General features: G+C 38.4%; 27 protein-coding genes and 1 long non-coding RNA gene across 37 annotated transcripts; 15 read left to right on the forward strand and 13 right to left on the reverse strand.

Moving 5' to 3' along the window:
- Positions 1–2,348: 2,348 nt before the first annotated feature.
- On the forward strand, positions 2,349–21,310 carry LOC103994723 (phosphatidylinositol 4-kinase beta 1). 3 transcript variants are annotated; one of them, XM_009415142.3, is made up of 16 exons: positions 2,349–4,561; positions 5,542–5,733; positions 5,834–5,882; positions 7,887–8,019; positions 8,246–8,732; positions 9,398–9,478; positions 9,553–9,675; positions 13,639–13,708; positions 15,772–15,869; positions 15,955–16,059; positions 17,043–17,096; positions 18,667–18,810; positions 18,949–19,002; positions 19,083–19,157; positions 20,211–20,294; positions 20,375–21,310. In XM_009415142.3, exons 1-16 carry the CDS (start codon positions 2,747–2,749, stop codon positions 20,474–20,476), a joined length of 3,666 nt encoding a protein of 1,221 aa, XP_009413417.1. In that variant the 5' UTR covers positions 2,349–2,746; the 3' UTR covers positions 20,477–21,310. The 3 variants fall into 3 exon arrangements, with proteins under 3 accessions (XP_009413417.1, XP_065021118.1, XP_018685906.1); XM_065165046.1 differs by having other exon boundaries at positions 2,353–4,567; positions 8,288–8,732; XM_018830361.2 differs by having other exon boundaries at positions 2,354–4,567.
- Positions 21,311–21,745: 435 nt separating this feature from the next.
- Positions 21,746–23,376, forward strand: LOC135646008 (uncharacterized). Its single transcript, XM_065165047.1, has 3 exons — positions 21,746–22,201; positions 22,768–22,906; positions 23,003–23,376. Exons 1-3 carry the CDS (start codon positions 21,782–21,784, stop codon positions 23,185–23,187), a joined length of 744 nt encoding a protein of 247 aa, XP_065021119.1. The 5' UTR covers positions 21,746–21,781; the 3' UTR covers positions 23,188–23,376.
- A 14,192-nt stretch (positions 23,377–37,568) lies between these two features.
- Positions 37,569–44,011, reverse strand: LOC103994719 (zinc finger transcription factor YY1). Of its 3 annotated transcripts, none has more exons than XM_009415138.3 (6): positions 43,823–44,011; positions 43,602–43,660; positions 42,798–42,997; positions 42,153–42,242; positions 41,759–41,902; positions 37,569–38,372 (listed from the first exon to the last, which is right to left on the reverse strand). In XM_009415138.3, exons 1-6 carry the CDS (start codon positions 43,909–43,911, stop codon positions 37,827–37,829), a joined length of 1,128 nt encoding a protein of 375 aa, XP_009413413.2. In that variant the 5' UTR covers positions 43,912–44,011; the 3' UTR covers positions 37,569–37,826. The 3 variants fall into 3 exon arrangements, with proteins under 3 accessions (XP_009413413.2, XP_065021200.1, XP_065021201.1); XM_065165128.1 differs by having other exon boundaries at positions 43,602–43,720; positions 43,823–43,939; XM_065165129.1 differs by lacking the exon at positions 43,602–43,660 and having other exon boundaries at positions 43,823–43,963.
- A 3,920-nt stretch (positions 44,012–47,931) lies between these two features.
- Positions 47,932–50,987, reverse strand: LOC103994718 (ammonium transporter 3 member 1-like). The gene is made up of 3 exons (XM_009415137.3): positions 50,248–50,987; positions 49,871–50,156; positions 47,932–48,627 (listed from the first exon to the last, which is right to left on the reverse strand). Exons 1-3 carry the CDS (start codon positions 50,890–50,892, stop codon positions 48,104–48,106), a joined length of 1,455 nt encoding a protein of 484 aa, XP_009413412.2. The 5' UTR covers positions 50,893–50,987; the 3' UTR covers positions 47,932–48,103.
- A 628-nt stretch (positions 50,988–51,615) lies between these two features.
- LOC135644658 (uncharacterized) lies at positions 51,616–56,472 on the reverse strand. The gene is made up of 6 exons (XM_065162438.1): positions 56,231–56,472; positions 55,404–55,596; positions 54,344–54,430; positions 53,912–54,262; positions 53,215–53,377; positions 51,616–53,074 (listed from the first exon to the last, which is right to left on the reverse strand). The coding sequence occupies exons 1-6, from the start codon at positions 56,293–56,295 to the stop codon at positions 52,008–52,010; spliced, it is 1,926 nt and encodes a 641-aa protein (XP_065018510.1). The 5' UTR covers positions 56,296–56,472; the 3' UTR covers positions 51,616–52,007.
- A 1,456-nt stretch (positions 56,473–57,928) lies between these two features.
- On the forward strand, positions 57,929–60,905 carry LOC135644776 (uncharacterized). Its single transcript, XM_065162676.1, has 3 exons — positions 57,929–58,159; positions 58,769–59,266; positions 60,471–60,905. The coding sequence occupies exons 1-3, from the start codon at positions 57,965–57,967 to the stop codon at positions 60,699–60,701; spliced, it is 924 nt and encodes a 307-aa protein (XP_065018748.1). The 5' UTR covers positions 57,929–57,964; the 3' UTR covers positions 60,702–60,905.
- A 1,771-nt stretch (positions 60,906–62,676) lies between these two features.
- ACT2 (actin-7) lies at positions 62,677–65,635 on the reverse strand. Its single transcript, XM_009415134.2, has 5 exons — positions 65,468–65,635; positions 64,586–64,656; positions 64,108–64,501; positions 63,418–64,031; positions 62,677–63,106 (listed from the first exon to the last, which is right to left on the reverse strand). Exons 2-5 carry the CDS (start codon positions 64,643–64,645, stop codon positions 63,041–63,043), a joined length of 1,134 nt encoding a protein of 377 aa, XP_009413409.1. The 5' UTR covers positions 64,646–64,656; positions 65,468–65,635; the 3' UTR covers positions 62,677–63,040.
- Positions 65,636–68,770: 3,135 nt separating this feature from the next.
- Positions 68,771–72,866, reverse strand: LOC135646101 (2-Cys peroxiredoxin BAS1, chloroplastic). The gene is made up of 7 exons (XM_065165252.1): positions 72,562–72,866; positions 72,400–72,474; positions 70,655–70,736; positions 70,474–70,553; positions 69,777–69,902; positions 69,495–69,608; positions 68,771–69,040 (listed from the first exon to the last, which is right to left on the reverse strand). Exons 1-7 carry the CDS (start codon positions 72,775–72,777, stop codon positions 68,924–68,926), a joined length of 810 nt encoding a protein of 269 aa, XP_065021324.1. The 5' UTR covers positions 72,778–72,866; the 3' UTR covers positions 68,771–68,923.
- A 3,048-nt stretch (positions 72,867–75,914) lies between these two features.
- LOC135644187 (protein GL2-INTERACTING REPRESSOR 1-like) lies at positions 75,915–76,286 on the reverse strand. The gene has a single exon (XM_065161654.1). The coding sequence runs from the start codon at positions 76,284–76,286 to the stop codon at positions 75,915–75,917; it is 372 nt and encodes a 123-aa protein (XP_065017726.1).
- An 11,226-nt stretch (positions 76,287–87,512) lies between these two features.
- Positions 87,513–88,737, forward strand: LOC135643990 (protein FAF-like, chloroplastic). Its single transcript, XM_065161324.1, has one exon. It carries the CDS (start codon positions 87,634–87,636, stop codon positions 88,423–88,425), a length of 792 nt encoding a protein of 263 aa, XP_065017396.1. The 5' UTR covers positions 87,513–87,633; the 3' UTR covers positions 88,426–88,737.
- An 11,002-nt stretch (positions 88,738–99,739) lies between these two features.
- LOC135645217 (pentatricopeptide repeat-containing protein At2g15630, mitochondrial-like) lies at positions 99,740–102,000 on the forward strand. The gene has a single exon (XM_065163386.1). The coding sequence runs from the start codon at positions 99,766–99,768 to the stop codon at positions 101,671–101,673; it is 1,908 nt and encodes a 635-aa protein (XP_065019458.1). The 5' UTR covers positions 99,740–99,765; the 3' UTR covers positions 101,674–102,000.
- Positions 102,001–106,379: 4,379 nt separating this feature from the next.
- Positions 106,380–117,886, forward strand: LOC135646173 (serine/threonine-protein kinase D6PK-like). Its single transcript, XM_065165408.1, has 4 exons — positions 106,380–106,815; positions 113,030–113,222; positions 113,865–115,704; positions 116,481–117,886. The coding sequence occupies exons 3-4, from the start codon at positions 114,059–114,061 to the stop codon at positions 117,334–117,336; spliced, it is 2,502 nt and encodes an 833-aa protein (XP_065021480.1). The 5' UTR covers positions 106,380–106,815; positions 113,030–113,222; positions 113,865–114,058; the 3' UTR covers positions 117,337–117,886.
- A 1,482-nt stretch (positions 117,887–119,368) lies between these two features.
- LOC135644393 (uncharacterized) lies at positions 119,369–120,616 on the forward strand. Of its 2 annotated transcripts, none has more exons than XM_065161928.1 (4): positions 119,369–119,818; positions 119,896–120,006; positions 120,092–120,166; positions 120,240–120,616. In XM_065161928.1, the coding sequence occupies exons 1-4, from the start codon at positions 119,555–119,557 to the stop codon at positions 120,312–120,314; spliced, it is 525 nt and encodes a 174-aa protein (XP_065018000.1). In that variant the 5' UTR covers positions 119,369–119,554; the 3' UTR covers positions 120,315–120,616. The 2 variants fall into 2 exon arrangements, with proteins under 2 accessions (XP_065018000.1, XP_065017999.1); XM_065161927.1 differs by having other exon boundaries at positions 119,384–119,818; positions 120,086–120,166.
- Positions 120,617–129,292: 8,676 nt separating this feature from the next.
- LOC135644987 (dehydration-responsive element-binding protein 1F-like) lies at positions 129,293–130,331 on the forward strand. Its single transcript, XM_065162999.1, has one exon. It carries the CDS (start codon positions 129,459–129,461, stop codon positions 130,140–130,142), a length of 684 nt encoding a protein of 227 aa, XP_065019071.1. The 5' UTR covers positions 129,293–129,458; the 3' UTR covers positions 130,143–130,331.
- A 718-nt stretch (positions 130,332–131,049) lies between these two features.
- LOC103994708 (uncharacterized protein At4g22758-like) lies at positions 131,050–131,918 on the forward strand. Its single transcript, XM_009415124.3, has 2 exons — positions 131,050–131,643; positions 131,719–131,918. The coding sequence occupies exons 1-2, from the start codon at positions 131,103–131,105 to the stop codon at positions 131,916–131,918; spliced, it is 741 nt and encodes a 246-aa protein (XP_009413399.3). The 5' UTR covers positions 131,050–131,102.
- A 584-nt stretch (positions 131,919–132,502) lies between these two features.
- Positions 132,503–133,947, forward strand: LOC103994707 (protein PSK SIMULATOR 1-like). Its single transcript, XM_009415123.3, has one exon. The coding sequence runs from the start codon at positions 132,503–132,505 to the stop codon at positions 133,811–133,813; it is 1,311 nt and encodes a 436-aa protein (XP_009413398.2). The 3' UTR covers positions 133,814–133,947.
- A 9,124-nt stretch (positions 133,948–143,071) lies between these two features.
- On the reverse strand, positions 143,072–145,088 carry LOC135644188 (uncharacterized). The gene is made up of 2 exons (XM_065161655.1): positions 145,083–145,088; positions 143,072–144,376 (listed from the first exon to the last, which is right to left on the reverse strand). Exons 1-2 carry the CDS (start codon positions 145,086–145,088, stop codon positions 143,420–143,422), a joined length of 963 nt encoding a protein of 320 aa, XP_065017727.1. The 3' UTR covers positions 143,072–143,419.
- Positions 145,089–150,494: 5,406 nt separating this feature from the next.
- On the reverse strand, positions 150,495–153,431 carry LOC135645632 (fatty-acid-binding protein 3, chloroplastic-like). Its single transcript, XM_065164215.1, has 5 exons — positions 152,965–153,431; positions 152,688–152,789; positions 151,317–151,472; positions 151,025–151,239; positions 150,495–150,892 (listed from the first exon to the last, which is right to left on the reverse strand). Exons 1-5 carry the CDS (start codon positions 153,155–153,157, stop codon positions 150,734–150,736), a joined length of 825 nt encoding a protein of 274 aa, XP_065020287.1. The 5' UTR covers positions 153,158–153,431; the 3' UTR covers positions 150,495–150,733.
- Positions 153,432–153,785: 354 nt separating this feature from the next.
- LOC103994704 (uncharacterized) lies at positions 153,786–159,222 on the reverse strand. Its single transcript, XM_009415120.3, has 3 exons — positions 158,838–159,222; positions 158,284–158,753; positions 153,786–154,441 (listed from the first exon to the last, which is right to left on the reverse strand). The coding sequence occupies exons 1-3, from the start codon at positions 159,000–159,002 to the stop codon at positions 154,003–154,005; spliced, it is 1,074 nt and encodes a 357-aa protein (XP_009413395.2). The 5' UTR covers positions 159,003–159,222; the 3' UTR covers positions 153,786–154,002.
- Positions 159,223–160,796: 1,574 nt separating this feature from the next.
- On the forward strand, positions 160,797–167,582 carry LOC135645564 (nuclear cap-binding protein subunit 2-like). Its single transcript, XM_065164067.1, has 8 exons — positions 160,797–160,985; positions 161,089–161,312; positions 162,914–163,052; positions 163,146–163,179; positions 165,405–165,509; positions 166,513–166,557; positions 167,075–167,178; positions 167,282–167,582. Exons 1-8 carry the CDS (start codon positions 160,968–160,970, stop codon positions 167,354–167,356), a joined length of 744 nt encoding a protein of 247 aa, XP_065020139.1. The 5' UTR covers positions 160,797–160,967; the 3' UTR covers positions 167,357–167,582.
- Positions 167,583–168,509: 927 nt separating this feature from the next.
- On the reverse strand, positions 168,510–179,012 carry LOC135583883 (uncharacterized). 3 transcript variants are annotated; one of them, XM_065164065.1, is made up of 18 exons: positions 178,705–179,012; positions 178,596–178,665; positions 178,015–178,104; positions 177,792–177,903; positions 176,039–176,066; positions 175,708–175,806; positions 175,409–175,478; positions 175,277–175,317; positions 175,061–175,135; positions 174,882–174,977; positions 173,136–173,199; positions 172,278–172,331; positions 170,986–171,071; positions 170,818–170,878; positions 170,640–170,704; positions 170,250–170,355; positions 169,379–169,467; positions 168,510–169,081 (listed from the first exon to the last, which is right to left on the reverse strand). In XM_065164065.1, the coding sequence occupies exons 2-18, from the start codon at positions 178,659–178,661 to the stop codon at positions 168,919–168,921; spliced, it is 1,365 nt and encodes a 454-aa protein (XP_065020137.1). In that variant the 5' UTR covers positions 178,662–178,665; positions 178,705–179,012; the 3' UTR covers positions 168,510–168,918. The 3 variants fall into 3 exon arrangements, with proteins under 3 accessions (XP_065020137.1, XP_065020138.1, XP_065020136.1); XM_065164066.1 differs by having other exon boundaries at positions 175,277–175,311; positions 178,596–179,012; XM_065164064.1 differs by having other exon boundaries at positions 178,596–179,012.
- Positions 179,013–181,354: 2,342 nt separating this feature from the next.
- LOC135583879 (UV-stimulated scaffold protein A homolog) lies at positions 181,355–185,920 on the forward strand. Of its 2 annotated transcripts, XM_065165143.1 has the most exons (3): positions 181,450–181,590; positions 183,569–183,639; positions 183,764–185,920. In XM_065165143.1, exon 3 carries the CDS (start codon positions 183,803–183,805, stop codon positions 185,528–185,530), a length of 1,728 nt encoding a protein of 575 aa, XP_065021215.1. In that variant the 5' UTR covers positions 181,450–181,590; positions 183,569–183,639; positions 183,764–183,802; the 3' UTR covers positions 185,531–185,920. The 2 variants fall into 2 exon arrangements, with proteins under 2 accessions (XP_065021214.1, XP_065021215.1); XM_065165142.1 differs by lacking the exon at positions 183,569–183,639 and having other exon boundaries at positions 181,355–181,590.
- Positions 185,921–186,778: 858 nt separating this feature from the next.
- Positions 186,779–187,722, forward strand: LOC135645192 (uncharacterized). Its single transcript, XM_065163346.1, has one exon. The coding sequence runs from the start codon at positions 187,025–187,027 to the stop codon at positions 187,565–187,567; it is 543 nt and encodes a 180-aa protein (XP_065019418.1). The 5' UTR covers positions 186,779–187,024; the 3' UTR covers positions 187,568–187,722.
- A 19,554-nt stretch (positions 187,723–207,276) lies between these two features.
- LOC135644398 (probable plastidic glucose transporter 2) lies at positions 207,277–213,059 on the reverse strand. The gene is made up of 14 exons (XM_065161932.1): positions 212,793–213,059; positions 212,602–212,713; positions 212,455–212,522; positions 212,228–212,360; positions 211,849–211,948; positions 211,614–211,726; positions 211,425–211,518; positions 209,503–209,656; positions 209,245–209,388; positions 209,095–209,168; positions 208,923–209,011; positions 208,064–208,178; positions 207,602–207,786; positions 207,277–207,416 (listed from the first exon to the last, which is right to left on the reverse strand). Exons 1-13 carry the CDS (start codon positions 212,878–212,880, stop codon positions 207,604–207,606), a joined length of 1,467 nt encoding a protein of 488 aa, XP_065018004.1. The 5' UTR covers positions 212,881–213,059; the 3' UTR covers positions 207,277–207,416; positions 207,602–207,603.
- A 26,568-nt stretch (positions 213,060–239,627) lies between these two features.
- On the forward strand, positions 239,628–240,932 carry LOC103994697 (transcription repressor OFP7-like). Its single transcript, XM_009415110.3, has one exon. It carries the CDS (start codon positions 239,667–239,669, stop codon positions 240,732–240,734), a length of 1,068 nt encoding a protein of 355 aa, XP_009413385.2. The 5' UTR covers positions 239,628–239,666; the 3' UTR covers positions 240,735–240,932.
- Positions 240,933–243,673: 2,741 nt separating this feature from the next.
- LOC135645035 (acyl transferase 9-like) lies at positions 243,674–245,495 on the reverse strand. The gene is made up of 2 exons (XM_065163066.1): positions 245,088–245,495; positions 243,674–244,649 (listed from the first exon to the last, which is right to left on the reverse strand). Exons 1-2 carry the CDS (start codon positions 245,493–245,495, stop codon positions 243,795–243,797), a joined length of 1,263 nt encoding a protein of 420 aa, XP_065019138.1. The 3' UTR covers positions 243,674–243,794.
- LOC135645036 (uncharacterized) lies at positions 244,224–245,659 on the forward strand. Its single transcript, XR_010498652.1, has 2 exons — positions 244,224–244,364; positions 245,125–245,659. It is a non-coding gene; the product is annotated as an uncharacterized LOC135645036 (long non-coding RNA).
- Positions 245,660–246,392: 733 nt separating this feature from the next.
- On the reverse strand, positions 246,393–252,240 carry LOC135644316 (kinesin-like protein KIN-13B). 2 transcript variants are annotated; one of them, XM_065161789.1, is made up of 12 exons: positions 251,950–252,240; positions 251,666–251,860; positions 251,152–251,337; positions 250,852–250,959; positions 249,915–249,992; positions 249,749–249,830; positions 248,540–248,699; positions 248,165–248,467; positions 247,849–248,067; positions 247,299–247,764; positions 247,158–247,223; positions 246,393–247,087 (listed from the first exon to the last, which is right to left on the reverse strand). In XM_065161789.1, exons 1-12 carry the CDS (start codon positions 252,106–252,108, stop codon positions 246,908–246,910), a joined length of 2,202 nt encoding a protein of 733 aa, XP_065017861.1. In that variant the 5' UTR covers positions 252,109–252,240; the 3' UTR covers positions 246,393–246,907. The 2 variants fall into 2 exon arrangements, with proteins under 2 accessions (XP_065017861.1, XP_065017862.1); XM_065161790.1 differs by having other exon boundaries at positions 251,152–251,334; positions 251,950–252,239.
- Between the last annotated feature and the right edge of the window lie 15,341 nt (positions 252,241–267,581).

Here is a 267,581-nt window from a genome sequence, read left to right on the forward strand (position 1 = left end):
TGCTGCTCTCCACACTGACAACAGCTGAACTCAGTAATTTCCTTTTCATTCTACCTTCATTTTTGCAAGTTTCCTTCCCATGCTGTTCTCCTTTGGTAATTGCCTTTTTTATTGTCTCCTGTGAGATAGCTTGATCTTCTGAAAATAAAAATATGATATATGTATTTATATTTACATAAAAGAGACAGATGGATCTCTTTTGTGTTATCAGTGCTCCAACATTTATTAGTTTGGTAGAACTCATGCATCCTCTTGTCAAATATACCTACATCAAAATCTATCACTTTTTCATCACTCTGGTGTGCAACAAACAAAGTTATCTTTCAAATTCCAGAACTGAAATGGCATCTATTTTCAACTTTGAATAAGAACACCTCTTCTTAAAAAAAATAAAAATGATTAGATAATATTTAAGAGACTAATTTTGATTATCAACTCAACATGATAAGATTGATAATATCTATGTCATCATGTTTGGAAGTATCTGTCCATTCTTTCAATATTGTTCAGAAGAGAAGAGGAAAAGAATTTTGATGGGTCTAACATGCCAAATTTTCTTGAGTATAAAAAAATATTTACATATTTTATATCTCACTTCAATAGTGGTAGAAAAAGTTAATTTTTAATATTTCATATATTATCTCAGTTTAAAGATAAAAAATACCCATACTTATTTTAGTTAATTTTATAAAAGACGATATCAAAAATATATCTGGTAACATTACTTTGATGGTTAACTTAGTTTTGGCTTGTCATTAGTGAAAAAGAGTCATAAATTAAAATATTCAGATAATATTAATAAATTTAGAATGAAAACATAATAAGAAATGTCTATATTATGCAATGTTGATTTTAATTAATAATCATTATCGATTCAAAAATTTTAAATAATATCAGAATATTTTTCTTTAATATCATACTAATACGATATTTTCGGGTCTGAGATGACATTATATCTAAACTCAAGTTCAAGGGTCTCGATTGATAATAATAATAATAATAATAATAAATTAAGAGGTGATAGATGAAAGAGTAATTTCAGTTTAAGGATAAAAAATATCCATATCCTACATTTTATTTTAGTTAATTTTATAAAAGACGATATCGAAAGTATATATGATAACATCACTTTTACGGTTAACTTAGTTTTGACTTGTCACGAGTGAAAAAGAGTCATAAATTAAAATATTCAGATAATATTAATAAATTTAGAATGAAAACATAATAAGAAATATCTATATTATGCAATGTTGATTTTAATTAATAATCATTGTCGGTTCAAATATTTAAATAATATCAAAATATTTTTCTTTAATATCATACTAATACGATATTTTCGGGTCTGAGATGACACTATATCTGAAATCTAGTTCAAGTGTCTCAAGTCTTATCTCGATTGAAAAAATAAAAATAAAAATAAATTAATAGGTGATGGATGTAAGAGTAATTTCAGTTCAAGGATAAAAAATATCCATATCCTACATCTTATTTTAGTTAATTTTATAAAAGACGATATCGAAAGTATATTCGGTAACATCACTTTGATGATTAACTTAGTTTTGGCTTATCACCGTAACGAGAGTCATAAATTAAAATATTCAAATAATATTAATAAATTTAGAATGAAAACATAACAAGAAATGTTTATATTATGGAATGTTGATTTTAATTAATAATCATTATGGATTAAATTTTTTTAAATAATATCAAAATATTTTTCTTTAATATCATACTAATATGATATTTTCGGGTATGAGATGACACTAAACTCAAGTTCAAGTGTCTCATTGATAAAAAAAAAAAAAAAAAATTAATAGATAATGGATGTAAGAGTAAGATATAGTCCTCGGAATAGTTTTAAATTCTTTAAATTATAGCATCATATATTTATGATATTAGATAATGATTTGATCAAATAACGATGGTTTTTGGTTAGATTAATCGATGGAGGTAAGTTCAAACAGATTGACTTCACAAGCATCCCAGCAATGGAAATGCCCCCACAAATGTCTTTTCTTGCAAGGAAATATAGTTGCGTATTGCCCTCAATCCAAGGGAATGAAGAAGGCTCATCAACTCATGCACTTGTCCCTCCTTCGGCTACACAGCCTACCGACGACCAAGATTCATCCTGCTCTATTCTAAGATTTACCATCGATTTGTCTTGGCATCGAATCCCACGGACGACTTTCCTGAACCAATCCGCTGCAAACCGAGTCGCACCTGACTACATTATTCGCACTAAAATAATGAACATGGGCCACGTGGAGATATCTGAGACGGAGTGTAAGAAACCATGGGTGCTTCTACTGAGGTAGAGATCGCACGTTACCCCACCTGCGGCTCTTCCCCCCCTCTCTCTCTCTTTCTCGCATCGTCGACTACGATGCCGGAGCGAAGAGGAGAAGATATATACGTGATGAGGAGGCGAATCCAAGCGCAGGAAAAGGGCCAAGTCGTGGAACTGCCCGATTCGAATTCGACTCGCTTCTCTCCCCGTTGATGCCGCGGTTTCTTGGATGATTTCGTCGCTATTCGTAGATTCCCTTCCGCATTTCGCCTCTTGTTGCTCGATTTCGTTCATAATTTTGATCCGTCTTCCGACCTTGAGAACCCTAGCTGGGGTTTGCTCCCTCGGATTCTAGGGTTTTTGCTGCGATTCTGATCGGGTACTGCCCTAGGGTTCCGAATCTTTGGTTCGATTGGAAGCTCCGCCTAGGGTTTCGTGTCCCATGGCGGATTGACGATGGTGCGGCTGCTGGGATTGAGGAGCTTCGGGCTCGATCCGTCCCCCCGCGAGATAACCCGGACGGGGCCCGTCTCCGGGGAGGGAAGCGGCGGCGGTGGCGGGGAGAAGGGGTGGCTGATCCGGTTCTTTGATTCGGCCTTCTTCTGCGAGTGGATCGCCGTGAGCTATCTCTACAAGCACGACCACGATGGCGTCCGGGATTACCTCTGCAACAGGATGTACACCCTCCCCCTTCCGGGAATTGAGAGCTACCTCTTCCAGATCTGTTACATGCTTATTTACAAGCCGAGCCCTTCCCTTGACAAATTCGTCATTGATACGTGCTCTAAGGCCCTCCGGATCGCCCTTAAGGTCCACTGGTTCCTCATGGCGGAGCTCGAGGACTCTGAGGACAGTGAGGGGATCAGCCGGATCCAGGAGAAGTGTCAGATCGCTGCCACACTAATGGGCGAGTGGCCACCGCTGGTCCGGCCGCCACCTCCCCCACCTAGCACTCCATCCAGCCCCAAGAGCAACCCGGTGCTTAATCGGTTACTATCCTCCAAGCAGAAGCTGTTGTCACTGGCATCATCGTCAACATTGGGCTCTAGTCCCTTGGGCGATGAGGCCAGCCGAGGCAACAACGGCAATGATGGTAACAACAAGGGCTTGCTGTCTTCAGAGGAAAACAAGCTTTTAAAGAAACTGATCCCAGGGCCAAAAGTACGAGATGCATTGCTCTTTAGGAAGTCCTTGGAAAGGGACGGGGAGGACGAGCCAGAAAAGGAGGGGTTTTTAAGAAGTCTTCTTAGGGATAGCAAGGGCAAGGAGGAGGATGCAGATAAAGATGGATTCTTTCGGAGACTTCTCAGAGATAGCAAGGATGAAGAAGATGAGCTGACTGCAAGCTCAGAGGGTTTTCTCAAGAGGTTGTTTCGTGATAAAGAAGAGAAGTTAGGCGAGGATGATGAGAAGGAGAAGGAGGGGTTCTTTCGGAGGATTTTCAAAGACAAGAGTGAGGAGAAGAAAGACGGTGGGCATGATAAGAATGAGGGGGAAGATAAGGCCAGTGACAATATTGAGGTCGATGAGAAGGAGAATTTCTTTCATAGGCTTTTCAAAGAGAAGCATGAAGGAAGAAAAGATAATGTCTATGAGAGAAATGAGCAGAAAGACAAGGCTAATGGGAGTATTGAGGAAGAAAAAGATGGTTTTTTCCGTAGGATTTTTAAGGATAAGAATGAAGAAAAAAAAGAGAGTGGGCATGATAAGAGCGAAGAGGGGGTAAAGGTCAATAGGAGTCCTGAGGAAGATGATAAAGATAGGTTCTTCCATAGGTTTTTCAAAGAAAAGAGTGAAGAAAAAAAGGATGGTGGGCATAATAGGGATGAAGAGGACAAGTCCAAGAAAAGTATCGAGGATGACGGTATTTTTCGCAGGCTTTTCAAGGACAAGAATGAAGAAAAAAAGGCTGTTGGACATGATAAGCACGAAAATGATAAATGTAACAGAAGCATAGAGGAAGTGGAAAAGGAGGGTTTCTTTCATAGGCTTTTCAAGGACAAGCATGAGGACAAGAAAGTTGAAGGCCATGATAGAAATGAGGAAGATAGTAAGGGTAGCGAGGTTTTTGAGGGGGAAGAGACTTCAGAAATTTTGTCATTTCGTAGGTTGTTCAGGGTTCATCCTGAAGAGTCAAAGTCTTCAAGTACCAATGACAATGGTACCCTTGAGAACAGTCCTGGTGCAGAGAATTTCTTCCGGCGGTTGTTTCGAGACCGAGATCGATCTATAGAAGATTCCGAGTTACTTGGCGCGAAGATCCAGAAGGATGTAAGAGTTGGGTTTATTTTGACTTAAATTTAATACATTAAGCTTCTAGACAAGTTGTTTGTTTGGTGCAAATGTTAAATTATTTAGTTTCATTCTGGATGTCTCTCTTGCTTTTCTGATTAATCTACCTAAACTCTGCAAGCTTCGACTCCCAATTTTTTGATAATGTGTTCCCATTGTTGTCATCTCATAATGAGTGGCTTAACTGTAAGGGTGAGGCGTTGCATCATTTTTTTGAGTTACTTTCTATTGTATTTTGGAAACCAATATTTCGGCAATTATGCTAACTTTTGTTTTGTTTACCGTGAAATATAAATTTATCCTTTATGGTTTTCATAATATCTACCCTTTATGAGATAAACATTTAGTCCATTTTCTTCCAAAAAAGAAATTCTTAATACATTTAATAATATTTTGAATAAATATGCATAATCTGTGGAGCTGATATGCATATCCTTTCTTTACTCTTAGTTTGAGACCAAGAGCATTTGTTAATCTTCAAAAGATGAAAAATTTGATGCGAATATTTTGAATCCATCAGATTCTTTTTGATATGAAGCAACTTTGCTGAGGTTGGTACATGGATTTGGTTTGTTAAGAAAGCATACTGTGAAGAATAATGTTCAATTGTTTTTGACATCCAGTGCTAGTCATTTAGTCCTTGATGTTCATATAACTCAAACGGTTAATTTGGGTGCCTGTACTGGACTTTGTTATTGTTATCATGGCAGCAGTTTTTGTTGATTCTCTCTTAAGATATTTTATACGTGTTGGTACCTTATCTTGAAGTGCTAAACTACAGCATGATCATGGTCCACATGATCCGTACTTCTGCTTGTCTAATAATCAGCAAACTTACATATTAGCTGATCTGCTCCAATGTGTATTGATATAACATTTTTTCTTGCTAGCTTTCATATAGATATGTTCTTAAAGGACATGTTGGCTGATGTATAGAAGTTAACTTTTATGCATTGCAGAAATGTCCTGGGTCACCAAGACAGCAGAATGAAAAGTCATATGGAAAACCACCTTTACCTAATAATGTGATATCAGAAATTCGGAAAGGTTCTTACCATGCTTCATTGGAATTTGTTCAGTCATTATGTGAGACATCATACGGCCTGGTGGACATCTATCCCATTGAAGATCGCAAAATTGCACTTCGAGAGGTTGAATCACTTTCTAATGATATTCACATTTACTCTCTATAGACAACCTTTTCTTAATTTGACTTCTGAATACTTTCTTTTTTCATTATTTTTCTTTCAGACTCTCACCGAGATCAATTCTCATATTGCTGAGGCCCAAAAGGATGGAGGTGCTTGCCTTCCTCAAACGTTTTCTCTTTTTTTTGTGGCTCATCTTGTAGGATCTTTGTGTGTGTACATTTTACATTCATATTCTATAGGTTTGAACCTTGAATATTTCTTGGGTTTGATATTTAACATGATTTATCTGTCGTTAAAAGTATGATTCATAATTGCTGTTTTTACATATAATCTGCTTGTACTGCCTATGTATTTGCATTTTATTTGTATCAATCAACAGTTGCTGTTCAACATGTTACAGGGGAAAAGATTTGGCAGCTTTTTATAATCTGATCAAGCCAAGGGATGGTTGTGGTGTAGATAGTTTTGCTTTACATGAAGTGTGAAGTGCATTAAGGGATTTGAAACTTGTTTTTTTAGTTTTTACACTTACCATATTCTTATTTTGATCCATATAGATGCATAATGGCAAGTATTTGTCCATCTTTGGCTGACACAAGGACTGAGGAGTTCTTGTTGGTTATGAAACTGTTGCAGTTATTGCATTTTGAAGAGTATTATGTGTTTCTAATAAGCTAATATATTCAGTATTTTTATATATTAGTTCCATTCTGGAGATATCTCTTGGTGAGTTTCAAATGTCATTGACAATTGATTCAATGTCATTGGTGAGTTTTTGTTATATGGTGGAGATATCTCCTATCATGTTATGCATAATGTCATGCTTAGATGTTTTTATATATGTTTGTGGTCCATTCTGGAGCCATGTTGGAAATTGTGATAAAGCTCTGGGAATTGAATTTTGTTTCCCTGTGAATGATAGTTTGTGTGCAGATTAATCAAAAAAGGGATTTACAATGATGCATTGAACTTGGGGTTATATTTCAGCCATCTTTTCAAGAGAATGCTACAGAAAATATGCCAATAAATTTGGTTATTCATGGCTGTAAATGATAACATACTAGCTTTGTTAGTCTCCTTTTCCTCCCTGAATCTTGTTATTTTGGTTTCATTAATATCCTCCTATCCCTCTTTGCACCTCAGCAAGTGCCAATAATGTTTCCTCTCTTCCTTTGAATATCCTACATCTTTACTTGTGATTCTGGTGACTAGTGCTGAGATCAAGCCTCCTTTGGCCAAATCTCCGTCTGAAATACCTGCTTCAGAGTCCCCAGAGATTCTGGCCCGGTTGTCAACCACCATCTTAGAGTGATGTGGTTCTCTCTTGATGGTGGTAGCTAGAGGCACCCTATACCGAAGCTACCAGGAGCTTGGGATGGGGGCTGACTTCCATTCTTTTATCCTTTCCTTCTTTCCTGAAAGGGAGTCCTTTCTTACCTTTTTGACTTTCTCTGCTCCATCATTTCAAATGACCCATGCTTCTGCTTTGATGGCATAAATGCCATTCCACTTCTCTATTATTTAAGAAAAAGCTTAGGTGTGCAATGAATAATTGTTTTTGCAAATTTGATCTCACCCATAAAGTAGCAAATACTTTCTTGAATTATGAATAGAGATTATGTACCATAGCAATACTTTATGAAATAGTTCTATATGCTTAAAAAATTGTATGGCATGTGCTACTAAGTTACTAAGCACCTTCAACATGTTTATCCAGCAGAGTACTGCTTACAAACTTGCTCTAATAGATTGAAAATTTTTGTATTGTTGTCAATAATATCAGAAATTAAATAAATCTTGCTTCATAATTCAACTTTCTTATTCATTAATTGTTGTATCCTAGTCCCAACTGATTATATCCTCTCCTACAAGTTGGAGTAACATGATATGCCTGACGGAAGATATTTGACAAGTTTTTAAAAGGTGTACCAGAATGTTTATTTGCTTTAAGTCCGGTTCTGATGTATTTTAGTCTTACTCTTAATTTTATTTAAATATAATATCTACTTCATAAGATTATGAGAGATATTGCTTGATATTTGTTGCTAGATTTCTTTTCCTTGGTTCGGAATTTGTGTAGCCTAAGGTAATGGCTGTTCCATTCAGTCTTTTTTACTTCTAACAATATGTAATGGGCTCATGTATCATTATAGGAGTGTGCTTTCCAATGGGAAAGGGAATGTATCGGGTGGTTCATATACCTGAAGACGAAGCTGTTCTCCTTAACTCCAGGGAGAAGGCACCTTACCTAATATGCGTTGAGGTTTTAAAATGTGAAACACCCAGGTATGTGAGACTTTGGAAAAGGCTACTTGAAATTATCTTTAATTGTCAGAATGCGATCATGCAAATCAAGTTTCAGTGAGTCTTTTAGATGTTATAGTTGGTGCTTCTAAGGACTTGTTTGACTTAGATTTATTTAGCAATTGATGACTATGATCATTTGGTATGTCCTGTAGATGAGTATAGGTTGTGATGTTGCATTCATCTTTGGTATGATTTTCTTTTTCAGTCATACAAAGGCATCTTCTGATGCTCAAAAGCTCTCTAGCAGAGGAATTCCGTTGGCCAATGGAGACGCACAATTGCCAAAGCCTCCTCCATGGGCATATCCTCTATGGAGTAAAAATGACATTTATAGTTATGATGCTGATGGGATGTTAAAGTCTACCTCCCAGGCTATTGATCAAGCAATGGCTAAGTTATGGGAGGCAAAAGTAAAATTTGTCGATGTTCGTTTCTCAATTGAAAATAAGTTGGTTGACCACTCAGAGGCTAGTCAGGAGATTGACTCAGAATGGAAGACCCAACAAGCTACAGTAAATCATGAAAATCTGGCTAGCAAGTCAACCACAGATAACGATCGAACTTTGGAATGGATTACAGTTAATTTATCTGCAGTCCCGGGGATTAACATGGAAGATGTAGAAGATCAAGAGCCATCACGTCCAAAAGATCATCGTCGTGTTCCAAGCACAATTGCCATTGAGGAAGTAAAGGTGGGCCTGTAAGTGAAATGTATTGTTATATGTTCCGTTCATTTGGTTGTTTATAATTGGATCAGATCTTTTGAGAATTTGTACGTGGTTCTCGTTTTTTTATTGTGCTCATGTCAAGATAACTTATCAATGATTTCACATGTCACATATTTGAATTGAATATGCTGTTGGCAGTTATATTTTATTTATGTTTATATTTTTTATTTGATGTTGACAGTTAGTCCTATACAAGTAATATGATGTTGTCTCTGATAATTCACATATTTGGCGTAATAAATTGAATTGAAGTCGAATTGAGCTGCATCAAAAATGGAAATAATAGAAAACGGGTGTGGTGTATGTTATAATTCAATTCAAGTTTTGGATCGACTTTCACTGTTTCATCTTTTTTTTGTTGCACACTGAAAGCCTTTAACTTTAGCTAGAGTGTTTGCATTATCTCTATTACTGATTTCTTGGTCACTATCAGTTCCATGTTTATATTTCTTCTATTTAATTAGGAAGAACAATTGTCGAAAGACAGCATGTATGTCCATCGTATTTCTTATGAAATATCTATCTGGATGACCTGTTTGGTTCTATTGTGTTATGTGTATTCCAAGCCACCAAATAGGCATATGAAACTCGGTACTTCACTGATAGATTTAATATTCTGCCTTTTGTAGGCAGCAGCAGCAAAGGGACAGACTCCCCCTGGACTTCATCTGAAAGGAGCTGGACAGGATTTGCAGAATGCGGAACCAAAGGTGGTGACTTTTTCTTTTGCTTCTTCATTTTACTTGAAGACCTTCTGACTGGAGTATGCAACGCCCTATTATAGGTGATAAATGGTTGCATCCCAAAACCAAGTGATGCTTTGTCTGGTGAACTCTGGGAGGTGAAGAAAGAGAGAATTCGGAGGTTATCAGCATATGGAAAGTCACCTGGTTGGGACTTGCGTTCTGTGAGTAACAATCTTTCTTCACTTTTACCTGGTTATGAAGGTTAATTGTGTAGATGAAATCACGGATTGAAATTTCGTACCGTACCGAAGTTTCAAGATTCGCTTGGTACAGTACGATGCTGTATACCAAGTAAAAAATATGGGCGATTGCCTCATCGCCCTTTTTGGCGCGTGGGGAGAAGAAGGTTTCTTCTCCCCATGTAGACAGAAAATCGAGACGATGTCGTCTCATTATATATATATATATATATATATATATATATAAGTTAAAAAAAAGGCGATTGGCTCGTCGCCCTTTTTGGCGTGTGGGGAGTAGAAACCGAGGTTTCGCCTCTTTATATATGTGTATATATATATATATGTATATATATATATATATACATATATACATATATATATACATATATGCACACATATATATATATGTATATATATCTATATATATATAAGTTAAAAAAAAAAGATCGTTTTCTGCCTGCGACGTCACCTCTTTTCGGCCCGCGTGGAAAAGGGAGAAGAAACCATTTCTTCTCCCCGCGCAAAAAAGGGCGACAAGGCGGCCACATCGCCTCGTTGCCTCGTTTCTTCTGCTTTCGTGGGGAGAAGAAACGCTGCCTTGACGCTCGGTTTCTTCTCCCCGTGACGCCGAGGATTCTTCTCCCCGCACGGATGAGGAGAAGTCGTCGACAACGCCGAGGCCTCGTCGCCTCAGACGAGGAGGGAGAGCGGCGTCGATCTCCAAGTTCTCTTCTTCTCCCCCGGTTAATACCACCCAGTAGCGAGCAGTGATGACCAATTTAGAACAGTAACAGGCCGAAAACAGCCCCAATCGACAATACCGCCCATTAGCGGACGGTTCATCTACCAGTCTGCTGGTGGACTGGTATGTACTGCCTGCTATGGGCAGTATTATTCGAAATTAAAATCCTTGGATGAAACAATGAAACTGCTATTATATTTTGGAGGTAAAATTTAAGAGCCTACTAATATGTACTTTTGTTTTTTAATGAGTAAACCCATCCACTATGGATACATTTTATTGATAAGTAGCATCATATATTATTCTTGTATCACTTTTTATTACAGGACTCCTAAATCCATATATTCTTGAGTTTTCATGTGAGTGTCCAAAATGATTTTGAGGATGAGCTTTGGTACAACAGCAAGGTTGTTTCTTTACGACCTGGGAACAAGGATCTCGGTTATGAAAACAACTTATAGGATATATTGACTCTTCCAGACCCTGCATTGGTAGGGCGCAGGTGCCTCATGGATAGGGTTCATCTTTTTTTTGTTTGAAATGATTTTGGGAAGGACTTGAGACGTGATTCAGGGTAGAAAATGTGAAAAATATTAAAGTGAACCTAAAAGGATGAATGCTAAAGAATTTGGAACCTTACTTGGATACCTCTTTTTCTTAGAGAGGATCATTAATCATAAATCATGTCATAGTCATAGTCATGACCTTATGATGAGTGGATGATGCATTCACTATGCAGATATTAGAGCCAGTGTAAAACAATTGCTTTTGTTCCAAAGTTGTCCTGACAGTTGAGTTTAGTCTTGATACCATTTTATCATGTGACTTATGTACTTACCATCTTTTAGGACTTCAGTTCTTCTGTTTTGTTAATTTCTGACTCTAATTTTCACCCACACCACACCAATTGCTGGTCAGACTGGTAATGCATGCTGGTATTTACTGATGACAAAAAAAGAATAGAAGAGGAAGGATAGGGAGAATGAAAAGGAAAAAAATGCAGGTAGTGTCATGGGAGATGGCAGTCCATGCTTTGATGAGAAGCCTTTTGTTGGGTTTATTTCTACTTTTGCGCTTTCCTTTTGTTTCGGATTGCAACCCTTAATTAGTGCTTCTCTAGCTCGATTTGAAGGTAAGAAGCCTCTCAGAAGGAAAACTAATATGGAAAAGCAGTGTTTATTGCTGAAAAAATAGGGAACATTGTCCAAAAGATGGGTCTGTGTTACTGTGATGTCATTATTTTGGTGGTGCTACCAATTTGTTATTGTTTCTCCACTGTCCTGCAACCGTCAAGAGAAGGAAAAAGGGAAGAGCAGGAAGGAAATTGAGAACATTGTAACAACTTCCCGTTGTCCATTACTATTAGTGAACTAGATGTTCAGATTACAATCTTTCACAACTTGTCCTTGTCAGTGATCAACAAGATGATGCCAAACTCTAATGAACTGAAGGCAAAACAGTGAAGATTTGGGCTTGCCTCCATAACATGGAAGGTGTCACAGATGCACGTGTCAGGTGGAAGTCTCAACTGACACACACACACACACACACACACACACACATATATATATGTATGTATAGTCAATACAATATGCTCTAATACTTCAAAGATCCATAATATTTATTGAGAAAACTTTATATAGGTACTAGGCCTCTCTGTAGACTGTAGATGATGTGGCAGCCAAATTGAAACTGTCACTAGCTGAGAAATCATTATTCTTATGCTCTTATCTTAGACTTGCTTACTCCTACATTGGTCTATAATTATATTTTTCTTATGAGCTTCAGTTACTCATCCTACTTCTCGCAACTCTGTGTCAATAGAACACTACTGCAGAACTAGCTATATAAATAGGATTAGAGGGTGAAGGTCAACCATACAAGACCTTGTTTAAGGTCATGTCATTCACAAAATTGTATGAGGTGTTATGAGACCATTTGCATTGATAAGAACAATGATCACCTCTATGCTCCATGCTAGTCTAGCACCTCAATTAAGTCTCTACATCACAGTTTAGTGTGTTTTTTCTGTCTGTCATCACATTAATGCACTAGGTTATGCTTTATTGCTTCATACTAGGTATATGGGTCTGATAGAGCAACTAGGTAGTGCATGCTTTGTTGGGAGGTCCATCATCACATTCATGCACTTATGTAACACATGGATGATCTATGGAATCCATGCCAATATTTCCAAAATTGTCTTAAAAATAAGGGGCGCCTGTAGTAGTCTGATAGGCTTGATTGCTTCATACTTTTTCCACTCACATCTATTGCTATGTGAATCATATCTGCATACATCCTTCTGTGCTCTGGGCAAGTAGAAGATTAAATGTAGCCACTTGCAAGTCTTCAAGTTGTCTCCATATGCTTCCACTGGTCTTTCATGAAAATGTGCCAGAACAAATCTGATCTCGTAGCTGGGATAACCTGCCAAGGCACAGAAGGCTGATGGATCACTCTGCAACTACTACAGATGCTAAAAAATGTTAAGGATCCACGCTGTAACCAGCCACTAAATACCACCAAGCAAGGGAAAGGTGGAGAAGATGGAATTGTATAAGAGTGCAGCTCAACCTTCCTAGGAACACTCATGATCCTGCATCTATAGTTGAATGCTTGATCCTATCATGGTACTTAAAATCTCTTAATCATAGCTGAACAATTTTGATAACCATTGTGCTGTGCTGGTGTTGCTACACTTGGTCCGAGATGTATTTAAGATGGTTATGATCAGTTCAGATCATCACTCAATGTCCTAGTAAGTATGATCTTCATGTTTGTACCACAAGATCTCTACCGAAAGCTCTTTGTCTCAGACATGATAATCTATTATTCCCCTGTTATTCCTAAAGTAGGCAATAGGATGTCCATCCTGCATCATGTGGCTCCTATTTTGGTATCTGAGGCATCTGATATCATTGCCTTTTTCAGTGCCTCGAACATTGTCATCACCTTTTCTTGCAAAAACAAGCAGCTAAGAGCATTGGCAATTGGATTTACCTCTAAAATTTTGCAAATTGCTTTTGCTTTAGCCACTACTGGTTGAACTTCTGATTCCAAATTATGGTTGCAAAATGCTTATGATTTAATAGGTTTCCCTTCGTTTACTTTTATTTTGATGAAATACTTAATTTCTTACGTCAAATTATACATTAGTAACTCACTTTTCATGCCTAAGTCATTTCCTTTCTAAAGAACAGATCATTGTGAAGAGTGGGGATGATTGCAGACAGGAGCATCTAGCTGTACAACTAGTTTCACATTTCTATGGTAGTTAATCATGCCTTTTCAATTATTTTTAACTGATGGTTATTCTAGTTGCTCTATTTTTTCTGATATCATGAATGTTTGCAACATATCTAGTTTTCTTTTTGAACATTTAGTTTTTTGCTCCTATGAACAATCATGGGTAACACGTGTCCAAGCTTCTCGAAGTAGGATGCTAATAAACTGCAAAGGGAAAAACTTGCTTTCTTTGATTATCTATTCATTCTTTTGTAAAATGTTCAAGGTTATATATGGTACTCATTAAATGGATAAGGACCACCAAGGAAATGATAAAGAATTTGTCTTTATGCTCAAAATATGTATGAGCTTTTGGTTATGTATTGTTGTCTGAGCTAAGTTTGACATTGGAGAAGAATTCTGCCTGTACTGCATGGTGGCACTGCATACAAAAGTATTAGCAGGGATGAGCTTTGGCCTTCCCGTATTTGTACCTGTATAACTATTAAAAGAATCAGGAGATATTTGTTATTAAAATAAAGTTCAATTTGATTTTAGAAACCTGTCTTTATTTTGCCATTTGAGCACCTAAAGGACTTATTTGTAACTTCTGTTCCTTTCTTGTTCTCGATTCCAATGTGTTCAGAACCCATTTTTCATCTAATTTGTGCAGCTTGTAACTGCACAAGAGTAAAATGCTTTATTTTGAGTACATATAACATGAGTACTTCAAATTCCTTGTCATATCCGTATTTATACATATTAGATACTCCTCAAACTATCCGATTCATAAATAATTATAAAATTATTATACTGTTGTGATATTTAGAGCAGTTTTACTGCCCAAAATTGACATCTTAGGAATGAGTACAATCACTTCTAGTGTTAAAATGGTTTTGTAGTAAAGTTCAAAATGTGTTCAAGGTCTATAATAACCAACCTTAGAATTAAAAATCAATTTAACACCCTAGTTAGTTCTACATCAGATATGGGAAAAGATTCGAATAGTATATAGAGCTAAATGAGCCCATCATTAACTTTGATTTAAGTATTTTTGGCTAATATTTTAAGACTATCAAGGCAACGAATCAGTTATCCCACAACAAATGATATCATACTTGGAATAGGATACAACAAAGGACTTGAGTAGGAAAACACTATCGGTGAATGGACCAGAAGAAGGCATGGAGCCACCACTAGATTGGATTGCGTGTGCACTATTTTAGATTATGATGCAAGGCTATGATTTGAGTTTTGATATGGATGCCAAGCATTAAGTGAGGGAAATTGGGACACCTCAATTTTGCCCATCTTATGTGGGAAGAAATTTGAATAAGTATGTGTACTGCCATTAGCTTGGGCCTAGGTATTTTGGATCAATGGTTTAGGCCTATCAAGTTAATGAGTTAATTATTTTATCAGGCCGGGTCATAATATTAAAATACTTTAGAAAAGACAAACCTGAGAAATTAATTTCTTACTTCCATGGTTTATATTGGGCCTAATATTTCTTAGGGAATGCTTTGTGAACAACTTTGGGAAAAAATTAATTCTTGGTTGTTATTTTTTTATTTGGATGAGATGGATAAACACTTATGTAGATTGCTTACTTTTTTGTGTATCAAGTATTAGATTAAAACTGTAAAAATTAAAATGATAATTTTACATCGCTGATCATATTATCATCTATGATGATTAGGTGAGGAGGAAGAGAGTTGAGTACATTTTTGTTGTTTATCATGATATGTAACATTTTTCTAAAATTATGATGTTGTCAAGCTTTGTCATATATGATATTTATACATTTAAGCTATTTTTTAGTTGCTGCACACTGCTTTACCAGATCCTACTTTTAATTTTTATTATGTAGGTGTATTAAATTTATTAGTTATCAGTATTTTGTATCTGTATCTGTGCTTCAGAGTTTTTGATTGGTTCTATGAGGTTTTGTTAACTAAAGTTTCTAAGTGTAGGAAACTGGTTAGTAAGACAACTTCTCAAAGAAGCAAGAAATGTGTAATAAATGTTTGTGAAAGAAATCTTGTTGTCATTTCATTTAGTACATGTGATTTTTTACTGGAGAGTTCTTACTGTGTTGCTAATGTCAGACATATACCAAGAGGCTGGCCTTCCACTGTGGTTAAGACCTTATGAAGTTCTAGTTACTTCTTCTTATACAGCCCTAATTGAGACTATACCTGATACGGTGATTCTTCTCCCTAGTAGGAACTTGTGTGTTTCTTTCTGCTGGTATATTATGTCATCGTCTTAACAGCATTTTCCTTTTGCAGGCATCAATACATTCAATAAAGAGTAGGTTCCCAAATATCTCAAGTTTGCGTGATTATTTTGTGGCCAAATATGAAGAAAATTCTCCAAACTTTAAGCTTGCCCAGGTTGACGTTTGATAAACTTAGATGCATTAAGCTTGTCTTTTAATAGCATTCGTTTGGTATTCATTTATGTACTGAAACAGCACCTGAATTCTCTAAAATGATTTACTGATTTTGGTTCTTTTGACCATTAACTTATGTTAACCCACATCTTTCAAATAAGAAATTTGTTCCATTTCCTTATTTATTGTTTCTTTTACTCAGATAAGCTTGTTCCTATAAATAATGTGGGTACTGGAACATCAATTACAAATCATATTAATATGTAATTTGTGCTGTGAAATATTTAATTTACATGTAAGGTGTGTTTTTAGGTTTATAGGTATCTGCCCAAGGTTGCTCAACCCATAGATATTTTTAGAAGCATAGTGGACTTAGTAAAATGAGGAACTTGAAATGAGGGTGTTTCTTAACTATATTGAATTGTTACCGAGTTCTTTCTCCCGTTGGACATTGTGGTGTGTGTGGAATATACAATCACTGTATGTTGCTTCTACATCATTTGTTGTCTCAAAATTTCATGAAATTCAAATTAAGATCTTAAGGTTTATTTATGTCTGGCATAATATCCATTTTGGTTTCTGCATGTGAGCTTTTCTTTTCCACAGAGAATTGCCACATTCATTTATTGTCTTTGCATGGTCTTCATTATGCTTGCATCCCTTCTGTATACCTTTTTGTTTCTCATTAATAAAACATAATTGGATGTGGTAAGGTCCACTAGGACTAAAAGTTAATGCAACATAAGAGATTAAGAGTCTCTTATTGATTTTACTCATCGGTACTCAAATGGACCTTTCCTGCCTGGCATGGTACTTCCTGCTTTTGCTATAAATAAATTTTGTTTAGAATTCTTTTCAATCATTTTTTAGCATAGATATGCAGTTACTTGGTATGCTTTCTTTAATATGCCATTTGGTGTTGATTTTCTTTCTTTTATGTAAAATGGAATTTAACATGGTCTTCTTATTTGTTTGGTTCAACAGAGGAATTTTGTTGAGAGCATGGCGGGATATTCCATATTATGCTACTTGCTTCAGGTACTATTTTCATCATTTTGATTGCTTGATCTTTGGTTCAGAACCAATGGATAAATTTCAAGTCCTTTTGCAGTTGTTGCAGTTTTGATTTAATAACCACAGTCTAGTGGTTTGCTTAAATAACTTAAGCCTCAGGAAGCCAGTTTGCTTCTGAGCTCCTGAAAGATCCCATCTTTCTCTGTCGAAAGAAGAGCTCATGAACTAATGACCGTCTTTAAAAGCTCTGAAGTCCAAGGGAGATTTAAGCTGGAAGTAGAAGAAAGAGAGAAGAATGTCTAGTATAGAAGGCCTTTTTGTAGCATTATTTGTTATGTTTAACATCGTATTTTCATGACATTTTTATCTTTCTTTTCTTCCTTACACTTAATAGCTTCCTTTTTATGCATGAAACTAGGTGAGCTTTCCTAGATCAGTTGGAGAAAGTGGAACAATGTTATCTGACTTTTTTTTCCTTGAGAGGGTGTTTGCTGACTGATTTAAATTTTAGGACTGTTTAATGGTCTCAATTATCTATGTAAAACACCTGTATGTTATCATTATATGCACCTGGTTAGGCAAAACAGGCTGAATTAATTAGGACTATGACAAACAAGGGCAGTCAGTCCAATGAAGAAGGGTAGTCAATTAACCTTGGACATATGAAGCACAGTCCATCTTGGATTTGTCATGAATGAAACAGAATGGCATTTTAATGGCCCTTGGTCCTCCACAAAAGTGCTCATCAGAACAATGATAGGTCTAAGATGTGGAGAGGCTGCACCCATGGGCCTGCATTGAGATGAGTCCACCATCTAAGGCACCAACTTCATTTTGGCAAGCTGTCCATTACTTTCCCTGGAAGTCCTGGAACTTTTCCTTCTCTAGCCAAGTGAGGCATGGAAAAGTCTGACAAGGCTCTCTCTCTCTCTCTCTCTCTCTCTCTCTCTCTCACACACACACACACAACCTTGATGGAGTGGTGTTGTCACTAACCCTCATTCTCTCTCTCTCACACACAACCTTGGTGCAGTGGTGTTGTCACTAAACCTTGAGGTTGAGTATACCCATGGCTCCCTTTAAATCAAGATCATGTAGCTGCTAAAAGACTGACTATGGACCAAAACAAACTATAATTAAGTCATGGGCCTCATCTGCACGAAGTACACTGAAAGGGGCCCCATAGGCCTGCACTCCAAACAGTTCCAACAACCACCACAAAACAAATTTAGGCAGAAACCATATTTTTCACCTGAAACTTGAATTCATGCTATTGGATATAGAAATTTCATTGTTCTGCTGACTCAAATATTTGATGTTACTATTTTTTTCCTTAGCTTGAATTTATATTTCAAGTTAATGTAAAAGTTCATCTTATTTTCACCTTTTGGATTGTTTTGTTTTGATGATTTTGGACTTTTCTGTAGATGGACATAAATAATGTTAAACCTTTCATTTCATTAATTATTTGTTGAACAGTTGTTTAATGACTACAAACGTCCTTATCAGCTTTGATACTTAAGTTGTAATCTCTACTTCTCATTGCTTTCCTTTAAAATTGGTTGAATTATCTTTATTACCTTTGATTCTCCAGGTGAAGGATAGACACAATGGAAACATTTTATTGGATGAAGAAGGGCATATCATTCATATTGATTTTGGTTTCATGCTTTCTAATTCTCCTGGTGGTGTGAATTTTGAAAGTGCTCCCTTTAAGTTGACTCGGGAGCTTCTTGAGGTTAGATAAGTGAAATTGCTTTATTATAGGATATCTTTACTGCTAGGTAATAGACTCCAATGCAGGAGTCCGATGATGCTTTACTGCTAGGTGTATGATGTACAGTTCTCTTATATGTATATGATGCTTTACTACTAGGTAATGGACTCCGATGCAGAAGGAACTCCAAGCGAGTTCTTTGACTATTTTAAGGTGATAAACTTTAAGTCTTTTTTGATACTGGCCTCTGGTGCAACTGTAGTTGTCATTTACTGTTTACATGACTTGTTCAGGTTCTGTGCATTCAAGGTTTTCTTACTTGCCGTAAGCATGCAGAACGTATAATACTTCTTGTTGAGATGCTGCAGGTAAATAAGTTTGCTACCATTGTTGTACATTTTGCTTAAATGTTTTTTTAGTTGAAGGACATTGACCATTAAGATCCCGCATATGGTGGCAGTCTTATGCTTCGACTTCTTTTTCCATAAGCTCTCTTTCATTTCCGCGTTCTTTCACTTTTTTAATAGGCTTCTCTTTTTCTTTCTTTTCATTGCTTTTTTTCCATAAGCTCTCTTTAATACTTCAGTTTGCCCATTCATATGTTGTGGTTCTGCATGAAGAAGATGTTCAATTTTTTGTGTTTTTTCAGCTTAAGAAAGGACAAAGGTCTTAGTGAACGAAGGCATTTTTGACATTATTAATTATGTTTTGTGAGATACACCATTATTTTCATAAGTTTCTTGTTCAAGTGTCCTTTTATGGTTTCTGAAATGTCTTTGCTCATATGGGTAGAGTTATTTATCTTGCATGAGAAATGATGTTTATCTGATTTGATCTTCAACAATGGATTGTGGGTGTTAGAGCTTGGTGCCAAACATATGAAGATGTCGGATTCCTTATTCTCCTGAAACCAGCCATTTTAATAAAGGTTTTCTTGGTAGTTATTCTGATAATTGTTATAATATGAAACAAAAAAAACTTTTCCATGTTTGTATTCCATTGACAAATAGTGAATCTGAAGTATTTAAGTTATACAGTTTATTGTTGACTCGACTTAAAAAAATCAAGCATGGAAAGATTTTTGTGAATAGGATGTTTAGAAGAAAACCACATCTGTCCAATTTGTGCATGCATCACCAAGCATGGACCTTATAGTTTTATCTATAAGTGAAACTCATCTTTAAACACTGTTAATAGAAAATACTGAAATTGGATGCAAAGAATAGGATTGCTAGCTCATATGATTCAAGTGAACATTTCTTAATACTGTAAGATTACATATTGATTATGAAATCGAGTGTGGATCGTATTGCTGTATAGATGAATATGTTGTGAACTCTTTTAGATGATTGAATTTATACTGTCGAGCACAATGCCAGAAATTTTTATTACAATACATGTTCGTCTCACACTGATTGCAGGACTCTGGATTCCCTTGCTTTAAAGGCGGAATTCGGACAATACAAAATTTGAGGAAGAGGTTCCATCTAAGTCTTACAGAAGAGGTCTGAATCCAAAAATTCTACCTGCTTTCTCAATCCAGTCTCTGGACATTTTCTGACTATATTGCCTAATGTTCAAGCAGCAATGTGTCTCCTTGGTGCTTTCCTTGATCAGTAGCAGCTTAGATGCATGGCGAACAAGGCAATATGATTACTACCAGCGAGTACTTAATGGAATACTGTGAGGCGAAATCGTATTACAACTTGCAGTTTCTCCTGCTGGAAAGAAAATCTTGGGAAACATGCTAAAGCAAACGAAGCGTATGAAGCTCACCTCAGGCTAACTGTTGTAGCTCATCACTTCTTACGTCTTGGTGACTACCTCAAGGAAGATTAAGAAAGTTTCAGTGCCATTATCATGGGAAAAGAAAGTGTCTAGGTCAGTCCAGCTGCAGTATGGAAACTTAAGATGGCCAAAATGCTCTGGCAATATTGTTTTGGGTTAGAGTGAAAGCTGAATTCGTGCTTTGTTGTAGATAGTGAAGTAGCATCATGAAGATAGAAATTGTAGAAGTCAGTGACTGTACAGAAGATGATATCAGGGCCATTAAGGATTACAAATTGCTCCACTTGTTAGCCTCATGTGACTAAATCCAAGATGACAAGTTGAGGTTGCAAGATTAGATTTATTTTTTTTCTTCACGGAGTCCAGAAGGAAGGTGGCAAGCGATGGACAAGTAGCTTCTCGTCTGTGCTTTCTCTGGGTGGTTGTCATTTCTCGTGTTACCAGCACTTGTTCAATCTGCAATTCCTTGTTAGCATCACATCCCTGATGCTTGCGGCAGATTTTTGGGATACAGTTTTTAAATACCTTGTACAAGTTCTCATCTCTGTTTGTTTGTACACCAGTATATTGTGTTCTTGACTTTTGTCGGTTGATACTCTAAAGCGGTTTTCGACTGGGGGTGGTGGGGGTTAAAACCTTGAGAGATGGCGAAACCTTTCTATTGGTAACTTGTCAAGATATACCTTGATGGTAATTTGCAAATATGAAGTAGTATTAAAGTGTTCTGCGTACACATATATCCTCTTAATCCTCCTTTCAAATTCCTCATTGTACGGTTTGATCAAATCCACAGTGGAGACTATCTCATCAAATTTGGAAGCTAAAATCCATGTTTTGGATGAATTTGGTTTACTCCTTTTTTCTTTATCCCGGTAGTTGACGCATTATTTAGTGTTGAGGATGTTGTGCAGTGACTAGGCTAAAATTTCTTCCTTTCTTTTTTGTTTTTGGTATCGATATTGTATCTGCAAGAAACCGGCATAGCATGGAGGAGCCAAATTTGCATTGGAGCTCTTTTTTTTCAACCAAGGATGAGTCCTGGAGGAGGAGGAGGAGGAGGAATCACAGACCAGATGGGGCATTCATTGTCCCATTGTCCGGTGTTGATTGATGCACACAAAAGATCTCGGCCACCGTTGGAGGTTTCCCCGGATAAGGTGGTAAAAATGGCCGAATCGGGTTGGTGACGGTCGATCAGTGATGGATGGCCACGAGAGCCTTTCTCGATGGTGAACAAGAATCACATGATTTGATCGGCATCGCAGGAGCTTCGATGCTGCTTGCGGTCGGTCATTCGATCCATGTCTCTGCCGTAGGAGCCATGGCCACCAAAGCCCCGTCTATTCTCTTGTCGATCTCCCGTCTTCGCCACAGCTCCGGGACCCTCGAATCCGGACCCGGTTGGAAGAGGAGAAGCCTCCTCCTCTCCGCCGCCGCCGCCTCCCTCCTCGATTGTCGGAACTCGGTCGCCGCCGGCCCGTCCTTCGACCCCGTCACGGACCGCGAGAGGGAGGCGAGCGCCGTCGTCTCCCGCCGCGTCTCCGACGCCATCCGCTTGCTCGACCTTGCCCGCGACCTCCAGGCCAAGGGTGACTACTCCCAAGCCCTAGACTACTTCACTCTGGTTCGCTTCTCTCCCCGTCTATACGTTATCGATTGGCCATATCTTTCTTGTTATGTTCTCCAATCTTCTTTACCGACGTATCGACTAAAACCGCTAAAGATGTAGTTTCTTGTTTCATTCTCTGACTTGGTGATAGTTAGGATTCTAAGGCTGCATTTTTTCCTATAAATCTCAGACTGTTTCTCCGGGAGCTATATGCCACCTTTTGATCATTCGGGCATCCGATAATTTCCTATATTGTTCGGGCATCCGATAATTTCCTATATTATTTCTTGTTTTGTTCTCTGATTCCACAATTGGACTATATTGTTCATTATTTTCTTCTGTTCATAGCTTTGGCGGGTTCAAGTTTACGTCTATTTCTTGTTTTGTTCTCTGATTCCTCTCCAAAGTTCATTATTTCTGTACATTTTTATTCCAAAGTTCACATCTATTTCTTTTTATCTATTCATATCTTTGGCGAGTTCAAGTTTACGCTTGATTCCTCTCCAGAGTTTGTTATTTTTGTAAATTTTGAAATCTGTCATTATAAATCTTAGCTGAAAATTGCCTCTTTGTGATTCCAGGTGATTAGAGATTACAAGGACTTTGCTTTCGCAGACTATGCTAGAGTAGGAAGGGCGTTGGTGCTGTATGAGATCGGGGACAGAGATGAAGCCATTGCTGAAATGGAGGATGTTTCGATATCCCTAAAGGGCTACCCAGGTTCTCTTTTTTGGAGATAGGGCTTTTATTCTTTTTGGTGAAAACAAATGATGACTTTTGTAAGATTTTACTTCATCCATAACTTGCCACTTGCAGAGATACATGCAGCTCTTGCTGCAGCATTGTATGTTGACAAGCATGCTGCGCTGCTGGCCGAGAACCAGTTTGCAATTGCTACTCTTCTGGATCCTCACTATACTGATCTCTCGTATGTCAGGGAGACCAAGCATTGGCCTCCTAGCTTGGTTAGTTCACTACGACACTTCATCACTCTTTCATAATGAAAGGAAGATTTTATATCTTCGTCAGACCTGTCAGCTAGTTTCTATTATGCTTGGATGTTGAACAGTTATGCATTGGGTCTTTGCATGCTCTTAACACGAGTATTGTTGGTGTAATAGAAGCAAATTTTGTTTGCCATTGATATAAGATGTTTTCAAATACAAGTAATACATACACTTGTTTCATTACATCGAATAGCTTGTGCATATGTTTTACTCGGTTTTGCTCAAAGTAAAGGGTTACTTTTACCTCAAAAACATTGCAATGCGTATTTTCCACCATGGAATGACAGCAACAACAGCAAGTTACTACGACTATCTGGAGTTGGCTACATGTCTGTCATCTTAGTTATGTTAAATGAAATGCAACCATGTAACTGAGGGATGTGCTAATGACCGTGGTCCATAAAGTGGCACTTCTGTTCTTGTTTGTGACCATTGTGTTCGACCTATTCCTTGCTTTTTCTTTTTTCTGCTTAGCTAAATGCACAGCTTCAAGCTTCCATTTCAAATGTCTGAAGAATAGTCTTAGTTATGTATGGTCATAAAAACTGTATGCTAAGTTGTATAGAAATACTCTTGTTTTTCAGTCACCAGCAATTTCATTTGCTTTTGTTCAGGTGGTCATTATTTTCGGAGTACTTTGTTCTTTTTCTTGAAGTAATTAATTTTGAACTAGATAATATTACCCTTTTTTACATATTAAGATTATTGCTCTTAGTTCTGATGAATCTCTTTTCACGTGTATTTCAGTCTTTTTTTTATCCATCTTTGTGATCAAGTTGCCTTTTTCAAGATGACCTCAAAATTTAATTTTCTTTTCTTCTTCTTGCTTTCTAAATAATTTGCCTTCTTATTCTTAGCCGGACCCTACTATACTAACTCCGACTTCTAATATCTTTTGTTTTTAGTATGAATAGTCCTCAAAACTCTTAGAAGATCTGAGAGTTCTTGTTTTAAAAATCTCTTTCCCCAAGTACTGATGATGGAACTGTGTTAGTTTTTAATCTTGTAAATTTTGAGCTACACAATTCTCAATTTCCATTCGAGTGTTTCCAATGATACTACATATTACCAGAAATTTGAATGAGTTAAAGTTTGTTATGAACATTACTACGTATTTGTCGTTTTGCCTCGCAGCGCACGGATCCTTTTCTTCGAGCGTTTCCGATCTCGTTAAAGTATGTTATGAACATTACATTCAAAAGCTGTGTTGTCCTCTATGCTATGATTCATTTTCCACATTGATGGTATCAAATTTCAGTAAGATATAATTGTGCCAGAATTTAGAATCAGGATTATCTATGACTGGAGACTTGTTTGCAGCAAATTGTTTGTTAACTCATGCAAAAGCTTTGATCATGGAATAGAAATTAATTTTCTTTTGAAGGATTTCCAATCTATCAAGTATATTTCACTACATTTTCTCCCTTTGTGCTTTTCCAGTTGTTTCAGTTTCCTATTTGTTTTCTATTTGTTTCAGATTGCTTAGTAATCAAACATAAAGTATGAAAAGATAGTGATGAAATATATAATTAACAATGACAAGATTTATCTGTAGCCCTCTTATAATTGACAATGAAAAGATAGTACTAATACTGATTGGATTGGATTATATTCCCAACAATGCGAACTTTTTAGTCTATCATTGTGCCTCATCTGATATATATATATATATATATATATATATATATATATATATATATATATATATATATATATATATATATATATATATATATATATATATATATATATATATATATATCATTGTGCCTCATCTGATATATATATATATATATATATATATATATATATATATATATATATATATCATTGTGCCTCATCTGATATATATATATATATATATATATATATATATATATATATATATATATATATATATATATATATATATATATATATATATATATATATATATATATATATATATATATATATATCAGATGAGGCACAATGATAGACTAAAAAGTTCGCATTGTTGGGAATATAATCCAATCCAATCAGTATTAGTACTATCTTTTCATTGTCAATTATATATATATATGGAGCCACTTGCAGGACGGATACATTATTGGCTATCCACCCCCATAAGAGATCGATTAGATCGAACTAAAATTAAGTGGATTAGCGAAAACACGTTATATGTAGGTTTGTGCTTCATAGCGAACGAATTATTTTCTCCAACCAAGATAGGGTTTGAAATGACACTTATGATTGGAAGCAGCACGGAGCCCGTAGCGGACCCACTTGTTTTGCTAACCGTGACTCCAATCATAGGACGGGTGCATGATCCTGGTATATGACAGCGTAAGTGGTAGATTTAATCGAATTAAAACTAATCTTCATTAAGGAGAGGGATTAAGGATATTACAGAGAGAACATTACGTATTTGTCATTTTGCCTCGCAGCACACGAATCTTTTTCTTCCAGCGTTTCCGATCCCTCTTGCTCTCTCTCTCTCGTTTTCCCCCTCCGTTGAAGGAGATGGAGAATTAGGGTTCGATTCCGAGAATTAGGAATCGCATAATGCTCGATGACTCGTTAAAGTTTGTTATAAACATTACATTTAAAAGCTGTGTTGTCCTCTTTGCTATGATTCATTTTCCACATTGATGGTATCAAATTTCAGTAAGATATAATTGTACAAGAATTTAGAATCAGGAATATCTATGCCTGGACACTTGTTTTCAGCAAATTGTTTGTTAACTCAAGCAAAAGCTTTGATTATGGAATAGAAATTAATTTTCATTTAAAGGATTTCAAATCTATCAAGTATATTTTGTTGAATCTCGGATTTTGATGATGAAGTCAATTGTCATTTGTTGTCTAATCTATGTGTTGAGATAAGTGTGCAGGATTAACTACGATGAAAGATAGATAAGCAGCAGGAGTTGCGCCGGAGTCAAGTTCATGATCACGTTGGGAGTTCGAGAGTTCGACGGAAGTTCGGACGGTCGTCGGAGGTTCTGCGAGAACAGATCCGAGAAGTCCAGAAGCTTGCCAAGCGAAGCTCGTCGGAACTTGCCAAGTGGATCGTCGCAAAGTCCAGGAGTTTGCCGGAAGTCCGCAGGAGCATCACCGAGGGTTCATCGGATGATCGACGGAAGTTCGCCGGAAACTCGCCGGAAGGAGCGATTGACGCACCGAAGCAAAGCTGCAGAAGTTGTCTTAGATTTAATCGTAGTTAGCACGTTGATTAAGTTGGAAAATGGGAGGTGATCCCATTGGCTTAATCTTGGGGCAATTGGGCCCCTGAAAGACTGAAATTGGGCCGAATGGAATGAACCATTCGGACCCTGATTGCACCAGGAGGTGCAACCGCCCAGGCCAGGAGGTGGCACCGCCTGGGCTAGGCCTCCCAGCGAGACTGGGCGGTGCAACCTCCCCAGCCGGGAGGTGGCACCGCCTGAGCTCAGTCTTCGAGCTAGACTGGGCGGTGCAACCTCCCTGGCAGAGAGGTGGCACCGCCTGAGCTCAGTCTTCGAGCAAGACTGGGCGGTGCAACCTCCCTGGCAGAGAGGTGGTACCGCCTGAGCTCAGTCTTCGAGCAAGACTGGGCGGTGCAACCTCCCTGGCAGAGAGGTGGCACCGCCTGAGCTCGGTCTTCGAGCTCTGCCAGGCGGTGCAACCTCTCCAGTCAAGAGGTGCAACCGCCTGATCCCAGAATTTCGGGATTTGATTGTTTTGAGCTCCAAATTTGAATTGGGTTGGGGCCTATAAATTCCCAACCCATTCAGAAAAGATACAGACCTACACCGAAATCTTGATCTTTTCTGTGATTCTAAGAGCTCAAAAGTGTTGTAAAGCCTTTAAGTCTCCTCCTTCTGTTCTTCAAGTTTTCAGTTGTAAAGTGAGGAGAGAAAGGTCTGTAAAGGTTGTCTCCTGAGCCTGTCAAAAGGAGAGAAACTGTAAAAGGGCAGTTTGGCCTTCGCCTATTGAAGGAAGGCCCCTAGTTGACGTCGGCGACCTCGTCGGTGGAGGAAGCCAAAAGTGGAGTAGGTCAAGGCTGACCGAACCACTCTAAATCTCTGGTTTGCGTTTATTTTTGAGCACTTTATCATTACTGCAAACCTCCTTCATTACTACTGCTCTCTGCACTTTCACGAACAAGTTCTAAGTGCTGTTCTTCCGAATCTGCATTCAGACGTAAATTCGTATTTTCGTACATTACAGTTTACGTTTACGTTTGATTCTGCAGAACTGTCTTCCGTGCTTTTACGAACGAGTTTCTTTGCAGTTTACACTTACATTTTGATCCTATTAACTGCAAACTGTCCTCTGCAATTTTACGAACGGGTTTCAACATTTAGACGTAAAACTGCATTTAGATGTAAATCGGCTTTCCTCGCACAATCATCAGATCTCAGTTCACGTTTACGTCTTGATTTCAACTGCATACTGCCTTCTGCGAGTATACAAACGAGTTTCAAAGTTCAGACGTAAATCTGCGTTTAAGACGTAAATCTGCGTTTAGACGTAAATCTGCGTCTAGACGTAAATCTACGTTTAGACGTAAATCTGTTTTTTTGCAAATTACTTTTTGAGCTGTACAACAGCAGCACATTGTCTTTATATACTTCTGCTTAAACTGCTCCTAGACGCAAAACTGTGTTTAGACGCAATCTGCGCTTAGACGCAATCTGCGTTTAGACGCAATCTGCGCTTAGACGCAATCTGCGCTAAGACGCAAACTGCGCTTAGACGCAATCTGAGTTTAGACGCAATCTGCATTTAGACGCAAACTGCGTTTAGACGCTAACTGTGTTTAAACATAAACTGCACTTAATCATAAGTAATCTTAGAATCGGCTTTTGCATCAAAATAGTCTTTATCGAACGAACGCAGCTTTCATTTTTTAATCGCTGAAAAATATCCGCTGCACTAATTCACCCCCCCCCCCCCCCCCTCTTAGTGCTCTCGATCCTAACATATTTCACTACTTATTCTCCCTTTGTGCTTTTCCAGTTGTTTCTATTTCCTTAGGTATCAATAATAAAACTGTTTTCTATTTGTTTCAGATTGCTTAGTAATCAAACATAAAACATGAAAAGATAGTGGTGAAATATATAATTAACAATGACAAGATTTATCTGTAGCCCTCTTATAATTGACAATGAAAAGATAGTATTAATACTGCTTGGATTGGATTATATATATATATATATATATCATATGAGGCACAATAATAGACTAAAAAGTTCGCATTGTTGGGAATATAATCCAATCCAATCAGTATTAGTCCTATCTTTTCATTCTCAATTATATATATATATGGATCCAGTTGCCGGACGGATACATGATTGGGTATCCGCCCCCACAAGAGATCGATTAGATCGAACTAAAATTAAGAGGATTAGTGAAAACACGTTATATAAAGGTTTGTGCCTCTTAGCGAATGAATTATTTTCTCCAACCAAGATAGGGTTTGCAATGACACTTATGATTGGAAGTAGCACGGAGCCCGTAGTGGACCCACTTGTTGGGCCGACCGTGATTCCAATCATAGGACGGGTGCATAATCCTAGTATATGACAGTGCAAGTGGTACATTTAATCGAATTAAAACTAATCATCTTTAAGGAGAGGGATTAAGGATATTACAGAGAGAACATTACGTATTTGTCGTTTTGCCTCGCAGCGCACAGATCTTTTTCTTCGAGCGTTTCTGATCCCTCTTGCTCTCTCTGTCTCTCTCTCTCTCTATCTCTTATTTTCCCCCTCCGTTGAAGGAGACGGAGAATTAGGGTTTGATTCCGAATGCATAATGCTCGATGATTCGTTAAAGTTTGTTATGAACATTACATTCAAAAGCTATGTTGTCCACTTTGCTAAGATTCATTTTCCACTTTGATTGTATCAAATTTCAGTAAAATATAATTGTGCAAGAATTTAGAATCAGGATTATCTATGCCTGGACACTTGTTTGCAGCAAATTGTTTTTTAACTCATGCAAAAGCTTTGATCATTGAATAGAAATTTATTTTCTTTTGAAGGATTTCCAAACTATCAAGTATATTTCACTACTTTTTCTCCCTTTGTGCTTTTCCAGTTGTTTCAGTTTCCTTAGGTATCAATTATAAAACTCTTTTCTATTTGTTTCAGATTGCTTAGTAATCAAACATAAAACATGAAAAGATAGTGGTGAAATATATAATTAACAATGACAAGATTTATCTGTAGCCCTCTTATAATTGACAATGAATAGATAGTACTAATACTACTTTGATTGGATTGGATTATATATATATATATATATATATATATATATATATATATATATATATATATATATATATATATTATATATATATATCAGATGAGGCACTAAAAAGTTTGCATTGTTGAGAATATAATCCAATCCAATCAGTATTAGTACTATCTTTTCATTGTTAATTATATATATATGGAGCCACTTGCAGGACGGATACATGATTGGGTATCCACCCCCATAAGAGATCAATTAGATCGAACTAAAATTTTGTTGATTAGCGAAAAACGGTATATGTAGGTTTGTGCCTCATAGCGAACGAATTATTTTCTCCAACAAAGATAGGGTTTGCAATGACACTTATGACTGGAAGCAGCACGGAGCCCGCAGCGGACCCACTTGTTGGGCCGAAGATGACTCCAATCATAGGACGGGTGCATAATCTGGGTAACTGACAAGGCAAGTGGTAGATTTAATCGAATTAAAATTAATCATCATTAAGGAGAGGGATTAAGGAGATTATAGAGAGAACATTACGTATTTGTCGTTATGCCTCGCAGCGCACGGTTCCTTTTCTCCGAACGTTTCCGATCCCTCTTGCTCTCTCTCTCTCGTTTTCCCCCTTTGTTGAAGGAGACGGAGAATTAGGGTTCTATTCCGATCCCATAATGCTCGATGACTCGTTAAAGTTTGTTATGAACATTACTTTAAAAAGCTGTGTTGTCCTCTTTGCTACGATTCATTTTCCACTTTGATTGTATCAAATTTCAGTAAGATATAATTGTGCAAGAATTTAGAATCAGGATTATCTATGCTTGGACACTTGTTTGCAGCAAATTGTTTGTTAACTCATGCAAAAGCTTTGATCATTGAATAGAAATTAATTTTATTTTGAAGGATTTCCAATCTATCAAGTATATTTCACTACTTTTTCTCCCTTTGTGCTTTTCCAGTAGTTTCGGTTTCCTTAGGTATCAATCATAAAACTCTTTTCTATTTGTTTCAGATTGCATAGTAATCAAACATAAATCATGAAAAGATAGTGGTGAAATATATAATTAACAATGACAAGATTTATCTCTAGCCCTCTTATAATTGTCAATGAAAAGATAGTACTGCTTGGATTGGATTATATATATATATATATATATATATATATATATATATATATATCAGATGAGGCACAATGATAGACTAAAAAGTTCGCATTGTTGAGAATATAAGCCAATCCAATCAGTATTAGTTTTATCTTTTTATTTTCAATTATATATATATGGAGCCACTTGCATGACGGATACATGATTGGGTATCTGTCCCCACAAGAGATCTATTAGTTCGAACTAAAATTAAGTGGATTAGCGAAAACACGTTATATGTAGGTTTGTGTCTCATAGCGAACGAATTATTTTCTCCAACCAAGATATGGTTTGCAATGACACTTATGATTGCAAGCAACACGGAGCCCGCAGCGGGCCCACTTGTTGGGTCGACCGTGACTCCAGTCGTAGGACGGGTGCATAATCCGGGTATCTGACAGCGCAAGTGGTAGATTTAATCGAATTACGACTAATCATCATTAAGAAGAGGGATTAAGGAGATTACATAGAGAACATTACGTATTTGTCGTTTTGCCTCGCAACGCACGAATCCGTTTCTTCTAGCGTTTCCGATCCCTCTTGCTCTCTCTCTCTCTCTCTCTCTCTCATTTTCCCCCTCCGTTGAAGGAGACGGAGAAACGGAGAATTAGAGTTCGATTCCGACCGCATAATGCTCGATGACACGTTAAAGTTTGTTATGAACATTACATTCAAAAGCTGTGTTGTCCTCTTTGCTATGATTCATTTTCCACTTTGTTGGTATCAAATTCCAGTAAGGTATAATTGTGCAAGAATTTAGAATCTGGATTATCTATGCCTGGACACTTGTTTGCAGCAAATTGTTTGTTAACTCATGCAAAAGCTTTGATCATGGAACAGAAATTAATTTTCTTTTGAACGATTTCCAATGTATCAAGTATATTTCACTACTTTTTCTCCTTTTGTGCTTTCCCAGTTGTCTGAGTTAGGTATCAATCATAAAACTCTTTTCTATTAGTTTGAGATTGGTTAGTAATCAAATATAAAACATGAAAAGATAGTGGTGAAATATATAATTAACAATGATAATATTTATATGTAGTCCTCTTGTAATTGATAATGAAAAGATAGTACTAATAATGCTTGGATTGGATTTTATATATATATATATATATATATATATATATATATATATATATATATATATATATATATATATATATATATATATATATATATATAAAAGATGTGGCACTATCAGTATTAGTACTATCTTTTCATTGTCAATTATATATATATGGAGCCACTTGCAGGACGGATACATGATTGGGTATCCACCCCCACAAGAGATCGATTAGATCGAACTAAAATTAAGAGGATTAGCGAAAACACGTTATATGTAGGTTTGTGTCTCGTAGCGAACGAATTATTTTCTCCAACCAAGATAGGGTTTGCATTGACACTTATGATTGGATGCAGTACGGAGCCCACAGCGGACCCACTTGTTGGGCCGACCATGACTCCAATCATAGAACGGGAGCATAATCCGGGTATCGCAAGTGGTAGATTTAATCGAATTAAAACTAATCATCATTAAGGAGAGGGATTAAGGAGATTAAATAAAGAACATTACGTATTTGTCGTTTTGCCTCGCAGTGCACGGATCCTTTTCTTCGAGTGTTTTCAATCTTTCTTTCTTTTTCTCTCTCTCTCTCTCTCTCTCTCGTTTTCCCCCTCCGTTGAAGGAGACGGAGAATTAGGGTTCAATTCTGATCGCATAATGCTCGATGACTCGTTAAAGTTTGTTATGAACATTACATTGTGTTGTCCTCTTTGCTACGATTCATTTTTCACTTTGATGGTATCAAATTTCAGTAAGATATAATTGTGCATGAATTTAGAATCAGGATTATCTATGCCTGGACACTTGTTTGCAGCAAATTGTTTGTTAACTCATGCAAAAGCTTTGATCATGGATTAGAAATTAATTTTCTTTTGAAGGATTTCCAATCTATATAAGTATATTTCACTATTTTTTCTCCCTTTGTGCTTTTCCAGTTGTTTCAGTTTCCTTAAGTATTAATCATAAAACTCTTTTTTATTTGTTTCAGATTGCTTAGTAATCAAACATAAAACATGAAAAGATAGTGGTGAAATATATAATTAACAATGACAAGATTTATCTCTAGCCCTCTTATAATTGACAATGAAAAGATAGTACTAATACTAATTGAATTGGATTATATATATATATATATATATATATCGGTATTAGTACTATTTTTTCATAGTCAATTATATATATATAGAGCCACTTGTAGGACGGATAGATGGGTATCCACTCCCATAAGAGATCGATTAGATCGATCTAAAATTAAGTGTATTAGCGAAACTAATCATCATTAAGGAGAGGGATGAAGAAGATTACACATTACGTATTTGTCGTTTTCCCTCGCAGCGCACGGATCCTTTTCTTCGAGCATTTCTGATCCCTCTTTCTCTCTCTCTCTCTCTCTCGTTTTCCCCCTCCGTTGAAGGAGACGGAGAATTAGGGTTCGATTCCGATCGCATAATGCTCGATGACTCGTCCGGCGTTGGCGACGGGGATCGCTGCTGGTGGTGGTGGTTATGGGTGCACGCTACCGTCTTCCTCGTCCGCCCTCTCCTTGCCGTCTCCTTCGTCCTGTCCTTGATTCTCCTCAGTTAGCTCTAGTCCACGAAACCCTAGATCCTCTCTGTCTTCTCGATTCCTGTTTGACCTCAGCTTCGATTCTTCTACAGGTTGGTTCGTGGCGTGGAAGACGGTGTTGATTCACGTTCCGCTGGTGCAAGAGATCTGCGGCCTCCGGAAGAAGCCTGCGAAGCCCAAACCCCGCGACACTCACCGCCTCACCCGATTGTATAACTCCAATCCCGCTCTAAGGTTTCCCTCCTCTCTTTTCCTCTTAATTCCTTAGCAGTTGTTAAAATCTTGATCTTTGATCTGTTTTATTGGTGATTTCATCTTGTTTCATTAATGATGTTAGTTCTATTGGATCATCTATGTTTTCTAGTTTTATGATCATGTATTATTTCCATATGGCTCATACTCGTCGATTATGATTGTCTGTGTATTAGCATGGTATACCTACAAGAAAAAAAGAACAATACTTTTACATTCAATTAAAAGGAAATAAAGCTCAAGGCCAAACAAATTGCATATCTATATTTCAACTTATTTTTCTTTCTGACTGCATAGAAGAGGCTTATTAGTGAGTTGGGGCATGTCACATATCCATATGTTCATCTTTGCAAGTTTGTATACCTCCTGGTTAGGGGCCCAAAAACTGCAAGGAGAGGTGATTGGAGGAACCCATCCCTTTAGCATAAGTTACCACAATTCCTTAACCACCCTCTTTTACTTGCATATGATTGCATTAGTTGGCAGTTAAGAGATATGTGGTATCGGTTAAAATGCCAGAAATATGATTTGACTGCATGATTCAAGTTGGAAAAATATTTACGACTCAACTCAGAGTTAATTTTTGCAAAGGAATATGGCTATGCCAAAAAGGGAAAAGGAATAAAGAGAAAACCAGTGCCACAAAGATGTCAAAGAGCCAATCATTATGAATGAAAACATAGAAAAAAAATGCATATTAGGTGACATTGCCACAATTGTCATTAAATGAACCGGATATAATTTATGTAGCCACAATTGATTATTTAAATAAAAGTCAAGGCTTCCTTTGGCTTGACAGCGAGGCCCACAGGATTTTCATCAACTACGTAATTCCTCAAAGAGACATGATATCATAGTGATATACACCACTAAATCAGAAGTCCTAAGATGTTAAAGTGACAGCGGATGTCTACATCCTTGTGACCATGTGCAATTTCTGCACAGCAACACTAGTCAATGCATGAACACTTCTTTTTGCTTGTTGAATATTCTTCTTGTCAAAAAGCTATGAATGACTATTCTGAGGCCTCCCTTGAAGTTGCAAGAGAACAACAAACTTTCATCTTCATTTTTATAATCAATTTCAATTTTTCATACCCTTGGCCTTCAAAAGCCCTCTTTTTTTTATCCTTCACTGTAACAGGCCTTCATGTCCTTGAAGGTTCTTGTGCAAGACTATCAAATTCGCTGTCCTACCTAGGATCGTAAGGGGTCACAAACTCAAATCGTAGGATCGGATTGTAAGATTGTAAGATCATACTAACTGTAAAAAAAATAAAAATTATAATTTTAAGATACATATATATACCTAAAGAAATTTATAAATAGTATATTTCAAATAGGAATATGGTTAATAAGAACATTGGTTACATATATCAATGTAACTTAGAATTTAGATGAAATTTGCATATGTAAACGGACCATATAATATTATTGCACATCCTAACAGTTTCTAAATTCTTATCATGACACTTTCCACATCCAAATAATAATCTATTATGTAAAGGAATATTGTGCTTGGCAAATTAGATATAATTTTGTAACCTCTATGTTAGATAACATCAATGCAAGAAATATGAACTGTCTTTCAATTATATTAAAGATGACACCTCACAGTATAGATGCTATTATGGCCAAATGAAATACAGAGATCATTATATATGGAATGGATAGGAAGAGAGGGTAGGAGAGGAGAAGAGAGAAGAGATGAGAGATGGAAGGAGAAGAAAGGAAGAGGTGATGGGAAGAGAGGTAGAAGGGAGGAGAGGAGAAGATTTCTCATATATTATTAGTTAACTAATAAGCGATGATACTTATCGTTATCTGTTATCTCATGTATAACTTTTAATTGATCAAATGACGATAAGATCATATGAAGCAAGATTGATTTGATAAAAAAATATTTGTGTACAAATAATTATTAAACTAATTGACCGTTGAATGGACTAAAATATAGATTGTTCTACCATGTACCAGTGTTATACTGGCTTAAAGTATCCAGCTGGGTCTATTTTTCTTTAATCTTCAGTGATATAGGCAGTATAGGTTAGTATACCATCCAGTGTTACTGATACTATACCAATCAGACTAGTTGTGGAAACCGGTATTAGACCAGGATTTATAACCTTGACTGGTATGTATCACCTGGTTCAGTTGAAACCATGTAAAGAAGGGGGCTTCTCCACAACCTGGATAAGGTTTGGAGTATATGCTTGTAGACAGAAATATGGTAATTCTTGACTCAAACAACTGGCAATTTTAAGTCCAAGAAGGATAAATCTACCTAGAGATCTATCTAGGACAAGAATGCAACAATATAGCTATTAAATTTTAGGTGATGTATAATAACTACTACAACATATGTTGCAGTGTCCCAACTATTTGGGGAATGTAATGACACTTCTACATTGTAATCATAAGAAGCAAATGTTAAAGACCTGGTAAACAATAACCAATTTAGAGGACCTAGGGCTAGTTCACAAAAAAACATTCTCTTCTTGCTTATGTAACCTATCACACATCCAGTAAAATAGCAGAAGAGAAGTTGAATTCATAGGTAAATAGCAGAAATAGCAATGGCTTATTCGTGTCATTTGAAAGAATGAAACAGATGTAATGTTAAAATTGTAGGAATGTTAATTTGGTTAGTGAGAATCTTATGCACATTATGCCCTATTTTCCTTCCATGATCTTAGCAAAACAGTGAATAGGCTCCGGATCTATATGAAATTTATAAGATGGTTTGCTACTGACATTGAACAGAATTTATTCACCCCTCTAGCGGTTAAACTTTCTTGGTTTTGCACAATAAATTATCATCAGTAGGACCAGTGAGTTTGACACCCTTCTATTTGATTTTATGCATCAGAAGTGAAATCGCCTTTCGTAGTTGCACGATGAGAAACCATACCAAAGGATAAGATGTTATTCCAAGGTTTTAGGAAAGCCTGACCTGCACCATAGTCCAATAAACTATTTGTGCTGATGGTTATTTTATGCCTTTCTGGACTGCATGGTTGAAATAAAATCTGTTTCTCTTTCGCTGCATTCTTTTGTTAGTGTTAATAACATTCGGCAATAAAGATACAATTACTCTGATAATTTGCTCTGCCCTCTCAGACGCAACAGTTCGAACGCCCAAGAAACATCATGAATACTTCAGGACTTCGATGACAGGCATCCATCGGTAGCAAAGTTGCAGGTTGTCATTTTATTTATTTGCCAAGATTCATAGCATTTTGTTTTCCTATGAAGTAGCCATTGGAGTTTGGCTCGTCCTAAGTGGGTTGTGCCTCAGGGTATTTGATGCATGCCGTATTAATTTCTTTTTTCCTTTTTCTGCAACATTGTTTCGTCAGAGACGTCTCTGAATCCCATTATCTGTACATACACTAGTTTGGCATCTCAAAGCCTGGTATTTGGATTTGCTTACATGGATCTCAACAAGTGAATATTTCCTCATAAATTCCAGCACAAACAGCAGATTGTGGATGAGAACGTTAACACGCAGTTATCGGCACTGTTCAGCTGTTTTTGTACATTCGTTGATTGCGTGAAATTTATTTTGGGAACATGGATTTGTTGGTTGTTTCAGACATTCATTGATTGCCCGAAATTTATTTTGGGAAAATGGATTTGTTGGTAAACTTATTTTTTCGGGGTGATCATCATCGCAGGGTAGTGTTGTTGACATGCTACAGATTGTTCAATAATAACAACTGTCATAAAGTCCCAATTATTTTGACCCAATAAATGCATCTGTTTTCGCCATTCAGTCCTGCAGGGTAGTGGTGTTGACATTCTACAGATTGTTCAGTAATAACAACAGTCATAATATTATTTTTGACCCAATACATGCCATTCACTCCTGCATGTAAAAGTTTGTCATTGTTTGTTATGTCAGGTTAATACGTTTTGCTTTGGTGGTGGTGTTCATGGAACCGCATCCATCATGTCTCTGGTTGTTTTGTCACACCCCTTCTTGTCACCAACTTAATGATCTGCTTCGTGAAAACACAAAGCAACACCAAATTAGATCACAATTTATCGAGTTCACCATTATGTCAAAAGAAACCAATCACACTTTGATATATGCTAACATTTATTATGTTAATTTGATAGGATTCCAATCATAATGTCAGCAAGCTTATTATTTTAGCTGTACTCTACAGGCAATGTGGTACGGCATCGATGCTAGTATTGTTTGTCATATACAGATTCGGAAATAGAATAAGGAATAACCCCCCACGATCAATTTTACACTCATCTTTCATCACATTCGTCGATATTAAACAACAACTCTGAAGCAAATACATCGAGATAAAATAACCATTGCTCATAACGACATTGTCGTTATTATTCAAAACAACATAGGCGGCAACTACCATCGCTCATTCTTCCTCCTCTGTCTCCTCGTCGTCCCTGTTCACCTCCTGACATCTCCATCCTCCATCTTCTTCTTCGACATTATCCTGGTCTTCCTCTGTTTCCTCACTGTCTTCCTCATACATCTCTTTGCTCGGCAATTGCTTCTTGACCACCACCACCGGTGTACTCTTCTTGGGAGTCGAACTTGTGCCTTTGCGGTTCGAAACTTTTGCAGGTGGCATCTGCGGCGTCAGGTTGGGCTTGCTCCGCTTTGAGTTCTTGCCGACGCTGCGTTTTGCGAGGTACACTTCCTGATCACTGCCTTCCTCCGCAGCTTGGTCGACGGCCGGAGAAGGTTTACCGTTTTCCTCTGAGTTATGACCAGGATGTTCCCTTCTAAAATGGAGATTCAATTTGTACTCATGGATGTAGGCTTTCCCACAACCTTCGTATGGACAGACGTACGGACGCTCTGCAGAACCGGAACCATATGCAGCTGCAGATAACTTGGGGGTAGTATGTGGCTTTTCCACTGGTGTAGTGTGCTTCACCGTATCCATCACTGTGCTCTGTGATATAAAACTTAGATTAGAGATTTCATACGACCAAATATAATGTCAGGTTCTATTTGACCATTTATAATTCAGAAAAATACATGTCTTTATCAGTGCATAAGCTACTTCAAGGACTTCACCTCACCGATAGCTATCTAGTGTCAGGTAACGAGTTACATCCTCAGAAATGAAAGCTAAATTAGTTTGATGGATTTTGTCGAAGGTCCTTACACGTGTATTCGGAACCTTTGATGAACATCAAACCAAATCATTGGCTTGCATTAGTTTTGTGCAAGTAAATTACCGTACAAAATGTCTTGAAATTTGAGCTAAAAATATTATCCAGGACTTCTGTATTACATCTATAACTATCCACGCAAAAACATTGCTAAAATCAAAGTTGAACAATAGATAAAGTGGTTGTGCGATAGATCATATTAGCTTACGCCGCAATAGTTGCGCCTCTTTAAACCTTTGTTGCCTTCTAATCTCTAAAATAAATAGTCATTTTTATATGTTTGTCTATTTAATATTGATGCGAGATCATGGTAATTATTGTTTATTCAAATTAAGATATATTACTTTTGGGTGTTTATGCAAATTGAAAATGTTATCATATGACAACATCTAGAATACTCATAATTTTAGTTTCCTATATTATTCAAGAAAAACAGAAATGAAGCAAATGTGAAAAAATGAAAATAAATCAAAATCTGAATTTGAATAAAGATTATGAATCGTAATTGTAGAGGAAAAAGATTCACATAAGATGGAAGTCTATCAAGAATATATCATCGAATTTTTTTTTTTCAAGTTGGATATGGAATGTTATCTTCTTTGAAGAAGGAAGAAGAGGCAGTGGTAGAGGACAAGGAGATAGGAGGAAGAAAGAAGAGGTGACGATAGAGGACAAGGAGGAAGGAGGAAGGAGGAAGGAAGAAGAGGTGATGGTAGAGGACGAGAAGAAGTAAGAGGAAGGAAGAAGTGGAGGCGATGAAGGAAGAGGAAGAGGTGATGATTCTCTTTAAACAATTATTTTATGGACCGGACTGTCCGAATGGGAGCAGTCCCGTCTCAATTAGGACTAAGACCAATAAATGTTGGTCGATACAAGCCGAATTGAGAAATTGCAATCATCAATATAAGTTTTTCGTTCAAAAAATGTTTATGTCAAATGTGATAGCTCTTTAAAGCAATACAACCGAAAACATGGTATACATTAGTAGACCATGTTCTAAGTATACATTATTTCCAAATTTTCCTTTACCTTCTTGTTTAGTTTTAATGGAGAATTTTCGGACAAAGTCCTTTTTGAGTTTTTCAAATAAGGTGCCCCTTTTCAAAATTCCCAAAGGACAAAACAACTTGTGCAGGTATGTTACACCCTATGAACCAGCCTATAAGGTAAAGTTATCATTATGCTATAGACCAGTCCAATCCCCATATATAAGATTTACGATTACAAGATTTTTGAATAGGCTTCAAGAGTATTTTTGACACTTCACCAAAATATCATGAGTCCATTAAGAAACATTGTAAACAAACTCAAAACCAATAAAAACCCACTCATATATAAAAATAGGATCTCAAATACGTATCACTATTGGTTTATGAACAATAACAACAAATAGGAAGACTTCTATATTAGTTACAGTGCTTTTAAATAAGCTTATAGAATTTTTTATAGCATTTTTGGTAGTACCTCCAAAATACTATACACCTATAAGGTTGTAGCTGAAGCAAATGGACCCAAAACCTAATAGAATCCAGCTTATATACAAAAGTAGAGTTTCAAATAGGTATCTTCAGGAACAAGACAACCAGGGTTTCAAATAGGTATCCTTGGGAACAAGATTGACCAAATAGAAAGACTTCTATGTTAGTTATAGTATTTTTTAATATACTTACGGTGTTTTTTCAAAATACTGTAAGATTAACCAAAAACAGTTTAACTGAAGAATAATTAACCGAGGAATCGTTCCCCTGATAAGACCATCAGATGAACAAGTTCATAGGTGAACTAGTCCAATCCTTCAATTATAATATTTTTAATTAAGCTTACAGTGATTTACAAAAACACTACTTCAGTTGTCTTATCAAGGGACATTTCAGAGATTACGACAAATAAGGGGCACAAATATGGAAAAGGGACACCTCTTAGGAAAAGCCCGAAAAGAGAGGTTTTCCAAAGAAGTTGCCCTAGTTTTAATTAACTTCTATCAATAACTATATTGTGATATTAATATATGCATATATAGGCAGCCCACATAGGAGAGATCATATCAGACAACTAATTCTCATGGATGCTTGTCAACATTGACATAAAATGCTTAAGTTACCAATGGTATAGTACCTTCTGGACATGGAGGCACTTCATAAATCTATAAAGTTGGTATTTGACATGGTCATAAGAGGTACAACCATCTACATAGGTTACATAGGTTCTAGAAACAATTTATTAGATCTATCACCTAGCACTAGCTGGTTACTCAGGTAGGGACTGAACTGAAAATGAAGTACAAATAGCAACTGGACGTAAAGAAGCTCAATAGTTCACATATTTCAATCGAGACAAATGGGAAAATAGGATGAAAATAAAGGATAAGAAACAGTGGAAGGAAAGAAGCTCACAAGTCCAAACAATTCAATTGAGACAACTTGAGCTTAGACGAAACAAATGAGGAAACTTCTACAATGAAATGCTTCAGTACAGCACCATAATTTATAACATAATTCTAGCCTGCTCTGAGTTGTTACTAAATGACGCCTAAGCCTGCTGGCCTGGCTTCTTCAAAGCAAGCATCATAAATAACCAAATCCAGAAATGAAGAGAGAAGTACATCCTGGTCTTGTAGACCATTATTACTGCCTTATAGAAATTTAGAAGAGTATTTATTCAGCAAGTTGTAGATTCTTTTGAACTCCATAAACAAGGTCAAAAGAATATGAACAAGAATGCTACACATCTACAAAAAGGACTACTACACATTTAGGCTGCTAAAAGGTAAAGAAATTAAACTTGTAATTATGACAATTTTGCTGAACCAGCTTAAATCAATGCAACATAGAATTGTTTACGAAGCTCAGACTTGTTTGTCTAAGCCTCCAAGGGTGATGCCATCTAATGCAAAAGCCTTGTAAAATGCTATCCACAAAAATAGAGTTATTCTCAAATGATAAAATCACCTAAAGAATCATGTGTTGAGCGACTTAGGCACGATAAAGTCTCTGTTAAGACATCCGATTGGTTAGTGCATTGTTGCATAAGTGATAGGTGGGCGTCTTGTATGCCATTAATGCAATAAAAATATCTTCTTCAAAAAAAAAACTTAAGTGCAATAAATTAAGTACTGCAATATAAAACACTAGCATACAATTCAAAATCAATTAGGATTGACTACCTTCTCGTGTTGTGTCTTTATGTGGGTTCGTAGTTTGCTTTCATTTGTGAATCTCTTCGCACATTCTGGGTAAGGACAAACATGATAATTTTCTAGTGAATGCGTCCGCATATGTGCCCTCAAGTTAAAATCCAATGAGAAGGCCTGCAGTTCAAATCTTTGCAAGTCATAACTTTGTCAAAAGTTAATATAAAGTACATAAAAATACAGGGAAAACTGTGGCAATAGTAAAAGAATTATGTAGAAAATGATCTAGAAATGAAACAAAACATGAGATCAAAATGGAACTCCAACATGGCATAGAATTCAAAGTGCAATTGGGACAAGTCAGAGAAATCAAAGTGGAGCTTCACATTTATGGTGTACATTTACCAATAAAGGATAGAACAATCACCTTACCACAGCCTTCATGGGGGCATATGAAATCTCTTTCACCTGTATGAATAAGATAATGCCTCTTCAACTTCGAACTGTCTAAAAACTTCTGCAAGATACAGGTTGATCTTAGAAAGAGAAGAAACATGAGAAGCTACCTCATCTGTCAGAAACATCTCATATAAATACTCGTGTGTGAAGCTAATTGAACTACAAGTGACCAAACAATGCCAAAGTAACAATAGATAGACCAAAACATATTGTAAACTCTATATTTTCGGAGAATAAGTTGATTTATATTAACTTCAATCACCTAAGCAATATATATTTGACAAATACGACAAATTTGTGCAAAAATATCCTCTTTTAGTGAAAAAGATATGTGGAAATTTGACTCCTGACTTCTTAGATAATTTTTTTGCTTTAATCACTGAATTAACCACATTTTACTAAGAAAACAACCCTCATTTTGGAGAACAAAAGGAAGGAGCAAAAAATAAAAAAGAAAAAAACTTTGTTAAGGATAGGTGTAAAATTAACAGATAAGTTTTTTTAAAAAAATACAATCAGGTACAATTGAAATATATAGGAACTTTCAGCTTCCAGATGAAAAGAACATTGTCAGATTTGAAAGCAACGGTAAACAAAAAATGAAGCAGGTCACCTTTCCACATCCATCGTATTGGCAAATGTGTTGCTTCTCTCCATGGATGTGAGCATGTTTCTTTAAAGCCCCTGCATCAATAAAAGTTCTCCCACAACCTTCATAGCTGCAGAGGAATAGAACTTCTGTAGCTGGTTCAGGTTTCTGCTCTTCTGCTTCTGTTTCCTTATTCTTCCCTTTCAAAGCTTTTAGCATATCCTCTAATTAAAACATGACGAAGGCCCAATTACTACGAGTCAGATAACATGAAAGGTAAGCAATTAGGAAATCCATGCTAATTAAATTATTGATCAAAATGGAAAAGTCATGCAAGAGCCACATATCTAGCTAATAGGCTCGCAAGAATATATTAAAAATCCTAATTATTCCGGAGAATGATATGTGAAAATTTAAGTAATCGTGCCATAGTAAAAACTCAAATTCTTTTCTTCAGACATCTTATGCACTCAAACTGCTAACTGTCAACAGTATGTAACACAATAAACAAACAAAAGAGCTTCAACATAAAGGACATCTGACAAATAATATTGTACATGATCTTAAACTGTTCATGATCAGATACATCAGAATTCTCACATTAGTCATAGGTACCTCTGTTACAGAAAGTTGATATTTGGTAAAGAAAGCAATATATAAGAAAAAACAATAAGAAGGAGAAAGATTTGACATGAATCAAAAACGCATGTCAAGACTCCTACTCTGATGTGGGAAAATTAGAGACCAAAGAAGTTTTTAGGACTCCATCGGACAAAGATTCAATCTTTACAACTTGATAGCCATACAGCAATCACGACAGAAACATACCCGTAACCCACTTCAAAAGCATGCACTTCCCACCCGTCGTAACCACGTCTTGCGGAACCCTAGATCAATCATCCAAGAAACCAAATTAATTGCTTCCGGATCAAGCCAATCAAGAGACCCTAACCCACAAGACCAAGAAACCAATCAACACAAAGAAAACAAGAGATTTCAAAGAGGGGAACGACGAAGGAGGAGGGGGGTTGGGGGAAAAGGCGCCGCACCATTCCTTGAACCATCGGACGGCAGTTGGACGACGATTCTGGGCGGCGTGACGCTTCTCCGCCATGGCGTGGTTCATATGGAGCTCCATGGGCGCGCGGGCCTCTTATGCAGTCGCCTGTGGGCGATCGAAGAAAGGCTAGGGTTCGGAAGCGGGAAGCGGAGAGGGAGATAGAGGACATAACGGTTTCGCCTCCCGACTTCCTCCTGTTCGTAACTGTTATCATCATATCATCCGAAACTTCTCCAGATTATAACGGTTTCCCAAAAAAAACGCATATTACAAGTATTATAAAAATCCGTCCAACATTTATTAAAAGGAAAATTATATATATATATAAGAGTAATTAGTTATTATTTTTATTTTAATGTTATTGAATCTCGAATTTTGATGACCACAGGTGAATTAATGATCTAATCTATATGTTGAGATAAGTGACGTAGGATTAACTATGATCGTTAGAAAAGCAAAATGATTAAAGAAGAATCATAGTTGGGCTGAAATTAATAATCGGCCATCGGGTCAGATGAATTAAGGGATACATTAAAGGATCAGACGATGTAGTGAAAGCTCGCCGAAGGTTTGCTGAGAGCTTGTCGGAAGATTGCTAGGAATTCGTCGGAAGTTTATCGAGAGTTCGATTGAACCATTTATGTGCAAGACAACTAAGATTGCAAGTAGAATAATTATTTTAGCCTTAACTATCATAGTTAGACCTATGATTTGAGTTACTTTTGGAAAAAATCCTACTAACTTAATCATGGGCCAACTAGGCCTATAACTAAGCTGAATTGGGCCGGCTAGATGATTCATTCAGCCACTTGGACCCATGTCAAGCGGTGGAACCGCTTGGGGCTCAATCTCCCAAGTGGTCTGGGCGGTGGTACCACCGGCAATTAATGTTATCAAGCGACGGTATTGCTAGAGCCCGGTCTCCAAGACTTTGTCAAGCAATCGTACCGCCCAAACTAGGCAGTGGTATCGCCCAATGTTAGTCCGCAGACGGTGGTACCATCCAATAATGACAATGGTACCACCAGTACCTCGAAAACACAAGATAAGACACTTTTTAACTCCATTTTTGAAGTCATTGGGGCCTATAAATATCCCACTCTTTTCTACATAGAAGAACAATGAAAGTGTGAATAGAAGTCTTGAGATTTTGGGGTGTGAAAGTGTTGAAAAAGTACTAGAGTCCTCCTCCTCCCTTTCTAGTTTTGTGATCATTCAAGAGAAGTGTGAGATTTGTAAGGATTGTCTCTTAAACCCGTAAAAAGGAAAAAGAACAGTAAGAAAATGGTTGATATTCGCCAATTAAAGAAAGATCATTAATGGACGCCGGTAGTTTCAACGAGGAATCAGGAGTGATCTCTACTTTGTCATTCCTATTCTATTTTTTCTTCATGTTGCTTAATGACTTGCCTGCTTACTCCCCTTCACACCTTCTTAATATTTTTATAAGTACTAATTCAACCTCCTCCTATTAGTGCAAACTTGATCCTAATATATATATATATATATATATATATATATATATATATATATATATATATATATAAAATGAGTCTGTTTTTGATAATGCCGTTTGTATTTTTACGAAGGGTGATGCATATGATGTCACATGCCGATTTATGGATTAAGTGAAGGACAAAATGGTGCTTCCACGATATAAGACCCATGCAACATCGATGTAGTTTTGAATGATCTCGACTCTAACATTTTGCCTCAAATTTTTTGTCTTAGGATTTGCAACAAATGACTTGGAATCAACAAATTCTTCTATATAATGACTTGAATGGATTATGTTATTATGATATCAGATTTGTGACGAGGACTTATTAGATGGAGCAAAACCGCGATTTGTTGCTTCATGTTAAATACTTTTTTTGTGAGTTCTACAACCAATTACTTGTATCGATTTTATGTTTATTAGTTGCTTATTTAAAATCATGTACTCTTATAGTTCTCACAACTTCTCCTTGAAGTTGTATAAATGTTTCAAACAGTGTCTGCATTTGGCGTCATGAAGCAAATGTGCAATGGCCTCTACTCATCTAAACCACTGATTGAGATGTTCTCCCTCTCAACTACTGTATATGCAAATGAAAATATTTGATTATTTGTGTCACTCCTCATAGCAATCAACAGTACAACTTTTGATGTATAACTTGTATGATATCCATCTAGGCCTATAATGTGCCTACATTGCAGCAATGAATCATTCCAACAAAGCTGATATAGAATCTACGGAATATATCATTTTATTTATCAAATCTAGAATTGAAAACACATGAATTTTTGTTACATATCTCCTCAGAATAATTCTATAATAAAGCATATTCTTCCCTCTTGGTACATATGATATACTTAGTATTTCATTCTAAACTCTATAAACCTTGTGTATTGGGATATTCAATATATACTCTTTTTAATTATTGACTTCAACCAATTTCGGATTCATTTTAATCCTATCACAATATTTATCGAGCTAGAGGATTATCGAACGATGACTCTTGTTGCTTTTATGATGCATCTATCATCAATCATATCAAATCTGGCATATCATCCTAATCCTCTCTTTATCGTTTTTAACATTGGTCAATTGTTTTCTCATTGTTATCATATATTGTTTGGTAGTACTAAGAAACTCTTCAAAATACATCCCTAATTGAAACACAGGATTATGCATGTTAGCTCTAGCATTAAAGTATAGATATAGTGTAATCATTATTATTAAATATCTAATTTAATAGTAATATAATTCTTCTCATTAAGATTCATAATTTATTATCATGAATTTTTTCATTTATTATGATTTAAATGATTTCAGTTTTTTATTCTTTATATATGAAATCGTTATTATTAAATTAAATATTTAATATCATTAAAGTTTTTCGTTATGATCCAAACGTTATAAATTTGAATTAATTCTTGAACGTTATGAATTGGTGATGATAAATGTTCTTGATGGGAGAACATCTATATATACGAGGATTTTGGTCCTTGGGCTCAATCTCTTTGAAGCAAAAAGACTTTCCTACACCATCTAAAGCGAGAGTTCTGAGCCGAGAAGTACCAAAGTTCAAGAAGAAAACTTTACAGAAATTTTTGACAACAATGGATGGAGGTAAGCTATTTTGTTTCCACATCAGTTTAGTATGTTCACCATCTCAATTATCTAGATATCAATCGAGACACATCTTGCTCCTGAACAGTAGCATTTTCATCAAATATATACTATTAATTATTCTCCTCTGGTACTATTTTATCATCATACTCATGAGAACTACTATCAACATGATCTAATAAGATAAGCAGAAACACTACTCATCATCCATAATACAAGTATCATCATACTCATGAGAACTACTATCAACATGATCTATTAAGATAAGCAGAAACACCACTCATCATCCATAATACAAGTATCATCATACTCACCACTAATGCAGATTGAAAACAATTATTCAAAACACAAAATAAAGATTCTTTCGTATAATTAAAAACAATGATTCAAAACACAAAACAAAGATGGTACGAATCAAACAATGTTTCAAGAGTATAAGCAGCAGCACAAATTCAAAGCTATTACTCAAAAACAACATTGATTCAAAAACACTGTCGATTGGCAAAACTCTGATTCAAACAGAAACTTTAAAGTATGATTCAAAACAAAACAAAAAAAAAGGAAAATACTTATTGAACTCCTCAATTCTTTGCCTTGACTCCTCATTGGTCCTTATCTATTGTAGCATAGTCATAAACCCTAATCCTCTCTCTCTCTGTCTCTCTCTCTGGTATGTGCTGTGTGCTACGGAAACATGGAAAGAACTGGACCTGCACAAGTTCTGAATCTGCGCTGCTGGTGTTGCTCTCTCTCTCTCTCTCTCTCGGTGTGTAGACGATAACATCCTACAGTATAGAGTGTAAGCGTGGAGTCCTCTAAGCTGCTATTCCTCTGGAAACATCGAAAGGCCTGGACCTGCACAAGTTAATAGGATCTCTCTCTCTCTCTCTCTCTCTCTCTCTAAAATTGCCATACAGAAGTAGCTAAGATTCACTGCTACTTGGAGAAGAATCTTTTAGGTCAAAGATGTTTTCTTTGTGCGAGTATCTTTCATTAAAATAAACGAAGAATCACTTCCTCCCACCACCATAGCCACACGCGCCTTAACAAGCATCATATATGGCGTGAACACTGAAGAACCAGGAATCCTGCACTGCCTTCAAACCACCTCGGTTTGCACTCACAGCCACCACCACCACAGCCTTCCCCTACTCCTTAGACATTCTGCGTTACACCAGTCGGAACATGAAGCTGTTGCGACTCTGATTCCGAGTTCGATCCATGCCTCGTTACGTCAAACCTCTCACCGTCGCCCCACAGCGCGTAAGCCTCCTCGCCATGCACCTCGTCGTCACCGATCTTGAGCTGTTCCTCGGACATGCGAAGCGGGGTGACTACTCGTATGGCCACGCAGATTAGGGTGGTGACGACGGCGTTCCACGCCACGACGAACCCGGCGCCGACGACCTGCTTAAGGAACTGGACGCCACCCACGCCGCCGTAAACGCCTCCGCGGGAGCCGGTGACGGGCAGGAAGAGGCTGCAGAGAACGGGCTCGGCGAAGAGGCCGGTAGTGGCGCCGCCTAGGAAACCGGCGACGGCGTGGGTGTGGAACACGGCGAGCGTGTCGTCGATCTTCTGGAGGAAGGCCCATCGCCTGTGCACCACCATCATGGTGTACCAGGGGATGCTCCCTGATAAGATCCCCATAACCATAGCAGCCCAACCCTGGACTAGTCCTGCACACCATGATGCTTTAATGTCACTGCTACTGTATAACATACGTGTGTGTGTGTGTGTATATATATATATATACACACACACATCATGTTGCAAACTTATATTAACCATTGTTAATTTTTGTTAATAATAAATAGTATGAGTTAGTATAATAGATCAAATATATCTGCAATTTTCTCATAATCATAATGAATTTTAAAAGGTATAATATTATTTAATATTTTAATAATGACCATGTATATAAGTTTTCATACTTTGAAAGGATATATATGCTAAACTTAAATTGAGAGGGATAAATATAATAAATCACTTAATTATGCAATTTTACCTAAAAAAGCTGTAAATTATAAGTTAATTACTTTGTCATAGCTATGTCATTACTTTCTCCAGCCTCATAAAAACTAAAATTGACTCATAACAACTTGATGAGTAAATTATCATTAAATTAAATATATTATATTAATACTTCAGATTCAATAATTTAATGAATTAATTATCTCAATGGTTGGAAGACCAAAATAGTTTAGTACTTGACATGTTATATATATATATTATGAGATAATTATCAACAACAATAAAATTTTATACAACACTCTTTAGGATAACCTAATGTACATCCCAAATGTTACATCCACCCTTACAAATTACCTCTTTGATAGGACAAAGGCGCAATCTTATGGCAATAATTGGATGGATCTTAAACGCCAACCCATCATCATATCATACATACATACATACGGTACTCTACTAGTAAATATTTCTATCAAGTATCTATCTATCTATCTATCAGAAGCATACATTTTGATGCAGAAGAAACAAAGGCTTCCTCCGGGGAGGATGATGAAGAGCAGGCATTCTCCTCCCTATTCCCAAGCTTTGACTTAACATCATAGGAATCATAATCATAAGTAAATCCGAAAATGACTCGATTGGGCTATTGGATCAACCTGTCCAACTGCATATCTAACTATAAATTATGTTTAAATTACAAAAATTAATTTAAATTTATGTATCCGAAGACAAAGAAATAGATAGAAAATGAGGCGATATGGTCGGCGTGAGAGGATATGGATAGAGGGAAATGTTTCCGAGTATGAATGGTTCGATTTTTATGATCATGTATGCTTAAGAGTTGGAACTCAGCCGACGACAGATCAAGAGATTCAAGCCGAACTTAATCGTGGGAAGAATCTTCGGAGATGATAATGAATGAAGGCAGGAGAAATAAATGGGTTGGGTTACCTGCGCCAGGAGTGATGCAAACCAGTCCGGTCATCATCCCCTGCACGGCGCCGATGACGGAAGGCTTCTTGAAGAAGGCCACGTCGAGGGTCGTCCACATGAGGAGGCTCGTCGCGGCGCAGATGTGCGTGTTGAGCACCGCCATGGACGAGTCGATGTTGGCCGCGTATGGGTCGCCGCCGTTGAACCCCGTCCATCCCATCCACAGCATTCCCGCCCCCACCAGCACCAGCAGCACGTTGTTGGGCGGGAACCTCTCCCGATCGCTTGGCGTCCTCGGTCCGACCTGCACCGTTTGTTCATGCGGGTGTAGTAGGTGAGTCGGCAGTGCGAGGAGTAGGTGGTAGCGGTCGTGGAGATGGATGGAGGAGCCGGACCCAGTAGGCGGCGGTGAGGCCGGCGACGCCGGAGGAGAGGTGGATGACGTAGCCGCCGGAGTAGTCGATGACGCCCAACTGGAAGAGGAAGCCTCCGCCCCAGAGGGAGAAGGCGCCGACGGTGTAGCAGAAGGTGAGCCACAGGGGGACGAACAGCATCCACGCCTTGATGCTCATGCGGCCGAGGAGGGAGCCGGCGAGGAGGATGACGGTGATGGCAGCGAACACGCACTGAAAGTAGACCATGGAGGCCATGGGGTAGAAGGGCGTGATCATGGGCGTCTCCTCGGTGCCGTCGCGGCGGTAGTGCGTGGTGGCCGGCAGCGCCGCCTGCTGGATCAGCAGCTTCTGGCCGAGGGCCGGCCTGGCCTTCCCCCAGAAAGGGAGCAGCTTGTCGCCGAAGGACATGCCGTAGGCCCACGTGACCCAGCAGATCCAGACGGCGGCGAAGGCGTACAGCGCCATGAAGGCCGAGTTCACCGCCCACTTCTTCTTCACGATGCTGCCGTAGAGGATCACCAGCCCCGGCACGCTCTGCAGCCCCACCAACGTCGCCGAGATCATCTGCCACGCATTGTCCCCCTCGTTCAGCCACTCCGCCACCGCCCCCGACCTGTTCCCTTGGTACGCCCTCGCCACCGACATGGCCACCCACCTCCTCTTCCTCCTCCCTCCCAACGCTTCTCCCTTCTACTAACAGTAAGTTGGTGCCGGAGACAAGCAACAAGAGTTTGCTTGGTGACGGGAGTCGATGACGATGGAATGTGACTCTTAAGAGACCAAGTGGCCATTTAAATTGATGGAAAGTCCTTCTAATCTTATGCTAATACTATCCAAGATTCAAGTTGAGTATACTTCCTAGTGTTTCCAATCACATGTTGCCATATCAGTGGGTGAAGAAGGATTAAGATCTGTGCTCTCAGTGGCAGGTTTTGTTTTGGAGCCTGTAAACTATTGCTGGTTTTGGAACTTGTGATCATAAAGTCCATGGTCAGTGAGCATGTGGTGCATCATCTACAAATTACATATAGATTTCATTTGCATGCTGTTCTCCAATCATTCCTAAGTTTTGAGTTCTTGTTTGCAGATGTACAGAGAGAGAGAGAGATAGAGAGTCCACTAGGTAAGGTAACATGGTAGTTCATGATGACAACTGTGATGTGGTTTAATATAGGAGGAAGTCGTCTCGTTCCATAAAAGAACTTGTGTTGGCTTTTCATCGACTTGAGTGTTGGCTTGTTCCTGGAAATGAGATATCAGTGTGGAACAGATAAACAATACTTAATACTGTTCTTGGCAGCTGATAGAGATTTAGGAGGCAACCGAATCAAATCATTGATATGTTCATGCATCCTGAAGAGTCAAGAATTTTGATATGAATGAGAAGCAAATGCATCCGTAGAGTTCACCGATTCACTTCCAAGGAAAAATTACAAGGTACAGTATCTATTTACATCTTTTCTTTATAAAAGATGGCTAAGCAACCAAAAGCTCAGAAATAAAATTAGTTCTTCTGTCTCTTTCTCAGTTACCAGCATAATTTTATGGACAGAACATGCTGCATAATGAACTAGCGTCAGTTTCTCGATTTCGAGATGGATGGTAAAACCTTCAGACCAACAAAAGACACTCATTGCACCCCAAACTGGCGCCATCTGATGCAGTCAGATTCAGGTTCCACGGGATCGCCATTTGCAGGCTCCAATACTCGTGGCCGAGGTCCTAAAACTTGTCTGCCATGACCTATGATGCTCATTAACTTACTGTTTGTCATTTGTTGAGATATCACAGTCATTGGTGGCATGTCTTTTGCTGCCTGATGCAGTGTCCTCTGGAAGCGCATGTTGGTTGACTTCATTGCATCCCTTCTTGACCTCATCAGCCATAATTTCCACACCAGTTAACTGTTCTTGATTAATAATATGATTCTGACTATCCAATTTCTCCACGGGTGAAGTGTTACCAACCTCGGCATTGAATGATGCAGTCCCCTTCTCAACCGATGTGTTATCTCCATTATCATGGACTTCCAAGGCTTTGTTCTCAGTAGTTTTAGCATCAGAGGGAAGATCCTTCTGCTTGTCCACATTTGCTTCTGAATCATTGTCCTCAGTTGCATCCGTAACCAAATTCAGCAGATCAGTCTGAGGTTCATCAGCCATTATATCATCCGATTCCATCTCAGACGCATATTTTATGTCTGCAGCCAATATCTCATCCACATCAATGGCAGAGATATCAATATCATCCTTTCTCTCAGTCAAATCAGCCATTTCATGTGAAACTGTGTCTGGAGGATTGTTTGTAACTCCTTGAAAGCAGCCTTGCGCTTGCTGCCCCCCATGCCTCACACAAGTTGCTGATGATGAAACTGCATTTTCTGGAGGTTGCACAGCCATGGTAACAGCAGGTCTGCTGAAGTGGACACTAGCAGGCTGCAGGCCTGTTGTGTTAGTAACAGCCAGTGATTTAACGTTGTTAATTGTAGAAGATTGAGAACCACCGCGAGGCCTGATATGAACAGCATTTTTTGATTGTGCAGCCTTGAACAAAGAGGCAGCAGTGGAAGGTGTGGCAATGCGACCCCCTGCAGCAAATGCAGCAGCTTGTATCAGAGAACTTGGACCGGTAGAAGGCTTCACAAGGGCCATGGACTTTTTTTGGGTTGTCCGAGATTTGTTCAAAGTGTTAACTATCATCTTTTTAGATGTTGCAGGAGTGGAAGCTTCCCGAAGTTGATTAAGTGGTTGAGTTGAGACTGGCAATCCTTCAGATGGCACAGCTGAAGGTGCAGAAGAACTAGCTGCTGAGATTAATTGTGTTCCACCTGTTTCAAATGTCAGTGAATCATTACTCAAAAGACAGTTTGTACAGTTACTCATGTATATATGTGCCCAAGATTAACCAGGTACAAGAGGGAATCAGGAAAAAGAAAACAAAAGCCAAACCAAGTACTAGAGAAAGAACCTGATAGTACAGCTGATAATTTCGCAGATTTGGGCACATCAAGAGCCAAGGAAATTGCCTTTTGTGCCGCCGCCAGCCTCTCCTCAGATCGGGTCGAGCTGGCGGACTTGTTGCTGGAACCTGCTAGTGAGTTGGCATCATGCTTCCGAATGACGGACCATCTCTGAAAAATTACAGGGGATACAAATTATCAAGCAACATTTGCAAATGCTGGAAAACTAACAGATGTACCACAACAAAACACAGACACACAAATCTTGAAATGATCTCATCATCTTATGTAGTACTAACACTAAATTTGCATTCTGGCTTGATACATATTACACTTGCAGACTCCTTCAAGTATCCTCCAATATTGAACAATAGGATGATCCATGAAAAAATCATAACTAAATTTATCCAGATTACTTGTTCTGGATATGTTCATCATAAGGATAGATAACAAAATTGCTGAGTAACAGAACCTTCTGGGAAAGCAAAACCAAAAAAAAAGATCCATCCGCAAGTCTCTTCTTCATTGTAAGAAAAAACTTTACAGGTACATGCACCATTGTCATAAACATTCAAGTTCGAGACTCAATTAGCAAGGTCCAGAACTGCAAACTACTAACTCATGATACAGATAATCATATTACTAAGAACTAATAAAAGACATGAGATAGAAACATCTTAACACTCTATGTAGTAGCTGAGATACCTGTGAAGCATTTCTGCCTTGTTGGTGATCTCCTTTAATAGTGTTTGCCCAATTCCTTTCACCAAACTTCTGCCCTGCAGATATGATTTCCATATCCTCCTCTTCGGTCCATGTTCTCCTCCTTTTTTTATCATTTCCATCTGATACATGAGCAAAAGTTCCTGCTGGCAGGGGTTGCTTCTGGAGAGAAGTAATTGCACTGCTACTTTCATGGTTAACCCGAGAGAGCAGTTGTTTGTCTGACGGGAGATGTAACCTTTGATCACTGGATATATTTACAGCCAAGGGAGCTTCTAGATTTGTCCGATTTGTGGGGCCTGGTTCACGTGGCAGGCCACATGAGATCAAAACCTGATCATGTACCAGGTATATTTAATGCGATCAGACAGAAATAAAAGTCAGATAATACTTGTAAATATCAGACGACAATACCTTGACACATGCAGCAGCCTCAGATAAGGCTTCACCACTAGCAGCAGGCACAGCTTCTATTTCTAGTTCAAGATCGCTCTCATCATCCTGAAAGGAAGTTGCGCTACATATTAGACAATCAGGATAGGTGAACTTGTATATGTGAGTAAATAATACTCAAAGCTAAGATGAAATATGAACATGAGATGAATTTTTCAGTTAAGCAGAGGCAAGGAAGCACTAGAATTAAATATTCTTGGACCAAGACAACATGAAATTAGTAATAAGGTCTCAAAATAGTTAGAGAAACAGGTTCACAGAATCGCACACAATATAGCATGCTACATGATCATTCTAAAAAGCAAGATTGTTAGAGGCACAGAATCATGATACAAAATGCTACACGATCATTCTAAAATGAACCTATCAACAGAAAAAAGAGAGTGGAAATTATTGTCTTAAGGATCTACAGTTTGTTGGAGACATGTAACTACAAGAATAAAAAAAATCCAGGGTGTTCTTGCACTGTTAAGGTTTAAATTATAAGCCTTTATCTAAAATTATCTAGTACCATTTTGTCTTGAGCCTGAGTTTTGGGCCATGCCATTTAGGTTGACTAATTAATAACAACAAAGAGAAGGTTAATAGGTTCAAAAGATTCTCATCACCTTCTTGCATCTATAATTTCTGATTTCTAGTGGATTTTCTTTCATGCTGATTCAATGGCTAATCTACTTCACATTTTCAAACTTGTCTTTACAACTCTGAATTTGGAGTTCATATCTCATACGCCACAAGCATTGAATACCCAGATAGGTCTATTAACTACAAAATCATATAAATACATGAAACATAATACTACCACACAAGATGAATCCTGCCAGTTTACATCAACTTAATCTAGCAAAAACTTTTACTTAGAACCAAATTTGGTGGGCTATTGCAAGTAAAAGAAGCTAAATTGTAGAAAAGAAATCTTGCCACAAGTAAATCATAGTATTGTGTCTTAAGCAATCTCTCTCAGCTCCACAATTAGATAACACTTGAAGGCATGGAATAAGAACTACAGAAGTGAACAAACCAAAGGCTCAGCTGCATCATCTGTCTTCTCCAGCAATGCATGATGGTAGGCCAAATGCCGCCACAGCATCTGGTACTCCCGAGCATTAGTAATTCCAGTGGCAGTTCTCTTGACCAGTGCACTCCAGTCGATACTAACATCAGCAACCTGAGAAACCTCTTGGAGAAGAGTAAGTATCACTGCTGGGCTGTACCTACAAGAAAAAAAAATTCTTATATTGTAATGTAAAAAAGTTTAACTGGATGTATTATTTCTGATAAAAACATGTCAACGTAAATTCACATATTTATGATCTTAATAAAACAACAAATGCAGAGAACAGGATCATGCTTTGAGATTGCTGTGGACACTACTAAAAGGTAAGTGCCAAGTCACATTGTGCGAGAATACAGACAATTACATCGTGTGAACCCCACATAAGCAATTCCTATTAACGATCAAAGAAGGGGAGAAAAATAAGATTGAGCATAAGCTTACCAACTTATGATCGTAACCAAATATTGATGTTAAACCCAATAGCGCACAAACATAAAGGTCCATTTTTGGCATAAAAAACGAAGAATTTCCATGCCCTTGGCACGTAAACCACCAATGACGACAAAAATTAGATCTTTTTTCCCCAGCGATCTCATACCAAACCGTCAGATGAGTTCCAATCCGAGAAAAAAACCTCACGGACTTGGTGCAGAAGGTAGAATCCGACAGAAAACTCCAGACCGATCGAACCACCGAAAGATTCTTGATCCAAATTGCCGACTAAAGACGCAGAAAACCGTAAAAGTCAGGATCGAAGAAACAACGGATAGAAAAAGGATTAAAAGAGAAACCTTTGCAGAAGCAAAGAGACATCTTCCTCGCTGAATCCGACCTTCTTGGTCGCCCCCGTCATCATCGAACCGAATCGAAACCGTGGGGACACGGCAACCAACAGAAACAATGACAACCTCTCAGGGGTTGCCGATCTACGGGGCGCACGCTGTTCGGATTGGTTCGATGGCGCCGGCTACGGCGGACGCCGAGGAGGAGAGGGGGGAATCGGAGCGGCGCAGGAACAGAGGGGAGAAGGAATCGAGGGTTCCACGGAGTTGAACAGTATTCGGACTCCACTAATTTGATTCTTACACGTGTGCTACATCGGAGATAGCTGCGGTCGCAATGGTTCTTTTTGATGCAAGGAGTGACCGACGATCAAACGGCGATGAAAAAAAGATTTTTTCATTTTTGATTAAATGAGTTTAAAATATAAAATACCTAAAAATACTCTTAATGTTATCGACATCATAACCAGTCTTTAATAACGAAGATTAATTAAAATCTAGTGATCAAAATAACTAGATTTGATGATATTGAAGTAAGAGGAAAAACTAATAAAATCAATTTTATATGTTTATATGAATTTCGAAAAATCATAATGAAATTTGAAATTTTTTTAGTATGATTCCAAAAATATGTATAATGTTGTAGTTCATTTATAAGTGTAACGATACAAATATTATCCACCTTGCTTCACAACGAGTAATAACATTGAATATTAAATTAATATTTTTTTATTTATGTGGATTAAATTTAGTATGTTTGCATCATGATATTTTTTTAATATGATTTTAGAACTAAAAATTAATATAACAAAGTTCGTTTAAGAGTATGGTAATGCATAGTAAAAGAAGTCGAAAATAGAAACAGGAAAGAGGATTAAGATAATAAGAAAATAAAAAATGATGAGTAAATTATCTCTAAAGGAAGGAATCAGGGTAAATTCTCGAAAAAAGCCTAAAAAATTATCGTAGAATATTTTTTAAAAATAATTATTCTGTCTCTATTGATCGTCTCTTTTCATCTCGTTCTTCGCCTCTTTGATCATCATGCTAGTCACCCCCTTATGTTGTACTGATCATCCCATTTTGCTAGACTCGCTTAGCAAGAAAAACACAATGAGTTCTATTGGACTAACGATAGAAGCACAATCTTTGCGACCAACAACAAAGGCTACAAATGACAGCGAAGGCATGCTTCCTCTTTCCTTGCGAGTAGTTGACGATGAGGTTTTGGGAATCCTTCGCAACTCCGATGAAGGCCGTAAGCGAGGGTGAGTTACTCCCCTCCTTTCCTTGCTTATGGTTGATGGCGAGTGGGGCAAAAATGACGAGTTCGATGAAGAGACCCATTTAAAAATAAAGATAGTTGACAGTATTTCTCTCGAGGTGATGGTGAGTCCAATGAAGATACGAGTAAAATATATTTTTCATGTCATCGTAGGTGTTTCGAGGTTGAGGTACTCTACTAAAAATTATCAAACTTAATATATATTTTTTTCATCAATTCACTCAATCAAGATCACCCATGGAGGGGAGGTTGATTTAGGAGTGAAAAAACGATATTTATAAAAAAAAAAATATATAAATCGTAGAGAAAAAAGAAAGTATATAGTTATTATTAAAAGAAAGTGTAAGAAAAAGTTTTCTTTTATTTTTGTTTTTATAAATATTATTTAATCCCACCATAAAATTGAAGCGCATTAGAGACGGAGAGAAGCCGTCTCGGGTTGGTGGATTGCTCTCGTCATGGCCGCCATCGCCAGTCACTCCCTCTCCTTCGCTTCTCGCCGCCCACTCTCGGCCTCCCGACCCACCAAAACCCAAACTCCGACAGCGCTGCCTGTCCACCGGCACCCGATAGGCAGATCCGCCCTCTCATCTTCGCAGCAGCCCCGGAGACCCTTCAAGGCGTGCGTCAATGTCGCAGATTCCACCTCAAAGGTGCCAGCCTTTTTTCCTTTTTCGTTTTCGCTCTTCAATTTTAACCCGGTCGATTCCAATTCTTGAATCCAGTAGGATAAGAACTCAGCAATTGTGATCGGTATGTCCCTATGGATTGGTTTGATGCTCAAAGAAGGTTCTTTTTGTTACGTCTTTTGTCGTTGAACATGAATTGTTATGCACAAGTTCGGATCTTGCATTTCCCAGTGCTTTACTCTCTTAAAATTGCAACGAATTCTTCAATTTGTCGTCAAATCAGGGAAAAGAATATTATTTTGATAGTCTGTTCACAAAAACTGCTCTCACTGTATCTCTTTCAGCTGAAAATTCAAGTTTTGTTGGCTGTATAACGTTAGATGTAGTTTCTTCTTCTTCTTCTTCTTCTTTGAATGATTAGTTAAATAGAGACTACTAAATTTGCTATAAATTTCTATAATTTAAGGAAAAAAGGTTCAATTTGCAGACCATCCTATATAGATGGATAAGGAATTGGGGACAAAAGTAATACGATTACTGGAAGAGAAATAATTTCAGCTTTTTATAAAATGCATTCTTCTTATTTAAACTAAATTTGATAAATATGTTGATGATGGTACTAATTTGCTTCAGACTATAAATGGTGATGAAGAGAACCAGATATCAGGAGCAGTTGATAAAAAAGACCTGCCTGCAATGAAGACCCTCATTCAAGCATACAAGAAGGCTATTATAGATGGAGATGAAAAGAGTGCCCAAGAAAACGAGACTCTGATATGTATTACTGAGAATGAGAAGAATAATTTGACTGCAAAATTTGCAGAGATCACAGCAGAGATAGCTTCTGGCAAGGAAAGTTTCCTTCGACTGAAAGCTGATTTCGAGAATTTTAGAAAACAGTCTGAGAAGGACCGCCTTAACTTTACATCCGATATACAAGGGGATGTGATTGAGAGTTTGTTGCCCATGGTCGACAGTTTTGAAAACACCAAAAAGGAGATAAAACCGGAAACAGAGAAGGAGAAGAAGATCGAGACAAGTTATCAAGGCATATACAAGCAGTTTGTGGAGGTCATGAGAAGCTTGGGTGTGGCTCTGGTAGAGACTGAGGGCAAGCCGTTTGATCCTTCTGTAAGTTGACCTCTTAAAATCCTTCCACTGCAGATCTTTCTGTCTATTCCAGCATGCACTGAAGTCCAGGTTATTTACTTAGAAGTCGACAGTACATTATCCTTTGCACACGTTGTTTGCACTCATTTTCTTATGAGATTATATTTTTGTTGGTTTCTAGTTAGGTAAAGAAATAAATATTAAGAACTATTGGCAGCATTAGTTGATACAAGGTCCTTTTTTTATTCTGAGCCATCGTGAGGTTGACCTAATTGATAAAACAAAAGGGGCGTACCTGAGGCTCCCACCGATTCGAGGTCTGGGGAGGGTCAACGTACGCAACCTTATTCTTAAATATTTAAAGCGGTCATTTTCGTGACTTGAACCCTAGTCTCCCAAGTCGCAAAGGAACAACCTTACTACTGTACTGAGGCCCGCCCTCATGTATGTATGACCTAATTGATGGTTTGGTTAAATCAACATTTAGCTTATGTGACTCCCAGCATGTATTTATATCCACCTGGATGCCTTGAGATCTGCCACTTTTAGTTAAAGTAGGCAGTCAAAGGTTTTCCTAGTATAGTACAAATTAAACATCCAGCTGTCCTTGAGTCCAAGCTCAGCCCTAGCACTAACTAGAAGTATGTGAGCACTTAAAATGTTGCCAAGTGGTGCCAAAATGCGCTAGGAATGTTGATTGTATCGATTATATATTGGAATAATGTTTGTTATTAGATGTCATGAGGAACTTTAAGCATTAATCGATCATCAGTGTTTCACGAACGTGTGGTGTCTCTATATTAGGGAACCAGATGAAAGAGTTTATGCATCCATGGATCATCATTTGAATAGGAATTGCTGTGCTTTCTTTCTTCACAAAGTGGGAAGATTTTGTTCCTGCCTTGTTCTCTAAAGTTTTACATGGCAAGAGGTTGTGTGGGACCTTAAAGTATTGATATTAATATTTATTTCGGTTGTTATATTGATAAGAATCAAACTCAATTTGTAAGCCAGATATTACTTTTTCTTGACTTCTCAGGTTTTATATTTACTTCAAACTTGGTCTCAGGAGCTCCTGTAGCAGATTAAATTTTGGCCGTTGAACTGCATTTTCTGTTGATTATTCGATAAAGTTTACTTCCTGCCTTGTTGCACATTCTTGGTGTATTTGATTAAACTGATGGAAGTTAAGTTGATTCACATTCCAAGCCTTCTGTTCTTATAGATCCATGAGGCTATTGCAAGAGAAGAATCCCAACAGTTCAAAGCCGGCATTGTCTCACAAGAGCTCCGTCGTGGATTTGTTCTGGGGGAGCGGCTGCTCAGAACAGCGACTGTCAAAGTTTCCACTGGCCCGGGTCAAGTGAAAGGTAGTTCGGACGCCGAAAGACCTTTGGAGCAGCCTTTGGAAGCTAAATCTGATGAGGATTCAAGCCCAACAACAAGCAACAGCTAGTTTACAATATGGGTTCAAAATCATCTGGAGGAACTGTTTATTGAGGTAGAGTCACAGTGAAAAAGCAAAGCCATTTTGCAGCCCGAAAACTTGGGTTTTACAACCTCTCTTCCCAGCCGTAGTTCTATTGGGAACATCTATTGAGAATTATTAACAACAGTGTTCTGATTTTGCTATGGAATGACCAATTATCTTGATTTCTTATATGGTAGTCGGACTAGTGATCTGTTCAAATTGCTATTTGTTGACCTTACTTCTTAACTTTGCTCCTTTTTTTTTTTGTGGGATGGCAAATATCTTGATCTCTGATATAGCAGTCTGGCAAGTCATAAGTTTACAATGCAATTTACTAACATTTCTTCTTAACTTTGCTCTATTTTTGCTATGAAACGGAAAATATCTTGATTTATAATGCGGCAGTCAGAGTAGTGATGTGTTTAAAATGCAATTTCTTATATGGAAGTCAGACAAATAATATGTTTGTTTACTATGCAATTCACTGACATTTCTCCATAATTTCCTTTATTTTTGCTATGAAATGGCAACAATCTTGATTTATTGTATGGCAATCAGACAAGTCATCTGTTTACAATGCAATTTACTAACATTTCTCCATAGCTTTGCTATGGAATGGAAAATATCTTGATTTGTTGTGTGGCATTGGGAGTAGTGATATGTTTAAAATGCAATTTGCTAACATTTCTCCACAAGTTTGCTCTATTTTTGCTATGAAATGGCAAATATCTTGATTTCTTGCATGGAAGTTAGACAAGTCATATGTTTAATGTAATTTATTGACATTTATCCACAACTTGCTCTATTTTTGCTATGAAATGGCAAATATCTTGATTTCTTTTAATTTTCCCAAAAAGTAAAGACATATTACTTGAATAGCAAAAAATATAACTCGTTGGGAAAACTATCATTGAAGACCTATTACAGTTATTGGTTCTGACAAAATTAGCAAGTCATTCAGCCACACAGTTTCTCTCTCTAAAAATTAAAGAGTGTCTCTTCAACACAAAGTTTCAAAAGGTTTTTAATACCCCTAATGATACTCAAAATTTGCCAGTTGAATGAGGATAGTCAACATTGTTGAAGGCCTTTCTGGAATTCTTATGTGGCAGTCAGACAAGTCAAATGTTCACAGTCCAATTTACTGCTATATATATATATATATATATTTGCTATGAAATGGCAACTATCTTGATTTCTTACATGGCAGTCAGACAAGTCATCATCTATTCACAACAAAGTTTGGTGACATTTTTCCACAACTTCCCTATCTTGAATTCTTCCATATTCACAACAAAGTAATTAATGCTTTATTTCATGACTTGAAACCTTGTGGAGTGCATGTGTACAAGTGTGGGAACAAAGTGTATGGTGGGAAACAAAGGGATGGATAATGGTGCATATACCCACATTTCCTAGTCAAGTAATACTCTCAAACACCTTTGGTTGCTTCAGAAAATCCTGCACAAATAATTTGCTAAAGCATATTTGATCCAAGATAGGACTAAATTTAAAATAAAATATAAAATCATAATCATCAAAATTGAATCGGTTATCGACTTGATCAACTATGATCATCGGTTGAGCCAATGGGTCACCTGATTGGACCATAATTTTAATTTTTTTATATTTTATGTTAAAAATATAATATTTATAGATAATACTATAATTTTTTTATTTATATTGGGATGGGACGGAAAGAAGAAAAAAAGAAAACAAATATATCCTATTCTTTTTTAACTGCAGATGCTCAAAGCCTAAATATTTCTCACTAAAGCAAAACCTTCACAATGCTAAACAAGCTGAGCTAACAGTAATGGTTGGCCTTCAACTTGCTTAGTGACTTTAAATACACTAATAATGAAGCAGAGCAGACATTGGCAATTTAGAGTGAACAAAACACATTGGAAATCTTGCTCTCAGAACACAATTTGGGTGACATGCAACAAAATCCACACAGTGAAAGAATTTGCAGATAAATCTGATGCTCTCTCAAACTTGAACACGATCGATCTAATAAACAAGAATACAACATGTCACCGAAAAGAAAAAAGAAAAAGCAAAGCACAGATCAGGTTGTATCGTATATATACTCCTAATACTACTGCCAGACTTGAACAGCCTAGTTTGCCGAAAGAAAGTAAGAACAAGGAACGCTTGCTCATCTTATGGCAGGCATTGAATACAATGATAGTGTTGCACGTACAAATCCCAAGCAAAGCCAATATAACCTCAACAGAGCCACAACAATATGGAGACATTACCAAACTGACACCAAAAAACTACCCCGACAAAAGCAGAGAAGGCTTGAACCAAGATATTCATCAGAAGCATTTCCTGTGTACAATAGAAGGTCCAGATTCTTCATACTCTTGCTTGGAAATCCACATCTGTTGCATCAAAATGGATAGATTCGGAATAAGCAACTTGGCACATAAAAACTGGTGTAGGATAAGCCAGAATTAACAATAAAGGAATTTGATTTGCAGATATAAACTCAGAACAGGGACAAAATAACTGTTGCTGGTAAGAAACTAGAATATAATTATGAAAATAGCCTCCGAGGAGACATTGCATCGCGTGCACAGTTAGGAGGTCAAGAGTTTGAGTCCTGTTGTGAGCATCTAGCATGCATATTATGTAATGTTTGAATGAGTAAATTAACAAAAGAAAATAACAAAACCGTGATAAATGGAATTACCTGCTGGAAAGTGCTAAGTGAGGCAAGAATAGAGCCACCTATCCAGACACTATACTTCCGCTCAGGTGGGGCAACCACCTTAATCTTCATGCTGCTTGGGGCAAGGGCTGTGATTTCCTTGCTCATCCGGTCAGCAATTCCAGGGAACATTGTGGAACCACCACTGAGAACTATATTGCCATACAGGTCCTTCCTGATATCCACATCACACTTCATAATGGAGTTGTAAGTGGTCTCATGGATGCCAGCAGCTTCCATACCAATCATGGATGGCTGGAAGAGGACTTCTGGGCACCTAAATCTCTCGGCACCGATTGTAATAACCTGTCCATCAGGAAGCTCATAGCTCTTTTCCACAGTAGAGCTGCTCTTGGCGGTCTCTAGCTCCTGTTCATAGTCCAATGCGACATATGCAAGCTTTTCTTTAATGTCCCTGACAATTTCCCGTTCTGCTGTTGTCGTGAATGAATAACCTCTCTCGGTCAGGATCTTCATTAAGGCATCGGTCAAATCACGACCAGCAAGATCCAGACGAAGAATGGCATGAGGCAGAGCATATCCTTCATAGATTGGGACAGTATGGCTCACACCATCACCAGAATCCAGAACAATACCTTTCATCGAATGAATGCAACATATTAGCTGTGTAATCATAAATACAAGTAATTAGTAATACAAAATGAGACATACCAGTTGTACGACCGCTGGCATACAGGGAGAGAACAGCCTGAATTGCAACATACATAGCAGGCACATTGAAGGTTTCAAACATGATTTGCGTCATTTTTTCTCTGTTGGCCTTGGGGTTAAGAGGAGCTTCAGTGAGCAATATAGGATGCTCCTCAGGGGCGACACGAAGCTCATTGTAGAAAGTGTGGTGCCAGATCTTCTCCATGTCATCCCAATTGCTAACAATACCATGCTCAATAGGGTACTTCAAAGTAAGGATACCTCTCTTGGACTGAGCCTCATCACCAACATAGGCATCTTTCTGGCCCATCCCAACCATGACACCAGTGTGACGAGGTCGGCCTACAATGCTAGGGAACACAGCCCTAGGAGCATCATCTCCAGCAAAACCAGCCTGCATGATGGAAATTATACTAATGCACAATATCCAGTACGAGTATACAAGAGAACATTCTGGAATCTGGATAGGATATCTAACCTTGACCATCCCAGTACCATTGTCGCAGACAAGAGGTTGGATTTCCTCACCATCAGCCATTTCTTTATGATCTGCAAAAAATTAGGTTGTAGTCAGAACAATCAAAGTTTCACACATATATATAAACATCTGACTATAGTTTTATCTCGTCACTGTTATAACCAATGAGGCTGTCATTTTAGTCTCACAGAAATGGCAGATTGAACAAACAATGATCACTCAAAATGGTATTTGAGAATGTTTCAGGCATGACAATGATGTGGTCAAAATTCAAACTTTCTAAGAGCTGCAAACAAATATTATACTTCAGCTGCAAATCTCTCGAAAGCCATCAAACAAATTGCACAGAGGCGATGTATATCTGAGTTCCTCTAACACTCCAATCATCTAATTATTGCCTAACATAATCACCGCAGACCAAATAGAACAGATTCATGTTACAATGATCTCCAATTATTAGAGACGACCGCGTCCTCAAATCTGGAATTTACTCGCAATTCATTGAAAAGAGGCTCAGACATATTCCTGGACATGGTGATCAAACTTCTCAAAGGTCACATGAGCTCGCAAGTGGCTAATCCAGTAAATTCCATACATACGACATCGAAATCTCCTGTGAAAGATAGCACATGCAAAGAAGTGAATGAAGCAAATGACACACGGAAACAGGTGCCAGATGCAGATCTTAAGAACATAACAATCCTTCAATGGACCTCGCTCGAGATCCGACCTCCGATCACCAGACTCAAATAACAGAAAGGAAAATCTAACCGATCTTCGATCTCCCGATCGAAAGTCTCAATACGATTCAGGAACGAACAATGAAAAGATAAAAATCTTTCGACCGCTTTAAGACTAGAGAAGTGGAGGCAGAGTGCGAACCCTATCGATAGCAGAATGGAGGCGGTTGAGCGGTGGACGGATGCTCCGCCGGGGAGGAGAGGCGCGGGGCTCTTTCGAGGGAAGCGGAAACGGGCGACGGAAGAGTGGAGAGAAGGCGAGGGGGTTTTATATGCCACAAAAGGTTTCGAATAGAGAGAGAGAGAGCGACTTTTGCCTTCCCATTCTTTCTTGCCCACCATGGCAAGCTGTGCAGTGTCAGCGACACTAAAAAGAAAAACACCATTTCTGATTCACCCACGTACTTACCTTTCAAGTGACATCTGTGAGTTCGTTTGGTTCCACCAATGACAAGACTGGTTTCTAAGATGGTTATAATAATAAGTAGGTAATTTTATTTATTAAAAATAGCCGAGAGTGAGCTGTCTTCCGACGACCTCAACCGTCAGATCGGATAAGGTGGGCTGACGGAGACCATCTGATCTAGCTTTGGAGGGGATGGGCCCCGGAGGCATAACCTGCGGTGGGGCCCACGCCAACTCGTCCACCGTTCGTTCCTCGCTGGCGATGAGCCTAGCCGATCCGATATGCCTCTTCTCCGGGTTCGGATCCTCTCCGATTCCTTTGCGCGGATCCGAATAAGAATTATTTGGTCCGACCCGTGGCGCTCCATCTGATGGTATGTATGTATGGTGATGGGTCGATCCACTAAGCAACATCCATTAACGGCAGAACTAAAGCGGATCCGCATCCGATTCACACACGCTCTCTTTCTCCCTAGGCAATGTGAGTAAGAATGATGCACACACGGAATGGCACAGAGAAAGACTCGGCTGGCCTCCATGGATGAATGGAATGGCATGGTGAGGAGGTGATCACATGAGAGCCAACACCCTCAGCACTGTGCGTAAAGGAAATCAAAAGCTGGGTGGGTGTGTTTAAGCTTTACGACAAAGGCAGCTGTTAATAGAAGAAGAGCATGCTATGCTACAAGTTGGAAAGCTCTCCTTTGGATGGATGAATCAAACCTGCTTGACTTTACTGGGGACATGAAACAACAGCAGGCCCACCACTAAGAACATGGATGATGATGATGAGAGAATCAATCAAAGTGTGTAATTATATATATATATATATAATTACACACTTTGATTGATTCGAATTTGTGTATATCATTAACAATTTCTTATTGATTAGAAAGAGAACTTAATTTGAGTTGCCACTTGTCCAAACTCTTCATTATTGTTACTAATTTTGGTTTGGTTCCAATCAATTCATAAATTATTGTTCGATAACATATTTGGATCGTAAATTATTTTTTCTTTTAACTTTAGAATTTAAAATTCTCAATAATCCCCTTTGATCTAAAAGGGTTATGACTCGCACCCATAATCAACTTACTCCATATATATATTATATATGTATATATAATTACACACTTTGATTTATTCTCTCCTATCGAATTTGTGTGTATCAGTAACAATTTCTTATTGATTAGAAAGAGAACTTAGTTTGAGTTGCCACTTGTCCAAACCCTTCATTATTGTTACTAATTTTGGTTTGGTTCCAATTAATTCATAAATTATTGTACGATAACATACATAAATTGGATCGTAAATTATTTTTTTTTAACTTTAGAATTTAAAGTTCTCAATAATCCCCTTTGTTCTAAAAGGGTTATGACTCGCACCCATAATCAACTTACTCCAATTTTTTTTTCTCCTTTTTTTTTTTTCTTTTTTTTCATTGTGAATCAATCAAATATCTCGATATGTCGATACGTAACAAATCTATACTTTTTATTTAAATTAAAGTAATATTGACAAGTGAACTAAATCCAAGCATATGGTCTGAGTTAAAATATTATGGAAAACATATGTTTTGGGTGTTGTGATTATCGATACAAAAATTTTATCATATTTTTCATGATGAAATTCATTAAGATAAACCAAATCAGATTCTCCTTTTTGACCTTTGTATGTTACTTGCATTATGAGTAACTTCAAAAAAAAAAAAAAAAAGCTAGTTTTATTCCTAGACATGGTGGGTTGGACCAATGTGTCCTCTATATTTATAGTTCTTTTGTACTATCTTTTAATGATCATGAATCATGATTCCAGTGGCAATGGAGATATCCATTTAGAGTTTAGATGCATCCTTAACTTTGATCCATCTTGGATTAGATGTATTCATATATTTCAGAAAAAGGATGTGGGAGATTCACATACAGCAATGATTAATATAAGGTTAAATATTTATATTATGGTGCAATTGTCATGTACAAATAATTCAATGAAAAGACCCTTTTTCTTTCTATAATGGTAAAAGCGGTAGATGAATAATGTGTGAAATATAGAGATTTGATTTTTTTTTTATTATTTGTTTTTCAAAAATAAAATCTACTGAGCTAAGCATGCAATTGAGGTTTCCGAGCTGGGATTGATGAGATTTATAGGTTGGCTATATCACCATCAAGGGGCAGATTGCCTCAATAATAGTCTTCTTTTAACACCCTAAAGTTAAACCAGGTTGGTCCTTGAAAACGATATACTACCTACAGCCATGAGATCAAAGAAAAAGAACAATAAAAAAGGTTGTGATTTGAAAGAGAGAGCACAAACCTAAGTCACTGTCTCTTTCAATCGGAGAAAAGCACCGCAATGAGTTGAGGGAAGATGAACTGAATCTCCAATCCGGCTAGGTTTAATTAGAGTATTTATTAATTAATTTAATCGGAGATGAGCTTTCTAGGGAAATTGAGTTTCATAATGATTACCATAAAATTATAAGTCTATCATAAGATTTGCAAACCAATAAATATCAATCGATCGGTGTTTACGATGATTCCTTAGCTGAAAACCATTGCTATTGTTTGTTGGTTAAAGAAAGAAAAAACTTGTAATTTATGAAGTGGTCTATTTTGAGGTTTATAATTTTAAGGTTTACATCAGAACATAAGTTTAATTAAGATATTGTTGAATCTAATTTGAAAGGAGCTTAAATAGAAAAATAAGGATGCAAACAGTCTACTTTAAGGTTTAGCAAACAATAAAACCAATATGTATATCGATCAATATTTACGTATCCAACATAGTTTTTGACATGCGAATCATGAAATTGCTCATGATATATACTCGTATTGTCTCCTCCTACGAGTATTGCCTCCTCTTCTTTTCCTCGTTTTCTACGGTTTGTGCAGGCCATCATGAAGGGCTAGCGGGTCGACACACACTCAGCACGTCAATATCCGTGCTCAGGTCGAGATTTAAAACCGTGGTCGATCGGTGGTCGGCCCAATTGGTTCGGTAAAAAGAAGCCGGTCTTTTCTTGAATGGGCCAAAGCAATGATAGGATATTGGGACAATTTTATGGAATAAACCACAATAACATCAGGACATGGTTGGGCAAAAGCCATCAAGGGCAACAAAACTCCACCCAGACTCTTCCAAACAACAGTAGAAGAAGACTTGGCCATGGACACAATTATACTGCTCTTACCTAAATAGCTGCAAAGTACTCCTTGCTAAGCTTGGGATCTGGCTTCATGGACTTCTCTCCGGGCTTCCATCCTGCAGGGCAAACCTCATCTGGGTTTTCTTGGACATATTGCAGTGCCTGCAAGGCAAGATATATGAATTAAGATTGGGATACACAACATGTTATAGTGTTGAATGCTGAAGAACCATAGTAGCTGTGTATCTCATAGCAAGAGCCATAATCATAGGTGATGATGGGTGATGGTAAGGCCCACACTAACTATGTGCCAACTCTATTAACCATGAGGAATTGTCTGTTTTGGAATTGGATAATCTTGTCATCGCAGGAAAGGCACATTTGGAAAAGGAGTCGATTGACTCTCTATTAGGTCTTGACTCTCCGATCAATATGAGACTATGACCTTATCAGGTGGGATCCAAGAAATATGATATCCTACAGTTGGGTTTACCATGTGATGTATCTCGTATTGGTGTCAAGCTACCATTTTACGAAAGAGCAAAAATATGATGGAGTATCACCAATTTCATGGCAGCATCGCCATGGGAGTGAAATTAAATTTTGGTCTCATTACCTGAAGAGTCCTCAAGGTTTCATCAACGCTCCGGCCAATCGCAAGGTTATTAATGGTTGAATGCTGAATCACTCCTTCCTTGTCAATGATGAATAGTCCTCGCAATGCAATTCCCTGTCAGATCATACAATTGACACATAATGGTTTCACTTTTTATCTGCCACATGTTGAAAACAAATTGCGAGGGAAGGGGTGGAACCTGATGTTAAGAAACATGAGACTGTCTAGATTATATCTTGGGTATTTTATAATTTGTAATATGAAAAAAATGCATAACTTTACCTGGTCAGGAATCAAAACACTGTAAGATTTTGAGATTGATTTAGTGACATCAGAAATCAATGGATAATTCAGATCCCCAAGACCTCCTGACTTCCTATCTGTCTGAACCCATGCAAGATGGGAGAACTGCAGATGAGATATCAGTAGGATTAGAAAACAACAATAAATTCCAGATATTGGAAGAAATAGGATTATATATCAGTACTGGAAGCAAGATGGACCAGAAGCTACAACTGATTTGCCATTTTTGCCTTACTACCTTCAAGGCTTCAACCTCTTATAACCTGGCAAACTACTTCAAAATACCATGCTCAAGATAGACACCCCGAAAAGTATGTGGCCAAACTACTGAAACTAAAATCATTTAAAAATGAGAAAGGCATTTTCAACGAAAAAGGAAAATTTTTAATGAAGACCTTCTGCTGCAGAACTTATGAGGTCATCCCTTGTGAAACTTATATAGTAAATCAAACAAGATCAGTAGTTTCTTACTTATGCTATCATAATAAGAACAATTCATATATCAGCAGAAGTCATAGTAATTAAGAAACTAAATTCAGAAGTTTGCATGCATAATTTTGAAGCGCTCAGAACCTCATCGGTCCACTTTTAAGTCCAAAGAAACATCAGACTTCGTAAATCAAATGAATAGGTAAAGAGCAAAACAAATTCCATATATGGGCAAAAAACACTTTACCACACTGTCAACTGAAACACCTAAGATCTCTGTATTTAACTTCTCAAAGTCTGAATACCGGTCACTGAAAGCAGTTATCTCTGTACAAAGGGAATGATAGTTTAATGTCTAATTATGCATCCATAAAATCACTCTACTTAAAATGTTTATTGTGTTCCCAAGTTAAAAAGTTTGCACTTACCAGTAGGACAGACAAATGTGAAGTCCAGTGGATAGAAAAACAGAATGACGTATTTCTTCCCAATATAATCAGAGAGTTTGACCTACCAAGGCAGAGAAATGATTAAAGCTGAAGAAAATTATTCACATTAAATCTCGAGTAAATAATAAAAAAGTTCCCAAAGTTGCTTTTGTTGTCAAGTTATGTGATAGAACCTTAAAAGAATAGAGCTTTGAGGAGTTCAAAATGTTTAAAATAATGGATGCTCATGAAGCTTACAAACATCTCCATTCATTAATCATAATACACTCAAAACATAGGCTACTCTAAATTATTGCTTGATAGCAGACAAATTGCATTTTTGGAGCTTAGGGAGTTATGGCTACAGTCAATATGATAATAGAGCAAGGTTGAGGGTGTTCTATCATTAACAGTCACGGACAATGATGGTTTATTGTGTGCATCTAGACATGCAATCAACAGACATAAACAAGGGTGTAATGACCAAAGCAAAAATGAATAATATTCTAAAATGAAAGAGAATAAACAAACAAAGATTGCAATATTAGAGCAAGTAATAACTTCTAATTATCAATTAGAGAGGAAGAAATTTTGATCTTTAGAAATTTTAATTTCCTAAGGGCATTTTAAGCATTTGCAAAGAACTTCTAATTATCAATTACAGAGAGAAAGAGAACCCAATGAAAAAACAACTAAATGGCCACTGCTGCCTAAGATGTAAGGTCATACACAAAATCCATGTCGGGAATTTTATAACATCTACAGTTACCACGATATAAAGGAAACAATTTCTACCTGTTTTATGTGTATCCTCGGTCTAAACTTATGCAAGGTTTCCAGATATAGCTCAGGATATATATACACTTATGAACAATCTGACATGTAAATCCCAAAAGTTACTAATGAACATGTACTCCCTGTGCAGACTGTGGATACATTTAGTTGAATAAAATTTCTCTTTATCTAACAAGAAATTTGAATTTCAAATCTTGTCAACTACATAAGCAAATATTAATACTAAAGTTCCTTCCAGTGAATCACAGTTCTTTCTATTATAGTTCTTAGATGGATAGAACATTTGAACCTTAAGGTTAATTTGTATCTCCCCTCCCCTCCCAGATCCAAGCATTTTATTGTTCATGCGCATCACAACTAGCTTTATTAAACAAAAAACAATGAAAAAGGAGTCTTTAACATATCTGTCCTCCCAAAGTTTGGAAATACCGTATTTTCCCCTACAAATTTTATATAGCATAAACGTATATGTGTATCCCTCCAAATATTAGAATTTTTCACATATATCGCTCCGGTTAGCATCGATCTAGAAACTCAAATAAGCATCGACCTTAGTTAGTTTAATTAAAAACTATCTTTAAGCACCTAAGATGTCTCCAATGTTCTTATAACCATAATGAGTTCTTATAGCGCATTAACTTCGTCCAGAGTTTTAACTAACAGTCAAATGATAATTAGATGGTGGAGATTAACCATAATTAATTGCTTTCCATAACTCCTTGCAAACAAAATAAATCCCTAAACACTCTTAACCACCCATCAAATCACAGATACAACTTACATGGCAAGATGCTGTAATTTCAAACCAATAATTAACTTTCTTAATCATGTCCAAAACGAGTGCATATAACAAAAGAAGCTTTCTCGAAAAAACAATACAGAAGCCAACATCAAACCACAGTTGCTTCGCAGACCAATGAGTACATGAAAAAAAGCCAACATGTGCATACATTGATGAACTCCTGATCAAAAACAGCTTCCGCTTCAAAGTCTGGAGCTTTATTTCCGACTAAAGGCAGATCGTTCTGCAAGAAGAAACATCATTTAGAGCGAACCCTAATAGACCGAGACCATCAAAATTCATGAAGAGAAAAGAAACCGAGGAACAGAACCTCGCTTGAGGCTTTGACGGTGAAGCCTCTCGAGGATGATCTCGGAGCAGATGCCAATCGGGGAGAGCGAGCACCGAAGGTCCTGCCGGCCCTCAGGCCGACAAAGCCTTTCGGGATGGCTAGGGTTTTCGAGGGAGGGTACGGATGGGAAGCTAAGGAAGCCATCGGCGTTGCAGCGTTGGAGGAGGCGACGGAAGGAACGTAGCAAGAAGCCATGGCGATGGAGCTCGATGTATCTCCCCTTCTCGCTTCCTATCCCTCTCTCGATTCGGTGCGCTCCGGTTTCGTTAGGATAAGACTCGAGAGGGAGCGAGGGGAGTTGTTGGGCTTTAAGTAGCGAACCGGAGTCACAGGATAACACCTCCAAGGGGAGGCGGGGAGGATAACGGTAGGCTCGCTCGAGATCGGAACCCATCTTTTAGATCCGACCCGGTACGAGCGGACCCGTTTTACATGACCTGTTAGCTCGCGGGTTGGATCCGTTTAAAGGATCAAAAAGAAGAAAATTGAGGCGTCTAACCCTCAGAAACTGACATTATTTTCAATAATCTAACTTTATAAAATCATGATTAAATAGATTCGTATAATTTCCAATCACGTTAGCCTTATAGAAAAATATTTTTAAATCGCATAAATTCCACCAGTAAAATTACATGGCCAAATTCCTTAGAAAAACATCTGTTTTTAGTTCATATGACTTTATTGTTTCTAATTAATAAATTAAAAATAATATCATATATATTATATAAATAATAATAATAACTTTAAAATTATACATATAAATATTATAAAAAACAATAAATTTATGATAATGTAATGATACAATTTGAAGCTTTAAGCACCGAAACAAATGAAAATTATATTTTAAAGGTATAAAAAAATAGTCTTTTATTCTTTTTAGATCAATTCGAAGTTAGCTATTCTGAAAAATTAAGATTTTTTTTTTAAAGTAAGACGAGTTACATTTTTGTCCACTTAAATTAACAATTGTTGCCATTCAACGTAGTTAAAGTAAGCAGTGGCCAAAGAAGGACGGCTGACGCAGATCCAATTATTGAAGGGTGAAACGTCTAAATTAGAGCGCTGTGTCAATCCGACGGCCCTGATATCTGCCTATCGTAAACACATCTGCTTTCAGATGATCTTGACCGTTCACAAATAATTTGGTGTGACTTGACTCGATTGTTCCGATCGAGATAAGAGTCGGAATGTGTCCGACTCATCAACTAACCAATCAGTTCTATACCAACTAATTTGGATTCCAATTAAGGTTGATTGCTACTGCGGCATATGTTATTTTGAGCCACGAGATTGTATTACCGTTATGTGATAATACATACACATATTCATATATACGACAATTAACATACGATTATATATATATATATATATATATATATATATATATATATATATATATATATCCTCGCTCTCTCTATATCTTTCTCGGTCTTCGCGATGGTAGGCGAAGTCGTCGCCGACGAGCAAGCCACAGGCACAACGGCCAGGGGCGATATCGTAATTCACTACTGGAGGCCGGGGGCGACCCACGTCGGGGACCCCTCACCGCAGCAAGGCTCCACGAACGGCGGCGGCGAACTGGGGCGCCACACCCGGGCGGAGGAGGGGACGGGGTACACCAGCCTCCGGGATCTCATCGGCCGGCGGCCACGGCCCGGAGCCACATGGTCTACGGCGAGCTCCGGCGGCTGCGAGATCCGGATCAAGAACCACCTCGTGAAGCAGGCCGCGCACGCGTACCTCCAGCCGACGCCGTTGGAGACCGAGTGCCGCCTCAGTGGGCCGCTCCGGCGGGTCCTCGACTTCGTCACCTGTTGCTGCGTCGCCGTGGAGTCGCTTGGTCCCTGCGTCGATTTCCTCCGCCGCCTCTTCCGCGGTTGGCGGCGATGACTCGACGGCAAGACGGCTGGTAGCAGATTCAGTGTGTTTTTTTGTTTCTCCCTTCATGAATTATTTTTATTTATGTAAAAATACAGGTGGAAAGAAATCAACTCATTAACTCAAAATTGTCACGTGTTCAAAAAAAATGTTTGATCATTTATCCACAGATTCTTCTAAATTTCATAAACTTTGATTTATGCCCTTAAAAGTATAACAACATCAAATATATACAATTTTTTGTATGTACTACTAATTATCATCCAATAAACGCAAGTCAACTATCCCTAATTTTTTTTTTAAAAGAATGAATATTTCAAATGCCTAAAATTCCTTTTTATTATTTCCATCAACTATTTGACTCCCATTCTTCCCAATATTTCTGAAGACGGTAGTAATATCAATTTAAATTTGAGCATCATTAAATTAGTTTATAGAATGAATTATCTATAATATATATATAAACTTTAAGTCTTGAATAGTTTGACATATATTTAAATCATTTAGTACTAATGCCACCTTCAGACTATAGTTCTCCAATGTGGATTGGTGGGACCGGCAGAAATGATAAGAACCAGCGGTCAGAATTGGACCATTCTACCAATTGATTTCAGAATGAATCGGATAAGATGGGCTGTGGGCCCTGTCAGGTACGCCGCAGGTAATTGGAAGTTGTGGGGGAGGTGGGCCCACTCCCAAGCGCTAAATCTGGTGTGGTAGCCACATGTGTAGGTGTTACCAGGGTAAAGAATTCGACAGCGCAGCGCATGAGTATCGGTGGCGTGTAAACGGATCGGATCTCATAGAACGGGTCTTCGATCCGACGAACCGATCAGGTCCGACTTCTTCGTTCCAACCCGAGATCGAGATCGAGCCCTAACCTCAGAGCCTAACCACGGCCGACCACCCCTTGGCCAGCGGTTCACAGCGTCGGGTAAGCATTACGATGGAAAGAAGACAGAGGAGAGGAGATGGGGGGCGAAGAGTGAGACGGGAACGTTTTGGGAGTTGGCGTGTGGGATTTCACTTGCAATTAGCCGTTGGATCGAATCATATCTGATATCAATATATCGAATCGGGTTGATCTCGGTTCACGTTCGGTCCATTGCATGGCGAAGTCCAACCGCGGACTAAAGGCTGGGAAACGAGGAGAAAGATGAGGGTAGAAATAAATGGTCTGTATAATCTGACGTAATTCCCCATTGTTCTCAACTACCACAATTATCATAGCATTAATTTATGTTCTTATGGCTTTGCGTCCCCAACTAAGAAACCCATAAATCATACCCCACTTCTCCACGTTCAACATCAAGAACGTGAGGCAGTAAAGATTGCAGCTTTAACATCACCTTCAAAGAGAAGACAAGGAGAACGAGCACAGAGAGGAGAGACGGCCAAGGAAGAAGACCAGGAGACGCAGTAAAGAACGATGACTCGGCCCGCTGTGGCTGAGTTCAGGGCTTCCTGGTCGTCTTGGTGGTGGTGGAGTCGTGGAGGAAGTTGAGGAGGACGGCGCTCTTGCACTTGGGACACCTGGCGTCATCCTCGGAGAGCATGACGTACATGAGGCACCGGGGGCAGGCGGCGAGCACCATCGACGACGTCGCTTCGGGGCTGTCGGCGTCGGACGACAGGCACGAGCTCGGCGAGGACTCCCCGTCGCTGACAGCGGCGGCAGCCGCCCTTCTCGACGTGTCTCCTCTCGTCGGCGGCGGCGGCGCCAGGTTCAGCTTCAGGTCCACCTTCTGGCCTCTGCGGCGGCTCATCGTCGTCCTCCTATCGAACACCCTAAACCCTATCTGCGACCACAAACAACAGTACTCCATAACGCTCAATAGTTCGAGTTACCGATGCCAACCTCGAACAGTCGCATGTCACCAACCTGCAGCAGCTCTGGAACCCGACAATGGCGAAGAAGAGTGGCTTCTACGGGTGTTCCTTAGCAGCAAGCAGTGGAAGCTACACCACCATGAATGCCATTATATAAGAGCTTTGTAGAGGTCAATCGCTTGTCTTCATCACAAAACAACAAATACTAATATATATATATATATATATATATATATATATGATAAGAAATGTAGTGTAGGGTTTTGCTTTTTTCTTGTTGGTGATGAGAGAAGAAAGTGATATGGCCAATGGCCATGAATGCGAGACGGGTTAACTTAATGCATGGGGCTTAAAATATACAGCCCTCAGCAAATGCTCATTTACTGCCAATTTAATGAAGAGACGAAGGACGTGTAGCTCTACAACACATTTGTCTCCTCTCCCCCACCAAGAGATAAGCATACATTAATGTCCTTTGTTTGATGCATGCATGCGAGCAAACCTTAAAGACACCATCCTCTCTACTTCTCTAAGGTGTTATCCAAAGCTCAATGGATGAGATCTTAGAAGCAACAAAGGTGGCGCATCCAAGACTAAGTCAATGGTGTTGAAAGAAGGATGAGATCTCAAAAGTTTCCACCATTCATCACGATTAAGGTTGAGGAAGTGAGAATTAAAAGTAGTGCTGACCTTGGAGAGGTCTCATTACTGGAGCAGTAGGTAAGTTAATGAAGAATGTGGTTAAATAATGGGTCATTTATAGAACTAGGCATTAGATGGTGTGAAGCCCCCATGTGCACATCAATTTTATGTCCATGGAGAGATGCGAGGAGATTAATTAGAGATGTGGTGGGGGTTAATGGCGGAAGGGGAGGAGCTTTAAAAAATGTGGAAGACATTGATAGTAGATAAGAAGTGCCTCACTTTATGTACTTCTGAGCAACATATTTATGTTGGCATTTAATGGGAAGTACTCAGCTTTTTTAGCTTTGGGGAGACCTTCACATATTATTATTTCTTATGCTAATACCTCTTTTATTTATTTATTTTCTTGGAAAAAGAGTGAATTCCAAGGAAAATAATAAAAAAATAAAATAAAATGCACAAAATATTGGAATAATGAGATGCTACTGCCATAAAAAAATGTTTGTGTAGGATAAAAGATTGAGATGGGCTAAGATACTTTCGTATTGTTAAAAGTTTAATGATTAAATTTTTAGTATTACATTGAAGTTCAAGTTGGAGGCTTCCAAGAGATCGTTAGGACACTACGAAAGGGTTAAACATCGTTTATTATCACAGTGTATATACAAAACAAAGGTCTTCTACTCAAGTAAAATTATCCTCAACATGGCGATAGCTCATAAATAAAAGGGATTAGATGGTTTGAGAGTTTTATTCTCCTTTATGATATCATATAACTTTTTTGAAGTATCGAGAGAATAACAATGCATCATCATCGGAAAAGATCCTTTGAATCCTTATAAGGGATATTCTTGGTTATCGCACTATATTTTGTTTTAGTAATAACATGTTCACAATCATTTTGTAGTTAAGGTAGAGCCATTAGGCTCTTGTGATGGTCTTCACTGGCTATCAAAATCTGTCGTGAGTTGGAGAATGGGTTGGTTTGGGTTCCATCTTGTCGAAATATGATACCAATTGCTGGTCTAAAGTAAGTTGCATGTTTCTAACCTCTTGTAGGGAATACTGTCAACATAAGCTTATGTGGACTTTCATGTCAACCTACATCAACGTTGACCTACATCAAGTTCTTCAAAGTAGATGAACACTGAGCTGATCAGGTAGATGAAGAGGATGGTGTTGTCAATGTACCAAAAATCTTTATTATGCATTTTATTTTTCCACATCAAAGATTAAAAAGAGTCAGATGATATATTGGATCACATTGGTATTAATTTGATTTAATTTAGACTTATGGAATTAAGTTCTTAACACCTATCACATCCTTATTATTAAATATTTTATTTATTATCATTAAAAAATTTTATTATGGTCCAAATGTTATAAATTTAAATTAATTCTTGAACGTTAATGATAAATATTCTTGATGGGAGAACATTTAAATAAACGAGAGTTTTGGTGGCTCAACATCTCTCTCAACTCTAAATGATTTCCTACATCATCTAAGGCGAGAGTTCTGAGCCGAGAAATGCCAAAATACATTAAAACCATAGTTGAAATTCTTGACAATAATGGTCGAAGGTATATAATTTTTGTTTTCACATTAGTTTTCTTGTATTTCTATTATAATAGTTTAGAAATATATTTTGGTATTAAAACTCTAATAGTTGGTATCAAAGTCATCAACCTCTACGAAAGAGTTTTTATTTTTTATACCATAAATATGGCTTGATTTTGGTTTCTTTTTAAAACTTATTGATATATTTTGATGTTGAAAATCATGAGAACATTTTTAGTATTTTTAGTCAATAAAATGCTCGTCTTATATATGAATATTTAATTATAATAATTCATGCTTATTAGTCAATTTTATATGTTCAAAATGTCTAGTGACTCATATAATCTTAATTAATTAGGGATTAGCCATAGCATTATTAATTAATTAAAATTATATATAAAGTTAAAATAAGGATCACATAATTAATTAGTCATAATATTATAATTTATTATATTTAATATAATAATTGTTATCGCACATGATCTTTTATTATATTTATATAATTAATTAGGATAAAATATCAGATTATTTTCATAATTTACCTACAGAGATTATGAATTAAAATATAATTTGATAGTTTTCTTATAAAAAATATTTGAATGAATTAAAAAATTAGCCCATAAGTAATTTTTATGTCATAAGATTTATCTTTTGGCATGTTTTACGTTCGTAAAACATGTCATTTAAACTATTAAGCCTTAATATTTTGACATAAATATGTTTGATTTTATATAGTTTCTTAAAATGTTAATTTCTCTCATATTCGATGTGACATTCCTCAACTTAGGGATGATAACTATAAGATATGGAATGAGAGGATTCTCCTCCATTTAGGGAGGATGTATATTGATTATGCTATTAAGAAAGATGAACCGTCTACAATCACTAATACCAACACTCCAACTGAGGTCGCGTTATATGGGAACGACCTAATCGGCTTAGCGTGATGTTTAACAAAACTAAGATAACTGCTGGCATATATAATTCTGTTGACCAGCACAAGAAGGTCCAAGACTTGCTACAAGCTATTGATGAGCAATTCGTCACTTCGGAAAAGGCATTAGCAAGTACCATAATAATGAAATTCTCATCCCTTAGACTCACCAACATAAAGGGTGTACGTGAGAGTGCATTATATTCTGAACATAATGCAAATGTGAGATATTACGACTCAACTTAAGAAACTCGAGGTTAATATGTCAAAATTCTTCTTGGTGCACTATATTCTGAACACCCTTCCACAACAATATGAATTTTTTAAGATTTCATACAACAATATAAGGACAAATGATCAATTAATGAATTAATGATTATGTGTGTTCAAAAAGAAGAGAAGCTAGTGATGGAACTAGGTGAGAGTGCATTGGTGGTAACCACTCGCGGGAAAAATAAAACTGACAAAAATCAAACCAATCAGAAAGCTCATCAATAGGGAAAAGGTAAAATATCACCCCAAGCTGATGTCAAGAAAAAAGTAAAGTATTTCTTTTGTAAAAGGAAGGGACACATGACGAAGGAATGCATGAAATTTCAATAATGACTTGAAAAGAATGGTAAACCATCCTCGTTTGTGTGTTATGAATCTAATATGATTAATGTTAATATTAAAACATGGTGGATTGACTTTCGATCCACAATTCATATTGCAAACTCTTTAGTACGCAAAACTTAAGGAAGCTAATGGGAAGTGAGCAAAGCATCTTATCAGGTAATAAGATGTGCTCACATGTGGAGACAATTGGAATATGCATTTGAACTTTAAGTAGTAGTTTTGTTTTAAAATTAGAAAGGACCTTTTATGTACAAAGTTTCTCACGAAACTTAATTTTTATTTCCAGACTCGTACGTTAGATATTTCTTTAATTTTCAAGACACATCATTTTGTTTATTATATAAATCTGATTGTGTTGGGAAAGGTATTTTGTCTGATGGTCTTTATCGTATTTTCTTACAAAATGATGACACTTAAAGTTCAATGCATGTTCACGCTAGCACTAAAAGGTCCAATATTAATGAGGACTCCTCTATGTTATGACATCAGAGATTAGGTCATATCTCTATAAAGAATTAAACGATTAGTTAATGATGGGATACTTAGTACTCTTGATTTTACTAATTTTAAGACTTGTGTGAACTATATTAAGGGAAAGCAGACCAACAAGTCCAAAAAGGATGTTAATAGGAGTTCAAACATATTAGAGATCATTCATACTGTCATATATTGTCCAAACATGAACACACATGGTCAAACATGAGCACCTAGTCCTTTTGATAATTTTCTTCAAGAACATGGGATTGTTGCCCAATACACTATCCCTGGTTCTCTAGACTAGAATAGTGTTGTAGAAAGAAGAAACTAAACATTATTAGATATGGTGCAGAGTATGCTTAGCAACTCTAATCTTCCTAAGTTCTTGTGGACTGAAGCACTAAAGACGACTGTGTATATATTTAACCGAGTTCAAACCAAGACTATCCTAAAGACACCATTTGAATTATGGAAATGTTAGAAACTAAGTTTGCAACATATGCGTGTTTGTGGATGTCCATCTAAGATCAGGATATATAATCCATAAGAGAAGAAACTGGACCCGAGGACTATTAGTGAGTATTTTATTGCATATGTCAAAAAGTCTAAAGGTTATAGGTTCTATTGTCCATCTCACACAACTAGGATTGTGGAATCAAGAATCGCTAAATTTCTTGAGGATGACATGATCGGTGGGAGTGATCATTTCAGGAATATAGTTTCTACACATGATCATACAGAATCTCAACCTTCCATATCAAATGATAGATTGGTTATAGTTCATAACACTCCAAGTATAAACTGGTGCTAACAATCAATCATTGAGATTCCATAAGTTGCTGATAGTATTCTAATAGATCAAACAATTCAAGAATTACAATAATCTCTTGAACAACTAAATGAACCACAAGTTCCTCAAGGAAACATTAGTATAACATTAAGAAGATCTACTAGAAATAAAAGATCAGTAATTCTTAGTAATTATATTATATATCTACAAGAATCTGACTATAATATTAGAGCCAAAAATGATCCTGAAACCTTTTTACAAGCCATGAGTTGTAAAGAATCAAATTTATGGCACGATGCCATGAAAGTATAGATGAATTCCATAAAGAGTAACGGAGTTTGGGATTTTATAGAGTTGCATAATGAAACAAAAGCTATTGGCTGCAAATAGGTTTTAAAACTAAGAAAGATTCATTAGACAACATTGAGAGATACAAGACAAGACTTGTTACAAAGGGATTTATTCAAAAAAAGGGAATCGATTATACGAAGATGTTTTCTCTAATATCTAAGAAAGATTCTCTTCATATCATTTTGGCATTGGTTACTCATTTTAACCTTGAGTTACAATAAATGAATGTGAAAACAGTATTTCTTAATGGAGATATAGAGAAAGAGGTTTATATAAAACAACATGAAGGTTTCTCTTATAGTGTTGGTGAACACTTGGTTTGTAAGCTTAAGAAGTCTATGTACGGTTTAAAACAAACCTCTCACCAATGGTATTTTAAATTCTATAAAGTGATTTCTTCGTTCGGATTTGTTAAAAATCTCATAGATCAATGTATATGCTGGAAGGTCAGTGGAAGTAAAATATGTTTTCTTATTTTATTCGTAGATGATATTTTGCTTGCAACCAACGATAAGGGTTTGCTGCATGAGGTGAAATAATTTCTTTCTAAAAATTTTGACATGAAGAATATGGGTGAAGCATCTTATGTCATTGGTATTAAGATCCATAGAGATAGACCTCGAGGCATTTTAGGTCTATCATAAGAAACCTATATCAATAAACATTTGAAAAGATTTTAGATGAAGGTTTATTCATCAAGTGTTGGTCCAATTATGAAAGGTGATATGTTCAATTTGAACCAATGCCCAAAGAACAACCTTGAGAGAGAATCAATAAAAAAATTATCTCTTATACTTCTATCGTAAAAAGCCTTATGTATGCTTAGGTATGTACTAGACCTGATATTGCATTTGTTGTGGAGATGCTAGGTCGATATTAGAATAATCCAAGTATGGACCATTGGAGAGCTACAAAGAAAACGATGAGGTATCTACAAGGAACTAAATATTACATGCTTTTATATAGACATACAGAGAATCTAGATGTGATTTGTTACTCAAATTCAGACTTCGCCGATTGTGTTGATTCTTGTAAATCAACATCAGGATATATTTTTATGATGGCTAGTTGAGCTATTTTTTGGAGAAGCATAAAGCAGACATTGACTACTATTTCTACCACGGAAGTTGAATTTGTCTCTTGTTTTGAGGCTACTTCACATGATGTATGACTTAAGAGTTTTATTTCTGGGCTTAGAATCATGAATTCTATTTATAAGTCATTAAAAATTTTCTGCGATAACTCAGTTGTTATTTTTATGGCTAAAAACAATAAAAGTGGATGTCAAAGTAAACACATCGATATTAAGTATATAGCCATAAGAGAACGTGTAAAAGAAAAGAAAGTGGTCATTGAGCATATTGACACTGAATTGATGATTACTGATCCTTTAACTAAAGGCATACCACCTCTTAAATTCAAGGATCATGTAGAGAAAATGAGACTTAGTTCCACTTTATAATAATATTGAAACTCTTATATATATTATGATATTGGTACATTAATTTGAGAAAATATATTGGTACTGGACCAAGAATAAACATAAGGTTTATTTATTAAGTAATATTACCACATTAAGATAAAGAAACTAAATACGTCATGATACATGGATGATAATACTCATTCTTAGAGGATTTATCGCTATTATTCATATATTTATTTTTTAAGAAAGTTATTTGATAAAAAATAATTCAAATTATTAAGCTAAACGTATAGATTCTCATTAAGTTATTCATCAATTTTATTTATAGGAGTTTAAATGATCATTTTATGATTAATTCAGTTTGTATAGATTGAAAATTTTCCATTTCACCTAACTTTGACAAATCTGGATGAATCCATGAACTTTTTATTTTTTGTATCATTTATACTTGATAACTGTAGTTTAAAAGCCATTCAAAGTTGTTGAATCTCATATGAAACTAATTGATTATGTTTAGATGTTTAACTACATATTAAGTAATGTAAGTCTACTCAATCAGGATTAGACAGTTGACACAGGAGGAATTGACGTTGCGCCGGAGGAAATCACATCAAGATATTGGACGGCAGAAGGCTTCGGACGTCGAGCATCGGGCCAAGGAGAGCGGAATTGCGCCAAGGATATCAGGGTTGCGGAGGTCAACTACCGATTGGGCAACAAGCCGCAAGAGAGGACGATGCGCTGAAGAATCGGACGAAGCGCCAACCAATGACGTGTCGGGCAACAAAATGTCAATTCGCATTGTAATAATTGTCTAGATCAGAGTAGAGTTTTGGCTTGTGTGTACAGGATTAACTACGATAACGACGAAGACATAAAGCGAAACAAAGTGCTAGAGTCAAGCGCGAAGGATTTGTTGCAAGTTCGAGAGTTCAACGGAAGTCCAAAGGTTCGTCGGGAATGTTGCCGGAACTAGCCGAGAATGAGTAGGGAGCTTGCCGAAGGGTTTTCGAAAGCTCGCCGGAAGGTACGTCGGAAGTTCGCGGAGCTCACCGAGAAAGATCGTAGCTTGCTGAAGAAGCTCGTCGGAACTTGCCAAGATCAAATCGTGAAGTCTAGGAGCTTGCCGGGAGTCCGTAGAATGGTTTCCGAGAGTTTATCGGAAGACCGTCGAAAGTTCGCCGGAAGCTCGCCGGAAGAAGTCTTGACTTGTGGACTTTGTAATAGCTTAGGAAATATCTTTAAATTCATAGTTAGCATGTTAATTAAGGTTAGGATTAGGTGTTAATCCTATAACCCAAGTAGGGGCAAATTGGGCCTAAGTTCGGACTTGTTTGGGCCAAGTTTGGAGCCCAACCAGTGAGCTGAAATAGTGTAGGCGGTGGCACCGCCCAGAACCTGAGAACTGAGCGGTGGCACCGCCCAGAACCCGAGAACTGAGCGGTGGCACCGCCCAGCACCCGAGATGTCCGGCGGTGGCACCGCCGGTACATTGTCAATGTCAGACACTGATAGGCGGTGGCACCGCCATCCTCGGAAACCCAAGAGAATTTAAAATTTGGAGCCCAAATTTGAATTCTCTTAGGGTCTATAAATACCCCTCAATTCTCAACTGAGATTACAACTTTTGTAAAAGCAATAAATTGAGATAAAGGTCTTAGAAAAGTCTTTAGCGAGTTTTGTCTTAAATTGCTTAAGTGTTCACCTCCGTCTTCCTCTTCAAAAAATTGTAAGAGTGTGAACCACTTGTAAAAGGTTGTAAGAGGGGTATTTGTCCTTCCCCTTCAAAGAGATTTGCTAGTGGAAGTTGGGAGCCTCATTGAAGAAGGCTTCGCAAGTGGATGTAGGTTATTTGACCAAACCACTTTAAATTGACGTGTTCATTGAATGTGTGAGTACTTACTTTTCTGCAATCGTTATCTACACAACAACAAGTTTCCGGTTTTTACTAAATATAGTAACCATGTCTAAACTTATTTAAAACAAGGTCAAACTTTATGAAAATTTTTGAAATGGTTCCAGATAGACAAAATGACAATATTTTCCATTTTTAAGATTTTAAATGATAATTGTTTTTATTAATTCAACTTGTGAACAAGTTGAACTTTTTAAATTCACCTAAATTTCATAACTTATGATGAATAAATAAACTCTTTTGTAACATTTACACTTGATAGTTGGTTTGAAAGTTATTTTGAAATTTTGGTTAAAAAAGACTAAGATTTATACCCGATTATATTATTTTTAGCCCTATTCAAAGATAGTCTAACTAGGTCTAAACCCTATCAAAACAAGATCAAACTTGTTGAAAACCAGATGGACAAAAGTACAATATTTTTTTTATTTAAATGATAATTTTGTGATTAATTCAGCTTGAAATATGTTGAAACTTTTTTATTTCACCTAATTTTGATATATTTTGATGAATCCATGAACTCTTTTATAACATTTACACTTTATAATTGAATTGAAAGCTATTTTAAAATTATCCATAAATACTAAGATTTAGACCTTGTTACACTATTTTTTTGGACCATATTCAAAACTAATGTAACTGTGTCTAAACCTAGTAAAAAAACAACCTCAAACTTCATGGAAACCTTTGAAATGATCTAAGATGGACAACATTATAGCATTTTTATATTTTTAAAAATTTAAATGATCATATTCTTATTAATCCAGCTTTTGAATATATTGAAAAAAAAATTAATTTCACCTAAATAACATAAATTTGGGTGCTTCCATGAACCCTTTTGTTACATTTGCACATTGGTTCATGGATTAATCAAATTTTATAAAATTTGCATGCTGAATATACCACAAAAATAGAAAATCTTTTGATTTTATCTATCTTGGGCCATTTCAAAGTTGTCTAGCAAGTTTAGATTTATTTTAATAAGTTTTAGACCCAATTACACCATTTTTGGGTTATATTTAAAAAAAGTATCCCTGACCTCTTAATTTTTTAAAAAAATAATCTTTTTAATAAAATATTTGAAATGACTTGAAAACTCTTAAACGATTATTTAATTTTTAAGTATTTAAGATATACTTTTTTATTTATTTGAATCATTAAATTATATAAATTTAATTTTCTAAGAATCAAAATTAGTAAAAATATTTTAAAGGCTTAAAATTAAAAAAATAATGGTCATCTAAGCCTTTTAAATTTATTTTGAAGATTTCTTGAACACAAAATTTTTTATTTTCAAAATATATTATTATTATTATTATTAGTATTATACTATTCTTTATTTATATTTAACAATATTATTTTTTTTTAATTTATTTATTTTAAATATTTTTATATATTATTTTTTATTGATATAAATTAGTAATAATAATAATAAATTATTTGATATTATTTATTTTGGATCGATCTAAGTAGGTTTAGGGTTGGTTCAAATGATTCAATTGAATAGTCTGATTCAATGTTATGAATTAGAGGAGAAAAGATTAAAAAAAGGATTGAAAATTACTTTTTATCAGTTTGAAAATTAGGGGTTCGATGTGGGAATAAATTGAAAAAAAAAAAGGAGGTGCAAAGTTAGAAAAGAAATAAAAACTTTACTATTAAGTATTTTGCACATGAAAATATCTATTACTATTAAGTATCTTTTGGAACCTAAAATAATCTTTACTATGTTTGCTTTTGAGTTTTGCAGTGTAATATACTCAGTTACTATGATTGCTTCTGTAAGCTCAAATATGGGTTGAAATGATCTATTACTAATGTTATGGTTCACAAGTTGAAATGCTCTATCACAGCATTACCACAGTTATTCTCAGCATGAAAAATTCATATATTATTACTTTGATGATTCATATAAAACTGTGTAATTATATATTGTTTCGATGATTGATACCTTTTAATATGGTTATTAAATACATTTTGTTCTCTATCTTAACTGTAAAATATCTCTATATCTTTACTTGCATCTCACTTGATCACAAGTTAAAGTGATTTCCGAATCGACTTTCTTATCAAAATCGTACGAACATTATTTTAAATCGTCGAAAGTTTTTCGCTACACTAATTCACCCCTCCTTAGTGCTCTTGATCCTAATAAAAACTATGTAATTATATATTGTTCCGATGATTGATACCTATTAATATGGTTATTAATTGTAGATATATAATTTTTTTGTGATTATGAACCACATATATATATATATATATATAATTATAAAACACATATATAAATACATCTTCCTGTAGAAGAATTTACATTTATATAAGCATAAACGGCAAGAGTTTGTTTCATTGTAAATGGAATATATTTCGTTTTTTTGTTGTAGAGAGAGAGAGAGAGAGAGAGAGAGAGAGAGAGCCAAAGCCATGCAGAAGAAGTATGTGGTTATCATGACACATGTAGAAGAATCCTCCATCGCCACCACCACCCATTCTTATTCCCTGAATGCCATATCCCTTCTAGAGTTGTAAGCCATTCGTATCTCCGCCTTTCCTTCTCCTCCCTCACCCTTCGCTCTTCACAGCCGATCGTTTCAGACCAAACCCTCGTGCTTCTCACGTCACCAACACGATCATGGCCGCCTGTGGCAGCTTGAGCTCACTGTTCGAGAAGCCGATGCCGGAAAACCCCACGCTGATCGATTCCCTCTCTTCCCGGAATCAAATCATGCCCAACGAACCAGTCGACAACTCCTGCTTCACCGAGATCTTCGGCGAGATCCACTTCCAAGAGACGCCCGCGCCGCCGCCTGCCACCGCGGCCGACCGCGCCCCGTCGTTCGACTTGTCCGACCTCGACCAGAACTGCACGCGCGGCCATGGCGACAAATCGTCCCTGGACTCTCTTCTCGGCCTGGACAAGAAGCAGGACGCATGTGACTCGAGCAGCAGCAGCAGCAGCAACCGCGGCTTCCCTCCGAAGAAGTCGGACAAGCTGCAGCTGTGCACCGAACGCCTGGGGTCAGAGAGCTCCGATGGAGTCGATGACTTGATGAAGGACGGCGGCGACGAGTGGAGTGGCGGTCACCGGAAGGAGAAGGTCGACGCCGAAAGGGTTAACAGTGACGGTGGCCACCCGAGGAACTGCTCTGGTGCGAGAACGGAGCCCGGTGGGTTTCCACCGTCGATATCCTCGATAGGTCGGAGCGGCAAGTCATGGAGCTACTTCAGATCTTTCAGGCAGAACGGAAGGTTTGTTCTGAGAGAGGTCAGAATCCCCACGCAGGACTTTTTGCATGCTTCACGCGAAGATGGGCGGCTAAAACTGCAACTGCTCCATCCCGACGAAGACGAAGATGATCAAGAACAAGATGATGATGATGAGGAGGAGGAGGAGGAGCAAGAAGAGAAGGGTCAACAGCTTTGACTAGTTCTTGGTGATTGCCACACTCACCGAGAGTTCCTCCTCGAGGCAGCCTCTCTCCATCTTCTAATGACACAGCACAAAGAGAAAAGAAAGAAAGAAGGTGATCAGAAGAGTTGTTCACAGAGGTTTCTTCTCAGCACCAATAAGAATAGAGTTTATGTGTACTGCTAGAGACGTGAAATTTAGGCCTGAAGAAGAATTGCGCTTCATATGAATGGAGATTACTTGTCAGAATAATAATGACTAACATCTCTAATCAGTTCAAAAATATTTATGTTATCATCAAATATATATAAATTAGATTGTGTCTCATATGGAATGGCATTAGTGAAAAAAATTAAGTTGAAAGATAGCAAAGCAAAATCTCATTGGACTCCACTAAATATACATATAAATATATTATCTTATTAATATTTCACTGCTACTCACATAAAATAAAATAAATAAAAATAGGATATATTTCATCAAAATCTAATGTAACAATTTAGATTGATTGAACTATTCGAAGAGTACGTGACAGATAGATAGATAGTGAAAGGAATATTTTTCCTTTTTCTCCTTTTCCATAAAAAGAAAGATTATGTTACTTTAATTGTAAGTAACACCTCAGACTTTGCTCATCAAAGAATAAAAGAGATATCTGCAGATCAGAGGGGAAATCAGATCTTCCAATGAGCACATCGATTAGATTTCATAGACTTGTTTCTCTTCATAGCCAATTTCCTGTGACATCAATCGAGCTTGGTATTTTATGGATTGAAATGGATCAGAATATGTACGATAAATAACTCATTCACACTCCCATCTCCTATCATCATCAGTGGGTGGCAAACACTCTTTTTGACTTCTTTTTTCTGGATTCACAGGTCTTTCCTGATTGCCATCATAAAGGAATCAATCCAGAGAAAAAGGAAGAAGAAGAAGAAGAAGAAAGTACTGTTCATAACTTTATAGTAGAGGAGGCAAATGGAAGTATATTGGCATTCCGAACTTTACAGCTGCGAGACATATTGCATCACGGGAAACAGTGCAAAGCTTTCTATGGTTAGATCTTCATGAATGCAAATGGAGAGAATTTGTTGTCAGGTCGTACATATCATATAAAGCCTTCGCACCATTCGTCGATAAGCATATTTCTTTTAGCTTTTTGGTGGGGAAATATGCCAATGTAGAGTTTTAGGTCTTGCATTAGATTCCTTGGACTTACGCAGGGCTGACGAACAACTATTGTGTTCGTTGTCTTTTGTCTTGTGCTTGGATATCAATGTCTTTTCGATGATCTAGGCTTTTCGATATGAGTTGAGAACTCACCTCACTTGACGGTATGTACATGTTTTCAGTCTAGATTTTTATATGAGAATAATGCAGTCAATCATTCCATTCCTTCCACAATTGGCACAACTTTGAACTTGCATTTGCTCAGAATCACACATTAATTACCCCAACCTAATTGGATCCCAAGTATGGCAAGAAACTCCAAGTTGGCACCACTAGCAATCGACCTAACTACGTTATCATATCTCGTCAAAGAACCGAAGAATTCATCTAGCAATTCACTACGAGGACAATAAGTCCCCAACTATAAAATTGGGAAGAGACACTAACTCACTGTAGAACCAAAAATTACTTTGAGGAGGAGGCTGAACTCCTCAACTCGGATCATTAATGTCCTCTATATTGTTAGGATCAAGAGCACTAAGAGGGGGGGGGGGGGGTGAATTAGTGCAGCGGAAAACCTTCTACGATAAAAACTGCGTTCGTTCGTTAAAAGTGATTTCGGTAAGAAAGCCGATTCGTAAATCACTTTAACTTTTGTTTAAGCGAGATGCAGCAAAGATATAAATGCAGTTTGCAGTTATGATTCAAATCCGATAGTAGGCGCAAATTGAAATATGATATTCGCACGAAGAAACTGATTTACGTCTAAATGCTGATTCGTAAATCACTTGATTAGGCGAGATGCAGTTTAAGCAAGGATATAAAGGCAGCTTGCAGTTATGATAGAAATCAAAACGTAAATGCAAACTAAAATATGATGATCGTACGAAAAAATAGATTTACGTCTAAACGCTGATTCGGAAAGTGCAAAGCTTGAAACCCGATTGTATATACGCGGAAAGCAGTAAGCTTTAGAGGAGGTTTGCAGTAAAGATAATATGCTCAAAGTAAATGCAAACTGAGATTTAGAGTGGTTCGATCAATCTTGACCTACTCCACTTTTGGCTTCCTCCACCGACGAGGTCACCGACGTCAACTAGAGGCCTTCCTTCAATAGGCGAAGGCCAACCACCCTTTTACAGTTTCACTCCTTTTGACGGGCTTATGAGACAACCCTTACAGAATTTTCTCTCCTCTCTTTACAGCTCAGAACTTGGAAGAAAAGATGGAGAAGAACTTTTGGCCTTTACAACAATTTTGAGCTCTAAAAATCACAGAACAAGATCAGGATTTCAGTGTTAGTTGATTGCCCTTTCAGTGCTGAATGAGTGGGGTATTTATAGGCCCCAACCTAGTTCAAATTTGGAGCTCAAAACTGTCAATTCCCGAAATTTCGGGATCAGGCGGTTGCACCTCCTGACTGGAGCGGTTACACCGCCTGGCAGAGCTCGAAGACTTAGCCTCTGGGCGGTGCCACCTCCTGTCAGGGGCGGTTGCACCTCTTGCCAGAGCTCGAAGACCGAGCTCAGGCAGTGCAACCCCCTGACTGAGGCGGTTGCACCGCTCAACCAGTGCTCGGAGACCGAGCCCAGGCGGTGCCACCTCCTATCAAGGGAGGTTGCACCGCCCAGTCTCACTCGGAGACTAAGCCCAGGCGGTGCCACTGCCTAGCTAGAGCGGTTGCACCTCCTAGTCTCGCTCGGAGACTGAGCCCAAGCGGTGCAACCTCCTGCCTTTGGCGGTTCAACCGCCTGGCAGAAATCAAGGTTCGAATGGGTTGATCCATTCGGCCCAATTTGGGTTTTTCAGGGGCCCAATTGCCCCAAGATTAAGTTAATGGGATCACCTCCCATTTCTAACTTAATCATTATGCTAACTACGATATTCCCTAAGACATTTACTGCAACTTGCTCCGGTGCGTCAATCGCTTCTTCCGGCGAGCTTCCGGCGAACTTCCGTCGATCATCCGATGAACCCTCGGTGATGCTCCTACGGACTTCCGGCAAACTCCTGGACTTGCGACGATCCACTTGGCGAGTTCCGACGAGCTTCTTTAGCAAGCTCATGGACTTCTCGGATTTGTTCCCGCAGAACCTCCGACGACTGTCCGAACTTCTATCGAACTCTCGAACTCCCAACGTGATCATTGTCTTGACTCCGGTGCAACTCCTGCTGCATGTCTTACTTTCATCGTAGTTAATCCTGCATACTTATCTCAACATATAGATTAGATAACAAATGACAATTGACTTCATCATCAAAATCCGAGATTCAACAATCTCCCCCTTTTTTATGATGACAATCAATTGATAATGGAGTTAACCTTAACTCCCCCTGTCTATATGCCATACTTGAGATAAGTCTTTCTTAAATTCAAAATCTTTGAATTCAAGAGACATATTGATAAGTTAAAATCATTTAAACTTATCAATACTCTCATCATGATTCCCATCATGATGTAGCTCTTTGAAGATGATGTCAAGGCTTGACATTCATTTTCAAATTTTACATTACAAGTTTGAATGATCGGTAATAGTAGCAATTTATCATATTGTAAGATATCAACATGTAAATCTGCGAAGTAAGATTTTGATATCATTACATGATGCACACATTTCAAATGTTTTAGCAATTATTGCATTTCATCACATGGTAAGATATCAATACGTAAAATTACGATGCAAGTTTTTTGTTTGATATCTTGACCTGATACAAACAAGGCATAATGCAAATTATAGCAATCATAGCATCTCTTGGTGATGCAAGCATGGCATTAATACTCATATATTTCTCCCCCTTTATCATCAACAAAAAGCATGGTAATTGTGATACCAAGAGAACAATATAAGTAAATTTTTAGCATAAGTGTGATAGTCGTTCATGCTTTTACTAGGTTCAAGTTATTTTCCAATAGTAAGTGATATGAAATCAATTGTACAAGCATGATATGTAGTTCACTTTGAATACTTCTTCCTTTTTATTTGTTATAATTTTTTTGCATGAAGGAGGAAGGCCATTTGTGATACCAGCTATTTGTGAGTTTACTTTGAGTGAAGTTAAAACTGTTGAGAGATTAAATCATGCTTCAGGTATCAAGATATGTATGTGAAGCAAATCTTTGCAAGTAAAAACATTATCATCCATATTTCAAGATGGAATTCATAAGTAGGAATCATTTCATCGAATCTATTTCAGAAAAATATTTTTCATATAAGTGTATGAGAAAATCTGATTTTTAGGATACCCATTGTTAAGCGAATCCAAACATGAAATGAACACTTTCATGCATTCGGACAAGACTATGCTACAGATTTTCAAATACAATCATGAAGACAAAACATGCTTATTGTTATGGAAATTTTTGTATTCAGCACATAATTTCCAACATGTTATTTTGGAATGTAATGGCAATCAAGTGATTTGATCATTCAATTAAGTTCAACAAATAATTTTAACTAGTTTATGTATTCGGACACATCAACATTCCTAATTCTCTTCTTATGAAATCAAATTGTTCTTCACTTAGAGGTTTTGTAAAAATATCAGCTAGTTGATGTTTAGTATAACATGACGCATCAACTGCATTGGTATATCATTTTCACAAATCATATTTATCATGGAAATCAAGACACAAGGTTTTCAAAAATATTTAGTTTCGATGTAAAATCCGATAGTGAGTAACGAGATTAAACAATGAGTGATGTTTGTAACTCTGCTCATAAATAAATACATCAGGTAACCGGATCAAGGATCAAGGCACAAGGTATTGTGATCATAGTGAGTAACATAAAGAGTTTACAATACACATACAAGCTCATTCAGGAGATGGAAAATTAAAATGCCTAAATAAAGAGTCAAATTGTCGATGAATTTGCTTCAGCTCAGATAGGATTTGATCTTGTCGATGTTCAAGCCATTCTTGTCTTTGTTCAAATCGGTCCATCCGAATCCCAATATCTTCGACAGATGATGTATGAGCTGGCTCAAATGAATGTGTTTTCTCAAAGGGACAGATCGGAAGAGATTGAGTACCCCTAAAGACTGGTATTTCCGGTTCTAGTTCAGGTTGAGGGGGATCGGTTCTTTTAGGCATTCTAACCCAGTTACCGTTTCTATAAACACATCTTAATCGGTGAAGTAGATTTTTATTTATTATGCTAAACCTATCTACTTTTATTACTTCTTCTTCCGGTGGTATTAGAATATCGTAAGCTTTCAATATTCTAGTGATTATACCACCATATGGAAGCATCATGTCTTTCTTAGATAGTTCTAACATGTTTTGCTGGATAAGATAACCAAGACAGATGTCATGTCCTTTCATGATCAAATATATAGTTCCTAATTCTAATTGGCTTACTTCATCATGATGGTATTGTTTATGGAGAATGATGCTAGTTAGGATATGATGAAGTACCTTAGTGTTTAGTAACAGTAGATGTTCACAACTTTTAGGAACAAATGTTAAGTTGAGATTGGTGAAAATAGTTCCTAAGGCTTCAACATATGTTGTCCCAACAGTTTCATCATCCCATGATCCTCTAAAGTAAAGTCCTCTACTTTTTATGGGAATGCCTATCATGTCGCAAATGAATTTATCCGTAATGGAGATGTGTTGTCCTAAGAGATAGGTAGACATTCTTTCTTCTTCATCTACTTGTATGTTGTTGTAAAACAATCTAACAAGTCTTAGATAGATAGGTTCATTAATTTGTAAAATAGGGAGTAGATCTAAGTTTGCAAACCATTGGATTGTCTCTAAGTCTCTTAGTTCATTTAAATCAACATGTTTTCCCTTATTGACACTCCTAAGTTCGAAAGAGGAAAACTTTTCAGCATGATATTTTGAATCGAAAAGGGTAAGATCAAAATCTTCCACTAATCTCCTCTTCCCTTTGTCCCTTGAGGATCTTCTAGACCCCATAACTACTGCTGTTTAGGAGGATAGTAATGAGCAAGAGTAAATGAATCAAAAACAATATTTAAGGGCTTCTTAGAGAATACCTTAGTGAGATCTTCAAGAGGGGGAAAGATTATTGATCTTTTGCTTCGAAATGAGGAGTATTTGGTATGCTATGAGAGGAGAAATGGAGGTGGAGAAGCTTTGGAAGAGTAAAGAGGGGAAAGGAGTGAGTTGGGATCGGTTCCACCGCCGGCCCTAGCTCGGGTTAAAAAGGGGCAAAGTTGCGGGCGGTTGCACCTCTAGCTGAGGCGGTGCAACCGCTTGCAACACGTGACAGCCGGAGGTGCTACCTCCAGCTGGGGCGGTGCCACTGCCTGCAGGCGGTGAGCACTTGTTCTGACCGCAGTGTGATCTGATTTGAAAGTCTTTGACTTGAGAAGAATTTTCATTCAGAGCAATCAACTTTACTTACGTAATTATGTAAGAATTTTCATTGTAAGATAAGAAATTTTGCATGATCAAGATAGATCTTGTGACGTGCATACATGTTTGTGACGGATTGTTCAGATTGGTAAGCTTTGCAAGTTTATGACAAACTTAGTAGGTTCATGATATAGTTGGAATTGAAAGTAACAAACGGATGAAATCAATGAGTTTGAAAATCTACAGGATATGTGAAGTGAGGATCATGGGTTTCCAATTCTGAGAGATCAAATATGATTATATCTATATCACATTTGTAATTTTAACTTTCTAATCCTCTTTTGTTATTTAGGCTAGAGAGCATCGCGAGTTCTTTTTGGATCTCGTGTCATGAATATCGAGAATCCAAAGAGCAGGATATTATTTCTTGCTCCCACCTTAAGATGTTTTATGTCTTTACAAGAAAGGATGATCTTTAGGTACCCATTTGCTTTTGGGTGTCTCAAAAATAGATTTACATTGTTTATCATGTTGCATAGAATTTATCATGGTTCCTTTAGGAACCCAAATTAATTTGTTCGGACTAATTTTCTTTAATGGACAATAATGCGTTTTGTATCCAAGTTTGCAACAAAAGTTGCATTTGCTTTGGTGTCGAACATGTAAGATGGGGCCTTTTATGAAGGTGGTTGGATTTTGGTGAGGACTTCTCACAAATCTGATTCCACTTCTTTTGGGAACGTGACCATTGTTTGCAAGGATCATGTTCAATGACTTGCTACCAACCTCGAATTTCTTCAAGGTGTCCTTAAGTAGCAAGTTTTCCTTTTGGAGAGTTTCTAGATCATGACATTTTATGCATGAACTTAAACTATCATGGTATTCAGTTTTTAACTTATCAAAATTACAAGTAAGACTATCATGCTCCTTTTTTAGCAATTTATATTTTCTACTAATAATCTTGCATTCATCAAATAAGTCATGGAAGGCATTTAATAATTCATCAAATGATAAATCTGCATCTATTAAATTCATTACCTCCTCTCCGATGGCCATTAAGGCGTAATGAGCAACTTGCTTGGTGTTGGACTCCTCTTCTTCGGATGCACTCGAGTCATCCCATGTTGCTTTGAGTGCCTTCTTCTTTGATGTTCTCTTCTTGACTTGGGGACAATCACTCTTGTAGTGTCCCGGCTTCTTGCACTCATAGCAAATAACTTGGTCCTTCTTGGGTTCAAATTTATTTTTTGTTTCATTCTTAAACTTGTTTCTTTTAATGAATTTTTTAAATTTTCTTGTTAGAAGTGCCAAGTCATCGTCACAGTCCTCATCACTTGAGTTTTCTCTCAAGTGGTCTTCTGAAATTCTAAGTGACATATCCTTCCTGTCCTTTGGAATGATGTCTTCTTGCTCTTCATGAGCTTTGCAAGTCATCTCGTAGGTCATTAATGACCTAATTAGTTCTTCAAGAGGGAAGTTGTTTAGATCTTTCACCTCTTGAATAGCAGTGACTTTAGGATCCCAACTCTTAGGAAGGGATCTTAGAATCTTATTTACGAGCTCAAAATCCGAAAAACTTTTTCCGAGTCCTTTTAGACCGTTGACGACATCCGTGAAACGGGTAAACATGTCGCCAATAGTCTCACTCGGTTTCATCTGGAAAAGTTCGAAAGAGTGTAACAAAAGATTGATTTTTGACTCTTTCACTCTACTTGTGCCTTCGTGAGTCACTTCGAGTGTGTGCCAAATATCAAATGCGGTTTCACAAACCGAAACACGGTTGAACTCGTTTTTATCTAGTACACAAAATAAGGCATTCATGGCCTTTGCATTCAGAGCGAAAGCCTTCTTCTCCAATTCATTCCAATCGATCATTGGAAGAGAAGACTTCGAAAATCCATTTTCGACAAGATTCCAAAGTTCAAAATCCATAGAGATAAGAAAGATCCTCATTCGGGTCTTCCAATAGGTGTAGTCCATCCCATTGAACATGGGTGGACGTGTAATAGAGTGGCCCTCTTGGTTTCCGGCGTATGCCATCTCTCTTGGGTTTTAATCCGTTTGAGAGTTAACCCCGCTCTGATACCAATTGTTAGGATCAAGAGCACTAAGAGAGGGGGGGGGGGGGGGGGGGTGAATTAGTGCAGTGGAAAACCTTCTACGATAAAAACTGCGTTCGTTCGTTAAAAGTGATTTCGGTAAGAAAGCCGATTCGTAAATCACTTTAACTATTGTTTAAGCGAGATGCAGCAAAGATATAAATGCAGTTTGCAGTTATGATTCAAATCTGATAGTAGGCACAAACTGAAATATGATATTCGCACGAAGAAACTGATTTACGTCTAAATGCTGATTCGTAAATCACTTGATTAGGCGAGATGCAATTTAAGCAAGGATATAAACGTAGTTTGCAGTTATGATAGAAATCAAAACGTAAATGCAAACTGAAATATGATGATCGTACGAAAAAATAGATTTACGTCTAAACGCTGATTCGGAAAGTGCAAAGCTTAAAACCCGATCGTATATGCATAGAAAGCAGTAAGCTTTAGAGGAGGTTTGCAGTAAAGATAATATGCTCAAAGTAAATGCAAACCGAGATTTAGAGTGGTTCGGTCAATCTTGACCTACTCCACTTTTGGCTTCCTCCACCGACGAGGTCATCGACGTCAACTAGAGGCCTTCCTTCAATAGGCGAAGGCCAACCACCCTTTTATAGTTTCACTCCTTTTGACGGGCTTAGGAGACAACCCTTACAGAATTTTCTCTCCTCTCTTTACAGCTCAGAACTTGGAAGAAAAGAGGGAGAAGAACTTTTGGCCTTTACAACAATTTTGAGCTCTAAAAATTACAGAACAAGATCAGGATTTCGGTGTTAGTTGATTGCCCTTTCAGTGCTAAATGGGTGGGGTATTTATAGGCCCCAACCCAGTTCAAATTTGGAGCTCAAAACTATCAATTCCCGGAATTCCGGGATCAGGTGGTTGCACCTCCTGACTAGAGCGGTTGCACCGCCTAGCAGAGCTCGAAGACTGAGCCTCTAGGCGGTGCCACCTCCTGTCAGGGGCGATTGCACCTCCTGCCAGAGCTCGAAGACCGAGCTCAGGCGGTGCAACCTCCTGACTGAGGCGGTTGCACCGCTCAGCTAGTGCTCGGAGACCGAGCCCAAGCGGTGCCACCTCCTGTCAGGGGAGGTTGCACCGCCCAGTCTCGCTCGGAGACTTAGCCCAGGCGGTGCCACTGCCTGGCTGGAGCGGTTGCACCTCCCAGTCTCGCTCGGAGACTGAGCCCAGGCAGTGCAACCTCCTGCCTTGGGCGGTTCAACCGCCTGGTAGAAATCAGGGTTCGAATGGGTTGATCCATTCGGCCCAATTTGGGTTTTTCAGGGGCCCAATTGCCCCAAGATTAAGTTAATGTGATCACCTCCCATTTCTAACTTAATCATTGTGCTAACTACGATATTCCCTAAGATATTTACTGCAACTTGCTCCAGTGCGTCAATCGCTTCTTCCGGCGAGCTTCCGGCGAACTTTCGTCGATCATCCGATGAACCCTCGGTAATGCTCCTGCGGACTTCCGGCAAACTCCTGGACTTGCGACGATCCACTTGGCGAGTTCCGACGAGCTTCTTTGGCAAGCTCATGGACTTCTCGGATTTGTTCCCGCAGAACCTCCGACGATTGTCCGAACTTCCGTCGAACTCTCGAACTCCCAACGTGATCATTGTCTTGACTCCGGCGTAACTCGTGCTGCATATCTTACTTTCATCGTAGTTAATCCTGCACACTTATCTCAACATATAGATTAGATAACAAATGACAATTGACTTCATTATCAAAATCCGAGATTCAACATATATAACAATAGTGATCAATATAGTTTAGATCATCATCTAGTTCGATGCATTTGGCTTTTGCAAGTGACTTACATCGTCTAGATGTCTTCTACTTCATTTAGATTTACAAACGACTCCTTCTACCCTCTTAGGATGATCAATTTATGTGTGACATTCAATCTGAAAATTTTGATAAAGCAACGTTCCTAGGTAGTTAATACCTCTTTGACTTACAATGCTATTCATGTAAGGTTGACCCTAACCATAGTCTCTACTTACCATATGTTTATGAAGTTTTTAACTCGGCTATAAGAAGTTCAAAAATAACTCTAAACAATCCTTGAGATGAATCTAAGATTTCAATTCTCATATCTCATGCTAGATGAATTATTGGTTGAAGTATTTTTTTTGATTTAGAAACGACCTAATCACATGATCAGAATTGATGTTATTCTTATAAAAAATAAGAGGGTGGAGATCATCAACTTTCTAAGGACAAATATCAAAGTGTGATTAGGTCGATTTTGATCACAACACATAATCGACCCAATATCATTTATCATATTCATAAAACATAAATATCATAAATCATATTGATATATATTATTTTTATTTTTATTATATTTTAGATATAATTTAATATACATGAAACTCAGACATTAATACCTCTAACCTTGAAGCATTTCTTTATCGGAAGATAATATGCATGTAAAACAAAAGAGGTCTTATAAAGCAAATTACATCACATGAAGTTGGTGCTTGTTTAAAGGTGAAATATTGATGAGAATAAAGGATGACATGAAATTCAATTACGGTAATGATGCCTTGCAATAGTCATAATTATTTAGAAAACAAAATCTCCGTATTCTTTTTGTTAACGCAATAGGTGTTGTTTTAAGATCCGATAACCCGCAATTTAGTTCGGATTCGGGTTGGATTTGCGGGTTATTTGGGCCCGTCGATATGTTTGCATCGTTAGATCACATCTTGAAGCGGAACCAAGTGGCGCTTAAACCCCGTGATGACCCGCGACGGCAGCCTCGGGCGGCGATGCCTCGCGAGCGTCGCCGTCGCCCGCCGCTCCCCTTGCGATGTGCTCCCCGCCGCAGCCTTCTCCTCCTCCTCCACCTCCACTCCACGGCAGGCTGCCGATTCCCTTGAACTAGATGCGGATGCCATCGCCGCCTCCGTGCGCTGTTGCCGTTGGCCTGCTCTCGACCCCCTTCTACCCCGCCTCTCCCATCCTCTCCTCTCCGCCGTCCTCCTCCGCCTCCGCCCCTCTCCCGACCTCATCCCCCGCTTCCTCCACCGCGTCGGACTCCACCGCCTTGATCTCCGCTCCCTCTCTACCGCCGCCGCAATCCTCTCCTCCCTCCGCCCGCCCAACCCCGCCCTCCAACTCCTCAAGCAAGCCATCAGCGCCCGCCGCTCCGACCTCCCAAAGCATCTCTTCGACGCCCTCGTCGAAGCCCACCAGGAGCTCGAACTCTCCGACCCCCCTTTGGTGTTCGATCTGTTGCTCAAGGCCTACGCCGACGCCGGAGAGCCGGAGAGAGCTCTGCAAGTGTTCTATCTCATGAAAGATGCCAACTTTGTTCCAAGGATCGAGTCTTGCAACGCTTTGTTGAGCGCGTTCTTGAAGTCGGATCACAAAGACAGAGCTTGGGTTTTGTATGCCGAAATGTTTCGTATGAGGATTCCCTCGACTGTTGTGACGTTCAACATCATGATCAATGTGTTGTGCAAGGAAGGGAAGCTCAAAAAGGCTAAAGCTTTCATGCAGCACATGGAGAGCTTTGGGGTTTGGCCGACAGTCATCACCTATAACACCATTATACATGGGCATTGCTCACGTGGCAAGGTCCAAATGGGTATCGAGATGTTGGATATCATGAGGGAGAAGGCGATTGAGCCCGATTCCTACACCTATAGCACACTCATTTCTGGGCTGTGCAAGGAAGGGCGGCTGCAAGATGCATCGATGATGTTTGTTGAAATGCAAGACAGAGGTTTGGTCCCAACTGCCGTAACCTACAATGCTTTGATTGATGGGTGCTGCAACAAGGGAAACTTGGATGATGCATTTAGGTACAGGGATGAGATGGTGGAGAAGGGAATCGAGCCAACTGTGTGCACCTACAATTTGCTTGTTCATGCTTTGTTCATGGAGGGGCGGAACGAGGAGGCTCATACTTTGATTAAAGAGATGGAACAAAAAGGAATGGTACCTGATGCAATCACATTTAACATTTTGATCAATGGGTACTGCAAGGAAGGGAATGCCGATAAGGCATTCAAGATGTTTGAGGAGATGAAAGGGAAAGGGATTCGTCCAACTAGGGTAACTTACACTTCCTTGATTTACGGTTTTTGTAAGAAAAACCGATTAGCTGAGGCCGATGGTTTATTTAAAGAGGCCATGCATAAGGGTTTGTTGCCGGATCTCGTGATGTATAATGCATTAATTGATGGACATTGTGGTGGTGGAAAAATGGAGCGAGCTTTCGAGCTTCTGAAGGAGCTGGAGAGAAAAAAGATAGCTCCTGATGAAGTTACTTTCAATTCACTGATGAGGGGGCTCTGTTTGTTGGGAAAAGTTGAAGAGGCCCGTGGACTAATTGACGAGATGACCAGACGGGGGATCATACCTGATCTTGTTAGTTATAATACTTTAATCAGTGGTTATAGCAGAAGAGGTGATGTGAAGGATGCTTTAAGTGTAAGAGATTTAATGCTGAGTAGGGGTTTCAATCCTACACTTATAACATACAATGCCCTGATACAAGGTTTGTGTAAAAATGGGGAAGGCGATCATGCAGAGCAGCTTCTTAAGGAGATGGTGAGCAAAGGTATCACTCCTGTTGACAGTACGTACATGGCACTGATTGAGGGCCTCGGCGATGGCAAGAACACAATAAAGAACGAGTAACGTTAATGTGTCAAGCTCATGTCCACCGAATTCAATGGTGAAACTGCTGCAGCACATCTTCGTCGTAACTTATCTGAACTTATACTCGATCATTTGATGAAATCTGTCCAGTTATATCATGGATAGTTGGCTCCTTGCTGACACATTATACTGAAGGTGTCAAGGTGTTCATTTCTTGGTGATTGGTATTTATATGTCCCTAAGGAATTGTTTTGAGTCACCATCCACTAGGTAGAGAAGGCATAGGCACTTGTTTTTATTTGTTTGATGAGTTAATCAGAGACATTGTAATCCATATTGTAGCATGAAAAATGGTTCTGGAAATTAGTTGGCTATTAATAGTTCAGAAACCAAGTGAATTCAATTATTTTTTTTTTTGCTGGATGTTCAGACCTTTTCCATCTTGGTGGCAGTTTAGTGCACAATTGAACAACGTATGTTCTTGCTTAGGTATCTTAAGATTAATACTTGATTACTACTTAGCAAAGCATTGTGTTGTGTGATCTAAGATGAACTGCTGCTATATGTTATGGCCAATATCTTTGATGGTATCATCTGCTAAGGCTGTTTCCTTTGGTGTGACTTGTGGACTGGTCAAACTAGGCATTGGAATGTGAAACTTGGTCAAATGGATCTGACTTTAATGTGATAAACAACACAGTAACTAGCATACTTCAATGTTTGAAAGTACCAATGTCAAAACTATCAATATCTCCTGGGAGTGACAATTTGGAAGTTCAAAACTTGTTGTCTCAATCCATAAACATTATCTTAAATTATGAACTCTTAAATTTTGGAAGACAAGTGATGGCATTTGAATCCCAAGTTTGTTTAAAAAAAAAATCCCAAATTTGGTTTGATTTGGTTAAGTTTTGATTGAACCCAATCAAAAACATAGATCGTGCTATCAACATTGAAGGTGGTTATCAGATAACTTAATTGACACATCTTAAAATAAATAAATAAATCAAATAAGATTTTGAATCCCTATTTTTTAATAAATGATAAGTATCATAGATACATGTATTACATAAATATTTTCTATTATAGTGGTTAGCAATTCAAAGTCCAAAAGCATGTTTAAAGTAGATAGTTCGGGATTGTTCCTCCGTCTTGTCATCCACATAGGCAAAAGGTCAAGAAGGGACCATTGGGGTGATTAGAGATTGTCTCCTCACAAAATATTTCATGAAATATTCTATCCCTTTGTGACGAGGTATAAAAGCTCATATTCAACGCAACGAAAAAAGGGTTTACTTTTTTCTATTATTTGCTTCCATACTCATACATATCAGGTTATTAACCTGAGTATCGGAGGAATCGAATTGGAAAAATCTTCCCTTATTTATATCTTTATATAGGTAGTTCGACGTTTTCACCTTAGACAATCATGCAAATACGTATTCAGATCATATCAATCTGATCAAGACGTTAACAGTATTTTTTTCTCATCATGATATAAATAATTTTTATTAAGATATTATGAATTTATGAAAAAATATACAAGATTCAATTCTAATGTATCAATTCTAACCTCGTGGTCATTGTGCTAAAATGAAGGATGAATCGTAAATCACTTCCTGTAGAGGGATGTATATGTAATTTTGTCTACGCTATAAGAGAACCGGTACTTGAACCCTAGCCGCCGCTCGCTCCTGTCTTTTTTTTGCCTGCTTCCTCCGCTGCCGCCTCTTCCGTTCCTCTTCGATGGCATTCGCAGCCATCGACGGAACGGAGAAGCGGTGCGTCCTCCTCGACTTGCTGTTGTACTTACAGTAGATGTCTGATCTTCCTTGTTGACATCGAACGGTTCTTTTGCGCATCCAATGATGCCATTCTATATGCCTTCATTTGTCACATCGTTGTTGATCCAAGGCTTGTGTTTTAGATCTGTTAATTGTGTTTCTCTCCCCTTTCTCATTTTGAACTATAATCTCTAGTGGCCTCATTTCCCCCTTCTTCGCCTTTGATCTGTTGCTTCAATTCATTTGGAGCACCTAATGATGGCCTTGGTAGTGGCAGTTGTTTTCGACCAATGTTATACTTCACCTGATCGGTTGTCATGTGTTTCTCTCTTTAACCTTTGATTGTGTTGTTGATTCTAATAGGTTGCTTGCTTAATGAGTCCTTTAATTTTGTGGCTGCAAATGAAATAGTTCATTTCGAGTAAGTTCTTATCGTTGGTTAGATAATTTGCTCCTGAATTTTTAAGAGAGCAAGTTGTACACCATTGATGTACTTTAAGAAAGGATATGATGGCTTAATTGTAAAAGGTCTGAGCAAGAGGACATATATGATTGCAATGAGATGGTTTTGGGCCAAAGGAAGAGGACCCTTGCCCTTGCTCAAGTTGTAGCACTGTGGTTGTCGCAAGCTCTTCTACATTAAGTGGATCATGCTTGTGCATGACAATGGGTTGGAGAAAAGAAAAAGGCGTGGGCTGCATTTTAATTATGAATGTTGGCCTAGACTTCTCCCTATATACCGAGTAGGATGCTAGAAACCATCTGACTGCGGTCATGTTTTCTTCATTGATCAAATTTCTAAGCTGATCCTTGGACACTTACATCAACTTTGCTGTTTTAGTTTTCTTTCTTGAAAGGTTGTCTGTAACTTGAGATTTCATGTGTTGTTGGCACTGATTTTGATGGTGGCGTCTACCATTATGTTATTTTCTAGATAAGGAAGCTGCCACAAAAATGATTGTTTTTCCCCTTGTTCTAGTGTTCTACACAATTTTTTGGATAAATGATTGCTTATTGGTTATGAACTTTAGGATCAGTCAACTTTATATTTTTCATACAAGTGATATATTATTTTCTTTGTGACAGTGAAATTTTGCATTTTTCTGGTTGTTTATTAATGGTTAATTACATATTCTATTAATGTAATGCGTAAAAATTGGTTTCCTGCATGATCCAAAGAAAGCATGTATCTGTACTCCTCCTATATGGTAATTCCAATCATGCAAAACTAGTTTTGCTTACTGTTTCAGTTTGAAAAGATGATAGTTTTTGAACTGGGTATTTTTAGAAAAGTGGATTGTTTTGCTTTTGGATGTGCTTGGTTCGGTTTTGGTTATCAACCATTAACAAATTGGCACAATGCAGACTGAACCAAATGCATATGCATGTTTGGTTAATTCAATTCAGAAGCTTCACGTTTGGCCATTGGAATTCTTTCGATCAGGTCTTGGCTCCATTTTCCCCTCTCATGGTTGTCCACTAGATTCCTCTGTCCTCTTTCTTCATCTCATTCTTTTCTCCCATAGCCAGATGCTAACCCTAATCATAGTCTTTTCTTTGCCCTCTTCCTCATGGATAATCCACAGTTGCTGCTACCCTTGCAGTCCTTCCTGGTAGCTGTGGAGGGGTCTGACAATATGATTTGGTGGTTTTAAGTTGGTGCTGATCGACCGAGCAACAGGGGTTGCTTGGTAGATCAAATTGGAGCACTATAGGGTGAGGCTTGAACCAGGATTTGAGATGCTACAATGGTGGCTTTGGTCTCTTTGCTCTTGTTAAGGTGGCAGTGAAGCACGGGTACTGTTGATGATGTGGGGGCACATTCCAGTGAAGAGCAGCCAAGATGAAAGAGCTGAAACAATGACAGAGGCCAACTATGTGTGAGAAAGGGCAAGTTTTCCATTCCAACCTTGAAGTTTATACAAGATGAGAAGCTTGCTCTTTTGGATCAGCTTGTTGTCTTGGAAGGTCTTCTTGATGAATTGAACCTCCCACTAGGACAAATTTGTCGCATGACTTGGTATTCTCTTGAGATCTATCATCTGGAACTTGCAATTTTGGACAATTGATAGAGCTGAGACTGACGTCTGGAATGTGTGTACTCCATCATTAATTATCGTTCGATTGCCAGAGTGGAATATGGTGATGGTGCTTGGAAGTTTATATACAATATGAAGTGTCTCTCATCAGATTCATTGTTGTCCTCCATGTATAGGAAAGAATTATTGGAGCACTTGACCTTCCTGTTTCTTCAACTCGAGAATTATTTTCCCCAACAAATTGATTTGCAACTCAAATGTGGGGGACTAAGGCCTTCTCCTGGTCTGCTGTTTGCGACGCATGCTGCCTACCACCCGTGAGGCAGGTGGTGGTGTCATGTGTTATGCCGACTGCTGAACTTTCTATGCATAACATGGGCTGTGAAACTTCCTTTGTCCTTAGAGAATCAAGGAATGCTGCAGGCCGCTGATGTGTGAATTTTGTGGCCGTGGCCATGGCTTGATTATTCCATAAATGACCTCTATTTGGGTGAGACTGACTTGTCTTAGACTCGGTAATGACAAGAATATTTTATTTCTTCGTCTACAAGCAAACGATTCTATTATCTTTGGTCACCGATGTGCATGACGTTGTACGGTTGTTTCATTATTATGCTTCAAAATTATTGAGATTGATTTATATTTTTGTAAATCCTTAATTAATGTAATCATTAATAATATAGGTAAAGACAAGTTTGATTTTATATTTGAAAATTAAGAAAACCTTAATATTTGAGAATTATTTAGGCACTTAAAAGTTTTCCTTCTCTAGTAGACTACAGCATGCTAGAGAGATTTTTTTTTGTGGGGGGGTTTATGTGAAAAAATGTTTTTTTAAATCATCCAAATAATATTTTTTTAATTGTAGATTGATGGAAAGATTTTTTTCTCTCTCCTTTTTCTCTGACTTTTGGATCAATTTTGACGACTGATTTGGGCATGGCATTGACTGTAGGTACCAATTAAACGTGCCCGCTAATTTCTATTTATACTCGCATTTTGCTTGGTAGACATCTAATAGGTATAGATATATGATTATTATATAAACCATTGTGCTTCACTGAGATGTCCCCCGAAAGCTAGGAGAAGTTGGATGAAGCTGCTCCTATTGGAGTCTCTCACATCACTTCTCTTCTACTCTAAGAAGACGAGACATCTCACAACCTGCCAAACTCAGATGAGGGAGTCACCTTGACGAGCAAATAAGCTAGTGAATTGTCTCCTCTAGGCGACGACCACATCAGTTATCAATCCGCAAGCCGAGGGATTACCATGACTTTTGCGGCCCAACGCGCAATTTCGGCAGCTTGCTTGTCCTCCATCTCCAAGCAATTCCATCTCTGCCACACTCGTGACCTGTAAGTGCTCGACAAAATGCGGCTTCTGAAAGGCACTTAGCAGATGTTATGTCATTGTTCCTTAGTTTTGCATCTTAAGAATAATTTCGGTGGTGTCATTGACGCCGGCCAAGGCAATGAGAAGATGATAAATGAGGCTGGGTTTGGTGGCATAGTAGTCGGATGGAATGGATTACTTATCATTCCTGAGAGATGAGGACATAATTCCTTGCTTGTGTATTCAATTAAATTATTAACAAGCAATATAAAGTCAATAAAACCTACAGGAAAAATTAAGTGCTGTAGACTTGTATTGTAGAATATTAGAGTCTATAAGCAATTTTGATTTCTTAGTACGAAACAGATTACTCGGAGAATCAAGATACTTGGAGAACAAGGATTTCAGATATGAAAAAACAATAAAAATTACTAAAGATTTAGGATTTGTTACACTAGTAGTATCTTAGGCACCTCAAGCTCTTTGGTGTAAGATAGTGTTGAAATAACACATTTTGCATACTGTTAGGGCTTTTTTCTAAGCAAATAAACAGAGTCTGAGATTTTTATTTTTTGAAGATTATATAAGAGAATGTTCTATGCATTGTATTTTATTATTCTTACAAATAGTGAAGAAATTTTTGCCTTCGTGGGAGTCGGTAAGAAATCTTGAAGACTGCAAATTTTGTTTTAACATTTTAGATTTGTATTTTATTATTGATTACCCTAACTGCTCCTTTGGTATCCTTTTCACTTCTGTATCTGATTTGGAAAGTCAAGTCAAAATATAAAACGGAAGATTTAGGTAGAGCAGACACTCCATCTCTTGATATATACTTTTAAGAGAGACGAACATCAACGACCTCATCTCTAATAGTAGGTATTGACCTCCATCCCAAATCTATTCTCCTTTGAAGATGTTTTAAGTTCATAAATCTTGAAAGAGAATTTAAAGTTCAGAAGTTTGGGGAGAAGTTGCATTCCTTTGCTTGTCCAACTCCCTAACAATTTGGCAAAACAGTTCCTTCAGCTCCGGAAAATGGAAGAACACTTTGACAGGCCAGGATCCGTATGCATTGAGATACTTTCGAGGCTATTCGAGATGCTTCTAAGGTACAAATGTTAAGTTTTTAAGATGCACATGCATGAAGACTGAGGTCGGGAGGGGTTTCCCAACTCAGTTCCTTCGAGATATATGAGTGTGGACATGCGTGGTAAAAAAAAAAAATTATTTATTTTATTATGTTAAAGATGAGCTTTATACATGGTCATACTAGTAGTAAAGAGGTAAAGATTTTATGAAATATTCTACAGGAAAGTAACCTCTAATTGCCTCCAATAACTTCCTCTTGACCTCTTGTCCAGATGGGCGACGAGGAGAGGGTAATGCCTTGGACCCTTGCGCACGTGGGCAGACGGGTGGAGGGTGGCTTCCGCTTTCTCCTTCCACCCTAGACACTACAGGGCGATCATATATTGGATGAAGATTGGTTGATAGTATACTCTCTATCATTTGTCCCCGTCAATCGGGGTTCTCGTGAGATAGGTCCGAAGTGTAACGTTTAGTTCATCTAACACGTCAAGTTTATACCTCTTTGATCTATTATCGACCTGGTAGCACGTTTAGTTCATTATGCTTGAAAGTTGCTAGTGGCGATCCATCATTGACCTACCCCTTGTATTGTCAAGGAACGCACCTTGATCAAATGGGGTTGAGTTTCCCGACCTCCCTATCTCTTCCCGACCTCCACATCTCGGGTGAAGGTGGGGGTCGAATTTTCTAACCTTCACACCTTGGCAAAGTGGGGTCGGGTTTCTCGATCTCCTTGCCTCGACGTAGCCACATCAAACTTACTCTCATGCGGGTTGGGTTTTCTCGACTCATATATCTTTAATACATTTCACCTTGTGCCTTTCGTCATGACAGGTTTCTTATTATGTGAGTTGGTTTTTCTTGACTCATGCACTTCGTACACATTTTATCTTGTGCCTTCTACTGTGATAGGTTTCTTATTATATGGGTTGGGTTTTCTCGACTCATATGCATCAGGTACATTTTATCTTATACCTCCCGTTGTGGTGAGTTTTTTCTTATGCGGGTCGAGTTTTTTCGACCGACGTACCTTGAATATATTTTATCTTATGTCTCCTATCATAATGATTTTCTTCTTATATAAGTTGGGCTTTCTTGACTCATGCATATAAGACACATTTTATCTTGTGCAATGAGTTTCTTTTATACTTTTTGAGGTGGTCTTCGCACATTGGTCACTAATACTCTTTCTGAGGTTATCTTCATACATTGGTCACTTTTATGCTTTCTGATGTAGTTTTCTTATATTGGTCATTTTTGCATTTTTTGAGGTGCTCTTTTGTTTTTGACTTATAGCATCAATATTACGTCACAACCCATCTTGACCGTGTACGAGATGCTGGCTTTGTTATTATACAACAACCCCTCATGATCAACAATCTCCATGAGGTAGAGGGGTTAAAGAGGAAAAGGGGAGATCCAACGCTTGTTGTTGAGGCAAACGCTTGAGAAATTGTGCTGGCGAGGCAACTAAAAGAGGTCGAGCGATGCCTCATCGAGAGCTAAGTTCGATAAGGGCACAACTATGAGCTCGTCGAGCAAGTTGCGAGGTTTCAAGAGGCAACGATCCTTGTCTTGTCTTGTTAGGTGTTGGTCTTTATTGAATTATCGAGTCCACCTACCCGAATTAGTCCCTGTGTCTTTTCCTTATATCATCGGGTTCGTCCACTTGACCAGTCTCTACCTTAGTAGACTAATATCTCATTTTGGATGTAGAATTCTGACTGAGTTGGTGTAGTCTTTTCAAGTAATGAAACTTTCTTTCCTTAACTTGCAACACCTATACCCTGAAAATATATATTTTTTATAATTGATGTTAAAGACATGATGGACCAAGGCTTAATACACGAGGCATAGTAACCCAGGCCTAACCTTGAGGGATGCCTCAGGGATAGAACCTCTTCAAGTTTGCAATGTGTCATGTCCTTGGAGACACCACCCATTCTATTGTCCTAAGACGATAGGTTCCGTCACGAACAATCTCGATGACTCGATATGACGCTTTCTAATTCGGCATTAGCTTATCCTGAGATCTAGTTGGGTCTTTGACTTCAGTTTTTTAAAGCACCACCTCTTGTCTGGGTGCTTCAAATGGCGGCTCCACCAACTCATGACGTAGGACAGACTTGATGAAGTTTCGAGGGTCCATAGGTGACACCTCAAGTTGGGTCCTGCTTCTTCTTATGCAACTTTTTACGCTTGTCCAAGACCATTGCCATAGCAATGATGTATTGATTGAACCTTTGACGTACCTTTGGTACAATTACCGGTGGTCTCTCTATCAACGACCAGAAGAGGCGAGAGGGCTTTAGCCCCATTATGAAAGTCTGTATTACGAGTGACGAATGAGTATCTAGCATGCTTAGAATCTCACTCATGAATTGAGTGATGAAGTTTATGAGCATTTCTTCCTCTTTCTACCTAAGTCCGAGGAGCGATGCCACTTGTGGCCGTGGTGTATATTCCCGATGAAGTGAATTTCGAACTCCTTTGTAAGTTAGGCAAAATAATTGATGGAAAGTAGCTTTAGGCGAGCATACCATTCATGTGTTGATCTCTTAATGTGGTTAGAAAAGTGTAACACATTAAGGCGTTTGAATTGTATAACCACATTTGGGCATAAAAAGTTATAGAGTGTTCCATCGAGTCGACATTACCATCAAACACCTCCAAGGATGGGAGAAGAAAGTTTGTTGGAATTGATTCCTCTTAGATTTTCTGGGTGAATGATGATCGACCTAAGATGGGGTCGACCAATGCTTCTTCTTTTGATTGTTAGAACTCTCATCGTATTTCCTCTAAATGTCAGTCCATCTACCATAGTTAGATCCTTAAGGAATCCTATGTCAATTCAGCCTTCGATTCAAGCAGGGTAGAGTGGTGGTGCAGTTTACTAAATTCCACAGTTGGGGTGCAAAGTGCTCCCTCAATCAATAATTCAACGATCCTCGAGCACTCTTTGGATGTCGACACTACATTGGGTCAAGGAACCTTGATGGGTGTCGGTGTTAGTCGCGATAGAGTTAATGATGGTGGTTGAGTTGGTGACACCATATGTTAGGTTAACTGAGAAAAAAGTAGAGTGACGACATGCATTATGCTTGTTAGCATCTACACTTGCTGAGTGAGATTTAAGAACACCTCGGTGGAAACGATCAGGTGGCTTGGGATCGTCCCTAAGGGTAAGAGACCCTGATCATTGAATAGATGCTAGTATCATATCAACGTCTGTGTCGAAATGGATGCACTCATGTGTGGAAAGGGCGGTTGCTGGCCCCTCTTAAGTGAAAGTACTATGAGTTAGTAGCAAAGTCTTTTTGCTCAAGCATTTATTGAGATGGTTGATAAGTGATTGTCCTTACAACATCGGGCCCAGGTTAATCCGACATATAGTCTAGACTCATATATGTAAGGTTATCCGATGTGTCTTCGATATGAAAATGTCGAACTCCTAAGATACCACATATTCGAAAATCGAGGTTGAGAGATATTTCTCGATCCAATCCCTTCGACACCTAAGTATATCAGTGTGGACGTGAATGATAAAAAAAGATAACTCTCCTTTTTATTCTGTTGAAGATGAATCTTTATACTTGGTTGTAAAATGATAAATTATTTCATTAAATATTCTATTGAGAAGCAGCCTTAAACCTTCTCTAATAACTTTTGTCTATATAAATAGTATAAGGGTAGGGGATGACCTTTAACCGTCTACCTTAATCCCTTGCCCACGTGGATAGACAAATAGAAGATAACCTTCATTGTTTTCTTTTTATCTTTAACATTATACGTATAATAAGAATTAAAAATACTCTGTCACCTACCACCTTACTAAGACAATCCGCAACTTCCTTCTCAGAACTGTATACAATTCTTAACCTACCAACCATGTTCCTCACATCTATTCTACAAATATTTACTCTCATATATATTATACATCAAATATAAATACAAAATTTTTTGTAACTATTTGTATTAGGCACAATAAAAGTTAGTAGGCAATTCGTCCATTTATTATTTTTCTTTCATGGTTAGGTGGAATCACGAATCACCTAGTTGAGAGAAACTTGTGCATATGATACATGCAAGCACTATAAGCTATTCTTCTCTTTAATCTTCTTTACTTCTCCAAGTACTAACTTGAGCTATTCTATCATATTCTTTACTGTACATCACCTGCTTCATCTGTTTTATATTATCCAACTAGTATGAATCCTTATCATCTGAAAAATTCAAGTCAATAGTGCAACATATTGAAATGGATTTCTAGAAACAGAATAAGAATCACCATGACAATTTAGCTGAGTTAGCATTACCATCATTTATCTAAGTTATATTTGATCATGTTCTATAACATGATGTGTTATGTATGTGGTATGCTCCAATGATTCAATCCTATTTTTAATTATTAGAAGGTGGCATTGCAAGAACCTCCATTTTGCACTCTGCTTCAGCTGAATCTTTTGGTTTACATGCAGAAGTAGATAGCAAGGGAAAAATTATCCAAACCTTTAAACCTTTGAGAGAATGTTAAATTAATGTTTGGAGTTGATCACATCAATTGTACTTTCAATTCCTTAGTTTTAGTTCAAGTTTCATTGAGTTTGAGTTGTCTAAGGTAAATTGAATTCATTTGTATCAGATGTTCTCTTGCATGATGACATTGTGGTGGGAAAATAAAGAATAATTAGTCATTAAATCTCAATAATTTTAGATTTTTTTTTGCCTAAATCATGTGGCATACTTAGTAAAGAGTTAATTTTTTTACTCAACTTTTTGTCTAAGTTAGGTGACACTTAATAGGATAGGTAGTTAATTTTCCCATATAATCAATCTCATGCAGAAATGGATCAGTGATGAACAAATAATATCAAATAAATTATATCTGTCCATAAGCAAAATTAGAATATAAATAATTTATTAATGAGATAAAATAAGACTAAATTTATTTATTAGATAAAGAGCAAGATATCATTTTTATTATTGATTTTTATGTTATATTCAAATTAAAAAAAAAAAATTAAGTTGTTCATGGCTTTCTTTTTTGTTATTTATGGATAAATTGCTACAAAAAATAACTTAAGCGGAGCATATATTTACCATTCACACTACCATTTTCGTTTCCTTATGTTTGATTTGGTTCAGAGCGCTCTGCTGTTCCCCGTGACGTACATTTGACTCCTGACGCTTTATCCGACCTACAAAACCCTAACCCTAGTACAGATCCATCGATCCGCCATCTCCGTATCACAATCCCAGGCTCCGCTTGGTGGTTCACGATGAGGCCGTAGCCTTGGTTCCTTGATCGGTGTCGGCGTTGGTGGTGGATCGACTTCCGGTATTGCTCTTCTCTTGTTGATCCATTCTCAGTCGAGTCCAACGAGCCTTTTGCTGGTTTTCGCAGCACGATTTCTTCTGGGCAGCTGTCCCTTCTCTTCCCCGTCTTTTCTACTCGATTTGGTGACAATGCGAGTGGCTAATCAGCACCTACTCTTTTTCTGTCCCTGTTGGTTTATGTGGAATTTGCTCGTTGTTTCTCTGTGCTGTGATGTGATGTACTTTCCTTTGGTTATTGATTTGTTCGGGAAAGAGAAAGGCGTGTTTTTTTGTGCAATCAGTTGAAATGTCCGTAGTTTTCTTTTAAATGTCTTGTTTGGATCTCCCTACTTTGTCCCTATTCTTTTCCTTCAGTAATTGAAACATCCATTCTAAACTTGTGTTTTTGGTCCAGAGCCACAGATTTCGTGATTATAGTGTGGAATAAATAAATAAGGGATTTTGGAATTTCAGACAATTGTTGGTCTGGTTTAACTACAGCATGTCCGAACAATGACATTTTTCTAGTGTAATTTTTTCATGCAATCGATGGCTAAAACATGAAACTAGCTTTGGATTTCTTCATTCTCCATATAACTTTGGATTTGTTACTGTAACAAGTGTTTCTTTTCCCCAATAATTATTATACTTTCTTGTAATGCAGTGTAACCCTATTTCGGGAAATCATTATACTGGTTCTGCAAGTATAAGAATACGTACAGTAAATAAATCTATAAAGACAAGCTTGATGTTAGATGTTACTTTTTCGCTGCCATTTGATGGTTATCTGAGAGATGGGCTAGTCATTTGATATCTGATCTTGCCCTTGAGGTAGGCTATTTGAGCCATCACCCAGTGATGGGCTCGTCTGGTGGAGCTTCTGAGATTATTGAATCAAGTGAAGAATCAAACTTGGCCAGTCGTGGATCTAAGACACTGAGTATTAAGTTTAAACCGAATGCACGAGATGGCAAGTCCCAGGATGTGGAAGATGACCTTCATGAACTTGTGAGGGCAATAGATCTCAGGACATCATCAAGGGTTATCGGTCCTTCTAGTCAGCTAGGGGTTGACTTGTTGAGGAAGAATGCGTTGAAGAAGCCAGTCAAAATTGGAGCTTCTCGGCCATCAGGAATAGGAATATCAGAGTCCGTCACCTTAAAGCAGGCTTTGAGAAGGTTATGCATTTCCCAGGCATCAGAGATGGCTGCTATGAAGAGGTTATCAAAACCTGTTGGGTTATCTGGGAGCTCTGAAGCTGGAACAATTAAGAGGCTTTGTGCATCTGTGGTGATTCAGTCAAGCGACTCTGGCCTTCCTCTAAATGGAGAACAGAGAAATTTGGTCAAAATATCCATTGTGCCTGAAAAGGTTGCAGCAGATTCATCAAAAAAGGCAACTGCATTTGGTCAAGTGCGGAATTTGGAATCATGTAATTCGAGTGCTGTTTCATCTCCTCTAGCTGCAGTTACGCCAAAGGTAACTAAGATCAGAATCCAAGATGTAATTAAACCTACATTAGAAGAGCTCTGTGAATTTCAATCAGGTGCAATACAAAAAGAAAACAAGGGGAAATCTGTTTCCAAAGCACCTGTTTCTAGTTCACAGGCTGTTGTTGCATCAACCAAACTTATCATGACCCCATATTTAACCAAACCAGTACATAGGAATAATACCACCAAAAAGAAAAGAAAGCCTGAGCCAATTTCAGTACCCAGTGGTTCCATCAAAGGCAGTGAAGTTGAAAAAAGTGGTGTTACTACATCCAGAACCAAACTACAGTTTTCTAAGGAACCTGTTGTTCCTGCATGTGTGACAATGCCTACGGCTGGATCATGTTGTCCCAAGAAACCTGCCGCTCCTGCATATGGCACTATGAATCCATCTGCCAAAATTAGTATGGAAGATGTTGATAGTGGTGCAAGCAAAATTTTTTCCAGCCCAAATATCCATGGCAGTGGTAGAGTAGCTGGTTCGAAGGCAAGTGAATTATCTAGCTCAAGAGAAAAAGGGGAGTGCTCCCATAGTTCTAAAAGCAGCATTGGGGACTACAGCAGCAGCACTAGCTTCAGTGAAGAGAGCAATCAGAGTGGTTTTAGTGTTAAAAGCTGTAGGCCTCACATGTCCAAGGATGTGAAATGGGTGGCCATCCATCGCAACCTAATTCAACTAGGAAGCTTAGGCTTAAAGAACTTTAAGCTTCTCAAGCGACTTGGATGTGGAGATATTGGAACTGTTTATCTTGCTGAGCTTGTTGGTTCTGAATGCTTATTTGCATTGAAGGTGATGGATATTGAATTTCTGATCAGCAGGAAAAAGATGCTGAGAGCGCAAACAGAAAGAGAGATATTGCAAATGCTGGATCATCCATTCCTTCCTACCCTCTATGCCCATTTTACAACGGATAACCTCTCATGTTTAGTTATGGAGTATTGTCCAGGTGGTGACCTGCATGTCCTCCGACAAAAGCAACCTAGAAGGAGTTTTGCTGAGACTGCTGCTAGGTGTGTAAAATAATTGATGCTACATTGCTTTAGTATATCATTTTCACCTCGAAAGCAATTTTAGTTGTTGAGATCCATTGTTTTGGTTCCATCTATACCATGTCATGATTGGCAACTGGAAATAGACTAGTATGGGAATTGAAGCATTTGATAAGTTATAAATGCAAATCTTTCTGACATCGAGCCCGGTCAAGATTGATTCATCTTCTCAACTTATGTTCTTCCAAGTAACAACAGAAAGAATCTTGTACAAGACACCTTCAAAGTTGAGATTATTTGAGCTAAGACAAACCACCCATAAGGAACCATTATTTTATTAGTTGGAAGCAAACTTCTGGCTAATGTCAGATGTGTTAAACAACAGATTTTATTCTATTTTTAGGTATTTGTGGAAGCACTGTTGCTCATCTGGTTTTCGATCCTTTTTATCAATTCAAACATAGCAGTCTTCTTGGAAAATTTGAACCATTTGCCTGTGTAGCATATGCAGAATTCAGATAGAATTAATTTGGGTTTTGTTGATGTGTAGCGTCGTTGGTTGTTGTAAACCAAAATTATGAATGGATTATGGACTAAAAATCTGACAGTGGTCCTTGGTGGTTCAGTCCAATTTTCTGCTTGCATGCTAGGCTTCTTAGAAAAATGATATTTCATTTTACTTTTTCAATTGAGTGTTCACGTCCATGCTGGAATAGAACCTGCAATTATTCTGTATTGCTTTTGCCACATGTTGCCTCTTAAATCTACAAACTCATTCTTAGCTATGATTACCGCAGGTTTTATGTTGCAGAAGTCCTCCTTGCTCTGGAATACCTGCACATGCTGGGTGTGATTTACCGTGATCTCAAACCAGAAAACATCCTGGTTCGTGAAGATGGTCACATCATGCTTTCTGATTTTGACTTGTCTCTCAGGTGCTCTGTAAGCCCAACCCTTCTCAGATCATCATCGTTAGGTACACAAGAGACAGTAAGGCTATCAGGACCCTGTGCTGAGAATAGCTGCATTGACCCTCTTTGTATCCGGCCATCTTGTGTTCAAGTTTCTTGCTTCACTCCTCGATTGGAATCTTCCACAGTAGCAAAGACACGGAAGCTAAAATCTGACGGGCAGGGGCAGGTAAGACCGCTTCCGCAACTTGTGGTCGAACCCACTGGTGCACGCTCCAACTCCTTTGTTGGGACCCATGAATACCTTGCTCCTGAGATTATCAGAGGAGATGGACATGGAAGTGCTGTGGATTGGTGGACCTTTGGGATCTTACTATATGAGTTGCTTTTTGGTATAACACCCTTCAGAGGACCTGGAAATGAGGAAACACTGGCTAATGTGGTTTCTCAGAGCTTGAAGTTCCCTGACAACCCATCTGTTAGCTCTCATGCAAGAGATTTAATTAGAGGCCTTCTAGTGAAGGAGCCAGAAAGTAGACTTGGATCAGTCACAGGAGCTGCTGAGATTAAACAGCATCCATTCTTCGAAGGATTGAATTGGGCGCTGATACGTTCTGCTGCACCACCAGAGATACCGAGAAGCCATGATTGTGCGACCCCCACAGTTTTTCATAAGAAAAAAGAAGGCAAGTGTCTTGATTTCAGGGCTTATGGAGAGGATGTGGAGTTCGAGCTCTTTTAGTTAAATTCTCAACTCTAAGTGGAAGAATGTACTAGGCATGAAAGAAGCCATGAGTTTGCAACCCATAGGGTTTTTCATTAGGGGAAAGAACGGCAGTGCCTCCATTTTTGGGGGATATGGAATTTTAGCTTTGGAAGAGTGGACTTGGTCTGAAAGAAGCCACAATTTGCGACTCCCTCATGCAGTTTCCTAAGAAAAAGGAAGGCGAGTGTGTCGATTCCAGGGCCAATGGAGAGTATGCGGAATTTGTTCTCTTTTATATAAATTCTTGGCTCTAAATGGAAGAGTGTACTTGGTTTGGAAGAAGCCAATGTATTGAGATCCTTAACAAGGATAAAGAAGATTAGTGTTCCAATTTTAGGTTTTACGGAGATTGAGCTCTTCAACCCTAAATGGAAGGATGTACTTTGGCTTGGTGGCCTTTGCCCATTATCAGTTCCCACATGTTGTGACACTATCTATGATGTAAATGTAGGTCTAGATTCTTGTACCTCGTCAATTACATGAATATGTTTCTCAGAAAACGAGTGTTGTATATGCTCTTATTATTCTTGACTTTTTGTCTTGTCAACTAAATCCATTTGTCTTGGTGGCGTACAGCAGCAATTTTGTGCAGTTTATTGACAAGTAATAATATTGTATATAAATAAATGTCTGAAGTCTCAGGAAATTTTTTGAAAAGTTATACCTCCTAGTAGAAGAGAGTCATTCGAGTTTGAACCTAATTTTTCTTCCTTTAGCTCCCTGTTTCTATATTTTCCTTAGAGATAATGTCTGAGCTGAGAGCTATTTGGGGTTGACCTGATGGACCTTTTTACTGTCATTGAATTTTGTCAAAAATTATATTCTTAGATAAAAATGAGTATTTATAATTTTTAATAAATATTTCTGGATTGCATTCTATTTATTCTTATACCACTAATAACAATTGTTTCATATCTATAGAATGTCACCCATTTTATCTTGTTATTTTTAAAAATAAAAATAGTTATTTTTCTGAGTAACTACACACATAAATCTAATAATTAAATATTAAACTCCTTCATTATTTATTATTCAACTGAACATGATTTTATTTAAGAGATGTGCCATTGTCAAATTATTTAACTTTCAAACTATTAGATTCTAACGGATTAGCATTGATTGAAATTAGAGATTTAAGTAGGATGAAGAATTTTTTAGTAAATATATCCTGAATTATGGTATATGTCATATTTTATATAAGATTAACAGTATATTACCAAATCAATTTAGATTATTAGGTACTTGGTTATGCATTGTCAGATTAACCTTGAATTGGGCTGCTAAGATAAGAAGAAAATGATTCAAACAGTAGTTTCCCATGATTAAGGGATTAACACTAAAACTAAACCTAAGGTTTCAGATTGCATTATGGCTAATCATCAGGTAGCTTGATGATTACAACCCTTGCAAGAAAGAGAAATGGGAGGGCAAAGTTGATGAGACCCGGGCATTGTCTTGGTGTGGCAGCTGCTGCAGCACTACAATGATCAGTGACTGGCCACCACCCACTCGAGTTGAGAGAGACTGCAAAATGGCCGCTTCACATGAAAGCAAAGCAAACTCCTCACTCTGCTGCTGTCCTGCATACATGCAGAGACATCATCCCTCACCCATGACAATAACTTGTTGCCAAAGCTTTTTACTCATCGAGCATGGATTGCAAGAACTCGTTGTCAAAGCTTTTACCCATCAAACTAAAGCTATGGATCGGATTTGGAGAGGCAGAAATGAATCTTAGTTCTATATCAAGGAATGTCGTATTAAGAATATGACATTCCTTGGCATATTCTTAGTTCCATGGATTCCAGCTGGTGGTAGCTGATCCATTGCATCCTCGTCTGTGTGTGTGTGTGTGTGTGTGTGCCTTGCCCTCTACGGTTCTCAACCTGAAGCCTCCACTCGCCTTCCTCTCTACTCCACACACGTCTTCTCAAAAGATATATGTAGCTTTGAGTCCAAGAAAACCCTACGAGCAATGCTAATAGTGGCAGTCCACCCACTGCTGATGGAAACACCTGACGCTTGACCCAAATCAACACTTGTGATTAGGTAGTCACCCGTTTGCGTTGCATGTGGATGCATGATAAGGAAGAGCACTTGCTTGACACCACCGGTCTCTCGTATATAGAGAGGAGGAGATGAGAGAGCAGAGTTCTATTGGGTTCTGAGACAGCTGCTCTCTGCGACGTCAGGGATGCAGTCTCCGACTCCTCCTGCACAGGAGCAGCAGCAGCAGCAGCAGCATCTGGTTCTACGAATCAGGAACTCCGCGCATAGCCACAGAGAGAGCGCATCAGAAGAGGAGAGGGAAGATGAGGAAGCATCAAGAACAGCCCTGTCGACCTTCCGGGCCAAGGAAGAAGAGATTGAGAGGAAGAAGATGGAGGTCAGGGAGAAGGTGTTCGCCCAGTTGGGCCGCGTGGAAGAGGAAAGCAAACGACTGGCCGTGATCCAAAAGGTACGTCTTTGACTCACTCCACTGGTTCGATTCGATTCGATTCATTCACGCCATCTTCACGCTTCTTCGCACGCCAGGAACTTGAAGCGATAGCGGATCCAACGAGGAAGGAGGTGTCAGCCATACGCAAGAAGATAGACGCTGTCAACCGCGAACTGAAGCCTCTCGGCCACAACTGCCTCAAGAAGGTAAAGACATCGAACGACTGCTGACCTTCAGATCATCGAACCATCGCCATGGTTCCTTAACTTGCATGCGTTGATGAAGGAGAAGGAGTACAAGGAAGCTCTTGAAGCCTTTAATGGGAAGAACAGGGAGAAGGCGCAACTGGTGAACAGACTGATAGAGGTCGGCGCTCGGAACTCGAAGCATTTTGGATTTGAGTTTTGATTGACTGATTGGTTAGATGTGGTGTTAGCAGTTGGTCAGCGAGAGCGAGAGGTTGAGGATGAAGAAGCTGGAGGAGCTGGGCAAGACGGTGGACTCTCTTCGATGACCCATGGATTGCTCGTTGCAGTGCTTGGATCTCCCATGGCGGACTTGAATTGGTTCTCCTCATTCTCTTCTTTAGATTGTGTGATTTGGCACGCTTTGATGAGTGTAATAAGCTGATTGAGATCTTGAAATCACTTCTCAAGTGTCTTTAAAGTTGATGGTGGGATGTGGAAACATTAAAAAAAAAATTTCTTTTTCCGAAGACGATAATAATAAAAAAAAAGAAAAGGAAAGATCTCTGCTCATTCAAAAACAAAATCAGCTAACCAATGCACATATTTATTCATGGATATCGTACATAAATATTTCACTCTTTGATATCAGATTTATAGGCTTAGAAGTTTCAAATTTAACATAGTCGATCATCGAAAGTGACAACCAACCTTACGATGACTATTAAGTATCGATAGAGATCATCCGCTCCCGATGTCATGAGAGAAATATCTCATATATTTTTGCTTAGGCAAATCCCTAGCTATGGTCATTCAAATTAAGAGAGAAAAAGTTCTCTAGGAGAATCTGATTAGAGTGAGACTCGAGTAGAAACTGATTGAGTCTCACTCTAATCAGATTCTCCTAGAGAACTTTGTCTCTCTTAATTTGAATGACCATATTGAGCTGGCCGTGAGTCATACATGTCAGAACTCATTCTAGCTTAGTGAATTATTATCTCCATAATAATTTACTCAACTATACGTACTAGGCCACTACGTCGTAGTCCCTAAACGATATAGGAGAATCCAATCAATTGGACATATCTATCATCAATTACCGTGTATCGATAGTCCATCATCCCTCTAATATCCTAGAGACTGTAGGATGAGAATATCCAATAAGATAGGGGTTCCAACGGATATCTCATATCTGAACCTTTACTCGTTGCAACGCCTACCATATGTGTGTGACCCTCTAGGCCCAATATCGAGCTGACCATGAGTCATATCTATCAGAACTCCTTTTGGCTTAGTAAATTATTATCTTCATAATAATTCACTTGACTCATCAACTACGGATGTACTATGCCACTACGTCGTAGTCCCCAAACGATATAGGAGAATCCAATCCATTAGACCTGTCTGTTCTCAGTTATCATGTATTTATAATCCTTCATCTATTTAATATCCTAGAGATCGTATACCGGGCATGGTGTTGTCAGACCCATGTAGTTTTTACTCGAGTCTCGCTCTAATTGGATTCTCTCGAAGAACTCTTTCTCTCTCAATCCGAATGACTCTGGTTAGAGATTTGTCTGAGTAAAAAAACATTAGATATTCCTCTCATGATACTAAGAGTAGATGATCTTCTATCGACACACAGTAGTCCTCGTAAGTTTGGTTGTCACTCCTAATGACCTACTGTGCTAGATCTGAAACTTTCAAACCTATAAGTCTGGTATCAAATAGTGGAGTACTCATACAGGACATCTTTGGTATCTCAAGTCTAAGGACCAGGCATACTACCAGGATAATGGAATCATTGTCTAACAATAAGGTATCATTAATCATCCAACATTCTATGAGCAAATCAATTAGTGAACTTATTCTCCAATGAGAACCTGCATGTATCCCTAGTGTTCGTACACGAGCAACTATGAGACCAATCATCTCTATCATATGCATATATATACAGTACACTATTTTGTTTGGTTATCTCGATGCCCCTTTCGAGTAATCTATGATCAAGATTATTTATGATTTATGTTTAAAGGTGAATCTGTCTCATTATCATGATCTCATCACGATCTGATTCTCATTGTACAGATCTATAGACATCTTAATAGGTAATATAAAATGATAAAATATCAAATAATAATAATAAGTAAAAAAACTATGAGTCAAGTCACGCATGTCATCACTCATATGATTGACTTGTAGAGCATCTATGACTAGAAATGTGGATAGCAAGAAGGGTCAGCCCTTTCTTAATTGCGTGGTACGTGCAGCGAGGAGATTTGAGCAGCAATTTGAGAAGCATCTTCATAGCCCCTATTGTGTGGATCACTGCTAGAGATGAGGACAGTTGACCTCCTTCATCCTCTCTTATAGATCTATAGGAATTCATGGATATACAATCTTTCTATGTAACATAATTTTCTTATACGCATAGTTTTCGGTTTCGTAGGTTTTAGCGCACCAATCTTTGCACAATGATAAGAGACTAATTTTTTATAGAAACCTAAGATTTTTTTATTTTTGTTCTTTCACTATGCATGTGATGTCGCCCCATATTTTCCAACACCAATCACTTGTTGAATCTTGGATTTTGATGATGAAATCAATTGATGAGTTTACAATCTAATTTACGTTTTGAGTGACGCATGACTAACTTCGATCAGAAAAGATAAAACGATTAAAGTAGGAAGAATAAGATGTTGGGCCGGAGTGAATATGTCAGAAGATTGGATGTGAGTCGAAGGATCGATCGATTGTGTCAGGCGATGGTACCGCCAGATTGGGCAATAGTACCGCTTAGTGGTAATGCTACAGGCGATGGTATCACCCAACACAAGCGGTGGTACTGCCAAGACCCGAGAAACCCAAGATAAGACCTTTTTTGGATCCATCTTTGAATTCATTTATGGTCTATAAATACCTCACTCTTTTCTGCTTAGGGAAGTACAAAATTGAGTTAGAAAGGGGGAAAAGAATACTTGAGAAAAATTAGAAACTCTCTTAGAATTTAGAGTCTCTTCCTCCTAGAGTTAGAAGTTTTCTAAGGGATGAGTAAGGTCTAAAAGAGAGGTGTAAAAGTTCTCTCCGGAGCCTATGAAAAGGAGAAAGAGTTATAAGGGGTAGTTGATCTTCGCCCATTAAAAGAAGATTGGTAGTAAAAGCTGATGGCCTCGAATGAAGAGGAATCGGGAGTAGACGTAGGCCATGACAACCGAACCATTATAAATCTGGTGTGCTCTTTTCCTTTGTTGTTTATCTTTATTGCTTACTGATTTTATTACTCACTCCCCTTTACACTTGCTTTAAGTTAAAGCACACTTTTGATATTGGTTTTCTTCGAACGTAATTTTTCAAATCGATATGATTTTATGAAAGAACTAATTCACACTCCCCCCTCTCTTAGTGCTGATATGGTCGAGTCAACAATAGTATCTTACTTGAAAATCTTTCAATATACTGCTCCTTCATTTAAGGTGAATATATATCCCGAATTAGCCTTATTATCGTCAATATCAAATTGGAAACTCGAGTCCGTATAGCCATCAACCCTAAGGTTACTTCCTCTATATGCTAGTAAAATATTCTTAATACTTGGTACATAGCATATCATACATGATAGATCATATTGTTGAGGTATAGGGTATCATATCCATGTTTATCGTTTCTTTTAAAGTGATATTGCATGTTTAATCAATATGAGATCTCTCTTGGAATTTTTTATGTCAAACCTTTTGATAATGATACCTGAACTAGGACAAGCCAAGCATCCTTTATCTTTATAGAAACACTCTCATTTATCTTATTGTACACATAAGGCTCATCTTTATTCGTAACAATGTCCTAAAATTTAATTGCTTCATCAAATCTTTTATTCCAATTTCGAGAAACTTTTTAGGTAGTTGTTCCTTTCGCTGATTCTCTTCACTTTCCAGGGCTTGGAGGATCTTGACCCACCGCTGCTGCAAGCAATAAGAAATAAATAATCCAACAGCTTGAGTAGAATCCATGAAGAGCAAACTCGATATCGTTTTGGGAGCCTTGGACAGGTACTGAAAATTTATTTCCCTTTGATGAAGAGCAGGATCCCAATCTTGTACTAAAATTCTCCCATCATCCAAATTTTGTCTCATGACTTGTTCCATGCAACTATTTGTCTACTTGTTAATAACATGACCACCGTCTCTTCTACCTGATTGATTATAGTCCAAAAAACCCCATCCGTGGAGCATGAAAATGTTAAGAAAAGAATGAACAGCTATTTACAGAAAACGGATTTATAGTCTGAAAAAGAGGTTGATTTCTTTTTGCAAACTGTCCCATCCAAGGTGCTGGATAAAGGAAAGGCCATTGCAGATGCTTACAGGATTCCAAGCTACCAGACTGAGAATGATGAAGGTCCGGTCCACCTGAGGATTTGGACCCGGAGGTGAAAAACCTGGAAGCCCTTCTTTGAGTGACATAAATCTCTGTTCCATTTTCTACAAAAGAAGCATTTGCTTTATAGAGTGACCAAATCATTAGGTTTCTATCCACATCACCAATAAAAACATCTGTAAAATGAGCATTCTATCATTCTCATTGCTAATGCATGCTTAGTTATATACATTGATATCTTTGGGTACCCAATTATAAAGTGTGTGTGAATGTTGTGTTGGCATGGTAGACATTCTTCGTTTTGTAATTGACTAAGCTTCACACGTGGAGTCAAATATTCATCTTATCATATAAATAAATATATTCAAGTATATGTATACTCTTCTACATGTGTAGAATCATTCCTATTGCCATATTTCAACGAAACTCTACTTAATTATCATAAATCAAGGTTATCACTAGTTAATTTGAGTTAAAATTATCAAAATTTTAAATACCTAAACTTGTCTTATTATTTTCACTGATTGTTTTACTTGATTTCATCATCATATTATTAGGTTTTCTTTTTCCTTATATATACATTATGTATGTATAAATTAAACTTAAACTTCTGTTGACTATCACTTAAAGATAAAATATCATTAGTATAAGACCATTGAATTATGAAAATTTGTACAAAATATCATCACATCCTTTACTTTTAGATCCATGAATTATAAAATATATAATTTATAACACATATGCATACATATTTAATAGGGCGAATTCTAAAAAAAATTAGTTTTAAGAAATTCCCACATGGAGCTTTAACTTTTCAAAATGACAAAACAACTCTCCGACGACTTTTATCTCTTTTCCTTAAAAATGGTTATCTTCTCTCCATTAATCATACAATTAAATAGATTCGACCAATCTAAAACTTGAACCAGTTCAAAATAAATTATATTAAATAATTTATTGATAGATATCAATTTATATTATTTAAAATAATATAGAAATGTATTAAATTATTTTAAATAATAATAATAAAATTAAACTAAATTATCTAACTATGAAGTCAAGAGTAATATAGTAATGTACATTTAAAAATATAAAATTTTAAAAACCATTTAAGATACTTAAAAATAAATTTGAAAGTTCTATACAACCATTATTTTTTATTTTAAAATTTTAAAATAATTTATTCACTAATTTTGGGCCTTAACAAATTCAATTTATATAATAAAAATAAAAAAAGTATAATTAGGAGAGGGAGGAAACTATTCTCCCTGCCGGAAGGCTATGTGAGTGGGCGGAGCCTCCTCAAGGTGCTCGTTGAAGTTGTTTATTCGTGGACGTTCATACGACATCAATCGTCTTTTTAGCATCAAAAATATTGTGTAACTTTATATCGTAGTTTAAGAGTCGGTACGACTTGGTCCTGTACTGAGAGTGCTAGGTCGTCCACATGGATCGTTTAGGGAGCGGAGGATGAGGGAGTGAGGTCAGGTTTGGAGGCTTCCGCTACGCCCTTATAGCTGATCCAAGGTGGAACTTGACCGACTTCCTCCACGTGATCCTACACAACAAATCGATATTGGGAGGGGGATTTCTGACTTGACCCTTTTGATAGTTAAGTTAATAGGTGATTTTTGTAGTGTAAAAAGTTTGATCCTTTTCCCAAACTGGAGGGTCGATATTTACACCTACGAAGATTGGTGGATCGGGTCATTAATGACTATCAACACCTCATTCAATACAGTTCTACGATGCCAACTCATATGATCCATAAGGTGCAAGTCGGCTCGTATGGTCTAGACCTCGTATCTCTGACCCATACGATTCCGAATGCCACGGGGTCGGTCATACGTGTATTGTCTACCAAGTTGGTCGCGCTTCTTCTAAACATGTGCTAAGCACATGCTCTATGTCAGCTCTATGTCACCTGACGTGTGGCTGGTGACGAAATATTCCCTATCAAGTTGGATGAAAACCGAAAAGTTGAATGTTGTAAGATTTTCAACTTTAATGAAAACCCCATACTGCCCCTTTGCTGTGTAGTTATTTCGAACGAGCAAAGTGTGTTCATTTTTCGTTGTTGTTTTATTTAATTATGCCTGTTTACTTTCAAACTTCGTCTTGACAGAATAACCCATTTTGTTTCTTTCGAGTTCTCATGGAGATATCTATGTATATTTTTTCAATGAAAGATTGCATAAAATAATATGATTTACACATTAATCAGGTTTTATCTTTTAAATATCTGTAAAATATGATCTCTTGTTATCATCTAATTGTAATTTCTTCTCGTTTCTTATGACTTCGTGTCTTATTAGCTTGATTTACATATTGATCAGGTCTTTCAATTTTATTGTCAGAGTAAATAATTTGTTATACATTGAATTTTAATGCTTGATTTGTGAATAAGCTAATATTTTTTTAATCTTGTATATTTTTATTTTGTTCACATGCTTTTTCTTAATTATATGAGATTGCAGGAAAGCTGATCCTTTACCATAAGATGTGGCATAAGTATTGCATGACTTTAGTAAAACTAATTAAATCATATCAGAGCAAATGATGGATCATAATAAATATCATCAGCTAAAATATTTAAGATATATATTTTAGTAAAAAAAACTTTTATTTTTTTTTAGAATGCTTGTATTTGTATTCACAGTAGAAGATAAGTATTAAAGATTATAATATCGAAGGTCATGAAGCATATAAAAAGACTCATTATTTTTAGACATGAACTCGATCGACTTCACATATTCAACTATATCGAACAATAAAAATGACCTCATCAAGTTTGACTGATCTTATGCAACATGCATAAGATTGAGATAAAAAATCATGGACAAAGCATATATGCCAACAATGGCAATGGAAGGATGCATGAGATTTTTGAGTCCACCCTCCATCGATTAGAGAATTAGGGTGAAGTATATTGAAGGGCATGTTGGTCTTCTTGTAGGAACATTTAGAAGCTCACATCATGACTTGGAGATAACCTTTCAATTCATAAGGATAATTAAAGAGTTCCAATTCATAGTCCTTCCTCCACACTTCACATCATAATGGATGCATATTTGAACTAGTTGGAACATAAGACAAGACTTGTGACCTCATAAAATGCATGATTCATATGGTATCATATCCACTCACCTTGCCATTTTTTTTGGACCTTCCATACAACTCCAACCATTCCAGAAAGTCTTTGTATCCTCTCTTAACATGTGCATATCAATCACTGAGACTTAATGTGGTGGAATATTATGGAGATGTTCTAACTATGGTTTTAATTTACTACATAATTTCATTTCAGTTTCCCCATCTCACCCAACTTTTATCTACTTCATCATCATACCCTCTCCTCCAAGAACAAAAAGACATATTATATTTATATATATATATTCAATATTTATAACCCAAACATACGATGTCCAAAATACTATTATATATTTCTCTCCACAGTCAAAGGATTCTCCTGATTGATTAAGATAATATTACTCTCATCATTACTGAAACATGTCCCGTATGGTGTTAACATATTTAAGTCTTGCGCATTGTCAATCAACATCTACCCACTAAGGGATCAATGAGAAGTCAACATATATATACTTCCAAATCAGTCATCTCTTCTTCTACAGGTATTCGATACAGTATCTATAAAGAAAAAGGCAAATTATGAATGGATCTCTCATCGTGCACATGAACAGCCCAATTCTTATCGTGATGCCCACCATGTTATTCTTGTGGCTGACTCGGTTGATGCTAATTGATATCTCAGTCTCTCAAAGGCACTTTTTTCCGCAGCTTGACAGGCTCCCTCCAACTCCTAAGTTTGACTCTCTCTCTCTCTCTCTCTCTCTCTCTCTCTCTCTGTGTGTAGCAAGGAGTAGACCAAGGGAGAGGTCACACGTGTTTCCTGCTGTGCATTGTCCTCCGTCAACGAATGGTTGGGTTGGGTGCTGCAAGCATGTTTCGTTTAAAGAGGGGAAAAGAAGGCATGCATGCAGTATCGAAGCCACCATTAGTCCCGTTTGGACGGCGAAGCTAACTTGGATTCATTCCCTTCGCCGCATTAACTCCACAGTAAGAGAGTCTGCACGCAGGAGCTCGAGTATCTGGAGGATGCTGGAAGCTTCTGCTGCTCTTGTCAACTGCTTGACTTCCAACGAGCTACGAACTCACGGGTCAACCATATAACCTATGGGCGTATGTGATAACAAGTCATCCCAGCCGCTGAAAACGACATCATTTGACTATTGTAATGTGGCTTAATTAGTGCGCGTATATTTTGCTTTGCTTCGTTTGTCGACAGCCAGTAATTGTTTTAGCTGAACACCCAAATTATTCTTGAGATTAATCTTGCAAGTAATTAAGAATATAGAGATCATGTGTACGAATGAAATGAAATAAATCGAGAGGATAATCTTATATTACTAAGGATTGAAAAAGTCTAATTATTTGATTTCTGACGTGTCGAACTTATCGATCAAATGGATGTGATATGTCATCAGACAATCTACGCATCTCATATTAGAAGAAAATTGGACGAGAAAAAGTAGTATCTAAGTTTGACTCGGTGTCCAGTTCTTTGATCGATTTATGACGAGTTCGACGTTGGTGGTGTAGTGACGGTGTCAAAGTTTGACAGACACTCGTGGCGGTTGCCGGTGTCTGATTTCAACTAATTAAATGCATTCCCTGTTTGACTTCGGTTGATGAACCGAATGCGTTGACTTTTTTGTTTTCTTCGGACGTCTCCTCACATTGTCGGGTGACGCTTGTATCTCCCAATCTTTGCCAACCCGTACATCCCAAATTCTTCCTTTTCTTCAGCGATTTGGGTCGCACTAACACGCGCTCAGAAAGAAACGTTTTCCATTTGCGTATATGGCGCGTCGTCACCACGTTTGGTCTCCCCAAGCGAACTGTGGAAGCGCCGCAGTTCTTGGCTCCTCCATCCCTGCCTCTTCGTCTCTATCTCCCGGTGGCCTTCCACATCGACCCGCCTCAGTCTTCTCTTTCCCACTACATGCGTCACGCTTGTATATAAAGGAAGCTTGTGAGGCCTCCGATTCCGTCCACGAAGAAGGGAAGGGAAGGTAGCGATGAACTGCGATAACTCCTCCTCTTCCTCCTCCTCCTCCTCCTCCGTGTCCACCTCGTCGTCGTCATCCTCGACGACGCGCAACCAGCACCAGCCGGCCCCGTCGCCCAAGCGGAAGGCGGGGCGGAAGAAGTTCCGGGAGACGCGCCACCCTGTGTACCACGGCGTGCCGGAGAGCCGCGGCGGCAGGTGGGCGTGCGAGGTGCGGGAGCCCCGGAGGAAGAGCCGGATCTGTCTCGGGACATTCTCGACGCCGGATATGGCCGCCAGGGCGCACGACGTGACCGCCATGGCGCTCCGGGGCGAGTCGGCCCAGCTCAACTTCCCCGACTCGGCCTGGACGGTGCCCCGAGCGAGGTCGGCCGTCCCGGAGGACATCCGCCGCGCCGCGACCCAGGCGGCCGAAGGGTCTGCTCCCTCCGAACCGTCACCGCCTGTAGAGGCGCCAACGACATCCCGAAGAACTCCGGGAAGGGATGCAAGGGCGGCGGAGTCGGAGGCTGCAGCTCCGCGGCCAGCTCCGGTGTTCGTGGACGAAGAGGCGGTGTTCAACATGCCGGGGTTGATGGAGGACATGGCAAGGGGAATGCTGGTGACGCCGCCGTCGATGCAGAGAGGGGTCGATTGGGACGGCGCCAGCGACGAATGCGTCTGGGACCTGTCGCTTTGGACGGACGAGCTGTGAAGCGTGACACAGTGATAAGCCTTCTCTTTCTTCCTTCTCGTAGTTGGATTCATAGCAAACACCAATGAAATCCTTCACACTGTCTTGGCTTTCACAAAGCGTGCAAATTAAAGAGAATCTTGTGATGCTATCAACTCACAGCTGACGTGAAAGAAATTTGTTTCATATCTAAAAGAGACGGTGTGCAGATGTACTCTTTTGCTTCGAATATGAACGCACGCACCTCATGATCTTTGGAAGCTAATATTAAATTTAATTCAAAATTTAAAATTTTTACGGCTAATATTAAATTGATTAAAATCAATATCATCTTATATGCTTTGAGGTTTTTTGCCGGCTAATATTATTGGTAATTCGTGTCTAAGAATAAGAACTTAAACAACAGTCCATCTCTTTTATTTATCCAAGTAATATAGCATTACTCTACATGAAGATTTAATAATATAAAATTGTACATTTTTCGATTTTTTTTACTATTTAATAATGAAATATTATTTTGCATAAAAATATATTTTTCGAATAAGATTATAATATGTTTTAGAGATACCAAAAATATTATAATTTTATTTAGAAACATGTAACAAAGCATAGTATAGTAGATTGATGGTGACGTCCGCGCGTATCGCAAGGCGTGCCACGACGGAGAAGACGACTCGCTTGCCGCCATAGCTTTCCACCGATCCCGTTCGGTCGAGTTCGGACGGCACCGGTTGCAGCCTCCCCCGGGCTTGCTGAGATTTCACCCCCGGGGAAGAGGGGGAGGCGAGGGCGGAGCAGGACGCAGCATGCTCCCATTGGGCCAACAAAGGTGAGTCTTTTGGACGGTCCTGTGGCTTTCCATCTTGGGGTGCGACACCTCCACTGTGAGTGTCGTCATCCGAGGACCACGGCGGCGATAACGCGCTGCGCTCATCATCTAATAATCCGGTTTGGGTACGGAGGAGGTAGGGGAAGAGAGAGATGAGTTATGGCTGCATATACTGCTTCCCCCAGATGCAGACCAGACGAGCAACCCGCTTCGTCCATGTCTGCCTTCCCCATGTATATCTGAGAGTTTGCTGCATTCCTTGCTTCAGAGTTCGTAACATACCAATATATACCCCTTGTGTTCCGCGTCCGCAGCGGCCAGGAAGAGCGGACATGAGAGAGAGCAGGAAGGCTCGGCCCGAGCGGTCGGCTTCGTTCCACGGCCGGACGACGACGTTAACGGCCTCCCCGCTGGACCGCAGCCAGATTCGGCGGCCTAAGACCCAGCCGGAACTGCTGCCCCGGGGGAGGAGCGGCGCGGGAGAGGAGCGGAGGTTGCCGGCGAAGGTGCTTGTGAACGTGTCCGTGCAGCGCAGCCTGGGGCCGGTGCAGGTGATGGCGTCCGCGGAGTGGAGCGTCGGGGACCTGGTGGCCGCCACGGTCCGGCTCTACGTGAAGGAGGGGCGGCGGCCACCCATCCCCACGGCGGAGCCCTCCGCCTTTGGCCTCCATTACTCCCAGTTCAGCCTCGAAGGTAAGCAAAGCCCATCTCCCAACACAGAACGTATCATGTTCGTGCCACTTTGATGATGCCGATGATCATTACCAGGTCTGGATCCGGAGGAGAAGTTGATGGGGTTGGGCTCAAGGAACTTCTTCCTCTGCCTCAACCCCGTCCCTGTTTCAGAAGCAGCAAGCGCAGCAGCAACAGCTACCGCTGCCTCTGCAACTGGTTCTCGCTTCAAACAAGCCGAGAAGTCATCAGAGATCGGCATCTCCTGCTTCAGTTTCATGGACTTCTTGCTATAGTTGGGCATCTTGCTATATACGATGATCTGTGTTGACGTGATTCCTCGCATGCGTCTCCCGTGCGCCACAATTCCTCGTGTTTAATCTCCATTCTCCAAGATTACCCAAGACCACAAACGTACGCCAGATGTTTGACAAAATACGCATGCATATGTTACATCGCCTGCACAATTGCGAGCCACAACCGAATGGATATCATGTCGCGCAGAGACAACCAAGAACAACAGGACAAGGAAGCTACTACTACTGTGTCTCACCAATGCGGTGGATAATGTAGCCGATATCAACAAGGCGAAGCTGACCTGCGTACTTTGATCCAACCCGCGAGGATCCGTAGAAGGCTTTGCCTCGAGAGGCGATGATACTGATGACCTCAGCCGGAATAATCCCGGTATAATCTCGTAAAGTGAAGGGAGGATGACAAATGGCTATTTGCCCATTTGTCCTTTGGCTCATTGAAGAGGCAGAGAAAGATGAAGATGGAGCTGGATAAGAGCCATCATGTCACCGTGACCTTGTCCCAAGTACATGAATGAGAGATCTCTGCGGGTAATTCCGGCCTGTCACACAAGCAACTTGCGCGCATGAGGCAGGTGAAATCGGAAACGTGGCTGGGTCGGGTGCGGCTCACCAGAGGGAGCAGACGGAGGAAGGACGGCGCAACCGGGACGACAAAGCCTGCCACCGTCGGGGTTCTGGCCTTCGAGGTGGGGCGGTACATGTCCAAGGTCGCCCAGCTGTGGCACGCCCTCAGCGACGACCACGTCGGCCGGATGCGCGAGGAGGTCCTCCGCCTTGAGGGCGTCCGGAAGCTCGTTTCCGACGACGAAGGGTTCCTCCTCGCGCTCGCCCTCGCCGAGATGACCGACGTCCTCGGGTCGCTCGCCCGCTCGGTGGCCTGCCTCGCGTGGAGGTGCTCCGACCCTGTGCTGCGGCGGTTCGACGCCGAGTTCGCGAACCTGGTACAGAACGGCGATGACCCCTTCGGCTTTGAGTACGCCGGGCGGAAGATGGAGCGCAAAGTGAAGAAGATGGAGAAGTTCGTCGCGACGGGCACGAACCTATATCAGGAGCTCGAGTTGCAGGCGGAGCTTCAGCAGGGGCTGCGGCGGATGCTGGCCAACCCCGATGCCTGCCGCCCTCAGGACAGCGTCACCTGTTTCCGGAATAAGGTGGTGAGGCACCGGCAACAGCTGAAGCACCTGCGCGAGACTTCCCTGTGGGTTCGGACCTACGATTACGTTGTCCGGCTGCTGGCCCGGTCCCTCTTCTCGATCATCGGAAGGATGCGACTAGTGTTCGGATTCCGGAAGTTCAATATGACGCCATTGCTTCTCAACAGAGCTGCTGAAGCAAGCCCAGAGGCTAACCCAAAAGGCAGCAATAGCACGGTGAACATGAATCTTTCATCGTCTATGATCGATCCCAGGTCTCAGCCACAAAATGCTCCGGTCTCCACCCTCGGCGCTGCAGCGCTAGCGCTGCACTACGCAAATGTGATCGTCCTGATCGAGAAGCTTGCGACGTCTGCCTATTTGATGGACGCAGATGCGAGGGATGATCTCTACAGCATGTTAACCACAAGCATAAAAGCAGCGCTCAGAGACAGGCTGGAACCCTACGGGAAGAACTTGGCACCACCAGCTCGCAATCCCGCCCTCGCGGCCGAGTGGACTGCGACGGTGACAGGGATGTTGGAACGGCTGGCGCCGCTCGCTCACAACATGATCCGGTGGCAGTCCGACCGGAGCTTCGAGCAGCAGAGTTCGGTTCCAAGCTCCGGCATTCTTCTGCTACAGACACTTTACTTTGCAGACCAGAAGAAGGCAGAGGATGCCATTACTGAACTGCTTGTTGGTTTGACCTATTTATGGAGATACCGGCTTATTTATTAGAACAGGACCGAAACGTCTCATGGAACCGAAAATTCAGAAACCGGACCCTTGGCCGGTACTGTCTGTGATCGGGTCGATTGTGAGAATAAACCGACTGAACCGGTAGACAATATCGGGTTAATAGTGGCCCTTGAGATCCGGCCCAATAAGCAGAACAGTCTGGTTTTATCATCAGATATTATTATTTATGTCAGTGTGAACAACCTTATGCCGCGGCCTCGGGGCCGACGCGGCTTGTGTCGGGTCCGAATGGCGGGGGATCTCGTTATTGCTGAAGTGCCCGGTCGCGCGGATCAGATCGTGTCGGGGTTCGTCGGGGCGTTCCGTAGAGCAGGCCTCCTCTGCTCTGCGTCCCGGGGGCGCTAACCTCGTCTTCTCACCTGCACACAGGTCGGGTCGAAAGCTCGGCCCGACCCCTCCGACGATCAAGTTAGTGATGTGAAGTGGTCTGTTTGCGCGTGTTTTTTTCTTCCCCCTTGCCCCTCTCAGGAGCGGGGTTTTTATAAGGTGATTTACCGTGTCTGATGTGCCTGCTTGCAGGGAGCAGGTAGCGTCTGACACTGGTGCTGGCGTGGCGTGAAGGACCGAGTCTGAGCATATCGTTAATGGGCCTCGGTCTGCATTCTGGTTCGTTTGACCAGGTTCCGTCGGGTCGGTTGAGGTGTGAGGCGTTGTCTGGGACAGTTGACGTCTGCCCGGGTCTTGTCACCATTTATTACCCTCATCATATTCCCCCCCGAAGGAAGTCATGCATCGATTGTTGCTGGGGAGTCCAAGGAGTGGCTTTGGTTTTGAGAAACTGTACCGGCCGAGCATTTTGCCGGTCCGACTAAGAGGGGTTAGATGTGCAGTAGTGACCCTAGGTAGGGTGCGGCCGAGGAGCACAGCTCAGTCGAGCAAGCTGAACAGAAGCTGTGGTTTCGGGAAGCATGAAGCCGAGAAGCACGACGTAGGCGGGCAGGCCGCGCAGGTGTGTTCTCAAGCGGCATGAGGCCAGGGAGCATGACACAGGCGGGCGGGCCACGCAGGTGTGTTCTCGGACGACATGAGCCCGAGGAGCACGACGCAGGCGGGCAGGCCGCGCAGGTGTGTTCTCGGGCGGCATGGGGCCGAGGAGCACAACTCAGTCGAGCAGGCCGAACAGAAGCTGTGGTTTCGGGAAGCATGAAGCCGAGGAGCACGACGCAGGCGGGCATGCCGCACAAGTGTGTTTTCGGGCGACGTGAGGTCGAGGAGCACGACGCAGGCGGGCAGGCCGCGCAGGCGTGTTTTCGGGCGACGTGAGGCCGAGGAGCACGATGCAGGCGGGCAGGCCGCGCAGGTGTGTTCTCGGGCGACATGAGGCCGAGGAGCACGACGTAGGCGAGCAGGCGTGTTCTCGGGTGACGTGAGGCCGCGGAGCACGACGTAGGCGGGCAAGCCGCGTAGGTGTGTTCTCGGGTGGCATGAGCGGCATGAGGCCGAGGAGCACGACGTAGGCGGGCAGGCCGCGCAGGTGTGTTCTCGGGCGACGTGAGTTTGAGGAGCACGACGCAGGCAGGCAGGCCGCGCAGGTGTGTTTTCGGGCGACGTGAGGCCGAGGAGCACGACGCAGGCGGGCAGGCTGCGCAGGTGTGTTCTCGGGCGATGTGAGGCCGAGGAGCACGACGCAGGCGGGCAGGCCGCGTAGGTGTGTTCTCGGGCGGCATGAGGCCGAGGAGCACGACGCAGGCGGGCAGGCCGCGCAGGTGTGTTCGCGGGCGGCATGAGGCCGAGGAGAACGACGCAGGCGGGCAAGAGCCGAGGAGCCGAGGAGCACAGCTTAGACGGGTTACGCCCGAGGAACTACTTGTGTTGTTGTCCCTCCATGCCCATTTAACAGCGACGGGGGCTGAGAACTTCTGTGCCTTATTGCCTCTTTGCGGGGGAGTTCGTTGCGTCTGCAGCACACCTTTAGACGTCGAGATCGAGGCGTCAGGGCTCTGCCGCTTCCTTGCCCCGGAGTCGTCATGTCAGGCCTTCATTATGGTGGGACGTCCCTTGGCATTCCTAACGGGACGTGACGACTATACACGTGCGTGGGTGGGTTGTCATCCATTCTCGGGAGGCGAAGGGGCGCAGGTTCTGGCGGGATATCTTCTTTAAATAGCGAGCGTCCGACTTTGTTCTCATCTCTCGCTGCTGAGTTTTCCTCTTCGGGTCTCGCCGTCCTCTTTCCAGTCGTCCTCCTCGCCTCCTGCGTCGCCTTATTTTCCCTAGTAGCCCCTTCCCGTTAAGGTCAGTGAGGATGACGTCCTCTTCTTCCTCCCCTTCTTCCAATAGAGCTAGGGAAGGCTCTCCTCTGCCATCCCCCGACCAATCCTCCGACGAGGAAGCGGCGCGGGCTCTAGAGGCTTTAATGTGGTCGCACGACCTTGACTCCACAATGAGCGGGCCATCGTTGAGGAGACTCCGGGAATGCTATAGTATCCCGGAGGATTATACCCTCAGCGCCCCCGAACCGGGGCAACGAGCCTACGACCCGGTTCCGAAGGGTTTTGCGTTAACCCTAGACGCCCTAGAGGCAGGCCTGCGCCTTCCCTTGCACCCACTCATCGTGTCTTATATTTCTCTCTGGCGGATTTCGCCGCCCCAGGTGGCGCCGAACTCTTGGCGCTACCTAGTGGTGTTCCTGGGGGAATGCCACTACGCCAATATCACCCCCACTCTCAATCTGTTCCTTTCTTGTTACCGTCTTTCCAAGGGGTCGGGGGGTTATTTCCTGTCTGCCTGAGCGGGTTTTCGAGTCGGGGGGGCCCCTTCCAGCAACAAATAGTGGAAGGGGAGGTTTTTTTTATGTCAGTTGTGCAAGGGATTGGGGTTTTGGGGTTCGGTGGTCCGCGAGAGCGATCGACAACACCGTCCCGAGCCTGAGCGAAGAAGAGCGCCGGGGTCTAGGGAGGCTTAAAGAGGTTCTCCCCAGTTCCCAGGCCATCCGGAATATGACCGAGCGATGGCTGGTCGAGGTGGGTCTCAGTCCGACGCCTCGGGGTATGTTAATAACGCCTGGTCCGGGTATTGCATGGCTCAATCTTAGTACTAACTTTTACCCTATTTCTTGCAGAAATGAACCTTCGATCCCTTCTAGGCGGTCGGGCGTCGTCGGCTTCTCCAATTCCGTCAGCTGACCCGAAGCCCGGCTCGTTAGAGGTCGAGGTCGGGCGCCCTCGGAAGAAGGCGAAGATCACTTCCTCCAAAGGGGCTAAGGCGGGCCCTCTCCGAGCCGCAGCGGGCCCTAGTCGGGAGGCGACGGGGAAAGATCCACGCCCTCCCTTCATGCGTGATCTGTGTCGACTACTCGCGGGCGATGAGCCGTTCCTCTCGCGAGTGGTGGGCGAGATACCGACGGGGGAGGGAAGTGACCCCCTAGTCGCTCGCTGGGGGGGCTTGTCCCGAGGGGACAAAGTGTGGGCCGGAGGAGATCCCTCGACCGCATTTCTCCGGGGTGCTCTTCATCCCGATATGGCTCAGGACCTATATACCCTGCCTTCGGAGGCTCTGCTTGGCAAGTCTGCCAAGTCTCTAACATGGGTAAGTGCTACGCCTGCCACCTCGGGTTATTTATCCGACAGTGTTCTCCCTGACCTATCTTCCTTCTTATAGGGCCTTCGTACTCCGTCCCATTGTCCGTAATGATGACCCTGGGCAGACCAAACCGGGTGACGATGTTTTTCCACACGAATCCTTCCACCTGACGCTTCGTGATTATCGCTAGTGGTTCGGCCTCGACCCATTTGGTGAAGTAGTCTATCCCGACAATAATATATCTTCGTTGCCTCGAAGCTGGGGGAAAGGGGTCGAGAAGGTCCATTCCCCACTACGCGAAAGGTCATGCGCAGTCCATGGGTGTAAGCGGCACCGCCGGTAGCCGAGGCGTGGGGGCGTGCCTCTGGCATGCGTCGCACTTTTGCACATACAATTTTGCGTCTCGACACATAGTGGGCCAGTAGTACCCCTGACGGAGCGCCTTAAACGCCAGGGTGTGCCCACCCATGTGTTCACCGCAAATACCGCCGTGGACCTCGACAAGAACCGGTTTCGTCTTCGGGAAGCGTCCCATGGCGCTTGAATCGTAACACCTCCTGCACCCATGTCGTTGGTGGGTCAACGGTGGTCACCGCTGCAACCGTGATGGCGCGGGTGGGGAGCTCCTCCACGTCGGGCTCGCCCTACGGACCCTATCTCGAGGCCAGCTTTGCCAGGGCGTCCGCCCGCTCGTTCTGGCGCCTGGGCACCCTGGACAATACGAATCGGAAAAAATGAGCGACGAGAGCTCTTACCTCCACCAGATACTTCGACATGGTGGGGTCCCGGGCCTCATACCCGCCGACGAGCTGCTCGGCAACTAGCTGCGAGTCGGTGAGGATGTGTATGTCGTCCACCTACATTTCGACGGCTAGTCTGAGCCCCGCCAGTAGCGCTTCGTACTTCGCCTCGTTGTTGGTGGCCTTGAATCCGAAGCGAAGGGAGCGCTCGAACGAGCGCCCATCAGGGGTCTCTAATACCAGCCCGGCCCCTGCGCCCTTTCGGCCGGACGATCCGTCCACGCAGAGGAGCCACTTCCTCTTCTCTCGTTCTGGCTCCTCGCCCTCGGGTTGAGTCAATTCCGAGATGAAGTCGGCTACCGCTTGTGCTTTGATGGCGGTCCTCAGGACGTACTGAATATCGAACTCTCTAAGCTCTACCGACCACTTGAGGAGGCGACCTGCTAGGTCAAATTTAGACAAAACTTGCCGGAGCGGTTGATCGGTGATTACCTCGATCGGATGAGCTTGGAAGTAGGGGCGCAGCTTCCGGGCGGCCAACACGAGCGCCAGCGCTAGTTTCTCGATGGGGGGGTATCGCTCCTCGGGTCCATTAAGGACGTGGCTAGTGTAGCAAAACCGGTTGCTGTCCTCCATATGCCTCCTTGATCAGAACCAAACTTATTGCATTTTGAGAGGCGGCCAGGTAAATACCCAGCTTTTCCCAAGGGGACACCGAAGCGAGGCGAGGGAGGGAGGCCAGATGCTCCTTTATGTGGGCGAAAGCCTTCTCGCACTCCACCGTCCACGCGAACTCCTTGGGATTCTTCAGGGCCCGGAAGAAGGGTAGGCACCGGTCGCCTGATCGGGATAAGAACCTTGACATGGCGGCGAGCCTCCCGTTCAGGCGCTGCAACTCCTTAATTGTCCGAGGGGCTTGCATGTCGGCGATTGCCCGTACCTTCTCGAGGTTTACGTCGATTCCCCTTTCGTGTATGATAAACCCGAGGAATTTGCCCGAGTCGACACCGAAGGCGCACTTGGCGGGGTTGAGTCGCATGTTATACCTTCGTAGCGTGTCGAATGTCTCGGCCAAGTCGGACAAGTGAGTTGCAGTTGCGTGACTTTTCACAATCATATCATCGACGTAGACCTCCATGTTTCTGCCGATCTGGCGAGCAAACATTTTGTTCACGGTCCTTTGATACGTAGCCCTGGCATTTTTTAACTCGAACGACATAACCTTGTAGAAGTAGACCCCTTGGTCGGTGAGGAAGGCGGTATGCTGCTGATCCTCGGGCGCCATCCTGATCTGGTTGTAACCGGAAAAGGCATCCATGAACGAAAGGCGGGCGTGCCCGGCCGTTGCGTCGACCAACTGGTCGATTCGCGAGAGGGAGTAGCAGTCCTTCAGACAAGCGCGATTAAGATCGGTGTAGTCAACGCACATTCTCCAGCTTCCATTGGGTTTCTTCACGAGGACTACATTGGATAACCAGCGTGGGTACTTGGCTTCTTCAATGAAGCCTGCCGCCAGGAGTCGTTCCACCTCCCCTCGAACGACCTGCTGGCGTTCGGGAGCGAGACGTCGGGGCCTCTACTTTACTGGCCGCACGTCGGGGGAGATGCATAGGTGGTGCTGAGATACCTCAGGGTCAACGCCTGCCATGTCAGTGGGTGACCAGGCGAAGACATCGACATTCTCTTGGAGGAGATTGATAAGCTGGGCTCGCTCATGCTCTGGAAGCTCCGACCCGACCTTGACAGTTCGATCCGGACGCCCGTCCTGTAAGGGCACGTCCATGGTAGGTCCCGTTGGCTCGGGGTGTCGGGGCGGCCTTTTTATTTCTCGGGGGTCTTCGAGCGGGAGCTGAGCCCTCCTCTTCTTGTGCAGGGAGATCGCGGTCAAATAGCACCGCCTTGACTCGCGGGGGCTTCCCTTGGCTTCTCCGACCCCCGCACGGGTCGGGAACTTCACGGTCCGGTGGTAGGTGGAGATAACCGCTCTGAGCTTGTTGAGGGTGGGGCGCCCAGAATCGCATTGTATGCGGTAGGGAGGTCGACTACCAGAAAAGTTGTCATCACCGTCTTCGTCCTCGGTGCTTCCCCGAGGGTTAAGGGCAGGACAATCGCACCTAACGGCGAAATTGATTCGCCGATGAACCCGGTGAGCGTCGAGCTCATAGGCCCCAGGGCGTCGCAGGAGAGCTCGAGCTTCTAGAATGCGTCAAAATAGAGGATGTCGGCCGAGCTCCTAGTGTCGACCATGATCCTTTTCACTTGGGCGTTGGCAATTCTGGCAGCCACTACCAACGCGTCATCGTGTTCGGACGGTTCGGCTCTCTCAGCTGGAAATGTGACCTCGGGCGCGGGCCCGTGCCCGGGGTCCTCGGCTGTAGGGGCGCGGGCGTATGCTTTCCGCCCAATCATACTGTTTCCCCCAAACGCTGGGCCGCCCGTGATTACGTCAATCTGCCTTTTGACGGGGCCCTCGGGCCGCGGGGAAAGCTCTTTATTCTGCCATAGGTAGTGGCCGAGGTGCCCCCTTCGAATCAGCTCCTCGATCTGTCGCTTCAGCTCGCGACACTCTTCCGTGTCATGCCCGTTTTGTCGATGGAAGCGGCAATATCGTGTTTTGTCCGAGAGCTCCCGTGGGTTCCTCATCGGGACGGGGGTTTGGAGCAGCCCCTTCCCCTCTGTCTGGAGGAATATCTGCGTTCGGGATGTTCCCAAAGCGGGGGAGGGCGACCTCAGCGCGGACGGGTTGGACCGGTCTGGTCTGCGTCTCGGCGGACCGGGTAGTTGCCCTATTGGTGGTTCCGCCCAGGGCCTTTTATGCTCATCGTGTCTCCCGGACATCCAGGCTTCCGCCGCGACATAGTGGTTGGCTCACTGGAGCATTTCCGAGACAGCGGCGGGGGGTCGTTCCACGAGGGACCAGAAGAACCTAGAGGGATGGAGACCCGCCATGAATACCTACATCAATAAAGAGGGGTGAGCACCTGATAAGCCTCGGATTTCGATGGCGAATCGGTTCACAAAACGAGAGAGGGGTTCGTCCTCCTTTTGGTTCAGCCTAAGGAGCAGGGTGATGGATGGCTTCGGTCGAGCCAAAGCCAAGAAGTTGAGCTCGAACTCCTTGGCGAGCTGGTCGAAGGAGGTGATTCCCCCGGTCTTCAAGCCGCTGTACCAAGTGCGAGCCGAGCCTTTCAGGGTCGTGGGAAACGCCCTACACATCAGAGCGTCAGAGGTTCCGTATAGCGCCATCTGAGCCCGAAAGGCGGCCATGTGGTCCGCGGGGTCGGTGGTGCCGTCGTAAGCGTCCAGGGAGGGGAGTCGAAAGCTTGCGAGCACCGGCTGATCCCGTATTTCGATCGCGAACGGCAACCCCCGGTGCGCATCGTCCCCAGGCTCTCCCTTTGAGGTACGGACCTCTCTCTGTATTTCTTCGAGTCGTTGACTGAGAAAGTGCAGCTGGGCTCGGAAAGAGCCCGCTAATTCTGAAGACATCGCCTCATGCTCGGGTCGACCGGCAGGGTTGCCTCCCGCCTGATTTCCCAAGGGAAACACTCGGGCCTGGGGTGAACCGGGGGGTGCCGAGGTGGCTGCGTGAATAGGTGCAAGTGGGTCCAATCGACGCGTAGGCTAGGCCACCGATGGGTTTGTTGTATGGGAAATGAGCGGGATTACCGTCTGCACCATTCCCGCCAAGGTCCGGACCTGAAGAGCAAGATCGTGGAAGGCTTCAGATGACACGGGCGAGGGGACGCTCGGAGCGCCGTCGAGAGGAAGCAGGCCCGGGTCGTTGAACAGACGTCAGTAGCGTTCTGAGGTCGTGGTGGGATCGTCAGCCTGTGGCTCATTGCGCGAGGGGCGCTCGGCCGATACCCCTGTTAAAAACGATCCCTCAGCTAGGGCTTCGTCGGGGTCGGTTAGAGGATCCCTCGACATTCGGCCCTCCTTCTAGCGCCAATCTGTCGGTGTGAACAACCTTATGTCATGGCCTCGGGGCCGACGCGACTTGTGTCGGGTCCGAATGACGGGGGATCTCGTTGTTGCTGAAGTGGCCGACCGCGGGGATCAAATCGCGTCGGGGTTCGTCGGGGCGTTCCGTAGAGCAGGCCTCCTCTGCTCTGCGTCCCGGGGGCGCTAACCTCGTCTTCTCACTTGCACACAGGTCGGGTCGGAAGCTCGGCCCGACCCCTCCGACGATCAAGTTAGTGATGTGAAGTGATCTGTTTGCGCGTGTTTTTTTCTTCCCCCTTGCCCCTCTCAGGAGCAGGGTTATTATAGGATGATTTACCATGTCTGATGTGCCTGCTTGCAGGGAGCAGGTAGCGTCTGACACTGGCGCTGGCGTGGCGTGAAGGACCGAGTTTGAGCAGATCGTTAATGGGCCTCGGTCTGCGTTTTGGTTCGTTTGATCAGGTTCCGCCGGGTCGGTTGAGGTGTGAGGCGTCGTTTGGGACAACTGACGTCTGCCCGGGTCTTGTCACCATTTATTACCCTCATCAATTTACAACCTCATCTTTACAATTTACGATCTCAACTTACAACTTCCTTCTCCTCTTTCTCTTCTCCTTTCACCCTCTTCCTCTTCCTCAAAGGAACTCGTCTTGAAGGATAATATATCTGGGGGTCGATGAGCATAGACTGATCGAGGAGAGAGAACGGGACATCGATCGACAAGAGAGAGGTAGGTTGAGGAGCAACAAGCGACAACAGAGAGCACTTAGGAGTATCAACAATGACCACAGGCATCGATTGCAGAGATATGAAAAAAAAAAAAGGTAAAATCAAAATAAGAGAGATTATGAATAATAAAATATTTTTATTAATATTTTAAGATATTATGAATAGTAAAGGACTGTCAACAGTAAAAGGAGATTCTAAATAGTAAACTCTATCGCGTAATTATTTCTAAAATTGGTCCAAAATGTCGAAAAATGAACCTCGATTAACTTCGAACCCACATGTCATACAACCAAAATCTGACTTAAACTATTGAACGGGATTATAATATTCTTCTGCTTACATTAACTTGCAAATCACTTATAATTCATTCATATCGAACCAGAAAGATGATGTTGAAGTGAACAACCAAAATAAATGTAGCTCGTTAGGAACTTGCATTTCACAAGATTCTAAACTAGCTGTAAGGCTCTCTCATGAAGAGAAGAAGGCAAGATTACTCTACTCGCACATGCAAGCCAAACTGAGCAGTGAAATGATCACAATGGAAAGAAAGAGCAGGGATTGACAAGAACAACCAACCTGGATCAGTACAAACTCTGATGATCATATGTTGAATTCACTTGGACTCCAAGTCTGTCAATCAATTCGATCACTCGGTGCCATGTTTAACCTTCCTTCTCTTGATCGCCGTCGCATCGTTGGTCTTCGTCTTCTCTGATTTGTTCTTGGTCCTCTTCATCCTGTTTTGCTCATCGCCGATGACATCGAGCGCACCCTCATCTTGTTCGTGCTCATCTTCGGCACCTCGTTCTTCCTCCTCCTCCTCCTCCTCATCGTCGGAACCCTCAGTTCTGATACCGAACTGCGTCGCCCGGTAGAGGGGCAATGCCAACGACGCGGTCGCTTTCAGATGAAGGCACTTCACGTTCTTCCACTTATTCGGCACGTGCCCGACGACGCCCTCGATCGCGGCCAACACGTTGTCGATGACCTCATCCCTCCCCAGGGAAGCCCGACCCACCTTGCCCAGGCTACAAGTGCCCGGCCCCAGATGGAACAGCGTCGACCCGCATACCCGCCGGAGCTCCTCCGGCCACGAGCGGAGGGCGAGGTCGAGCGGCACGGGGGTCTTGTTTTTGCTCTTCTTCTTCTTCTTGCTGAAGAAGAGGTTACCGAGGAGGGAAGGGAAGAGGGGGGCGAGGCGGCTGTCGGCGAGGAAGAGGTCGTGGGAGTCCGCGAGGGAGCGGCGAGCCTCGGGGGAGCGGCAGAGGGAGCGGAGCTCGGAGAGGCCCAGAACGTTGGAAACGGGGAGCGCGAGATCGCGGACTTGGGCGCGGGCAGCGGCGGGGGAGAGGGCGGACTTGGGGCGGTCGTCGACGAGGAGGCAGGCGGAGGAGTGGGGGGAGCGGGGGAGGGGGACGCGGAAGGCGAAGGGGCGACGGCGGTGGGGGATCTTCTTGAGCGTGAGGACCAGGTAAACGAAGTCGTCTTCGGCTTCGTCGTGGAGGCGGCGCTTCGTGTTGGAGGAGCGGAGGAGCCACTTGAGAAGGGCGTCCACCGCGCGGGCGACGGCGTCCCGCCCCACCCTGGAAGCCGGGGTGGGCCGCTACTGTGATGGCATTCTTGATCTCCTCCTCCCCGAAACCCTAACGTGCGGATTCAAACGCTCTGGTTTTGGTCGAACGCTGAGATAAAAGTGGGTGGAGTTGGCCCGGTGCACCGGTTTCTTACGGACATAACAGTAATATAAGGGGGAGCGGAGCTCCGATCTCCTTGTCGGACTTGTGCTTATGAAAGGAAGATGTCCGTTAATCGATTTTTGGAAAATGGACATTAGGTTTTGTGATCGGTTTTATAACCTTTTCGATGATTCTGTGTTTACGAGAATTCTTATACGAATTTAATTGACTCTTTCATGTGAGGATAAATGGATATGAAAATATGATCTAAAACAGCAATCGATTACCAAATAGATATATACTTTTTTTAATTTCTTAGAATGTCATAGAAACTATTTTATCTATGAATCGAAAACAGTTTTGAAATATTTTGATCATTCCTCGGGTGCTCTGCTTTAGTTGGATATTTTTACATTATAGGCTTCCAATTTTTTTTAACATTGGTTTTAGTATATATATATATATATATATATATATCGTTTATGTGAGCATGGTACTAATTCTATTAAATATCTATTTTTTAAATATCTTTTTGTATGAGATATTTTGAGACTTTTGAGATTAAATTAAAAATTAAGATAAAATTTTTATGGGGGATGGCTGAATAAAAATTATGGTATTTTCATGTAATACCCGCATGGCTGATTAAGATATAATATTTTTTTTAATTCTTTAACTACTATATTGGGAAGTAAGTATTTATTTTTTAGTATTTGTTCTGTCCCTTTTTTTCTTTATAAATAGATTTAATACTTTTAAGCTAAGATGAATAAACTCTTTATCAAGAAGCTCTTTCAATAGCATCTTTTAACTCTTTCAGTTCTACTATAGTCATTCCATAAGTTACTTTCGAAATAGATTCAATTTCTCTATTTGTGACACTCTAGGAACCTTTGAAACAATTTACTTATATTTAATATATTCTCTTGTTTGATCTTTGGTTCCATCATAATATTAATCATATTTATTAGATATTCTATGCATTTACCTTTTAAGAATCTCTATACTTTCATTATCGAAATAAAAAGGATTGATGTCTTTCCTTTAGATATAGCAAATATAAACTTTGCTAACCCCAAAGGTTAAAAGACTATCCTCTAGACCAACAGTTCATACCCAATATAATATTATAATCTTATATGTTCAACACTATTAGATCTACAACTAAAACTTTATCTATAATTTGAATTGGACAAGATCCACATGAATACATTATATCTATTGATAAAATAACTAATACATCACATCAAGTATTTTAGTTAATTTACCTAGTTTTCTATGCAAACTAGTAATGTAAAAAAATGTTTATTATCATAATCAATTAATGTATATAAGAAAATATCATAAATAAATATCTGTTTCTACTTTTATCTTAGTCATCAACTCTCTTGGATATTTTTTTCTGTTTTAATGAGATTGTTGTGCAGTTCATTGTTAAATGTTCTAACTTTCTATATTGAAAACATAGCCCTTGTCCTTTAACGCATTGCCCCATATGATACTTCCCATGTTCAGGATAGGTGGGTCTTTACGCCTGAGCTGATTAAGAGGATTCAAATATCTTACTCATTCTTTCTTATGTAGGGTGTTTATGTTATCTCTTTTGTTGTCCTTGTTGCACGTGCCATTTTCTTTTACAACCCATAATTTATTATGGAAACCTATTATAAAAAATAATACCCTTCCTTGGTATCATGGTTGCAATACATCTGTTGGACTTAAAAAATTCTTTACTCGCCCTCCTCTGCTTCCGTTGCCTTTTCTGCTACTAAGGAATAAGGAATGTTTATGATAGTCATTGTCATCTTTATATACCAATAAATTTTTACTCTAAGTCCTTTTAGAAATTAACCTATGCTTAAGGTATTAGTGCTAATCATGTGGGGTGCAAATTGGAATAACTCCTCAAACTTTTTGATGTAATCCATCACCGATTGGCTTCTTGTTTGGGGGTAACAAATTCTACCATTTTGGTGGATCAGTGACTTGTAATAAAATATTTTTAGTAAAAGTTCTTGAATCTTTTTCAGGTCATTTGTTCAGTATCTACGATCGCCCTTCTTGCAACCCACTAGTGACAAGCATATTTTCACAATATATAAGTTGCACAAATAATTTTATCTTTACTTAGAATTCTTGTATACTAAAAAATTATTTCAATATTTCTTATCCACTCCTTGATTATTGGTGAATTTGTATCACCTTTAAAGATCAGTAGATCATTCTTTCTAAACCTCTCACTGGTTGAATCTAAATTATCATGTTATCAAGTTACTATTAGCACCACTGGTTGAATCTAAATCATCATGTTCTCAAGTTACTATTAGCACCATCTCCTGCTAATAAATGCTCCAATTGTCTAGATTCTCTCCACAAATTTTGTTAACCTATTAATTATCATATTTTTTTTATCTTTTTGTGTAGATGCCTCTCTACCTGAATATTTTTGAAGCTACTAGCTTATCTTCTAGTTCTTATGATATCTTTCTAATTAATTCCAAATTGTTCATACACTATCAAATATAAGAGCATCATATATTAATAAAAAATAAATATAACTTAATTATTAAAACTTATAAGATAATTGAGTAATATGTTTTATGCTTTTGTAAATATATATAGTTTACAAGACTCATGATTCTCTACTCTTAGTCTCACTCATATCCTACCTGCATGACTAAAATAGATGTTACTTTTCAATTCTTTTACTACTATCAATAGGAGTATAACAGAAGAGTAAATAATCTTAAAAGTAAAATATACTAATTTATTAAATAAAATAATAGAGTTCTTTTTATATATAATATTTTGACATATGTACATAATTATTATTTCTAATCAAAAGAAAAACACACCCATATAATATGTCCAAAAGTTATATACATACAAATGCTTATACATTATTGTTCATATCGTATGGGCTCGCACTTTCTCACTTCCCGACCCAATCACTTGAGTAGGATATTAGTATCTTTATTTATAAAATAAGATCTATAGTGAATAATCATTAAATGTAGCCTTTATAGTTTTATTTATGTGAGCATATATTATATCATATTATAATATTTTAAAATTATTGACCGAAGACATTTAAGGGAAAATTTCTCATCCTACGACTTCTGTAGCAAGCATAACCCTATAACATAGCATATGAAAAAATAAAGAGATAAAATTTTATGTCAAAATAATTCAAAATGCTTATATGCACGTATAAGAAACATAGCAAATTCATGAACTTCTACACCCTATATCATAGCATATACATGCACTCATATATTATACATCATCGTAATATATATGTGTACCCCCAAATTATACGTCATAATATATATGCACTCTCATATCATTTGTCGTAATATATACGTATACTCTCACATCGCAAGTCATACTATATATATGCATTACACGTTATGACATATATGTTCACTCCCACACTGCACGTCATAGAAAACATTTGCACTCCTACACTACACGTCATTATGAGAGCATGTATATATATATATATATAAATATATTATAAATCTATATATATAGTGTATGTAGCTAATAACAATTATATCATTCCAAACATATTTTATAAAATATATTACGAATATAATAATTTATACTATCACTATTTTACAGTGAATTAAACTTATATTTACTTGATTTAACTTAAAAATAAAGTTGATAGTAAAAAATCATGATCGAGTGTACTAAAGAGTGATACACCTATCAAATTAGGAGTATAAGATCATAAAATATCATAATTAAAATCCCTACCTCTTGAATTATTGATTTATAATACCTTATAACAATAATTCATTAAAAAATGATAAAATCTCTAATAAAATAGATTATACTTAGTCTAAGGGACTATCTGAATTTATAAACCTCATATCTCGATACACAGAGGTGGCATTTATACAGTTTCAAATGTCACCAAATCTTTAGGGATCCTTTTAAAACATATTAAAAGGGCAAAGTTTAATCATATACCTAAGTCAATTCAGTTAAAATAAAATCTCTTCTTAGAAAATAAGAGATTTTGAGTGCCTTAGATTGAAATACTCATGACTATGACTATATGTACTAATCTCATATTAAGATCATACTAAAGGCTTTAGAACCATAAGAGATTCACACAAAATATATCCAAAAAGTAAATATTAATTCAAAGTTTAGGTAACTAAAAAATTACTAAAATTTTAGTCTATAATTTATAAAATCGAAATCCTAAGTAGAGCAAGTGAAGAATTGAGTTTTTTTTATCTCAAATTCTTTAGAGGTGGGGTTTCTTAGCCTCCGTCAGAAAAACTAAGATAATGGCTAACGAACAAGAGAAAGAGTCATAAATTATCATATTGGTAAAGAGGATGAAACTAAAATAAGATAAGGATGATGTGAGATTATATTGAGGTATAGGGTTCAATCTCATTAGACCTTATTTTAATTTTTTTCAACTTTTACTAATATAATTATAAGATTACAACAATTTCAATTAAGTCTAATTTAATTTAACAAATATAATAGTTTTTGTATAAGCTCATCATTTATGTATCTTATAATTTTTTTATTTGTTATCCTCCAAATACACTAGGCTTAAAACTTAAACTTTCATACTTTATTCATAGTTAAACTTATTCAAATCTTGATATTCACTTAATATCAATTAAAATTTAATTGTTACTTCTAATCATGCATGTTTATTATCATAACTTAACCTCATAATCAAATCCTCTAATATAATTAAACTTGTTGCATTGATGAAATATTCCTTTTTCATTGTAAAATATACTTAAAGTAAATATTGACTATTATACATGCTTAACTAATATTTCATAAAATACTTGAAATAATATTTTAAAAAAATATGTACTTTAATTTTAAAAATAAAAAAATAAGTATATCATTCGTCATATTTATAAAACATAATAATCATAAATCTTTACTACTGAGTAAAGATAATATATAGGATATGTTAATTATAATTTAATATATGTGAGATTCGGGTACTACATACGTCTCACAACCTTAATTATGTACACCTTTTGATTAGTATGGAAAGCTGGTAATAAAGTTACATTCGATGTTCGAAAATTACCCCGGTGGAATATTTCTTAGATTGCTTACTTTCTTTTCGACTCAAGTGCAGATATCCATGAGGAACAATAATGCCATTAACCATCTAATGGTTAAATAGAGCAAATGCCATTTGAACTTGGATGGCTGAAAAGAAAATTTTTATATCAAATTAGCTATTATAAAAAATGGCCTATTATTTCACGTCGAATAGAAAGGGGGTATAGAGGTTACATATTGTGAGATTGGTGCGAGGGTGACTGATCGTCTTGATCCTCCATAAATATTTAATCTGGCACATGATGTATTTATTCCATTTGATGCAAATTGACTAACTAACTAATTATGCTAGAAGAGTTCATAATTTATATTTTATTTGAAAAAAAAAAGTCTCAGCTTTTTCGGTTAAATCTTTTTGATCAAGCATTTACATGTATGATGAATAAGCTGACGATATATGTAATGTAGTCAACAAGCACTTATTAATATAGTTTTCTTGTTTTTTATTACAGAACAAAACACTAAATAAATCCATGAAGGTATCAACATAGTTGCAACGTGTCAGCATTCAATTGGTACTGACTCCTTCTACTACATCAAGTGAAATCATACGATTAATACAAAAATTACTGCTTCAGAAGTCAGTAAAATCAAAATGCACATCTATTAAGAATAATCTATAGCATGCGTAGTTACAGATATGTATGAGCAAAAAATTGGCGATTAACAAACATTTTAAGAAAAAAAATATTACAAAAAATACAGCAAATAAATTCATGCAGGTACAGCAGAGACTAAAATTGTCATATAAACTGAGAAGGCGTATTATCTTCCCATCCTTTCTTGGCTTTTATAATGATGGGCCAAAATGCTTAAATGGCGGTGTTCCATTGGTGTTACATATTCTTTCTTTATTAAGTAGAAATCATATAATTAATACAAAAATCCACATGTATGAGGAATAACAACAATAACAACAAGTCGTAAAGTCCCAACTACATATAATTGAATTGATAATATATGGAGTTGATAAGCAATTTTTGAAATAGTTTTTTAGCAGCAAATAGAATCGTGAAGCCACAACAGAGAATAAAATTAACAACCAAACATTTGTTTGAGTGATTGAAAATGCCTGCAATTTCCTCTTTTTTTTGCATTTGTAGTTCTGCAAAATAAAATAAGAATCACTTTGATTGAGAACACACACGTACCTGAATTTGGAGCTAACCATGCAACATTCTCAACCCATCAGCAACCGAGGCCTTTAAAGTAGGGGAAACAGGATTATCTCCAAAGAACCCATCATAAAGTGCCAAGTTGACATTCATGGACTTGATTTCAGCATCAACATTTGAAGGAAACCCACTAGACGAGATGGAAATCTACATGAATCAGAAACCTCATAAATTTCATAGTTCAAACAGAAAAAGAGAATATCATAGTATTAATTTGAATAAAGCGTGCCACTCCAGGATGATACAGTAAAGACCCAATCAACCTAAAAGCTTTCATACCAGCATTTTCGATGGCTCCACCCAGGTCAAAAATATCATAGTTCCTCTTTTAAGATCACGCCCTTGAAAGGTGTTTTGGAAAGTTGATAGTGTGGATTCGTCATCGGCCGTTGGCTTCTTGATTCTCGGAGAAATAACATCATCCAAGGCAGTCCAAAAAGTTTTACCATCAACGTCTCTAACTAGCATGATATTTAGTGATTTCTCCAAAGGTGCTGCATATAGTCATATCAGAATGCTAGTTATTTGTTATGTTATATTCTTCAGAAATTAGGTTTCCAGTAGGCAATACCATGGAAGATGGAACTGAACAATGAGGAATCCTCTAAAAGTTCAGTCGATGATTTCCCTTTCCAGCTGTCAAATGTATTCCTGATAGACAAATCGGCATAGAAACCAGCAGAATACACCTTGACACCAATAATGGCAAAGACCTTCTCCCTATAGCCTGCACTTACAAGTTGAATTTACAAATAGTTCTCTGAAGTAGCCGCTAAGCCAACCACAAATGGATTTTATACCAAAAAACATCAACCATTTGTTTGAATATGGACAAATGAATTATAGCAAGGAGCTAGAATGTAGAAAAGAACAACATGTGACATTTACACAAAATAAAAGAGTGCTTGTATGTACATAGATCTTTTTGCAAATCTATTTTTAGGCTACCAAGAAAATCCAAATACCAATATCATACAAAATAAGAAATCCTAACTGAAAATTAAATGAATTAGTAGAGGGATTTTAGACTACCTTATCCTTACACAGAGACGACGATGAAAATAAAACAAAATCATGAACAGAAAAAGTAATCAGAAGGTAGCTATAAACTTAACCAAGAAGAAGAGCAATTGGGTAATATCAAATTATGGTACTGTTTCACCTAATTCATTAGTGAACAGTAGCTTGTAATAATTGGTTTCCATTGAATGCTGAGTAGCCCTTACACTTAACAAGTTCTCTCTAACTTTATTTCCATTATCTTTCTTGCAGGCCCTCCTCTTTTGTTGGGAGTTGTTAAAAAGGTCAAGGTTCAGTAGATGGCAAGATGTTGTTTGGTATAGATATTGATCAAATTCATCATATTTAACCTATCAATCACCAGTCCCTATTCCTTTTCAGGAGATGCAGAACTGCAGAAGAATCAATATCACGCAACAGGTATTTATGATGTACCTTTCTGTGAAAGTCTATATGGACATGGTGATGCTTTAACTAAAACCCACTCATGAACTGCATTTAAGTCTTGGAAATGTTCATATTCTTGTACCTTCAGCCCATGCTAGCTAATTATATCCTCGACGTTCGAGTTTTCAGATCCAATGCCTTTGGACTAAAAAGAAGAAGAAATCTTTCACATTTTTGAGAAAGATACTGAAGAACATTTCTTGTTTGTTGTAATATCTCTTTAATCATACCATGGATCATGTGATCGTTATGGCTTGTCGCATATCTTACAAACTATTTCTGCCCGACATTGTTGTAATAAAAGCTTGTGTTTCCTCTGTTTGAGGATTTGCTTGCAAGAGAAGTATGCATCAAAAAAGCTAAATTGAACAAAGTCGGAAAGCACCAACTCGCCCGCAATTGAAAGACAAAATCGAAACAAAAGCAATACGATAAAGCTATCAAACAAGTGATAGATAGTTCAACAGCAGATCACCTGTGCCAAGTAGAACCAAAGAGCTGGAGCAGCCTGGAACCTGCAACTCCTTGGGGAACTTAACACTCGTCCCGGGCTCCACGACATAATCGGCGCTCCCGACTGCAACCAGGGACAAATGTAACACAGATTCACGATTCGACTTCGTTGCCCAAAAATCTTTACTCAGGACGGTATCAGGTATCGCATTCTTCCTAATCCTTATATTCGTACAACAGATTTCAAGTATCTTGACGCATGAATGCAGATGATACAACAGAATGCAGCAGGGGAAGACCTGAGGCTCTGGGAGTGGAATCGGGGCGGGTTCTCCCAAGGGGGTGAGTGAGGAGGAGCGGCGCCGGAGCGGTCGATGGGAATTTGGATGAGCCACAGTGCAACCCGCGCCATTGGAGGACGGAGTGAAGCTTCGGTCGGCAGTGGGAAGTGCATGACGGAGGACGGGCAGAGAAAGCGATGACGCAAGCCATTTGACGACGGATTTCAAACTTCTTTCTTCCTTCTTATCGCCGAAGAGAAGCGACTGGATTCGGATCCGCTCCAATTCGTACGGTTCCTGTGTCGAACCGTCTTGCGGCCCGGCTGTCGGGTACGACTTGGAGATGATCCCGAGGAGCCGTTTCAGTCGCGAGCGGACGACACCGGACCTTTCCCTTCTACGTGGCATGCCTTGCAGCCACAAGACCTTAGCAGCGACGCAAGGCACGATCTCGCCGGTGGCTGCTCGAACACACGTGGTCTGGTTTGGTTCTGGCTCGATGACCAATCCCATGCATAAGATATCGTGTGATCTTGGTACACTGAATTCAGCCTTTTTGATTCGGGTATCGATCATAGTTGATGAACAATACAAAATATTTGAATCAAACCGATATGACAAGAGCACATCATGATGTACAATCACTGATCAAATAAAATATCTGCTCATGTTTTAGCTAACTCAATTTTCTTGAACGACGTATAAACTATTAAAGACATTACACATCCGAGAGTACATTTCAAGAATCTGAAATGTCCTCCCTGTTTCATTAATGATCTAATATATAAATCAAACACCTCAATTCTCACTGCTGGCACACATTGTTTGGTGAAAAATGATGACAAAGAAGCACAAATTATGGTGAAGTTCACTCTTAAACAGTAATTGAGAGAAGATATAGCAGCTAAATTCTCGAAACATATTGAAAAGAAGCTTATTGAAAACTTTTGACTAAAGTTACAAACAGATCGTGCCAAAGCATATCATGCATTTAAGCTCACCCTAGAAAGACGGACACAGCACTAGCCTTCAAGCAACAACCCTGCATCTCGTGTGTCATGGAGCCAAGAGTCGTTTGATCCCAACCTTCTGCTCGGATGTCAACCTCGACGGAAACCTAATGTCAAACTTGATACGAAGATTTCCCTTCCTAGAGGGATCTTTTGGTATCGGCATTCCCTCTCGAGAGACCACCTCCTCGTAGCCAGGATGAATAACGGAGTTTATGGGTATAGTGAGGCTGCGACCGTCGAGCGTAGTCAAGTGAACAGTATAACCAGTCAGGGCCTCAACCAAAGAGATCTTCTGTGTCACGATCAGATCATTTCCTTCCCTTGTGAAAACATCATGCGGCTTCTCATCAATAATGAAGACAATGTCTGCAGGAATAACATTGGGAGATTCATTTCCTTTTTCTGGGAAAGTGATTTTGGTTCCCTTCTTCCAACCTGGCTTTATATCGATTGTCAGAATTTCTTCCACTGTCATTATTTTCCTGGGACACATCAGTAAAGTAAGACAGCAACAAAAACAATTAACAAAAGGATCCCATGAGATTAAACATATTTAACACTTTAACATCAAACTCTGTACCAGTAGAATCACTGGAATGTTGATCTAGGTTGCCTAATGAAGGAACATAGGCTGAGTAGGTTTAGTGTTACACCAAGTAATAATCTAAAATAAACTCTGCCTACAGAACATGTGCCTTCAGTAGTGGCAACTGTAGTAGTTAATGATAAGTCAAAGCATCAATTTTCTGTCAAATAGTAGATTCAGCACATTAGAAAAGGCAACAAGAGATGCAAATGTAATTGATAAGAGAAGCAAATACTCCCAACTGAAAAATAAGTTTAGGATAAGCATTGCAGCAACAGCTCTACATTTCATGTAGATCGCGGTGTAATTCAAATACTTGGACATTAATTACAATTCTTGCATGCGAGAACCTTGTGCCTAGTATAACCAGAAACCTTTTCTGCTCCTAAGACCAACTCAAAATGCATTTGCTAGTCTCTAATTTTACACACTTATTTACATTTAAAAACAAACTAAAGCCTCATATGAGATCCCAAGACTAGATAAAGCAGTGCAGTTACAGTTCTATATCTTACACGAGCAGTTCAAGTTTTAGTGCATTAGTTCTTACATACTAGTGCCTCATGTCAAATATAACCAGAAACCTCTTTTCCTCCTAATGACTTGCATCTATCATTCTTGTATTGTATAAACTTTATAATTAAAGATCAAGTTCAAAACAAACATGAAATCTTAATCATGTGGTAAAGATGTACAAGGCACCATCTGAAAGAGATGAACAGCAAACACATGCGAGAAATTCTGCACAAAATGTTGTTTATTTGCAGTTTTATCATACCGCAGCCTAAACTACAAAAGTATCTTGCACCAAGTAATATCAAAGAACATAAAGAATATGTAGAAAGAACACTTCTATGAAAAACTCTCTATCTACTTGCTAATCCAATTCCTGCTAGATCATTCCCCAAGAGCAACTTCAAATCAAACATGAAATCTTAATCATATGATAAAGATGTATAAGGCACCATCTGAAAGAGATCAACAGCAAACACATGTGAGAAATTCCTGACAAAATGTTGTTTATTTGCAGTTTTATCATACTGCAGCCTAAACTACAAAAGTATCTTGCACCAAGTAATATCAAAGAACATAAAGAATATGTAGAAAGAACACTTCTATGTAAAACTCTCTATCTACATGCTAATCCAATTCCTGCTAGATGATTCCCCAAGAGCAACTTCAAATCAAACATGAAATCTTAATCATGTGATAAAGATGTATAAGGCACCATCTGAAAGAGATCAACAGCAAACACATGCGAGAAATTCTGCACAAAATGTTGTTTATTTGCAGTTTTATCATACTGCAGCCTAAACTACAAAAGTATCTTGCACCAAGTAATATCAAAGAACATAAAGAATATGTAGAAAGAACACTTCTATGTAAAACTCTCTATCTACATGCTAATCCAATTCCTGCTAGATCATTCTCCAAGAGCAACTTCGTCTCCAACGGATCATGCAACTGGAACTCAAACCAGTCACCCAAGACTCAAATTATACAATAAAACAGTAAGACATATCTTCCCAGATATCCACAGTCAGTTCTTTAGCGTGCCTCAAATCCCTTGTTAACAATCAAAGAGAAGATTGGACACTACACTCAGTATGAATACAGCATCTCGATCATTATTTTTGCTTTTTTTCTTTAATTTTTTAATGAAATTTAAAATTATTGCCAATCTTCTACATCCAGGTACCTTCACCATGTATGTGTTAATGTTAACTTGTTTCCATTATATTAAAATTATGCCAAGTGATGATTGATGTAAGAAAAAAATCACAATTAGATGTCTTAAATTCATGTTGTTAGTACAGAGGGTAGCTGCTACAAACTTGTGTCACTAAAAGAGAGAAGATAGAATATTGCGAGCAGATAGAAAATTTTATATCCAGAACAAACTATTAGGAATGGTAATTATTTGTTTAAAAGATAAATAATAGGGAGAACCACAAAGGATCTGAATCTTAACAGTACAAATGATATGGAAGACAAAAAGGTGAATCATGACATGGGAAGCCCCATAAGAGCATCATACAGATGTCAACAATGCAAAATTACAAATGGAAGACAGTCCACACCTCTAATGTTCAAAACTTCCCAAGTACAACTTGAAAGAGCAGGCAGCAACTATGCAGTTCTTCAGCATAAAGGGAAGGGAAGTGGGGTCAAGAGAAAGATAGAGAGCTACAACAAAACCACTTCACTGGTCTGAGCTAACACGGATTCATCTCATTTAAATAAACCACACTAGTTCATTCTATTTGAAAATACAAGTAGAAGCAACCAGCTACACTTAAAGAAATAAGGCCAACCTAAACAGATACAGGCCTTCTTCAAAGAAAAGAGAGTCAACCCAACTGTCACTACTCATCATATAAAGTAAAGTAATGTGTAGAATATTTGTAAATGCAAATACCAAAAATTTAATGCAAAAATGTAGTCTATTGCATCAGAAAGTCAACATAAGAGGCACATTAGGGAAAACACTATAATAATCATCTAACTGGAGTTCTTAAATGGCAGCCATAAAAGATAGAACACTAAGAATAAAACTTATAATAGACAATCTAATTCATGCTTTGCAGTTCCCTTCTGAAAATAGATATACAGTGGACTGCCTTGTCTTCCATCCTAAGGCATAATGTGTTATCAACTTTGCCATACTACTTTAACATGATTCTTTAGATAAATAGTCATACATCTTAAAAGTTAGAACACAACCATTTTGAACATGGTGGTCAAGAAATAACTCCTTTTTTCTAATCTCTGAATATTGAATATTGATTAATGTTGTAAACTGTACTACAGTTCTACCCTCACTCAATCGGACACTTGGACATGTGTCCATGTTCAATCCCGACCTCCACGGCCACACAAATTTGCTTCAATTGTGAATTCTTTTTTCCTCTCCAGAAAAATAAGACTATCAAACTTTTCCGATATAATGAAACAAGAAGGATAAATATTGGAATTAACAAATGTATATAACAATGACTGATATCTAACACAAGGTATCACCGAGTAAGATGTCGCTTGTTACTTATCCTAGAAGTTCACTGTAATAAACCAAAACTGATGATTTAAAAGAACCATGGATAGCAATAAAGATATTTACTTGTAGACAATAGAGACATGCAAACATGAGATCCATGAACAAAACTGCATCATTCATTTCTATCATGCCAACAAGTTTTCAGAGTAGAGGGAATTAATGTGCATCAAGCAAAGAGGAGTCACAAATGGAAAAAATATCAGATAAATTCAATCACACTAAGAGATGAAGGACATGTGACCGCACATCTATAAGAGAGTCATAGAAGTAGCAAGCTCCATTCATCAATGAATTTGACAGCCGCAACAATTAACACCAACATGACACCAAATTACAGACATAAGCCTAGTTATTAAAACTAATGAATGCACTAAAAAACTTCAATCATGAGAATGGGAGAAAAGTAACTCTTCAAATATTTGTTGTACCAAGACAAACTACATCCTCATCACTGTTTTACCGATAAATCAATTTAGTGCGTAAGCATAAGCTGCAATTATCAACTTCTGCAGCAATCTAGCTATAGAAATGGGATGAAGGACCAAAAGCTATTAAGTTAACCTGGTTTGTTCTTAGGTATATTCCAAACAAGCATGTGGTGATAGATCAAACACGAAAGCGTGACGGACATTTAAAAGGCCACTGCTTTAGGATTTCTTCGATACACAGGAGGAGAAACTCACCCACTGGCATCAACAATCTCTCTCGAAATCTTCATCTTTTTGGTTGTCCCTTTATACAAGTCTTCGAGGCTGCACGGCAACCGGTTCTCAATTGGTGCTGCCTTCCGAGGCTGCTGATAATTCATCGACGCGCCCTCCCCGGCGCCAAAGGCCGACCCGAAGATGTCATCCCCGAACATCCCGCCCATCCCGCCAGGGAACCTCGATCCGCCCCTCGTGCCCATGCCGCCCATGCCGCTCATGCCGCTCATGCCGCTCATGCCGCTCATGCCGCCCATGCCACCGAACGGGCTGGAGAACCCGAAGAACTCCGCGAATATGTCATCGGCGCTCCTGGGGTTGAACCTGAACGACGTTGGCCCGTCGCCGCCGCTGCCAAATCCACCGGCGCCCGGCGGCGGGACCTGCCCCTTAAGCCCCTCCTCGCCGTACTGGTCATAGATGACGCGCTTCTGGGAATCGCTCAGGACCTACAGATAATAGATCGACGGATCAACAAGATTATTTCTTTGAATTAGAGATGGAATCGACAGAGGGGGTAGAGGAGATCGTACCTCATAGGCCTCGGAGATCTGCTTGAACTTGGCCTCCGCTTCCTTCTTGTTGTTGGGGTTCTTGTCGGGGTGCCATTTCATGGCGAGCTTGCGGTAGGCCTTCTTGAGGTCGTCGTCCTTGGCGCTCTTGTCCACGCCCAGGACCCTGTAGTAGTCCACCCCCATCTCCTCCCCGTCGCCTCCCTGCCTTCTCCTCTTGCTCTGATGATGATCGGGGTGAGGAGCGTGCGTGCTTCTCCTCTTCCTCCCTCCTGAATCTTCCACTTTGGCACTCCTCGCTGCTTCCTTCTCCCTCGTGGCTGCAATCCTCGGTGTGCGGAATTGATGGAAATGGGAACGGATGGCGTGGCCCGGTCGAAGCGTCGCGAACAGATCCAGCACCGGAAGGCTGTGGAAGATTCCAGAAGCACCGTACCCAATTTACGCCCGGCCCAAATGACGTGCTTGATTCCAACGGGTCGGATCTTTTCAGATATCCAAACCTGTCCAACCCGCTTAGATCAGATAAATATAAATACTTCAGTGGGATTTGGATATCGAACTAATTGGATCTAGATATTTAGGACTTGATCCAACCCGTTAGCACCCAATGAGGCTATATACCATCACTTGCCCTCCTCTATTGTTCATGTTGTCCTTCCCATTTATGATTTCGTCTTTCACCAACTGTTCTTATCTTTAACCTATACATTATGATATTGTATTTTTTACCATCACATGATAGATTCAATTATTTTCTCCTCCGTTGATCATTTGATAAAGCACATGAGTTTATTTCTAATAAAAGAAAAATATGAAGTTTTTGCAATTTTTCCTAAGCTCAAAATAATAGTTAAAAAATTCTTTCAATCATTCATTATTTCCTTTTATTTGATAATAATTTAAAATTCTAAATTATTATCAATGATTAAAAGAATTGTTGTATTGTGCAAATTGATCTCACTCTTCTTTCTTAGGACATTCATTTTGGTCTTATGTATTCCTCACAATCAACTATTTTATTAATCACAAGTTCACTCTCATTCTCAATATAATTTCATAATTTAAAAAAATAGTAGGATCTACTATTAATTATGATAAATTATGTATCGTTCGATTTGTCTATATTATCATATGTCGATAATAAATTAGAAATTTGATCAAAACTATATTTTTCTTAGATATTCTTTTAATTAAGGTACTTAAATATTTTAATTAATTAATTAATATTATTTTTTTTAATCATATTGATTTTATATAATCAATTTTTTTTTACAAATCATTAATTGGATTCAACAAATTTATGAGCCACCTTATATCACTGTTACAGTTCATGCAGAAAAAATAACTCTATATTCCAAGTCTTTAATAACATCATTAAAATTAATAATTTTTCCATTTAAATCCCACTAATTTCAACTCCCCTTTAAACCCAACCCCAACACAAATTAATTTGTCCGTAACTATAAAAAAAATTAATAATATGAGTAGTTACTTTATTAATATATATATATATATATATATATATATATATATATATTGATATTAAGGGTTTTTATTGTCTAATATGACAATTTTATCTTGATTATGTAATTGAGTGTAAAAAAAATTATTTTCATAATGTAAAACCATAAAATTTCGTCCAACTCACCTCAGATGTTAAAAATAAAATGATATAAATATTTCATTCTATTTATTTTTTTTAAAATATATAATTTGATAGAAGATGAACCGATTCGATTCATGTCGATTTATCATTCGGTGAATTTATTTTGAGTATTTGAGGAGATTGAGATGTTGTCGTATAAATTCTTAAATTTGATATAAAAATTAATTATTAAAAATATCAGTTAGTTTAACTGATAAAAGATTATAATATTTTATTTCATCGTAATGTTTTTGTCTCGAAACCTTTCTTCCTAAATAAATTGGTCCATATTTACTTTGTGTATATATTTCATGTGCAATATATTAATAACAATTAAACGCCATCGTTCACTTCGAGAGTTGATCGCCCCTTTGCTTCGATCCTTTCTGAAACCAAACCCTAGACTCCATCCCTCGCTCCGTAACCTCTTGTCCTCTCCTTCGATCGCAACTGCGGGCGGAACCCTAATCTTGTTCTGTTGCTCCTGTAACCCTAGGCCGAAGATGGCCTCGTTGTTCAAGGTCGCTGGATTTGGAGTTCTGCCGTGATTCGTGTAGCTACCTTTTTCCTATTTGTTTTTCGGAGCTGCTTGATTGACCTGCACCCCATTTTGCTCGTCCGCAGGACCCAGCCAAGCTGTCGGTGTACAGGGACAAGAGGTTCCGGGGCAACCAGGAGGAGTACGAGCGCGCGCTGCAGGCCTCCACGACGGTTTACATCGGCAACATGTCCTTCTACACCACCGAGGAGCAGGTGTACGAGCTCTTCACCCGGGCGGGAGAGATCAAGAAGATTATCATGGGGCTGGAAAAGAATACCAAGACCCCCTGCGGTTTCTGCTTCGTCTTGTAAGATGTTTCCTCTCATTTATGTTCGAAGCGTCCCAAGGATTGACTTTTAAGCATAGGATTAGACCCTAGGTTGTTGCTCCATGGAGGTTTTTCTCCCAAGATGGCAACTTTTCGTCTTTAATTTAGCATTTGATGTTTTCGCAAATGCTGAACCTGTTTTTACCGGAGTTGATAAATGTTCTAGTATCAGGTATTTTGGCGACCAAGTACCCAGATGGTAAGGTCACTGCTATTGGCATAAAACTAACATTGTGATTAGACGATGGAAACCCATAATCTTTATGGATATTAGTGATAAATTTGTCATGGTATAGCCAGCCACATTATTGATATTTGGATCTGCACTATTTGGAAACCCTTCCTAGTTTAATTTATTTTGTCTTTGAACTGTTCAACGTTTGTTTAGTTTTTCGTTATTGGCTAGTAGCCATTGGATGTTCAAGTGGCTTTGCCGAAATTTTCCTTTTATTTGGCCCCTCTGGAAAAATTTTATTTGGCCCCCTTTGAAAATCGAACCTACCAATTGCTAACAGGCGTTTAAGTTGAAAGCATCTTTGTTGTTCTACATGAGTTCCCTTTCTGTAAATTGAGACCCATCAAGCTCCATGTCAGATCAGGAGCCACTGTATATTCTACTGTTTCTCTGTCCCTTTCTTGTTTTTTCATTTGCCTCTATGATTTGGGTTCATTACCTCCTTATTGGTGAATTGTGTGCAACTGTGGTTTTCCATGGACATGTCTAAACCACACTATCTATTTCCAGCATACCATTAGTGTAAAGTTGGAAGAGTCAAACCGGTTCATCATAGATTGGTCTATCATAAAAATTACTTCAAGCTATTTGATGGATTGGCTTTGTTCATGTAGAAATTGCCACTAATTTTTTTTTTGCTTGTTCAATCTGCTAGCAGATGAAAATATTAGAAAGAGAAAAGTCAGTTCTTAGTTAAATAAGGTTCTTAATGTAAAAAAGAAAATGAGATGTATATTAAAATAATGATATTATTGTCCAGTTTTAATCAATAGATATGAATCTAGATATGGATATGAAACAATTACTTTTCTGTAATTGAATATGTTTAAAACAAAGTTAGATATGAATTAGATGCATTACAGTAACGAATTGATGTAATTCTATTTTTTTAGCTTTACAAACATTTTGCACAGAAAAAGCAAGATCACTCATTTTCTATCTTAAACACATTGGTTAAGGTCCCTGAATGACAAGAACCACTTTCTGAAAGTATTTTATTTCTAAATTGTCTTAGCATTACCAGAAGATATATCTATAAGATATGCTCCATTTTGTTATCGTCATCTGCAGGAATTTCTTGGCTTTCTTTTTTCCTTATTGTCCATGTTTGCTCTTGGGCTTCTGCAGTTATTGTCGAAGTTATTTGCCAATGTGTGAATACAAAGAAGTGTAAGCTTATTATAAGCTTCTTGAATTAGGATATTTTTTTGATTTGTTCATGATTAGTTCTATGATTTTGATGCTTTATATTTGTTTCCTTTGCTAGGGAAACACAATGGCATTTAACAAACATTTCTATTCTGTCTAATAGCTACAGTCTGTAACAATAAGAGTTCTTCCTTAGGTACTATTCTAGGGAGGACACTGAGGATGCTGTGAAATATATAAGTGGCACAATGCTTGACGACCGGCCAATACGTGTAGATTTTGATTGGGGATTCGAAGAAGGCAGGCAGTGGGGTCGTGGGCGAAGTGGTGGACAAGTTATTCTCTATTTCTGATCCTTTTAGAAATATTCATTCTTCTACAAGTTGAATATGACTGACCTAATGCACTGTTTTGTTTCTTTTTTATAGGTGAGAGATGAATATCGCACTGATTATGATCCTGATATCCTTTAAGTAGAATTAGATGTTATATCTTTGACAAGAATATGCTTTTTAATTATTTTTAAGGTCTTATTCTTCAGTCAGTTTTGGATCTGGATTATTGATTGCATGTTGTCAAGTGTGAAAATCATATAGTGAGATCCTAAGTCTTTATTTTATGTTTAATCTGTAGAATTGTCTGAGCCAATTTGCTTCTGAACCTTCACATTCCAAGTAGGAAAATCCTCTCTATAACCCTAATTTCCTGTTTTGACACTTCTTGAATCAATTTGAAAATAGATTTGAGGATGATTCTAATCTGCTACAAACAAATGACCTCCCATAATCAAGTAATTATTATGTTACCTTTTTCTTCAATTCAATCTAAATATGCAATTTAACCCTTCTCAAAGCTTTAGTAATTCTGCAAGTTCTACAATATTCTCAAGGTAATTCAGCAAGCATACAAGACTTGTTTTTAGATCTATTGGTCCTTTCTTTGAGTATTGGTTACAATGATCATGAGAGAATTCAGAAAGGTCACTCTTCAGCAGGAGAAAAGATAATTGACATGTAACATTTAGTGGTCTCTCTTTTTCTGAAGCATCTCAACACTTGAATCTTCTGACAAAGTAAAAGGTAGTATATCAGTATTGGTCAAAAAAAAAAAAACTAGTTATTTAATAGGTAGATCAAAAGTTGCAAGCAAGTAAAAAGACTAGCAATAATGGATAATATTAATCAAGTTCTTATTTTCCTGTTGATGAGAACTGACTTGAGAAAAACAGAGAGCATTTAGGTTTGGTTTAACTTGTGGCAAAAATATAACCACCGGGAGTAAAAGTGCTAAAAAATTTAGTTACCTTGTAACTTCTAGAAATGACAAGTACTCAAAGTCCAGGAGACAAATTGTTACTTGCTGCAATAGTAGATCCTAAGCTTGCTATCCAGCATGTGAACTAAGGTGTTTATTGGTAATGTTTGAGTTGGTTGTGCTGATCAATGAGTTAAAATGCGCCAAGGTTCCAAAACGCCCGAGACGCTAGGCGCTCGCCCGAGCAAAGCGAGGTGCTCCCGAATATTATAATTAAAATAATACACAACTAAGTAAAAATATGCCAAACATGTTTATGAAGACCTATGTTAGAATTAAATGGCTCCAAAAGCATCTTGTTAACCAGGAATGTTTTGTTGCTCTAAGACATCATCAAGTTATCATGTATACGGCTCCAAAAGCTTGCTATCCAGCTAAGGGAGTTCCATGTATGCCAGGAATGTTTTGTTAACTAGGGATTTTCTTAACCAAAGTTGGACAAGAGCCAACCAGTTAATTAACAAGAAGGCGGGGGAAGCAAAGGGCGGCAAATGAAACTACAATTACGAACGGATGAAGCTGCAGTGGTGGACGAAGGCAGCAGACGATGTTGTCGACGACGACCAACGAAGCTGCAGCGTCGAACGGAGTGTGCGAAGGCGGAGAACGAAGGCAATGGAAGAGGTTGCCATCGGCGGTGGACAGAGCTACTACAGCAGTAGACAGAGTTATAGCTGTGGAAGAGGTTTAGGGTTTAGACGAGCTGTAGCGGCGGATGAGCTCCAACGATGGACGAGCAGCGGCGATGGCAGCTGAGTTGCAATGGCGAACAAGATTGGACAAGGTTGCCGACGGCGGCTGGCAGAGCGAATACAGGCGATAGATGTAGGGTTTCTTTTCTTTTACTATGTAGGGCGAGGGAGGGGGTTGGACTATGTTAGGTGGTTCGATTGAACCAACTTATGAGTCCAATCGAACCAACAATTGAACCCAAGTTCCAAAGTTGGCTCGGGCGCTCGCCCAAGGCGCCTCGTGCCTAGGCTCAGGCAAGCGCCCGAGTAGCGCTTCATTGAAGCATTGCACCTGGGGTTTTTGCAAGGTGCTCAGGCCTCGCCTCACCTCACCCGAGCGCCCGAGCGCCTTTTGAAACCACTGGTGCTGATCCCCTGTTTTTGAGGACCTCCTTGTTCAACATACTCCACAATTTCAACTTTTATATCTGATAGCCAACGACAACGGTTGGATGATCTTGTTTTTCTGTAAGCTAGTTTGGAACTTATCATCTAGATGGTGTGCTTCACATTTTAATTACTTTTGAAATGCCATTGGAACATTAAGTTATTACATTAGAATAAGGTAAGCTATGGTTTTTATTACAATGAATACTTTTTTTGTGCTTCATCTATCACCTTTATGTCCTTAACAATGGTTACGTCGAGGTGGCTATGGAAAACTGGTCCAGAGAGAGCTGGAAGCACAGAGAGAATTGGTAGATTATGGTGCAGGAGCACTGGGTGCTTTTCAACCACCGACACAATGTAAGTTTTGGATGTTCAGTATCAACTGTTGACTGTTTGTGTTTTTCAGTGGGATTTTATTATGAAAATTTCTGTGTGGGACTCGCTTTTCTGTTCCCGATGCCCTCTTCCTGTGCCATATACCTGTATAATTCTTTTCTTGTCCAAACACCTTTCTGCAGTTGCTGGCATGTATAGCTGTGGTTTATTGTTCATAAGAAAATATATCATGTTTTGAATGCTGTTGAAAACAATTGTCTAATGGTTTCTTTATTTATTCAAACAAGGATTTTTAAGATTTAAAAGATTAGGATTGTCATGTTCAAGATTTTGAAAAAAAAAATTCTTTTGGCTGTATTCACCAGCCATTTTAATCATCAGCACATATTGTCAAGCTCATGATTTTCAGGATTCCGGGTTGTAACAGCCAAGAACAAATTAATTCGTTGATATTGGTTGAAGATAAAAGACAGAAAAAAAACATCAAGTTGAAGCTAACATGAGAGGGCCAGTTACTGTATGGTGTTAAGAGACATGGAAGAGTTCTAGTGACCATTAATATGATATCCATCCCATTTGACATCTGGAGATCATAAAGTTAGGTGGATGGGGAAATAAGAAATAGCTTAGATTCTACTATGATACATTTACCAAGCCTGAGCATGAAGGATTAGGTTTGTTGCTTTTACTAGCATTTTCTGAGTTCCCAGTTAATGCAACTCAACTCTGGCATTCCTTGTTCACAAAGGATTAACTGAACATGAGTACATATGTTAGAAAACTCCAATAATGTAGAGTGCTTTTGATTTCCCATCATTGTCATTAAACTGCCACCAGATTTGTTAGGGTTGCTTGCTGATCAGAGAAGGGTATGACTTTGTTTGACTGGCTATATCAGTATGTTTAATGAGTTACAATGTTAAGTAGTGGTTTGTACTTGTGTATCTGAGACTAATTAATGTTTGCTTCAATCACCTTGCTCTGTGATACTAACTCGATACTAACTTGTACAATTTACTTACAGATGGTAAGCATGGAGTTTATGGTGATTCACATAGACATGGTAGAGGTACGTGCTTATAGATTGATCGTTTGTGATATTTGTTTTCCCTTACGGCTTAGTCATGAGTAAGTAGGTGACGGTTGGTATTTTTTATGTTTTGCTTTATGGTATATGAAGATAGGAAAAGAAATACTTTTATTCGTAAACAACTAAGTATCGCTTCGATAAAATATAAGATGAGAGAAAATCACTTAAGATGGTATGAGCATGTGCTTAGGAGACCTCCAAATACGATAATTAGAAGAGGTGAAATAATTACTATTAGTGGTACGATGATAGGCTTGAGGAAAACTTGAAAATTTTAATATAAACTATAAATAAATATTTAAGTACTCTGAAGTTAACTAAACATATGATCTTTTACATATCTCAATGACAGAAAAAGATACATGTAATTGAGATTTACGATTTTGTTGTTGTTGTGTGGACTTATCAACATGTACCCTATGAATCATGGAATATTTTATGTTTTGTTCTTGTGAAAAATAAAAGTTCATGTTTGATATCCATTTAACTTAAACAGATTATCGAAAACGGTATCGGGAAGATGAGCAATCTGCATCTGAAATGTCAAGAAGAACATCAGGTTATGAATCAAGGAGGAACTCCGAACATGACTTGAGACCGGTACTCGCTACTACTCAAGCATTGCTTTTCTTTTATCTATTTATAATGAAACATTTTTCTTTGCAATTTGAGTAACACATCTTCTGTCTGTATTTTTCTACAGGAAAAGAACCCTCGGTTTAGGGAGAGTGGCGACTCTGATGATGAAGATGAAGACGACAGAAAAAGACGCCGATGACAACTTAAGGGGTTTGGACTGCCTTTCCCATCTTTGATGGAAGTATTGATGTAATGAAGATAATCATTTACTGAAAATCTAGTAGTTCCTGTTAAGTCTTTGCTTCCTGAAAAGCTCTAAGCCTCTGTTCTCTCAGTAGTAGTTTCATTTCTAATATTTTGGGCATTCAGTTTGATTGGTTAACATGATTGGTTAGCCATGTTATAAAACCAAAAAATTCATCTCACTGATTTACAAATTCTTTCTTCTGTTTGAAAAACTTTGGTTCATTCGAAAATGGTAAAGCAAATATTCCATTTCCTGATGAGTGTTGAGCACTAACCACAATTCTTCCAAAGTATTCTGTAACACGATTCAATTATTATCATTAAGACATTATGGCCGTCTCAGGATGCTCGACCCTTGCAAAAGTTCTTAAAATGCATGTTGATGTTAGCACCCATCACACTTCAAGAGGTTCTTAAAATGTGCATTCGGTGGAGTTTGCTTTATTGAGAGTTTGATGTTAGCAACTAAAATGTGCTACTTCAGCTACTCAGCACAACCTAAGCCAAAGTCAACACAAAATCTTGACTATTTGCAGCAACGTCTGTTGTAGCAGTCCTTAATTGACTATTTATTTGGGTATGTATTGATCGTTCATCAAATGAAAGAAAGATGAAGGCATAATGGAGGAAGAGAAATAAAAGGAGATGATAAAAGATGAGGGAGAAGAAAAAGAAAGAATAGAAAATGCATACCAGATAGGTTAAGAAACAAAAAATAAAAGAATGCTCTGTTTCGTTCATGAAAGAAAAGAGAGGAAGGTATAATGCAGGAGGAAGATAAAAAATTAGAATATTGGAGGAAGAGAAATAATAGGAGAAGATGATAAAAGGAAGGAGAAAAAAAAAACCCTAATAAATAGGCAAAGAAAAAGAAGAGAAATAGACAAAGCCAGAAGAGCCGATATAGAAAGAAAAAAAAGGAAAAAAAAATGGAAGAAAAGAAAAGGTAGAAAAAGAAAGCAGGGTAAAGGATACCAAATAGATGATGTGAATAGACAACGATGAACGACAATGATGTGCAATGTGTCCTATAGGTACACAAATCACGATTAGAGCATACACAAAACAAAACACTACTAGAGCAAAGACGATAAGGATATTAAGCGTTGACAAGAAAATTCCATCTTCACCACTTGTAGCATTAAAATAAAAAGAAAAAGATTCCAAACCAGTAATCAAAGTCACTTGGCGAGTTTTTCAAGTAAAAATGGCAAATAGATGCCGCTGTGCGGAGTAAACTGTAATTTGAGTTTCAAACAAAATGTGGAATCCAACACACTGAATTGTCTTCACAAACCCTACTTCAAAACATGGCACAACAAGCCAAAGCATTTCTCGCGATATCATTAAATAGAATGACGAGCTCCGAGTGGCAGTGATAGGATCATCAGATGAACAACCTTCATGGAAATGCTCGGAGGGCATGATCCTGGGGCTGGGTCAGTGTATAAAGAATCAAACCAATTGACTTCATGAAGCTTAAAGAGAAGTCTTCTTTCCTTTGCCCTCATCACGTCATTCGTCTTCTTTGATGATTCTTCTCTTTCTGAAGGGTTGTACGGGCATGCTTCCAGGAGCACTATGAGCTCTCCTCTTCTGGTCTCTCTTGTTCTCGGCTTCAATCATTGTACGTCTCAATGCAGCCGCCTTGTAGATTGGTTTTGGCAAGTGTCTGTGCCTGCAAAAATAATTCATTGTCGTGAAGCAGTACAACCACATCACTGGGGTAGATGAAGACAACAAGTAGCTGGGGGCAAAAGGTACAAGATTTCCAGTTGACTTTAGGTTTTTATGCAGTTTGCCCATTAACCAGTCTATGGTACCATTAACACTTGCACTAAACATATATTTAGGGCTGTCATCGGGAATGATGTAAATCAAGTCTTACAGCTTTTTCCCCTTCCTCCACATGTACTCCATTTAATATCCACTGTCAAATATTCTATTTGAACTAAACATGGAATAGAGAGTTTACCTGACTATGCGCTTCACCTCTGGAAGATGCTTGTACCGTTCTTTGACAGCATCTAGATATTCTTGCTTTTTACGTTCCCTAGGTAGAAGCTGTACCGGAGATGTGAAGGAATCATTATACCATGTAATGCAAAAGAACAGAACCAATCCACTTACATTACAATGAAAAGCAAAGCCACTTGACCAGAAAAGAAAAAACGAGTTCAGGAATGTCGAACCAAATGGACCAAAATTATTACACATGTTATCTAATAAAAAGAATAGTCAACAGTTCATGTGCTTATTCATTCATATGTTAAGAAACTCATAGTTGGTACAAGGACCAGAAGGAAAACCAAATCAATTAAACAAAATGTGTCACATTCTCTAAGCAATTGTTGATTTTTTTTCCATTATGACCAACCCCAGTCATAACATTATGACTCAACTAAAATGCTTTTTCTAGTTCACTTGTTGCTGCATCTGCCAAAAGCTATGAGGTGTAATGTTAATATACATCAAGTGTGATTTCTGAGTATAATTATAAAACACAAGTACATCATTGTTTGATTTCATTAAAAAAGGATAAGGCTACCGTATCCACGCTCATCAGAGTGATCATAAAGGTGAGAGATTTCATATTGAAGAAAAACGAAGTGACTCATACAAAGAATCCACGAGCTTAACATCAAAGTCCAAAATTGAATAGTGGAACAGGAACACAAATCTGATCTGTCCAAGCAGAGAGCTTGACAAATCTAATGACTATTCAAAATCTTAGAACACGGGCTAAGCAGTATTCCTAGAAAAAATACATAATAAACTACAAAGACAACCATGGCTGTCCATGCATCAAACAAAATGGTCCAATTAAACATCAATTGTATACTTACTACTCCCATCTGTTCTGAAGATTTCGCTTTCCACAGCCGGAGATTGGTATCATCACTTCCAGAAATGAGATAAGAACCATCACAGCTGTACCTCACACAGAATACCCTACATAAAAGATGCAACAACTCACTACCTAGAAAACAAAAATATTGATAGCAAGATAAAGCATTACAAAAGACACATTAACTAAAATAAAACAGAACAATCATGATAATAATGGAAGTAATTATGTACGGATACATAAAAAAGATAGAATTCTAAAAAATAAATTCATTTTCTGATGTACAAGAAACTAATTTATCATCATGTAGGTAAAAACTATTAATATATTTTGATAAGAAAAACAAGAAAAAGAAGCTCAGGGCAGAAGAAATCAAGGCTTCAAAAACCTTTGCATCCGTTTAGTATGATAAATCTCCCTACTATGGTCCCCATTGTATGGGAAGATCCTCACCTGCAACCAAAATTTGTAAGGTGTCAATTGAGATCTTCCGCTGCAACCGCAGTATACTTCTGTGACAGCATAATATAATAGTCGAAAAACAAAATTAAAAAGGTTTAACCCACTGTTCTATCATAAGAACCAGTCACAAACTCACGGCCTGTCGGAGAGTAATCAATATCCATCCTGTACCCAGCATTGCCAAAACAAGTACGAATTTAAGTTAAACATAGAAATACATTTTTCTATAAAATATATTGAGATAAAGATATTATTTTAGCTATGTCACGCACACTGCAGAAACATGATCTTTATGCACCACCTTTGCTTCATCCAATTTCCTAGTGTCGTAACTGTAGCAGCTACAGTCTTCATTTGCCTGCAACAGCAAATATCTATTTTATTGGAAATTTAAGCATCTCCTATCTTGATATTTGCAATTAATTTGTTTTTACTAATGCATGTAAAGTTGTACAATAACATCTGCAATTATTGGCTGAAATTATACAGAACTAGGCTCTCGAGAATGAGAATTGGTTGTGAAATTGGAATATATCTACAAGACTACATGAGATCAACATATTAGATTTATCAAATCAACTGAGAACCTAGAATTAGCTTGAATAGTCTGAAATTTAGTGTCATGAACTGACTGAATGATATCAAAACGCTTAAACTTAAGTTAGTACTACCAGATTCAAATAGCTCTATAAATTAGTTTGATTCTCTTCACACAACAAATGTGGGGCTAAAATATATACTAACAATTACCCTCATTTATGACTTGATATTCTTATCAAGGCTCAAAGAAACCTAAAATTAAACTTTAGTATGATGTAAGTGAGACCAAACCTAGTGGTGGCTCCATGAGGTGATATGCCTACTTGGGCCTCTCACGACAACAAACACTTAAGTCCCATCTGCCATCATTTGCCACAACCTACTCTGACTTGATAGAATGATTGACTCGAACCATTGCCTCAAAATGCTTAAACTCAAATTTAATTCTCCTCGCACATCAGATGTGGGACTAACTAGGTGTGTTACTAACTAGAAGGTCAAAAACAAAATATATTTTATAAAAAATGAATAAAATTTATTGAATCTGATGGAATTATCTAAAATTGATTTAAATCTGGCAAAATCAACTAGCACCAGTAAGAATTTGCCAGAATCACAAATTAACCATGTCCAACCGATTTGTGAAACTTTTGAGTTCTCATATCATCCCATTTGGATCAGCCAAATGGGGATTAACTGATCCTGAGATCCACGTTCAGGACCTTATGACTTATACTTAATAACATTAATTTAATACTATATCATCCACCTTGAAAGCCCATATGATAGTCCTGAAACTTTGCACTCCTTAACAAAAGCACCATATGGTGAAATAAACAAAAGAGTCTTGAAATAAACAGATCACAAAATTCCATGAATAGGAAGGTGAATCTATGCTCAACAAAAGCACCACATGGTGTAATAAGCAAAAGAGTGTTAAGATAAACAAATTACAAGATGCTATGAATAGGAAGGTGAATCTTAGCTCGTGCAAAACAGAGTACGCTTAATTTAAATTGCTTACAGCTGTAAAGTTCATTGGCTCCATAGGATTCCAGCATATCGCATTAGTCTTGGTCTGTATCAAGAAAATCAATATCAAAACGTCTGACAAGCAGGCATAAATCTACATGGAGCTTTTTTAAAACTTTACCATTATGGAATCATATTAATGGTATAAATTTCCACAAGCAGGTATCACACAAATGATCTAGAATATAAAGCACATGAATCATGCAATTTATCATCAACATATGTATGGGTATTTATTTTGTAATAAATTTCTGCATCAAGATAATTATCACATGACAGAATGAAGGATCTATTCAACTAGTTCATGGACCATAAGATTTCTGGATTTTGATTATATAAAAAACAAATGCAGTTTATCAAAGGGCAACAGGTGGAGTAATGTAATTTCTTTACTACAACAAAATTACTGCATAGTTATTAAATAACTTGATAAGGCCACCAATCACACTCTATATCTGTGAGCTTGATGGCAAGGATTTCATCCTTGTGTGCATGGCAATTGTAACTAATGAAAAAAGTAATCAACTATGTTCTCATCCTTGTGAGCATGTGATTGATTATTTGATAAAAGAGATTACTTGAAAGACTAGACTGCAACCTCATGCAAGAAGATACAATAAAATAAAACAAATAATAGTAGCAGCAAACCAGTGAGATTTTCAATGAATGAAAACGTTACACTAGTGGTGTTCTGAATATAAATTAAGAATGTCAATTTTTAACCAGCAGGATTAAATCATTTAAATATGATTGGAGATAAACATATGAAATATAGTTCAACATGAAATGGTGAAACTAAGAAATGACAAAAAGAATCGTGCATGCAAGTATAAAGAAGAAGAAAGATTACCCTCATGATTAGCTTCCTAACTGGGGATGACATGCGTATATCATATAAAGTTATACTGCGATCACTACAAAATAATAAAAAAGACATTTTAACACAATCAACTCTTTGCGTTAAATATTGTTCAACAGGTTCAACGCACATAGAAGAATCTAATAAATAAACAATGCAGAAGCATATAAAGGGAGAGTTAAATATGCAACAAAGAAATATCTTATAGGTATCTATTCCCATAAAATGTTAAGCATTTGAAATGTACTAGTCTGTGATAAATATCTTATAGTTCAAGAACGACCATCTGGTCAGATTTGATGAATCCAGAAGAAAGGAATATAAATTAATATTACACATCAATTCCTAGATAATAGAAGGCCACTATTGCTTGTTGTGTTGATACTTGATCTAACTGATTTTGGATGCTACAAGACAATTATGAGCCCTCTAATTCTTTTACAGCTTAAAGAAAGAAGCAAACAAATGTGCAGCCTAAGTCTAAGAATTTATTATTTAGAAGGAACTTGAAGAAATCTCAGCGGCTTATATAAATAGAAACATTCATTGGTTTGACAGACATACATTTTCAAGCCTTTCTCAATGCATCCAAAATAGGAGCTAAACCTGTTGATTAGCTGTTTGGAATGGACCAAGTGCCTAGATATATTAATTCGTTTCATCCAGTTTAAATAGGAATCAATTTCATCAATTTCAAGTGGAATCAACTTGTAGACAAATACTCGAAGAGCAAGTTGTACCATAGGAGGTTTATTCTTATTAACTTTGTGTTATCTAACCTCAATTAATTTGATCTCACTTTTTCAAGAGACAATCTAACTACTTGGCAACATTGATAGGATCAGGGACTTTTAAATGGAAGGCCTAGTCAACTAAAGGTGGCTGGTGCCTAGTAAACTGGTTGATTATCTATAAAGACCAAGAAACTAGAAGGCCCAATCAGGCTATTTACGGAAGAAGGTAGTCAACTTTCTGCAAGTTCCTTTAGAACACTGTTTTAGCTAAAGGATCATTCTTTCCATCTGAAAAGGTATCCCCTTTTTAACAAGGGTAACAGATGTAGAAGCTGAGGAAATAAAACAGTCGTATATATTGTTTTGAACTACTAGAGTCACCATGATCCTTCATATCTAACAGACCATCAGATAGAAGTGATTGGCACATAGCACGTCAACTGAACTTCCCTAGTCCTTAATGGTCAGACATAATAATAATATACCTAGTGATATGCATAAAGAGCAAAAACAGCAAAAGAACTATAGAACATGTCCTTACTGATAGCAAGACAGATCCACATACATACATCGATCTAATGAGCCGTATATCCCTACTTGTGATTGGCCAATGATGAGTTCAAGATTCCAATTAATCCTTAGTGCCTAAGAAAACATATCAGTTCACAGACAGTGAGATAAAACAAAGTTGGACATAGGCCAATGGAAGATCTAGGTTCAACACAAGTTCAACAATACTGAAGTTTTCTTGTGATTTCTGTGTGTCGAGTTTTTTACTTTCAATTGTGTTATCATCAAACACTTGGCTCAGATACCAACACCAAAACATGCAATGCAAAAATGAAGATGGAAAGCAACAGATCAAGATATTCATTTTGATATCTAGTAAAGGGACAACGGTTGATACAAAATTGTAGCACATCTTTATTTAGTTTAGAAAGAACTCTTTGATAAGGAACCATAACATATAATAAAAGGACACTAACTGGAAGAGTTTAAATACCTTGCTGATGTTGCTAGCACATCAGGTTCTCCAGGATTAAATCGCACAGAAATAACTGTGTCTTTACCCCATTCAAAAGTATTTATGGGCTCTGACCTTTTGGAAGCATCACCCAGAACATCACTCAAGAGTGTTTATAGACAAATGAAAACAATAATAGAAGCCAGTAAAATCATTACCTGTTGTGATCCCATATATCGACCTGAGAACCAGCTGTGGCAAAGAGAGGACCATCCCATTGGTGATCAACAGCCCTAAGAACATAGAAATTTTAAACAAATAAAAATTGATCTCGTGATCACTAACAAAAACAAAACTATAAAAAATTAATGTTGATAAATGACGAAAGAATATACACAATTCATTTACGAGAAAACAACAGTAAGAACCCTCACCAAAAGGCATGCTTCCACACATAAACTGCGAGTGGCTGAAACTGGGAAAAGAACACTTAAGCAGGCCAGGGTAGAATGAAAAAGAACACAAAATAAATCTGTGTGATTCTGTTGATTAAAGATCCTACATACCTTTGAGTAATCTTCATCTGATTCACTAGAATCCATCATTTTCAAAAGAGGAACTTTCCATAGCCTGACACTGTTCAGAATTCAAATGGTCAAAGAAAAATAAGCTTAGTTCAAGACCCCACAGAGAAAGCATGCACATCAGAATCCATTCCCATCATCATATTTTTTTTATCAAAAACCTGAATATCAGAAACTTAACTGTAAGCAAGTTGTTGTACATGCTGAAGACCAACTGGAGATAAATCATTGCATAAAGAATTAAGACAAAAAAAAAGAATAAAGTAGCAGCAATGACTCACGTGCAATCAGTGCCACATGATATGAGCATTTCTCCGTCAGTAGATGACGTCAAACCTCGCACTGCACCTTGATGACCAGGGAACTGGCAAACTGTTTTCCTGATAAATAAGTTTTTGGGGGTTAACATTAATCAGAATTGGGCCAATTCATCTCATAGAGGAACAATTCCATTGAAGTTGGGTGTGACAAAGTGGATTTCTCACCAAAACCATTTCAGGTAATTTTTTAAAAATGATGAATTTCAGTCAATACATCTCCCCAACAAAAGGAAAAAAACTCATCTTAGTAAAAAAATAAAAAGAACAAAAATTTGAGATCTTAGAGAAGCACCTTGTTGCTATATCCCAAAGACGAATATCTGCCAGAAAGACAATATGTTAAAAAATATATCATACTATCTACTCAAACATTGTAAAAAAGGAGACAAAAAAATAAGCAAAACATGTCTAAGATATGCAAATAAGAAAAATAAAGTCTCCAGAACCCTATTCTAGACTTGCAAAAGGAAAATAAACACTGTTAGCAAAAAGAAAATAAACAGTGTTAACACTTAACACAATCTATATTATCTTACTCTACATACAAACATATCTTCCTTCTGCTAAACTTAATGCACCACGTTATGGTTTCAGAAGCATAAGACAGTACTCAGGCTATCGAAGCTGAAATACCTAATTTAGAATTATTTTTCCGTAAAAGGGTTTGTAGTTGGTACTAGAAGTCAAGTTACAAGGAAAACATGGTGAAAGCCAAAATGAAAAGCATGTACAACAAGCAAAATACTGATAACAGACTAAATTTGGAAAGACAAGTTAAAGCCTTGGTATATCAGTAACCATATTTTCATGATTTAAAAGACAGATATTTAATTAATCTAGGTTGTATCTATATATCCCTTATTCACGATGATATGTTTTTAATAGACTAAAAAATAACAGACAATTTGCTTAAATCTTTGAAAATTCTAGGACAGCACAGAGATTTGAGAAGAGAACAATTAGACTGCTCGTGTTTACCAAGGACCCACTAAACACTTGTTATTTCCTTTTTGTTTCCAGAATCAAGTGTGAGGACAAATTTAAATGATGCTGTTTCTGTTTTGCATTAATTAAAACTTAAAAACATGTTTCATAAATTTTGGAAGAACAACTATTTAATTCCACAAATTTCAAAAAGAAACAAAAGCCAGACTCGTAAGAACAAGACTAATGACCTTGACAACTGTGAAACAACAATTATTTGATTCCACAAATTTCAAAAGAACAAAAGCCAGACTAAGAACAAGACTAATGACCTTGACAAAACTACGAGATTCCATAATATCTTCCCAGAAAACAAACCCTCTTCAGTGTCACAACCAGCAAACTTTATCAAAAGTGAGAATCAAAGTAAAATGAACTTTTTGTTTCTCATCTTTAAAATACAAAAAACTTAAGATTGCCATGTCCTCTACAAGTTGAAAGATTAAAGAAACCAAGCATGCATAACTACCCAAATCAGCAAGCTTACTGGAAACAGAAATGTCTGCAAAAAGTGGATAATAAGTAAAGCCTCACTTGACAACAAGCATGTCAACTTGAATGTAGATAAGAGCACCATTTGTATTTGGTTCAAGACATCCAAATCCAAATAGACAAAGCTCTTGTTAAATGGCTTAATCATAGGTGAATTTTCACGGTCAAAAGAAGTAACAGAGTATCAACATCAGATAGAATGTGAAAATGCTAAACAAAGCTGTTGGGTACAGACAACTTGCATTTAGTTCCATAATATTCATAATGATGGCCACAAACAAATTGCTTTAGTTCTATGGTATCCATAATTGGATACTTAAAGGAACACATAATACCAAACAATTACTGAATTAGAAGCATCTGTGTTTAATAGCAAAGCATATGCCTCCAAAAACAAAAACAGTGCACTTCAATTTTCCTTAACAGAAGTCAACTGTTATTTACAAAATAAAAACTAAAAAGTGAGAGTATTTAAACAACGCTTTTTTTACAAATGCAACTAAATGATTAAGGCGTGTTTGAAATCAGAACGTAACAAAAAATGTGCAGAAATTGTGGGTGGTAGTTACCTCCATCCATTGAACCAGAAAATATTCCTTTCAGGTGATTTGGATTCTTTGCCATACAAGATACAGCATCAATATGTCCATCCATTGCTCCAATGAAAGGTCTTGCAAATATCTAATAAGCAAGAAAACCAATGATTCAAACAGTAAAGAAAGCTTACAAATGTAAAAAGTAAAATTTAAAAGTATCTTCTTCTTTTTTGTAATAGAAAAAAAATAACTTTACCTTTTCCAACTTTGCGGCATTTAAAGCCCTTGTATATTCAACTGCCTTCTCATGGGTACGGAGCTTCGGATCATAGTTCCGGAAAACTTTCTGTTGGAAAACAACAAAAGAAATTTCAAACCTTCTTTGAATGCTAACTTAAAGATCAGCATCCATCTAAATATGTGAGTGCCTCTCGATCAGAAACGAACAATGACTCAAGAAGGATGAATCAATCTATGAAGCCTATTTCAAATTATAGTCCTCATAGCAATGGCGCTTCTGTATTGTGATCAAACGAAGGATCGAAGAAAGAAGCAACAGCATTATTCAGCACGGTAATCCCATAACTTATATTACGGTTCGGCCAATATATCGAACTAACCGCTTAAGCATCCAAAGAAGACTACTGCATTAAGTCGGTAATCTCACAAGCCAAATCTAGAAAGAATCGACACGGTAACTATCACGCAGCTTTAAGGCCATCAGGAAATTTTGGGGGGAAGGAGGAGGATCAATTTTTTACACGAGAAAACCATATCCCTAGTTTCCAATTGCACAAAGCAAGGAGCAAAGAGGCAAGCAATCAGAAAAACCCCAACCTGCAGATCTTGGCTCCGTTCGCGTGTAAATTCCTCGGTGGAGCGAGAAATCACCTTCACCTTCATCCCTAATCGCCAGACAATAACTCAAACAGAATTAAATAGGGAAAGTCACAGAAGCAAGCTTCCTCTGCCGCTGGTGCTATTTCTTCCGCCTCCACAAGTTGCGAACTCTTCGTAGTTGCTGCCTAGCCGATTAGGGCAGACACGACTCCGACTCCACGCGACCACTCCTTCCCTGACCTCCGTGGACCTGTTCGCTTCGAAGTCTTTCCTTCCACCTCTCAAATAGGCAAAATCCCCGGCGAGAGAGGCAAGACGAGACAGAATTGGGGGGAAGGGGGCAGCGGAAGGCCTTTCCTTCGGTGGAAGCGGCTTCGCAGGGTTTTGGCGAGCAGGCGTGGGAAAAGAAGCAATGCGATCTCTACCCTATGGGACTCTCTCCACCGTTGGATTTATAGGATCGATATTTTTTTATGTTCTTTTTAATTGGACGACAGAGATCTTTTAAATAGACAAATCTTGTCCGTTGATATACGCGTACAGCTAGACTTCTATCCCGTCTTGGCCTCGGCTTCGGCCCGCGAATGAGCCAAGTTCAAACCTGACCCAATTCAATTTGAGCTTCGCTCATTAAGGTCCGATATTTGAATACATACAAATATTTTGATGTCAGAATTGTGTGTATATTCAATTTCAACGTAAGTTTAATATATTGAGATACATGGGAGAGAGTAAATATGATACCTGGTGTGAGTGAACTTCACACCGTGGTCGAGGAGTCAGCACGGTTTGGTTCAACTCCAAATGTCCAAGGAGACACCCATGAAGACTTTGAGTCGATCGTCGGGTCTGGTCGAGCGGAATAGGTCATCGTTTGCTTCCTCGTCGTCGGGCTCTGCACACAAGTCGAAGTCGGGAGATGTTTCCTGATCCGACCTCTCTGAAGGTCAAGTTAGTGGAGTTAGATCTCACTCAAAGTCCTCTCCCAAGTTGTTTGGGGAAAAAGCCTCCCCTGGCGTAGCCAGGTAGTTGGCTCTTATACCTACGCTCGAGGGTTGATCGTACAGGGTTTGTTTAATGAATGCTGACTCTCGCAGGCGACTAGCTCATACCTTTTGTACGATCGATGTCTGCATCGGGGTGGTTTTGTACTTGGTGGCACTGTCCCGAGTTCTCGGGGTCGGCTTTGTACTTGACGGCGCTGTCCCGAGTTTTCGGAGTCAACTTTTGTACTTGACAGTGTCGTCTCGATTTCTCGAGGTCGATTCTGATCTTGATGGTGTTAACCCGGGTTCCACAGCTGGGGTCATACCCGACGACCCAGCCTGAGCGTGAAAAGAAGGCTGAGGTGGTGGGGCCTAGTTGGTCGTGCTACCATGGATGCTGTCGTGATAGGTATGCTAAAATATGCCCAATCAGCTGGACAGTTACCTCACGTGTCATCTCTATCTAATCTAATACTTACTCGACACGTCACCTTCATCCATCCGGCTAACATCTCGATCCCATTCGATCGACATGTCATGTAAGAGCAGAACCCATAGACAATGTGACCGCAACAAAAAGATGGATTCAATTCCATGTCATGAGTCACATAATACTATCAACAGAAACCTAATCAACGAATTATTACTCTATCTCTTCGATTATGACCGGATATACATAATCATTCTTAATATTAATCATGACATTAATCCTGTATTTTACTATAAAAAAGGTTTGCTATAATTTTTTTAACGCTCTTAAACAAAATTATGCATTATACTTTTCATTCTTAATCAAATATTCTAATCTAAACTAATTTAACATATCAATTCTTATATAGTCTCGGCTTGAATATTTAATTTTTGGCACCATATGACTCAAAAATTAATCTCAATTGGCTTCAAATTCTTGACTACAGGACAACTATGCCTATAAAACCTTTAAAATTATATATAAATATCTACATATGTACCTTGTAATTTGTCTGAATTGTTAGGTAGACCTTTCAATTATATTAATCTTTATCATTTGTAAGCATAATAATTAATAAAAGATGATTATGTATATTTCTTTTTTGAATGTTATATGGACACATCCGATCCAACATACAATAACAACAATTGTAATGTATGTACATGTCATTGTATTGTACATGAATAACTTTTATATGCAACAATAACTTTTTATTATTACCATTAGCTATATATCTTAAACATTGGTGTTAGTATTTTGTGTGTGGGTCAAACGTTTGAAATTTTATTCGATATATTTTTATATCTTAAATATTGATCTGATATTTCAAATCTACTTATCACATATTAAATATTTAAAATATATTTTTATGAATTAAATATTTATTTGATGATGGTGAAGGAGACTCATTTACAAGGTTTGAAAACTATTAGATATATTCTTATATCTTAAAAAAATAGTAATAATGTTCTAACTAACATAGTTAGTAAAACAAGATATCAAATGCCACCTTTATCGTTTATATATTTTTTGAAAAATAATTTATATATCAGTTGTAAAATCATAATCAATTTATAAATCTATTATTAGAATCCTACAAACAGGTCTTTGGACTTCATAGATCGGCTTTTGGGCCATCTTATGGGACCGTCCGCTAAAACCGCTTGGATCGGACCGCCGATCTTTTGACGACGGAGTCGAGCCGATTCGTACTTCTAATTGGCAGAGATAATAATGAATCAAGGTGGAGCCCAATGACACGAGTGAGCCCTATTTGAGGTGCCACGGCGGGTGTGTTTCAGTTACAGGAAGAGGGTGAAGCGGTGGGAGGAGAGACGAGATGGGGAGGGAGGAAGAAAGCGATACGGTGGCAGCGATGGTGCCGAGGCTGATTGAGAAGGCCACCAATTCCACAGCACCGGAGGTTAATCCTCGCCTCCTCAAGGCCATCAAGTACACGGTCCGGTACTCCGACGACGAGGTCCACGCCGCCGTTCAATCCCTAATGGTCCAGATGAAGAAGCCCCACTCCCAGGTCCTCTTGATCCGAATCCCCTCATTCGAATCAATATTATATCTTTCTGTATCTTGTTTTCTTTGTCTCCACAACTTCCATCCGGTACCGCTTTTGCTCGAGATTTGGGCGAAGTATGGTTTCGTTAGGGTTTTGTGTTATCGGGGTATTCCACGGGGATTTCTTTGGAATTCATCATTGATATCCAAGTTTTTCAAGCTAATTGAGGAATTTGGCAAAAGTCATAAGACTTGCAGAAGCTCCTTGTTTGAGGAGCTTTCGTGTTGTTTAAGGAATATAACCCTGTAGTAGAGGAAAGTTCCGAGCTTGCATGTTCTGTTAGGTTCCTTTTTCACTTCGCCTCATCTGTTGGTCCTTTATTTCTAATTCAACAGGAAAACATTGGTGAAGAGGACTTTAGGTTTTCAAAAACGTTGGAGCTTTCATTTTGTTCAAGTTTAGAGCCTTCCCTTAATTATGACTTCCTATATTGTTTGCAAGGCATCCATTTGCTCCTGTTCATTCTTCAGGTATGTCAGAAGTTGCTACTAGACAATAGGGATGCGATCTTTACAACTATTCAGAGTGAAGCATGGAGGGTGAGAAGGGTGGTTATTTGTTACGTTAACTTGGAACAATCATGTGTTCTTTTCTCCTATAGCAACGAACAGTTTCCTGTTAAACAGCTAGTTTCAAACTTGTTGATTCTTGTTATGTCTCCTCTGAGGGCAAGGTAAAGGGAATTTCCATCTCTGCTTTGGCCTTTTCCCAAGGGACCTTCATCTTTTATAGGAAGGAGTGGCCAGGTGGATCTTTCTTGTCTTCTTTGTAATGCATGCTCTTTTAGAACATTTGATTCTTTGATATAGAGAAATGGACCAGCTGCCTGGAGTAAATCGTGGACTGTGCAACTTTCTTTTTCTTTTTGATTTTATTTGACAGGTGTGCCGTATTGATGAAGTATGAACTCCAGTGTTCTTAATTTAGCCATGACCTAAACTTAACTAATTAATTGTTTCAAAATACTGATACAAGAAAGGAAAGACAAATTAACCCAAATTGCATCCTATAAACCGAAGTAATATAGGTATGACCTAGTTTAATCTAGATTTCGGCTTACTTGAATCCAATTAAACTACACATATGCATTTGCCTAATCCTAGACATGACAATTAAACCTGAATTCATATGGCTTCTGCTCGCTGCTGCTCTCCTATAGGCCTTTTCTTTTTGGTTCTGTGTATTGTGTCTTTGCTCCTTGGAGCTGTTCCCAGCCCTTGAATCCTTTCATCAAAGAAACTCATTCACTTCTCTAATTTAATCACATTCTTCTTACCTTGGTCATGGAAAGTCAGTGAGCACTTCTTTTTCTTATTTATCTCGCATTGTCATGCTTAGACAATCTATGCCCATAAACAGTAGTTGACACTTTATCAATTGTGTGAGAACATATTTGTTCTGATAACGTAAACCAGTATAAACTGTAGATGTATGTTTATTTTCTTATATATGTCAATTATTCCATAATCTCATTTTTTTTAGTTTCATCATTCCAAAGAGATAAGAGGGCAAGAGACCTTTAATTCTCATTTTTCAATGCTTTAACTAATGAGAAAATCCAATAATCTTTTTGGGAGTTGGAAGTAAATTAATGAATGCCAACTTTAACAGTTTTTCACATATTTTGTTCATTCAAATGTGGAATGATATCAAACCTGTAATTTCTTGATTGTTCCAGAACTTGGGGAAGGCCAAGAGGGTGGTGCAGGTGACATGCTTGTCTTTTTTTTAAAAAAAAATCTCTCTCATTCCTTGACCACCACAATAGACTTGCTGATTACTAGGCTTGGTTATGGTGGTTTTACATTGTCAACTAAATTATACTTTATGAAACCCATTGATGTAGTTTTTTGATTTGTATTCTTTGGAAAACATGCTAGCATATGTATGTTATAAGTGATGACAAACTAATTGATGCCCTTGTGTTAATTTACTTTAGAGCGTCCAATAATTGGTTTGTGATGTTGATCAAGTTTAGAGATTATATGATCGACTGCTGCTAGTTGAAAGGTGCGCGGTGGTTTGTTCTTCTGCATCATGGCATATATTATTTTAATATGTTGTACTTTTTTCTTGAATTTCTAGAATAGAAGCTCCTCCAATTGATGGAATTGATGAGATTGCTGTATTGCAGGTGCGCTACCTGGCCGTTCTTATCATTGATGAACTCTTCATGCGTTCGAAGCTATTCAGATCTCTGCTAGTAATCAACTTTGACCAGTTCTTGAGCTTAAGTGTTGGTTTCAGGAGAAATATGCCTCTTCCACCTCCATCTTCCATTGCGTCCAATTTGCGTAAGATGAGCATAGAGCTGCTAGAGAAATGGCATTCCTCTTATGGGATTTACTATAGGCAGCTAAGATTGGGTTTCGATTACCTGAAAAACACTCTCAGATTCCAATTCCCCAATCGGTTAGAAATTGCAGCTCGCTTGCAGCAAGAGAGAAGAGAAAGGGAAATGAGGACACAGCAGATTTTACTTAATAAGTTTGAAAATCTAAAGGATAATTTCTCCTCTATCAAGAGTGAAATTCAGTTGACAATTGATGAAATTGGGGAGTGTTTAGCAATTATTAATGAAAAAGAAGAGGAATTTAATCTGCATAACTTTAGTGAAGATGATGAGGTGGGAGAATTTCAGTCACTTACATTGCGGCAAATTCGTCTAGATTCCTTAAAGGAAGGCCAGAAGGTCCAGGAGGACAACGACAATAAAGCTATCTTTGATGCACTGAGGGAGTTGTTCAAGCTTCTAATCTCAAAGCATTTGACATCAGTACAAGAGTGGATATCTGTACTCATCAGAGTCGATCTCAACGACCACAAATTCAGGGACACCGCATTAAAGGAGTTCATTGACATCCGTAATGTTATCCAGTCTGTTAGGAATAGATGTGTTCAAGTAGGTTGTGTGCTGAATGACCCACCAAGTCAGGAGGAGGACATCTGGGAAGAGGGTAAAATAGAAGATTACATACCACAGAATTCTGTCATGAATAGAAGCTTAGTTGAGAATTCTGTAGATATTCCAAGTAGACACAAATGCAAGAAGTCAGCTCCAACAGAAGAAAATGATCTATCTGATAGTTCACAATCGGTGTCCGAAAGGTCAAGACTTTTGGTTGAAGCACCTGTATTGTCTTGGGGTCCATTCTTGGATAACTGGGGTTCAAAAAGAGATGTTTTGGCCAACCAGAGGGGACTGGAGCTGGACGGCCACTGGGGTAGAGTGGACTATGATGCTGTTATTCCTGCAGAGAGGATTGCAGAGCTGAGTGTTCATCGCACAGTATATAAAGAGGAGGCAGTTGAAATCCAGCCGTGCCTTGCTCCTTTAAGGAAAGGTGGGCTCTGCCAGAGGAAGGATTTGAGGGTGTGCCCCTTCCACGGCCCTATTATACCACGTGATGCTCTGGGAAATCCTATAGGAAGAAGTCCATGTAGTACTGGAGAAATCGAAAAAGATTCTTCTACTGAGGCAACTGAACACAATGGTGAAAATGGTGCAGAAGAAACTCCCAATTTGGGCAAGGTAACAGTTGGGCAATTGGCGAAACAGGCAGTGAAGAATGTGAGGGAAAGAGACAGAGAAGTCAAGATGTTGAAGAGGGCAAAACTTGCAAAAGTCCGTGAACATAACGAAGTTGTTTTAAGAGAAGCTGCAATTGCTTCAACCTCATACTCCGAAGCTACTGGTGAGCGGAGGGATGCCTCACATGAAAGTCTAAGTGAGGGCAAGACCAAGAAGCCTACACTGGCATCAATGTTGAAGAAGAAAGTAACAGCCAAAGATAGAATATCCCAAAGGCTGTTAAGTACACGTGTAAGTGATTCTGCAACCAGACAACTCATGCAGGGGGAGGATCTAAATTACAGAGAGGCTTTCCCAAATCAATGGTAACTAGATACACAATACACTAATCAGATTACTGGTAGAAGTGCAGCCTTCTTTGGATGCCTTTTTGGTCAGGAGGACAGGTGAGAGTAAGCTGTAAAAAGGTCTGCATTATGGGCTACTTTGTACAAACACGAGGCATGGAGGAAAAGGGTGGAAGAATACAAACAATTTGTTCATTGGTTTAGGTAGTGTATTTTGTTTGTAGTCCTTATGATCTATTACGAATTGGTGACGAGATATGACAGGAAGGGGGGTGGGCTTCTGATGCTCGGAGGAATTGCTGTGTAGAGTGGATCAAATATTTTAAGCAGGTTACGTGTGTTGATACTTTTCATGAACGCCTCACTGTGAGGAATTAGTAACATTAATTAAAAGTGATTGGCCTCTTATGAATTCTTTGGTGTGACAACTTGACCTATTCGGTCAGTTTATTACTCCATTTGGATGTTCGGATGTTCGTTGGTGGAGTTAAGAGGTAATAGTATTTTTATCAATCCAACCAAGCATTATTTAAATTCTTATGTAAATACTATAATCTTATTTAAAAATATTATAGTTCAATCTTAATTAATTTAAATTCTTAGGAACCTTAATCATTAACCTTATTGTATGTATTAAGGTTTCCTAAAATATTTTATTTGAGAGTTTTACAGTGAGCCTGAATGAAAATTCAGAATATTTTTAATATTTTAAAATAAATGATGATAGTTTTTTATAGAACCATAATTTATACCTATATTTTTAAATATAAATAAATATATATATTATATACAATGTTCTTAGTGTTTTTTCACTAAATAAAAAACAATGGACATTAAAATTTCTACTAACCATCAATATTAACTATACTATACGTTTTTAGGTATTATAAAATAATTAATATGAGAATTTAAATGGTTTTGGATAAAAATTATGAACGTTTTAATATATTTCAAAATTAAATATGAAAAATTCTATTTTTTTCTTTTATCTTGAAATTAGATTATGTTATAATATTTATAATAATTTATTATAAATAATAATAATAATATATTATAGTATTTTTGATCTAGTAATAAAAATATTATAAAAATCATTATTATAACGATATTAAAAAAATTATAATATAAAAATATGAAAATTATCACGAAAATTATCCAAAAATCTGAGAATAATTGTGACCTTTGAAGGAAATTGCCCAAATGTCCGCTTGTGTCGAGCAGTCAACACTGAGAAGTGATGCTTCATGTAATGATTGAAGCATTAAACAACAGTTACATGAAGCAGAGCATGTGAAAGCATCCCACTTCCACCACCTACCCGCTACTTTCCCTTCACCATCCCTCTCCTTTCCCCCGCTCCGTCCGCTCTCCTCCGTATGCGATGCAATCTATATCGAGCAAAACAGAGTGAGTGAAGCTGTCGAGTTCTTGCGCTTCACTTTCGCTTCGCGGTCGTATTCCCCCCATAGTAAAAGAAAAGGGTTGGGAGGAGTTAGAGGGAAATCTCCACGCCCTAATGGCCAAATCCCCCGACGACGGCGGCCGGACGAACCTGGCTTCTTGCCTGGTAGCGACGGCCTTCCTCCTCCTCGTCGTGGCCGCCGTCGCCGCCGCGCTTTTCGTCCTCTTCCGGCCACGCGACCCCGAGATCCAGGTCTCTGCCGTCCGGCTCCCGGGCTTCGCCGCCGCCAACGGCACCCTGCGCTTCGCCTTCGACCAGTACGCCTCGGTCCGCAACCCCAACCGCGCCGCCTTCTCCCACTACGACAGCACCCTCCAGCTCGTCTACGCCGGCAACCAGGTGGGGTTCATGTTCATCCCAGCCGGTCAGATCGCCGGCGGCCGCACCCAGTACATGGCCGCCTCCTTCGCCGTCGACTCCTTCCCGCTGGCCGCCGTCCCGCCCGCCCCCGGGGGAACGGTCGAGGTGAATTCGAGGATGAGGGTCAAGGGCCGCGTCCGGGTCCTGCGGTTCTTCACGCACCACGTCGAGGCCGTCGCCAACTGCCGCGTCAGGGCCTCCTCCGCCGACGGATCCGTTCTAGGGTTCCGGTGCTGATCGCGCCCAATCAGGATCAAGGTCAAGATCAATTCAAATTACAAGCAAGAAAACAAGAGCCGAAAAGGAGAGGTTAGATTAATTGTTGCTATTTTTTGTTTGTTCGTAACGTCTTCATTTCTCGCTCGCTGATAAATACCGATTTGTGTGTTTTCCGTTTCCGGTGTTTTAGTTTGCGCTCGACCGATATGATGCTATCGAAAGCCGTTTTAAAACTGCCGGTTTCAGTTCGGTCATGTCAATTTCGCGGCCACCTGTATTGATAAAAAAATGTGCTACCCACTCAAACTAATATATATATTTTAATTTTTTTTTAACAGATTTTAATTTGCTGAATTCGAAACCTAACCATATGGTTCCGATTCCAGTTAACCTGTGGAACCGTTGATCTGATTCGATTTCGGTTGCAAACGGAATCGAACCGGGTCTACATTGAGAACCAAATGGGGAACACTTATTTTCTAAATTTTAGTTTTACCCTCTCATTTTAATATATATTTTTTAAAATTCTTTGAATTGATTCACTGATCCTTTTTTTTTATCCTCTTCGATCTTTACCTTCTCCTCATTTTCCTTCGAGTTAATTATAAATTTGATTAATTTTATTTAGTATTTTAATCCATATATTTTTATGTTATGACTTCTATATATTTTACTTATAAAAATAAAGTATTTAATCATGTTTCTCCAAATTTTGGCCACAAAGAATTAAGTGTAAATGTAGACATAAAGATTTATCTTTATAACCAATGATTAATAAAGTATTGCTAATCCTTCAACTCTTAAAGGAATAGACCACAAGAACTTATTAATAGTAGATCATAATATGGAATATAAGAAAAGATCACTTCTTGGAGTAACAAATTCATCGGAAAAAGTGCTTTAGATTGCCTTCTCCCTCATACAAGCTCGTGGCAGTTCTCTCCATTTGATTACTGAATGGAGAGATTATATCCCATATAATCACCAACCACTCCTCACTAAATATTGCACTTTGTATTTATATCCCATATCAACACTGCAAGCACTGCAAAGCAGTGTGATTACTTTTGTTCAACTTATTACCGAAAGTGACATTGAGTTGATTAGAAATAAATAGGTCCAGTGCAATATCATACTTCGTTTGAGATGGAAATAGGTAACAATAAACTAGCAAAAGATGGAACTAACTAACAATAAACTATTGTGAAGCATAACGATATACAGTCATTATAAAATGCTTATTAAGGTTATAGCTATGTTTTAAGATAAGTTTTTCCACTAGTTTAATAGAACTATAGAAGCAATCATCTTATTAGTACTTTGGGATAATATTTATAATGCAGAATCTAATGTCAATATTAGTCTTTTGCCCACTTTTGAAATTGAATTAAATTAGAGTTGCAATCTTTCTCATTTAAGGGTTTCACATTCTTTTCAAAATGGTAGAATCAAACTATAACATAGGAATAATCCAATAATGATCCCATGTCATAACATGTCCTTTCTCACTCCCACTCCTTCCTCATGCCCTTGTGTTAAGTTAATTGTGATGAGATAATTGACTTGTTAAATTATCTATCGGCTCTTAAGTCAATAACCTTTTGCCCACTTGTCAACTTTCAGCAGTATCACACTAAACCGGGTGTTAAGAGTATCTCTCTTTAAAATGTTACTAAAACATATACATAGGCGTGCTTAGAACGTAGATCTGACTTAGAAAACTTCATGTTACATGCTTATTTTCGAGTAAAATTATTCATCTTGGGAATAGGTATCTTTTGGCCACAAAGAAAAACATCACATCACTGAAAGCATCAACCAAAACCTGCTGGAGCCAAAAGGCTGTATTATATCATATGGCATCAATAATTTTGTTTAAAAAATATTTATATATGATAATGTACGGGATTCATTTATCAAAAATTAAAATAAAAAAAAATATTTGATATATTTTTACACTTAAAACATTAGTTTTGTAATGATGTACTAAACTCACTTACAAAGGCTAAGTTTGAAATCTCTTCTAATATATTTTTTAGAGTATCAATTATGTTTTACTTAAAATATTAGATTGATGGTGATGTATCACATTCATTTAGTTTAAAATATGGAAAGGTGTTCATTAACTTACTAATAAAGACTTATATATATATATATGTATATATATATGTATATATGTATATATATATGTATATATGTATATATATGTATATGTATTTATATGTATGTATATATAAATAGATACATATATATGTATATACATATGTATATGTATATTATGTATATACATATGTATATGTATATGTATATACATATGTATATATGTATATATATATATACATATACATACGTATACATATATATACATACATACATATATGGTCCAAATCGAATATGTACAAGGTAATGCAATTGCTAGTCACCCTAATCTCTCTTGTGGGCCTCATATATGAAAACTCAAGCCACAACACAAACCTTCTATTCTCTCCAACCTAATGATGGGGTGTGCTTAAAAGTTGAGGAGGAGCTTCTAGGCTATCAAGACTAAAAGTATATATCAACTTTTTGAAGTTAGTTATCTATATATCAACTTTTTGAAGTTAGTTATCTATATATCAACTTTTTGAAGATAGATATCATTGCTCAACATCGTATAACACATGACTGGTGTAGCAGAAAGATCTTTGTATGTTGTTTTCCTCTTCGAGGTAAAGGCACAACTCTTGTGGTCGAGGGCTTGAAAGCTATGGTGGTAAACTGAGGTACTAATTTAGTTGCTCAAACATTGTTTGATATTGCTCAGAAGCGTTTATCACATGACTAGTGTAGGACACAGACTTTGCATTTTGTTTTCCTCTCATATCAATGCTCAACTCATGGTTGGAGTTACCAATGGGCAAATGTACAACTCCTCTTGTGGTTGAGGGCTTGAAAACTATGGTGATGAATTAAGGTACTTGGTTACTCTAATGTTGTTTGACATTGCCTCATCTGTTACAACTCTTTAACCTTTAGGGTTTCGTAGAAAGGTAGACATCTGTCGCTAGTGTTAGAAAGGAAATAACTTAATATGATTACTCGACTAGTCAGCTATTAAACTTCCGGAGGCTTCATGTATAAAATAACCTTAATATTGATATCGATTCACTCTTGATAAATAATAAATTAGACAAATTTTCTTGAGCCGACGTTGAAGGCACACTTAGATGGGTTCGAATGCATTTGATGTTTCTTAATTGTGGCGAAAGTTTCCTTCAAGTCGGCCAAATGGGTGTTGAACGTGTGACTTTTCACTAGCATGTCGTTCACATCTCAGTTTTTATAAATATTTTATTATTCATAATTTACATAATAATTTTTTTTTTCATTCATATTTGAATTCAAATTCATGTGTTTACAGCAGTAAATATTCTATTTACTAGAAAAATGATCACAAGTCTCTTCCACCCAAACTTCAGATCTACTAAATAGTAATAGATTACTCTGAAAATAAATATAAGATAAAAACATATCAGCAACCACACATGCTGGTAGGAACCTCAGAAAGAACACAAAAATAATATTCAATATTCATGAAATATAAATAAATATCAATAATTTAATAAAAAAATATATATCCATTTATCGTAAAACTTATGCATCAAATGATAGTTTTCTTACATAATAAATAAAATTATGCATTAGCCACTTGTAACATATTCATGATAACTATATAATAAAGGCGTACATCACACCCGACCCGATGGTGCACTCTCCCAACAATAGATGAAGAGGCATATTCCACGGGATGTATTCCTCCTAACAACATATGGAGATAATCCATATCGTACTCCCAACAATGGATATAGTGGTATCCCTCACCCATCTATCCTCCCAACAGTGGATACAGGAACCGTATTGTTAGGATCGAGAGCACTAAGAGGGGGGGGGGTGAATTAGTGCAGCGGATATTTTTCAGCGATTAAAAAGCGAAGGCTGCGTTCGTTCGACAAAGACTATTTTGATGCAAAAACCGATTCTAAGATTACTTATGATTAAGTGCAGTTTACGTTTAAGCGCAGTTAGCGTCTAAACGCAGTTAGCGTCTAAATGCAGATTGCGTCTAAACTCAGATTGCGTCTAAGCGCAGTTTGCGTCTTAGCGCAGATTGCGTCTAAGCGCAGATTGCGTCTAAGCGCAGATTGCGTCTAAGCACAGATTGAGCAGAAGTATAAAGACAATGTGCTGTTGTTGTACAGCTCAAAAGGTAATCTGCAAAAAACAGATTTACGTCTAAACGCAGATTTGCGTCTAAACGCAGATTTACGTCTAAACGCAGATTTACGTCTTACACGCAGATTTACGTCTTAGACGCAGATTTACGTCTGAACTTTGAAACTCGTTTGTATATTCGCAGAGGGCAGTATGCAGTTGAAATCAAGACGTAAACGTAAACTGAAATCTGACGATTGTGCGAGGAAAGCCGATTTACGTCTAAATGCAGTTTTACGTCTAAATGTTGAAACTCGTTCGTAAAATTGCAGAAGACAGTTTGCAGTTATAAATAGAATCAAATTGTAAGTGTAAACTGCAAAGAAACTCGTTTGCAAAAGCACAGAGGACAGTTCTGCAGAATCAAAACGTAAACGTAAACTGTAATGTACTAAAACACGACTTTACGTCTGAATGCAGATTCGGAAGAACAGCACTTAGAACTTGTTCGTGAAAGCGCAGAGAGCAGTAGTAGTGAAGGAGGTTTGCAGTAAAGATAAAGTGCTCAAAGATAAACGCAAACCAGAGATTTAGAGTGGTTCGGTCAGTCCTGACCTACTCCACTTTTGGCTTCCTCCACCGACGAGGTTGCCGACGTCAACTAGGGGCCTTCCTTCAATGGGTGAAGGCCAAACTGCCCTTTTACAGTTTCTCTCCTTTTGACAGGCTCAGGAGACAACCTTTACAGACCTTTCTCTCCTCACTTTACAACTGAAAACTTGAAGAACAGAAGGAGGAGACTTAAAGGCTTTACAATCACTTTTGAGCTCTTAGAATCACAGAAAAGATCAAGATTTCGGTGTAGGTCTGTATCTTTTCAGTGTTGAATGGATGGGGAATTTATAGGCCCCAACCCAATTCAAATTTGGAGCTCAAAACGATCAAATCCCGGAATTCCGGGATCAGGCGGTTGCACCTCTTGACTGGAGAGGTTGCACCGCCTGGCAGAGCTCGAAGACCGAGCTCAGGCGGTGCTACCTCTCTGCCAGGGAGGTTGCACCGCCCAGTCTAGCTCGAAGACTGAGCTCAGGCGGTGCTACCTCTCTGCCAGGGAGGTTGCACCGCCCAGTCTAGCTCGAAGACTGAGCTCAGGCGGTGCCACCTCTCTGCCAGGGAGGTTGCACCGCCCAGTCTAGCTCGAAGACTGAGCTCAGGCGGTGCCACCTCCCGGCTGGGGAGGTTGCACCGCCCAGTCTCGCTGGGAGGCTTAGCCCAGGCGGTGCCACCTCCTGGCCTGGGCGGTTGCACCTCCTGGTGCAATCAGGGTCCGAATGGTTCATTCCATTCGACCCAATTTCAATCTTTCAGGGGCCCAATTGCCCCAAGATTAAGCCAATGGGATCACCTCCCATTTTCCAACTTAATCATCGTGCTAACTACGATTAAATCTAAGACAACTTCTACAGCTTTGCTTCGGTGCGTCAATCGCTCCTTCCGGCGAGTTTCCGGCGAACTTCCATCGATCATCCGATGAACCCTCGGTGATGCTCCTGCGGACTTCCGGCAAACTCCTGGACTTTGCGACGATCCACTTGGCAAGTTCCGACGAGCTTCGCTTGGCAAGCTTCTGGACTTCTCGGATCTGTTCTCGCAGAACCTCCGACGACCGTCCGAACTTCCGTCGAACTCTCGAACTCCCAACGTGATCATGAACTTGACTCCGGCGCAACTCCTGCTGCTTGTCTATCTTTCATCGTAGTTAATCCTGCACACTTATCTCAACACATAGATTAGACAACAAATGACAATTGACTTCATCATCAAAATCCGAGATTCAACAATCTCCCCCTTTTTGATGATGACAATCAATTGATAATGGAGTTATCCTTAACTCCCCCTGTCTATATGCCATAGTTGAGATAAGTCAACCTTGAATTCAAGACCTAAGAATTCAAGTGACGTATTGATAAGTTAGATCAGTTAAACTTATCAATACTCCCATCATGATACTCATCATGATGTATCTCTTCAAAGATGATGTCAGGGCTTGACATACATCATCAGATTTGTATGATTGTGTTTGTAACCATTCATCATGTAGTATGAACATTATCATATAAAGCTGTGAAGCACTATTACATGATGCATACATTTGAAATATACTAGTAAGTTTTTGCATTTTCTTCACATGATAACATATCAACTCAGGGCATAATGCAAACTTTAGCACATGTTTTTGTATCTCTTGGTGATGCAAGGATGGCATAATCATAGCAGTGTTTATAGCATCACTTATAGTATGGCAGTGTTTATCAATTCATATATATATATCTCCCCCTTTGTCATCAACAAAAAGCATAATAATCATGATACCAGGAAATTAATCAAAGCAAGCTTATAGAGGAATTTCACATAGATTGCTCTAAATACTTCTTCCCCTTTGTGTTATAATCCATTGTCCATGTAAAGATTTTGCAGGATGGAATACATACACATGAATCACTTCATCAAATCTATTTCAGATACTTATTTTTCATGAAAGTGTATCTGATGCATTCGAAAAATCTGGTTCATAGCATTCGAAAAATAAGATGCATTCGGAGAAGATTTTGTTGCATATAATCATAGAGACATGGCAATCAAGTGATTTGATCATACAATATAGTCCGAAAAATAATTTTAACAAATTTAAGTATTCGGACATATCAACATTCCTAATTCTCTTCTAATGAAGTCAAATTGTTTTTCACTTAGAGGTTTTGTAAAAATGTCAGCTAGTTGATATTTAGTATCAATGAACTCTATGGTTACGTCATGATTGGTGACATGATCTCGTATAAAGTGATGTCTGATATCAATATGTTTTGTTCTTGAGTGTTGTATAGGATTCTTGGTTAAGCATATTGCACTTGTGTTATCACATTTAATTGGAATATTTTTGAGATGAACTTTATAATCTTCTAAGGTATTTTTCATCCATACAACTTGTGCACAGCATGCACTTGCTGCAATATATTCAGCTTCGGTTGTTGATAGTGCAACCGAGTTTTGTTTCTTTGATGACCAGGAAACAAGGGCATGTCCTAAAAATTGACATGATCCTGATGTGCTTTTTCTATCTAATCTACAGCCAGCAAAGTCAGCATCAGCATAAGCAATTAACTCAAAATTCTCTGATTTTGGGTACCATAATCCTAGATTTGTGGTACCATTAAGATATCTAAATATTCTTTTAACTGCTTTGAGATGAGATATCTTAGGGTTTGATTGAAATCTAGCACAAAGTCCTACACTGAACATGATGTCTGGTCTGGTTGCAGTGAGGTAAAGTAAACTTCCTATCATACCCCTATAAGTTTTTTGATCAAAGCTTTCTCCACTTTCATCAGTTTCTAACTTAGTGGAGGTGCTCATAGGAGTGTTACTAGCCTTTGAGTTGTTCATATTAAACCTTTTTAATAAATTCATGGCATATTTAGTTTGACTAATAAAGATGCCATTGCTTAGTTGTTTGATTTGTAAGCCTAAGAAGAATGTTAATTCTCCCATTAAGCTCATTTCGAATTCAAGACTCATAGTTTTAGCAAAAGATTCACACAGAGATTCATTTGTAGAGGCAAAGATGATATCATCAACATAAATCTGAACAATGAGAAAATTATTTTCAAAATTCTTGATAAACAATGTAGTATCAACCTTGCCTTTTATGAAATTATTTTCAATGAGAAAAGAACTAAGTCTCTCATACCAAGCCCTTGGGGCTTGTTTTAAACCATAGAGAGCTTTAGTTAATCTAAACACATGATTAGGGAGGCTATTATTTTCAAATCCAGGAGGTTGTTCAACATAAACTTCTTCAGAAATAAAACCATTTAGAAAAGCGCTTTTAACATCCATTTGAAATAACTTAAAATTATTACAACTAGCGTAGGCAAGGAGCATCCTTATGGCTTCCAATCGAGCCACAGGTGCGAAGGTTTCTTCGTAATCGATACCTTCTTCTTGGTTGAAACCTTTGGCCACTAATCTAGCCTTGTTTCTAACCACGATACCATTTTCATCTTGCTTGTTTCTAAAGACCCATTTAGTACCAATAACTAAATGGTCATTTGGCCTAGGAACAAGCGTCCACACCTCATTTCTCTCAAATTGATTCAATTCATCTTGCATTGCGATAATCCATGAATCATCTTTCATGGCTTCATCAACACATTTGGGTTCAATTTGGGAGAGAAAGACGGCGTTGGCACAAAAATTTTTAAAAGAAGATCGTGTTTGAATCCCCTTTGATGTGTCTCCTAATATTAGCTCCTTAGGATGAGCATCTACATACTTCCAATCCTTGGGTAAGGATGTTTCGGAAGTGGATGCATCCAAGTTGCTAGTTGGAGAAGGGGTTTCATTTAAATTTAAGGAATCAAAATTAACATCATCATCAAGATCATTTTTCTTAGTTTCGGAAATCTCATTAAAAACAACATGAATGGATTCTTCAATAATTAAAGTTCTTTTATTGAAGATACGAAAAGCTTTAGAAACCGAAGAATAACCAAGAAAGATTGCTTCATCGGATTTAGCATCAAATTTTCCTAAGTTATCCTTTTCATTTAAGATAAAACACTTACACCCAAAGACTTTAAAATATGAAACATTGGGTTTTTTGTTATTCCATAACTCATAAGGAGTTTTGGTGAGTAAGGGTCTTACTAGTACTCTATTTAAAATATAACATGCAGTGTTTACGGCTTCGGCCCAAAGATATTTGGGTAGGCTATGTTCATTCAACATGGTTCTTGCCATTTCTTGTAAATTTCGATTTTTTCTTTCTACAACCCCATTTTGTTGAGGATTTCTTGGAGTAGAGAAATTATGGTTGTATCCATTGAGTTCACAGAATTCTTGGAAGTCATGGTTTTGAAATTCTCCACCATAATCACTTCTAATTGACGAAATCATAGAACCCTTCTCATTTTGAACAAGTTTACAAAACTTGGTAAAGCATTTAAAGCATTCATTTTTCTGTCTTAAGAAGTAGGTCCATGTATATCTGCTATAGTCATCAACAATGACAAAGGCGTATTTGCTACCTCCTAGACTCGATGTGGAGATTGGTCCGAACAAGTCCATATGGATCAATTGTAAGGGCCTAGAGGTGCTTATTTGATTTTTAGATTTGAAGCTGCTCTTAATTTGTTTACCTAATTGGCAGGCATCACATACATTGTCCTTGATGAACTTGATATGAGGAATTCCTCTTACAAGTTCTTTGGATGATATTTGAGTGATCAGTTTCATGCTAGCATGACCTAATCTTCTATGCCATATCCAAGCATCCTCATTTAAGGCAGAAAAACACATTTCATTACACAAATCATTGATGTCAATAGTGTATACGTTATTTTGTTTCAATGCAATCATAGATATATTTTTGTGTGGTTTTTCAATGATGCAAGCATTAGATTCAAATTTTATAATATATCCTTTATCACATAATTGACTAATGCTCAAGAGGTTATGTTTTAAACCATCAACTAGCAAAACATCTTCAATAGAGAAGTTGGATTTGTTACCTATGGTTCCTTTGCCAATGATTTTACCCTTGTTGTTGTCTCCGAAGGTGACATATCCTTCGTCTATGCTAGTGAGCTTAGAGAATTGAGATGGATCTCCGGTCATATGCCTTGAGCATCCACTATCAAGGTACCATCTCTTGCTCCTAGCTTGCGATGGTTTAGTTTTCTACAAGAAAGGATGATGTTTAGGTACCCATTTGCTTTTGGGTGCCTCATAAATAGATCTACATTTTCTATCATGTTGCATCGAGTTTATCATGGTTCCTTTAGGAACCCAAATCAGTTTGTTTGGACTTATTTTCTTGAATGGACAACAATGTGTCCTATGTCCAGATTTGCAACAAAAGTTGCACTTGGTTTGGTGTTGAACATGTAAGATGGAGCTTTTTATGAAGGAGGTTGGATTTTGGTGAGGACTTCTCACAAATCCAATTCCGCTCCTTTTTGGAACGTGACCCTTGTTTGCAAGGATCATGTTCAACGACTTGCTACCAACCTCGAATTTCTTCAAGGTATCCTTGAGTAGCAGGTTTTCTTTTTGTAAAGTTTCTAAATCATGACATTTGATACATGAATTTAAACTATCATGATGTTCGACTTTTAACTTATCAAACTCACAAGTAAGACTATCATGCACCTTTTTCAGCAATTTATATTTTCTACTTATACTCTTGCATTCGTCAAATAAGTCATTGAAAGCATTTAATAATTCATCGAAAGATAAATCAGCATTTAATGAATCCGTTACCTCCTCTCCGATAGCCATTAAGGCGTAATGAGCAACTTGCTCGGTGTTGGACTCCTCTTCCTCAGATGCGCTTGAATCATCCCATGTTGCTTGGAGCGCCTTCTTCTTTGTTGTTCTTTTCTTGACTTGGGGACAGTCACTCTTGTAGTGTCCCGGCTTTTTGCATTCATAGCAGATTACTTGGTCCTTTTTGGGTTCAAGTTTATATTTTGCATCATTCTTAAACTTGTTTCTTTTAAAGAACTTTTTAAACTTTCTTGTTAGAAGTGCCAAGTCATCATCACAGTCCTCATCACTTGAGTTTTCTCTCAAGTGGCATTCTGAAGTTTTGAGTGCCATATCCTTCCTGTTCTTTGGAAGGATGTCTTCTTGCTCTTCATGAGCTTTACAAGTCATTTCGTAGGTCATTAATGACCCGATTAGTTCTTCAAGAGGGAAATTTCGCAGATCTTTTGCCTCTTGAATAGCGGTGACTTTAGGATCCCAACTCTTAGGAAGGGATCTTAGTATCTTATTAACAAGCTCAAAATCCGAAAAGCTCTTTCCGAGTCCTTTTAGACCGTTGACGACATCCGTGAAACGGGTAAACATGTCGCCAATGGTTTCACTCGGTTTCATCCGAAAAAGTTCGAAGGAGTGTAACAGCAAATTGATTTTTGACTCTTTTACTCTACTTGTGCCCTCATGGGTCACTTCGAGTGTGTGCCAAATATCGAATCCAGTTTCACAAGTTGAAACACGGTTAAACTCGTTTTTATCAAGTGCACAAAATAAGGCATTCATAGCCTTTGCATTTAGAGCGAAAGCCTTCTTCTCCAAATCATTCCAATCGATCATTGGAAGAGAAGACTTTGAAAAACCATTTTCGACAAGATTCCACAGTTCAAAATCCATAGAAATAAGAAAGATCCTCATTCGGGTCTTCCAGTAGGTGTAGTCCGTCCCATTAAACATGGGTGGACGTGTAATAGAATGGCCCTCTTGGTTTCCGGCGTAAGCCATCTCTCTTGGGTTTTAATCCTTTTGAGAGTTAACCGGGCTCTGATACCAATTGTTAGGATCGAGAGCACTAAGAGGGGGGGGGGGGGGGGGGTGAATTAGTGCAGCGGATATTTTTCAGCGATTAAAAAGCGAAGGCTGCGTTCGTTCGACAAAGACTATTTTGATGCAAAAACCGATTCTAAGATTACTTATGATTAAGTGCAGTTTACGTTTAAGCGCAGTTAGCGTCTAAACGCAGTTAGCGTCTAAATGCAGATTGCGTCTAAACTCAGATTGCGTCTAAGCGCAGTTTGCGTCTTAGCGCAGATTGCGTCTAAGCGCAGATTGCGTCTAAACGCAGATTGCGTCTAAGCATAGATTGAGCAGAAGTATAAAGACAATGTGCTGTTGTTGTACAGCTCAAAAGGTAATCTGCAAAAAACAGATTTACGTCTAAACGCAGATTTACGTCTAAACGCAGATTTACGTCTTACACGCAGATTTACGTCTTAGACGCAGATTTACGTCTGAACTTTGAAACTCGTTTGTATATTCGCAGAGGGCAGTATGCAGTTGAAATCAAGACGTAAACGTAAACTGAAATCTGACGATTGTGCGAGGAAAGCCGATTTACGTCTAAATGCAGTTTTACGTCTAAATGTTGAAACTCGTTCGTAAAATTGCAGAAGACAGTTTGCAGTTATAAATAGAATCAAATTGTAAGTGTAAACTGCAAAGAAACTCGTTTGCAAAAGCACAGAGGACAGTTCTGCAGAATCAAAACGTAAACGTAAACTGTAATGTACTAAAACACGACTTTACGTCTGAATGCAGATTCGGAAGAACAGCACTTAGAACTTGTTCGTGAAAGCGCAGAGAGCAGTAGTAGTGAAGGAGGTTTGCAGTAAAGATAAAGTGCTCAAAGATAAACGCAAACCAGAGATTTAGAGTGGTTCGGTCAGTCCTGACCTACTCCACTTTTGGCTTCCTCCACCGACGAGGTTGCCGACGTCAACTAGGGGCCTTCCTTCAATGGGTGAAGGCCAAACTGCCCTTTTACAGTTTCTCTCCTTTTGACAGGCTCAGGAGACAACCTTTACAGACCTTTCTCTCCTCACTTTACAACTGAAAACTTGAAGAACAGAAGGAGGAGACTTAAAGGCTTTACAATCACTTTTGAGCTCTTAGAATCACAGAAAAGATCAAGATTTCGGTGTAGGTCTGTATCTTTTCAGTGTTGAATGGATGGGGAATTTATAGGCCCCAACCCAATTCAAATTTGGAGCTCAAAACGATCAAATCCCGAAATTCCGGGATCAGGCGGTTGCACCTCTTGACTGGAGAGGTTGCACCGCCTGGCAGAGCTCGAAGACCGAGCTCAGGCGGTGCTGCCTCTCTGCCAGGGAGGTTGCACCGCCCAGTCTAGCTCGAAGACTGAGCTCAGGCGGTGCTACCTCTCTGCCAGGGAGGTTGCACCGCCCAGTCTAGCTCGAAGACTGAGCTCAGGCGGTGCCACCTCTCTGCCAGGGAGGTTGCACCGCCCAGTCTAGCTCGAAGACTGAGCTCAGGCGGTGCCACCTCCCGGCTGGGGAGGTTGCACCGCCCAGTCTCGCTGGGAGGCTTAGCCCAGGCGGTGCCACCTCCTGGCCTGGGCGGTTGCACCTCCTGGTGCAATCAGGGTCCGAATGGTTCATTCCATTCGACCCAATTTCAATCTTTCAGGGGCCCAATTGCCCCAAGATTAAGCCAATGGGATCACCTCCCATTTTCCAACTTAATCATCGTGCTAACTACGATTAAATCTAAGACAACTTCTGCAGCTTTGCTTCGGTGCGTCAATCGCTCCTTCCGGCGAGTTTCCGGCGAACTTCCATCGATCATCCGATGAACCCTCGGTGATGCTCCTGCGGACTTCCGGCAAACTCCTGGACTTTGCGACGATCCACTTGGCAAGTTCCGACGAGCTTCGCTTGGCAAGCTTCTGGACTTCTCGGATCTGTTCTCGCAGAACCTCCGACGACCGTCCGAACTTCCGTCGAACTCTCGAACTCCCAACGTGATCATGAACTTGACTCCGGCGCAACTCCTGCTGCTTGTCTATCTTTCATCGTAGTTAATCCTGCACACTTATCTCAACACATAGATTAGACAACAAATGACAATTGACTTCATCATCAAAATCCGAGATTCAACACGTATAACCATCACGTCTAACGGCCCGCTAATCCCCGAAGGGAATCACCATACCTACCGTCGATAGGGATACATAAACATCATTCATTTATACTCATTCATTCACTCACACATACATTAAGAAATCAATATGATTAAATATTATGAGAGACCATACTTGATGTAAATCTGCTAGACTGTGTTCATTGGTGGCTCCGCACTATGATGGGCCCGTAGCTCCTTTCACAAGTTGCACTCCCAATGTAAACTACTAGTCTAATCACATCTACTACATGATACTAATCATATCAATATCATAAACATAAGAAAATAGAAAATCAATAATCATTTTCAAATGACATCTTTAGATAAAACCTTTAAATTCATCAAATCATAAATGCATGAAACATCAATCTCTCAATAGTCCTCAATCAATCAAACGGAACCAACCTCAATCAATTAAACGAAACCAACCTCAAATCCTTATAGAACTAGTTTGGAATCACCCTAGACTAGTCTAATTTAGATTTGATTGATCTTGATTATGTCGAATAGGTTTGAACTAGTCGGGTTAGTTTGGAATCACCCTAAACCGGCTTTAACTGATCAAACCTGTTTGATTTAGTCAATTAATAAGCTTAAACCAATAGAGAGGGAGGAAATTGGACTATGTCGTATATTGCTAACCCAAATCGAACCAACCCACCTGAGTCTTGAACGTGTCACATACACTACATATACATATTCCAAGTACTAGGTTAAGTTGAGGTACGACGGGCTATATAAAAGGAGCGACGACATATCTAATGTAAATCACGTAGTTGGGCAGGCTTAACTTATGGACTAGGCTAAGCCTCACTTATAAGTTGGGTTGAGCCTTACCATCGAACTAGGTCATGCTTAGCTCGCAAGTTGGTCCTAGACATATGAGTTGGGGTCGTATCTGACCACATGGACTGAGTTGTACCTAGTCGCATGAGCTAGCCCATGCTTGGCCACATGGTTGGGTCGTACCTTACCATATGAGTTGGGTCATATATGACCACATGGAATGGATCGTACATAGTCATGAGTTGGCTCATGCCTAGCCACATGGTTGGATCGTACCTTACCACATGTGCTGGGTCGTATATGGCCACATGGACTAGATCATATCTAGCCACATGGATTGGGTCAAACCTGACCACATGAGTTGGGTCATACCTTGCCATATGGGTTGGCTCCTATCCGGCCACATAGGTTGAGTCATGCCGAGTCACATGGGTTATGTTATACTTGGTCACATAAGCTAGGTCGTACATGACCATATGGGCTGAGTCGATCTAGTCTGATAGATCAACTTGACTTAAGTCAGATCCCAATTAGATTCCTCTTATCAAATTAGATTTTAATATTTAAAATTATTAAAGAATGACTCAAATCCATTAATAAAAACTTTAAATTCATGATCTTAAATTTAAAAATAATTAATTTTAAAAATTCACATATAATTCTTGGAACATAGATATATCTAATTAAATAAATTAGAACTATTATGCTAATCCAAAAATAAGAATTAAATCAATATTAAAATTCACTCAAGCTTAAGAGATAAATATAAATCAAATAATCATTCTAATATCACAAAATAATTATCATTATTTACTAATCATAAATTTCAAAATTAAAACATCATTATACATCAAAAATTATAACAATCTTAACATCAAGATTTTAAAATATAAATCAAAGCTAGTTTAAAAAAGAAAGGATTCTGTCTCTCTTCCACTATCTCTTCCTCGATATCATCTCTTTGGAAAGTTCGCTTCTCAATCCTCCTATTGTTAGGCTTGGTGGAGAATGAGGAAGAAGTAGCCCCTTTATATAGGAGAAGATGAGATCTCCCCGAAAAGTAAGTAATAATTTAATTTTTATTTTTAATTTATTTTTTCTTTTACTTTTACACATAAAAAAAAGTAATATAATATTCATTTCTTATAGTTCACACACAAAAATGAAATTTAACTATTTACTTCCTAAATATCAAATCACTCATTAGAAAATAAATTAATTAATAATTTAATTAATTAGTAGAATTCTCACATGATTAAGGAAATTAAATTTAATTATTTTCTTAACTATAGTACACATATATAGAAATTAATAACAAAGCAATACATCATTTATAGTAATTAATTTATGTTAAGAGAGAAAATATCCATGATTTCAATATTTTTGAGCTCCAATGACATAATTTTATAACAATGTTTACTTTAATCTAAAGTCATTTTAATTTAGTTATAATGTAAGAAGACATCCATAAAAGTTAAGAGTTCACGATTGAAAGTAGAGTCAACCAGTTAGTTGATACGGGATCCGAGGCAAAGGAAAGTTATCTTTAGGACAAACTTTATTAAAATCAATATAATCAAACGTACATTCTTCATTTTATATCATTCTTTTTTATAAGAATTATATTAGCAAGTTATTCAAGATAATGGATCTCATAGATAAAGTCAATGTCCAACAATTTATCTACTTCTTCTCCAACTGTTCGACCGACGATCAAGAGCAAATGATCAAGGTTTTTCCCAAATAGTTAATAGTTAAGATCAATATTGAGCTAATGCTATGCCACAAAATGTTTGATGTCTAGGATGTCACTTAATGACCAAGCAAAGATCTAAGAGTTAAGGTGTAGGAAGTTGACTATCTCTTTTTTTTTTTTTTTCTATTCAAGTAGTGTTGAGTCGATCTTGATAGTTCAGTCTGGCTTGTTTCGGTCCAACAATACTTTAATGAGGGATTCTCTTACTTTTGGATGAGCCGATTGAGATGTTGAATCTCTAGGATCCATTTGTTGGACCAACAATGTCGTCTTCCTCGGGAGGGTGATCGAGGTCAGATAACATTATCTTGACTCTTGAAGATTACTTCTAAATTCTTCAACTTTGAAGTTTGTCAGGAATTTCAATACCATATAATAAGTGAAAATGACTATTCAGAGTCAGTTGAGGGTTGGATGTACGATGATTATATTATAGGCCAATGGGATGTCCATGACCAGAAACTTGATTTGAATCATCCTTAAACAAGCTCTCGACCCAAAGATTGATTGTCCTTAAGGATGTGATTGAGTCTCTAGTGAAGCCGATTCGCATGGAGGAGATTGGTTACAATTTTTTTTTTGTTAATCTTATCTTCTAGAATGCATTATAATAGAGGTTATTAACATAGCACCCCATGTCAATTAGGATCCTCTTAATTGATGTGTTGATGATCTATAGTGATATAACCTAGATTTCGTCATGTCTAAGATCAAGATGCCCAGCCTCTTCCTCGTTGAACACAATGGTTGGGTCCCTATTCAGCCTTTCTCTTAGCTTGAGACTCCCTTGCTTATGTTCTGCGAGCTATGTTGCTATATCCTCTTAATCATGTCCCACTAATGATTACGTCTACCTAATGTTTAATGGGGCTTTGTGGTCTATAGGCTACCTTAAACTTTAGAGAGATAACATCCGAAGTATCCTCTCTAAATGACTTTTTCGATTTATTGCTTTAGGTCACAACAGTTCTTAGTGTCATGATGCTGATCACGATGGAATCTATAACATTTAGACTTATTTCTTCTTAATGATAATGTCCTTGATGGTCGAGGCACCCGTAAGAGTTCTTTCTATTTTATTTGTAAGAATATTTCTATATGGAATGCATTTAAGAGAGTAAATTCTGTGTGAGAGTGGACTCGATTTCCTTGTTGTTTTTCATTGTGTGGCTAATCAGTATGAGTCGACCGAGAGGGTCACTCCTCTTTCGTTGGTTTTATCTTTTTTATCTTCTTTTTTCTAGTTATCAGGAATTCAACCATAATGTATTAATTTGTATCTTGGAATATCACTATGTATGTAGTTGACGACTTGGAGATGATCGACCAAAATAATCATGGAGGGCAAAGGCCACTGATGTAGGCATTGACAAGGACAAATGCCTTAGAATCCAAAATCACCATTACCTCTTTGATAAATCTCTTTGTATAAGTTGTTAGTGCCTCATCATCCTCTTATTATATCGCCAACAACGAAGAAGTTGACTTTTTCGGGAGCTTATAATCGATGAAGTTGAGCTCAAACTCCTTAATTGACCTAAGAAAGTAGTTGATTTAGGTGATAGCTTGACAAACCATTCCCATGCTACTCCTCATAGAATGGTCAAAAAAGTCTGACACGTGTAGGTGTCGGTAGTCTCATATAGGACCACCTGGGAGATGAAGGTTATGATATGCTCTGACGAATATGAATTTCCATCATAAGTTTCAAGCATGAGAATGCAAGATCTTAGTGGAATCAGCTTCCCTATGATGATTCTAGCGAAGAGAGATCACAAGTAAGGCTCTGGTTCTAATTGCTTTCCCTACTTAATCTATTTTCATATGTGTTTGAGACGTTGATCTATCTCAAAGAGTTGATCCTGGTCTTCAGAAAGAAGTCTGATAAAATGAACATTCGACTCCTTTGATGCCTCAGTTTCTTGTGTGGGGGGATTCTGTGGTGGCTGCACCTCTTGACAAGTCTTTTTTGAGAGAGGTTGTGACTTAACTATAATGCTAGGTGGGACTAGGTAGAGTTGGATCCTCCTGATTTGCATGAGAGGAACTGACATGATTTTCATAAGGTATGTTAGAAATGGCTCTCTTAGTGCCAATCCATTAAAGAAGATTATGAGCATCCGATTGGGATGATAATTCAGAGTCAATCGATGTCCTATTCCATATCTCTCTCAGCTTGGTATCAGGAAGTTTCAAGTTTGCCCAATTTGGAATGCGTCCAACCCTGTAAAACTTCATCAAGGTATGCTTAATGAAGCCCTTTCGAAGCTTAAATTATCTTTTAATTAGATATTGAATGTTGAGTCTTTAAATATCAAATGCACTTAACAATCATATCGTACTAAATACGAAGGATATATCATTATCACATCCAGAGGGTGTGTTCATGTCAACCAAGTGGCATCAAGATGTTGACTATGTAGATGTCAAAGTGCATGGAGCTATTAGCATCGATATATCAACTATATGATACTAAAGCATCGACAATTCTTATGGTCATTGTTCCCATCTCATATCGAGATGCAACCCGACTTTGAACACTATATATAAATTAGTTTATTTTTATTCTTATAAATTTTTTGTAGAATTGTCTTCTCCACGTTGTTCATATTCTCAAGCCTGTATAGATCACCAAGTGTCTAAGGCATTATATCTAGCAAATATTAACTTGAATTTTAACAACAAAGGATGTTTAACGTGTAGCATCCTCTCCAAAAGAAATAAGCATCTTGATTTGCCCACACATATGAAGCAAGAACACATGGATCAATAAGAACATAGCGTCAATGTCGGATGGATCATCCTCCCAAGATTTAACAGATGAGATTGGTAAGGAATGAGATACTATAGCCAAAAGAATATGTAGGTAGGTTTTTCTTAGAAAAAAATTACATCCTCAGTGTCAGACTCTCATTGGTCTGTTTAATTTGTCTACGGACAGAATCTAAAGTTGATACCAAGGCACTTCACAAGGAATGAAGCCTTCCATATTAATAAATTATACTTCTATTTATTTGCCTGACTTAAAAATGTTGTGCCACTCAGAATCCAAATAAATGCTATGGTTTGTAAAGGATTAGATTCCATGATTTTCAATATGTCACCTGCAAAATTAACAATAACAGCTAAGAAATATGATAGTTGAAGGAAAAAAAAAAGTACTGACTCATACAAGGAATGATCTATGGAAGAAGTGGTGGAGAGGTTCGGGTAATTAAAAAAATTCAACTCAATGCTATTTATCTAAGGATTTTAAGCAAATTCTAAGAGTATCAGAATGAAAAGCATCGTAACACATGCACTCTTAAGATCCCTCCGGGAAAAGAGAGAGATGTTTCTTACTTTACCCGTAACATGTGGAAGTAATTTCACAATTATTCAGTCCAAATACTACATCCGGTACTATTACGATGATCAGAAAATCAAGGTATAATCAAACAAGCTGTAATTTTAAACCCCAAACAGTTTTTCAGTAGCTGGATTCAAATTTCAGGGTGTCATGGGTGGATTTCCTTTCCATCTTCAGTTTGAGTTGAAAGTTTGCTGTGGCATGGTATGAGATTGAGAATTTGCAAAAACACCATCCAGTTTGTTCAAAGCTCTTAATAAAGAAAGCTGTCACAATAAAAAAAATAATCTAGTCAACATGTATTGGTCAGTAATTCTCATTTCAGATCTAAGCTGACTGTAAGCTGACAGAGATTCTGCATGAGAAGCAATCTTTACTTGTCTCACCATAAAATCTATAATTTTTTCAATCACCATTAACCATATTGAAAACAAGTATAAGATATTATTACCTTTACACAGCTGATAGGAGCGCGACTTCGATTTCCTGGAGAGTCTTGCCTTTAGTTTCAACAACATTCTTTCTCACAAAAATTGCTCCCATCAAGCAAAAGGATGCAAAGATCGAGTACAAGATCTTTGCTCCTAATAGCTCTAGCAGCCGCAAAAAGAACAAACCGACAAAGAAGTTCACAACCTGAAAATTTAAAATCAGTAGTCTTTGAGTTCAAAAGTCATATGCATCAAAGCAAAGGCTTTTTCATATGTCCAAGACATTTTCTCAATAAGCTCACTAATAATAGTAAGCCAGAATTAAAAACAATTTCAGGTGAAGAATACATTGTTTGTAAAAACTATTATTCTTTGTTAATAAGTTAAATTGACTAATCAGACTAATATTTCCCAGCAAAGAATCTTGAAATAAACTTGTTTTTTATCACGTTATGTGAAAAGGGAAACATGACAGTCGTTACCCAGTGCACGGACATGCACAAAGCCACACCCTTTGCACGAATCTTGTTGGGAAAAATCTCAGGCAAAAGTAGACTAGGAACTGGGCCGGCTCCCAATGAAAATGCTAGGACAGATCTGTAGAGTTCACGTGATCAATTTGAAATCAAATTCTCCATAGCCCTTAATTTTCCATAAACAAATTAGTAACGTATTTAACTTCATAAACATACAAGTGAAATAAACAATCCATCATTTCATGATAGGTTAGAGCATACGGAAGCTGTTAGCAAGCAGAAGATTACACATGCTCAGCAATGAACTGCAACATATCAATGGACAATGATCACCTTTGCAGATGCTTGAAAGTGGTGCTTAGTCACTGATGGCTGATCTGACTGGTACCAATATGACTTATAATACGATCTGATACTTATCCATCAGCCATGAGTTAAGACTGAACCATCAACGCACATCTAGACGTTGGTAGTTACTACTGGCCATTAATTATGCATATCATTGTTATAATCCTAGTGATTCTCCATCCCCTGGCAAAAGAAAAAGTCACAGAACAGCCTAAATAGACTGTAAAATATTTCTCATCATTTTTGCTCAAAGATTTGCAAGACCATCATTTTTTTCTTGTTTTATCCGTAACAGGCATGACGCCATAATCAATCTAAAAACATGAGCTACTAGATGCTGAGTCAAACAGAAAAATGTATCTTAAGATGCACATTTTAATATTCAAGTTTAGCTGTTCATACAAAACTTGGAAGTCATGCTTGGCCTCAGTATAATTTAATCCACATAAAACAAAATTTAGGTGAGAAAGATATGGGGTGAGAAGAAAATGAGGTGAGATTGCTTTGCAGAACTTACAACAGCATTCCGCCAACAGAGAGGTACACATGCCAAGAACCTTGGTCGGAAAGACTTGCTGCAATAGCCTGAAGACCCATTGCTGCTGCCTGAATCAGCACCAACTACAACTAAGAAATGCATATGAATTCACAATCCACAAAAGTTTTAGAAACAAGGATTTCTACTTTACCATTCCCAGAAAACTTCCTACAAGAAGAAGCTTCCTTCCTACTATGTCCATCAAAAGCATGGCGACAATTGAGCCTGTTAGAAAAGAAGGATAAGCTACTTGCGAGTAGGACATGATAATTCCACTAATACTAAGTCTCATGCGTCTAACCTGATAAGTATGCAAATCCAACACATGTATTAGCAATATCTGATGGCACCCCTGCGCTTCTGAACACGGCAGAAGAGAAATAGAATACAGCATTTATTCCCGACAACTGTTGGAAAGCAAATAGCATTGTTCCAATAAAAACAACTGTAGCAGGAAAAGGGAATTGCAATGAACAAATAATTATATATATATTTCAAAATAAACAAATGAGAATAGAACAACAAAGATTTAGCAAGGCTCGGCGCATGTAATGGATACCTCTGAAGTGGCGACCATAGAATAGCTCAGAATACTTAATGCTTTCTCCGTCATCCCCTCTCTCTGACCTTGATAATTCTGCCATTGCTAGTTTGACGTGAGGTCCTCCCAAGAGTCTTTCAAACTCAACTTCTGCTTCAGCAACTCTTCCACGCTGCAGTTGACCAACATCCATTCATAATTATATTCTCGTAAACAAATGTCATCTTACCAGTCTCATTGCATTTTTACACAACAGTGCAAGAGAATATTTAAAACAGAATTATTAAAATATCATGAAATGCCTTCTCATCTTCCGTTTTTGAAAGGGCACTGCTGCAAGAGTGGTTTCTATCACTGTCTGATGGCCTTGGGATCCCTACTTTATGTAACCATCCAAGTGATAACATAGTAGACACCAGACAAACACCTAGGTGATATACAAAGTGGTGAAACTAATATAATCCCTCTTCAAAGTGAATCCAATCTGTTGGACATCTATGAAGTTGGAAAAAGCCTAAAAAATTAAAAGATTATTTTTTAAAAACATTTTTACATATGGATCAAGTAAATGAAAGCATAGAAACATTTAACAGACTAATACATTTGATCAACAATATAGAGGTATGAAAATAAGTTAAACTTAGGTTTTCTTCATCTAACAACATTCAGACCAAGTTTCAGTTATATAACAAATATAACTAAAATTATTCAGACCAAGTTTTAGTTATAACAAATATAACAAATATTCAGACCAAGTTTTAGTTATATAACAAATATAACTAAAATTTGTACAAGATAAAAAAAAGTTCAGCATTTCAAAATGCCACAAGTCTCATAAAGCAAGCATAAAAAAAGGAAAATTTGAACTGATGCATATACCTAATATGAACCCTAGAACTTAGTCTAAGCAAAAAATTGAATCAATAACACATGGAAATAAATAATTATACTTATCTAAAAAAAAAAGCCAAAAATGACAACATGGGGCAAAAGGTTGTTGCTATCTTGCCACTCCTCCCTCACTTGTGGAAAGATAAATTAAGCAGCTCGACCCTATGGATTTTTGCATGTAAATTGCAGCCGGCATGACTGCCGCCTTATCAATTTGAGGCTTGCTCATATGCTCGAGCAACTGAACATCGATAATACGTTTCTATGATGCTTTATACACTATATTATGTTTTCACAATGCACAACCACTTTCACTGCTAATTGTTTACATCCTGAAAGAAGTTCACATAAGAATATTAACAATTTTCAGAAGCAAACTTGAGAGAAATCTTAATGCCAAATATGCTTTGTTTCTTTTCTAACTTGATCAGAAAAAGGTCAAACATAGATTGAGCAAAGGGCACAGTGGCTAACCAGCAGATAATTACTAGTTACGACTAAAGCCACGTCAACCTAAAAAAGGTAAGACAAAGAAACAGGAGGAAGAATAAGAAAAATTAGCAGACTTAACAAGCAAAAATTTTGAACTCTTAGGTCAACAACCAAGAAAATACATCCTTTTGAATCAAGCTAAAGCTGAAAATTTTATTTCCATCACAATAATATTATCAAGAAACTAAGAGAAGTTATGAAATGTCAAATTCACTGGACCACATACTTCTAATAAAATGTAAAATGATTCACATCCTCAGGTATACTGAGTTCTTGAAACAATTACAGTCAAATGATTCATTGATCCCACTGTTGCAAAAAATTGAATAAGTATCTGTCTTTATGAACTACCATTCCAGAAACATTCTTATCTAGAGCATCAACCAAAACTCCCATGTTACTGATAAATTTGAAGAGTTATGTTAAAACAACCAATATGTTCTAAAGCATCCCCGACAAGGGAATAGATCCTTATAAAGAAAAAAATAAAATAAAATATTATTTAAAAGGCCAAACCAATGCAGAGAGACTCAGCGAACAGACATAAAAAAGATGACCTTATAGAGCCAATGAGGACTTTCAGCACAAAACTCCATACAGAGAGCAAGAAATGCAGCTGGAACAGTAGATACCCAAAAGCATACTCGCCACCTGCAACCATTCGAAGCTTATGTAATGGTTTGGAAAAGATTATCCAAGAACGTCCGAGTGGAAGTCACTGCACAATGTCTCAACGGACAAGTTACCATCCCACAATTTCCTTGACTGGAGCACCAATAAAGAGTGCCGCTATCAGCCCGAGGCATGTTGCAATCTGAATTAAACTACCATAAGTACCTCTCACTGAAGAAGGAGAAACCTGACCACATATGAAAGTTGGGACAACAGATAAAATCAGATCCAACAGTATGGTAAATGAGAATGTTAAATACTGAAATTATGGACACGGATTATCTGAAAGAAAAAAAAACATCTTGATACCTCCGTCACATAAAGGGATGCTACAGCTGGTCCTAGACCCATCCCTGTTCCAGCAAGAAATCTGCCAAGAAGCATACCAACCAGACTGGTCGTCGAAGCACTGCAGATGCATGTCAAGTGATACACTTAGACATCAGAAAAGTTGCAGTTTTGGCGACAACGAAGAGCAAGTAGTGCTCCTTTTTCCCTCCAGAAAACAGAACATTGCTTCTGTTTTCTGTTGATAGCTCATTATCAGACTATATGCATAATTAACAATGCACCTTATTTTCTGTAGCAAAGATAAAAAAGCGAACTTTGGAAAGTGCAATGGGAATAAATTGATACAAAAAATGATGACGAGAAATGCCTGCAAGATTCTCCAATCTCGATAAATTACCTCAATGAAGCCCCAATAATCATGGGCAAAGCGCTCAACTGGAAAGACCTGCGCCGCCCGATGCCGTCGGAGATCAACCCACTAAACAAACATCCAATAAGTGCGCCTCCCAAACACATGCTCACCACAAGTCCTGCACAAGAAATCGATGACCATCATCACCACCATATACTACCAAACAAATCATAATAACTCAAACACAAAACTGTGAATCCAATGCAGATCACCTTCCGCCAACGTGTTCCCGGTGAACCCGAGATCCAGCGAAATGCTCTCGAGCGGCTCATTCACAACCCTGCAACGAAAGATCAGCATACAAGGCACGATCTCAAACAAGAAGAAGGAAAAAGAATACCACGATCCACAGCACTCACCCGAGATGGTATCCGAACAAGAAGGAGGATACGGTTGCGATACAAACGTGGGGCAAAGACGGTTTCCAGGACGGATTGCCAATGTTCTGATCCATCAGATTCAGCAATCGATCTAACAGCAGAACCACAATTTCAACGCATTAAAACAACGATTCATCGATCGAATCGCCCCCAAAAGAAGGAGATTATACCTGAGACATCGTCGGCGCGATCGGGATCGCCGACGAAATCCTTGGAGTTCATCCTCTTGTAGACGGATGAACTAAGGCCGGGCCGCATCTCGATCGGCGCAGAATCTCACTACTACTGGAGTTCCAATCAAACTCAAACTCCCACGAATCACAACTATTACTGACGACAGCTACTTCCGCGCTGGACCCGATTCAAGAACAAAGAGAGATTCGCAAAGAAGTAATATCTTCAACAGATTTCTAGGTTTGGAGAAACCTTAAAGCCAATATCTGGATCCGGAGAGACAGAGAGATGGGTGAAGCCTCCGCTGTCACCTTCCCTGCTAATGTGCGCTCGGTCTCCCTTCCCCCCGCGTCGCCGAACAAACCGGGAAAGGGAGCGCGGCCGGTGCTAACCTGACATATGTTGTGTCATCCGCGTAACGGAATCAATCGGTAATGTATCACTTCAAATCATAATGGGAAGTTCTTGATTTGTTGTGACACGATCTTTAAAGTATTGATTTACGGCACAGATACGTCAGCAAGTCCCGTCGGTGTGATCTCAATCTCGTGTGTTCGTTAGACATCACAACATAACGTGACCAACCCGCGGACGTCATTGCGGTAGCTTGATGCTTTATCGTCCGCCACGTGTTGGTAAGGAAAAGTGGGATCTCGTGCGCGGGGAAGCAGTTGGTCGCGTAGTGGTGAGCGGTCGTAACGAACTCAAGCGAGTGATAAACTCACCCCATGTCCGTCGCTCGTGCACCTCCCTGATCTCTGCTGGCAACATGAGAGATAAGGAGTGCATCTGTACAAATTGGGGTGAATTCAAACGGACTGATAACATCGTTGAGTAATTGGTTTCACGAGTAGAGGCGTCGCTTTGAGGTGACTCTTCGTATAAAATGCAAGCTTATAAGGCTTAGAAAAGCATAAATAATCTTTATGTGAAATGCTTGTATATATATGTATATGAATGTATGTATATATAAATGCTTCGTCAAATACTGAAACAGTTATACTGCCTAAGTTTCAAAAAGCATAAGTGATCTTTTATTTGAAATCTCTTGTTTATATATTTCATTTACTTCACCAACTTAAAAAAACAAAATGTATTCGAGATACACGACTCATATTAATTAAATAATAATTCCTAAGGTTGTAAAAGAGTAATATTACCATTCTACTCAGCTCCGTTCACTTAACAACTTAAGTGGAACGCAAAAAAAAAAGATTTTACTTATGTTATTTGTTAGAGATGAATAAATTATGCAGAAAATGGCTCAAGATTGTTGTAATCATAGTTCCAGAAATAAAGAGTAATGATTGTAATGCTAGGAAACATGGTTCGAGCAAAGCTTCTGAATCAAGGGGACAAGGTCTTTTTTATTGGATATGACCAAGCTTCTTTTGATGCATTAAACTTTGAACATGTCAAACACCATACATGATGTTTAATCATCCTGCCCATAATTCACCACTAATTTTTGGCCATTAAAAGATGTTTTTTTTTTCTTCTAATCTACAGTACTCATAATTTGAGTGTTTCTTTGTGACAGCAAGAAAAAGAGTAGTTCTTGTGACGAGTAGCTGAGCAAAATGAGAATTAATTGCCCTGCAAATTATCGTAAACTAATTTGAAGGATTTAAATTCAACTGTTATTAGTTCATATGTCGATCGTCGATCCGAATCATGGAGATAAACCGACTTGGTCCATCTTCCAAATTTTATCATACTTCAAGAATTAATCTAGTAACACAATTTAGAGATTATTTTTATCAAAAATGAGTTCTTACATTAAAGAAGAGATCGAGTGTTGGTATTTTGATTTTTTTTATAGGTTGATTATCATATGTCAAATCATAATTAAATGGAGAATTTTGTTCATATTTAGTCATTTATAAAAAAAAATTATTGTCTGTGAAGAGAAACTGATATGTATTATAGATGTGACAAATTTGGTGCACACAGGGAACCACAAGAATATTGTGGGTGAGTTTAATGATGAACACAGTTTTTCTGTATGGTTTTATGTGTGATTTAGGAAGCCAAAAATATTTTTTTCTATGAGAGAAAAGAACTGCTTCTCAACTAAATTTCAAGTGAAAACTGTCTTTATCGAATGAATTTAGTTCACACAGACAATTAGGATTTGTGCATGAGGAGGACGATCCCGAGTGGATGAGAGTGAGAATCACGGAGGAAGCCCCATTAAGGAAGTCCTAATCCATTATTTATTTTACTTGCGTATAGATCTAAGAAAAAGAAGGGAACAGGGAGTTCGCGACCTCGACCAATTTAAAGTAACCGATTCCTATTATGGAATTGTTCGAGCATAACCAAGAAAGATAGTATGATTTGTTAGTCATAGGTGTGCTGTGTAGGTGTACTCATAGGTGTCCTGTAAGTTAATTACGTGAATGATGATATATGTAATATGATTCATACTCTTTTTGTTTATTATTATTATTATATTTTTTTTATTTTATATTACTTGTTGTATATATATTATGATGCTTATAAGTCTGTAGATTCGGATCATGATGAAATCATGATAATGAGATTGATTCGTTTTTAAACATAGACCATAAATAATCTCGATCATAGATTACATGAGAGAAACATCGAGATAATTAGACATACTGATGTACTGTATACCTATCCATATAATAAAAGTGGTTGATCACATAACTACTTGTATGAGGACACTAGGGGTATAATGTAGGTACTCATTAGAAAATGAGTTCATTGATTGATCCGCTCATAGAATTCTGGATGGTTGATGATACCTTATTGTTAGATAACAATTCTATTATCCCGATGGTGTATCTAATCCTTAGACTTAAGACACCAATGATGTCCTATATGAGTACTCTATTCTTTGATACCAAACTTATAAGCTTGGAAATTCCAAATCTAACACAACTGGTTATCAAGAGTGGTAGTCAATCTTACGAGGGCTATTGAGTGTCAATAAAGGATCATCCACTTTCAATGTCATGAGAGAAATATTTTATATGTTCTTGCTCAGATAAATCTTTGGTGTTGAATCTCGTATTTTGATGATGAAACCACTTGATATGTGTTTATGTTTTAATCTACGTTTTGAGTGACGCAGGATGCTTCGATTAGGATAAGACAATTAAAGTAGAAAAACTCATATTGTGCCGGAGGAACATGTCAGAAGATTGGACGTCGGGCCGGTGGATAGGTCGACGTATCGACATAAGGCTTCGGGCTGTGGACTCGGGCATCAGGGCAAGAAGAGCGGGTATTGTGCTAAGGATATCAAAGTTGCAGAGTCAACTGGCCGATTGGGCAATAGGCCGCAAGAGAGGACGATGCGCCGAATAATCGGACGAAGCCTCGAGGGACCAATGACATGCCGAACAACTTGGTTAATTGCTTAGGATTAATTGTTTCAATCGAAGTTTTGTTTTACATGTGCAGGATTAACTACGATGGAAGTAAGACATGCAGCAGGAGTTGCGTTGGAGTCAAGACTATGATCACGTTGGGAGTTCAAGAGTTCGACGGAAGTCCGGACGGTCGTTGGAGGTTCTGCGAGAACAAATCCGAGAAGTCCAGGAGCTTGCCAAAGAAGCTCGTCGAAACTCGCCAAGTGGATCGTCGCAAGTCTAGGAGTTTGTTGGAAGTCCGCTGTAGCATCGTCGAAGGTTCATCGGATGTTCGCTGGAAGTTCGTCGGAAGCTCGCTGGAAGAAGCGATTGATGCACCGGAGCAAGTTGCAATAAATGTCTTAAGAAATATCGTAGTTAGCATGTAGATTAAGCTAGGAATGGGAGGTGATCCCATTAACTTAATCTGGGGGTAATTGGGCCCTTGACAGACCCAAATTGGGCCCTTGACAAACCCAAATTGGGCCGAATGGATCAGCCCATTCGGACCCAGATTTCTTGGCCGGTGGTGGCACCGCCTGGGTCGACGGTGGCACCGCCTAGGAGCTCAGTCTCCCAGGAAATCTGGGTGGTGCAACTGCCTTAGTCAGGCGGTGGCACCGCCTGGGTTCAGTCTCCGAGTAAGACTGGGCGGTGCAACCGCCCTAGTCAGGCGGTGGCACTGCTAGAGCTCGGTCTCCAAGCTCTGTCAGGTGGTTGTACCGCCCCAGTCAGGAGGTAGTATTGCCAGGACCCCAGAAATCCGGGAAAAGACATTTTTGAGCTCTAAATTCAAACCAGTTTGGGGCCTATATATACCCCACCTTTTCCTGCATGAAAGGGCACCGAAAATCCAATCTTAATATGTAATTTTTAGAGCTCAAAAATATTGTAAAGGCTAGAAGTTCTCCTCCCTCTTTTCTTCCAAGTTTTGATCTTTCAAGAGAGGAGATAAAATTCTATATGGGTTGTCTCCTAAGCCCGTCAAAAGGAGTGAAATTGTAAAAGGGTGGTTGGCCTTCGCCTATTGAAGGAGGGCCTCTAGTAGACGCTGGTGACCTCATCGGAGGAGGAAGCCGAAAGTGGATGTAGGTCACGTTTGACCGAACCACTCTAAAATCTGGTTTGCATTTCCTTTGTGCTATTTATCTTAACTACAAACTGTCTTCCTTACTTTACTTCAAATACGTTTCCGTAAGCTTTCAAAGTTATTATCTACACGAAACGACTTTTATGTTGGAATCGGATTTCAACGTACGAACGCAGTTTTAATCTTCGAAAGTTTTCTGCTACACTAATTCACCCCCCTCTTAGTGCTCTTGATCCTAACAATTAGTATCAGAGCCACGGTTTTCTACTTTGGTTTAACACCCAAATAGAAATGGCTCTTTTTAGCCTTTAAGAGGGTTACTCTCTCATTCGTCCTCCCTTTTTCAATGGGACGGACTACACTTGTTAGAAAACTCGAATGAGAGTTTTCTTGCTTTCATTGAATCTTGATTTATGACACATAGTTGAAAACGGATTTGAAATGTCTTCTCTTCCAATGATCTATGGAATGATTTGGAGAAGAAGACGTTTTCTTTAAACGCAAAGGCTATGAATGTCTTGTTTTGTGCACTTGACAAAAATGAATTTAATCACGTTTCGATGTGTGATTCGGCTTTTGATATTTGGAAAACTCTTAAGGTCACTCATGAAGGCACTAGCCGAGTGAAAGAGTCCAAAATCAACATTCTCGTGCATTCTTACGAACTTTTTCGAATGAAGCCGAGCGAAACTATTATTGACATGTACACCCGTTTTACGGATGTCGTCAATGGTTTAAAAGCTCTCGGCAAATGTTTCTTAAAGTTTAAACTTGTTAGTAAAGTTTTACGATCACTTTCTAAAGCTTGGGAATCAAAAGTAACGGCAATACAAGAAACAAAAGATTTAAATATTTTTCCACTTGAAGAACTTATCGGTTCATTGATGATATATAAAATGGTGCACAATGCACATGATGAATATGATGAACAAAATCACCTTCCAAAGAACAAGAAGGATTTGGGACATAGAACATTTGAAGACCACTCGAGCATAAGCTCAAGTGATGGTGAACAAGAACTACTCACTAAGAAATTTAAAAAATTAAAGAAATAAAAATTTAAGAACAAAAAGAACAGAACTACTTGGTTTGAACGCAAGAAGAAGAACACAAAGTGGGATGAATCGAGCTCCTCCGAAGACGAGGAGAAAATCAAGAAAGGAGAGGTCGTAAACTATGCCTTAACGACATTTAACGATGAGGTAATCGAAACCCCCTTAATTTATTTCAAAATTACATGATGCTTTCCATAATGCATTTTCTTTTTTTTTAGTATATAATTAATTTTCTTAAAAATTGTATGTTTAAATAATATAATGAAAATGCTAATGAATTAGGATTATGCTTATCATGCTTACCTTTCCAATGATTTTAAAAATAATCATGAAAAATATATATCTTATGATAAACAAACAAAATGATTTTTGATTGATTTAATGAAATCATGTTTAATTTGAAGTAATGCATAATGATGTAATGAAAATATTAAATGTTTTGATACCATGATTGACTATTTTATGTATGAGATTTTAAAAGTTATACATGATGATTTGGTCTTGATGGTTTTTATGATGAAATTCAATTTTCGATCCTAAACGTTGATGCATATTTTTATTTAGCATAAAAGAAAAGAACATGTATGTATGAAATAAATCACATGAATTAAAACAACTAAAAGTGGAAAGGTTTTTTCTTAAAAAAATTATTTTTTTGACTTTATTGATTTTTCAAAAAGGGAAATTAATGAATCTATTTGTACTACTTTTGTGAATCTCTTGAAAATGATCTTGATTTGATGATTTAAATGAGCTTTATCTTGATTTTTTGAAATTTATAAATTGAGATTTCTTATACTTAAGTCAAGATTTTATATGCATGAATTAATATCTTATTCTCTTACAAGATTGAATGAATTATATCTATATCATGATCTCCTAAGAATTCTTTTTATTTTTTAATTTAAAGTGGAGATGTGTCAAAATGAATCATGTCTTTTGGTATTCAAGTAATTTTATCTTTCATGACATGATGTGATTATATTTATGGCTTATATGCCTTGAAATTATTAAAATATTTTATACTATTTTGTTCTTCCCTTCTTCTTTCTTGTTTACAATGATAAAATAGGGAGAAATTTTGATCATGCATGGTAGGATATAATTGCTATAATGATGATTTTACACAATTACATGCCTTAATAACAAGTTGAAAATTATGTGTTTTGGATACAAAAATTTTCATGATAATAAGCATGTTTTATCTTCATGATTGAATTTGAAAATCTATAGCAAAACCTTGTCCGAATGCATGAAAGTGTTAAATTTTATTTTCGGATCTTCTTGATCCTAACAATCGGATTTTCTCGATATATTATTCTCTTCCGGACTTAATAAATATATGTCATATCGAGTTTGATTCATATCATTGATTTTTGATATATGGAATCAACTAGCAAATGTATCTCTCATAGACTTATCATGTGAAAAATATCTTTCAAGAAATGGATTTGATTATTCCTTCTTATATCTTTAGAGAATAGGTTTATGTGCAAGGATTTGATTCACACACATATCTTGATCCTTGTAAAAATGAAGTGTGCTTTAATATCTTATTAATTTTAACTTCATTCGAGTAAGCTCACAAGTGACTTTCCTCCTTCATGCAAAAAAGATAATAACAAATAAAGAGGAAGAAGTAATGAAAGCTATCTCCATGTCATGTTTTCCTTAAGATGTTTGTATAATTGATATCCTATCACTCATTGTTGAAAAATGACATAAACCTAGTTATGGTATGAATCATTACCGCACTTATGTATAAAATTTGCTTATATCGTTCTCTTTTTTGTTGATGACAGAGGGGGAGAAATATATGAAGTGATACTATGAGTGCCATATTTGAATGAGAAATAGATGAAATACTATGATTGCTAAACACTTGAAATGTTTGAACCATGATAAGATATCAAGAACTTGCATCGTAATTTTACTTGCTGATATCTTGCCATGTGATGAAATGCTATGATTTGTTGCTAAAATGATGCATATAATACTTATGCTTTTTATTATGATGTATGTGATGTATTGCATATGATGTGAATCATGATTAAAATTGCCTTAATTTGAATTCAAGATTTATCTCAATTATAGAATTTTGAAATAAGAATGATTACTCACCTTTGTCATGATTTAGAAATTGACATAAAGGGTCTTCCCTTCTTTTTGACAATGACAAAGGGGGAGATAGCTAGCTTGCACAATTCAAGAAGAAAGCAAAAATTGCACTTCTCAAAAGAGAAGAAATTGCTATCTTGAACATCATCGAGAATTGCTAGCTTAAAATCTCAAGAAAATGCAAAAATGTGCTATCGTGCCTATCTCAAGAAAAGCAAATATGTCAACTTGTATATCCTTGAATTTGCTAGCTTATATATTGTAAAACTTACATATAGCTTATATATTGTAAAACTTACATATTTTAAAAAGCAAGAGTTACTTTCTTGAACATCTCTAAATTGCTAGCTTGCATGTTCTAAAATGTTGTAATATTGCTAGCTTGCATGATGTAGAACTTGCTATCTTGAACATTACCAAAAGTGCTATCTTGTATGCTGTAAAACTTGCATATCTAAAACTTGATAGCTTGAATGTTCTAAGCATGATGTAACATTTGCTAAATTTTCTAGCTTCAAAACTGCATGATGATAAAACTCGATATTAAGTTTTTCATACAATAAGTTCAATTAATACTACAAACACATTAGAGTTGGAACTTCTCCTTTTTGTTGATGACAAAGGGGGAGAAGTATGATGTTATGCATAAGTTTATGCATAAGTTAATGATGACATGTTACAAGTATTCATGATGAATATTGCAATGACTTGAATTCAGTTTGAATTCAAGGTTCTATCAATATGACATATTGATAGGGGGAGTTTGTTTAAACTTTGGAAGTTAAGTTTAACTCTATCATCAAGTGGTTGTCATCATTAAAAAGGGGGAGGTTGTTGAATCTCGTATTTTGATGATGAAACCACTTGATATGTGTTTATGTTTTAATCTGTGTTTTGAGTGACGCGGGATGTTTCGATCAGGATGAGACAATTAAAGCAGAAAAAATCATGTTGTGCCGGAGGAACATGTCAGAAGATTGGACGTCGGGCCGGTGGATCGGTCGACGTATCGATAGAAGGCTTCGGGCCGTGGACTCGGCATCAGGCCAAGAAGAGTGGGTATTGTGCCAAGGATATCGGAGTTGCTGATTGGGCAATAGGTTGCAGGAGAGGACGATGCACCGAATAATCAGACGAAGCGTCGAGGGACCAATGACATACCGGACAACTTGGTTAATTACTTAGGATTAATTATCTCGATCAAAGTTTTGTTTTACATGTGCAGGATTAACTACGATGGAAGTAAGACATGTAGTAGGAGTTGCGCTGGAGTCAAGACTATGATCACATTGGGAGTTCGAGAGTTCGACGGAAGTCCGGATGGTCGTTGGAGGTTCTACGGAAACAAATCCGAAAAGTCCATGAGCTTGCCAAAGAAGCTCGTCAGAACTCTCCAAGTGGATAGTCGTAAGTCCAGGAGTTTGCTGGAAGTCCGCTGGAGCATTGTCGAAGGTTCGTCGGATGTTCGCCGGAAGCTCGCTGGAAGAAGCGATTGATGCACCGGAGCAAGTTGCAATAAATATCTTAAGAAATATCGTAGTTAGCATGTAGATTAAGCTAGGAATGGGAGGTGATCCTATTAACTTAATCTGGGGGCAATTGTTAGGATCGAGAGCACTAAGAGGGGGGGGGTGAATTAGTGCAGCGGAAATCTTTCAGCGATTAAAAATGAAAGCTGCGTTCGTTTGATAAAAACTATTTTGATGCAAAAGCCGATTCTAAGAATACTTATGATTAAGTGCAGTTTATGTCTAAACACAGTTTGCGTCTAAGCGCAGTTTACGTAGTTTGCGTCTAAGTTCAGTTTGCGTCTAAGTGCAGTTTGCGTCTAAATGCAGATTGCGTCTAAGCGCAGTGCAGTTTGCGTCTAAACGCAGTTTTACGTCTAAACACAGTTTTACGTCTAAACGTAGTTTTACGTCTAAACGCAGTTTGCGTCTAAACGTAATTTTACGTCTAAACGTAGTTTTACGTCTAAACGCAGTTTGCGTCTAAACGTAGTTTTACGTCTAAACGTAGTTTTACGTTTAAAAGTAGTTTACGTCTAAAACACAGTTTTAAAGGGATCTGAACTTAGAAACTTCGTTCGTAAAAGCGCAGAAGACAGTTTTGCAGAATCAAAACGTAAACGTAAACTGTAATGTATGAAAACACCGATTTACGTCTGAACGTAGATTCGGAAAGATCAGCACTTAGAAACTTGTTCGTAAAGGCGCAGAGAGCAGTAGCTATGTAGGAGGTTTGCAGTAATGATAAAGTGCTCAAAATAAACGCAAACCAGAGATTTAGAGTGGTTCGGTCAGTCTTGACCTACTCCACTTTTGGCTTCCTCCACCGACTAGGTCACCGACGTCAACTAGAGGCCTTCCTTCAATAGGCGAAGGCCAACTGCCCTTTTACAGATTCACTCCTTTTGACGGGCTTAGGAGACAACCCTTACAGAAGTTTTCTCTCCTCTCTTTACAACTCAAACTTGAAGAATAGAAAGAGGAGAACTAGCAGTTTTGAGCTCTAAGAAACACAAAAAGATAGCAAGATTTCGAGTGTGTGTTCTATGCTTTCAGTGCTGAATGGGTGGGGTATTTATAGGCCCCAACCCAGTTCAAATTTGGAGCTCAAAACGATCAAATCCCGGAATTTCGGGATCAGGCGGTTGCACCTCCTGACTGGAGAGGTTGCACCGCCTGGCAGAGCTCGAAGACTGAGCCCAGGCGGTTGCACCTCTGTGTCAGGGGCGGTTGCACCACCTGAGTCTGGCTCAGAGACTGAGCCCCAGGCGGTGCCACCTCTTGACTGAGGCGGTTGCACCTCTCTGCCAGAGCTCGAAGACTGAGCTCAGGCGGTGCCACCTCTCTGTCAGGGAGGTTGCACCGCCCAGTCTAGCTCGAAGACTGAGCTCAGGCGGTGCCACCTCCTGGCCTAGGCGGTTGCACCGCCCAGTCTCGCTGGGAGGCTTAGCCCAGGCGGTGCCACCTCCTGGCCTAGGCGGTTGCACCTCCTGGTGCAATCAGGGTCCGAATGGTTAGCTCCATTCGGCCCAATTTCAGTCTTTCAGGGGCCCAATTGCCCCAAGATTAAGCTAATGGGATCACCTCCCATTTTCCAACTTAATCAACGTGCTAACTACGATTAGATCTAAGACAATTTCTGCAACTTTGCTTTGGTGCGTCAATCGTTTCTTCCGGCGAGTTTCCGGCGAACTTCCGTCGATCATCCGATGAACCCTCGGTGATGCTCCTGCGGACTTCCGGCAAACTCCTGGACTTTGCGACGATCCACTTGGTGAGTTCTGACGAGCTTCGCTTGGTAAGCTTCTGGACTTCTCGGATCTGTTCTCGCAGAACCTCCGACGACCGTCCGAACTTCCGTCGAACTCTCGAACTCCCAACGTGATCATGAACTTGACTCCGGCGCAACTCCTGCTGCTTGTCTAACTTTTATCGTAGTTAATCCTGCACACTCAAAACAAAAACTTCGATCGAGACAATTAATCCTAAGCAATTAACCAAGTTGTCCGGCGTGTCATTGGTCCCTCGACGCTTCGTCCGATTCTTCGGCGCATCGTCCTTTCCTGCAGCCTATTGCCCAATCGGCCAGTTGACTCCGCAACTCCGATATCCTTGGCACAATACTCGCTCTTCTTGGCCCGATGCCCGAGTCCACGGCCCGAAGCCTTCTGTCGATATGTCGACCGATCCACCGGCCCGACGTCCAATCTTCTGACATGTTCCTCCGGCACAACATGATTTTCCTGCTTTAACTGTCTCATCCTGATCGAGGCATCTTGCGTCACTCAAAACGCAGATTAAATCATAAACATATATCAAGTAGTTTCATCATCAAAATACGAGATTCAACAATCTCCCCCTTTTTGATGTTGACAACTACTTGATGACGGAGTTAAACTTAACTCTCGGAGTTTAAACAAACTCCCCCTATCAATATGCCTTATTGATAGAAACTCTTAGATTCAAAAATCTAAGCAACATGTCATCATAAACGGAGTTAATCTTAACTCCCAGAGTTTAAACAAACTCCCCCTATCAATATGCCATATTGATAGAACCTTGAATTCAAACTGAATTCAAGTCATTGCAATATTCATCATAAATACTTGCAACACGTCAACATGAACATATGCATAAACTTATGTCATCAACATACTTTCATCAACATACTTCTCCCCCTTTGTCATCAACAAAAAGGAGAAGTATCACAATCAAGCGTTTGTGATATTGGTTTAACTCATTGCATGAAAAATATAATATCAAGTTTTATCATCATGCAATTTTGCTAGAAAATATAGCAAGTTTTATAGCATACAAGATAGCACTTGGTATGAAAATTAGAGCTGTTCAAGATAGCAAGTTCTACATCATGCAAGCTAGCAAATTAGAGATGTTCAAGAAGGCAACTCTTGCTTCTTGAAATATGAAAATTTTGTCCACTTTGCTAGATGCGCAAGTTAGCATGTTTTGCTTCTTGAGATAGGCAAGATAGCACCTTTGTTCTTTTTGTTTCTTAAGATGTTTAAGATAGCAATTTCTTCTCTTTTGAGAAGTGAAAATTTGCTTTCTTCTTGAATTGTGCATGCAAGTTATCTCCTCCTTAGTCATTGTCAAAAAGAAGGGAAAACCCTTTCTGTCAATTTCTAAATCATGACAAAGGTGAGTAATCATTCAAAATTCCATAATTGAGATAAACCTTGAATTCAAATCAAGGCAATTTTAATCAAGGTTCATATCATATGCAATACATTACGTAGAAAGCATAAGTATTGCATGCATCATTTTAGCAACAAATCGTAGCATTTCATCACATGGCAAGATATCATCAAGTAGAATTACGATGCAAGTTCTTGATATCTTAACATGATGAAAATTCAAATATGGCACTTATAGTATCAATTCATATATTTCTCCCCCTTTATCATCAACAAAAGGAGAAGTAGCTCTAGCTATTTTAAAATATATGCAAGTTTTTATAACATGAAGCTATATTTTCATCACAACATATAAGCACAAAAGCATAGCAAGATTCTTAGGTTCAATCATGGCAATTCAACACTTGCTTCATGTGCAAGATTGCACTTGCTTTTCTTTGCATGTTCTAACTAGCAAAAGCTTTCTTCCCTTTGTTTTTGTCGAAAAGAAGGGAGAAATCAATGGCCAAAATTTTTTAATTATTATACAGGCCATATTACAAAATCTTGTCATGATATCAAGAAAGTTCAAGAAGGACATGATCCATTTAACAAATCCTTTAAATAGGGCAAAGGAATTATATAACCAAGAATCATGATTAAAATATTTCAATATCATAGATCAAGTCATGATTCGTGATTCATCATAAAGCAAATTAATTTTCAGTCATCACATAAGGCATTTAAAGAATATTTGAAACATAGAAGAATGATTAATTTAAGCATGTAATGTTTCAATCAAAATCAAGTCATGAATACCAATACTTTCATATTGTGAGTATCAATTCATGAATACCAAAAGATATTATTTGTGATTTCAATTTTGCAAGATCATGATTATGATTTAGACATAACTTATTCAAATCAAATCGTCAACTTGAAACTCATAATCAAGTCATTAAAATTAATTTCGAAATTCACAAAATATCATGAAATCAAAAGACAAGTTGCATTTCATTTGAAGAACTCCTTTCTGATAAATGTAGGGAGCATAATGAACGATCTTGATTTATAAAGAGCTTCATGTTATAATTATCAAGATCATGATTTTAATAATTATTCTCTTTAGCAAAGAATCACAAAAGCACTTTATTTTTGCATAAGAAATCTCATTGTATTATGATTTATAAATTCTTTTTCTGCACATGAATAATAGGAGATATGTATGTGAAACAAATCTTTGCAAGCAAGGACACTATCATTCATATTTCAAGATGGAATTTATAAGCAGGAATCATTTCATCAAATCCATTTTAGAAAAATATTTTTCAAAAGTGTATGAGAAAATCCGATTGTTAGGATACCAATTGTTAAGTGAATCCGAAAGTGAAATTAGTACTTTCATGCATTCGGATAAGATTTTGCTATAGATTTTCAAGTTCAATTATGAAGATAAAACATGCTCATGATCATAAAAATTTATGTATCCAAAACATATAATTTCCAACATGTTATAGTGTAAAATCATCATGGCAATTAAGTGTTTTGAACATTGAATCAAGAATGTCCGAAAAATAATCTTAACACGTTCATGCATTCGAGCACATTTTTGCCATAGTTTTTCAAATATACTCATGAGAATAACACATGCTTATCATCGGCTTAAAATCTCATGCATAAAATTGTTAATCAAAATATTTAATTTCATCATTATGCATTTCTTCAAATCAAACATGATCTTTAATCAAAATCGAGAAATAACAATGGAAATCAACGTAATACACATTATTACTTCTTAACCATGATTTCATATTTTCAATCAAGATTATTTTATTTGTTTATCATAAAATATGTAATATTATCATTTTCGAAATTACTTAGTATGATCATAATAATTTTTTTTTAACATGTAATTTTTAAGAAAATTAATTCTAAACTAAAAGAGAAAAATACATCATGAAAGCATCAAGTAATTTCAAAATAAATTAGGGGGATTTCGATTACCTCATCATTGTAGGCTGTTAAGGCGTAGTTTGCCGCCTTGCTTTTGTTGACTTTCTCTTCTTCGGAGGAGCTCGATTCATCCCAATTTTTGTTCTTCTTCTTGCGTTTAAAGCAAGTAATTCGATTCTTTTTGCTTTTTAATTTTCGTTTCATTTGTAGTTTAAGTTCACCATCACTTGAGCTTATGCTCGAGTGGTCTTCAAATGTTCTATGTCTCAAATCCTTCCTGTTCTTTGGAAGGTTGTTTTGTTCATCATTGTCCTCATCACTTGAGTCATCGCTCAAGTGGCATTCATTTGTCCAGAGTTCCAAATCCTTCCTGTTCTTTGGAAGGTAATTGTGTTCAACATGTTCATCATGTGCATTGTGCACCATTTCATATGTCATCAATGAACCAATTAGTTCTTCAAGTGGTAAGTTGTTTAGGTTTTTAGCTTCTTGTATTGCAGTTACTTTTGAATCCCACTTCTTAGAAAGAGAATGCAAAATCTTGTTTACGAGTTCAAAGTCCGAAAAACATTTTCCAAGAGCTCTTAAACTATTGACGACATCCGTGAAACGGGTGTACATGTCGCCTATAGTCTCGCTTGGTTGCATTTGAAAAAGCTCGAAATCATGCAATAAAAAGTTAACTTTCGAGTCTTTGACACTACTATTTCCCTCGTGCGTGATTTCAAGTGTTCGCCAAATGTCAAAAGCTGTTTCGCACGTAGAAATCCGATTGAACTCATTTTTGTCCAAAGCGCAAAATAAGGCATTCATAGCCTTTGCGTTTAAAGAGAAATACTTCTTCTCCAAATCCGACCATTCGTTCGTCGGTTTAGAGGGAAGTTGAAAACTGTTTTCAACGGTATTCCATAAATCCAGATTTAAAGAAATCAAGAAAACTCTCATTCGAGTTTTCCAATAAGTATAGTCCAATCCGTTAAAGAACGATGGACGAAAGACCGAAAAGCCCTCTTGAAGAGCCATTTCTCTCGGGTGTAAATCCGAAATGAGAAATACCCCGCTCTGATACCAATTGTTAGGATCGAGAGCACTAAGAGGGGGGGGGGGGGGGGTGAATTAGTGCGGCGGAAATCTTTCAGCGATTAAAAACGAAAGCTGCGTTCGTTTGATAAAAACTATTTTGATGCAAAAGCCGATTCTAAGAATACTTATGATTAAGTGCAGTTTATGTCTAAACACAGTTTGCGTCTAAGCGCAGTTTACGCAGTTTGCGTCTAAGTGCAGTTTGCGTCTAAATGCAGATTGCGTCTAAGCGCAATGCAGTTTGCGTCTAAACGCAGTTTTACGTCTAAACACAGTTTTACGTCTAAACGTAGTTTTACGTCTAAACGCAGTTTGCATCTAAACGCAGTTTTACGTCTAAACGTAGTTTTACGTCTAAACGCAATTTGCGTCTAAACGCAGTTTTACGTCTAAACGTAGTTTTATGTTTAAAAGTAGTTTACGTCTAAAACACAGTTTTAAAGGGATCTGAACTTAGAAACTTCGTTCGCAAAAGCGCAGAAGACAGTTTTGCAGAATCAAAACGTAAACGTAAACTGTAATGTATGAAAACACTGATTTACGTCTGAACGCATATTCGGAAAGATCAGCACTTAGAAACTTGTTCGTAAAGGCGCAGAGAGCAGTAGCTATGTAGGAGGTTTGCAGTAATGATAAAGTGCTCAAAATAAACGCAAACCAGAGATTTAGAGTGGTTCGGTCAGTCTTGACCTACTCCACTTTTGGCTTCCTCCACCGACGAGGTCACCGACGTCAACTAGAGGCCTTCCTTCAATAGGCGAAGGCCAACTGCCCTTTTACAGATTCACTCCTTTTGACGGGCTTAGGAGACAACCCTTACAGAAGTTTTCTCTCCTCTCTTTACAACTCAAACTTGAAGAATAGAAAGAGGAGAACTAGCAGTTTTGAGCTCTAAGAAACACAGAAAGATAGCAAGATTTCGAGTGTGTGTTCTATGCTTTCAGTGCTGAATGGGTGGGGTATTTATAGGCCCCAACCCAGTTCAAATTTGGAGCTCAAAACGATCAAATCCCGGAATTTCGGGATCAGGCGGTTGCACCTCCTGACTGGAGAGGTTGCACCACCTGGCAGAGCTCGAAGACTGAGCCCAGGCGGTTGCACCTCTGTGTCAGGGGCGGTTGCACCGCCTGAGTCTGGCTCGGAGACTGAGCCCCAAGCGGTGCCACCTCTTGACTGAGGCGGTTGCACCTCTCTACCAGAGCTCGAAGACTGAGCTCAAGCGGTGCCACCTCTCTGTCAGGGAGGTTGCACTGCCCAGTCTAGCTCGAAGACTGAGCTCAGGCGATGCCACCTCCTGGCCTAGGCGGTTGCACCGCCCAGTCTCGCTGGGAGGCTTAGCCCAGGCGGTGCCACCTCCTGGCCTAGGCGGTTGCACCTCCTGGTACAATCAGGGTCCGAATGGTTAGCTCCATTCGGCCCAATTTCAGTCTTTCAGGGGCCCAATTGCCCCAAGATTAAGCTAATGGGATCACCTCCCATTTTCCAACTTAATCAACGTGCTAACTACGATTAGATCTAAGACAATTTCTGCAGCTTTGCTTCGGTGCGTCGATCGCTTCTTCCGGCGAGTTTCCGGCGAACTTCCGTCGATCATCCGATGAACCCTCGGTGATGCTCCTGCGGACTTCCGGCAAACTCCAGGACTTTGCGACGATCCACTTGGCGAGTTTCGACGAGCTTCGCTTGGCAAGCTTCTGGACTTCTCGGATCTGTTCTCGTAGAACCTCCGACGACCGTCCGAACTTCCGTCGAACTCTCGAACTCCCAACGTGATCATGAACTTGACTCCGGCGCAACTCCTGCTGCTTGTCTAACTTTCATCGTAGTTAATCCTGCACACTCAAAACAAAAACTTCGATCGAGACAATTAATCCTAAGTAATTAACCAAGTTGTCCGGCATGTCATTGGTCCCTCGACGCTTCGTCCGATTCTTCGGCGCATCGTCCTTTCCTGCAGCCTATTGCCCAATCGGCCAGTTGACTCCGCAACTCCGATATCCTTGGCACAATACTCGCTCTTCTTGGCCCGATGCCCGAGTCCACGGCCCGAAGCCTTCTGTCGATACGTCGACCGATCCACCGGCCCGACGTCCAATCTTCTGACATGTTCCTCCGGCACAACATGATTTTCCTGCTTTAACTATCTCATCCTGATCGAGGCATCCTGCGTCACTCAAAACGCAGATTAAATCATAAACATATATCAAGTAGTTTCATCATCAAAATACGAGATTCAACAATAATTGGGCTCTTGATAGACCCAAATTGGGCCGAATGGATCAGCCCATTCGGATCTAGATTTCTTGGCCGGCGGTGGCACCGCCTAGGAGCTCAGTCTCCCAGGAAATCTGGGCGGTGCAACCACCTCAGTCAAGCAGTGGCACCGCCTGGGCTCAGTCTCTGAGCAAGACTGGGTGGTGCAACAGCTCCAGTCAGGCGATGACACCGCTAGAGCTCGGTCTTCGAGCTTTATCAGGCGGTTGTACCACCCCAGTTAGGAGGTAGTACCGCCAGGACCCCGAAAATCTGGGAAAAGATATTTTTTAGCTCCAAATTCAAACCAGTTTGGGGCCTATATATACCCCATCCTTTCCTGCATGAAAGGGCACCGAAAATCCAATCTTACTCTGTGATTTTTAGAGCTCAAAAGTGTTGTAAAGGCTAGAAGTTCTCCTCCCTCTTTTCTTCCAAGTTTTGATCTTTCAAGAGAGGAGAGAAAATTTCATAAGGGTTGTCTCCTAAGCCTGTCAAAAGAAGTGAAACTATAAAAGGGTGGTTGGCCTTCGCCTATTGAAGGAAGGCCTCTAGTAGACGTCGATGACCTCGTTAGAGGAGGAAGTCGAAAGTGGATGTAGGTCACATTTGATCGAACCACTCTAAAATCTGGTTTACATTTCCTTTGTGCTATTTATCTTAACTACAAACTGTCTTTCTTACTTTACTTCAAATACGTTTCTGTAAGCTTTCAAAGTTATTATCTGCACGAAACGACTTTTACGTCGGAATCAGATTTCAATATACGAACGCAGTTTTAATCGTCGAAAGTTTTCCATTGCACTATTTCACACACCCCCCCCCCCCTCTTAGTGTTCTTGATCCTAACATTTGGCTATAGTCATTCGGATTGAGAGAGAAAAAGTTCCTTAGGAGAATCCGATTAAAGTAAGACTCGAGTAGAAATCATATGAGTTTAACAGCACCATGCATGGTATACGATCTTTGAAATATTATATAATCGAGAGACTATAGATATACAATAACTGAGGACAGATAAGTCTAGTGAATTAGATTCTCCTATATTAACTAGGAATTGTGGCATAGTGGTCTAGTACATCTATAGTCGATGAGTCAAGTGAATTATCATGGAGATAATAATTCACTGAGCCATAAGGAGTTATGATAATTATGACTTTTGGCCAACTTGATATTGGGCCTAGAGGGTCACACACATATTGTAAGTATTGCGATGAATAGAGGTTCAGATATGAGATATCCGTTGGAGCACCTATCTTATTGGATATCTAATAAGCCCCTGAATTATTAGATCATATGTATGAGATCTAATAAGAGCCATTGAGAGATTATTTGGTAAAAATCCACTAATCTAAGAGCTTGGATAGTTGGATGGAGATCTAGTACTCAATATGACAAGATCCATTGGAATTAAGTTTATAGGGGGCTTTTATAAATTAGAGGAAACCAAAGCGCTATAAACTAGGTATTTTTGGTTGCCACCTCCTATTCTCCTTTCCCCTTCTCCTCATCAGCCAGTAGCCTCTATTTAGGGCGTGTGGAGATTTAGGCAGCGATTCGAGAAGTATCTTTATAGTCTCTATCATGTGGATCACCACTAGAGAGGAGGACAGTTGACATCCTTCATCCTCTCCTATAGATCTATAGGATTTTAGGGATATACGATCTCCTTAGGTAAAACACAATCTTCTTATATGCGTAATTTTTTGATTTTATGATTTTCATACACTAATTTTTGCACAATAATGAAATATTTTTGTAGAAATTTGAGAATTTTCTTTTTGTTTTTCCGTTGCGCAAGTGATATCGTCCGTAGATTTTCCTACATGACTCATCTCAAATACTTAATGAAATAACATAAGTTTGCTATATTTGCTATGCTAGTGACACATCTTAGTATAGAGAGGAGTAGAGGAGTGCTCCTTTTGTAAAGAGACTTGGACAATGGTGGTCGAGTGAATTTGTAGAGGTAGAGAGAAGATCAAGTGGAATTCTAGGTTATGATGAGAAGCAATTGCAAATGAAAACGGTTACTAACAATAATCAATTTATAAGCATGGTATTTGACTCCTCACTCCTTAGATCTTTAATATTGTTTATGCCAATATTTCATATTTGGTTTATAGAGATCTTGTGAACTTATTTATTATCTATGATTTTTCTAAAGTTCCTTAGATTGTTTACAGGGATATGAATATAATTTCTCACTCAAAGGATAAGTTTGAAGGAAATTTCTCACTCAAAGGATAAGTTTGGAGGAAAACCATTCGCCCTCTCTCAATCTTATTGACTTTAGTAATTTTATTTCCAATACTAATATGTTAGATATTAGTTTTCATGGTAACAAATATACTTATGTAATAATAGATTTTGCATATTTAGAATCTTTGCTATTGGTTTAATGTGTTTAAGCATACTAAAATTATTCATATTAATCGAGTTGTTTTCGATCACTATTCAATTTTGACTAAAGTTAGGACTTAGGGGTTTGAAGAGAAATAAAATAGGATTTTTAGGTTTGAAGGTCACTAGCCAAAACCTTTGGCATCTTTTTAGAGACGCTTGAACTAATTTTCTTAAAGCTAGAGGTTCTTATGAACAAACTTATAGTAACCTCAATGTCATTAAGTTGTCCATTGAAAAGTAGAGAAAATATGAAAATAGTCTTGAGAATAGGCTTAGGGACACCTATAAACAAATTGACTTGCCTGAATCTAAGGCCATTTGCATGGGCCTTTTTGAGGTGAGGGCAAAATTTTGATACGCCTTCATAATAAGGCCTTAGCTCTTAATCCCTAATTATATCATAAATGATAGTCCAAAGCCAAGATTCAATGGGTTAGAGAACATATCATAAAAATATAATTTTTTTCACAAATGTATCAACTTTAGAAAAACCCATAACTCATCAATCATATCATTTAGGATAATTACACCAAGGTGAAAAGTGGTTTGGAGATCACTGATCATTTTGTTAGTTGTACAAAAATTTATGAGGGTTGATGGGATTTTGAAGTAGTTGAGTTAGAGGGATTGTTCATCCCTTCCCCAAATTAGTAATGGGAGAATACTACTCTTATCAACAGTTTTTCTCTTATTGAAATTTATGAAGCTCTCAATCCAATGGGTTTATGAAAGAGTCTAGGCTTAGATGGTTTCGATGTTGAATTTTTTTTTAGAGTCTTTAGGAATATTACTAAATATAATATTCTTGAAGCTTTCAAAAAGTTTCACATATCTCTCATTTAGTTGGGGCAAAATATTTTTGGTTTTTATTCCTAAGAAACCCAATAGCTCTAAAATTGGTGATTATCGTTCTATTACTTTTTGTAATGTGATATGTAAGCTTTTGGCTAAAGTTATTGCTAATAGGATTAGAGATCATCTTGAGGGACAGGTTGATCAAGAATAATATGCATTTGTCCTAAAACACAACATCCATAATATTATTCTTATTGATATTGAGTTAACTTATACAATGATAAGATCTAAAGGCAAATAATTATTGATTCTCATTAAACTAGATCTTGAAAAGGTGTATGAAATTTCTGAAAGCCATAAAAAGAATGAAAATTTTTTCTCTCTTTGTTAAGTACATCTTGACATGTATATTTTCACATTTTATGTCATGTCTTATTAACGATAAGATCTCTGGGTGGTTCAACATTAATAGAGATATTAGACAAGGGGATCTTGTAACACCTTGATTAATCCTATATTGGAAGTGGACAAGACCAAAATTAACTTATAAGGGTTTGATGAGTATATTATTATAAATTTTAATTTAAATACTTTAACTAGTAGTATAGGTCAAATAAAATTGATGGATTAGTTAGCATATCAGGATCCAATTGTGACATTTTGGTACGGAGTCGACTAGTGGTTTGGTGGTGTTGGGCCGAGGATTAAGATTGACCTATAAAGGTTTGATGAGTATACTATCTTAAACTTTAGTTTAAACATTTTAACTAGTGGTTTGGGTCAAACGAAGTTGATGGGCCAATTACTTTATGAGGTCGCCCAGGTCATGACATATCCACTCTCCCCTTATCTTTTCATTATTATCCAATAAGTCCTTAGCATCATTCTTCAGGATAATAATTCTAAGGGGTAGATTACCCCTCTTAATATTAATGGTAAAAGGGTTTCTTATGTAATGCATGTGAATAATATCTTAGTTTCTTTTAGAGTGAATATCAAATCTTGTAGGAACATCTTCGCTACTCTTAATCAATTTACATCACATTCTATTTCCTAATCATTGTGGGTCAAACACAAAGCATCAAATTAGTACGTATTTGAGAATTAAGGAGGGAAAGTAACACGTGGATGGTTATATCTTGGTAGACTTAAATGGATATCTAAATTAAGCTAAAAAACTTATTCTAATCAATTAGATTCTTAATGTACTTCCAGTGATGGGATATAAAGTAAAATTAAACTTTTGTATATGAATAAATAGGTCATAACATGCAGCGAAATTAAATAGAATCACAATCAAATAAAATATCAAAATTTGTGAAAAACCCCTCCAATGTGAAGGGTAAAAACCACGGGGCAAACTAGAGATAATATAATATGAAAATAATAAATATACAAATCTCAATAACCCTAGCAATAATCACAAGAGAATAACTGAGATATAAGGATCACGTTACACAATATTTAAATTCTCCTCAAGTAATCACAACAAGAATTTATTGTAGATCTGATCTAACATAAGATGAAAACACTGGATGATTGAGAACAGTCTCACTGTGTTGTCCTTGTCTTCTTTCCTTTCTTTCTCTTGTTTTACTATCTTGTTCTCCTCCTTTTTGAATCAAGTTGCTGCAGCAATTTTGTTGCTACAGTTTTTCTATCTCTTTTCATAGCCACCACACATCCCCCTAAATTATATAATTTAGGATTAAGTTAAGAGAGGAGGTGGGCTATGGGCTATACAAGCCTACTATGGGCTGTCAGCCCAACATACTATGCATGCTTAATATAAATATTAGTGATAAGATAATTACTAAAGCTGAAAATACAATCGAGATTTCTTTTAGAAAGATTCTACCTCCAAGAGGAAGGCCAATTTGAATATGTTACCATTAAGATTATTAGACAGAGGTTTAGCAAACTTATTGAGAATGGGAAAAACACTAGCATTCGGCTAGACTCCTACATTTCTAACATACCTCTTAATAGATGACCCATCTTTGTAAATGTGGATGATAGAATGAGGCTTAACTGGGTAGCTGATTTGATGATGGAAAATGAATGGAGGCTCCACCTCCTTGAAGCTGTGTTCCACCCTATCCTTAGGGATAAAGTCTTGAACATTCATATTCCATGTGATACAGAAAAGGACAGGTGGATATGGAGTCACACATCCAATGGCCAAGCTTCATTTATTAGTGCGTATCGTTTTGTTAAAAAGGATAAGCACGAGGAGGGAACTTGGTCTGGAATCTATTATGGAATCATCAGCTTACTTTGCTAGATTTAGTAAGTTCATACGTTAAAAGTGCATATTTCTCGATCTGGAAGCTATTATGGAATCGTTTGCCAACATCGGCTTACTTTGCTAGATATAATAGATCCCAGGTTGATGTGTGTCCGGTATGCAAACTATTTGAAGACTCCTTGCATCACTTCCTCTTCAATTGTAGAGTGGTCGTGGATTGCTGAAAACTGGTGGAACAGAATCTCATCATAAAGTTTACATCATTCGACCTGTGGAACCAAGGTGCTTGGCCGGAGGAAGGAGAGCACCTCCCCAAGCAGGAGGCTTGGCAACTCTTAAAAGTCTCATAGGTGTCTCATAGGCCTATTTCATAGATCACTTGATCAGTCCTACTACTACGATACGGTACAGAGTACTGGCTTCATTATACAAAGGACTATTGCCAACGTAGGAAACCATTATGGAACCTGCACCGAGAGTGTTGGAAGGGGTGATGAAATCGTTTATACTCACTCCCATCTTCCTTCCTCTACAGGTTTTGGTTATTTATTAGGTGTGGCAAAAGAAGCCAAGCAAGCTGAGTGTAAAGTAAATTCTAGCAGCTCTACAAAGAGCAAAGTCCGAAGGATAGCAGCAGCTTCTCATGCAATCTAATGCGTTGGAGATTATCAACTATGTCAAAGGGATCAATCACCCTCCTTGGCCACTGGAATCTCTAGTCAAGGACACTTTAAATGATTTTTGGCATGTGAAGTTTTGTTGTATAAGGAGAAATATGAATATGGTAGTACACAATTTGACTTTATTATTATTTTTTTAACCCAAGAGTATTCTCTATCCTGAGGTTCAAAATTTTGTATTAGTTTATGTTCAGACTTCTGTTTAGTCATTACTTACTAAGTTAATGGAGTAGTTTCCTTCAAAAAAAAAATGATGGTAATTTTACTTCCTCCTGCATGTGGTTTTCCTGTACAGCTGCTACAATCTTATGCATCAACTAATGAATATTAATATTAATTACCACCAACTATCACCAGGTTATGAAATCAAAATATAGTCCAGTTGCAACTTCTCCCTTGAAAGGAATGAGCATTTTCAACCAACACCATGCTTGTCATCTTGCCAATAAGCTGCACTATGGCATCTCATTTTCACTACTTCCACTGGGAACTGTGCTGCCAATTTTACTTGGTAGCCAAACTTTTAACTAAACAAAACATAATGTCTACACAAACAGGCAGATAGATTGGTATTGCCAAAATAAAGTAGAAGCAAATAAGGAAGGAATCTGTCAAAAGTGAAGCAAGCAGGGCATCTATCTACATTGTCCACCAGGTGAAGAAAGCTTTTTATCTTTGAGCTGTCTTGTACAAGTTCTGGACTTGAGAGACCACAACAAAAAAAGAATGCTTTCTAGTTTCTGTTGGATACCAGAGTAAATTTCAGTGTACTACAAAGATTTTCTCTCAGAAAAAGCAGCATGAACTAATGAAATCCTTACAATTCTACTCATCTCATAAGATGATAACTCTTAAGAGCAAAATCTTCTTCTCTCATTGTACCATCTACTACTTCCATTTTCTACTCTTTCATCCTCAGTGATTGAACACTAACCTGCCTTGAGTTTGTGAAAAATGCAGTGATGGCTTAAAAAAATCCAATTGCAAAGTCTCCAACATAGCACATTCCAGTGGGATGGATTTGAATAAAGCCTAGAGTTTGCCATGACTTCCCTTTTTATAACTTTCAGACAATAGGAATCAGTGGGGACACAACAGAGCAGGTCAACGCTGGGTTGCATCACTGCCTTAGGCTTCACATGTGAAAGAATGAAGCAATATTTTATATGCTGCCATGTATGAGGACATCACCACCACAAACCTCCTTTTAGAAGTTCAAACTTTTAAACATAATAAATCCTTAGTTATTATTCATAGCTTGATATAGTATATGTATATCATGCTTTGGTTCTAAAAATACTATTTATTTGATCCTTAGCATCCATCTTTTATTGTAGACATTCAAGACTTCAAATCTTGGCTGATATGTTTGCTACATGGCTATGTCTGAATCCAAGCAAATAGTGGAGGGCCTGTCATCATGCACTTGGATCCCCCCCCTTGTGTGTCCTTAACTGGTTTGGATACACCCCTTGCCATGGAGGTGAGCTTATGGAACCTACGGGCTATGAGGGATCTACCCCATCCTTATGGTCTTTATGGGAGTCAGATACAAAGAAAGTACCACATAAGCCAAATCAAATGAAGGAAAAGTTGTTGTCAACCTTCCTCTCTCCGTTCCTTCGCTATTGCATCTTCTACCTTCTGATGGTGTTGAACTTGTATGGGCTTCCATGTCCTCGACACCGCATTGTCTTCCAAGGGTTTGGACCATGGGAGTGGACGGAGGCAAACTGACAAGTGTGGTGGGAAATGAGCCCTCGAGGACAGGGGAAGTGACAAAGCTTAACCCCTCTTTTGTCCACACACTCTTCCCTCCATGCATCGATTTCAAAAACTTGGTAGGAAGAACACATGCCACCAATCCCCTCCTTCCTCCACAACCTCTAACTTGGAAAGCATACATTGTTGTGTTCTTGGGGTAGTGTAATCCCGAGAGGGAGTACAATGGTTGGGCTTAGGAGTTTGGGTTAGTTACCAACTATTTTGTTTGTTCATGGCTTGTTAATGTTCAAACCACTGTTTGGGTCGGGGAAAGCTCTAAAAGTGGCAGTGTAGGTTCCTGGGAGTCAATAAAGTGGTCAATTCATTGTTGTACTTCCAATTATATGGATATCTATGCTGTAATAGTTTGCACCAATGGGTTTGTCCTTTTGTTTTCTGAACAACACCAAGTCTACTGTCGTGTAAGCATTATTGGATCTGAAACTTGCTTTGAAATTGGTTGATGATTATATCTACAATATCATAGATGGTAATATGCTCATTTGTGGCAATCTATACAAGAATAGATGTTTGAAAATGATCATTCATCTGTAAAGGAATATGCTGGTGTTATGTGTAGAGTTCAAATTGCTCCTTCTTGCAAGATCAGAACACTGCATTCCATCGCTTGCAGGGTGACAGAACCATCTGTGGAATAGACATTAATGACAACGGCATGCCTAGGAAATCTAGCGCTGGTGAGCTTTGCTGTTCCTGGCTTTCTTTTAGGTATCAAAGACAAAGAAAGGATTGGGAGAATATAAATGAATGCATGACCTATCCAACTCGTAAATGCAATGAGCCGCAGCACCATTGTGGAGAAAGTGGAAGGTGGTTGGACATGGCTAAGCATGTCATTGACAAGTACCCTAATGGAGGAATGTAGTGCTGGTGTCAACAGCAAATTGGGAATCTGGGGTGCTTCCTCTGTCATGGTAGAAAAGGGAAGCAGTGAATACAGCTCAACACCAAATCCTTTGTTGTCCAGTAAACATGCAATCCTTCTGCTAACTATCACTCGACCATGCAATGAAGGAAGGAAGACGGCTGCTCTGTTGCCGTAAGCAGAGTGATGAAAGGAGGAGGGTACGTGTCTGCAGCTGAGAGAGTGCATGCACGAATCCAATCGGGTCGCCTCTCGCATGACGTGAAGAACCTGTCTGAGGCTCTTGGGCGAGACTCAGGTTCTGATTGACCAGGCGAAGAGAGGCCAATTTGAGACCCATAGGTCAACGGCACGTAATTATTAGTCAATTATGTAAGATCTCCATATCTATCGTGGATTCCCCATCGCATCTAATCCACTGCATGAAACCTTATAAAGGCAGTAGGCCTCCTTCTCCCCTCTTTAGTGCCATCTCCTTTCAATTTGAAGCGCTCGAGAGGAGGAGGGAGAGCGCGATATGGAGAGCAGCAGAAGTAACAAGCTGAAACAGCGACTCGCTCGCATGTTCCGGTCGCCCTCTCTCCTCCGTTCCCCTTGCAAGCCTTCCGCCTCCGCCGCGACCAACCTCAGCTCCGCCGCCTCGACTCGAGCCCTCTTCGACGATGCGGTCCATGAGCCGGTCTTCGTGCCTCGGCGTCGAGGCGGCAGCCTCGATGATCACCTCGGTCGGTCGTTCTCTTCCACTGTGCCAACGGTTGCAGTAGCTCGGCGGCGGTCGGTGGACTACAGTGGCTGCCGGCCGACGTGTGCGGTCGAGTGTAGCCAGCCTGCTCCTTTGGTGGCGAAGAACGAGAAGTGGAGGGATTTGAAGGCGAGGAAGAAGGAGAGGAGAGTGAGGGAGACGGGTGGGTACTATGAGACCGGCGAGTGGGAGGGGAGGACGTGCCCTCCTGCATCCCCCTCTTCCCCCTCGAAGAGTTCTTACTACTACTATTGCTTCAATGGAGACGTGAAAGAAGAAAAGGAGGGGATCAAAAGGAAGAAGAAGAAGAAGAAGAAAAAGAAGAAGAAGAGGGTTCCGTCCAATAGCTACCGATTCAGCAGCTCTTCATCGATGGAAAGCGATGTTCAGGAGGATGGATTCTTCAGCAGTGAAGAAAGGGAAGGAAAAGAAGAGGAGACAGAGACGTTCTTCTCATCAAGGAGCTTCTCCTCCGACTCCTCCGAGTTCTACCAGAGGCCCACGTCCAAGGAGAAGAAGAAGAACAAGAACAAGAGAAACCCTGAGCGTCCTCAGAGAAGACGAGCGAGGAAGTACGAGGCCTGGGGAGTGTGCAAGGGGTTTCAGCCCTTAGTCTCCATCACGAGGAGGGAGAAGAAAGGCTTCGCGGTGGTGAAGCGATCCAGCGATCCTTACAACGACTTCCGCAGCTCGATGTTGGAGATGATCACCGAGAGGCAAATCTTCGGCGCCGAAGATTTGGAGTGCCTGCTTCAATCCTATCTGTCCTTGAACTCCCCCCACCTGCATCCACTAATCCTGCAGGCCTTCTCTGACATCTGGGTAGTGCTTTTTGGCCACTAATCAGCCATGGCTCGAGTTCATGAGTTAGTCTGTGTTGTAATTTAAGCTCTACTTTTGTTTCTGCTTCAGTGTTGCAGACTTGGTAATACTGATCGTTTTCTTTGCTCTTCATGTTCTTCTACCAAGCTGGTAATGTTCATCTTTTACCTTTCTGACAGCCACAAAAGGAAGAATGGAAAATGGTAGGGATGCTGACAAGTACATGTACCCAATGTTTGTTCCGTTGAAATCTTTTCTGTAGGGTTTGTCTGTAGTCTAAAGCAAGCTAGATTCTGATTTCTCTCTGAGCCTCAGTGACAAGACAACCTATTTCCTCCTCCCCTAACATGCCTCATCTTCCCACAGTGCCTATAAACTGCACACCTAACACAGAACAACAGTAAGTCAATGTCTCCAGTCGAACAATCTTCACTGATGAAACAATATCCAAATGGTGTTTGACATGTGTCTGGTTGTCTGCCATGCTTTTTTACTTCATCATTTAGAAATCATGCCTATATATATATATATATATATATATATTGCTGGAAGAGTTTGTATTGTGGAAGCTGGAAACACTGCACAAGTAGAACAGTCGATGAGACTCGAATTTGAATCAGTCCCAATCCGAAGAAGAGAAATCAAAACCCTAGCGGGATGAGGAATGTGCATGTAGAACAAAAGGACAGTAAGGACAAGTCTTTGTCCCTCTGAATACATTAAATTCCTTTTGGTCAAACTGGGAATAGCCAATCCAAATATTTTCATGGTGAGATGGGAAGATAGATAAAAAGGCAGCCAAGAGAAAGCTGCAGTTCTCTTGTTCTGCTCACAGAATGGAACCAAATGGGTTAAAACGGTGGCTCGGCATCCCAAAGTTGTCAGCCATTCCTGCAAAGGAGAGGAACGTTTCATAGGATATGTAGACACATAAATGCAGCCATCAATGCTGTGGAGATACACAGAGGGGAATGAGAAGGGGGCCAAATGGAAACAGGGCATTTAATGACAGCAGCGGCAGCAGCTGCAGCTTTATGAGAGCCGTCCACAATTGGGGAGCCTAGAAGAAAGAGAATTCCTCTCTTGAATGCAGTGGGTGTGTCGTGCATCCACTGGGGATTTGGATTTTGGGTGGAGGAGGAGGAGAGCAATACATCCCCATGTATCATTAACTCATTTCATTGGTTCGTGAGCTGCTTCAAACACTGTACCTCTCTTTCCCATGCTTCTTACCGTGCCATTATTCTTCTCAAGAAACACACATCATTCAATTATACAACCAAAATTTCTTACAGGGGTATCCCAATATTGACATGTTTTACTTGGTTCTTTATGAGTACCTTAGGACACTGTTCTTAACATTTACATAATTCTTCAATAATATCTGGCGAGGATCGTCGTATCGTATCGTACCGACGTTTCGATCCGAGCTCGGTATGATACAGTACCGGTGTATCGGGCAATACATCAAGGCATACCAAACGGTACACCATGATGTACCGAATAATTTTATATTTTTTATACTGTAGTAGTGTTACAGTACTATACTATAGCACTGTAGCGATATCGAGCGGTCCACGTACCGGTAACCTATCGGACTTGTACGTACCGTCCGATACGGGTGATACGCTTCGGTATGACAAACCTTGATCTCTGGATATTTTTACAAGTAACATGTAATGAATGTGCGCTTAATTTACATTCTTGACGTCTCCTTTATTTTCACATAATTATATATACATAATATAATTATTTTTAATGATAATATATGATTTATTTATAAAAATTAAGACTTCAAAATCTCATTCGATAAAGTTGAAAAATGTAAACTAAGCAACTAATTTATATTTTATCACTTATCTTTTATAGAAAAACCTTTTATATTAGAAGTAAAACCAACTTTGAAATTTTTTTCTTCTTCATAGGGTGACGACATAAAATGAAAAGAAAAAAAAAATATATCTTACAAATTACTAATTTGATTTTACAATTTAAATATCTAACTTAAGGCTCGAAATCTTAAATTCTAATATCATAATTTGAAATTTACAAAGGTAATTTATGAATTATATATTGTATATATGCGTAATAATTCATCTGATAGTAATATACTGGACCCACTTATCAACCTCATTCAACATATTATGCATGTAAAATTGAAAACATTAATTCGATATTATACAGAACCACTTATCAAAGACATATTAGAAGCTAAAGTAAAAATACTTTGTAAAATCATCATAGAGTCAATAGGATCAAATCCCATCTTCACCACTTGTCATTTATAAAAAACAAATATATATTAATATTAATAATAATATTATTATTATTATCAAAATATGGAACACATGATGTGGAAGGTTTGGGGTTCTGCTGGCTTCACAAGGTAACATAGAACCCAAATAGAAAACATCCTCGATGTTGGACGTCTTGGGCCGGACCTAAGTTTTATTGCGAGGCCCAATGAAGTAAGCTGGCTCAGTCAAACTACATCGTCGGATCCCATTCGCAGAACCATATTATTATTATTATTAATGTTTGGAAGAGTCTAATGTTTGTATTATTAATTAGTAGTTTAATGGTTGCAATTCAATATATGGTTCGCTTTCAAACAATCATTCATAAGCTTTTGGTGTCTTCTTTTACAATCATATCTTTTAGAAAACAATCATTTATTTAATCATTAATTAGAACCATTTATTCAATAGGACTCATATATTTCAAAATAACGTTTTGAATTCTTTGGTGACTTAAGCGATGAGATCTTATGGGGTATACATCTAATATTTTTATCTTAATGATATTTTTGATTGACAAGCTTTCGTCTTTATAAAAATAATATTGGATCAAAATATTGAATAAAAAAATAAATATGATTTCTTCAAATTTTTTTTTTACTTTTTTTTTCTTCTTGTATATGAAATATCTTTAAATTAATCAATTTTATTTAAATAAAAAGATGCTGCAATATTTAGTATATGATTCACTCCCAACTATATCCCAATGATACATAACTTTTTTGACTTCATATCACTTGATAACCATATATTGGCCATTAATCAACAACTGTGGATAAGACATCTAATGCTTCTGACCACAGATCTCTGTGAACCGCTTGAGTTCGTTGACGAAGCTTTCTTGGTGCTCCTCCGTCACCACCTCTCCCCTAAACCGCAGGCCTTGCTCCGGCGAAGGCCGCTTCAGAAGGATGCCGCCGGCGAAGAAGAGATGGTCGTTGAGAGGAGCAACGCAGTGCGGCGTCCCCCACCCGTAGTCCACCTCGAAGAACCCCACCGATCGCCAGTCCGACAGATTCAGCACGTCGTAGCCGATGGGAACATTGTAGGGGTCTTCCTCGACGTTCCCCATCGCCCAGTCCGAGAATTTGGCCGCCAAACTTGCTTTGGCGTCCCTGATCAAGCTCACGATCTCGGTGAGGAGCGCGTGCTTGATCTTATCGCTACTCGATGTCACATTCAAACAGTAGACGCAGTTGCCGTAGTAGCCTCGCTGTGGCGGCAGCAGCTGGCGCAGGAGCGGACGAACGTTTGCGGAAAAGACGAGGTGGACGTCGGCGTGGGGATGCAGATTGATCGCTCGGGTCCGGCACTGCCACAGAACCGCGGCGACGGCTTCGAAGGTCGTGCACCTGTAAGCCGTCTCTCTCATGAACTCCTCTTTGATGTTGTTGATGGTGAGCTGCGGGAAGTCGAACAGGGACGGCACGCAGTCGAACGTTATCGTGGGAGGTTGCCGAGGGATCCTCGGTGGAGCGGGGATGGCGTCTCTGAACCATATCGGCTCGACGGTGGGGCGAGAAAGCCCGCCGGCGATCTCTCCCACCGCCTTCAGGAACTGGCCCGCGCCGACGCCGTCGAACACCATGTGGCTGAACTTGACTCCCACTGCAAATCCACCGCACTCGAACTGCGTTACCTGCGTTCTCACAAACCACAAGCCAAATAAATCTTTTATTTATTTATTTATTATTATTATTAAAATAAATGGTGATTGTATGGATGCATACATCGGATTTCAAGATAGTTAACATCCGATTACATTTTTAATCCTTAAGTGGGTCTGATACATTACTATTAGGATAATATTTTAGATGTGAATTTAAGTGGGTCTGACAATATTTCTACTATAGTATTATTTTAAGTAAAAGTAATTATCAAATGAGATTCTTTATGGAATCCATAAACCTAATGGTTAAATCATAGACCATATATAATATGTATGTAACATCCTTAGCAATATAAATATATTTTTATTTCTCTATCAAATTTTTTAGCTTACCAACAACATGAATATTTTTTTCTTTTGATAATATAAACTGAATTTTTTGAATAATAATTAATGTTCATCACAGACCTGCATCATCAATATCATCTCCTCCGGTTTGATGCAGGGTGGAGGACTAGGAAGCAGCTCCTCTTTAGGGATCACGAGAGGGAACTCGAGGTTCTTGAGATCAATGAGACTGCAGTGAGCCATCGCCTCCACGAACCACACGCCGTCGCCGGTGCAGGCGACCTCGAGCTCTCCTTCGCCCGACGTCACCAGCCGGCCTGCGATGGGGTAGTAAGGCACCAGAGCCCGGGACAAGGCTCCTCTGACGAGGCGTGCAGCCTCCGCGCCATGGCCGTACGCCGACATCATCTCCAGGGAAAACCGCAACCCCAGTGCGTGATCCACGGAAGAGAGGGTGAGAGTGGCGGAGGGGGTGTGCTCGCAGGGGGCGACGAGTCCCGCGGCCAACATGGTGACGGCGAATCCCATGGTGGCGAGAGTAGTCTCTTGATGCTGATGCTAATACTGCTCTTTGCCTGTGGCCTCGTCCTCCATTTATAGAGGCGTTGGGAGATCCATGCATGGCATTGGTTCTCGTCGTTTAGCTCACACGTTAAATCCAACGACGATTGTTTTCGCTTGTTTGCTTTCTAGCGGTAAACGTGTCGCAAACTTTTCGGTAGTATTTGGTGGTTTCCAGTTACTGGGTAAACCCTTAACATTTTTCTAGAAAACAATGAAGTCAAAGGACGTGGGTGGGTGGTGGTCTAAATCTGCTTGCCACCAGCCGCAGATTTCCAGTTACTGGGTTCTCTCTCTCTCTCTCTCTCTCGACATATGGTGGTTGCATAATCTAAGTTTTCGGGTTCATGACAACCCCATCGAAATAGTTATAATAATACATAAATTTGACATTCTCTATTTTGGCTAGTGCTTAATAAATTGCTCGGACTGCCACCTTTACGTGCAAGAAAGGATTGTGTGTGTGTGTGTGTGTGAGAGAGAGAGAGAGAGAGAGAGACAGACAGACAGACGAAAGACTTAAAAGAATCACAAAAGATGACTCCAGTTGTAGAATGATGAGAGCAAGTGGGAAGGCCATGGAAGATTGCTTGGAAGTAGAATAGTTGCAATAGTCAATATAGCAGAAAGAAGACTTAAGCTCTCAATTTTTATGTCTCATTAATCCTCGATCTAACCATATAGATCATGTATATTACATCCAACTTTTATAAAACTCCAATTCTATTATCTAAATTTAGTTTTTAATTTAGTATTTCCAATAAGAAAGTGATCCTGAAAAGAAAAAAAAAATAGAGACAACAGAAGCCAAACAATCTGAATAGAGTGGACTATCAAGTCAAACTAATTATGATTAGAATGAGATGGATCAAATCCAGTATATATTATCCAACTCTTTTAACTTTAGGATAATTGTTATTGGATACAATCTCATTAATAAAACACAAATGTAGTGAAGTGTCCCAAACTACAGAATGTTCTTTCTTCTTTTTACTTTAGACGATTAAGCAACAGAGTAGTTTAACATTGCGTCTCCCCGAGTAGTATCCAATCGATATAACTTCTTGCTCCCTTGGATATATATATATATATCTCATAACAATAGCCATTGGGAGAAGAAAAACAAAGGAAAAAATAGCAAACAAACCGAAATCCTTTCAAAAGAGCTGACACCAACAACATTAACTAGCCAAAGATACTGATTTGCCCAAAATGCACTGAGGGGTAAAGATCCTTCAGTAATCATACCCGCGGTAGGATATTATTGGCTTCTGCTCTTTAATTCAGAAGCCAGCAGCAAGGAAATCTTGCATCAGTCTCAGACCAGCCACTGTTTCAATGATGAAGCTAGGAGCAGCTTCAATTTATGGTCTCTCAAATCAAGGGCGGAGGGAAGAAACAAGAACGTGCTTCTCGGTCAAATGCTGCTGGAAATGAGCCAATCGAGTCTGCAAATTTACGATTCCTGCAGCCTTCTGGGAGAGTACGGCATTCAATCTAGATACGTATTCATCTAGCTGATTACCAGGTTGGTCTGCTTCATCCAAAAGTCTCATTTCCTGATTTAAAAGAATATTAGCTTCGTACATTTCAAGTTTGACTAGTAAGTCTAACTCAATGGAACATTACCTCTCTAACAATGTTTAATGTCTCCTCCACTTGTCTCCGATGGGCCATCACCAAATCCTCCTCTTCCTGTAATTGTGTCATTTAGTATTTAGTAAGGTGGCAAGAACAGAGGCTTGTTCATAGTGATAAAAATGGTCTCACCTTCAAAAGCTCATTTAGGTCATCGTCAGAATCGAAACAATTGGCATCTTCATTATGACTATCTCTTCGTTTTGCAAGAGAGTCAACTCTCCTTGTCTTCCCGTCCGCAGCTACAGCTGAATATGCCTCTGCCTTTCCTTTTCTCCAAGATGGTTTGTCTGGCTCGTATACCTCCTCGGAGTAATCAAACACCTCTGCGGTTGAGGAACTTCTACTATTTGCCCGAAAATGCTTAGCATGTGAAGAAATTACTTGGTCCTCTTCTCTCCCGCTGGAAACACTGTTGTAAGACAAAAAGGCTTCCTTTTCAACTTGTTTGGACCATCCAGGTTTTTGGTCCTCGCCGGTATCACCACTGTTAACCTCAAATCTGGAGAAAGATATGGGAGCAGAAACTGATTCTTTTACATTTAGTGTTGCAGATGAGAGGTCCTTCTTGCTGTTCCCTTTAGAAAGACTCTTCACCCTTCACATAAGATTAGACCAGTTAGCAATAGATAGAAGCAAAAGAAAGGACTGTAACATAGAAAACATAATACTAATCCATCACCTGTCGGCATATCTGAGAGTGTTCAAAGTGTGTTCACATGAGCCAGAATTTGGAGAAACGCATGAGATCATTACAGTGCGTGAATCACCAACAAATGAATCCCTTAGAACTTCAGTCAATTTACTCCCTCTGAAAGGAATATGAACCTGGTCATTGTCAAGGGCTCGAATGCACTCTTTCAAGGCAAGCAAACTTTTGTTGATCTCAGCACCTTCTATTCTGCGACCAAACATACACTTGAATTTACTAAGCTGCTAAAAAATGATTGCATGCAATATACATCTACCTTCTGTCATTATAGGCAAAAAATGATCACCTTGTTTGCTTGTCATTATCTGTAGTATCTGCACCACGCTCACTTCCGGCAAGGTCTATGAATGAGAGCTTGCCAACTATTCGAGCAGGCTTAGATTCACTGCCATCTACTGTCTTTTTGATAGCAAGTTGGAGTATCGCATGAGAACGTGATGATTCCTCATTTGCGCCAGTTGTGCCAGTACTCCTTGTTGCATTTCCTTTTTCAATGAGATCCTTTATGGTGTCAAGACTTGACACTCTATATTCTTGCAGACCAACAATGCAAACTTTCTGCTTTCCATCCTCTCTCATACAAAGCTTCCTACAAGAAAATTGATAGTCTGAATAACGAAAAACAGATTATACATGCTGAGGTAAAAAAATGAGATCAGACCTCCGATCATTTAGCAAATCAAAAAGCTTTCCTCCATATATCTCAAAGAAGCTGACATACAAATGAAACCCTTGATTTCTGTATGTATGATGCATATGCCTCAGAATGTCTTGTGATGCTTTAAGTGGTAGCGGTTGCATGGTGTATGTCTTTCCACTACCTGAAAAGATTATAGAAGATAACCACTTGCAGGATGCAGTATAGAATCCAACACAAATTTATAAGCACAATGAAGTACAGAATCCCATACAAATCTAGAAGCATAGGTTTGACCATTAAAGTATGAAAGTGCTGGGTCACAAAAACAGCAGGCCAGAACACAAATAAAAGTGGACCAGAAGCACAACTTACAAAATTTCAAGCATATTTTAGATTTCCAAACAAGAGAAATAAAATATATTGAAGGATTTAGTCTGCAAGAATCTAGAGATTCCTGACCACACTAAAATTTTCAAACATGCACAACTTGCTTGAATATACGAACAACTACTTTTTACCAAAAACAATTATGTAAAACACTAACCCATAATGTGTTAAGAAAATAATTTGAAGAAGGTACCATCTCTTTAATGATTATCTTTGTCTTTGTTCCTTTTTAGTTGTACTTTAAAAAGGGAGACTTTCTAAATCAGGGTCATTTCATTTTTAATTAAGCTAGAGTTGCTAACACTTCTGCAGAGTATTTGTAAACACTACTGGTTGACAAGCACAGAAATTATGTACCTTTCAAGGGAATAGTCTGTCAAGACTCTAACTAATATAAGATATAGGATTGATAGAAAACAGCAACTTCCTATTTCCCCATGAAGAGAGCTTTGAACAATGTTGATTATAAAAAAAAAGTGTGTATGAATATTTAATAGTAGACAATTTAAAGCATAAAATTCTGTTTACACTCTCAATAGAGTAGCAATGACAAAAAGGTTAAAAGAATATCATTTCAACTGCAGCTGCATGAACATGCTACATATCAAGTTTTCCCTAACACTGGTACCCTTGATGAAATTTGAATACAAGAAATTTTAATGGCTATTTTGCATCATATTTTTAACGACTTAAACACAAAACAAAATACAGTGATTTTAGAACCATATAGTGTCACTGATGTTCTTACGGTATAACCATCATAAATCTCCAAGCTATTTATTATCACTAAGAGAATATATTAAATGTATCGTTATAAAAATCCCAACCAAAAAGTTTACTTGCCTGTTTGTCCATAAGCAAAACAAGTTGCCTTTGTACGTTGAAAGATGGCAGGGATAACGGGTTCAACAGTTTCATGATATACCTGGAAAACAAATAGACAGACAGTTTGGTAAAGAGAACTTAAGATTGCAGATGTGTCTATCTTCTATTTTCATCTGGTACTCACTTCTTCATTTGAGACATTTTCATCCAAAACAGCATCAAACACAAATTCATGCTTCTCAAGATACTCAGTGAGGTCAACCTACATGTCCAAGAATAAATTAAAAGCAGGAAAGCATAGTTTGTAAACAGATCAGATAATTTCAATGATTGTTCAAGAGTATTAACAAAAAATAAATGTATATGTGACCACAAAAGATGTGGAAGATAAGACATTTATCAATAAGTGCTTGTCTTGACGATTACTGCTTAAGAATAGTGTTGGATTATGGAACAAAACAGGATGTTTTCTGCCATATGCTTATAAATATAACTGTCACTTGTTGTTTAGTGAGACAATATTTTCTAGAGGTATCATACATTTCAGTGAAAGGAGATGAAAATGAAGTTATGCTTCAGTTTTTTAGTGAGACAATATATTCTAGGCATCATAGCAAGCCCTTTATGGTCCTAGTGTTATGATTCACGACTTAGGAGTCTCAAATTCAAAACTGAAGTAATGGCTAAAAGGTCTTGATTTGAGCTATCCTTATAGGGCCAAGTCGTAATGTAAACTCATTACAAAAATAAGAAATCATGATGCAAATTAATGTGTTATAATATCTGGAAAGAAATTTAAGTAATCCATGTCTGAGATGATTTCAAGTTACTCTAGAGTGAGTGTCACCTCAGTCCACAGAAATTGGGTTCCCTAGAGGAGCTGAATTGGTGACCAACTTTGGCTAAATCTTGTCAAAAATTTCCCTCAGATTCCACTTGAGATATAATAGTTAATTACAAGTGAAACAAATTATAAAACAGTTTTGTTATGCAATGGAATCAAATAGAACAATTTTCTATCAGAAACAAATTTTTTTTTGCATAGCTTGGTATAGGGGTAAAGCAGTAAAGTGAGGTGCTGTGGTTGAATAAGAAAGTAACATGAATGAGAAGAATATTACCTTGAGTTTTGTCTCATGAACAGTTAGAGAGTTGGTACTTGGGACTATTGTGATGATATCATCCTCCTTCTTTGCTATTTCCTTTTTGTTAAGAGGTCTCTTTCTGACCTACATTGAGGTCATAATTCACACTACTTAAAGCAGTTAAATAAATGCCACAATATTTCACACATAAGCAATGGTAAAACAGAGAATGAACATTGCAGAATTCAGTTATGAGTTCAAATTATGAAAAGGTTTCACAAATGACTACCGTAAGCAATATAAATCTTAAGAAAGTTGCATAGTAGAATAACATACCACTACTTTGATCTTGGCAACAGCACTCGTTTTTTCTTTATCAACCGAGAAACTTTTCAAGAGAGTGTTTTCAGATGGCACTAAATTCCGACTCATAGGCTTGTTACTGGAAAAGCTTGTCTCTAATTCATCCATGTTTCTACCATAACCAAGTGGGCCTGCACCGAATCCAGCGCCTGTCACCTGCTGACAGCATCAACGAACCAAACCATGTCATTGAATAGGAAAAAGAAAAAGATCCGCAGGGTCCCAAATGGATTGGTTCATTCGACAAAAGCCTTGTTATTTGGAGGATCTGATGGATTACCTACTCAGAACTATCATGCAATACAAAGGTCAATAATATTTTAACCGAAAAAGGAAATAGATGCTTCATTTCTAAGAAAATGACATGACCCCAAAGAAAAGAACCAAACATCCCCCGATCAAGAATATTGTAAGGAATGCATCATTGAGATCTTTCGCTGCTAAAGCAAAAGTGCCTCCGAAGAAAAGAAAAGAAGAGAGGGATTACTTCAGGGAGAAGCTCAGTGTCAAAGGAGTGGAGATCCAAGATCCCCGGGCTGAGCTCACTCGGCGACACTTCCTCCCCATTCTTCCTCTGGCTGGAGGACCGTGAAGTCAAAGGCGGCGTTAGCGGCTCCCCCGACATCGAGAATTCCCCGCTCATTCCCTTGTGCATGCTCCTCAGCATCCTCGAGTAGTCCACCTACACCACCAAGAAAATATTCGGTCTCCAGAAACAGGATCCCATCCCATCTCCTCCAGATCGCGGTAGGCCGGTGAGGATCCGATTACCTGCTGAGAATACGCTACTCCGCCCGGCTGGAGCCACTTGCTGCCACCACCGCCGTTTCCGGCGTCGGGGAAGAAGTGGTCGGACGAGTACTGCCGCTGGTGGAGCTGGTTCCCGGCCCGCTGCTGCATCTGCCTCCCCCCGACGGCGGCGCCATTCATCCTGCTTCGACTTGAGATCAGATCCACTCGTCGGTGGATCGCGACTAGATGAGCGGCGTGAGGAGAGGAGAGGAGAGGAGCGAGCAAGCAAGAGAAGGGAGAAGGGGTGTCTCAATGACCACAACAAGAGCAGCAACAACAAGAAACCATACCCAAGCAAAGACCGATTATAAAAACAGATGTGGGGACTGGTCAGAAACATCCTTCTCCACTCACATATACACGACAGACGTACCCTCTTTATTACTGGGTAAAAGCTTCCGTTCCCATCTTTTAACCCTATGAAAAGGCAGGTAGATCAAGGAGTATGGCGCAGGGTTGTTGATGTTTGTGCGTCGATTAAGTATTGGTGGTTAGGTGTTGGGATGCGATCGATTTCAAAAACTTTTGAAATGGGCAGGCCGGTTGAGGTGGTGGGCCCGATCCACGAGAGAGGCTATCGGGGTGTCGGGAGACAGGGCTCCGTGTAATCGGGGAATGGCACGGTGACACGTTCGAGTACGGGATTTGGGTGCAGCCCGGTGTATTTGGAACCGAGTATTAAGAAGCGCGGCATGCTTCTTCCTCTACGGACAGCGCTATGGTAATGTGTATGACAAAGAGAGAAGATTGGGGTGTTGGAGTAGCAAATGTTGATCATTTGTTTGTAACAGCTGCTAATTAACAGGAAACTAATCATTTTGGGTCAATTACACTTTTAACTATTGAGTTCGAGTCCATTTTTAATTCTAAATCAATCTTGGTTTTGATTAGCTTTATAAACTTCAATTAAGTTTTTGGTCTCATATGTTGATGATAAGGAGAAAAGTTGGTGGCATGGACGAGAACTAAATATAACTTTGTTACTCACATGGTACTTACCATGGCGAAAGATGATTAGGCTGATGAGGATTTATCTTATAGCCATGAAAGTCTAATACTTAATTATTTGTAGTAAAATAAATTTTGTAATCTTAAACTTATATCTAGATTGTTGGATTGTTCTTCGTGAGAGTCAATTGAAACTAATGCGTAATGGTTTTAGCTTTTAAATCATGTGTAGAAACTTAAATCTTCATTGTATATGTTAAATTATCTTATTAAAAAATAATTTATTTTATAATAAAAAAAATATAGATAAACTGAAATAGAAAATACAACCCTCATATTTTTGTATGCTCAACTTGTTACATAAAAATATTATCACTTTTAACATGCTAGGAAGATTTTTATATGACATATTAAAAATTCTATTTCATCTCCATCACGAGCATAAATATAACTGAAAAAAGAATGAGCATCTCGCTTGAGAATTAGTTAGTAATTCTCAAATATTTCAAAAAGTGATATTCTTCTTGAGATAAAATATAATAAGTACAATTAAATCTTATTTTGAAAAGAGCACCAAATTATTTACTTTGAGGCCCAAATTAGTGTTCTTATAAAATGAAAAAAAACCTAACTATGGCACAAAAATGCATACTCTTGAAATTTATGATTTCGGTAATCATCTCTAGTTTACCTAATTCAAGAACTTAGTTGATAATATTCTTTGTACAAGTTAAAAGTTCATTTCATTAACTTAACCTTATTGAGGAATAAAACATTGTAATTAGCATATATGATTATCACGATTGTAGACAAATACTACATAGTTAGATATATTTACAAAAATTAATTTTTTTTTTTGTGTTAAAATTTTGAATACAAAGATGAATTTTAAGAATGAATTACATAAAAGAGTAAACTAATAAGTCAAACATATTCAAAATCTAGCATGACATAATTCACATTATATTGAAACACCTTAAAATTTTACATGCCTTTAATAGGTATCATGTTGTCACTATATTATAGATCTAAACCATAGCAAGTTAACCCATGTATTACTAAGTACATTTTAATAATTTTTTAGTAAATTATTTTTTTATATTTTAGTATTTTATTATTTGATTTTCTCATCAAAATTTTCAAGCATCTCTTTGTTGTTTATTATTCAATGCTCAAGTACACCAAAAATTTTAAATTGATGATTAGTAAAAATCGTTCCTCAAGGTTAATATGATAGGAGCATACTTTGATAAGCACTTGTATATTAAAATATTTCATATTTATAATATATTATGTAAAAATATATATATTTATCATACCATAGGAATAATTACTAAGAATAGAATAGCTATTTATTTTGGGGAAGAATAAGTGCAAATAAAATATCCTAGATGTGGATAGCTTTCATTGATTAAGATGTAGGGTAGCTACACTAGGTTAATTTGATTTTAACATAGCATTCTAATACTCTAAATAGTTGACTGAGTGTGTTATGTTTAATTTTCTAGATTACAAGATGCATTTAGATTTAGTTGTAGAAATTTTATTCCTTTTACCATGAAAGAAAGTTAGTCTATAAGGATTGTTTCACTTTAGAAAACCAAGATATAAAATTAGCTAAAATATTAATCTTAAAGTGGTTAAGGAACGCAAATATTAGAATCTTCATATTCAAATTAAATTTTTAGTTTACATTTTCTTGAAGCAAATTTATAGTTTTATAAAATTTTAAATTATATGTCTTTCCATTTGTGTGAATATCCAAAATATTTTTTATTTTTCATAATAGATTCCTTGTCTTTCTTGATGTCACCTTAAATTCATCTCTTTTTTATTTAGTTAATTATTTCAGCCATAAGATCAAACACAATGGCATATCTTCAAAGATGTTTGATAAGATTCATGTATCGCAATAGATAAGATATCTCATGAGATGATAGAATTTATATAGTTAAAGGGATGGCAGTGATATGTTTAGTTGGGTTTGCACCACCATTCAATTGAATGCTCTTAGAATGGGCTCCTACTGAATCTTTTAAAAGAATAAGGATTCAGGCAAGGCATGACCTAGTCTCCTATGCTAAACTCATGTATCATTGTTTAAAGTTGAAAAACATATTTCATTACAAAAATCATCAATATCAATAGTATACACATTCTTATTTTTTAAAGTAATCATACATCTAGTATTTCTATTATATAAGCATTAGATTCAAATTTGATGATATATCCTTTATCACATAATTGATTAATACTTAGTATATTATGTTTTAAACATATACTAATAACACATTTTCAATAAAAAAAAGTTTGACTTGTTACCTATGGTTCATTTGCCAATAATTTTTTCCTTGTTGTTGTCTCCAAATGTGACATATCCTTCGTCTTGGCTAGTAAGCTTAGAGAAGTGAAAGAGATCTCCGGTCATGTGCCTTGAGCATCAACTATCAAGGTACCATATCTTAATATTAGCGTTTGATTGTAAACATATCTACAAAAAAAGGGGTTGGTTTTCTTTTAAGTACTAATTTATCTTTGGATTCCTCATGAATAGATTTACCTATCTTGACTATTGGCATTGGGTTATTTATGGTTCCTTTATGAACCCAAACTAATTTGTATGAGCTATATTTTTTAAATAAACATTTATAATATTCACATCTACCATAAAAATTATATTTATTTTTATGAGAAATGTGTAATGTGAGTCCTTTAATAAATAAAGTTAGTTTTTGTTAAGCATTGCTACTCATAAAATCGATTCTTGCTTTTGTATGAACATAACCTTTATTAGCAAGAATCATGTTTAAAGATTTATTTTCAATTTTAAATTTTTCTAAAGTTTATTACAATACTACATTTTCTTTCTTAAGTTAATCTAACTCTTTGCACTTAAGTTAACATGTTATTATCATGCTTATTTTTTAATTTTTTAAATTGACTAGAAAGAGAAGCATGATTATTTATTAATAACTTATATTTTTTATCAACTAACTTAGATTCATCATATAAGTCATTAAAAGCATTAAGTAAATTATCATAAGATAAATAAGATTCGATTGAGTTATTTACCTCATCATTGAGTGTCATTAGAGCGTAGCTTGCCACCTCACTATCATTGGTTTGCTCTTCGTCTTTGAATGCACTCAATTCATCCCAAGTTACCTTGAGTGTTTTTTTTTTTCTTTGGTAGCTTCTTCTTCTTTAGTTGATGACATTCACTTTTGAAGTACCTCGACTTCTTGTATTCGTAGCAAATGATTGTGTTATTTTTTAGTTTATTTTTATTCTTGGTATCTTGTTTTATAAGATTTGTATTGTTTCTTCTTATGAATTTTTAAAATTTTCTTGTTAGGAATGCCAAGTCCTCATCATCACTTGAGCTCTTGCTCGAGTAGTCTTCTCTAGTTCTAAGTGTCATATCCTTCCTATCCTTTGGAAGGTTTTTCTTATGTTTATCATATGTCTTACACGTCATTTCATAGGTCATTAATGACCCTATGAGTTCCTTAAGTAGAAAACAATTCAACTCCTTTGTCTCTTATATTGTAGTTACTTTCAATCCTGATTTTTTTAAAGAGATCTTAGAATTATTAACAAGTTTAATATTAGAAAAATATTTACCAAGAGCTTTCAAATCATCGACGACATCCGTAAAACGGGTGTACATGTCTTTAATGATTTCGCTTGGTTTTATTCAAAATAATTTAAAACTATATAACAAAAGATTGATTTTAGATTCTTTAACTTTACATGTGCCTTCATGTATAACTTCGAGTGTATGTCAAATATTATATGTAATTTCATATATAAAAATATGATTAAATTTATTTTTATCTAAAGCGCAACATAAAACATTCATAGCTTTCGCATTTAAGTAAAATGATTTTTTTCTCTAAATTCACTCACTCATTGGTCTAGAGGATTTTTGAAAACCACATTCGACAATATTCCATAAATTAAAATTCATAGAAATAAAAAAAAATTATACGAGTTTTTTAATATGTGTAGTCCGTCTCATTAAATATATGAGGACGAGTGATAGAACGACTCTCTAAATTACTAACAAAAGCCATCTCTCTTAGGTATTAAAACAAACGGAGATAAACATGGCTATGATACCAATTGTTAAGACCATTTCGACATTATGGGGGGTGAGTTAGTGTTTTTGATAAAATCGTCGGTTTTAAAAAACTTTCGTTTGATGAAAAAATCATATCGAAAATATGCTCGACTTGCAGTAAGTGAACTAAGCAATTAACTTATAAAGTAATAGCAATGAAAATCAGAATATAAATGTTAACCAAGTTTATAGTAGTTCAGTTGTCGTGACCTACGTCTGCTCCTGATTCCTTTTCCGTTGAGGCCACTAGCATTCACTAATGATCTTCTTTCAATGGATAAAGACCAACTACCCTCTTATAACTCTTTCTCCTTTTCACAAGTTTAGGAGATAACCTTTACAAGTTTCACACCTCTCTTAAAATGATCACAAAACTTAAGGAAGAGGAGGACACTCATCACTTTTTCAATACTTTTACCATTCAAAATCTCAAAACTTTTGTTCACTTTTCATGCTCTTTCATGCATGAAAGAGTGGGGTATTTATAAGCTCTAATGACTTAAAAAATGGAGCTAAAAAAAAATCTCATCCTTGATTTTTTGGGTATTGGCGGTACCACTACAATTATTGGGCGGTACCATCGTTTGTCAAATTGACAACTAGTGATTTCATCGCCTTTTAGTCTAATACTGAGTGGTACTATCGTCTGACATAGTTTAGAAGACTATGTCTAGGTGGTACCATCGCTAGTTTGGGCAATACCACCACCCAAATAGCTTGAGAGGCTGAGCCTCAAGTGGTGCCACCGCTTGGGCCAGCTAAGAGTCACTGAATGAGCCTTTCACTTGGCCCAAAATAACCCTAATTGAGGCTTAGTTGGCTCCTAATTGAGTTAGTAGGGTTACTTCCCAAACTAACTTAAATTGACACCTAACTATGATAATTAAGGCTAAAACAATTTAATACAAGCAATCTTAGTTGTCCGACATGTCAATTGTTCATCCGAACTTCTGGTAAACTTCCGGTGAACTCCCGGCAAGATTTCAGTGCATCGTTTGAACCTATGGTGTAATGCCTGATTCATCCATTCTTGGTGTATTGTTCGATTCTTCTAGCCCGATGCCCGATTTTTAGTTCTGGCCCAACGTTTGATTCTTTAATTATTTTACCTTTTTATGATTGAAGTTAGCCCTACATCACTTTTCTTAAACAATACATTAGATTGTAAACTCATCAATTGATTTCATTATCATCAAAATCTGGGATTCAACAGAAACAAAATAAAATTTGTAAAATAAGATAGAACAAAAATGAACTCCAAAATGACATAATCATTTGCTACGAATGCAAGAAACCGGGATACTTCAAAAGTGAATATCCTCAATTGAAGAAGAATAAGCTATCAAAAAGAAAAAAAACACTCAATGCGACTTGGGACGAATCGAGCTCATCAAAAGACGAGGAACAAACCAATGAAGGTGAGGTGATGAATTATGCACTAATGACTCTCAATGATGAGGTAAGTGACTCAATCGAATCTCATTTATCTTATGATGAATTACTTAATGCTTTTAATGATTTATATAATGAATGCATGCTAGTTGGTAAGAAATATCATGCTTCTCTTGCTAGTGAATTTGAAAAATTAAAAAATGAGCATAATAATTTCATGTTAACTTCTTGCACTAAGTGTGAAGAGTTAGATTCATTTAAGAAGAAAAATGTTTTACTATAAGAAACACTAGAAAATTTTAAAATTAGTAACAAATCCTTAAACATAATTATTGCTAATAGGAGTCATATTCATAGAAGGAAGGAATGTGAGTAGTAATACTCGATAAAAGCCAACTTTATTTGTTAAAGGACCCACACTACCTATCCTCCCTATAATTAAATGTAATTTTTGTTGAAGATATGAATATTATACTTATAAATGTCCATTTAAAAAATATAGCTCACATAAATTAGTTTGAGTTCCTAAAAGAATAATAAATAACCCATTGTCAATAGTCAAGATAAGTAGATCTATTTATGGGGGACTCAAAGTTAAATGGGTACTTAAAGTGAACCATAGATATGTCTATAATCAAAAGCTATGAGCAAGAGATGACACATTGATAATGGATGCTAAAGACACATGACCAAAGATTCAACATACTTCTCTAAACTCACTAGCCAAGATGAATGATATATCACCTTCGAAGAGAACAACAATGCTAGTCATAAATGCCCTACAAGCCAATCACATAAGTAATGATACGTGTGACATAATACACATTCTTTTTACTCATTATATTATTTAATATTTTATTATTTTATATTACTTGTTGTATATATGTATATATATATATATATATATATATATATATATATATATATATATATATATTGTAATGTCTATGAATCTATGTAATGGGAATCGGATCGAGATCACGATAATAAGACCGATTCACCTTTAAAAATAGACCATAAATAATTTTGATCATAGGTCACTAGAGAGGGATATCAAAATAACCGAACAGACTAGTGTATTATATACTGTACATATGATAGAAGCAACTGGTCTCATAGTTGCTCATGTAGGGACATTCGGGATACAATGCAAGTGCTCATTGGAGAATGAGTTCATTGATTGATCGGCTCAAGGAATGTTGGATGGTTGATGATGCCTTATTATCAAATAATGATTCCGTAGTCCTTATAGTGTATCTCATCCTTAGACTTGAGATATCAAGGATGTCCTGCATTAGTACAACATTCTTTGATACCCGACTTATAGGCCTAAAAGTTTCGATCTAGCATAGTCAATCATCGGGAGTTGTAGCTAACTTACGAGGACTCTTGAGTGTCGAGAAATATCATATGTATTCTTACTTAGACAAATCCTTGGCTAAAGTCATTCGGATTGAGAGATAATGAGTACTTTGGGAGAATCCGATTAGAGCGAGACTCGAGTAGAAACTGTATGGGTTTGACAGCACCATGCCCGGTATACGGTATTTGGGATATTAGATGGATAAGAGACTATAGGTATACGGTAACTAAGGATAGACAGGTCCACTGGATTGAATTCCCCTATATCGTCTAAGGACTACGGTGTAGTGGCATAGTACGTCCGCAGTTGATAAGTCGAGTGAATTATTATGAAGATAACAATTCACTAAGCCAGAGGGAGTTCTGACAAGTATGACTCACGACCAGATCGATATTGGGCCTAGAGGGTCACACACATATAGTAGGCATTACAATGAGTAAAAGTTTGGATATGAGATATCCGTTAGAACCCCTATCTTATTATATATCTAATAAGCTCTTGAATTATTGGATCCTATGTATGAGATCCAATAAGACCCAATGAGAGATTATTAGATTGGGATCCACTAATCTAGGAGACTTGAGTAGTTGAATGAAGATCCAATACCCAATAGGGCAAGATCCATTAGGGCTAAGTTGATAGGAGACCTTTATAAATAGGAGGGAACTAAAGGTTCATAGGTTAGAACTTCTCTTAGTTGCCACCTCTTATTCTCCTCTTCCCTTCTCCTCCTCAAATAGCAGGCCTAGACATTCTAGAGATTTGAGGAGTATCGTCGTAGCCCTACTGTGTAGATCACCGCTAGAGAGAAGGACGCTTGACGATGAACTATAGAGATTCTAGGATATACGATCTCCCTAGGTAACATAATATTTCATATACAGTTTTTGATTTTACAGATTGTATGCACTAATCTTCGGATGATGATGAAAATAATTTATAAAAAATTTAAAATTTTTTTTTTATTCTTCCGCTGCGTATGTGATGTCGCTCTTAGAATTCCCTATAGTGGTGTTAGAGCCAAGTTATTCCTATGAAAGATTGATTTTGGATGGGTATACAATACACCAATTTGTCCGATTATCTCGATGTCCCTCTTGAGTAACCTATGACCAATATTATTTAGGGTCTGTGTTTAAAGATGAATCGATCTTATTATCGTGATCTCATCATGATCTGATTCCTATTGTGGATATATATATATATATATATATATATATATATATATATATATATATATATATATATATATATATATATATATAAAATAAGTAATATAAAGTGATAAAATATCAAATAATATAATAAGCAAAAAAAATGTGTATCATGTCATACGTACTATCACTCACGTGATTAGCTTGCAGGGCACCTATGATTAATAACTCCAAGTTAAGCACATTCCGATACGAACGTTTCTAACATATATGCCCTCGAGAGACTTGACTAAGCATACCATGTCCTTAGGTCACCAATGACATCTCTATGTCGTAGGCAAGATATCGAATCATAATATAGGTAAGCCTCAAGGGACTTGACCAACTCAATCTACGTCGAGATTCGATTTCTTTCTATAACGATAGAAGGTCACGTGGATAAATCTAATTGTCTCATGTATACCGACTTAATATTATCATAGGAGAGGATTTTGATTTAATATCTTAATATAACGTGTCATACATATATATATTTAATATATATTTACATCATATGATATATATACTTATATAGTGGGTGTATAACAATCACATGCATAGACATCCCAAATGATCATAGACCACAACTTAATCTGATCAGACCCGAGCCAGTAGGCTCAATCACTTACATCATGATCTATGTATGCATCGACGCATCTCCATGCTCGGTAATCATCCATCTTGTCATCGTCGGATCTCCTGGCACCTCGACGCATCTCTATGCGTTGCGATCGTCCGAATCGATCTTGAGGATCCTGCTGCTACCTCCAGGCTTCCGTTGCGCCTCTTCATGTAATTATAATATAATTACAAATACGTAGGCTCCATAATGAATAAAAAAATGGAGACTCATAGGCCCCAATAATAATAATCACATCCTCCCATATAATACACCACGTAGGATTACTAAATAAATAATAATAGTTAATTAAAATTTTTAATTAACTAATATTTTATGAAATTTGGATATACAAGGAATTTTTTGAATTATGAAGGGTCTTTTTATAATTAGATAAAAAGGATAAAAGTTAAAATTTTTAAAATTCAAAGGATAAAATTATCCTTTTATCCAAAAAAAAAAAAAGCCCTAATCCCCTTGTGGCGATCACAAGCCGACGCCGATGCAGTGGCCGCAACTCCTTGCGGTTCCCGCATTGCGCTGGCAGCCGTTAGTGCGGCGATCGCAACTTATTGCGGCTGCTGCCTTGTCGCTGGCGGTCGCTGGTGTGGCGCCACTATGCGCAGAGGCGGTTACCGCCTCGCGTGCAGGCAGTTGCCTTTGCGACGCTGGCTCGCGCACAGGTGGTCACATTTGCGACGTCACCTCATGCCCAGGTGGTTGCCTTCTCGAGCGCAGGCGATCGCCATTGCGGCGCCGCCTCATGCGTAGGCGGTTGTCGCATTGCACATAAGCAGCTACTGCCCTTGTGCGTAAGTGGCTGCCGTGCGCAAGGCAGCCAATCCGTAGGCAGTCGCATCACAGGTGGGTGTCGCCTTGCCTGGAAGCGGCTCACCCACCAGTGCTGTGCCTGCGGGCACCGCCATTGCGGGCTAGCGATCGCCAATCGACGTCGCCTTGCCCGTAGGCAGCGTGCTTCCAGGTATTCTGCTCATAGGTGCCGCCCTTGCGGGTCGACAACTGCCAGCCAACATCGGCTTGCCCGTAGGCGGCCTACGTGCATGCAGGCAAGTTGTGCCCTTACAGGCAGGTGCTACCCCTGCCAGTGAGCACCTTGCCCGCGAGCGTTGCCTCGGCGAGCAAGTAGTTCCTCCGCAACTCTTGCGCATGCATCACCTTCGATTGATCCATCGAGCAGCAACAATTGCCACCTTGTTTCCTTCATTTACATTAACAAATTTGACGTTGAAAGACTGCTCTAAAGACAACAAGATAAAGACGTCTTTCGAATCTGAAAACTACGCCTAACTTAATAAGAACATGTAAAACAATTCTATACAATCAAACACAACACCAGTTTATAAGCTAATCATTGTATGAAGAAGTTGTCTCTGATACCACTACTAAAAAATCATTGATAGACATCTTATGTACAACGAAAAATAAAAACAAAATCAAAATTTTTAAAGTACTTGATTTTTATATGATGATTGGTGCATAAGAAAATTGTAAAACTGAAAACTGCACATATATGTGAACAACCTAGAGAGATCATATATACCTGAAAATTTGAGATTTGATGGAGAGGATGAAGGAAAACTTGCATAATACAAACGCTCCTCAGGCTCCTCAGATTGTCTGATCTATAGCAATGATCCATATGACAGACACAGCGATTATACTCACAGATCGCTGCATGATCTCCCTCTCCACACGCACCATAAGGCTACTGGAGCCAAGGAGGAGGAGAGGAGGCTAAGGAGGATAGGAGAGGCGACCACCAAAAGATCTAGTCTATGAATTATGAGGTTCATCCTATTTATAAAGGTGCAAGCAGCTTAACACTTAATGGATCCTATCATTGGATCTCTAACTAATTATCTAATTTGATCTTATCTATAAGATCCAAATTAGGGGCTCCATGAATATCTCATATATGTACCTCTACTCGTTGTAGCATCCACTATATGTATGTGACTCTCTAGGCCCGATACCGAGCTGGCCGTGAGTCGATCCTATCATAACTCCTTCTAATATAGTAAATTATTATATTTATAATAATTCACTCGACTCATCGACTATGGACATACTAGGCTACTACGCCATAGTTCCAAGATGATACATGAGATCTAATCCATCAGACTTATATATATATATATATATATATATATATATATATATATATATATATATATATATATATATATATATATATATATATATATATATATATATATATATATTTTTTTTTTTTTTCATCCATCAAATATCACAGAGACCGTATATTGGGCATAGTAACATCAAGCCCATATGGAATCCTATCCGAGTCTTGCTCTACTTGGATTCTCTCGGAGAACTCCTTCTCTCTCAATCCAAACGACCTTGGCTAGAGATTTTGTCTGAGCAAGTATACGCGAGATATTCCTCTTGTGATATCGAGAGTAGATAATCATCTGTTGACACTCAATTACCTTCGTAAAGTTGGCTATCATTTCCGAGAACCGACTATACCAAATCTAAAACTTTCGAACATATAAGTTCAACATCAAAGAATGAAGTACTCATACAAGACATTTTTGGTGTCTCGAGTCTAGAGACCATATATACAATTGGGGCTACGAAATCACTATATAACGTTAAATATCATTAACCATCCAGTATTCCATAAATGAATCAATAAGTAAACTCATTTTCTAATAAGCATATATACTGTACCTCTAGTGTCCCCACATGAGTGACTATGAGACCAACTGCCTCCATTATATGGACAAGTATACAATGCACCAATATATCTGATAATCTCGATATCTTTCTCAAGTAACCTATGATTGAGATGATTTAGAGTATGTGTTTAAAGGTGAATCGGTCTCATTATTGTGATCTCATTATAATCCAATTCTCATTGTACATATCCAAAGATATTACAATATACATCCAGATAATAAAAATAATAAGTAAAGAGATTGTTGCAGCGTGCTACAGGTGTCATCATTCATATGATTAACTTGTAGGGCATCTATAACTAACAATAGCAAGAAAAGAGCATGAAAAACTTGTGATTCTAAGTGTTTAAACTCCGTTAAAAGTGTTGAGTTCCTTCCGCCTTAAGCTTCTAGGTCATTCTAAGGGAGGTGTAAGGATTACTTATAAAAGAAAGTTGTAATGGTTCTCTATTGTGAAAAGGAAAAAAAAGTTGCAACAAGGGTAGTTGATCTTCGCCCATTGAAAAGAAGATCATTAGTGAAAACCGATGGCCTTGACAAAGGAGGAATCAAGAGTGGACATAGGTCACGACGACTAAACCACTATAAATTTGGTATGCATTTCTTTTTATGCTTTTCATTGCTATTGCTTATTGATTTAATTGCTTACTATACTTACACATATTCTAAGTTAAATATATTTTTTATACTAGTTTCATCGAATAAATTTTTGAATCATTTATCCATTTCGAAAGTACTAATTCACCCCCTCCTTCACCCCCCCTCCCCCCCTCTTAGTGCCTTTATGATCCTAACATATGACTAGTAGTACCATCGCCCAAGCTTGCTCAAGGCCACTATTTTGGCCTTCTAATAGGCCCAATTCGGCATGAATCCAAGCCCATTAGCTTTCTCAACAAGTTGGTATAGTTATGACCCAATACCAACTCAATTTGACCTAAAAAGACCTTAAATAAGACTTTAACAATCCAATCACATATCTAACATAATTATAAAGTTTTCAGCAAGTTGTATGCCATTTCGGCATATCGTCTGATCTTCCAGCACTTCGTCCGAACCTCCGACACATCATCCTTTCCTTCGACATATCGTCTGATCTATCAGCATGTCGACTTTCTCACGATATATGATCTTTTGGCATAATACCTGATCCTTCCAATATGATGCCTAAATTTATAGCACGAAGTCCAATCTTCGGCACATCGACCAATCATCTGGCTCGACGTCCAATTTCGACATGATACTTTTCTCGACACAATGTCTAATTATCATACTTTGACGATTTGCCCTTGATGGTTTGCGTCATTGATCAATATATTTCTTATGTCACTTATTTCAAAAGCGTATTAGTTCATAAACTTATCAATTGATTTATCATCAAAATTTAAAATTTAATAACTCTCTAACAAGAATAACTTTTAACCCATTTTCATTCCCAAAATGACATGATGCACAAGTACCCAAAAAAATAGAACTGTAAAGATGAAATTTAAAAATTATGAATGACTATTAAACAAAAATTAAATAAAAATTTATATAAACAAAAATATACCTATGCTTAAATCAAGATTCTTGTAGTTGGTTTTGAATATTCTATACGTATAATAAGTGTTTGATGATATATTTCATGTTTAAAGCCAAAATAAATTAGAGTTAATAATTCAATGAAAAATTATCTATCTAGAAAACACGAGAAATGAAAAAAAAACACATTGTTCATATGCTCAAAAATCCATAAAAAAATCAAAGAAATCTCTAAAATAGAAAACTACTATTATATGTCTATAAGTGTCCTATTCAAAGTTTTTTTAAAAATTTTAAATCATTTTTAACATTACACCTATGTGGTATATTATTTTTTATTTTTTTTCAAAAATAGTGAATCACTTATTAGAATTTTTTTTTTCTAAACCAAATTTTTTACATATATTGTTGACCTATTTAGAAGCTTGAATGCAAAAAAACATATCATGGATGCATTATAATTTGTTAGAAATAAAAAAATAAGAAGAAAATAGAAAAAAGGCACATTGTTCAGATGCTAAAAAATCATTAAAAAAAATTAAAATATAAAACCAATGACATATGTTCATAAGTCTCCTATTCAAAGTTTTCTAAATATTTCAGATCATTTTGAATAGTGCATATATGTGGTATATTATTTTTTATATTTTCTCAAAAAAAATGCATCACATATTAGAAATTTTTTTTCTATTCCAAATTTGTAACATATATTGTTGACCTATTCATCAGTCTAAATATGAAAAAATATTACATAGATGCATTATAATTTAAAAATATATAAAAAAAGGAGAAGATAAAAAAAATATTATTTAGATGCTAAAAAATCCATAAAATATAAAAGAACTCTCTAAATTAAAAATCTAGTGACATATTCCACAAGAGTCATATTCAAAGTTTTTTCTAAAAATTTGAGATCATTTTGAATAATGCATCCATACAATGAACTAATTTTTATTTTTCCTCAAAAATATTACATCACCTATTAGAAAATATATTTTTCAAGACCAACATTTTTACATATATTAAAAGCCTATTTAGAAGCCCAAATGTGAAAAAAATTACATGGATGCATTATAATTTGTTAAAAAAGAAAAAAAAAGGATGCATTGTTCAGATGCTCAAAAATTATAAAAATATAAAATAAAATTATAAAATAAAAAACCAATGATATATGTTCAAAAGTGTTCTATTCAAGGTTTTCCTAAAAATTTAAGATCATTTTAAACAGTGCATCTATGCAATGCATTATTTTTTAATTTTTCTTAATAATAATGCATCACTTGTTAGAAAAATATTTTTCTAGATCAAATTTTCTACATATATTATCGATCTATTTAGAAGCCTTAATATGAAAAAAAAACATTGCATGGATGCCTTATGATTATTTCGAAATAAAAAACTAACATATTGTTTAAATACTCAAAAATTCATAAAAATGCCAAAAAAATTAAAATGGAAAACCAATTACATATGTCCTGTCATATTCAAAGCATTCTTAAAAATTTTAAATTCTTTTGAATAGTCCATACATGCAGTGCATTATTTTTGAATTTTCCTCATGCATCACATATTATGAAAATTTTTCTCGGACTAAATTATATATATATATATATATATACATATATATATATATATATATTTATATATATAGGATCTCTTTACAAGCTCAAATGTAAAATAATATTATATGGATGAATTATAATTTATTAAAAATAAAAGAAACAAG

This window comes from Musa acuminata, chromosome BXJ3-8 (assembly GCF_036884655.1).
Source record: "Musa acuminata AAA Group cultivar baxijiao chromosome BXJ3-8, Cavendish_Baxijiao_AAA, whole genome shotgun sequence".
NCBI lineage: Eukaryota > Viridiplantae > Streptophyta > Magnoliopsida > Zingiberales > Musaceae > Musa > Musa acuminata.

Coding starts and splice junctions, on each gene's coding strand:
- LOC135583883 (XM_065164065.1), bottom strand. CDS start 178,661: ATGAAGGTGAAGGTGATTTCTCGCTCCACCGAGGAATTTACACGCGAA. Junction 171,072..172,277: donor AGCCAATGAACTTTACAGCT/GTAAGCAATTTA, acceptor TTGCTGTTGCAG/GCAAATGAAGACTGTAGCTG. Junction 169,468..170,249: donor CTTCAGAACAGATGGGAGTA/GTAAGTATACAA, acceptor TCTCCGGTACAG/CTTCTACCTAGGGAACGTAA.
- LOC135583879 (XM_065165142.1), top strand. CDS start 181,396: ATGGGGAGGGAGGAAGAAAGCGATACGGTGGCAGCGATGGTGCCGAGG. Junction 181,591..183,763: donor TGAAGAAGCCCCACTCCCAG/GTCCTCTTGATC, acceptor GCTGTATTGCAG/GTGCGCTACCTGGCCGTTCT.
- LOC135644987 (XM_065162999.1), top strand. CDS start 129,459: ATGAACTGCGATAACTCCTCCTCTTCCTCCTCCTCCTCCTCCTCCGTG.
- LOC103994697 (XM_009415110.3), top strand. CDS start 239,667: ATGGAGAGCAGCAGAAGTAACAAGCTGAAACAGCGACTCGCTCGCATG.
- LOC135643990 (XM_065161324.1), top strand. CDS start 87,634: ATGGCCGCCTGTGGCAGCTTGAGCTCACTGTTCGAGAAGCCGATGCCG.
- ACT2 (XM_009415134.2), bottom strand. CDS start 64,645: ATGGCTGATGGTGAGGAAATCCAACCTCTTGTCTGCGACAATGGTACT. Junction 64,032..64,107: donor TGCCAGCGGTCGTACAACTG/GTATGTCTCATT, acceptor ATTCGATGAAAG/GTATTGTTCTGGATTCTGGT. Junction 63,107..63,417: donor CACTTAGCACTTTCCAGCAG/GTAATTCCATTT, acceptor TTGATGCAACAG/ATGTGGATTTCCAAGCAAGA.
- LOC103994707 (XM_009415123.3), top strand. CDS start 132,503: ATGAGGCAGGTGAAATCGGAAACGTGGCTGGGTCGGGTGCGGCTCACC.
- LOC135645564 (XM_065164067.1), top strand. Junction 161,313..162,913: donor TGCGGTTTCTGCTTCGTCTT/GTAAGATGTTTC, acceptor GTTCTTCCTTAG/GTACTATTCTAGGGAGGACA. Junction 165,510..166,512: donor TTTTCAACCACCGACACAAT/GTAAGTTTTGGA, acceptor ATTTACTTACAG/ATGGTAAGCATGGAGTTTAT.
- LOC135644316 (XM_065161789.1), bottom strand. CDS start 252,108: ATGAATGGCGCCGCCGTCGGGGGGAGGCAGATGCAGCAGCGGGCCGGG. Junction 251,861..251,949: donor GAGTAGCGTATTCTCAGCAG/GTAATCGGATCC, acceptor TTGGTGGTGTAG/GTGGACTACTCGAGGATGCT. Junction 248,468..248,539: donor GATTTGCTAAATGATCGGAG/GTCTGATCTCAT, acceptor ATTTTCTTGTAG/GAAGCTTTGTATGAGAGAGG.
- LOC103994704 (XM_009415120.3), bottom strand. CDS start 159,002: ATGGGGGTGGACTACTACAGGGTCCTGGGCGTGGACAAGAGCGCCAAG. Junction 158,754..158,837: donor AGATCTCCGAGGCCTATGAG/GTACGATCTCCT, acceptor TATTATCTGTAG/GTCCTGAGCGATTCCCAGAA. Junction 154,442..158,283: donor GAGATTGTTGATGCCAGTGG/GTGAGTTTCTCC, acceptor GATGTGTCCCAG/GAAAATAATGACAGTGGAAG.
- LOC135645217 (XM_065163386.1), top strand. CDS start 99,766: ATGACCCGCGACGGCAGCCTCGGGCGGCGATGCCTCGCGAGCGTCGCC.
- LOC135644393 (XM_065161927.1), top strand. CDS start 119,555: ATGCAGTCTCCGACTCCTCCTGCACAGGAGCAGCAGCAGCAGCAGCAG. Junction 119,819..119,895: donor GACTGGCCGTGATCCAAAAG/GTACGTCTTTGA, acceptor TTCGCACGCCAG/GAACTTGAAGCGATAGCGGA. Junction 120,167..120,239: donor TGGTGAACAGACTGATAGAG/GTCGGCGCTCGG, acceptor TGGTGTTAGCAG/TTGGTCAGCGAGAGCGAGAG.
- LOC135646173 (XM_065165408.1), top strand. CDS start 114,059: ATGGGCTCGTCTGGTGGAGCTTCTGAGATTATTGAATCAAGTGAAGAA. Junction 115,705..116,480: donor TTTGCTGAGACTGCTGCTAG/GTGTGTAAAATA, acceptor TGATTACCGCAG/GTTTTATGTTGCAGAAGTCC.
- LOC135644776 (XM_065162676.1), top strand. CDS start 57,965: ATGGCCGCCATCGCCAGTCACTCCCTCTCCTTCGCTTCTCGCCGCCCA. Junction 58,160..58,768: donor TCGCAGATTCCACCTCAAAG/GTGCCAGCCTTT, acceptor AATTTGCTTCAG/ACTATAAATGGTGATGAAGA. Junction 59,267..60,470: donor GCAAGCCGTTTGATCCTTCT/GTAAGTTGACCT, acceptor CTGTTCTTATAG/ATCCATGAGGCTATTGCAAG.
- LOC135646008 (XM_065165047.1), top strand. CDS start 21,782: ATGGCCACGAGAGCCTTTCTCGATGGTGAACAAGAATCACATGATTTG. Junction 22,202..22,767: donor CCCTAGACTACTTCACTCTG/GTTCGCTTCTCT, acceptor TTGTGATTCCAG/GTGATTAGAGATTACAAGGA. Junction 22,907..23,002: donor ATCCCTAAAGGGCTACCCAG/GTTCTCTTTTTT, acceptor TGCCACTTGCAG/AGATACATGCAGCTCTTGCT.
- LOC135645632 (XM_065164215.1), bottom strand. CDS start 153,157: ATGGCTTGCGTCATCGCTTTCTCTGCCCGTCCTCCGTCATGCACTTCC. Junction 151,473..152,687: donor TTTGGTTCTACTTGGCACAG/GTGATCTGCTGT, acceptor TTGTAAGTGCAG/GCTATAGGGAGAAGGTCTTT. Junction 151,240..151,316: donor GTTCAGTTCCATCTTCCATG/GTATTGCCTACT, acceptor GACTATATGCAG/CACCTTTGGAGAAATCACTA.
- LOC135645035 (XM_065163066.1), bottom strand. CDS start 245,495: ATGGGATTCGCCGTCACCATGTTGGCCGCGGGACTCGTCGCCCCCTGC. Junction 244,650..245,087: donor AGATGATATTGATGATGCAG/GTCTGTGATGAA, acceptor GTGAGAACGCAG/GTAACGCAGTTCGAGTGCGG.
- LOC135644658 (XM_065162438.1), bottom strand. CDS start 56,295: ATGATGACGGGGGCGACCAAGAAGGTCGGATTCAGCGAGGAAGATGTC. Junction 53,378..53,911: donor AAGGCAGAAATGCTTCACAG/GTATCTCAGCTA, acceptor GTAATTTTTCAG/AGATGGTCCGTCATTCGGAA. Junction 53,075..53,214: donor ATTATCAGCTGTACTATCAG/GTTCTTTCTCTA, acceptor CATTTGAAACAG/GTGGAACACAATTAATCTCA.
- LOC103994723 (XM_018830361.2), top strand. CDS start 2,747: ATGGTGCGGCTGCTGGGATTGAGGAGCTTCGGGCTCGATCCGTCCCCC. Junction 9,479..9,552: donor TGCAGAATGCGGAACCAAAG/GTGGTGACTTTT, acceptor GCCCTATTATAG/GTGATAAATGGTTGCATCCC. Junction 18,811..18,948: donor TGACTCGGGAGCTTCTTGAG/GTTAGATAAGTG, acceptor CTTTACTACTAG/GTAATGGACTCCGATGCAGA.
- LOC103994718 (XM_009415137.3), bottom strand. CDS start 50,892: ATGTCGGTGGCGAGGGCGTACCAAGGGAACAGGTCGGGGGCGGTGGCG. Junction 50,157..50,247: donor GCCTCACCGCCGCCTACTGG/GTCCGGCTCCTC, acceptor CAAACGGTGCAG/GTCGGACCGAGGACGCCAAG. Junction 48,628..49,870: donor TTGCATCACTCCTGGCGCAG/GTAACCCAACCC, acceptor CATGGTGTGCAG/GACTAGTCCAGGGTTGGGCT.
- LOC135644187 (XM_065161654.1), bottom strand. CDS start 76,286: ATGGAGTACTGTTGTTTGTGGTCGCAGATAGGGTTTAGGGTGTTCGAT.
- LOC135645192 (XM_065163346.1), top strand. CDS start 187,025: ATGGCCAAATCCCCCGACGACGGCGGCCGGACGAACCTGGCTTCTTGC.
- LOC103994719 (XM_009415138.3), bottom strand. CDS start 43,911: ATGGAGCTCCATATGAACCACGCCATGGCGGAGAAGCGTCACGCCGCC. Junction 42,998..43,601: donor GCTTTTGAAGTGGGTTACGG/GTATGTTTCTGT, acceptor TGTTTTAATTAG/AGGATATGCTAAAAGCTTTG. Junction 41,903..42,152: donor CCCATGAAGGCTGTGGTAAG/GTGATTGTTCTA, acceptor TTTGAACTGCAG/GCCTTCTCATTGGATTTTAA.
- LOC103994708 (XM_009415124.3), top strand. CDS start 131,103: ATGAGTTATGGCTGCATATACTGCTTCCCCCAGATGCAGACCAGACGA. Junction 131,644..131,718: donor CTCCCAGTTCAGCCTCGAAG/GTAAGCAAAGCC, acceptor GATCATTACCAG/GTCTGGATCCGGAGGAGAAG.
- LOC135646101 (XM_065165252.1), bottom strand. CDS start 72,777: ATGGCTTCTTGCTACGTTCCTTCCGTCGCCTCCTCCAACGCTGCAACG. Junction 72,475..72,561: donor CCGTCAAAGCCTCAAGCGAG/GTTCTGTTCCTC, acceptor TTCTTCTTGCAG/AACGATCTGCCTTTAGTCGG. Junction 69,609..69,776: donor GTGTTTTGATTCCTGACCAG/GTAAAGTTATGC, acceptor ATGATCTGACAG/GGAATTGCATTGCGAGGACT.
- LOC135644398 (XM_065161932.1), bottom strand. CDS start 212,880: ATGCGGCCCGGCCTTAGTTCATCCGTCTACAAGAGGATGAACTCCAAG. Junction 209,169..209,244: donor TGGATTTGCATACTTATCAG/GTTAGACGCATG, acceptor CTTTTCTAACAG/GCTCAATTGTCGCCATGCTT. Junction 209,012..209,094: donor TAGGAAGTTTTCTGGGAATG/GTAAAGTAGAAA, acceptor GTGCTGATTCAG/GCAGCAGCAATGGGTCTTCA.